The 242,192-nt window shown below is 38.7% G+C and overlaps 9 protein-coding genes and 1 pseudogene across 9 annotated transcripts; 1 reads left to right on the forward strand and 9 right to left on the reverse strand.

Moving 5' to 3' along the window:
* Positions 1-7,617: 7,617 nt before the first annotated feature.
* LOC108872902 (proteinase-activated receptor 2) lies at positions 7,618-11,465 on the reverse strand. The gene is made up of 4 exons (XM_018660811.2): positions 11,369-11,465; positions 10,628-10,861; positions 9,070-9,257; positions 7,618-8,918 (listed from the first exon to the last, which is right to left on the reverse strand). The coding sequence occupies exons 2-4, from the start codon at positions 10,844-10,846 to the stop codon at positions 8,408-8,410; spliced, it is 918 nt and encodes a 305-aa protein (XP_018516327.1). The 5' UTR covers positions 10,847-10,861; positions 11,369-11,465; the 3' UTR covers positions 7,618-8,407.
* A 5,432-nt stretch (positions 11,466-16,897) lies between these two features.
* On the reverse strand, positions 16,898-20,944 carry LOC108872858 (G-protein coupled receptor 4-like). Its single transcript, XM_051076764.1, has 4 exons — positions 20,842-20,944; positions 20,167-20,376; positions 18,790-18,977; positions 16,898-18,645 (listed from the first exon to the last, which is right to left on the reverse strand). Exons 2-4 carry the CDS (start codon positions 20,359-20,361, stop codon positions 18,135-18,137), a joined length of 894 nt encoding a protein of 297 aa, XP_050932721.1. The 5' UTR covers positions 20,362-20,376; positions 20,842-20,944; the 3' UTR covers positions 16,898-18,134.
* Positions 20,945-26,871: 5,927 nt separating this feature from the next.
* Positions 26,872-28,585, reverse strand: LOC127143405 (ovarian cancer G-protein coupled receptor 1-like). The gene is made up of 3 exons (XM_051076660.1): positions 28,361-28,585; positions 27,882-28,096; positions 26,872-27,780 (listed from the first exon to the last, which is right to left on the reverse strand). Exons 1-3 carry the CDS (start codon positions 28,583-28,585, stop codon positions 27,264-27,266), a joined length of 957 nt encoding a protein of 318 aa, XP_050932617.1. The 3' UTR covers positions 26,872-27,263.
* Positions 28,586-39,424: 10,839 nt separating this feature from the next.
* LOC127143406 (melanocortin receptor 5-like) lies at positions 39,425-40,366 on the reverse strand. The gene is made up of 2 exons (XM_051076661.1): positions 40,344-40,366; positions 39,425-40,246 (listed from the first exon to the last, which is right to left on the reverse strand). The coding sequence occupies exons 1-2, from the start codon at positions 40,364-40,366 to the stop codon at positions 39,763-39,765; spliced, it is 507 nt and encodes a 168-aa protein (XP_050932618.1). The 3' UTR covers positions 39,425-39,762.
* Positions 40,367-42,996: 2,630 nt separating this feature from the next.
* LOC127143407 (G-protein coupled receptor 4-like) lies at positions 42,997-44,297 on the reverse strand. The gene is given in 5 exon segments (XM_051076662.1): positions 42,997-43,036; positions 43,184-43,355; positions 43,358-43,497; positions 43,594-43,817; positions 44,076-44,297. Coding segments are annotated over 5 exon segments (798 nt in total).
* Positions 44,298-48,742: 4,445 nt separating this feature from the next.
* On the reverse strand, positions 48,743-50,930 carry LOC108872863 (G-protein coupled receptor 4-like). Its single transcript, XM_018660749.2, has 3 exons — positions 50,715-50,930; positions 50,358-50,557; positions 48,743-50,256 (listed from the first exon to the last, which is right to left on the reverse strand). The coding sequence occupies exons 1-3, from the start codon at positions 50,928-50,930 to the stop codon at positions 49,731-49,733; spliced, it is 942 nt and encodes a 313-aa protein (XP_018516265.1). The 3' UTR covers positions 48,743-49,730.
* Positions 50,931-61,789: 10,859 nt separating this feature from the next.
* LOC127143408 (G-protein coupled receptor 4-like) lies at positions 61,790-62,409 on the reverse strand (annotated as a pseudogene).
* A 4,720-nt stretch (positions 62,410-67,129) lies between these two features.
* Positions 67,130-73,034, reverse strand: LOC108872879 (high-affinity choline transporter 1). Its single transcript, XM_018660780.2, has 8 exons — positions 72,802-73,034; positions 71,518-71,631; positions 70,577-70,732; positions 70,067-70,215; positions 69,399-69,542; positions 68,823-68,976; positions 68,438-68,655; positions 67,130-68,229 (listed from the first exon to the last, which is right to left on the reverse strand). Exons 1-8 carry the CDS (start codon positions 72,983-72,985, stop codon positions 67,684-67,686), a joined length of 1,665 nt encoding a protein of 554 aa, XP_018516296.1. The 5' UTR covers positions 72,986-73,034; the 3' UTR covers positions 67,130-67,683.
* Positions 73,035-86,356: 13,322 nt separating this feature from the next.
* arfgef3 (ARFGEF family member 3) lies at positions 86,357-138,678 on the reverse strand. The gene is given in 44 exon segments (XM_051076755.1): positions 86,357-87,541; positions 88,175-88,652; positions 88,826-89,211; positions 90,752-90,853; positions 91,531-91,702; positions 91,832-92,050; positions 93,897-94,027; positions 94,142-94,273; positions 97,348-97,450; positions 98,478-98,592; positions 99,235-99,411; positions 100,119-100,247; positions 100,385-100,529; positions 100,699-100,802; positions 101,236-101,358; positions 101,594-101,735; positions 101,856-102,035; positions 102,705-102,850; positions 103,492-103,625; positions 105,381-105,466; positions 105,468-105,696; positions 106,359-106,509; positions 107,066-107,176; positions 109,245-109,338; positions 109,340-109,461; positions 111,139-111,246; positions 111,486-111,651; positions 112,210-112,376; positions 114,031-114,386; positions 114,867-115,044; positions 115,093-115,549; positions 115,747-115,879; positions 116,219-116,331; positions 116,616-116,863; positions 117,675-117,799; positions 118,266-118,370; positions 118,869-118,953; positions 120,206-120,251; positions 120,586-120,702; positions 124,844-124,912; positions 125,276-125,416; positions 125,658-125,739; positions 130,109-130,160; positions 133,084-138,678. Coding segments are annotated over 44 exon segments (6,936 nt in total). The 5' UTR covers positions 133,169-138,678; the 3' UTR covers positions 86,357-87,349.
* Positions 138,679-138,714: 36 nt separating this feature from the next.
* LOC108872880 (5-hydroxytryptamine receptor 7) lies at positions 138,715-143,812 on the forward strand. The gene is made up of 2 exons (XM_018660781.2): positions 138,715-139,944; positions 141,026-143,812. The coding sequence occupies exons 1-2, from the start codon at positions 139,364-139,366 to the stop codon at positions 141,912-141,914; spliced, it is 1,470 nt and encodes a 489-aa protein (XP_018516297.1). The 5' UTR covers positions 138,715-139,363; the 3' UTR covers positions 141,915-143,812.
* Positions 143,813-242,192: the final 98,380 nt, after the last annotated feature.

Raw genomic sequence — 242,192 nt, forward strand, 5'->3', positions numbered from 1 at the left:
TCTTTCATAGGAATTATGTTCATATACTACTAAGCTGCTTTCTTAGCTACATTATGGTGGAAAGGTAATTTCTGGCTAGATTATGTTCAGAAGCCACATTTCATTTTCTGAAAGAATCAATTACAATTAATAGCAACAATATCGTGGTTGAGGTGGTTGAGGTGGACAAAATGCACCCGAGACCGGGGTTCACATCCACAGTCAGGTTTGTCAGCTCTGGAGCAGGTTAACTTCAGATGATCGCATCAAAACTGTCAACAGCTCAACTACTGACCAATCAGATCTCTGGAAAGAATAGATTTAATAACTACAGGATCCTGACATAGACAAAAAAGTACAATAAAGTGCCAAATAATAAAAAGCAACAGATATTTTTATATTATTTATCAGGTGAATTGTATTGCTGTTTGTTTGCTCTGGTTTTAAAACAGAGCTTCTAACAAACAAACACTACATAAATACATAATAACATTACAGTTTTTTAACTTCACAAAGTTTCTTTAATTACAACAGAATATGTGACTGTTAGTAAACGTATTTCCCATCATTATAAATGAATATTTCAGTCAGATGGATCTCATCAGTACCTCTCTTCTCTCTGCTTTGGCAGCAAACAAGCAAAAAAAAGGAAAAAAAAAAAACAGTCTGGCATTACTTCACCTTTTTTAAAATCTGCATCTCATGTTCATAAATAGATTGTTCATCACCAATAATAATTATTATTAGTAGTAGTACAGTTTACCCTCAGTCTGATTTTAACCCCTGGAAATTATTTCTAATGTTTATTTTCTTACTTGTTTGCTTGTTTACTTGTTGTTTATTTTACTGTGTTACATATAATCATTGGACAACAGGTATCAGCGTTTCTTCTGATATCATATTAAGACTTAATTCATGGTTCTTATGATGTTTGTCATTATCAATCCGCCTCCTTGAATATGAACATGCTCATGGCTAGATCAGCAAATCCTGATTTGACCTACTGCTTGCTTTATACGCAAAAAGTTCAACATACTAAAAATCTCTATTTCTCTTAATTATTTGTCACTTCATTGGACACCCTTTTTCCATATCGGGATCCTGTAGCAATGATGAGCCTGTGTGGTTTTCTAGTGATCTGATTGGTCAGTAGTTGGGCTGTTGAGAAGTTTTAATCTGATCCTCTAAACAGGTTAGCTGTTCATCATAAGTTACCATGGCGATTTGACCCTCTAAAAAGTCAGCCACCATCGTAACCCTGAAAACCCAGAGTTAAACCTGAAGGTACCTTGCTAACCTCAAATCCTAGTAATACAGACCTCAGGCCTCAGGTTTTAGTTATATGGAAATAAACATGTGTCTGAAGTCAATGAATATTGATATATCCCGTTTTTAGACCAGACCACAATTATTCTCTAACCTCAACCAAGTGCAGTGAGAGTCTAAATATAATAAAGAGTTAAATGCCGCTGTAGTCACAAGTGGATATTTACTGCAAGATTAGATATTTTAGTGAAAAACAGTGCATTGTCTATAAACATTTTACTGATATATAGACAGTGGTAATGATTACAACTTAATATGTGAATAAAAAACATTTTATTATTATCTTAATTGTAATCCAGCTGCAATTACTTTTCCTTCTTCCTCTCTTAACATCCTGCAACAACACGGGGAGGTCAGCAGCTTTTCTGTGGCCCCTTTGCTTACGTAAACATACAGAACCAAATCTGCAAGAGGACTGAACTCAGTGAAATCTGCAAAGACCCCTAAAGAAGAATGAAAATAACCATAAGCTGAAGAACAGTATGTCTTTGGCAGGATCAAGATGACCCAGGGCAGGAACAGTAGTGTGTAATTCAGCAGCCCCAGGACTAAAGTTCCTACAACCTGCCATTTTTCTTTAGCAGAGACAGAAATTGCTTCAAACAGGGCTTTCAGGGTCCCAGCCATGAAAAAGATGAGCAGAGGGAAGGGAAGGAGGACGAGGATAGGACGGAAATATGGCTCAAAATAGGATATAATAGACTCGATGAAGCAGAAGACCCCAGACAATAATGCAGACCAACACAGAGGACTTGATGCTGCGTCTGAGGTGGTACCACAGAGGCCAGGCAATAATCAAATACCTGTAATAAAGGATACATGGAGTGTTAGCCAGTCAGAATATTCGTTCCATTTCACAGCGTTTCATTTAGAGGTGTTCATGCACACACACTACCCACCTTTCCAAGGCGGTACACACCATGAAAAATACACTGGCTAACACTGCACTGTAGTAGATTAATACAAAGACACATATGACCATATAATGCCCACGTCTAAACATTATCATCATCATCAACCAGATCACCATGCAGCACTTCTGGGTGAGGTCAGAGATCAGAAGGTTGATTACATAGATCGGTGCAACATGGTCGTCTCGCATCTGCAGTTACAGTGAAAGAAAACAGCAGCAGGAAATTTATAAACACATCATTCAACATGACTGACCCACCACCATCACTACATATCACACAGAGACCAACAGTAGTTTCACAAAACGCAGAGTTATGCAAGATCCAAGATATACAACATCCTGGCTGTTGTGAACAGCAACAGTTAGGAGGTCACTGATGTGATGCAGATTATTTTACATACAGGAGAGCTTGATGATTCTTCACATACCTGTGAGTACAGAGAATAGATGGCCAGCAAGGTCAGTGGAAAACCTATCAAGATCACAAATCATGCAATCGTAGGTGAGACTATTTCAACAATACTGTGCATCTGGCAAAAATTTATCATCACAGACACTGCATCACTTTCATTTTGGTAGAAGGTGTCATTGTAGTCTGATTTGCAGTGGTGGTAGGAAGCTTCCATTCTTCAATGTGACCTGTTGTGGTATTGACGAGAGAAACCACAGGCAAAAGTACTCAACAGCACAGCTCAGAGACAGAGGAACTTCAAAAAGCTGACTTGCCAAAAAAAGTACAGTACAGTACACCTCAATTAAAAGAAATGGGCCACTGGATACAAAGACAAACTGGCACTGAGAGCAGGAAACTAACAGACTAAATATACTAGGGAAAGATAATGAGAGACAGGTGAAACAAATCAGGGCGGGGCAGACAGTCACACAGGTGGGAAACACACAAGGGCAGGAAGTGAAGTATATAAAATGAGAACAGAGGTGAGTATCAAAATAAAACAGGAAACAAAAGAACAAACAAACAAACAAAACAAACTAACTAACTAACTAAGCAGTAGAGCAGTGTGTGCAGGGTGTCTGCTCAGAGTGAGTGTGATCTGGGAGGGATAGCCTGAACCTCCAGTGTGTTTCGACCTCCCAGTGAAGCTCCTCTGTGGCAGAGAAAGGATGGTGACACTATGTTAAGGAGGTTCATATGTCTGTCCATACCCACCCTAGACCAATAGGAGTCTTTTGTCTTTTGTCTCTAGTCTTTTGTCTACCATTTATTTTTCCAGAGAGGAGAAAAAAGAAAGAAAGAAAAGAGAAATGATGAGATGAGGAAAAAAGACATTGAAGAGAAGAGAGGAGGGGAGGTGGAGGGCAATATGACGTACTTACATCTCACGTAAAAGGTAAATCTAAGTTCATTTAGTTCATAATTTGAAGTTTTTAACTGTTACTCCCTCTGTCATTTATTTTTGCAGAGAGGAGAGAAATTAGAGAAGAGACATGAAGAGATGAAAAAAAATGGTTTTACTTCTGCAGTTGATGTTATATGTTGGAAAATCAGAAGACAATGTACTTTCATAGTGTTAGATTTAGTACTTCAGCTTCAGTTAAAGGAGGGGAAAATTATACAATACTAAATAAAACTATTTTAATACATCTGGGTAATCGTGTAACCTAGATTTCCAAACAAATCCATGCAACTAAATGACTTGCAATGTGTCTTGTGGTTAAATTTATAAAGACATTTATAGCAATAATCGAGACCTGATAAAAATTCTGATGTGAGCACATCTGTGTTTCTTTATTTTGATGTTGTTTATTGTCCTAGACATTGCAGTAAGTGGATCATTCATTTGTTGCACATGGCCATGTGCATGTTTTGCAAATAAATTATGATACTTGTTAAACTTTGCACATTTGCAAAAAAATCATAGTAATTTTGTACTTATCTAGACCATGTTTCGTTTTATTATTTCACTTAAATTATGCTCACATGTTGCTTATTCTGCTGTATTAATCAAACTGCTGCAAACTAACATAAATGGTATAAGTTCAGGAGGACAGGATGGGCTAGGTTGTAGATAATCTTTATAATCTAGAAGAAGAGAGGGAAAAGGACTCAGGCATGAATATGGAAAGTAAGTGATAATCTGTGCTTTATATCTTCAATATGTAAAGAATATCAGAACAAAGTCAGTCAGACTGTATATTCTTTTAACAAAACATTCTATAAGAACCATTTAAAATGTTCCATACCTCTCTTTTTTTTATCCACAGTGTTTAAACTGTGTCCATAGTGTAATGATTGAATTGATTAGATTAATTTGTCAACAATTTGTGTTGTTTAAGGGTAATATTTGCTTTTGTTGCATTTTTTAAAAATGTTTTGTGAGAATAGGTGCATTTTGCAAACAAAATTAACATCTTGGCCAGGCAGCTTGGCCAGTCAGTGATGTTCATCCCTCCAGTAAAGGATCTACAAACGTGGAGAATTGACACGTCAAGTTGCTGTTTCCTTCATTTGACTCCCAGCCTTATTATGCAGATGGGAGTTATTGGTCCTCTGTGGGACTATGTGATGTTTCAGGCCTCAGCCTATAGATGGTGCCACTCTTCTGTATAAACAGCACCACTGGCTCTCTGCTCTGACTACTCCTATTTTATCCACCTGAGGTGTCTCTAACCTCTGCCCCGTTCAGCAGTTTTCTGTTACTTACTGTGATACTACTACAGCTACTTACTTACTGTCATAATAACAGTCCTATAGTGTTACAGTAATGTAAATTATTATTGCAGTTAATGTAAAATATTTTGATGTCACACGCCCTATGAGTGACGATATTGCTAGTATTCATTATTGTTAGCACAGTGATTGCGAAAAGCCACATTTGTAGCTGCCCTTTAATGGTCAGTTTTAGTTTTATTATTATTATTATTATTGTTGACAGGTAGGTGACTTGGTACAATGATATCCCATAATGTAGGGCCCCTCCTAAAACTGATCTTAGGAGTTGCAGGAAAACTTTCTCTTAGAATAGGGTCACTATTAATGGAATTCCAGTTTGAATTTTTTTACCCTTTTTATAGGATTTGCTAGAAAGCTGTATCCTGTGATAGAAGAAGACACAACTTTTTTGTAAGCATCCTGGACAATTTTCGTTTTATAGCCCCTCTGTATTGAATTTGTTTCTGGGAACCTCATCTTTCTGTTTGGCCCATGCTCCTGCAGGTAAATAAGACAAGACAACTTTGTACTGGAAACATTTGACCTTCATCATCATAATTTTGACCAATGGACTTAAGCTCGTCTCCTCCTACATAAAAATCTATAATACAATGTTAAATAATGTTAAATTCTCATAACAAAAACAAGTGGGCCAACTATTAAGTAAGCAAGTATGTAAGTAAATTTAAGACTTCTGAACTCAAATGGATGGATGAAATTAATAGCTCTGTCTGAATAGTTACTACATTAGTGCATTATACATATGAATGAATTGTCTCATCAAAGTGGACGTGACACTTAGACTAGACAGACTTTATTGATCCTTTGGGATGACTCCCTCAGGGAAACACACACACCTATTAAAACAAAAAGGAGAAGGGTGTTGTGTTCTGTACAGGAAATGTACAAATAAGCATTACACATGCTAAAATTTCAACAATATAGTACAAACAAATCAGTCATGCCTGATGTATTAGCAGGAACTCTACATTTCCCAACTCTTCTAACAAAGAGTTACAGTATGTTAGATATTTGAACCAAACTGCAACAATTTCTATCACCAGCTGCCAAATAAATACCCATCCCCTCACCACTCCCTTTGAAAGCGAGAGTCTGTGGTCATTCAGTTCAGTTTTATGAATCAGTGGGTGGTAAATATTGTTGTAAAGACATTTAGATGATCAGTTGTAATAGTAACTAAAATAAAAGCAGTGAGCGTATATGATTTTACTCAAATACTGTATTAAGGTATTAAAGTACCTTGTCTATGTGGATTTTTGCTACAAGAAAAAAAAGTACATTCAGTTCCACTACTTTGAGAGGAAGTGCTGATATCATCCTGTTATCCTGTCGACATGTTAATCAAGTTACATGACAGGATGCTGTGTCTTTTGCAAACTCTCGGTCATGTGAACTTTTTTCTGCAGCAGTCTAGAGACTATATGCTTCATGCTATATGTTATGGCCCTTGTTAATTCCACTTCTCTCTCTATCTCTCTCTCTCTGTGGCTAAACAGATTTCAGTTCCATTTTATGTAAATTGTGCTGTGCAAGCTCTTGCCCAAGATTGGTAAGATCCTTCGTTGGCCATCCCTCTGCTAGACCGCCTCTGGATTGGCCAGTATAAAATCCAGTGAAGCCTTTACTCATGGCGGCTGTGATTTGAAGTGAGCTGTTCACTTCAGTGGCTCTAGATTGTGGTCAGTCCAAAATGGCCATCATTTTTGACTGCTTGAGCCTTTGTCAGAACTCGCTGTGTGGAGGTTAACGAAACCCACACACCTGATGTTCTTGTAATTGATACTCAGCCACTTTACTTTTACTTTTTACTTTTTATGATACTTCCCCCTTCCCTAGCCAGCTGTAGACCTTCTAGATCTTCTGCCACATTTATATGACTGTTGTTTCTCTCTCTATCTCTCTGTCACTCAGAATCATGTTTGTCTTGACAATTTTGGCAACACATGCACACTCACTCACTCTGGTTTGTTTCATTGTGCCATACTATGTTCTGCTTTTAGTCAGCACTACAGGGATGATTCATTAGGTTTAGGTAAAAACTGCTGTTTAAGTTCAAGTCAAAATGATCATTTATTCCCTATTTTAATAGTCAGGCTAGTTATTGTTGATTGATCAAATTGATCTCACAAGTATTAAAAATTAGTTCAGGCAACAAAACACACACTTAAGTATCTTGGTTTTTGGTAAAATTTGAATCAACAAGTTGTGTCTGAAATCACAGTGAACTTATTTTAAATTACACCAGACCACAATGTTTCACTAACCAAATGTTGTGTGTTCTAAAAGATAAACAGAGATAGGTGTAATATTGCTGTAGCCACTACAAGTCAGTATATTACTGTCATGAAACAAATGGACAATTCCTGTCCATGAAGGTTAAATGAATCAATACATTCAATATTGTGACTGATGAACTGGAAAAAAGGATACTTTTCTGTCAATCTACACACAATCAGTAGTTTACACTGATATGGCTGTCTCAATACATCCATGTGTAGTTACACTCTTGGAGTGTTTATGTGGAAAGTTTGACGTTAATGACTTTGGTGGTTGCCATTATGACAGCAGTGATGATGACATCGTGGCTGCTGTGGACTATTTTCTCAGGGGTTGAGATTATAATTGGCTGGATATTAGCACAGTGAACTTGATGATACTTTTGAAGTGGTACCATAGTTGAGCAGGTGACCACCAAATACAAGTAATAAAGAATACATGAATTACCAGCTAGTGTCTTCCGTCTCTTCATGTAATCTCAGGCTGACTCTGTGATATGGAGATCAGGCCAGGACTCTGTTTTTGTTTCTGAAGATAGTTCTTTGTGAGTTCTTTGTGTGTGTGAGGTGACTAAAACTTCTGCACATTATTTGTATACCATGAGGAAATCAAGATTTGTTATTTTAGATTTTACCTTTATTTTGTTAGGACTGATTACCAGTGCATGTACTATTTCATTTCCAATAATATATATACCATGATATAAGATTTTACCCATATTTCCAAGCCTACACTATAACTATAGCAAGATACCTGTGCTAAATCACACGCTGAAGCTAAGCATGCCTACCATTAAAACACTAAAAATAAAACTGATGTTGAATAAAGATAAACAAAAGTATGTTGTATGGTTTAAAAAAAACAACTGAAAAATACTGCTGTTGTTAGACATTACACTAGTTACAATAACTAGGAAAGAAGAGAACAACTGAATTGAGAGAAAGAAGAAAAATCCCAAAGCTCTCCTTGATTTAAACATGCAGAAAACAGTCAAAATAAAGATTTGAGAATAAGAGAGAGTGGTGGATATAATGACAGTGTAATCATGGTGCTGAATAGCTCAGCTATTAAAAATAATATAAGATTTATTTTATGATTAAAGAGTAATAATGATATACATGAACTTTTAGTTAATAACAAAAACATAAAAAATAATTTCATGTCTTCAACTATTTTCTTTCTTTGTCTGCCTACATGGAGCGACTGTGTATATGTTGTCATCATTCAGTCTCTGTTGACATACTGAATTCATTGCTCTCCATTCTGCAACAACACAGAGAGGCCAAAATCTTGTCTACAGCTCCTTTCCTAATGAAAACATACAGAAACAAGTCTGCAAGAGGACTGAACTGTATTAAAGTAAAAGACACATAATAAAAAGTAACATTAATTCTGGCTTTTTCTACAAGGCCCCAAATGGTGGTAGGCAGGAAAAGCAGAACGTAAGTTAGTAGCACCACAAACAAAACTGCCACAATCCGTCGTTTTTCATCAGAGGGGACACGGCTGGCTGACAGAGCATTAAAGGTCCCAACCAGGACAAATAGAAACAAGGGGAGGGGAAGGAGGAGGAAGACAGCAAAGATGCTTGTCAAAATATGTAAATGAACCTTTAAATAGAAAGGGATGAGGAATACAAGAGGAAGGGTCCAGGTCACAACACAGGTCACAGTAGAGATCTTGATGTTTCTTTTGAAGCGATACCACAGAGGCCAGGCAATGACCAAATACCTGTAATACAACAGACTGTGTTTGAGGAGCATCTGAATTGTATAGGATTATACAGTATATATGCTGTATTCATACTGTACACACACACAGAGAGAGAGAGAGAGAGAGAGAGCGCTACAAACATGGATAGACTGGATAAACTGATAGTTACCTTTCCAGGGCAACACATGCCATGAAGCCCACACTGGCCATCAGACCAAAATAGTACAGAAAAATGAAGATTTCTCTGATCGTCAGATTCTCCGATTTTGTCACTTCAACGATCATGCAGCAGAGTTGAATGAGGTCAGAAATGAGGAGGTTGATGATGTAGATCGGAGCAACGTGATTGGTTCTCACCTGCAGGAAAACATTGGTAAAAATAAACAAAGCCGAGCACATAGATTAAATATTGGCCAAAAAATTAAAAACAAATAAAAAATAATTAGGCCATTACAGTATTTGATGACTGTAACACAAACACGCCTTGTGTAAATCACTTCATCTCCATGATCTTGTTGCTTCCAAGTGTAATATCTGAATTCCATTAGTGAAATTTTGCATGTGTATAAATGATTTGTATTTGTAGAATAAAATAAATAAAATCTGTCATCAAAATGCTAACAGTGTTGAATTACACAAACATGAGAAACAAAAGAAGTGCTTTTGTGAATATCTGTTTACAGAGACAAAGCAGAAAACTCTGCGTGAAACACATCTGTCCTACACTGCGTGTGACACTGAGGTAAGAAATACAAAATTTGACCTTGTCTCTTCACCAGGTCTGATTAGACAATGACAGTCCAATTAGAAAGTCCAGTTAATGGCAGGTGGTTCTGTTGTCTTTGTTTCTGCTGCAAAACCTGAAAGGTTTGGTAGATTTTCAAGCTGGGTGACAGTACTGGCTCTCCATCTCTTACACATAGTTTTCTGCTACAACTATAAACTTTGGTATTAAATCTTTTTTTTACCTATTTTTTTTTAACTATGCCTGCTGAGCTCTCCTCACTTGCAGTCTGCTTCCTGTTGGGCAGTAGCAGGTGCAGTCCAGGAGCTGACTGCATAATGAGTTTTTGTAAATCAGATGCTGAATACAGACAGATTGCCCCTGCAGAATCACTCAAAATGTTTCATTCATTTGTGCAATGCCATATTCTCAGTAAATCTGATAAGAGTTTACATCCATGCCAGCAGCTGCATGAGGTTGTACCCAGGACCAGTGCTTTGAGCTAAATCTTAAAATGCTCATAATGACAATATTACCTTGCTGATGTTTAGCAAGTATTTTTGTCATATTCATTCAGCCTGTTAGCATGCTAACATTGCTGATTAACACCAAACAAAAAGTACAGCTGAGGCCGATGGGAATGTCAGTTTTATAGTCATTCTAGTCTCAACTGTTTGACAAATAAAACAATTTGAACTGCAGATGGAACAAAAGTCAGAGGATCATCAGAGTTATTATGAGTTAGCCTCTGTGCATCACAAGTGTCTGTATCCATTTTTCATGGCATTCCATACAATAGTTGTCAAGACCTTTTACAGAATAACAACCAACCAAACAAACAAAAACACAACCAAACGGTGGCAGTAAAGTAAAAATTGGATGAACAAGACCCAGCCCCCTGACACCTAGCCCCCCAAGCCAGATCAAGATCCTTTTCAGACAGACTTTCCAACAGACACAAGACAGACAGACAGTAAATACATCTCAGTGATACTTTACTCACCAGAGAATAAACACCATGGATGGCTACAAGGGTCAAAGGAAGGCCGATACAAATGATAAAGCATTTCACCACATATACAATGGATTGAGCTTTGTCATTATAGTAGTGGCTGTTGGTGATGTTGGTGGTGTTGGTGGTGTTGATGTTGCTGTCATAATCATAGTAGAAGTCGATGTCGCTTGTGTTCTGTGAGGTGTTGTTATTGTAGAAATTTTCCATTTTTCAATGGGAAATCTGTTGTTTGAGAGATCAGGATATGGAGAGAGAGGAAGTTATTTTTGTTTTTTAAAAATCCAACTCACATTGTTCAGTGATAATACTAAAACTATTAAGTCCAAGATTACAGTACATATATAGTACAGTATAAATCTTTGAGTAATCCCACATTTTTTCACAAACCTATTTAGTCTTCCTCATATTTCTTGAAGAAAAATTCTTAACAGTACCACTATGTTCTTATGTACCGATTACATTTTTTGCTACTTAAATACATTATACTTTGTCTTTTTGCATGTTTTTAGCAATCATTTCAAGTTCTTTATATCTGTGTTTAAGGGAAGAGAGGGGAAAAATGGAAAGTAATCACAATTGTTGGACTGTAGTTTACTGTCCACCTACAGTCTAAAGCTGTCACCATTTTACAATTTCCATATTCATTTTAATTCTTGTTTCCTTTGTCATGTATCAATACATTTACAGGTTATACACAGAATTAAATAGGTAATGCAGCACAAACCTTACCTTTGAAAGCTGGAGGACCACAACCTGAATGTGTTTTCTTTACCAGAGTCTGCTAATGTATGTCTGATGTGTTGAGTCATGACATGAGGGAGGTTCCACACAATCTAATCTTTGCCTCTGAATTCAAGATTGTTGTGTCATTCTTGCTATAACTATGGTGGTGCATGGTTTCTCTGTGCTTGTGTCTTTCAGTGCAAATAATGACACAAATAATGACGTTCAGCAAGTTGAATGAAAGGTTATTTTTTAATGGAGCTTTGAATGCAACCTACAAGTAAGAGAAATTATGTCAGAAAGAGTGAGGGGGTTCCCAAAAGTGCTTAATGATCTGACTTGCAGTTCAGATTATATTGTTTATACTCTGCTCTGAGTATACTGGTGCAATGAAATGAATTTCTAAAATTAAGGACACAAGCATTACACAAATGTTCATTATAAATACAACAACTTATTATTATAGAGCTGTCACCTTTTAGTTTAAGTTTTTTATTAGAACTGTGTGATGATTTCCATCAAGGTAACCTGGGGGTTTATGTAAAATGAAACAATGTAAGGATTATTCAACACTCAGGAGAATTAATAATAATATTAATTAATAATAAATAAGACATTAAATAGGAATAAAACTAGCATTTCCAGTCCATACACGCCAAACCATACAACCACTTTGCAGTTCCAAGTTGCCATCTTGTGGCCAAACATAAAACCCTCTGTGAAGCCTCCTATAAATGGACCCACTGACAGTTGATAAATCATATCACTGATGTTGTGTTGCTGTACCACTGCCCTTCTAGTTAGTCAACAGCGGGCCAGTTAAACATGCAGACATGTGAAATCTGTCTACAGGCAAAAATAAATTCATCATATATATTATTAAGTTTTATGTTTTTAAAAATGCTCTGTTGTTTCCTATAAGAGCTGATCTTTGTTGGAAATTGCCAGGGTGTGAAAAGCAGTATTAAGTGGGGTAAAAATGTCATCATATATTGGGTGCATCAAATACATTTCAGACTTTTTTTTCCCTTGTCAAATAACTTCTGTCACTGACATACTTTTTTTATATGTTTTTTAGTCCAAATTAACCTCTTCATAAGTTTATATTTTGTATGAGATACACTTATACGCTGATTTATTTTAGACATCAAGGTTAAAGTCTTGAAACCCAGAGCCTTGCACGTCTGAACCCAACAAGAGTTTTTGAATAATGGAGCTGTGGCTGTGGTCAGCCCAAGTGTTGTCCAATTTGTTTTCAAAATAGTGTTTGGCTGCACAGGTCTTTCAAGAAAAACTAAACCCATAAAAGAACATCAAGTAAAACAATCACTAATAGATCAATGAATGGACACATAACACACAACAACTTGAACATTATTTTTCAATATTCATAGTTATTTCACTAATATACTTTGACATGACTTTGTTTTTCATGTATTGCTTTCAAAGGTATAGTGTATATTGTCTATTTTGCATGGTGATCCAGATTGTTGTGTGGCCAAATAAAATAATTGACACAATTACTAAATTGGAAGCTAAAGAAAAAGAGTGAAAACATTAAATAAAAAAGAGAATTATTACAATTTATAAATGATTCTCAGTGATAGACTAATAAAGTCTCATAAAAAAAAATATTATGATTTATTAATTGAGACACTCATTATTAATTAAGATACTCATACTTTCTGAGATGCAACCTGTCACACAATCACTTTCTCCTCATTTCCACTCCAAAATCAATATCAAAGTAAGCTAATGGCTTAAAGGACCAGTGTGTAGGATTTAGTGGCATCTAGTGGTGAGAATGTAGACTGCAACTCAATACCTGTACCCTTGCCTCTCCCTGGCCAGTCGTGTCAGAGAGTCCACAGTGTCTTAGGTGACAAAATGGCATCAACTACCACATCAACTAGTCAGTCAAGTGAACTAATTTATATAGCTATATGGAGGTTTGTTATACTGTAAAACTGTAGGTAATAGATGAGATGTATTCTCTCCTTTCTTTCTTGTTACCTTCTTCGTCATACCACCTTCAGTGTCACTATAAAAGCACAAAAGTCACTGTTTTGTTTTGGTTTGCTTGTTCTGGGCTACTGTGGAAACATGACAGTTCAACATTGTGGACTCCATGGAAGAGGAAATGTGCCCTGTGAAGAAATAAATGGCTTATTTCTTCAAGAGAAAGAGAAATGTAAACACAATGATGATTACTTTTAGGTGATTATACACTAATAAAAACATTATGTTCATTACATTCTATTTTTGCTAATAGATCCCTGTAAATGTTACACACTGGTCCTTTAATGGACTGAATGTTAATTCAACCTAATGACTGAATGAGTTGTAGATGTTGTTGCACAGAAAATTAGATAATAAACTAATAGTAACAAAAGTAAAAGCTGTGATTTTGTGATAAAGACAAAGAAAAACAAAATGTATTTATAATAGCCCACATTGTTAATGTGGCCTATAACTCTTTGCTACATGAAAAAAAAAAAAGTTTAAGTACATTCAGTTTCAGGACTTTAAGAGGAAGTGCTGATATCCTGACATTGACTCGTTTATCAAGTTATGTAACAGGATGTTGTATCTTCAGCAAGTCATGTGAAATATGAAATAGTCTGCAGTAGAGACGGCATTTAACATTTTGCATTAACGTTACATTTTTAATGGTAAAATATACTGGAGTAAATAGGAGGAAATAGTTCATTCGTTAGCTGGAAACTATTTTTACCTGTGGATTGATCCACAACTGGGGCTGCAGGAACATGTATGGGGGATATGATCAAATAAATTATAGTGTGTGTGTGTTCATGGAAAAGATGGAACGTATCACCCAGTGTAGCAGTGTGTCTCACTGATGTGTATTGTAGTTTTCTATGTCACAGAGGAATACAATATTTCAGACTTTGTGTTCACAGACAATAATTGTTACTAAGATCAATTTGCTGGGGTTTCAGGCTGAACATGGTATTTGTTGACAGGGCTAATCATCTTTGGAGGATGAATCAGCATAAATCATCCTTGGGGAACCTTAAATATCAAAAAAAAAAAAAAAAAATCATGAAAATCAAACATCACTGGTCGTTTATTTACACCTACATTGTCAAGATTTTAGTTTTTGTTCAAAGGGCATTTCATGTTTTCTCAGAACTTCCATAAAGAGGAAAACTGGGGTTACCAACTACTTTGTGTGGCATAACACAACACAGGTAAGATCTGATCAGACTGTGAAACATGGATTGGTTTAATCTAAGGAAACAGTGGTGTGAATTTTAGTGTTGTTACAGTGGTTTAAAAAAAAAAGGCATAGAAACTAGTCATGCTTTACAATTTCACAATTGAAATTATCTCACAGTGACAATCAAGAAGGAAGTTTAATTTTTTTTTTTTTCCTGTTCCATGCTCCAGTTATATGTCATGATGACCCGTTGGAAGCACTGACTGTAATGTACTTACTGTATTACTGGGCCTGGTTTTGGTGATTTGCATTTAAATGATTTACAATTAAATTATATATTTTGAATCTGTTACATATTACAAGACTGCAAATGTTGCTCCACTTCATTTGTATAACAATAAGAATGAAATATAGTTTTCAGTTTACAGCCAGATCATACAGATCATTGAGTATTAGCAAAAATATAAAACCAAATATTCTCATGTAGCGCCTTCACTTTCCTTAAAAATGAATAAATAAAAAGAAAAAGTTTGATTTATTTTCACATCCTGTTTTCTTTGCGATATGAAGCTTAGCGGAAGTTCAGTTAGAAAGACTTTCTCCCCTATTGTCTCTTTAAATCTGTCGCTTCATTCCCTCACTGATCCGCGCACTCCCCTGCTCTCAGCCAATCACAACCAAGCACGCTCGCCTCTCGAGCAATCACTGGTTAGCTGTCAAAGTTTAAAATGTTCTCTCTCCCTGCTGTCATTCAGCTGTCTTTCAGCAATGAAACCGCACGACCCACCTCCACCCCTGCACCACCCATCTGCGGACACCTCGCACCGTCTTCTACCCCTAGATCGAGTCCCCTCCACAAAGACCTCCCCAACTTCAGGTCCATCCTCCACCACCACCACCAGGTCTAGGCTCCGGGGGGAAGTTCTCGGCCTGCGGAAGCCTCAGCCAGGCTTGCCAGCTGTCCAAGGCGATCCTCTTCCTGCTGGGGTCTAATCGCCAAAAAATGTGTGTCTGTGTAGTATAGGGATGTTCTGTCCAGATACTTCAGCTTCCTCCCACAATCCAGAGACATGCATGTTAGGTTAATTGGTGACTCCAAATTGCCCGTAGGTGTGATTGTGAGAGTGAGTGGTTGTTAGTCTATATATGTCACTGACCTGGACTGACCTATTTATTTATGTTTGTTTGCTGTGAAATAATACAACCAAAAGAGAAAGAGGGATGCAGGTAGTCTGCAGTGAGTGCAAGGATATTACACACATAACAATAAAGCTGTTTATAAGAAGTGGTATAATTTTGCCTTGCTGGCTATTACAGCATTATCCATGTTATCCATGTTCCTGCATTCTTCTCACCACTAAATTGTACATGGGAAAATCCAGTCTGACTGCACTATTAGAGCTCAAGGGAGCTACTGTAGATCAGCTGACGACCTTCCACCATTAGATCCTCTGCCACATTAATATGACTATTGGTTTTCTCTCTTTCCTTCAACATCCATTTTTTTGAGAACTTTAGCAACACATGCACACCAGCACACTTACTCAACTTCAGTATGCAACACTCTGTTCTGCTTTTAGTGAGCAGTACAGGGATGATTACTGCATATAGGGTAAAAACTACTGTTTAGGTTCAAATCAAAATGATCATTTGCTTAATATTCTAATAATTACACTAGCTGTTACTAAATTGATCTCACAGATATTAAAAACGTGTCATTCTGTGAACATTTAGGGCCTTAGTGTTCAGTTTCCGGTAGGGATGTACCTGAATTTAAATACACTATTTGGTAAAGAACAAATAATGTAATGGAAACAAATACTGATTCTATTTTTAACACCACCGTGTCACCAAAGGGATAGCCCCATATAAAAGTGCCAACACATTTAAAGTTTTCATGTTATCAAAATCTAAATATTATATTGTTCTAACATTATAAGTTGTATAAATATCTTATTAAAACATGAAACCTATCTCGTTAAAACAATAAAATTTTCACGTTAAAATGTGATAAATTTTTCTGTTGAGGCAGCAATGTATTTCTGTGACTGACTGGTCAGTGTCCCTCAACTAATTTAGGGAGGGCAGTGGTGTGTTTCAGATAATTTTCCACCTATCCAAACTTAGTTTGGTCAGGGGACCCCCCCCCCCCCAGAAAAAAAAAAACAAAAAAAAACAAAACAAAACAAACAAACAAAAAATTTTAAAACCAGAAAAAAACTTGATGTATTATTGATGTGTAAGTAATTGGTAACACATACATTCTAACTTCTATTGAAGGATATCCCTCTGTAAATTTTACTGTAAATTGTTTCTATTTCAATGCAAAACAGAATCTTGTGATTTATAAAACATTTTATTTCAGTTTCTGAGTGTTTCCTCTAGTTAATGGTGGGTGTTGGTGTGGTTCAAGCAGTTCATAATTGAATATATGCTTTTGATGCTTTGAAGGCACAACAATTGCATTGGCAATGAAAATTTGGTTAGAATTTTACATAACTAACTGTATAAACCACACCCACGTCCAGTTTTCTATTCGAATACAGATACAGATAATTTTGTTGGCTGAACAGATACAGACATACATAATCTCTGTATACCTGTAGTTCCCAGTATTTATAATGAACTACTAGTTCTTTGAATACATTACACTCTTACACCTCAGAGACATATCTGGTGTAATATGCTGAAACACAGTCACTTTAGGTTTTACCTCTTTCTCTAGTCCCTGTTAGAGGGACTTAAAGTTTCACCGATGGAGAACACATAAAGTACCTCAAGATAAAACTTCAATGCTGAAGACATATTTTAAATCAATAGATATCAGAAATGGAATATAAGAGCAACTGGCATCTTTTTTTTTTTTTACGGTTCAGCCAAAGAAACTCTCATTGTTTTAATAAAGACACTCCCAAGCCATCACATATGGATGCTTGGTCAGGACCCCTTGGTGTCACATTTTAAAGCACTAGGTACCCCTTTAGCTTAATTTTTGATACAGCCCCTCTCCTGACAGTTCCTGTAATAGTCGCCAAATGTAATCTATTGATTTTGTGTACGTGGACAATGACAGTGAACACAACTTTTAAACTAATGTATTTCACTTGTGGGTGTACTCCGCTTCTTGCACAATGTCTGTTGGCATTGGCTCTTTGATGAACTGGCTGTCAGGAAAGAAATCAAAAATACGACTCCATCTACACAAAATTAATGGATTACATTTTGTGATTATTTCACAGCCTGCCATGAGACTGGGTTGTCTAATGGGGCTAAAATTACATGTTCATACAACTAAATTAGCACTGCTTAGCACTAAAACTGACTTGACACTATGTTGTTTATCATTTATACAAAAGAATTACAACAAAACCCCAAAACATGATTAATTAATTAGTTAATAAATAAACATCAAAATAACACCACATTTACATGTCTTGAAGGTGTCACAGTGCACCACAGCAGGTGAACCTACAGTTACATGTCTTGATGGAAATCATACCAGTGGATGACTGTATCTGTCTCTATTTGCATTTATGTCTTCTTTTTTCTTTCTGCGTCTGTCTACATGGAGGTACTGTGTATATGTTGTCATCATTCAGTCATTGTTGATCTGCTGATATCATTGCTCTCCATTGTGCAACAACACAGAGAGGCCAAAATCTTATCTACAGCTCCTTTCCTAATGAAAACATAGAGAAACAAGTCTGCAAGAGGACTGAACTTTATAAAAGTGAAAGATAGATCAATTAAGGTATCATTATAGCTGTGTTCTTCAGCAAGGCCCCAGATGATGCTGGGCAGGAATAGAAGCACATAGGTAATTAGTACTACAACCAAAACTGCTATGATCCGTCGTTTTTCATCAGAGGGGACACGGCTGGCTGACAGAGCTTTAAGGGTCCCACCCAGGACAAATATGAACAAGGGGAGGGGAAGGAGGAAGAAGACAGCCCAGATGATTTTCAAAATGTCATAATCAACATCGTAAATTAAAGGGAGGAGAAATACAAGAGGCAGAGCCCAGACCATGACACAGACCGCTATAGGGATCTTAATTGTTCGATGGAAGCGGTACCACAGCGGACAGGCGATGACCAAATACCTGTAATACAACAGACACATAGATAGACTTTGTAGAGCATCTGAATTATGTAGCACACACACACACTGTACATTTGAATATATTTGCATAAAAAGCAGTCAGACACAAAATAACTATAAACCTACTGGATAGACTGATAGTTACCTTTCCAGGGCGACACACACCATGAAGCCAACACTGGCCATCAGACCAAAATAGTAAATAGAAAAGAAGGCTTCATTAATCTTCCAATCCTCAGGTTCTGCCACTTCAACGATCATGCAGCAGAACTGAATGAGGTCAGAAATGAGGAGGTTGATGACGTAGATCGGAGCAACATGATCGTTTCTCACCTGCAGGAAAACATTGGTGAAAGTAAACAAAGCAGTTGTAAACATGTTCTGAGCCGATTACATGTCAGAGCCATTTATGCAATTTTAATCAAACTCTCATTGACACCATTGGAAATATCAGAGATGATGCACTGGCCAGTCTCTGTCATATCAAGACTAAGGGTTTTGAGTTTGTTAAGTGATGTTCACAAATTATTCCAAAGTTTATTGTATATCAGCTCTTGTTAACCTGGGAGTAACTCTGTTTTGCATGTGTATAAAGGATTTGTATTTGTAAAAGAAAGAGACTGTGAATAAAATCAGATCAGTGAACAAATGACATCAGTCTTCAGGTAACACAAAAACAAAAAGGAAAAGTGATGTGATTTTGTGAACATGTGTAGAAATACAAAGCATAAAACTCAGAACTTAGGTATAAAACTTAACCACAGTGTGTGTGACATTGAAGTCATGTGTGAAAATTTTGTCCTGGTCTAGGTGAGTTGCTTTCTCATTACTATTCAAGATCATGGTCTTTCACTTTGAAAACATTATTCCTTTATTTCATGCTCTGATTTTGTAATGCCTCTCCCCTCTCTGTCAAATAGTCCTTGCTCAAGCACAAAACCTCAAGCCTAAAACTTTTTGTCTACCCTCACATATATAGTCGCTTGCACAAATGTTATGCGCTCCAGGATATTTGCATCCCAGAGCACCCAGCTGATCTGTTGTTACAAGTACATCACAAATAACTGTATAGTTTTTCATGGCATTCCAACCAATAGTAAGAAAAAAAAAAAAAAAAACAAAAAAACGCAACCACATGGTAAAAAAATGGGACAAATAAGGTCAGTTGGCTTCATCCTCTGGGGGCCATACATTTCTACAGAATTTATGAAAAAATGCTGTACAAATTGTCCAGCTTGACAGATTTCATTAAGCTGTAACTAAATAGTATTATTAATCTCAACAGTTGAGGAGAAGGCCATAGTGGAGTAACACATGCTGCATGTGTTTAGGGTCCTGTTAACCTCAGAAGACTTCTGGCAGCTGTGGGGACATTTAATTTGGATTATGGAGTAAATTATCCCTTTGTCTCAGAGCCCTGACACCTAGCCCCCACAGCCAGATCAAGATCCTTTTAAGACAGACCATACAACAGACACAAGACAGACAGACAATAAATAACTCTCAGTTATTCTGTACTCACCAGAGAATAAACACCATGGATGGCCACAAGGGTCAAAGGAAGGCCGATACCAATGATAATACATGTCAATACATCTATGACGAATCCAATTTTGCCATAATCGTCAGAGTCATCAGTGGCGCTGTTATTGTAATCATGATAGAAGTTGTCATGGCTTGTGTCCTGAGAGAAGTTCATATAGTAGAAATCTTCCATTCTTCAGCGTGAAACCTGTTGTTTGAGAGATCATGTTATTGAAAGGGAGCAAGTCACCTTAATATCTAGCTTACACGGTGCAGTGATAATATTAAAACTGTGAAGTGCAAGTTCACATAAATACAGTACACCTATAGTACAGCATATAAATCTATGAGTAATTCAGCATTTTAGCACAAATGTGTTTTGTTTAAATACATTTTGTGCTATTCAATATACATTATACTCTTTTTGCATGTTTTTTGTTGTTTTAGTTTTATTTAATTCAGCAGTTAGTTATACTTGTGTTTAGGACGAGAGGGGAAAAACAGAGCATAAAAGCAACTGGCTGTGGTATACATATATAGCTGTACAGCAACAGTCCAAAGCTGTCTCCTTGTCACAGTTTGCATATTCATTTGCATTAATTTCCCTTATTATGTGTCAATACATTTACAGGTTATACATAAAATGAGATAAGTAACTCAATGCAGACCTTACCTTTGAAAGCTGAAAGAATACAACTTGAATGTGTTTTCGTTTCGAAAGTCTACCTAAGTTTGTCCAATGTAGCATGTCATGACATGAGGGAGGTTCCTAATCTAATCTAATCAGGAAGACAGGAGCGGTTTTCTGTTTAACTCAAGATTGTTGTGTCACTCTTGCTATGACTAGGCTGGGGCATCGTTTCTCTTTGACTGTGACTTCCTCTAGTATTTGTACCACAAATGCACATTACCCCTTTTTTTGGTTACAAAAGTTAACCCAAAACATATTATTAAATGGTTCCCTGAATGCAACCTGCAAATAAGAGAAATGATGTCAGTAAAGTGTGGGATAATCAGGTGACCAAAGGTGCATGACCATCTGACAAGCAGTTCAGATTATAGCAGCATTCTGGTACCATGAGATGAATTTACTGGAACATTGTTTGTTATAAATGCAACAACATATTATAGACGTCTTACCTGCAAAGTCAGTGCATTTATAGTCAAATGCACTTTTATTCATGTTCAACAAATATCTGAAAAAAAAAACCAAAACAAACATCTATATATGTCTCAACTGGATCTAGAATAGGGATATAAATGAAGTGGCCCTGTGATATTTGTCCTTACAATGTTTGCAAAGGCTTTTAAAGACACGAAGACCTGAAAACAAGTTTGCAAGCACAGTGGAATTGATGTATAGTCATCTTACAGGTGTGTCCCATAATACTGATTACAATCCTACATGTTTGCAGCTGTGGGGAAAAGAGATGCAGAGCAGAGGTGCAATCATGTTACAGAGCTTATCATTTTCTGTTGTCCTGTTCCATGCTCCAAGTATACAGTACGTCATGCTGCCATTTTACTGTGTGACTGCCCGTGGCCATGTAAAAATGTATGAGGCCTGTTGAGAGAGAGAGAGACAGAGCTGGGCTGGGCTTTTATCCTCTGGGAACAGCTAGTCCAGGTGCTCCAAATTGAACTGGCTGCACCAACCATGGCTTTCTATTACATTTGAAAACAATCACACCTTCCATTTAAATATGAATAACATATTAACTGCAATAACAAGGAGAAAACTGAACAACATGACTTCTTTATTTTTCTTTTGCGCACTTTAAGCACAGGAGACAACAAATACAGTTTGTAGTCACATCTCTCTTGCAAATGAGATCTTGATCTTATTAAGATTACAAAGGTCATATGTAAAAGAAGAAGAAATGGGGGGGGCATAAGGATTATACAAACATCAGTGGAGATAAGGAACAATCAGGGGATAAAATATATAAAATCTAATTAAAATATAAACATTTCGGTGTTAGTGGCAGTGTTGTGAGCACCTTCTTGTTACTTGATGATTTGACTGAAACTTCCAAAGTTCAGAAAACCCAAAAATCTATTATTTTCATGTAGTTTCTGATTTACATGTGTTATCATGTTAATTGTTAATACTTACATAGTGTTCATAGAAGTATCTCTTTTTCTTTTTACATGAAACTGGTTATTTACATACTCTCATCATTCACAGCAATTATATGACATTATTTTGCTCTGTCTCCAACTTGCAACAACACACGGAGGCCAGCAGCTTTTCAAAAGCCCCTTTTCTCATGAAGACATACAGAACCAAGTCTGCAAGAGGACTGAACTGGATGATGGTTAAAGACAAGCTGTTGAGGACAGCATCATCTCTGGCTTCTTCTGCCAAGAGCCAAATGATTGTCGGGAGGAACAATGTCTAATTAAACAACACCAGAATCAAAGCTCCAACTATTGTGCGTTTTTCCTCAGAAGGGAGCGAGATGGCAGCAGGCAGTGACGTGAAGGGAGGGAAGGGGAGGAGGAGGAAGATGGAGAAGAGGAGGAATGGGCTCAAGAAATCCGGTGCCAGATTGATAAGAATGAAATAGATAAACAGAAAGGCCCAGACTACAACACACACCACAGCAGAGGACTTGATACTTCGTTTGAAACGGTACCAGAGTGGACAGGCGACAACCAGATATCTGTAACATAAGATAAATACATAGATAATTTACATACCATCATATATGGTATACTCCTGAGATATGATAATAAGATACATGCAGGTACACTCATAATAAAAAGATTACCTTTGCATAGCAACACACACCTTGAAGCCAACACTGGCCATCAGACTAGTGTCATAAATGTAGTGAGAGACATAGAAGATCAGAAAATCCTCAGGCTCAGTCACCCAAACAATCATGCAGCAGAGCTGAATGATGTCAGAGATGAGGAGGTTGATGATGTAAACAATAACAACAACATTATCATTTCTCACCTGCAGGAGAACATTGGTCAAAAAGAGAGATTAAATTCTAATCATGAGGTGAGACATTCATGTAAATTTTGCCATGTCAACGTGTCCTCCCAACACACTCCCTGACTCCTGCTTTTCCCCAAAGACATCCGTCATAACGTACACACCAGAGAATACAGAGCATAGATGGCCATTATGGTCAAAGGAATGCCGATGCAGATGACGATCCACATTGTCACATATGAGATGGTTGAGATTTCTGATTCCATTTGGTCGTAATTATAGCTGTTGTTCTGTGAAGCTGTGTTGTTGTAGACATCCTCCATTCCTCAGAGTTAAATCTGTAGTTTGGGGCAAAAGATCATGGAAAAGCAAAGAGAGTTTCATGGTCTCCTCAACATCACCATTACACTTGTTGTGAAGTGGTTTTTGAGTTCACAGACAGTACACACAGAGGAGCAGTAACCTCTGAACAGGTTTTATCTTGATATTCTAATGGAGGTTTTTTCATAGAGGTAATTCACCACAATTAGAATGAAAGCATTATAAAAACCAGATCTGTCAATCCATAAATTCATCACAGTGGTATTAGGCAGTCCAGTGACACAGCAGGGCACAAATAGATAGATAGTTCTTTACGCCCATGGGGATACATATGGATAACAATACTTTAAAATGAGAAAATGTTTGTGGTTTCACCCTAACCTGTCTTAAAGGACATGCTTTATTAATGAGGTGTTGACCTCATTAATAAACACAACACACTGTAGTTTTCTGCTAAGTGTGACTCAGGCCATATTTCTGAGAAATTAATACTGTCCGTTATTAATTTACTGTACAACCTGAAAGGATAACCCCACACTGACAAATGAACTGTACTTCCATAGCGCTTTTCTAGTCATATCAACCACTCAAAGCACTTCACGCTACATGTCACACTTTTAACACATTCACACACACCGATGTACACACAATATGATAAAATAGCAAATAGAAAATTAACAAAAAAGACAACTAAACAATAACCTTACCTTGCCACATGGTTAAAGATGTAAATAGGTAAAATTTAAGGTATTCTAGAAAAGGCTTAAACCATCAAGTATGCCAACAAGGAAATCATACACTTTACAAAGTTTGAGAGTTGTGTTGTAATGTTTGCTACACTGTCAAGTAACTGATGGTTTGAGTGATCCCCTGCAACAGCTTCTGGTTTTTTGCTGCTATCATTGCTGTTGCTGTTCATTCTGCACAGAGAGGCCAAAATCTTGTCTACAGCAACCTTCCTAATGCAAGCAGGCAGAAACAAGTCTGCAAGACAATGAAAGAAAAATAACTGAAAGTATTATCATATCTGCCTTCTTCTTCAAGGCATCAAAAGGTGGTGGGCAGGAATGGCAGTGTTAAACAGCACCACAACCAAAATTGCCACAATTCATCATCTCATCATGGGGGATACAGCTGACTGCAGACAGGGTTTTGAGGGTCTCACCCGGGAAGAATATGAGCAGGGGGAGGACAAGGAGGAAGAAAAATGGTTTCAACAATCTGAAAATCAACCCAGAAACAGACAGGGAGGAGACAAACATGAACAAGGGCCCACATCATAACCACTTAATGATTCGTCTGAAGTGGTACCACAGCAGCTGGGTGATGACCAAGTATCTGAGTTCGGAAATCAGAGGGTTGATGACATAGATTTCTCACCTGCAAGAAAACACTGGTAAACGTTAACAAAGCATTATTGCATTTTTCATCAAACTCTCATTGGCTCTATTGCAAATATCAGACATGGTACATTAGCCAGTCACTGTGAGGCCAGATTCACATATGCAGCTCAGGAGCATAGTGAAATAATAGGAGACATGTCAGCTGAAGTTAAATAAACTGATTTATTAACTGCTGTCCACCACATAAGATAAATTCAATAACTAATAATAATATTATTAAAATGTGAAGGGGATCAAACTAGATTAAAACAGGGTTTTGACAGCTTGTGAAATGAGGAGAATGATATGGTGGAGGAGAGCAGAAAAACATAGCACTGGCTAAATGACACAAAAATCTTCCAAAATCTGCAAACTGAAAATGCAAGGTTATTACAGCAAATAAAATAGGAAACCAAATAGTAATAGTTAAAACTTGGAACATACATACATTTTCCAGCTATCTATAAAACCTAACAATAAAATTAATCAATTTCCAAAGAAAATACATTAACACAAAGATAAAAAAATAAATAATAAAAATACCAATGTAATTCTCCTGTATTTACTTAGCAGAGCCCATAAAACACTTTTCAACCATTGTGCCATTTGGAGCCTCATGTCACCATCTACTGGCCAAATGCAAAACAAAGGATATGGGGCAGCAACATGAATGAAATGCTTAAATTCCAGATTAGAAGACTTGTGATCATATTTTACACTTCAGGATATTTTTTTTTATGTTTTATCATTTCAACTGTATTCTACTATATTGTCTTTTTATAAATTAGACTCTACTAATGGCTGCCCACAGAACGAGTTGTTGTTCACAAATAGACTATTAAACACTTGTATCTAATTACAACCACATTATAGTGTATTTTAGGATATTTATTAAATGTTTTATATGTCACTTATCCAACAATGTCACTTTACAATCTTAAGCCAAAATGTAGGCAAAATAGACAGCTTCTTTAATGAGGCAAGACCGCAGCATTTAAAAAAACCCTTACAACTACCAGAGCCTCAGAGATAAGTGATAAGTGACTCTAAAAGACATTCTGTAAACTGACACACAGAAACTTACTGATCTAGCAGCATTAACATAAAAAACAACTGATAATTGATGGCTCTCTTAGTGTAACAGGGACCGGTACTCGGACATTCTAAACTATAGTAGTGACTTTTCAGTTCTTCAATTTAATACTTCTTCAATATAATATTACTCCTGCTTTCTGAAACATTGGTAACACTTTCAAGAGGTAATATTGTCTCATATTTGTGACAATATCTTACTTTGAAGACATTTTTAGCTTCTTTTTGCATTGGTCTCAAATTTTCCTGGACACTGAAAATATCAAAATTGAATCAGACAGACACAAATGTTACTGATCTGAAGAAGGTTCTGGGTTCACCCTGGGGCTTTTCTGTGTGGAGTTTGCATGTTTTCCCTGTGCCTGTGTGGGTTCTGTCCAGATACTCTGATAAATATTATGTAATATGTAAATATTCAGTGAGATCAGACTGGGATGTACATTAGTTTAAAAGTACAGAGGAAAACACAGATATTTAAGCAATTAAATCCAAATCAGGTTTATTTCTATAGCATTTGCAAGGGTCACAATATCAGAAATACAACACAAGGGGAACTGCTGCTGATCTTTTTACAGTGCAACCAAACAAACTCATTGTTTTGATTTTAAAAAGCAAGTCAATGAATGATCTTTTTACATCTGTGCATGAATAACTGTCATCTAATTTTATTCTACACATCCAAGTAGTTTTTCCACACAACAGCAGGACACAGTGAAAAGAGCAACTAACCCCATCTTGTAGAAATTATGTTCATTTACTACTAAATTGTTTCCCCAAATATATTGTGGTGGAAACATGATGACTTGTTGGATATTCAGAAGCAACATGTTCTTTCTTAGAAAGAATAAAGTGCTACATTTATTAATGGCAGCAGAGTCACTAGGAGGTGATTGAGGTGGACAGCACACGCAAGTGCACCAGAGCTCATAGTTCACATCCACAGTCACATCTGTGGTTTATGTTACAAAAGCACTTTGGTTTAAGGTTAGGAAAAGTTCCTGGTTTAGGTCAAATGTAAATAAAAACATTACTTTTGAAGTCACTTTGAACTTTTCCAGAATTACACCAGACCACAATTATTGTCTAACATATATAAGAGCAAAAAGAGTGTATAAGTATGAAAATTACACAGTTACTACAACTGAATATTCTACTGCAAGATCAGATATTTTGATGGAAAACAAATATGTTGTCTCTATGTCTCTGAACATTTAAGGCTTGCAAAATAAAACAATATAATTCAAATTAGATAATCATATCATTTTATTTATTTATTGTTATTTTTTTTATTATTATTCCTCCCTAAGTCCAGTATAGATAATGAATGAATTAATGCTCTGTCTACTTCTGTGGTTAGCTATTTATGGTGGCTACCCGACCCTGTTCTTCCTCTCTTGTTACCCTGCAACAACACAGGGAGGTCAGCGGCTTCTCTGTAGACCCTTTGCTTATGAAAACACACAGAACCAAGTCTGCAAAAGGACTAAAGTCTGTCAACTCTACAAAAATCAATAAAACCAAAAAAATATAAGTAAATTCATCAGCATTAAATGACCTTTCCATGATCAAAATGACCCGGGGCAAGAGCAGTAGTGTGTAGTGCAGCAGCACCAGGACTAAAGTTCCTATGATCTGCTGTTTTTCTTTAACAGAGACAGAAATGTCCATAGAGAGGGCTTTGATGGTCCCAGCCAGGAAGAAGATGAGCAAGGGGAAAGGGAGGAGGAGGAGGATGAAGAGGGCATAGGGGACAAAAAATGCTATAATGAACTCAATGAAACCAAAGACCCAGACCATGACGGAGACCACCACAGAAAACTTGATGCTACATCTGAAGCGGTACCACAGAGGCCAGGTGACAATTAAATACCTGTAATAAAGGATATATGGAGTGTTAGCCAGCCAGAATATTCATCACATTTATGACTCTGGTGTTTCTTTTAGACTTTCTCATGTACACACATTACTTGCCTTTCTAGGGCTACACACACCATGAAGCCAACACTGACCAGCAGACCAATGTAGAAAATCAATGTGGAGACACAGAGAGCAATAACATAATATTCCCAGGCATTATATTCAAGATGCTGCCAGTCAACCATCCAGATCACCAAGCTACATATCTTGATAAGGTCAGAGATCAGAAGGTTGATGACATAGACCGGTGCAACATGGTTGTCTCGCACCTGCAGTTATAGATAAGATGAAAACAGCAGCAAGGAATTTATAAACACATCATTCAACATGACTGACCCACCACCATTGCTACATTTCACACAGAGACCAATGCCATACACAGTTCCACCCTTAAATGAACATTTTAAAAAAAGGGAGTGATTGAAAGTTGCTGGGTACACAACATCCTGGCTGTTGTGGACAGCAAGAGTTAGTAGTTCATTGCTGTGATGGACATTTCTACATACAGGAGAGCTTGATAATTCTTTACATACCTGTGAATACAGAAAATAGATGGCCAGCACGGTCAGAGGAAAACCTATCAAGATCACAGTCCATGCAGATAACTTAGCAAAATCATTCCGAAGCCCATACTTAATGCAAAAATTGTACAATTCAAACCAGCCATCACTTTCGAAGACGCTGGAGGGAGGTTGGTAATTGTCATTGTAGTGAGTGTCATTGTAGTCAGATTTGTCGTGCAGGTAGGAGGCTTCCATTCTTCACAGTGTGACTTGTTGTAAAAATTGGAGAAACCACGGGCAAAATGACTCAACAGCACAACTCATAGACAGAAAAGTGATTCAAATACAGACTTGCCAAAAAGGGTTCAGTACACAGATTAAAAAAAGTTGAGGCCAGCTTAACAATAGGAAAATTGCATGACCGTTTGACACTGGCTACAAAGACAAACTGGCACTGAGAGCAGGGAACACACAGACCAAATACACTGGAGAGGGAAAGCTAATGAGAAACAGGTGAAACTCCTCAGGGCGGAGCAGACAGTCACAAGGGCGGGAAACACACAAGAGGAGGATCTGAAATGAGAGGACAGGTAAGTATCAAGATAAAACAGGAAACAATGAATAAGCAAGGGAAGGAACTTTTATTTATTAAAGCTGATTTCTTAGAAAATGCTTTACAGAATGCAATAGAAACAGCAAAAATATATTGGACAAAAACAACATAAACAAAACTAACAAACATAAAACAATAAAAATCAATCAATGCAGAAAGGAATGTTCATTGAAAGCCTGAGTAAACAGGTAGGTTTTTAGCCTGGACTGAAAAATAGTAGCTATGGTTTGCAAGAACGTTGCTGAGTTGTCTAAAACCAACTTTCTCAGTATTTTTACTGATAAATGGCAGGTTTGATAGGAGTTGTTTAGTATTGGTGCATCCAGGTTAGTTTTTTTAAATAAGTTGCTTAATTACTTCAGTTTTTAGTGCTTTAGAGAAGACTGCAAGCAAACGCCTAAAACCTTTTTCAAGAAATCGTAATCAAATCAAGGCAACAGGTGGAGGACTGATGATCCGATAATGCAACATGAAGGCCTATGACATTGGAGATATTTAGACCTTTGGAGATAACCAGGTCCAGTACATGGCCTTTGTTGTGAGTAGGCTCTCTTACATGATGAGAGTCCAAACTTGTCAGTGATAACAGGAGGTTCCTGAGTATTTGTAACATTTGGTTCATTGACATAGATATTGAACTCACCAGCAATAATTGCATGGTCACAGTCAGTTACAGTAGAAAGCAACTCTGTGGAATCATCAAAGAACTTATATTTAGTATAATATTTCAGTGACTTATACAAATTGACCAAATGGTTTTAGTACTGATTTTTAGTGTGACAGACAGATATCCAGAGGAACTGGACTGGACCACACCTTTAAATAACACTGCTACTCCAGTTCCTCTTTTTCCTCCTCTAACTACTTCAAGAAAATTACAGGTAGGGGGCACTGACAAATTATGAGCGGCTGCTCTGTTTTTTTTTTTTTTTTGTTTGTTTTTTTCATCCAACCAGGTTTCAGTTAAAAACATAATATCAAGCTTATGATCTATAATAAAACCATTAATAAAAAGGATTTGCCTGCTAGGGATCTAACATTCAGCAATCCCAAGTGTATTGTGTCAGGGATCGATAGAGATTGTTGTCTGTTGGAATAAGTTGCAAATCATACAGATTGGGATGAATAAACACTATTTCTAATCAGGACAGGAATTTTACCTAGATTTAAGGTGCAATGATGAGAAGCAGAACTTCTGTCTTGTGTGTTCAAACCAGCTTGAAAGACACAATTCCAGCTGGTGGAGTCAGGGAGACAATAAGGAAACACTGAGAGCGCAGATTAACTCAACTTTCTTTAAAAGTTGTGATTTCCTCATCTTCCATTCACCTTTCTTTCTTGTCTTTTATCTCTCCATATTTTCTATTTTACATCTTTCTTTCTTCATTTTTTTTTTTTCACATCTCTCTCATCACTTTCTCATTTCCTTAAGTTCTTCTTTAGTCTCTGTTTAAAACTACTTTTCTTCACATCCCACCCTTCCTGTCCTTCTTTTCTTGTAGTCACACACACACACACACACACACACACACATACCCTTCATGGGCAGCACAGTGGCTCTGTGATTAGCCCGCTAAAAGTGGTCAGCAGCTTGTTTTACTGTGTTGTAACAATCCAATATGATTGTCAGTTTTTCTTTGAAGCATTTAAGTAGATAAAATTAGCTCCACCTCAACCAGATCACCATCTGACAATCTAGTAATCTGATATAATGTGTAATAATATATCAGTCACCCGGGCATGTGTCATGATTTTGACTCATGTCCTGGCAGTTCACACTTCCTGATGGCATACACCAGGTTTGTGTACACTGTGTTTTCACTGAGCAAGAAAATACACACACAATCACTTTGATTGTCTTTGATGCAGATTGGAAAACTAAATTTGTTTTTGGTTCAGTTTGGTGGTAAAGGGTGAAATTTCAGAGATAGTGTCTTTCAGGTGATGATGTATGCAGACAATAAACATCATGGGCTGGGTAAGTGCACAGTGATGAACTGCAGGATAAATAACTGAAGTATTTCATTCAGGATATTTGATATCCTCACCACCACCTCACCACTTAAGCAGTATTTTTGTTAATTTTCTCAAATGAGAAGATTGTTATGTACACTATGGAGACTTAAAAAAAATCAAATACTGGACCTTTGCCAGTTTTGTTAAGGTGACATATAAAAACTTTGAGTTTTGAAAAGGCAAAACTGATTCTCTAAAAACATTGCTGGGTTGTTGATGCTGGGACCAATGAGTTGTTAGGGGTTCATTCACAGCTGAACTGCTGGTTGGGTTATTTTGACCCAGGTTTATTAATTTTCTTGCTCATCCAGTGTCAGAACTTTCTGCATCTATCTCTTCCGGGATTTTATGGCAGGAAAGATAAAGATTTTATGGTTAATAAGAATTCATTGTTAACACTTTTATTAGGCTACACTTATTCAAAATTAACTAGTTGTTTTTTAGCATGCATAATGGCTCTTTATTAGTCATTATTAAGCACTTATTAATCCCTTACTATGCATGATCATATGCATCTTATATTTCCAAAACAGCCTTAAATAATTATTAACAATCATGCAAGTTTATGTATCAGTATGGTGTTTTGTAGTTTTAGTTTTATGATGCATTCAGATATTTGGAAAATGGTGGTTTATAAGTATGTCTAAATTCATGACCTTCAGTTTCAGATATCAAATTTGACACTGAAAAGAAAAGGAACTGACTCTGAATGCTGCTGCTATCATTGCTGTTCATGCTGCAACAACACAGAGAGGCCAAAATCTTGCCTACAGCAACCTTCCTAATGAAAAGACTTAGTTCTTGCAGAACTAAGTCTGCAAGAGGACTGAACTTTAGCAGTGTGTAAAAAAGCAGCACCACAACCAAAATGTCCACAATTCATCTTTTTTTCATAATTATGGGACATGGCTGACTGCAGATAGAGCTTCACAGGTCCCACCCATAATCATTTTCATGACCATTGCAGTTCTTTTGTTCTTTTTAATAATCTCTTTGCTTAAGGGAAAAAAGTAACATCAGAAATGTATGTATGTGTCACAACTGAACTAGGACGTGAACCCAAATGCACAACTCAGACTCAAAGTACAAAATAAACAAATCTTTAATAGACAAAGTAACAACAGAAAATCACTCACAAGGAGGTAAACTCACTAGGTAAAGTACAAACAAAAGATCACTCACAAGGAGGCAAGATAATGAAACAAACAAGGCAAGACTAGGGATCAAAAAAACTTGGCATAACAGGAACTCGAGGTGCAGGCTGGCTTGGCTCTCTGAACAAGACGAACTAGCACAGGACAAAGGGAGACACGGACTCTAAATAGACACAAGGTAAGGGGGAGCAGGTGGAGACAATTAGGGCGGGGCAAGCAATCAGGCAGGCAGGAAACACATGAGGGGAAGAGGCAAGTGACCTGAAAGGAGAGGAGAGTAAGATTTCAAAATAAAACAGGAAGTCACAAGACAACATGAAGACGGGACAACACGACAGTGAGTTAACATAATTTCTTAGTCATGACAGTATGTATGTGTATGACCCCACCTGAATGTGTTCCTTACAATAATGTTTGATGTTTTGTCCTCTGCAGTGTAAATATGGTAAGTAATAACATGCAGTAGGTCCCTGATAATCTGTACGTGATCATCTAGAGGAAGAGAGGAAAAAGGACTCAGGCATGAATACGTAAAGTAAGTGATAACATGATAACATGATAATATGCAGTAGGTTTCTTTGTCTGTACTTGATTCAAATATGTAAAATATGACAACAGAAAAACAGTAAGAGCCAACAGGAAAGACACACATACATACACTATATATTGTTACAGCCCGACTCTTAGACTGCAACAAACTGGAGACACTTGGGTATACTAAGTAACAAAACAATGTACTTAGAACAAAATATATCAAAATAAATGCAAAAAAGTAGAGGGAAAGATCTATAGAGTCAGTAGTGTAGGGATTGGCTGAGTGAAAAATGTGCTGTGTGGATGTTGGATGGAAAACAAAAACAAGAAGAAGGAAAAACCACAAAGCAGAGGACTAAGGTGCAAGGTGGTGCTGTTAGGCTGCAATGAGTGCAAGGATATTTAAAAAATTGTCATAACAACATTTTTCTTAAGAAGCTGTAAAATATATAGCAGTACACAGCTTTATCCATGTTATTTCCTGCATGCTTCTGTTTTCAAGCTTGGAGACAGACGTCAAAGTATGTAGGCAAAGGAGCCAGGGACAGGCACTCAGTGGTGGCCTGCTCATAACGTTCAGCTGTGACCTGTCCACATTACAAATACCCTGACATTACAAACCAAAAAGAACACTCTACTGAACTGGAAAGACCGAACAAAGATATCCATAACTCAGGCGCAACTTACTTATCTCTCTCTCTCTCTCTCTCTATATATATATATATATATATATATATATATATATATATATATATATATACACACACAAACATTAGCTGCCATTAAAAGTACAGACAAAACACAGACTTCAAAATTATTGAAACAAAATCAGGTTTATTTATATGGCATCTATAACTGTCACGTCACAATATCAGACATGCAACACAAGAGTAATTGGTCATTTTACAGTGCAGATAAACAAACCCATATAGTTTTTAATGAATCAGTCCATAAATGGCTTTTTAACATCTGTCCTTGTGCACATGTCATCTGATTTTATTCTGCACACTACAGCAGGACAGAGTGTTCATATACTATTAAACCGTTTTCTCTATTATGTTGTGGTGGCAACATAATTGCAGGCTGGACCATGGTCAGGGGCAACATTTCCTTTTTTGAATCAACTGCTCCATTTACTAATGGTAGCAGAGTCACCAGGAGAAGGTTGGGGTGGATGCAAGTGTACAAAGTGCACCAGATAGCGGGATTTACATCCATAGTCACGTTTGTGGTTTATGTAACTAAAGCATTTTGGTTAAGGTTAGGGAAACTTCAGTGGATCGCATCAAACTTATCAACAGCCCAACTACCGACCAATCAGATCACTTGAAAACTAGAGTCATTATTCTTATAGGATCCAGGTGACAAAAATAAATAAATAAATATGATAAAGATGATAAACGGAAATGCACTGAATAACTACTGTGGCTACCCTGCTCTGTCTACACAGACAGACTTCTTCTGTGGTTATACATTTACAGTTGCTGCCTGTCCTTTCTCTTGTAACCACCCACAACAACACAGGGAGCTCAGCAGCTTTCCTGTAGCCCCTTTACTTATGAAAACATAAAGGACTAAATCTGCAAAAGGGCTGATCTTAATCAAATTTCCAAACATCCATAAATAATAATTGAAAGCTGAACTGTATTTCTCTATCAGGACATTAATGACCCAGGGCAAGAACAGCAGTGTGTAGCTCAAAACCACCAGGACTAAAATTGCTATAATTTGCCCTTTTTCTTTAGAAGAGACAGAAATGGCTGCAGACAGGGCTTTTAAGGTCCCCACCAGGGAGAAGATGAGCAGAGGGAAGAGGATGAGGAGGAAGATGGGGCGGAAAATGGGCTCAAAAGATGATATAGTGAACTCAATGAAACAGAAGACCCAGACCATGATGGAGACCACCACTGAGGACTTGATACTTCGCCTGAAGCGGTACCACAGAGGCCAGGCAATGATCAAGTACCTGTAATAAAGGATATATGGAGTGTTAGCCAGTCAGAATATTCATTGCATTTCTATCTTTCTGGTGTTTCTTTCAAAAATGTTCACATACTCACACTACCTACCTTTCTAGGGCTACACACACCATGAAGCAAGCACTAGCCAACAAAGAACTGTAGTAGAGTAACATAGAGGTGCAGCCGACCGTAGGATGTTGCCAGTCTAAGAATATCGCCACCCAGATCACCATGCAGCACATCTGGATGAGGTCAGAGATCAGAAGGTTGATGACAAAGATCGGTGCAACATGGTCGTCTCGCACCTGCAGTTATAGTGAAAGATGAAAACAGCAGCAGGAAATTTATAAACACATCATTCAACATGACTGACCCACCACCATTGCTACATATCACACAGAGACCAACAGCAGTTCCACTCTTAAAACATAATATATAAGAAAGTGGCAGTGAATGAAAGTTACAGATACACAACATCCTGCCTATTGTGGACAGCAACAGTTAGTAGGTCACAGCTGTGGTGCAGATTTCTACATATAATTGATAATTCTTCACGTACCTGTAAATACAGAGCATAGATGGCCAGCAAGGTCAGTGGTAAACCTATGATGATCACAATCATTGGTGAGAACATTCCTATAGTACTGTACTCCCTGCAAAAATGTGAAATTCCATACAAAGTGTAAGTTTCAGTTTGGCTGGAGGTGTCATTGAAGTCAACTCTGTAGTGGTGGTAGGAAGCTTCCATTCTTCAGTGTGACCTGTTGTGGAGAAATCACAAGCAAGAGGACTCAACAGGATGACTCACAAAGAGGAACTTGATTCAAAAAAACAGATTTGCCAAAAAAGGTTCAGTACAGAGGTAATCAGGCAGAGGAAAATGCAGACAGATCCAGTCAGGAGAGGACTAACTTGAGGTCAGAAAAACTAGCAGAGATTTAAAAATAATAATAATAATAGCCAGGAACGATAAACTCTAGGAAAATTGCTGGAATGCTTGACACTGGGTACAAAGACAAACTGACACTGAGAGCAGGGAACACACAGACCAAATATACGAGAGAGGGAAGGATAATGAAGACAGGTAGAACTAATAAGGGTGGGGTAGACTGTCACACAGGCAGGAAACACACAAGAGCAGGAAGTGAAGTATCTGAAACGAGAAGATGGTCAAGTATCAAAATAAAACAGGAATCGATGAACAGGTGAATGACAAAGAAAAACATTAACTAAGGAGCATGGCATGATATGACAGTTTACTATAACAAAGAAAAGGGTATTAGGTGTGTTAGCATCTACTGATTTTTTCCTCCTCCCAAAACCATTGACATAATTCTGGTCACTCCTACTGTAACCACTGCAGCATAAATATCAGTGATGGAAGAAATGCTCAGATCTTTTACTTCATTAAAATGACCAATACAACAATGCAGAAATAATCACATTTAACTTGAAGACAAGTACAAAAGTATTGGTAGAAAAATGTATTTCAAGTAATACTCATTATACACAATCACCAATTTACGAATAATACACATGTATATTATAGAATTTCATTATGATTATTTCTGCATTAATGTGTAAGCATCATTTTAATGCTGCAGCTGGTAATGGTGGCTCATCAAGCTACCCATCCGGATCTATAATAAGACATAAGAATTAATTAATTAATCAATTAATCATATTTTATTTTAAGAATCTAAATCAGCAAAAATAACTAATAACTGAAATTGTGAAATAAGTGAAGTGGAGTTATGATCATGAATAATAATAATGATTATTATTATAACAATTAGAATAAAAATAAGAACATACAACAATAAGAAAATTTCAAAGGTAAAAATGTGTTCCCGCTTAAAACTTCATGTAGGCTACATATATACCAAGGTACTGGTTAAGTGCTGCTGCCCCACCACTATAATATGTTACATGTACCATCAACTGCATGTTGTCATCGTCAAAAATCTTTCACTCATTTTAATCACAGACAACAGTGTATTTATCAGGTGTGGTTGGTGCTTGACTTCATTATGTCCATATCTTTGTCTGATATTTGCTCTGAAAAAGCAGATAAACTTTTCACCTTTTTTTTTTCTTTTTTATCAAGCAGGACCAAACAGGTTCTCAGCAATGTCCTGAATACAACACACAGAACAAATGTATAAAGACATTTAACATGCATGCATAGTACACAAGAAGGTTGGCCATAATCATCAAGATATATACAAAATTATGATGAAATATTAATATTGTGATAAAATGTCTCATTGGGATTGTCTCCACATCATTTTCTTTCCAACCCAAATATCTCATAGCACTAAGATGTAGCTGCAGAAGGCCTATGCAAAACCAGATTAGACAATGTCAAATCCAGTGTTCAAAACATTATAATGTGTATTTAACCAACACTTTCATTCTGTAGGGGAGTTTAGTGGAGTTCTGTGTGGGGACAGAGGCTATCCCTGTACGCCATACATGCTAACGCCCAACCCAGAAAACAAGGCCATAAATTGAGATGTTTTTTAGCCAAATGAAACCTAGATTCAGTGCTAAAAAGTCACAGATATTACTCTGAGAGGACCTGTGACATCACCATAGCCTGTGCAGTATTACATGACATGGGGAGGGCCTTCAAAAAGCATGGGATAAAGAGTTGTTTTTTTTTGTTTTTTTGTTTTTGTTTTTTTTGCTTCAGCAATCACAATGGTATAGGATGATGCTGTCAGTACTGGGAGGTCATGTTAATCTAGAAATCCTCCATTTTTTAGCATGAAATCTGTTGTTTGAGAGATTATGTTATGGAAAAGGATGAAGTTTTTTAATATCTGCCTTACATTTGATATCACTAAAGCTGACATGCTAGGTCACAAATATGGCACATATACCTATGCTCTACCCACAATCAAATCACATCTAAAGATGCAGTCTTTTTACTGTCATTCTTCAACATGTTTTACATATAGCTGGGATTGGCTTCAGCCTCAATGAGAAGAAATCTGAACAAAGTAAGACATAATTGTTTTGACTGTGGTATTCTGCAGAACTACTGTCCAAAGGTGTCCACAGTTTACATAATCATTTTCATGGCTGGTTTGTTCTCCTGTTGAAAAATGTTATATCACAAAATTCACTACATTTATTTGAAAGTTAGCAAGATCCCACCTGAATGTGTTCCCTACAACTATGTTTGATGTTTTGTCCTCTTCAGTCTATCTAAGTGATAACATGCTATATGTTCCTGATAATCTGTACTTGATCTTCTAAAGGAAGAGAGGAAAAAAATACTCAGGCATGAATATGTAAATGATAACATGATAACATACAGTAGGTCCCTGATAATCTGTGCTTGAAGAGAAGAGGAAAAAGTAGTCAGCACGAATATGTAAAGTACAAGATGACATGCAGTAGTTTTGTGATTATCTGCACTTGATCATTTAGAGGAGAGGAAAAAGGACTCAGGCATGAATATGTAAAGGAAGTGATAATGTATACAGACAACAATACAACAGTCACAGTCAACAGGAAGGAGACGGTATATTCTTTAAACAAAATACAATTCATGCATAATATCACACCCTGGAAAAAGCTGTTTGTGCTGTTATGCATGTGTCATGACTCAGCTCATGATTTTAATAATTTCATCATGCGATAGTCATCTGATATGTATGATATATTTTCTTGCACATCCTATGTAAAATACCAGCATACAGCACAAACACCCACTGCAGGAAACACTGATGAAAAACAAAATAATAATAACCACAGACTATATCTAACCTCTTCTTCAAGGTACCAAATGGTGGTGGACACAAATAGCAGTATAGTGGGCCTGGTTTCGATGATTTGCAGTTGAAAGGACGCATAGATGTCGTAATTTATTTAAATTAAGTACATACATTTTTTAAACAACATCCACCCTACATACCAGTGTTTCAGCAGAATGAGTGTTAGACTACAAATGCTGAAGAATTACATCTGCAAACAAAAAAGAAAAAGAAAAAAGAAAACACAGTGTCTTACCCCTGTCATGCACTGGCTCTGTGAATACCTAACAAGTGTATTTTCTTGAAACCAAGATATGTGCTGTGCAAATGTTGAAGAGTTGAATTGTGTAAAATGAAGGGATGATGATGGGTTGATGTCAACTCAAGGCAGAGAGGGAGACTACTTTCATCATTTAGCCTTTAGCCAAATCAGTTATACTGATTTTTTTTCGGCCCATTTATTTATACTTGGTAAAGGACAAAGTGTAATCACACATTCGCCTTTGCTCTTCAATCTAGTTGAATTTTGACAGGGAATTTTGAAGGGATGAGACTGACCCCACGCAACATTGTTTGTCTATATTTATATTATTCTATTATTTATATTGTCTGTGTTTGTTACACTGTGCTGCATAATAATACAACCAGCAGAAAAGGAGGGATGCTACTTGCTGCAGTGAGTTCAAGGACATTAAAAAAGGGTAATAACAAAAAAGTTGAATTTAGCCATGCTGGCTATAACAATATTATCCATGTTATCATTCACTCTTACACTTCTGACTCATATCTACTGGTGTATCATGTTGAAACGGTCACTTTAGGTTTTACTGCTACATAAGCCAAATCAAAATAAAGCAAAACAGAGACATTTAAGTGATTCGACCTTAATCAGGTTTATTTATATAACATCTGCAAGTGTCACAATATCAGAAATACAACACAAGAGTAACTAACTGGTGTATCTTTCTACAGTGCAACCAACCAAACCAACTCAATGTATTGATAAAGAAGTCAGTCAATAAATGGCCTCCATTACACCCCCAACACACAGTCACACAGTTTGAAGTCTGACCTACAGAAGTACAGGAATTGTCTCAATATGTCCATAAAAATGTTTAATAATGCTGTAGTTACTACAAGTGGATATTATAAGTGATATTTTGTCTGTGAACATTTTACTAATGCATTTTCAGTGGCAACATTGGTGTCCTTCGAGACATATTTGATGTTAAAATAAATAATATGCAAACATGATTTGTAGAAGCGGGTTGGTGCAATTAAACTATCTTATGGGGAGGTAATTATTGAATGTAAATGCACATAAATGGCTATCATAGCTATCCTGTTCTGTCTACACAGAACAGTGGTTATTCATTTTTGTGGTGGCTACCTAGCTCTGCTCTTCCTCTCTTAACATTCTGCAACAACACAGGGAGGTCAGCAGCTTGTCTGTAGCCCCTTTCCTTATGAAAATATATAAAGCCAAGTCTGCAAGAGGACTGAATTGAACAAAAGTTCTAAAGAGACTCAAATCAAAAATATAAGTTTCACAGCATGCCTTTATCAAGATCCAAATGACCCAAGGCAAGAACAGCAGTGTGTAGTTCAGCAGCACCAGGACTAAAGTTCCTTTGATGTGCCATTTTTCTTTAGGAGAAACAGAAATGGCCACAGACAGGGCTTTGAATGTCCTAGCCAGGAAAAAGATGAGCAGGGGGAAGGGGATGAGGAGGAGGATGGGACGGAAAATGGGCACAAAAGATGATATAATGAACTCAATGAAGCAGAAGACCCAGACCGTGATGGAGACCAACACAGAAGATTTGATGCTTCTTCTTAAGTGGTACCACAGAGGCCAGGTGATAACCAAATACCTGTAATGAAAATATATGTAAAGTGGTAACCTGTCAGAATATTCAGTGCCTTTCACAGCATTTCCTTTAGAAGTGCTCATGCACATACACTACCCACCTTTCTAAGGCGATAGACACCATGAAGACAACACTGGCCAACACAGCACTGAAGTAGATTAATGTAGAGACACAGCTGACTGTATACTGCCAGGGTCTTATATCTCGGATCACCAACCAGACCACCAAACAGCACATCTGGATGAGGTCTGTGAATCAGAAGGTTGATGACATAGATCGGTGCAACATGGTCGTCTTGCATCTGCAGTTATAGTGAAAGATGAAAACAGTAGCAGGGGATTTATAAACACATCATTCAATATGACTGACCCACCACCATCACTACATATCACACAGAGACCAACAACATTCTTAAAACAGCATATTGAAAAAGTGGCAGTGAGTGAAAGTTGCAGATACACAACATCCTGGCTGTTGTGGACAGCAACAGTTAGTAGGTCACTGTCATAATGCAGATTTCTACATACAGGAGAGCTTGATATCTCATTACGTACCTGTGAATACAGAGAATAGATGGCCAGCATGGTCAGTGGAAAACCTATTAAGATCACAGCCCATGCAATCACTGGTGAAAATGTGTATTGTGAGAATGCGCTCGTGCAAAACTCAGTCCATATATACTCAACATAATTCTCATATTGGTAGAAAGTGTCATTGTAGTAAGTATCATTGTAGGAGGTATCACTGAAGTTAAATTTGTTGTGGCTGTAAGAAACTTCCATTCTGCACCGCGTGACCTGTTGTTGTAACACCTGAAGAAACTGCAGGCCTCTCACTTTATTGAATCCTCTCTGTGAATCAGACTTGCCAAAAAAGGTTCAGTACACAGGTAATCTCTCGGAGGAAAAGACAAATCCAGCCAGGAGAACACAAAGCTAAGGTCAGAAAAACTCAAAAATCAAAAAAGGCAGGAACGCTAAATACTAGGAAACCCTCCGGAAAGCTTAAACACTGAGTACAAAGACAAACTGGTACTGAGTGCAGGGAACACACAGCCTAAATATACTAGAGAGGGAAAGATAATGAGAGACAGGTGAAATTGCTCTGAGTGAGGCAAACAATCACACAGGCGGGAAACACACAAGGGGAGGAAGTGAAGTATCTGAAATGAGAGGACAGGTGAGTATCAAAATAAAACAGGATATAACCTAAACAGCAGGGTGGGATGTGACAGTTGTTTAACATAACTAAGGGCAGCAGGTATTGCTTCTTCCTACCAAACCATTGACTGGCCACTGCTACTGTTACTACTGTGGCAGAAATATCAGTGATGGAGGAAATACTCAGATCTTATACTTCATTAAATTGACCAATACAATTTTCATCATTTTATTATAATCATTGCTGCATTAATGTGTAAGCATAACGGCTTCCTGTTTGAAACTTCATATATGCTACATAGTAAAATACCATAAAACTTTCCATTTAAATGCTGCTTTTCCACCACCATAATGTGTTACATGTACCATTGACTGCAGGCTGCTTTTAAAAAGCCCTTATGCAGAGCAGGAAAAATACGATTTAAACTTAATGAAACGTAAGGCAAAAAGTAGTTTCATTAGAGTAGTGGTCATTAGAGGAAGATTTTGGTTTCAGACATTGTTCCAGAAATCTTATGGTTTGTTCTTTCTGTCTGTATTTGCTGCTGGAAACGTAATTTCCCCGAGGGGGTCATCCCAAAGGGATCAATAAAGTCCGTCTAAGTCTAAGTCGTCTCTAACTTTGCAAACCTAATCCACACTGCCATGTTCTTTTTGGAGAAAAGAGGCCTTCTCCCGGCAACCCTCCCAAACAAGTGATACTGAGCGCATAAATAAACCAAATTCTGTAAATACAAATATTCTATGATATCAGACTGGGGTGTAGCTACCATTAAAAGGAATAAGGCAAAACAGAGACATTTAAGTCATTAAATTATAGTCTGTTTTATTTATATAGCATCGATACAACACACTATACAACACACTATACAACACAAGAGTGACTGGTGTATCTTTTTACAGTGAGACTAAGCAAACTCATATTGTTTTTAAAAAAAAAAGGTCCATGAACAACAACAATGAAAGGTGCAACTAACCCTGCCTTGTAGAAATGATGTCCATATACTATTGAACTGTTTCCCCAATTATGTTGTGATGGCAAAACACTTGCTGTCTAGATTATGTGCAGATGCAGCATCTTGTTTTTGGTAAAGAATATAGTGCTACATTTTGTAATGGCAGCAGATTCATCATGTTGGGGAGGATGACATATGTAGGTAGAGCAGTCGCCCACCAACCAGAAGGTTGGTGGTTCAATCCCTGGCTCCAGTCCGCATGCCGAAGTATCCTTGGGCAAGATACTGAACCCCAATGTGTGTGCATCAGTGTATGCATTAGCAAGCACTTACACATACAAAGAATTGTGGTAAAGTGCTATATGAATGTGTGTGTGAATGGGTGAATGTGACATGAAGTGTGAAGTGCTTTGAGTGGTCAATCCAACTAGAAAAGCATTATATAAGTACAGTCCATTTACCATTTACATCCACTTGTCAATACAAATCAGTTATACACAAACATGATTTCTGGAGGTGGGGTAGTGCAATGACACTATTTTATAGAGAGGTAATTAGTGAATGTAAATACACTGAATGGCTATTGTGACTATCCTGTTCTGTCTACACAGAGCAGACTTCTTCGGTGGTTATTCATTTATGTGGCTACCTGGCCCTGTTCTTCCCTTCCTCTCATCCTGCAACAACACAGGGAGGTCAGCAGCTTCTGTTTATACCCTTTCCTTATGAAAACACACATAACCAAGTCTGCAAGAGGACTGAAGTGAATGAACACTGAAAAGATCCATAAATAGAAATCATACGTATTTGAAAAACAGCACGACCTTAATGGGAGCCAAATGATCCAGGGCAAGAACAAGAGTGTGTAGTTCAGCAGCACCAGGACTAAAGTTCCAACGATCTGACGTTTTTCCTTAAGAGAGAGAGAAATGGCTGCAGGCAGGGCTTTTAATGTCCCAGCCAGGGAGAAGATTAGCAGAGGGAGGGGGAGGAGGGGAATATGAAGCGGGAAATGGGCACAAAAAGTGATATAATGAACTCAATGAAACAAAAGACACAAGCCATTATGGAGACCAACACAGAGAACTTGATGCTGCGTCTGAGGCAGTACCACAGAGGCCGGGCGACAACCAAATACCTGTAATAAAGGACATATAGAGTGTTAGCCAGCCAGAATATTCAGTGCCTTTCACAGTATTTCCCTCAGAAGTGCTCCTGCACATACACTACCTACCTTTCCAGGGCAACACACACCATGAAGACAACACTGGCCAACACAGCACTGTAGTAGATAAATCTAGAGACACAGTCGACCATATAATATTTCCAGCTTTCCACCCCGTCCACCCGCTGCACCATTATCCGGATCACCACCCAGATCACCATGCAGCAGATCTTGATGAGGTCTGTGATCAGAAGGTTGATGACAAAGATCGGTGCAACATGGTCGTCTCGCACCTGCAGTTATAGTGAAAGATGAAAACAGCAGCAGGAAATTTATAAATACATCATTCAACATGACTGACCCACCACCAATGCTACATTTCACACAGAGACCAACAGCAGTTTTACATATTAAACAAGAAATGAAAAATGGCAGTGAGTGAAAGTTACTGGGTACACAACATCCTGGCTGTTTTGGACAACAACAGTTAGTAGGTCACTGTCATAATGCAGATTTCTACATACAGGAGAGCTTGATAATTCTTTACATACCTGTGAGTACAGAGAATAGATGGCCAGCACGGTCAGAGGAAAACCTATCAAGATCACAGCCCATGAAATCGGGTATGAGACTATTAGCCCAACACTAAATTTCACGCAAAAGTATAACGCTTCAGACAGAGCAACTTTTTCATGTAGGTCCTTGTAGGTGGTGGTGTCATTGTAGGAGGTGTCATTGAAGTCAAATTTGTAGTGGTGGTGTGAAGCTTCCATTCTTCACAGTTGTAATAGCTGGATTATAAGGATTCAATAGCACAATTCAAAGACAGAAATTTGATTCAAAAAGCAGACTTGCCAAAAATGTTTGATACACAAGTAATCAGTCAGAGGAAGGAGAGGGTTAAGACGAGATATATGTAAAAAAGAAAAAGAAAAAAAAAAAAGGTCAGGAATGCCAAACACTAAGAAACGCTTGACACTGGGTATAAAAATAAACTGGCACTGAGAGCCAGACACACAGACTAAAACTAAGCAGGGCGGGCAAACAATCATGCAGGTGGGAAACACAGAGGGGGAGGAAGACAAGGGGAGGAAGTGAAGAATCTGAAAGGAGGGCAGAGGTGACTACCAAAATAAAACAGGTAATGATTGGTTTATTTCTACAGAACATTTCATCCCAAAGTGCTTTACAAAGTTAAAATAATAATTAAAGCCACAACACAAAGTACACAAACAAAGAGTAAAAACAATGAAAAGAGCTGCCTTTAAAAGCACTAAGGCAAAGTCTTGTCTACAGCTCCTCTCCTAATGAAAACATACATTCCACATATCATAACACAGACCATGACAGTGATCTTGATGGTTCATCTGAAGTGGTACCAATGCAGCCAGATGATGACCAGATTCCTGTGGTTGGAAATGAGAAGGTTAATGACATAGATCAGAGCAACATGATCATTTCTCGCCTGTAGGAGGATATTGGTCAAAATAAACAAAGCTTCTTCAAACTCACATTCATTGTGCAAATAATAGCAGGTGACGTGTTAGCTAAAAATGATTATGTGCGTAAACATGCATCAAATATAGACTTGTGTATAACCAAAAAAAATATTGTTAGTGCCAAAAAATATTATTAATAAACACAACATTGATCACTGTAATGCAAACAAACAGTGAATGGGTTTATGTTCATCAGACTTGAATTTGAACTTGACCAAAGATGAACTGTATAATCTTTACAAGCTGCAACAAATTTTTCTCTCTTGTGCTGTCTCAGTAAATCAGATACTGAGTATACAGACAGGAAACTGCTGCACATTTTCATAATGCCATTTTCTTAGTAAATCTGCACAAGAGTCTATTAGTAGCTAACTTTGTAATAATAATAATAATGCATGTCACCGGGTCATGATGACTAGAGCTTCTTTGTCACAATCACAACAGTCATCTGTCATGTTGCTATAGTAATAGTAATAATAGTGGTAGAGGATGACACTGTTGTTATAGCTTGTGTTCTGTGGGGTGTTGTTAATGAAGAAATCATACAATCTTTGAGAGATTAGGTTGTGGAAAGGGAACGAATCTTTCAATATTTACCTTACATTTGATATCACTATCGCTGTGATGTGTTCACAGAGACATGGCATGTATGACTGTGTTGTATCCACAATCAAATTAAAGTAGCAGTGTGTAGGATTAAGTGACATCTAGCGGTGAAAACACAAATTGCAGCCACCTGAATACCTGTTCACTGAACTCTCCCTCTCCAGGTGTGTCAGAGATTCTACAGTGGCTGTCAGGTATTAAAATAGCATCAACTACCACATCGATTACTCTGTCAAGAAAACAAAATATTTTATTTATGTTTCTGATTATTATTAATTATTATACAACCACATGTACTCATCCATAACAGTCACCCTAGGAGAAACACTGTATATTTATTTGTTAATCTGTAAAACTATACGTAATAGCTGGCATGTAACAGGTAAAGGCCCTATAGAGAGCCACTGTTTGGTTCAGTTTGTCCTTTCTGGGCTACTGTAGGAACATGGCAGCGCAACATGGCGGACTCACATGGCGGACAAGAGGACCCACTCTCTATGTAGATATAAACTGTTCTTTTGAAGACAACAAAACTAAACTAATTTGGATGTATCAACACTAAACAACTAAACAACCTGCCACTCATTAGTAAAATTACCTTGAAGCTTAGTTTAAGCTGACTCAGCAACTTGGTGACTCCACTGCCATTAATAAATGTAGCACTGTATTTGTTCCTAAAACAAAATGTCACGTCTTAACATAGCCTTTATTTATGTCCATGGGGATATTTCTACCTTACAGCAGAATAAATATAGATATAACCATACTAATTAGATATAAACATGCTAATTAAAATGTGTGAGGAATCCAATGCATGCAAATAAAACTTTTAAAACAGACTAATAATACTAATAACGATGTGTAAGCCAAGTGTGCAATGATGTTCCAGTATGACTATGAAAGAGAAAATGATGTGACTGTATGAAAAGAATAAACAACAAAAACATGATTATCAGCTTGCCCCTATATACATATAAACATAAAATCTATTATTGTTGTAAAGAAAGAATGGGAAGAACCCAAATGAAATAACATAATTGTTTTGACTATATTGTTCTGCATAACTACTGTTCAAAGCTGTCACTATTTGCATATTCATTTTTGCGACCGCTTTTATGTCCTTGTAAATAATCTCAAAACTGATTTTATTCATTTGAAAGTTGAGGTGCAGAGTGCAGTAGGATTTGGTTTTTGTTGTTGTTATTTTTCTAGTAAAATCATCTTGCATAACTACTGTCCAAAGCAAGTTTGATGTTTGACGTCTACTGTAAATATGGTACGTGATAACATGCAGTAGGTTCCTGAGAATCTGTATCTTTTAATAGCAGGGAAGGGAAAAAGTAGTTAGGTAGGAATATGTAAAGTAAGAGATGACATGCAGTAGTGTTGTGAGTATCTGTACTTGATCTTCTAAAGGAGGAGAGGAAAAAGGACTCAGGCATGAATATGTAAAGTAAGTGATAATCTATACAGACAACAATACAACAGTCACAGTCAACAGGAAGGAGACACTGTATATTCTTTAAACAAAACATTCTCCAAGAATAATTCAAATGTTCCGTGCCTCACTCTCCCTCTATCTCCTTTCCTACTGTATTTCAACAAGACATCTCCAAAAGTAAAGTGCAGAGTGCAGTAGGATTTCTTATTGGTGTTTTTTGTGTTTTTTGTTGTTGTTGTTGTTGTTTGTTTGTTTGCTTGTTTTTGATGTTGTTGTTTGTTTCTTCTTTTAAAATTATCTTGGGAGAAAAAAATACAGTCCATGCATGATATTTGCTTGCCTTTTTTGGTACATCCTATATCTGTGTAAAGCATCAGCAAATGTCACAAGCATCATAGAGCCTGACAATGATAAATGCTGGTAAAATAGAGAAGTTTGTAACTTGTTCACAACTTGCTATGTTAGACATAACTGAGTTCAATCCAGAATTCAAATGATGAAGGTGGAACAGATTTCATTGTCTCGCAATAATTTTACATGCCATGCTGTTAACATGGTACTAATGTAATGTAATCAAATTGGAAAAATGAGAAACTGCCCCGTGGCCCCAGACCCTCCAAAGACCCCACTTTCAATTTTGGTATCATTTTTGTGATTATTTCTCAAGGGATAATTAAATTTTGGCAATTGAAATCCAAACAAACAATAAGGACATTGAATGAATACTTTAACATTTTAGGATCAATTAGATCAATGCTTATTTGCTCTCTTGCCAGGAATAAGATGTCTGTTTGGCTCCTGGCTCCTGCAGGTGAATAAGACAATAAGACAGCTCAATATTATATTGATTGAGTTCTTTTTTGTTTGTTTTGTTTTGTTTTGTTTTTCATGTAAAAGAAACCTTTTCTGCAGCTTAAATCAACACATTGTGTCACAAAATCAATAGTTTATACTGATAGGGCTGCCTCCAAAAAATGTTTCTATACAACTTAACTGCCACTACAAAATAATTTTGTGTGATATGTAATTGCGATCAGAATACATTTTGAATCAACATGGAGTGAATGTGAAGTTCATGTCCTAAGGCAGAATGAGATTAGTTAAACAGCTCTCAATACATCCATGTGCAGTCTCTGAGTGTTTATGCAGAAAGTTTAAAGTTAATAACTTTTGTGGTATTTCTGTTTCAGGTAATTGAAAATCACAAGTAGTAGTAACTGTACAATAAAATCACATTGGATGTTTATAATTTTTTTTTTTTTTTGTTTGTTTTACTGTTGCATGCTATAAGTATGTGTCATACTGACCTTTACTGCGTGACTGTCTCTGGCCATGTAAAAACTCTCTGGAAGCATTGGATGTAGTGTTCATCAGTAACAGCACAGTGTAGGCCTGGGTTTGGTGATTAGCTGTTGAAAAGTATGTCCATTGTAATTAAGTTCAATTTATTTATTTTGTTTGTTTGTTTGTTTATTTATTTTTTGTGTTAGAGTATGAATGTTTTTAAAACTGTACAAGGGTTGAATGGTGTAAAATTAAGATATGATGATGGGTTGATACCAGCTAAAGGCAGAGAGAGTCTCTAATCTCACAGTTCAGTCTTTACAGACTAAAAAGCAGTTGCACTGTAGTTTGCTGTCTAATAATACAATCAACAGAGGGGGAGGAAAGTTTTTAATGAAAGGCTGTATAATTTATCCAGGTAGTTATTACAACATTATCTATATGTAGAGCACAAAAATAAGGTAAATCCAGTAAATCAAAATGGGATGTTCGAGCGTTAGTTGGCATTAAAAATACTGAGGCAAACAGATATTTAAGTGATCAAATGATAAACAGGTTTATTTATATATCGTAAAATAATAATGTAAAGGTATTTGATGTATTTAAAAGTGAAACCAAACAAACTCATATTGTTTTTATAAAGAAGTCAGTTAATAAATTGCCTTTTTACATATGTCCATGAGCAGCTGTGATCTACTTTTATTCTGCTCATGTGAGTAGTTTTTACACACAACAACAGGACACAGTGAAAGGAGTAAACAACCCAGTCTTATAGAAAGTTTTCATTTTAGAATGAATAAAGTGCTACATTTATTAAGCAAAGTCACCAGGAGATGGTTTAGGAGGATGGCACATGTAGAAAGTTCACCAGAGAGCAGGGTTCACATCCACAGTCATGTCTGCAGTTTACGTAACAAAAGTACTTTTGTTAAGGGTAGGGAAAGTTCCTGGGTTTAGCTAAATTTAAATAAACGTGGTGTGTTTAAAAGTTACTGTGACCTTAAACCAGACCACAATTATTCTACAACCCAACCTGTGCAGTGAGAGTCTAAACATAAAACAAAAGTGATCAATAATTCTGAAGTGAATATTCTTCTGCAAGATCAGATGTTTTACTGGAAAACGTTGTCTATGAACATTTAACTGATGTGTTGTCAGCATCAACATATTTACGACTTACCAAATATGTAATTTAGCAACATTTGACATTTCATTATCACTTCAATAGAAAATGTAATCCAGTTGCAGCTACGTTTCTTTCAAAATGTCTTTGATATGGCAAATCAGTTGTATATAAACATGATTTCTAGAAGTAGATTGGTGCAACTATTTGTTGTTATGCTGTTCTTTCTACACAGAACAGACTTCCTCCATGGCTATTCATTTATGGTGGCTACTTGGACCTGTTCTTCATCTCTTAACATCCTGCAACAACACATGGAGATTAGCAGCTTCTCTGTGGCCCCTTTCCTTATTAAAACATACAAAATCAAGTCTGCAAGTGGACTGAACTGAACAAACTCTGCAAGATACCATAAAAAGTCATATGAATCATCATAAAAAATATCATAATTTTCAGAACAGCAGTCTATCAGGATAAAAGTGACCCAGGGCAAAAACAGCAGTATGTAGTTGAGCAGCACCAGGACTAAAGTTCCTACAATCTGCCGTTTTTCTTTAGGAGGGATAGAAATGATGGTACACAGGGCTTTCAGGGTCCCAGCCAGGGAGAAGACGAGCAGGGGGAAGGGGAGGAGGAGGATGATGGGACGGAAAATGGGCTTAAAATATGATATGATGAACTCAGTGAAACAGAAGACCCAGACAATTATGGAGACCATCACAGAAAACTTGATGCTTCGTCTGAAGCGGTACCACAGAGGCCAGGCGACGACCAAATACCTGTAATAAAGGATATATGGAGTGTTAGCCAGTGACAGTATTCATCACCCTTTACAGTCTTTTGCTTCCTTTAGAAGTGCTCATGCACACACACTACCTACCTTTCCACGGCGATACACACCATGAAACCAGCACTGGCCAACACAGCACCATAGTATATTAATGAAGAGACACAGTAGACCATACTAGATTCCCAGAATGTAAACCAGAGCACCACCCAGACCATCAAGCAGCAGATCTGGATGAGGTCAGAGATCAGAAGGTTGATGACAAAGATCGGTGCAACATGGTCGTTTTGCACCTGCAGTTATAGTGAAAGATGAAAACAGGAAATGTGTAAACAAATCATTCAGCATGACTGACCCATCACCATTACTACATTTCACATATAACATAGTAGGTCACTACCATGATGCAGATTTCTACATACAAGAGAGGTATGTAAATTCTTTACATACCTGTGAATACAGAGAATAGATGGCCAGCAAGGTCAGTGGAAAACCTACAAAGATCACAATGCATGCAATCGTAGGTGAGAATATTTCCCAAAGAGTATACCTCCCACACAACCTATCGATCACTGTAGACATGGTGCCACTTTCATATGAAGAGGAGGTGACATTGTAGAAGGTATCATTGAGTTGAGATTTGCTATGGTTGTAGAAAGCTTCCATTCTTCACAGCATGACCTGTTGTTGTAATGACTGGAGAAACCAAACTTGATTTTAAAAAGCAGACACAGACAGTCAGTCAGAGAAAAAGGCAGCCAAATCCAGTCAGGGCAAACCAAAGTCAGAAAGATGAACAAAAATATAAATGCCAGGAATGTTAAGCACTAGGAAAATTGCTGGAATGCTTGACTATGGGTACAAAGACAAACTGGCACTGAGAGCAGGGAACACACAGACCAAATACATTAGAATGGGAAGGATTATGAGAGACAGGTGAAACTACACTGGGCGGGGCAGACAGTCACACAGGCAGGAAACAGTAAAGTGAAGAATCTGAAATGAGAGCAGAGGTGAGACTCAAAACAAAACAGGAAACAACGAACCGATGAATGATAATGAAAAATGGCAGGCTGGGATATGACAGTTGATCAATAAATATAATAAAGATATTGGCAGCAGGTGTGAAATAATAATGATGATGATATTCATTGTTATTATTATTGTTGTTGTTGTTGTAGTCGTAGTAGTTACGTTAGTCACAGGTGATAACAAATTTGTATTTGTACAATATGGATGATGTTTGGCCATGTCCATATCTTTGTATGATATCTGCTCTGAAATAATAATATATAATAACAAATCTTTTCACATTTCATTTCACCAAGGAAGTCCAAGTGAATGTAGAAGTTCTTTTTTTCAGCAATGCCCTGAATGTAACATACAGCCCTTAAAAAAAGAACAAGACATTTACAACGTGTATGCATAGTACACCAGAAAGACAGACAGAATCATCAAGCAATACACAATATTTAAAATATAAATATAAAATATCTTCAAATTATAGCTCAGAATCTGTGATATCAATCTAACAGACTTAAAAATATGTTTGATGAATCATAATTGAGAATCATAATTTGCTCTGTCAGAAAGCAGGTCAAAATATACTTTAAACTTAATGAATCTTGAACTTCGGTTGGATCACTGCCCACATCTGTGATTTTTCAGCAACTCAACTGAAAGAGGAATTCAGTCAGATTATCACCCTAAAGAACTGTTAAGATTCTCTCTGTAAATTACTCAATAGCAAAATTAAACAAATCTGGTTTTGATTCTATGGTACCAGATACCTGTAACAATGGATAAATACATATAAAGTACATACAGTAAATTCCTGAGATATGATGATAATATACAATAAGTACTAAATTTTAATTACGAGATGAGATATTTGTGTGAATTTTGCCATTTCAGCATGTCCTCCCAACAAGGTAGATGAGCTCTGGTTTAACATGTTTTGCCTCTTCTGTACTTGATTTGATCTTTTGTGCTGACTCCCTTGATGATGTTGATTCTGTTGGATTAAACCAACATTTTATCGTGAAAATGTCCCATGACCTTTGTTGTTTGTTCTCTCTGTCCTCATGCCCTGTCTGTATTCACTGCCTCCCATCAATGAAGATGAAAAGGTCACCCAAAAATCTATAAAACAAAACTTTGACATAGAAGTACTTCTGTTAAGTTTAGAACTGACTGAGAAACACAGATCCATGTTCTCATTTCAATGAAAAAAATCAATAGCTGATTCATTAACTGTCTGTAACTTGTCTTTGGTTACATAACTCATTCCTACTGGGAGACTTTTCATACAAGTCATATTGTCACAGCACATAAATAACTCTTCATATCTGAGGTGTCATCATTTCCTGGGAAACTGCATCAGCCTAAACATCAGTATAACTACCTCTCAGTGAATTCATGTTGGGTCAGAATGTACAGTAGTAATAACAATAATAATAATAATAATACGACTCTGCATAACTACTACCAAAGCTGTCACAGTTTGCATATTCTTTTTCATGACTGCTTTTATGTCCTTTTTAATAATCTCTACATATAAGAAAAATGTTATGTCACAAAAATACTTTTATTTATTTGAAAGTTGCAAGACTCCACCTGAATGTGTTCCCTTCAACAATGTTTGATGTGTTTTTTCCTCTGCATTCTACTGTAAATATGTACGGTACGTGATAACATGCAGTAGGTTCCTGAGAATCTGTACTTGATCTTTTAATAGCAGGAGAGAAAAAAGTAGTTAGGCATGAATATGTAAAGTAAGATGACATGCAGTAGTGTTGTGACTATCTATGCTTGATCTAAAAGCAGAAGAGGAAAAGTAGTTAGCACGAATATGTAAAGAGAGATACTTGATCTTTTGAAAGAGGAGAGGAAAAAGGACTCAGGCATGAATATGTAAAGAAAGTGATAATCTATACAGACAACAAAACAACAGTCACAGTCAACAGGAAGAAGACACTGTATATTCTTTAAGCAAAACATTCTCCAAGAATAATTCAAATGTTCCGTGCCTCACTCTGTTTCCCACTGTATTTCAACAGGACATCTCTAAAAGTAAACTGAAGTGCAAAGTGCAGTAAGATTTGTTTGGTTGTTTTTTCTAGTAAAATTATATTATTTAATCCATGCATGATATTTGCTTGCCTTTTTTGGCACATCCTATACCTGTGTAAAGTATCAGCAAATGGCACAAACATCCACAACTACCTACATCTCCACAAATAAATAAATAAACACAAATGATAATGAGAAATGGTGGTAAAATAGAGAAATTTGTTTTTAATATGTTGAAACTGCCCTGTGGCCCCAGACCCTCCAAAGACCCCACTTTCAATTTTGGTATCATTTTTGTGATTATTTCTAAAGAAATAATTAAATTTTATAAGCAATTAAAACAATAAGTACACTGAATGAATAGTTTAACATTTTAGGATCAATTGGATCAATGGGACTTTTTTCTCTGACACCTCTGTGACATTAAGAGATATTGAAACCCACTGTAAATTCACACTGATGAACATGCATATTGTTTTGACTATTATCATTTCATAGTTATTTTAGACATGCTTTGACATGATATTCATTCATTCATTCATTCATTATCTATACCGCTTATCCGTTAAGGGTCACAGCCTATCCCAGTTGTCATTGGGTGAGAGGCAGGGTACACCCTGTCCAGATCGCCAGTCCATCGCAGGGTCCATACACACTAAACCATTCAACCACTGAGCTGTTTGCAGCTCCATGTTGCCATCTCGTGGCCGAACACAAAACAGATGCTCAGATGTAGAGAGTGCCAAGGGAGTGCCTGGGTGAAAACCAGCAATTCTAACTGCTAGACCATATGACTGCAAATTTTCCAATGAAGCCATCTACCCATCAGCAACATATTAGTGGTGTTGAATACCAAATATAAAAATAAAAACAGCTTTTGTATTGCTCCATAACTTCATTTCTCAGTCTGCTCCCTTTCAGTGTAAACCTCTGTGATGATATTGTTTATGAGCACTGTTTTACCCTTTCGTCCATATATACAATATACTTGTGTAAAGTCAAGCTATGATTAAACAAAGATAATTTAATAGCCTACTCTTGGATGCACTAGAATGTACAGCTGGTGATGACCAGGTAGTGCGGGCTATGAAAATGGTACATCCGCCATCTGGTTTGTCATATTTGAGGATAGCAGTTCTCTGCAGTAGGCTCATTTAAAAAGGACATGGAAGGCCAACATAGAATTAACAATATAGTAATATTCCAGGTTCAAATACACACACACACACACACACACACACAAATAAATAAATAAAAAATCAAGCACACATGGGTGCAATAAAATATGCTTCACACAGTATAAAGAGATAAAGGCCTAGATGCAAAATGTTTCCAATATTAGAAACAACCAATAAAAATCAACAATCATTAAAATATATATATTTAATACTATAATACCTCTTTATATAAACTGTTGCTGAGCAAGGCACTGAACTTACTGCATGTATTCTTTATTTATATATTTAAAAAAAATAATAATAATCCATGCTCCAGACAAATATGGTAAGTGATAACATGCAGTATTCCTGAAAATCTGTATTTGATCTTCCAAAGAAAGACAGAATAAAAAGGACTCAGGCATGAATATGTAAAGAAAGTGATGAAGTGATAACATGCAGTAGGTTCCTGTTAATCTTTATGTAATCTTTTAAAAGGAGAAGAGGTTGTAGTTAGGCATGAATATGTAAAATAAGAGATAACATGCAGTAGGTTTATGATTATTATGATTATGATTATGATTATGATGATTTATGATTATCTTTATTTGATTTTCTAAATATATCATGTGTTCATGTATGATATGTTTGCTTGCCTTTCCGACATATCCTTTAACTATGTAAAGTATCAGTAAATGGCAAAAGTATATAACATAACCCTGACCCCAACAAACACCCATACTTCCACAAATAAAAGATATCCACCTGTCACTGTTTGTGTATCAGTTTCATGACTGTTGTAGTTCTTTTGTCCTTTTTAATAATCTCTACATATAAGAAAAAGGTAATGTCACAAATTTTATTTTATTAATTTGAAAGTTGCAAGACCCCACCTGAATGTGGTCCCTACAACAACTTTGATGTCTCTTCACTCTGTGAATATGGTAAGGTATAACATGCAGTAGGTTCCTGACTATCTGTACCCGATCCCGTAAAGGAGGAGAGGAAAGTGGAGTCATGAATATGTAAAGAAGATGATAATCTGTACTTGATATCTTCAATATGTAAATAATATCAAAACAACAGTCACAGTCAGCAGGGAGGACGTACTGTATATTCTTTTAACAAAAGGTTCTCCAAGAATATTCAAAATTTTCCATGTCTCTCTCTTTTTCTTTGTTCCTCCACACATTTCAGCAGAGCATCTCAAAAAGTAAGTAAAGAGGCAGAGTACATCAAGGTTTGTTTTTTCTAGTAAAATCACCTTGGAAGAAAAAAATATGATAAATGGATGATATTTTTACTCACCTTTTTTAGCACATACTATAACTACGTTAAGTATCAACATGTGGCACAGGTATATAGCACAATTAAGGTTGAATCTGTGTATTTTGATGCCCATAGTGTAATGATTGATTAAAAGAATATATTAATTTGACCACAAATTGTGTTGTTTGAGAGGAGTATTTACTGTTGTTGAATGTTTAATATTTTGTGAGTGTTACAGCATTTTGCAAACAAAATTAGTATCTTGGCCAGTCAGCTTCTGTTTCAGTGTTCGGGAGTTATCGGTCCTCTGTGGAACTTTGTGATGTTTCAGGCCTCAGACTCTGCACAAACAGCACCACTGGCTCTTTGCTCTGATTACTCCAGTTTTACTCCTATTTTTACACATCTGAGGTGCCTCTGCCCTCTGCCCCTTTTAGCAGTTTTATATTACTTATTGTGATAATAAAACTATTCTATCCTGTAGTGTTACAGTAATGTCAATTATTACTGTAACACTAGGGCTACCACCTATCCATTTCCAAGCATGCATTCATGAAGATATCTGTTTGCTAAACATGCATCACCTCTTTTAGCAACATATACCTCATTAAAACTATACTGAGATAATGTAAACTGTATTTCTCCTCATCAACTTGACGATCTTCAGGAGGGTCTGTGTAGAGGGATATGTGTCATACAAAGATATCTTAATTTAGCTATATTTTACATATTCAAAATCGAGGACCGATTGTTAGGAACCCACTGGATGTCATTATGTTATTACTAACTAAATATTCATGCCTGAGTCTTTTTTCCTCACTTCCTCTAGATGGTAAAGTACAGATTATCGGGAACCTACTGCATGTTATCACTTAGCATATTTACAGTAAACTGCTGAGGACAAAACACCACACACTGTTGTAGGGAACACAGGGGGTCTTTCACAGGTGTTAAAGACCCTACTCACAACAAAGGCTGGTTATGTCCAAAGGTCTAAATATCTGCAATGCTGGATTATCAGATCATTCTGAATCTGTTTTTTTTCACATCAGTAAACATATATTAGTGATTACAGTGCTGTAGCTTTTTCTCAGGCACTTTCAATAGTAACCTGTCAAAAATTTTAACTCTAAAACTTAAAATCTCATTGATGAAACTGTGCCAGTTATCATCAAGTTAGTAATGTTAAGCTCCAGAGGTCAAATTTTATTCTTCAGAGTCAAATAATCAAAACATGAGGGAAACTATGAAGGCTTCTTCACTTAAGTTAGACATCACACTTCAGCAATGAACTAGACCTATTAGGTAAAGATGTGTTATTTTGATAGTCCTTGTTTTACATCTCAAATCCTCCACCTGTTGCCTTGACTTGATTAAGATTTATTGAAAAAAGATTTTTAGTTTTGCTTTCAGGAGTCTTCTCTACAGCACTAAAAACTAATCTGAAAAACTAATCTGGATGCATCAATACTAGACAACTACAGGCCTATATCAAACCTGACACTTATCAGTACAATTACTGAGAAAATTGGTTTTAGACAACTCAGGAACTTTCTTGCAAAATATAACTACCTATATGTTTTCCAGTTTAATAAAGCCCTAATAGTGACTACCTTCTAGTCCAAGCTCAAAACCTACTTGTTTTCTGTGGCTCTCAATGAAAATTCTTTTCCTTGTTTGATCGTTTTTACTGTTTTATGTTTGTTTGTGTTGCTTATGTTGTTTTTGTCCTATGTGCTTTTGCTGCCTCTATTTAAAAAAAAATAATTTTAATGGCCTGGCTCCCTTTCCTTCCCTTGCTTATTCATTGTTTCCTGTTTTATCTTGATACTCACCTGTCCTCTCATTTCAATTCTTCTCCTCCTCCTCTTGTGTGTTTCCCGCCTGCGGGACTGTCTGCCCCGCCCTGAGTAATTACGCCTCTCTCTCTTTATCCGTCCCTCCCTAGTATATTTAGGCTGTGTGTTTCCTGCTCTCAGTACCAGTTTTCCCAATTTTCCTAATGGTTTTTTGGATCTCTGGTAGTTTTGTTGGCCTCAACTTAGTCCTCTCCTGGCTCCTTTTGTCTGCCTTTTATAACCAAACCTTTTTGTGGCAAGTCTGTCTATCAGTCGTGCTATTGAGTTTTTTTAGCTGTAGTTTCTCCAGTTGTTACAATAGGTCAAACTGTGAAGAATGGAGGCCTCCTACCTGCACTACAGATCTGATTACAATGACAGTTACCACTCCTCCTCCAACCTACCTGAAAGTCAAGCCTGGTTTGAAGTGTTAAACTTTTGCATGAAGTATATTGGTCAACAGCAGATCAGAATTTCAGGTGCATGGATTGTCATCTTGATAGGTTTTCCATTGACCTTGCTGGCCATCTATTTTCTGTATTCACGGGTATGTAAAGAATTATCAATCTTTCCTGTATGTAGAAATCTGCATCACAACTCTGACCTACTAACTCTTGATGTTCACAATAGGCAGGATCATGTGAGGATTCACTCACTTGCTTTTTTTAAAATGTTCATTTAAGGATGGAACTGTGTATGGCATTGGTCTCTGTGATATGTAGTAATGGTGGTGGGTCAGTCATTTTGAATGATGTGTTTCTAAATTCTCTGCTGCTGTTTTCATCTTTCACTGTAACTGCAGATGCAAGACAACCACGTTGCACCGGTCTATGTCATCAACCTTCTGATCTCTGACCTCATCCAGATCTGCTGTTTGGTGATCTGGGTGCAAGGGGTGAATTTTATGTATTATATGGGGGAGAATATTAATACAGTGTGTGTCTCTTCATTATACCACTAGCAGTTGACTGTGGAATATTTTGAGGCGAGGAAATTTCACAACTGGACTTATTGCACAGGTGGCATCCTATCACGGTACCAGGCTGGAATTCACTGAGCTCCTGAGAGCAACCCATTCTTTCACAAATGTTTGTAGAAGCAGTCTGCATGCCTAGGTGCTTGATTTTATACACCTGTGGCCATGGCAGTGATTGGAACACCTGAATTCAATGATTTGGATGGGTGAGAGAATAGTTTTGGCCATATAGTGTATTTTTTTGGGGGGGAATGATACATGAGAATTACACAAACCTCAGTGGAGAAAAAGAACAAGTATGGGATGATAGAACAGGTAAATAAATATATAAAAAATATTATCTTGTTAAAAAATATTATCTTGTTACTGAGAGACAGTGTTGTGAGCACCTTGTTGTTATTTGATGATTCACTAATTCCAACTTACAAAGTTTAATTTTTTTGTGAAAACCAGAAAGGAGGGGGATTTTTTTTTTTTTTATCCATAAATCTTGTAGCTGTTTAATATGATATGTTGCTCAGGAACAAATATGTACAGGTAGTTACAATGTCCATGCATACATCAGAAAGACAAACATAAACCTCAAGAAATATACAATATTTTTTAGTGCTCAAAATCTTCCTAACTGTGACATGAATCCCATTTGAAGGTAGAAAACAACAACTTTTGTCAGTGTAGTGTAACGACATCTGGCATCAGCCTGACGTCAGCCTGGCACCTATTATCAAACTATCACACACTTCATAGAAAAAGACATGAATGTGTTCCCAGAACTGCACCGAGGTAAAAGTACGGTCACTGAGAATTACTACCTGAACCCCCATCTTCTCTTCAGCCTCCCCAACATTCTGTAATAAGAAGCAGATACAGAATTCTTCCTCCCAAGCCAGGATCAAAGGTCAAATAGCCCATTCAGAAGAGACAATTCTAATGGACCCCAGAAAGATAACTGAGGATATGATTATATATGGTTTCTTCTTACCAAATAGTGGTGAAATTGTAAGTTATTGGTATCTATTACTGCTTCATACTGTTTTTTGGATCTAAAAAATGTTACAGCCTTAAATAACTGGTGGTAGCATACATGAAGAGTCTTCCAGTCAGTCAGCAGCAGGACAGTTGAACACGCAAATGTGCACAGTGAAACTCAAGATGGATATCTATAATTTATCATTTTTGTTTTCCTGTACAGTAAGAAAAAAGAAAATATAGTCTCTTATCCCAATCATATACTGACTCAGTCAACATGTAACAAGTTTTTTAAAATTAAGATATGTGCTGTGCAAGATGACGGTGGGTTGATCAGCTGAAAGCAGAGAGAGAGACACTAAGCTCTTTGTTCAGCCTTTACAGCCTGAAAAAGCAGTTTCACTGTAATTTTTGCCCCTATTCATTTCTATGTGGCACAGGACAGTGTAAAAGTGTAGTCACTTCTGCTCACTCATTCATCCTTGCGCTTCAGTATAGTTGAGCTTTTACATGTGAAATTGTGTTTGAAAGAAGGAATGGGACTGAGTCAGTAAACACTGTTTGTTCATATTTATGTTTGATGTGAAATAAAACAAGCAGCATAGAAGGAGGGGTGGTGCTAGGCTGCAGTGAGTGCTAGGATGTTAAAAAAGGAAGAAGGTATATAATTTAAAAATGTTAGCATTACATCATTATCCATATTATCTCCTGCATGCTTCTGTGTTCTACTTTAAGTCAGCATTATAGGGATGATTCATTAAACTTGTTGAGTGGTTAAAGTTTGGAGACAGACACATAAGTACCGTAATTTCCGGACTATTGAGTGCACCTGACTATAAGGCGCACCCACTAAATTTAAAAAGAAAAAAAAAAGTACACATACAGGCCGCACTTGTCTATAATCCGCAGGTGTCTAAATGTTTTTGTGGCATGAAGCTCGTTAGCCCGTAAAAAACTATAAATTAGCCACATCATTGTTTAAGCCGCAAGTTTCAAAGTGTGTGAAAAAAGTAGCGGCTTATAGTCCGGAGATTACGGTATGTAGTTTTAAAAAATGATGTTTAGGTTCAAGTAAAAATAATAATGTACTTAATATTTTAATAATCAGACTGGTCATTGTCAAATCGATCTCACAGTTCTTAAGTTCTTAAATGAGTCATTCTGTGCACATTTTGGACTCCAGTGTTCAATTTTCAGTATTTGTAATAAAACTTTTAACATATAGTTTGTTGAATACATTACACTCTTACATCTCTCAAACATTTCTACTGGCATATTATGTTGGAACAAAGTCACTTCAGATTTTACTGCTTAATGGGAATTTAATTCTATTTTGTGACTTCACTTAAAAGTGCTGAGGCAAAACAGAGACATTTAAGTGATTAAATCAAAATCAGGTTTATTTATATGGCACCTACAGTGTGACGCTGTCAGCAAAACAACACAAAAGTAACAAACTTAAACAAACTTGCATTGTTTTAATAAAGAAGCCTTTAAATGGCCTTTTTACATCTGTCTATGAACAACTGCCATCTGATTTCATTCTGCTCATACCAATAGTTTTTCCACATGATAGCAGGACAGAGTGAAAGGAGTGACTAACCATACACTAGCAACATAATATCTGCATGAATTATATTCCATTGCAGCATTTCCTTTTTGGAACAAATTAAGTGTGAAATTCATTAATGCAGCAGAGTCACTAGGAGGTTGAGGTGGACGGTGTTTGTCCAAAGCACACCAGAGACTGGGGTTCACATCCACAGTTACATTTGTGGTTTATGTAACTAAAGCACTTTGGTAAAGTCAGGGGAACTTCTTGGTTTGGTTTAAACATGTGTCTAAAGCCACTGTGAACTTTTTCAGTATTAAACCAGACCTATGATTGCAGTGAAAGTCTAAATATAACCATGAAAATGTTTAATAATGCTGTAGTCACTACAAAGTTATACTAGATATTATACATATTTTGGTGGAAAACAAACACTCTGTTGTCTCTGAACATTTAACAGATATTTTGTTAGTGCCAACATTTGCGATTTGGCAAATACATAAATTCATGAGAAAATTACACAGTTACTTTTCTTTGAAATTGTATTTGCTGTTGCAAATACATAGATTTTTAGGAGAAAGCTGGTGCAATGAAAGCTATTTTAGCAGAAGGTAATTAGTAATGAAAATACATTGAATGACCACTATGCACTATGTAGACAGAAAAAGAGATTGCCAGATTTCTTGCAATGGTTATTCATTGGCTACCTGGCCCTGTTCTTCCTCTCTTAACATTTTGCAACAACAAAGGGAGGTCAGCAGGTTCGCTGTAGAACCTTTCCTTATGAAAATATACAGAACCAAGTCTGCAAGAGGACTGAACTCAAGAAATTCTAGAAAGGTCATAAAATGTTCATTTCTACAAACCTCACAATTGTCTATAAAATTGTTTGACATTACCAGGATCCAAATCACCCAGGGCAAGAACAGCAGTGTGTAGTTTAGCAGCACCAGGACTAAAGTTCCTACAATTTGCCATTTCTCTTTAAGAGAAAGAGAGATAGCTGCAGACAGGCTTTCAGTGACCCAGCCATGAAGAAGATGAGCAGAGGGAAGGTGAGGGGGAGGAGGATGGGACGGAAAACTGACACAAAATACGATATAATAGACTCGAAGAAGCAGAAGACCCAGACTATGATGGAGACCCACACAGAGGACTTGATGTTTCGTCTGTAGCGGTACCACAGAGGCCAGGCGATGATCAAATACCTGTGAAATGGAGTGTTAGCCGGTCAGAAAATTCATCACATTTCTAGTTTTTGTAGTGTAGAAGTGCTCTACAATACCTACCTTTCCAGGGCAACACACACCATGACACTGGCCATGAAAAAAACACTGGCCATCACAGCAGCGTAGTAGATGAATGCAGAAAAACAAAAAGTATATAGTAAAACCATATATTCTGAGAGTAGTTGTGTCATTATCAGGCAACACTGCATGGCACATATAAAACAGCACAGATGCATGCACCATGGAATGTCCAGGCCAGATCTGGATGATGAGGTCCATGAGATTCAGAAGGGTTTGATGACAAAAGATCGGATGCACAACATGGATCGGTCGTCTCGCATCTGCAGTTATAGTGAAAGATGAAAACAGCAGCAGGAAATTTATAAATCACATCATTCAACATGACTGACCCACCACCATTCACTACATATCACACAGAGACCAACAGCAGTTTCACAAAACAACATTCAAAAGATGACAGCGAGTAAAAGTTACTGGGTACACAACATCCTGGCTGTAGTGGACAGCAACAGTTAGGTCATTGTCATAATGCAGATTTCTACATACAGGAGAGCTTGATAATTCCTTACATACCTGTGAGTACAGAGAATAGATGGCCAGCAAGGTCAGTGGAAAACCTATCAAGATCACGATCCATACAATTGTATATGAAATTATGTGCACAGAATTGTACATAATGTAAGATTGGCACACTTCTAACATCACATTATTTGCATCTGGGTCGTGGATGACAATGTAGTGGTCAGTGAGTTCAGTTATGCTGTGGTTGTAATAAACTTCCATTCTTCACAGCGTGATCTGTTTATGTAACAACTAGAGAAACCACAGGCAAAAAGACTCACTGACACACAGTGAGGAACTTGATTAAAAAAAAAAAAAAAAACAGTCTTGCCAAAAAAAAAGTTTATCAGTCAAAGAAAAAGGCAGAACAATCCAGCCAGGAGAGGACTATGTTGAGATAAAAAAAAACAAAAAAACTAGAAGACATCCAAAACAGCTAGGAATGCTAAACAGAAGGAAAAACGCTTGACCCTGGATACAAAGATGTACTGACACTTAGAGCAGGGAACACTGAGACTAAATATACTAAAGAGGGAAGGATAATGAAATACAGGTGAAACTAATAAGGGCGGGGCAGACAGTCACACAGGCAGGAAACACACAAGAAGAGGAAGTATATCAAACGAGAGCAGAATATCGAAATAAAATAGGAAACAAGAATAAAGAATAGGTAAGGCAAGGCAAATTTATGTTGCAGAGTTACAGAGTTTTTAAGTTTTTAATAGAGGCAACAAAAGCACACAGGATAAAAGGAACACAAAAAATAAAGCAAAAACAATGAAACAAGGAATTAAAAGCCATGGTTAACAGGTAGGTTTCGAGTTTGGACTTGAGCCGCAGGTTTGTCACCCAAATCAGATTTGGTTGTTCAAAGACTTATTTTAAAAAATGGACTTTGGTCTGAAAAAAAGACAACAATTTCCCGTTATATCATGAATGTTGGTTTTCTGAGTGCCAGGGTCTTAATTTATGTGTTAAGCTCGTATGTGCTGCTTTTGTAGTTTTAGTAATTGTCTTTGCTTATGTGCGTTTTTGTAATGTGCCATCAACCTGCCAGGGACATGAGGAGAAAGAATTAAACCCATCTAACACATCAGATCAGCTATTCACAGACAAAAAGGTAGACAGATACTCTTAATGCACTAATTACAGTAATCTGTGTTATGTCAGGTACTTAGTGGTGGGAGTGGCTAAAATACAAAAACATTGTAAAAAAATTCTGAACATTTTAAACAAGAATGAAGTTAAGAGTTTTCTCTAGCACAGGTCACCACATCCACAGGTGAAAGTATTTCCCAATTTGAAATCAAAAGGAAACAACTAGAAGTGCAATCAGGACCTGCATTAATTTGCGATGAGTTTTGTTATATTTAATTTTAAACAAATCTACTGTGACTAAAGCAGTTTTTCATTTACTACCAACAGGACACTTCAGTTCACTTTTTCAGTGTCATTAAAATCAATAAGAACATAAGACAAACATAAGGAAAGTATAAAATAAAAAAAAATTCGTTATAATGTTTAAAGCTACCATTGAAATAGTCTTGTAATTAAATACAAAACCTCCATAATGTGTTCTTATATGATTACAATAGTGTACCATGTTGCTGTTATTAAAATTCATACATACAAACCCTCAACAACCTCATAGGTATTTTATCTGTGCATCAAAAACTACAGACAGACTTATCTAAAAAATCTAATAAATGTAATAAATGAAAGAATTACATGTAGCAAGCAATTCACAGAGAGTAAATAAATAATTGGTCATACAAGTTTGCATAATGAAAAGAGGTAGATGAATCCCCACTGTTTCTCAGTTTTTAGTTATAAGTTACAGTAGAAAGGTTAGACATAAGAAACTTTAATATAAAAATAGAATGTCATGTGTAGCTTACATCACTTGGTGCAGCACTCTACTACTTCTAAAGCCTGGGAGTAAAGGAGTAAAAGCTGCCTTGACAATTAAAGTGAGCATAATGCAACAGTAGGTTGACCATACTGCATAGCTAAAAAATCAGTTGCAGCAGTCCGTAAGTAATAGAGGTATGATGAAAAAAAGTCTATCAGCTGTTATAATGTAATCATGAGTCTATGTGTATGTAACAATTTGCATGTAGTAGACTCAGTGTTGGAGGAGGAAACTGATATGGGGTCTGTTTGTGTTAACAGTTTCCTGGTTTACTTGGGTCACTGTGAAAGGGCAAAAATGATCTTGCCTGGATGGGGGAAAAAAAAGAAAAGAAACAGCACTATTATTGGATGAGCTCCACACAGTTATCTGAAAATACAATATTCCCTCAACTACAATAACAAGGTAACTCCTCTTATCTATTTGCCAAATGTGAACATGTGTGTAATTAGCTACTGAGATTACTTTAACACTTTAACACTGTAAATTTCACCTCAAATTATAGAAGATAATTGTGTTAGTGGCGATTTAGCACAGTGAAGCGAGGAGCTTGATGCAGTGGAGCTGCCAGTGTAAGTAGGCATATTATCAAGTGAGATCCATCTGTTGCTCCTCCCCAGCTCCACCCTCTTGACCAAATATGGTCACTTCTGGCTCCAAAAACCTAAGATAGACCTGGATGTCGACTCCAGGTCTGAAAAATGAAGCCAGTGCAGGAGTGCCTTAAACCTGCATTCTATCCAATAAAGTGGTGCAGGAATTATGTATTTTTATAGGACAGGCCAGAAGTTAGTACCGCCCAGGTTCCCTTGACAAAAAACTAATAGGATTTTTTCAGATGCTTTTGACTGCAGAAAAAAAAGCTCTGTGACCAGCAGAATTGTATATGTATATGTAATATGGAATAGAACAGTAGTCGAATAGGGCTATCCACTGCACAGAACTGTGTACCAACCCTACTTCTGCACAACACAAATGATGGTCTCAAACACATTAAGAAGGCAAGAAATTCCACAAATTAACTTGACAAGGCACACCTGTTGATTGAAAACCATTCCAGGTGACTACCTCGTTAATATGATTGAGAGAATGCAAAGAGAGTGTGCAAAGCTGTCATCAAAGCAAAAGGTGGCTACTTCAGCTACACTTTTTTGTGTACTACATAATTCCTTAAGTGCTCCTTTGTAGTTTTGCTGTCTTCAGTGTAAAAAGTGATAAAAACAAAGAAAAACTATTGAATGAGAAGATGAGTCTAAACTCTTGACTGGTAGTGTATACCTAATTCCAATGTAGTTCTATTGTATTTACTAAGCAGGGCACATAAACCATTAAACCATTCAACTACTGTGCCATTTGGGATCTCTTGTTGCCATCTACTGGCCAAATGTAAAATTATACAACAAGTAGTTCGAGACCGAGTAATCTGATTGGTCCACAAGACATTTAGAATGTCCTCAAATCAGCATGACAGCACACCTTACTCATCACTAAAAATATTACTCCGCCATATACATTTTACTTTGTTGGTCATAGTTGTATAATTGCAAGATTACACTTGAGGGTGTCCTTTAATGTCATTTGAGCAAAGCGCCTTGGCTTTGTCCATCAGCTGTGTCTGTCCGACACGGCGCTATAACTTAAAATTCATGTAAAAGTTTGCGGTTGCAGAAGCTACATCTGTGTGAGAAAATAAATGCAGCATCTTTGTTATAACGTGTTTGATAAAAGTAAGCATTCATTTGTGCAGTAGGCTGTTGGTTTAGTTTGGTAAAGTCCGAGATCTCAATAAAGCATTAACGTCAGCTCAGAGTTCACTCATCTGGGACTTGAAAATCATTTCTGTTGCTAGGTCGTTACTAAGGGTCTGATTATTTGCCGTAGTGATAAACTCAGTTCCATTACACGTAGGAGTCCACTGATGTGACTGATTGTGTTCCAGTTAATAGTCAGATCCCATGTATTTCCATGGAAACAGGAAAAACACCTAAAACCTTTTAATTTTGAGAGCAAATTGCTCCTCAACGTGAACAGATTTTGATTATACATTTTGCTTTGTTGGTAATAGTTGTATAATCGCAATATTAATCGCAATATTAAACTCGAGGGGGTGCTTTAACTTCATTTGAGCACTTCAGTGATGCTTGCGATGTTAAGTGCCTTGGTCCTGACCGCATCACTGTCGTGCTCAAATAACGTTGAAGCACACCCTCTCGGTTAATATTGCTTAAATATCTCTATAGGCCCATGCACATAATTGGCAGCAGCTTGACTGACATATTTGGATACAATTAATCTCCAAAGTAAGGAGAAGGCAAATTACTAACAAATGCTTGCAATATTTCAATTACATTTCTGGATTCATTAGCAGAAATTAAGTGAACTAGTGCTGAGCTCACACTTTGGGCTAAATGCCAACCCTCTTTATGATACTGAGCAGCCTAGATCACAATACCACAGTTGGAACTAATCTGGTGACAAGTAGATGACAAGCCGGGGTTCTGATACTGCAGGTGGTGATGAGGGAATGAGGAACAGGTGAGCAGGACCACCAGAAATCTGCACTGGTCCTCTGACACCCACACACATATACACACAGACAAGGGAGGCGACACAGGGAAACACAAGGAGAAAGAGAACAAGGAAACACTAGGGACAATCTAATCAGTTCATCTTTGAGTCCACTCCTTTGCTGAGAAAGTATTTGATACTTAACTAGATAAATTAAAATTTTCTCAAGGTCATCCTGTCAGTGAGAAATACATTTTCTATCGTCTCATTTTCTTTATTCTCAATGTAGGTTTAATGAGGTACATGTTGTTAGGAGAGGTAATACATGTTTAGTGTCCTGTTAGTATTATTTTTTTCAACATGTCGATTCAAACAGTGGATCTGAAACCCCAGCATTCTCACACAGAGGTTTTGAGTTGTTCTCATTGCCACCTGTTGGTATCTGTGTCCTCGGTGAATGTTGGATTTTAACTTGAAACACATCACACTTCTCAGGTATCAGTCCTTTGTTGAAGAGCAGAGATGACAGGTAGGAGACCAGCAAAATGGTGGCAAAAGCCACCAGCATACAGATGGTCCTGATAGGGGAATACTGAACGTAAACACCGTCTTCAAGGGTGCATCCTGGGAAATGGATGGCAGGTGGTAGCCCTAGCAACTGCTCTCCACACAAAAGTCTTAAAAAAAACCCCACCAGGAATCCCACAGTGGCACCGTAACCATTGGAGATGTTGAAGAACAGCACGCAGACCAGCTGCGGGAACATCATTATGTAGGCGATTTCTCCACCCAGGACCCAGAACGCCATAACACCGGTGTGGAGGAAGGTGAGTGATGCACCGGCCAGGCCAAATAAAACCACAGAAATTCGAATCACCCAGCGGATCTCATTCTCTGATGCCTGCAAGTGGAACAAAAGATACTCAAGAAAGTAGAAGCAAAGAAATTAGTTTTTACTGTATATATTTCCAAACCTCTCTAACTCCCTCCTTGCTTGTGTTATTGTTTTGTCGCATTGCGTTTTCAACACATTACATGGAAGTTTCTTTACCTCTACGTCTGTGCTTGGTCACCAACTGGGTAAAGTTTTTACGTTAAGTATGCCTCACCTTGGTCCTCAAGTTCTTCTTGTAGATATTCGAGGAGAAGATGGAGGCAGCAGACAGCAGGGCAGAGTCAGTTGATGACATCACGGCAGCAGCCACTGCTCCAATGCCGATGACGGAGATGTAGGGTGGGGTTAGGTGGTGCAGGGAGAGGGGTAAAATCAGACCTGTCTGACCTCGTTCATACGGAGGCGGAGAACCATACGAGGTCAGATTCCAGTCTAAGAAAAAGAGGAATACAAGATTAATCAGCCCAACTTGATAGGTCATATGTATCACTTCTAAATCAAATCAGATCACGTATTTACCTTTTGTCAATAACTGATGCAATAAAAGTTAAAAAAAAAAAAGTTCAAAAGTTCAAATATATTTAACATAACAGGTCTACCTGTCGATGCAGCCGCGGCTCCAATGAGCACAGGAGGAATTCCAAATGTGGGGATGAGAAATGCTGCAGCGTAACATCGTAACTTGGCTGTAGCTGAAGAAGAGGCAGATAATGTCCTTTGGTGGAAGTCCTGAAAACCGAGGTCTCCTACACTCTGAGAGAATCACAAGGAAACAGAGTGTACCAACATTCATATTGCACAATACATCATATATAATAAGGTTGATAAAAAGACATAAACTGTACAGGTCCACTTAGAAAGAAAACTCAAACCAAGATTAGTAATCACTGAAAAATGGATTTGCATGTTTTTTACTTTGTAATACTGCCAGAATATTGGAATATTAAATTCCAACAACAACACACAACTAATAATTCAGAGATAAAATTTGTTTTGGTCACGATTAGTCAACACTACAATATAAAACACAAGACTCTGAACCAGAGGCACAGTAAAATTCAACAGCTTTCTCTCTCCTCATCTCCTGCACATCTCACTTGAAATAAATCTCTTTTTAGAGTCTGTGTGTCAGTCTTGATTAGTCTTGAAGCATCAAATGCTTTTGGTTACTTTACCAGTAATAAAAAGATATCGATCCACCTCCCGACTCTGTCTGCAGTCAGAGTGCCGACCCAGGGAGCCTGGAAGGTGTGGTTGAAGGATGTGGTGGTGATGTCAACAGATGCTGGACTCATGAGAACAAATGGGACGCACAGCCACTGCAGAGAGAGAAAGATACTTTACATACACCATGGGGAAACATAAAGAAGGTTAGCTTGTTTCTATTGCCAACCTCTACTTCCTCATAGCACTGGGCAATAGAAACAATATATACTTATTTTTTTTTAAGTACTATTCTTCCTTTGAAAACAGCGTTATGATTTCTTGTAGCTGTAGCTCCAGAAGCAGATTCTAAGTCTGATGATTGTGGTGCCATTAGAGCTTATTTCTGTTAGCAGAAAATAGACTACAGATGTGGGGTGAGTATTTAGTAGACAGGGAAAGGATGATAAAAGATGCTGATGAATTGCATTATGGGAAATGCAGGATATCTCAGCCTCTGCTGCATCTATTCGCAAAACTACATTTCTGCTAACTTGCTCATAATGATGATGCTCATGTGTCGATGTTAGTGATGTCATTGTCACCGTTTCAGTTTACTGTGTTAGCATGGTACTATGTTAGGTTGGTAGCATTTGCTCATTAGCTCCAAATAAAAAGTGCGACTGGCTGACTTACTTACTGAGGTGATAAAAATGAGAGAGAGCTGTATAATATCTGTGTAGGCCACAGAGTAGAGACCTCCCAGCAGTGTGTAGGTGATGGCCACAGCAGCAGAGATCCAGATGCACACAGCATAGGACAAATCCAGGATCACACTCATGGTTACACCTGTGAAAGATAAAAAATGGTCAATAGTATTCACACATATGGACCCCCACTCAAGCAAACCGACTAATACATAATAGATCAAGATCATTTGTAGTGCTACGTTTGTTGCATTTATGCATCCATAACAAATTCCAAAGAACCAATTGCATCAATGCAAATACAGAATTTGATAAAGTTACTTAAAGAATTATACATAGCAAACACTTTGAATCAAACTAACTGCAATTATTAAAAAAGATGTTTTGAGAACAGTTGTGCTTCTTTGTCTTACAAAGTCACACAAAAAAGTAGAGGCGTATTTAACAGTATGCACACAGACACATGTTTATACACATCGAGATGTGATTTGATGAATTCCTACCCAAGCTTATCAGCGTTGAAGTTACCCAAATAATTTCTGACAGCAGAGGTGCCACAGACAGGAGTCCACTCAGTCCATTTCCATACTTGATCTGGAAAGGGTCCATCATGGTCACATACTTCCTGTCTCTCATCGGCTCAGCAAAGAAAAGACCACCTAGAAAGGAAAAATGTGAGAACTGCAACTCTGCAATTCTTCTGCACCGTTTCGGTTTAAATCTTGACTTGGACTAAGTATTACATCATGTATCACATCTATTTTATCTCAGATTCACATGCACTAATGTACCATGTATATCTAGCAATAGTGTAGTTATGGTTCTGCCTTATGTATTTTTATTTAATTTATTTATTTTCATATTTTATCTGGTTTAGTTGTTGTATCCACTGTAAAAACTGTTACTTACAGAAAAGTCAGAAAATTCTAAACAATTTTTATAAGTTAGGTCAACTACTTAATATTCTAAGTTGCAAAAACTAAATGATGTAAAGTATCTATCGCGCTAAAAATAAAGTCAAGAAAATATCAAGAAAATGTATTACACAAACATGCACCAAGTGTCCCAAGACAGCTACTAGTAATCACAGTTGGGCAAACAGTCCCATACAAAATCATTAAAATGAGTCCACCCACAGTCTATGGCTCCACCTCAACTACACCTCAACTACTACAACAGTAAAATTATAATGCTCATACATTAATGCATGAATAATAAATCTAATGGTATGGATATACAATATTGTAACAGTCAGAGACCAAATACTTTAAGAACATCTGTTTGATTATACTTACATAGTTTTACTTACGTCAGTAGAAATGCAGTGTGAAGTGTGGTATATTACATCTTGTTAAGTAAAGGATCTGGGTACTTCTACCACCACTGCTGGTTAGTTAAAGTGTAGAGAGAATTGAAAACCTCGGGTTTGAGAACAGAATCTTACCAAGAGTGAAGGCCAATGTCGCTGCTAAAGGCATCACAGCCCAAATCAGTCCCAACTTTGGATTGTACACGGTCTCCGCTGTGCCGATGATGAAGGTCCCACCAACCCAGGTAGCTGCATGGTGCACATTTTCAAATTTGTTACAAATGTTTTCAAAGTTACAAAAATAGGAGAAAAAGTAAGTGTAATTGTACTTTTTAATGTGCTTGAAGAAAAGAAAATGTAAACCCGAGACATTGCCAGTGTTGTATGTTCACTGATAAGGGTGTGATCACATTTATAGTTTGTTTGTCTAAAGGTAAATGTAGCTGTTCAATGGCCAACGTTCCTGTCTCTATTCATGCTGCATTCATTCTATACAAAATATTTATGCTGTTGTTGTTGAGGGAGTGTTTCATTCTTAAAGTACAGGTAAACAGCTGAGTCATGACCTGGAGAGTTGGCTTTCCTGTGTTGAGCCATACTTTCGTTTAAGCAGAAACTAGATGGATCAGTGTAATCCTTGGTAATAACTCTAATGGCTGTTGGGTGTGTGTGTGTGTGTGTGTGTGTGTGTGTGTGTGTTTTTTTAAGAGCACATATATGTGTAGAACAAGTGTTGAAATGTCTTCATGTATCCTCAGCCAAGTCCAGTTGCCCTTGATTCAATCATTATTTACTGTACAAGATTAGCTGTGGTACTACATTCTTGATTTTAGTTAAACTTCATCTTAAAACTTCAATTTACCTCATATAGATTCAGTTGCAAAGTTAATATGAAAGTTCACAGACATCAGACATCTTACTGTAAATACATTATCATAAATTAAATTAATTTATGGAAGCTGTGTCGGTAAAGAGATTCTTGAGAAAGCTATCTTTTTTGTAATGTATTATTTACAAAATGGTTAGCATGGATGAATATTTTCATTATTATGTCTCCCCAGTTGCATGATCCATCCCTCGTGGGCTTATTTAGACACATCAATCAACCCCAAAGAAGACATCCTTACACATTCCTATATATACATCGATCTCATACAAACTTGGACAGCAGTAGTAGGAAATTAAAAAAATATTTAGAACCCATGAAACCAAAGCCCAAACTTGAACAAAACAAAATATAAGGCAAATACCTTATGTTAAAATTAATTAATTAATTAAAACACACACACATTATATCTGTCCTCAGGAAATGAAAGCATGACTTTATCAAAACCATCCTGCGGCCATGCATGAATTTACAGTAAAAATGCTGACTCTGCAGGTTGCAGCTGCTGCATTGCAGCACGGACACAACCTCACCGGTTGTAGTGAAGATCCCCACTACCAAGCTGATTTTTCTGTCCCCCAGCAGGGCCATGTCTGCGTGGTTTGCCTGTGTCCTGTTTTCATCCTTTTTGGATTTGAAGGAAGCCCAGATACCAATCCCGAGCACCAGCAGGTAGAATATGATGGTGACTACCAGTCCTGGGACATTGAGAGCCATACTGACTATCCAGGAGGAGCAGCACAGAGCACACAGTGCAGAGAGGAGCCAGACTGCATGCAGGCTGTCTTTGGAACTGACTCAACCTGAATAACTAACAGATAGTGTAATTAGTGGGTGCAGGGTGTGTCCTCTAAAGAAACTGTAGACTAAGAATTTTACCTGCTTAGTTCCTCCTTTACGTTTTTTCTTTGGAATCACTGTTGGCCTGGGGCTCGTGTTTGCATCCTACTCCCACCTGAATGCATTGCAGTCTTGCAGTGTGGAGAACTGGATTCAGGTAGCATAATTGATAATCTATGCCATCCTGCTATAGAGCACGTCTAAATCATTTGTATTTACAGTGTCTCTAGATGGAAACAGGGGTCATTTGAAAAGGGGGGAACCTCATTTGAGTTTCAGTTGAGTATATAACAGCATTTCTCGTCTTTTGACCCGTTTTTCTTTGTTCCTTTGTTTGCTTGTTTTGCATGTGTTTTTTCCCCTTTTGCCCCATAGATGGTACAAATCTCAGAATCAAATACTAAGTTGTCTCCATGTTTTTATCCATACAATTCATTTGTTCTATAAAAGCCACAAATAAGTAATTCTTATCTCAGTTGAATGCACTTCTGAATAAAAGCAAAAGTTAAGTAAGCGTTGGTCACAGAATACAATAAATGTCATAAATATACTTTAAATCTCCAAACAATAGCCACATTCATTTTTATTGATACTGAAACATGATGCCTTTAAGAGCAGAAATCTTGTGTGTGGTTCAGTTGTTTAAATGTGTAGTGTAGTTTGGCTCATAGTGTGCATAGCAGACACCTTGTATTAACCTGTAATCAGTAATCTGATATGAGCAAACTAAACCTTCATGGGCATCTTTAAGGTGGGGCTTAGATGGAATTATATCTATACTTGCAGTGTTGTTAGCAAGCTGCCTATATTAAGCCACAAACGTGTGTTCACGCCTGTGTTTTCATCAGTACAGTGCTGAAACGCTTTAACAACAAGGTGCAACAGCTGAATCTCATCTCCACTTGTTGCTCTCAATCATTACATACTGTATGTTGTTTTAATACAGCTAAAGTCACAATTTAGTCATTCTAATATACATGTTTCTCTCTTTCTGATATCAGACAACTGAACAAGCATAAAATAGTAATTACTAGAACTGTCTCCCCAAATATACAGTGTGATTCACTATATTAACATTTTAAATAAGTGACCACAGGGAAAATAAGTGGCGACAACACGTCCTCTTCTCCATTTCACATCATCATTTTTTAGGGGTTAAATTTTCAGGAGACATAAATGTTCATCTAAGATAAACTTTAATGATCTATAGCAGGGAAATCTAAACAATTACAATACTTCATGGTTAGATGATTAGAGCATGTGTTCTGGCCATGGATTAGAGCTTGAATAGGCTTAATTAGATGCACCTGATCTATATCTGCAGCACCTGAGGAGAGTTAATGATCAGTCTGTAACAGTATGCATTAAATACAAGGTGCAGCCACAGCTTTATAGAGCAATGGTATTACAGGTTTTGTGGCTTTGCTGCTATCATGTTTTAAATGTTCTTACTTACTCTGCATTTAACCACATTTTTACAGGTTATTTTTGCTTTCTATTAAAATGCACTGGTGTACACTGCACCTTACATGAACTGTTTAAAATGAACTGTCAAAGCAAACCGGAGAAAACAAGCATTGTTGAGTGACAGTAACCGTATGGGCTTAGAGATAAATCAAAGTTTTCACTGTTACTGACTCACTGCTGACAGCTGGCACAGAGCACTGATCCTCAATGACCTTTCATTTGAATGTTTTTAATATTTCACATTACAAATCAGATACTGCTTTCTGTTTTCACATGCTTTGACAATGTAATACCATCCCTGTAACACTTAGTCTCAGAATGGATGGCTTGTTCTGTCCTCAATCTTTCTAATCTGACTTTTAACTTCATGTTTTCTTGGCTTTTGAGGTTATTTTGTCCTTTTCATTTTGTTTTTAAGGTTACAGTTGTTACAGTTTCTTTTTTGTTGTTCAGACTTGTTTGGTGAAGCACTTTCAGCTGCAGTTTGCATGGAGTTGGATATCAGTTATGAACATCAGTGACAGTTGAATGATTTGTACTTATAGCTCATTGCAGCTACAGTAAGTATTGTGTTTTGCGAAGCCTGTAAAGCAAAAAATAACAGAGCAAAAAAATAACAGAGGTTTTGTGGAGTTGAATGACAGCAGCAAGTGGAAGACTCTTTCTGCTGATGATTCAGACAAACCACAACCAGACCTGATGCAGATACGCTGGTGTTTTTGTTTGTTTGTTTGTTTGTTTGACAGTTGGCCAATCAAATTTGGCTTAATGTAAATTTAACATGACTGTCTGTCTGTCTTTCTGAGTTAACATCTTTAAATGTCTCAATTTTGGAACTTCAGAGTGACTTTCTAAGGTGTTGCCTTTCATGAATATCTTGACTTTGTGTTCATGTTCTATGCTCTAGAATTGTCTAAGTTTTGACAAACAAAATTAACACGATGGACTGTGGGTGGTATTTAAAGATCAGTTAAAAAAATTGATTATTCAATAAAAATAATCATGAGTTTCAGCTATAAACCAGTTTGTTTTTATGTAAAAATGTATCTAACACTAAGTTTTTTTTTCTTGTGATCATAAATTAGTCCTTTTTGTATCACAAAAACAATGTTAAACCTGATTCACATTACATGTGAGAGGATGAAACACGTTAGGACACTATTAGAGAATTCTCCACTTTATTTTGTCAGCCATTGTATTTGGGGGTCGGACAATGAGACAAAAATATACTGCAAATATCACACAGCAAAAATAGATACAAATATCAGTATTACAAAATAAAGACTTCCCTGTGTCTATCAAGGGCTGTAGAAGTGTCATTGATGCTCACTTTGACTTGATCATAACTGGGAAACTACAACTCTAAATGAAAGCTACAGCTGTGTTACAGATAACATACACATAAGAGTAAAAAATAGACAGTTTTCAATCCAGATGTACATGTTTTTCAATTGCAGTTTATGTATAAGAAATGATATACACTTTAAAAAAGAATACTAAAAAAATGAACCTCCTTCAGTCTTTTTTGTACTGTACACGCTGCAGGATAGCACAGACGGGTTCTTAGTGGATTGTCTTATAGCTAGAATATCAGAGGTTTGGTTCCTGTAACAGATTATCATTGCCATGACAACCATAAACTGGAAACAGTCATTTCGAATCAGAGTCTTGAATGTTCAGCTGCTTGTCTGTTAAAAGGAAGAGGTCTAAAGAGAGGTAATGTGTTCTGGATCCCAGTCAATCAAACCACTTCCTCAACCACATCCAAAAATTCAGATAGTCAAAGAGGTCTTTTCTCTTGGTCTACAGTCTAGTCTTGGTATGTACCTTCCTACATACCAAGACTATCATCCTCCACTCTCTTTGTATTCTGCCTCGGTTCAGTCCCTGATTTCTTCCTCTATGATTGCCTTGTCATTCAGCCTCATCCCTTCCTCCTCCTCACTTCTGCTGCTTGTCTCTGGTCCTGGACTTGGCGGCAGCAGCTCCATGTCCTTGGAGCTGCTCGTGCTGGCTGCTCTGGCAATCCTGGTCAGCGTCTGTTCGTACGGTGATGGCAGGTAGACCATGAGGAACACGCCGTCCGTCACGTCCTGCTCAGAACTGGAGCTGGGGAGCTGGTGCTGTCCCCTGCTGCGTCGGAGGGAGGACAGCAGCTCGCAGTTCCTCTCCGGGTCCTGCAGGTCCTCCAGGGCGATCACATTGGCCAATCCCAGCTTGCCGTTGAGGTGGAAGCCCCGCCTCCGGCGCCAGATCAGGAAGCTGAGGATGGTGAGGAAGAGGAGGAGGACGGAGACAGTTGCTATGGCAATGTAGGCAATGGATTTTGCAGTGATTATGGCTTCGCCTGAGCTCTGGCCCTGTCAGACATAAAGAGATTAGATTATATTTTCTGTGAATAGAGCAATTAGCATATATATTAGCAATATAGCAATTTATATTTTCACATTTAACTTTACAAAAAGTAATTTTAGACATGTTTTGTGTGTGAATATAAAATTGTGAAAAAGACCTGCATCCTGCTGACTGTGTATGAATATACGCCAAATGAAAAACTAAAAAGGTGGTGGGTTACTTGACGCTAAAATTAAACATGGATCATCTTTACTTTCTGCTGTCAAGCACAATCCCTTATTCACACAACAACAACAAACATTTCTGCACAACAGCACACAGAGAATACATGTCTCATCTCAACAGTGAAAACCATACTGTGGGTCTCAGAAAAAAAATGCTAATAGAGCATACAGAGTCTGATTTGTCACATTGCTTATGCCACAGGTGAAAATACTGTTGGTTATACAAAGCAGATTTAAGATTAAATATAACGTTTCCCATTGTAGTTCAATCTGTATGGTTTATTGTTTCAGCTAGTTTTAGTTTAAGTGTTTTTCATTTGAAGGAAAAAAAAAGAAATACAAAATAAACTTTTGGATGTGTCACATATATGTGTCATAATAATAGATAGAATAGAATAATCGTGTTTTTGTGGTACAGGAAATACTATTGGTTGATACTCTGATGACATCTGGCCAACAGAGGGTGCTGTCAGTCATGAACATCTGTTTGCCCTATTTACATGAATTAATCTGTACCATTAAAAATGCTGAAGGTTAGGGATGAGCACAAAGCCACTGAGTATACTGCATATGTTTCTAATTCAAATACTTTAAACAACTTAAATTGAAGCACTTGTTAAAGCACTGAAGACAAAATAAACATCTGATAAAGATTTTAATTACATTTTTTTAAAGTTGTTACGAGTCTTAAATGTTGTTGTAGACATTTGAGCACAAATATCAAAAATAAAAACTCAGACTTCATACAGCAGGGAACTAAGAAACTTTAATAATTAAAGTTGTGTTTCCTGTTTGTTTTATAATCCAATAGAGTTTTGTTTTCAACATATCTAGATCTCTTGGATTGTAACTCTAAAAAGTTAACTTAAATTTCTTGAATATTTTAACTTTTATTTTTAAATTTTAAAGTTTTTCTCTCTTAACAAGTAAATACTTAGATGCATAGATTTTTCATTTTATTTTATATGTATGTAAGACATTTTTGCCATGACTGATTATTACAAAAGAAGCCACAGTGTGGAAAATAGTATTGTTTCCATTTGGTACGTGTCCTTAAGTAAATCCGGATTTAATCATGTAGCCCTCAGTTACAGTATCATGGAGAAATAAAAGCCACAGCTAATTCGGTGTGAAAAGGTTAAAAAATGAAAACTGAAAAAAAAAAAACAAAACAACAAACAAACAAAGAAACAAACAAACAAAAAAAAAAAACAGATCTCCATCAGCATCATTACCTACAACATTCAACAATCAGATTAGGACTATATCTGGCATTTTCCAAACCTTGTTATGTCATCTCAGTGGCCAAATGCCGAGTGTCATCATAAAGCCACTAACATGTGCAAGCCCAGATTCTCATCTTGCAGATTTTTGTCTTTAATAAATAATCCTTAAAAGCTGTACATGCTTTTGGTGTGTAGACTTTGAAATGTTGGTTAGTCATATGTCACCAAAAGTAGTGTGATTTTAGTTCCTAATGTATATTTTATATGCTATAAAAAATATTAGAGTATTCACAATTGGCTGTGAGTGCTTCTGGAAGCTTCATGGTGGATTACTTCTCTGCTGCATTTAATGTTTTTAACTTTAATTTGACATTTAACAGATCAAATATTAACAGACTAAAAAAAAAAATCGAGAGATAAATAAAAAAATAAAATAAAAAACATCTTTCCCAACACGTCCTTCTCATTTGGATAAACTCACTGGTGCCTGTCTGTCAGTGGAGGGTAGAGCTGAGGGGCTAGACGACCAGTCCAGAGAGTCCCGGCCAGCTGGTCCAAACTTCATCCAGCTGCTCTCCAGTAGAGACCGCATGGTGGACGGGTGGAGGATCTAAAGCCCAGCCGGAGCCAGGGGCCACAGGGGGCCAAGAACGTTCAGAGGAGGTATGGAGGACACAAAGGCGAGGAGGATGAGTCCACTGACAGCTCAGAGGGACACTGACGGCCGCGATGAAGTGATCAGCCTGAAATAATAACTGTCAGGGAGAGGAGGGTGGGGGGAGAAACGAGGGCAGTAGACAGTCCATGCCTCCAGCTGAGAGGAGACACGTCACTGGTCCTGATGGGAGGATTTACAGCTGTTGGGAGCGGTCAGCTGCCGCGCAACACAACTGTGTGCGTATGTGTGTGTGAGTGTGCGTGTATATAAAAGAGACCAGAATGGAGAGTGTGATTGCTCTACAAAGCAATAAAACAAAATCACAAAGCTCAATTATGACTGCCATTTGATTAGTGAAAAAAATATGCTTTTATGCAACTGATCTTTAATCCCTAACTTCATTTATAGTCATGCATGTTAAGGGTTGGGAGGGGCTGGAGCCTATCCCAGCTGACACAGGGCCAACACCTACAGGCAATTTAGAATTACCAGTACTAATTCATATGTCTTATGAAGCTGGAGTACCTGGAGAGAACCCACACAGGCACAGGGAGAACATGCAAACTCCACACAGAAAAGCCCCAGGTCAGCCATGGCTCGGACCTGAAACCTTCCTGCTATGAGGCGACAGTGCTAACCACTGCATCACCGTGCCGCCCGTTCAGGCAATGTGCCAGTGTTACTTTTCCTTATCAAGTAAAGCAATATAACTAATTCCTTTTATTTCCTGTCCTGGTTGCAAGAGTCAAAATGGTGATTGAAAAGAATCAAGAGCGAATACTGACCACAACTGGACTAGGGAGGTGTGGGAATACCAACAAGTCTTCCTTCATACCTACACAATAGAAGAGTATTACAAAAAAAAGTTATGTTTTGGTTCCAATCAGGGAATCGTCATGGTTGAAAACAACAAACATTATTGACTGGTGGTAGGAGATGGGATGCAAACAGTGGTCTCAGATGTCACTTTTCTGACCAAACATTTGGCCTCATTCTTGAGAGGTTTTGCGGCACTATAACAACATACATATGCTTTTGCTCTTGAGCAAGAACTGTGTTTGTTCATAGGGAAACACAAACTTCAGAGGTTTGAACAAACATCAGATATTGCCACATCAGTATCTCGAGGAAACTCATAAAAAGTCAGTGAAAATGCTTTAATGTGTGTGACCTTCAGGATGAACATTAAAATTGGTACTGACGATACTCTACTGTTACATTTTGCGCTAGACTTTCTGAAATTTGATTTGACCAAAATAGTAGTCTTTATATAAGTCATCACACTGTGGATGAGAAAGACGTGAACAGTACAACACAATTACAAACATATGAGACAAACTGCTTTTATTGTGCAACACACAGAGCAGATAGGCCTGCTGCAAAAGCGCTTTGAAACATACAGCAGTTACACACCTGTAAGACCGAGCTCAGGAGAAAAGAGGGCAAAGCCAAGAGCAGGTTAGAAACATCAGGAGGAACGATTACAGGAGCTTTTCTTTGATATCAAAAGCAGGAAAAAATACACTTTTAGAAATCACAGCCACAACATTAGCTGACCTGCTGATGTCGGTCCGGCGGTGGGAGCGTTCAAGGTCGCTCCAAAGGAGCCTTCTGCACATTTGTCTGCAGGGAAGGATATGTCACACACTTCTACATTTGTGCCATTTCAAAAACAGTCTCACACAAGCCATTCAGTTTCCTCTGGTGGTTTTTCACTTCAAAGGGACACAAACACAAACTTCAGAGTGTTTGCATTAACAACTCAGGTGCCATCTTGTCTGGGAAACAGTAGAAAATGTACATGCAGGAGATTTAATGAACAAAAAGACCATAGTCCTGTTCTATACTGCCTGTGCTGAGTGCAAAAACTCAAACACCTTGTCTTTGGGACAGTCTGTTACATCTTATTGAGCAGGTGCAGAAGAAAAAGTTAGGAGGCTCAGCAATCTGGAAATATCAAATTTAGTGCACTTTATGTTTAAAGATGCCATACAAGCCTTTTGGCTTGTATGTAAACAGAATAGCTTAAATTAGAACTGTTTTATCATAGAAAATGAAACAGGTACTGCTGTTCCTATTTTCTGTTTAATCAGAGTTCCGTCACATGTCCATTCAGAGTTGGTGGACATGTGATAGACAAAGTCAAAAGTACTGAATCCTACATGTCCCACCATGCAACTCAGTGGCATCTTTTGTTAGGCCATCTATACCCAGAAACTGTCCACAACTACATTGCCCCAGTCTGTATTGTTCATTTTCTGTCATAATTTTGAATTCTTCAAGCTGTAGCTGAGATTTTCTCAGGCTTTAAGTCACACTGCAAATTAGTTAAGGTGCCATTTCGGCAGAGATGTGATGAACTAGTGATGACAATATCAAGCACGTTTGGTGGTGATCAGCACATCACAGACAGGTTCAGTAAGTAAGTAAGCAAATGTACCATGATTTTTACAGCCAGAAAACAATGAAGCTTCACAAGATACAGCAGACATCTGAAATCCGACTATGGGACTAGTCCCATCTTCTAATGAGCACTCGGCCAAACTCGTTTTCCAGAACACGATCTGTTTCGTCATAGCAGAAGGGGTATTCAGGGGTTCTTATGAGAAATGGATACATCACTACATAAGAACAAATTCCATGTACACTACAATTTTCTATAAAGAACATTTAAAACAACTTGAGATCTCCCGTTAGCTGACTTAGCTGTACCATTTTACTTTGCTGGCTCTATATATTAGTATATATTAGTATTAATATGACATGTGACCCACCACTTTAGAAACTGTGTCAGATGTCTGGGTCATGTATATACTTCCTCTGTCAGAGTCAGACGACAGGACATGTTGTCAAAGCTGCTTTGCTTTCACTCCTACGCGCTCAGACAGTCGCTTAGCCTCCCCGCGAACTTAACTGTCTGAAATTCATTTATCAAGCCAACAGAGCAGCCAGTCAGTCAGATTGTCAGACTCTCTGCCAACCAATCAGCCAAGTCACTCAAAACCTCTAACTATGATTTAGCAAGTTCTTCTTTTTTTTTTTTTTAACATACATCAAAAATCTGCCTGAGCTCTGCGCAAAGCAAGTGTGGTAGGTCATAGCCTCTTCAGTCTGTTCATATTCCCAATAATCCATCAGCAGCACAATAAGACACTTAAGACGATTTAACTTTTTGGAGAAATGCGATTACAGATTCCCAACACAAGGAGTTATTGTACATGATTGCTTTCTGATTTTCCAAAGCTTAAAATCTAACAAAGACTTTCTCATAAAATCTTTCTGATGGTGGAACATGTGACAATGGAAGGATTTAGAGCTCCTCTGCAGTGCTGAGTTATGCCCAAGTGCATCAAATCTGCTTAGAGTGCAGATGAAGTCTGTGGTCGTGATGATCCTCAGCGTGCCACAACCACTACATTCATGATTCAGTCTCCCTCAATCTCAGTGCTACAATGTCAAATGTACATTAGTAGTAAAACTCAGAAGTGCAAACTAAAGATTTGTCTTTTATCTTTGGGAGTATGCACACGAAACATAGACACACAGACAATATCTGAGAGCAATAGGAGGCAGGATAATCATCAGAGTGAATGACTGAATGAAAAGCAGGCAAAGTAAAAACTGATGGTGGGGAATCGTTGCATGTCACTAACACATTAGTCAACGGCTTTTTTTTAGATGGAAACACAGTCATGGATTTAACACCAACTAAATCCTCTCCCTTCCCTTTGCTGCTGCTGATCACACTGATGGCTCACAACATCTGTCCGCTCGCTGCTCCCTCGTCAAACAGCTGGGAATGAGGCCAAACGGGGACGGGTCAGGGACAGTAGGAGGGGCTGATGGACAGCAGAGACAGGAATGGGACAGGGAGGCGAGATGTTCTAATGCTGTTTGTCATTTACAGAGAAACTACATGTCATGAAATAACTACATCCTGGGACCAGATGTGTAAAGGAGCCACCTGACGAGATAAGATAAGATAGTAAATGTCAGAGCGGGAATTGGAGTGAGATTTCTCAACCCCAGATTTTCTGACATTCAGTTATCTGATGTCATGTTAGTGTGCCAGCATGTCCATCTGGTTTAATGGGTAAAGGAAACTCAAGTAAAATTATGTTTAAGTTAAAGTTTGTTAAATGTAAGCTAAATGTTTTGTTGTTGCCCGAGCATGTGCTGAGCTCCAAAACAACTCTGTTTAAAGAGTGAGTAATTGCACTTTACTACATCAGTATATAACTCTGGGCCCAGACTTTTGTGTCTATTGCAATGGCAGTTCTTTGCCTTTGACCAGAGAAAACTGAGTAATGCTGCCCTCGAGACCAAAAACAATCAGACAGACAATCGGTACACAGACAAAAGCTGCACTTTTACTAACAAAAGTCTAACTGTTATGATAGTCTTTTAGTTTAGTAGGACAGTGTATACGAAAGGCTTGGAGAATCAGCATCGATGTCATGCGATGTGGGACATGGCCCAACTTGTTATCAGCTGGTAAAGTAATGTACCTATGAGCTGCCAACGAACACAACTTGTGAGGGTGAATTACTTGATTTGTTGAACTGAGCTGTCTATAAATCAAAACCGCATTTTTCTTTTACTTTCCCAAGATTTTTTGCAAATGAGATTTTTTATTGCAATAGATTTAAATCTTAGAAGGTAATTTCGGCTCCTCTGATGTGTATTTTAGTTGAGATTTCTTTTTTTTAATTTTTGGCTAAAAGAATAAATGGAGTCTCAAACAGTAGTTTAACTGACTTTTTTGCTTGACTTAAGATTTTTAGGCTCCTGAAAGAGACAAAGTGTAAAATGTCACTCCCTTGCTGTCAAGATTATTGCAGCAACTTGCAGAATCATGTTGTTTTTGGGTGCCACTTGTGGTATGAAGTTGCATTTCCAGTTTGTGTCACGTTGACTCAGAGAGAGAGCTGGCACAAAGGAGTGACTGAAGCAAAAGAGGAAGTGAGGAAGCCGGTGAATAGAGAGAGCAGGTGACGAGAGAGCAATGAGTGCAAATGAAATGGACAAACTCCGCTGTTGGTGAAAAAAAAAAAAAGAGTAAATCTTCTTTGGGTGCTTCAGATGCTCCACCCTCCCTGACCTCAATATGGTGTGAGCTGGTGAAGTTAGCATCAGTTCACCACGCTCTTCTTTCATTCATTCATTCATTCAATCATTCAGTTGTTGGTTCAGTCATAATCTGTCCGAAAATGCACAGTAGCAGGAATGGAGGTCAGTCCAGATTCAGCTCACTCTGCTGGTTAAGTAACCAGAACAACAACCAGCAGAATGAGCAGTAAGTTCAGGTTGTGTTCACTAGGTAAGACATAAGCTTACAACCTAAAGATTGTACATTTCTACCAACAGACAGATAGCAACATTAGCTGTTTTTTAGTAGGTAAGAAGACTAAGAAGGCTAGAATGGACAACTCTCCTCTTACCATATAATCAGGCCTAAGAATGTCAGATTGGTGGTAGAGAAAAAATAAATAAATAAATAAATAAAAATAAAGTCATGGGGGTCCATCCTCAAGGGAGTAGGAAAATTAAATCTGAAATTGAATGGGTACACAAGGAAATTTTGGTCTCATGATGTTGCTTCATAAAAGATCAAGGGGGTCATCAAAAACAATTGGATTCAGTCTTTGGGGACCAAGATTATCCACAGCAAATTTCATAGAAATTCAGTCAGCAGTTGTTATCTGGCAGAGTCATTTATCAAGCAAAAATGTCATATTTCTCTGTCGCTGACATTTAATGAATCAATGTATCAAAAAAAGAGACCGACATCTATGTAAAAGTTGTATGTAGTAACTGGATTATAGAGTAAGGCAGTTATTAAGTGAATGACAGTTGTGAATGGATTTAAACGGTGAACACATGATGCATTTCTTGACGTTTAACCAGCACCAACAGCTCTAACACAAACACATTGGTCTCTATTTGGAACATTTCCAATTAGCTGCGGTTGCATGGATGTGATTTGATTTGAAGATTTGATATCGACAGTTTAAATGGGATGTGATTTAACACAGTGTGCATTTAATCGGCAGCAGCTGTGCAGCATACGTACAAGTGATGAATATCAAGTGTATGTCATACACATTTATGTCAAGATGGATGGCGAGCACAGAGAGAACGCAGCCAGAAAGTAATTCGGTTAAAATCGTTTCCGTGGTAGTATTTTTTTGGGGGTTGGTTTATGAAAAGGTTTAAACTACCCCTCAGCAACCGATTAAAATTTTGGTCTGCCTGTTTATTCTGACTGAAGTGTTTATATGGGGCATTTTTATTCTGTTTGGGCTTTTAAAACGATTAATGTGTAATATTAGGCTCCGTGTAATGTGCCTATTGTTACGGTAATTGCTAAGAGGTGGCCCTGATATAAAGTCTAAACATCTAAACCCAGATGCAGAAATCAAAGCCCAAACACTAACAGATATCAGCAGTGCCTTGCTCTAATTGGAGTCACTGCACAAAACTCACGGTCCTTTAACACAGCGACCAAAAAACAAAACTACAGTATCAGATAGCATAAACACATACTGCATCAAGTGGGAAAATACGAAAAACAGCTCTCACAAAAAAAAAAATAGAATATCCTCAATATGACACATGAAATATTTTAAATAAAAAACAATTTACATAAATACATCTACATACATAAACAGCAAAAAATAATATGTATAGCATATACAGTAGAGCAACATCAAAATGTGCGTACTGTATGTGGTATTTGGTTAAAATAAATACTTGACTGACTCATTTTGGTAAAACACTCAAGCCAGAAGGTTTAAGAGTGAATAATAAAAGACATTCAGTTGCAGGTATATGAGTGAGTGAGACTGCACAGTATTTAAAGCTGGATATAGAAAATACATGGCAGAGAGGAACATTCATATACAGTCAGATTAAATGCAAAACACAGATTCTCAGTAGCCTCAAGTCTCCAACAGAAGTGGCCTCATTCTCTGATTCTGGGAAAAAAAATAAATGTAACAGTATTTTAAGTTTGCATTTTCACCATTAACACTGTGACCTAGTTTTAGACTGGATTTTTGATGCTCGTGATCACAGAGATTCTTGTGGTTTGATTTTGGCATCATCTTTGGTGCTTGTAGCTGTGGTGTTCATGCACAACATGTCTGAGAGATTAGCTGTCAGAGACTGCAGGGCACGACAGAGACATAGTGAATTCTTTCTGCTTAGATTTTCTTTCTTTTTTTTTTTGAGAAAGTCAACTGGTAGCTCAACCCTGTTCTTAGTGTAATTCCCTATCAAGATTACGACCAACTGTGGTGAAAACATAGATCAAAATACAGCCCAGGTTGTTAAAAGAAAAAAAAAAAATCCTCACGGTACACTGTGGAGTTTTTGACCACTTGTGGTAGATGGAGCAATGTTTCAATGAGCTGGACTAATTTGCAGTAATGCAAATGTGTAGTGTAGGAAAGCCATAAAACCAGGAGAAGACAATGGTGAACAAGTGAATCATCCCAAACAAGAAGAAAAAGAAAATGTAGCAATGCAGTGAATGTAGCTGGAACTGTTTCTTTACTAGGAAACTCCACAGGGTTAATAAGGCGTTAATATAGTAAATAATATAAGGTAAAGGAAAAATTCTGAAAGAGAACTACAACATCCATAATTCATTGCACATTTAAGTCTGCATCCACTTTGGGGTGAAACGGTAATAACTTAGATTGTGACTATATGACAATACTGTACTGCAATGATCAATTCCGTAAATTAGTTTCCCAAACTGATAACAAGCTAATCATTTTATTTTAGTTTTTTAGTTTTCAGCTTTGACACTTTGTGTGTGTGTGTTCTGTGTTGCATGTTTTGTTGGTGGAAATTAACTTCAACCAAAGAACACGAGGCAGAAATGGCACGTTCGCAATCAAATCTTTTACATGCCAACGAAATCTTCTTCACCACATCCTTCATTGGCCAATCAAATCATCTACCTTAAAGTCACATGATGTCAGTGCCAGTGTCCCCCTGTTCTTCAAAAATACCTCAATGATACCTTCAGAGGCTACCAATCTGTTTTCTCATTTCTTATCGTCAAACCCATCATCATTCCACCAGGTGTGTTGCAATGGTGACATGATGATGTCACAGCCTTCCTTTTCCTTTGCAGCTGCAATCAAACCTTTGAAGAATCTACCACACAGTGACGCTGTCCCAAGACGGCATCAAACAAGCTGACTGCAACAATCTAATTCATGTTTAGTGTGTTTATGTCCTTCACTGACCGACTATCTGTGCCCTTCGTCGGGTGCTATTGCATTTCTCTGCTGCAGTGTCACATGATGATGTCATAGAGTCTGCCGACGCGGCCCAGCCATTCACGCAGCGCCTGGCGGACGCGAGCATCGGTGACGTGGCAGGAGAGCTGGCTGAGGCAGGGGTAGAGCGCCGGCTGCAGTGCCAGAAAAGAGGGGTCTGACAGGAGGAGGACCTGATTGAGGAGAGTCAAGACCATGTTGGTCCATGCCTGCAGGGAAAGAGAACATTTCAACAACAAAACTCAATACACAGGCAGATTACACATGGAAGGTCCTTCACATCAATTTAACACACATTTGCTTTCTAGCAGTTCAACAGTTTGTGAGATGGCCAAATTTGATTTTGTACAGAGGACAAAGCTCACTATAACCCTAATATAAAACTACCCTTAAATGTAATATTAAACACAAACCTGAGGCCTTGATTTTATTCCTTGTTTAACCAAACGTCTAATGTAATCATCTGATCTAACTCTAATTTTGATCCAAAACCAAAATCTTTAATTGAACTAATTAAACCAACCTATCAAAAACCTTAACTCAAATTTACAAAAAAACAGGGAGCTCTTTTCTTAAACAACACCACCTTTACTATCCATATTCATATTTTCACACCATCTTAAGCAATTGATAATAAATGCTGTTTTAACCTAATCTGAGCTGATCTATTGAGATTGGGAGTCAAAGGCTGATTCTTGATCTTGATGTGATATTCATTACATTTGGCTAAAATGTCTGATGCTGCTCTGTTATACAAAATGACAAAGTTTAAATATGTGTAGACAGTCAAATTCTCTGCTCTGTTGTTTTCTTGTCTTTTCTAATCACCTAGCATACAGTACCTGAATCTGCGCCTCAGAGTCCCTCAGTGAGATGCTGTGGGAGCTGATGGTAGATCCTGACCGTGGCCTTTTCTCCTGCCTCAGGACCTCAGGTCCTGCGCTGACTGAGTGCCTCAGAGGAGGTCCCTGCTGGTCCACTAGCTGCTGGGGTCTCTGCGGGGTCCTCTGTGGCTCCACAGGACCCCTCCTCTCCCCGACGACCCCTGCTGCGGCCGCCCGGCCCTGCTCCTTCATGAACAGGTTGACGTGGCTCTGCTGTGGCTGCTGCTGCTGCTGTTTCCTACGCTTGTACTCCATCATCAGCTTGCTGATGGTTTTGTCTGTGGCAATGGTGTACAGTTTATTCCCAGCACTTTCCCACCACTCCTTTCTCTTTCCTGGTCCAATGCTGCCAGGAACTCCGCCTAATGAGCTCGCTGTGATGCCGGAGTCCCTCCGCTCTCCCGTCCGGAAGTGGTGAGGCAGACTGCCTGTGCAGCTGTGAGGAGAGAGGAAACAGCTGATTTTATTTTACTGATAAGATGGGGGTTACATTTCAGTCTTGTGTTCCGTGTAGCGACAATCAGATAAGTCACTACAGTAACAAATCACTATCATGGATCAGCACAATAAATTTGCCTCATCTGATGTGTAATGTGACCAAAGTCAGACCTGAATCCTGGACTGGGTGTGGGCGTGTCTCCCGGTGATGCTGCGCTCATGTCCGCCGTCTGACACCTGTACCCGCCATCCTCCGAGGGCGTCCCCCTCGCTGAGAGCCCTCCTGACGTTGGGGTCGAAGTCTCAGACTGGAAGAGAGGCAGGAAGAAGACGTGATCACCTCCTCCCACACCTCCTCCTCTCAGCATCGCCGTCTCCTCCAGTGTGCTCTCCAGGTCACGGTGCATCTGGATGTAGCTGTTGCACAGATCCATGCACAGCTTGTAGAGGCGTTTAACCAGCCAGGCCCAGTCGGCGCTACCCAGTGGCTGCACGCTGAGCGACGGGATGGGGGCTCGCCACTGATGCCGTTTATCCCGGCCACGAGGAGGGCTGACCTGTTAAAGAGACATGAGTAAGGTGGATGATCTAACTTTTGCTCTCCAAATAAACACAATTTTTACATGAATTATTTCAAACATTTATTTCTGAGTCTGACTGCATGTAAACACAGATTGTAGCCACTAGGAACGGCCATTATGCTATACACATTATCCAGGACAACTTGCTGGCTGATTCATCTGCACATGATTTTGTTTACATGTATGTATGATGCTTACTGCAGTTATACTGTCTTCTGAGGAAACTTAGGAATGCGTTTGAGGAAAACCTGATTCCAAGGGCAGATAATGCTGTTGACTATTATAAGGAGAAGTCACCATGGTGATTGATTGTAAACAGATGAGGAGCTAATCAAACAGCACCGTGATGAAAGACAACATACCTGGGAAAACTGGCAGTGTACCTGCAGTCACTGCTCTACACAGCAGACTGACAAGGAAAACATTAGGTGCTGAGGGAAATGTTGATTGAGACTTGAAAAAAAATGATGTGTCCAGATGATAGTAATTCCAGCAGCATCTATAAGAAGTGGTTTTATGGTACTTATCTGCATTGTCGTCCTGGAGACTTTTATTTCACCTCCCCAACTGGCCCCAAGTAAATATATATCCTAAAATAAAAATACTGTGACATCTAAGAGCAGTGTTATGAAGGGAGGTCAGCCAGTAAGTTAAGCCCCAGGTAGATTCCTTAGTTGGCATAATGGTCGTTCCTAGCAGCCACAATAGGTTTACCTTGAGTCTGAATCACAAACAAGTGCTTGAAATGATTCATGTAAAAATCACGTGTATTTGGGAAACTGTTTTGAGCAAGTTTGTTTCTCTGAATCTCTACAACGGAGATAGTGAATGCACACTTATCACAACTAAGAGCTACAATAGCCACATTCATGGGAGGTCGAAATGAATTATCCTTTAATATTATTATTAAAAATTCAAATTCAAATGAAAAGTAATGTTTGCAGTAGCCATAAAGTGTAGTAAAACTGAAGGAAATTCAGGCAGTAAAGTTACAGGCAGAACAGTACGGACTACCCAAAACAAATTTGCAAACCCTGACCTCAGACCCAGATGGCCTGAGCTTAGCCCTAGACCTTGTCAACTCCTAGAAATGCCCTGCCTGTCCTCAATAAACTAGAACTAAAGAGGAAATTACTAATGGAAGAAGAGAGCAGCAGGAGGACTAATCCAAAGAAATCTTTTATTTTTGTTTTGTTTTTTTGTGGTGCACTTAGAAGAAGTCACCTGCCAATCACTGTGACCTTTTTGTGCACCCATGCTGTTTTCTTATTTAGCTTTTGTGGCTACCACAGCTAATCCGGCTACACAGCCATTCTTCCGCTTTGTATTTCAAAAGGAGAAAACTGGTCGCTTTCTGTGCAGCTGATGATTTTTCCTCATTAAGAACTGTCAAAGCTTTTATTCTAAACTGAGAATAAATTGAATCATTGTTACATTATCGCAATCAGTGATACAAATAAGACCATTATTCCCTATACATATGTAGCAGAACAGAATCTGTGTGTTTGTGAATCACCTGTGCTGTCTCTTCAAAGATGTCTTCATCCTCTGAGGAAGCAGATCCAGGGTGAGAGGAGTCAGAGCTCCCCTCATCGTCCTCGTACAGGATCCTCTTCACCTGAATATGGTCAAAAGGTCAAATGTGAAAGAGAATTTTAACTGCTAATGACTTGTTCACTTGTTGTCTTCAAAGTGGAAGCTACATGGTAATCACTGCATTCCCAAGTGGTTGCTAAAATTTTAGTAAGTGATTGCCTTGTATTTAGTGGGTTGGATGCCTAAGGCGCTGAGGTGTACAGATTTTTTGATAAAAAGATGAACAAATTAATTTAGATGAATTTTTTCTGAGACATCCAAAACATTTTTCTGATCGTTCCAAACTTAAAAAAAATAATAAAAATAATAATAAAAAATACCTGCTCTGAACTTCTTTCATTACAACTACCAAAAACACAAAAGTACAGTTATAAAGCTGCAGCTTATTAAATAAAAAACTTAGTGAATTTAGTGAATTTAAAACTAAATTAGTGGAGGTAAAAACTATCATAAAGCTGTATTTCTCATTTTTTAAGCTGAATGATCATGCATTCATTTGACATATTATAGCATTATAAAGTCAACACGTAAGACTCAGTAGAGTCAGTGATGACTTTCTGTAGTTATCTCACTACATAACACAAACATTTGTGTGTAACATGAATATTAAAATGTACTAGTGCTGCTTTAAACTAAAAGTAGAACTTCATGAAAACACAAAATAAAACAACTACTAATGTTTTGATGACTGGTTTCTACCTGTTGTGCAGTCATGCTTTCAGCTTGGCTGAGTGTGGCACACAGCAGGGCTTGGAAGTAGAGGTTGAAGCTCATGGCAGACTGACGGTAAAGATTAGCCGCTCCACAGACTCCTGACACCTTCATCAGCAGGTACTTCAGACCTGGCCGAGTGTCAAAGTCACGTGCCGTCCTGTAGAGACATAGACCAACTGGTTCTTATATATAAAAGTAATCAATGTACTTATTAGCCATCTCTGCTTAGCTTTATAACTTTTTATTGGAATAATTAGCACAATTACAAATTTCTTGTTGCAATAACCTGTAAGAGTCCAGCAGCAGATCCAGGATTATGGCTAAATTAGTCATGGAGATGTAGCGCAGGAAGCCTGCTGTGGGTCTGCTGGGGTCTGAAGTGACCGGTGTGACCCTTTCATGACCTTCAGGCTGCTTGACAAACTCCTCCAGGAGGATGTCATAGAGGTTTTGGAGCAGGACCTGGTGGGACAGCAGGCTCACCACAATGGTCCGGAAGGGGATCCTACAGATTTAGGAAACCAGGATAACGGTCAGATCACATTCATTCAGTTTCAAATGAATAAGAAAAATCTCTTCCCTCAAGTTTAATTGTTTATCTAATGTGGTAAATTTAACTAACATCACAGAGGATCTAATCTTCCCCTAATTTAAGTCTTTAAAACTGAGAGGAAACAAATTTGATTAAGATTTCAAAAGGTCTTTCTGTTGCAGCACTGATGGTCAAATTTAGTGTAAACTGCTCAGATCAGTGGCCTCATATATTGAACAAAATTAAAAAATCCAAAACAGCTTTTTATGATATAAAGGTGACATAGTATGTTACATTGAATTTCTACAGAGAGCAGCAATGAAACACTTAAAAACAAAAAGGTTTTAGTGAAGAATGAACAGTCTGCACAACACTCACTTTCAATACACATTCAGCACACATGAAATCACCACTGTGTTTGTGCATGACACGGTCACAAGTAAATGACGTTTTTCTTTTGTATCTAAGAGGAAGTCATGTGCAACATCCTAACAGATTAACTTTGCAGTCGTAATCGTTACTGTCAGACCTACATATTAACAACAGGGACTCAAACATTTCAACACAGCTCGTACTGCATATCATGCTATGGACAAGACACTGCATGTGACACACAGCACTGTAAAACCGCAATGCACAATGAATAATGTGTTACACTGCACAACATGCAGGTACAATATGTGGATAGAGCTGCACGGTGCATCACAATATATTACATTTGGTTACGTTACATATGGTTAGAGTGAAATGAATTTGCACTGTTGACACATCACAAAGGGCTGTGCTGTGTCAGACGTTTAGTACAGTTATATTATTATATTATTAAAGGTATAATGAACATTCAGGAAATAATTACTATTAGATGTCATATATTTTCTCTACAACGTGCAGTTCTATTGGTGGATATGTTAGTTGTTGGTGGATATATGTTAGATTGCTGGAATCATACAGATCACAGACAGTTGTATGGCATTTTCACACTGTAAATCTGATAAACACAGAAATATCACAAAAAACAGCCTTACCCAATTTTCCTGCAACAACAGCAGCAGAAAGAAGAGAGAGTTAGTGAGAGTTAATTTGGATTTGTGCCTGTCCCAATCATGTTTTTCAGATAAAATTGCATGTCCTGTTTTTGCAAAATTGATTTAGCTTTTTTTTCTTAATTCTGAAAATTTGCACATATGAACACAAACTATCCTTCAAAGTTACTGACATCTGTATTCACCACAGAATATAGAAAATGGACCATGTCTCACTGTATTTTGGGAAAACACACAAAAGCTAACAGAACATGTGGTGGGGGATGACTGCTGAAATCTTAGCTTTAAAGTATGCAATACACATGTACGCAAAAAGAATCGAACACATGTAATTTTTGCAAGTATTTGAAAATGTGTTTTTTTTAAACACATTGTATTAGAAACATTATTTGGTTGTTGTTTTTATCACTCTTGAGCTTGTATTGCATTGTTACTATTAATGTGGCCTTTTTATATCCACATAAAATGTACTTAAAATGTCATAAACAGTAGTTGACAAAAGTCAAACAGTAAGATAAACTGGCTGATTAAACAATGTTGATCATTTGTGGGAAACTTGAAATCCTCATTAACAGGAAAAACAATCAGACCAGTAACAGCATACCTACATTGGTTTTGGTTATTTTTAGTTATTTTGGGATCAGGAGCAGGGGAAAGTGTAGTTTTAGTTTGGGGTTGAGGTTAGATAATGAACGCATGGCAGTTAAGTACCATCACGCATAGAGCAAACCATGCCTCTGTGTGTGTGTGTGTGTGTGTGTGTGTGTGTTGTCCACCTTTTCTGAGTGTGACCATTGGACTGCTGGTCAGACGGCAGCTCGATGATGAGAACACAGGACTGAGCGTGCTCAAAACCGTCCTTGTTGTTGGGCGTCTTTGGAGAGCACTGGGTGTCCAACATAAAGACCTGGGACACAGGTAATTTTTGCTTATTGTAGTCTTAGTTATACATTTAGGACACCATTTACATTTTGAATAGGATGTTCATGTCATAGTTATACAGTGTTCAAGTCATACTGACCTGCTGAGCCATAGCTTTGATCCTCCAGTACTCAGCCTCAGCTGAGGGTGAATGAGACGGAGCTGCCACCTTCACCTCACAAGCATCTCCAGAAAAACTGTCTGACCCACTATGAAAACACGCTAACAGGTTCTACAGAGACACAGAAAGAGAGAGAAAGAGATGTTGAGATTAAAATGTATCAAAATAAATAAAACCTAGAAACCAGTTGCAATCATTTTTTTCTCACTTTTAAGATTGTCCAACACAGCATATCAGTTTCCAGCTCAACAGAAGAAGAGGGTTCATCTGTTTGTTTTTAATACATTCATTCAGTAGATTCTGTCTTAATTGGTTAAATGGGACAAGTGGGTGAGGACCATGCCCAAAGATACCTTTTATGAATCTACAAAGTCAAAAAAAAGTCACCCCTACACTCTCACTTTCAGTGCACATTAAACACAAACTTTAAGCATGAAGCAAACCCCTGTTTTCATCATATGTTCATCATTTTCTACAATATAGTCTTCATTAATGAGGTGAAAGCTGGTGAATCCAGCTCTAAACTATGGCCGACAGATGAAAAAATGTAGCTAAGAGGTAGTTTTGCTTCCTGATGAATTCTGAGTATTATAGTTTAATATAGGATATAAAGCATATGGAAATAAAGAATGTGACCTGGATGTATTGCTTATAAATAAAACCAGCTTTTCTATAAACCCAGTCAAAGGTCATGTGTTAATGTGTCTGAAAGCATGAGCTACATGTACTGACTACATCTACATACTGTAAGCTGACTGACATATAAGCACTGGCTGTACATCACGTACTGCCACTGTCCTACAAACACTATATATTCTCTTGGATGAGTTTTTTTTTTTTCTTTTACACCCAGGTATTTTAGTTTTTCTTTTTCTCTGGCAAATTTAAAGGCACCAGTCTATACTGTATTTACATAGCACCAGCACCAATTCTAGATATTCTTGAAAAAATAACTATGATATGTTGGTGACTGCACATCTAGAACTTGTGGGGCAAAAAACACAGACAAAAAATAGGACTGTGGTTGTGTTTGTTGGTTTGTGTTCAATTGCATGAATGCAAGTCTATACAAAGAAGAGGCCACACAATCAGCTGAATGCGGTTTCCTCATCCTCCTCTGAGCCAGGACTCAATTTTAGAGACCCCAAATTGTTCAAACCCCAGCAATAAGAAATGAATCATGCTGACATGACGAATTTAACATTTGTAAATGTTTATATTCTATTTTAATTAAGGAACCTCCAATGGATGAAAAGAAATGCCATTACTAAGAATGAATCATTCATACATTTAAATAATCACTCAAAGGAATGACTATTTACATTATTTTCTCTAAGGACTCCACATGACATCCTGACCCTGAAGTTCAGAGATCCACCAAAATAAATCATCCAATAGCAGTAAGGCAGGAAACTGAATTGTTACTGTTTAATATGTAACTGCAGCTGTAACATGCTATGACAGGACCGCTTATATAAACAACCATAAGACCTAGATAAATATGATGTGCCACATAAAACAATACTGTTAGCCCCAACATGCAGCACACTCACAAAAGCTGTTATATAAACAAAATTACAGCATGTCTGTTAATGTGTCTGAGAGCATGTTAAGCTACATGTTGAGATTTTACATATTAAATTGAAATGCATGTTTTAAGCCCTAAAACTCCTGATACATTGTGGAGATAAACACAAGAGTGTAGATCAAGGGTTTTTTTTAAATCATGACTCAGTTATTCCTCTGTAAGATAAATTCCACCAAAAAACTAAAGTAAAGGACGCCACATTTCATCTGTTTCCAGTAAATAGCCACAACTCATTTGGTGTGTTACAAGCCCTAAAGTCATATTTTCTAAAACCAAGCAAAGAAGTTCTGTCAATGGCGATAAGACCTCATCGTCATCGCTCACACACACAAACACACACACACACACACACACACACACATGTGGCTCTAAGCTGTAAAGCTGCTTAGCTACAGTCTGTCAGGCAACTGCCACAGAACTGCAGAACACACAGCATCCACTAATAAAATGCCTGGCGATGTCACCTCTACTGAACACACACACACACACACACACACACACCACACACACACACCACACACACACACACACACACACACACACACACAGGTTAGGAGTTGTTGTAACTGTTCAGCCTGTAGCTGAAATGGAACAGCAGGGGTTGGATTCCAGCTGAGGCTGTACGCTCTAAATCCGATCTACCACGGTGCTAAAACGCCGCGTCCACACATCAGGTACCATCATCAACAAATTAACACTTGTTTTTCATAAAGCTAAGCAGGCTGGGGAATTGTCTCAAACACTCAGCAAGTCTTTAACCACAGCTCAGCTGATAATGACTATCCACCATCAACCAGCCAATCAGATTTCTGCTTTTACTTTCCTTCCTGGTGTTAATGTAATTTTAATTTAATTTAACATTAAACTTACATTAAACTAACTTTACAAATGTCACAGACAGTATTAAAAACAAAGTTGGTTGGTCAATAATTCTGCCAATTTCCCTGTGTGTGTTATCTAGGCTAAATATTGTTTTGCTGTTTGAGTTTTGACTTTTATCATCTGAGAACTTTGACTTCCCACCTGAAAAAAGTGTGTCCCTGAAATAAAAAAAAAACAGATTTGGTTTGTTAACAAAACTCAGATATCATGGCAAAAAGATATCGAGCTGTAGTCGTCAGACAAAGATTCCACGGTGCCATTGTTTTCTTCTCCCAGTTGAATCACTTTAATAGAGAGAGGAGAGATGAAAGAGAGTAAAACCCTGATGCAGTGAGGAGACAAACAGTTGTTGCCCACAGCTGCAGGCCTCTGTCGGTGTGTGTTTGAGTGTGTGAGGTTAACTGGGGTTATCAAGCTTAACGTGGAGTGTCAGCATGTTGACAGTATTAACGGCAAAGGCTTTTAGATTACTTCTGTCCCAACCAGCGGCTTCAGATTGGGGGATGGATTATGTGCTCACTACAGTGGACTGGCCTGTTGACTGTGACAGTGTGTGTGTGTGAGAGAGAGTTTCTATATGTGAATATTTGTTCATTTTCTTATCTGCATAGTGATCCTGCCTATTTACATGTACAGCATATGTCTGCTGACATGAGACATGAGCACGCCATTAGATCTCTATACACCACTGCATGCAATTCATATGTGTGTTTACCTTGACAGGTTCTAACGTAGCGGAGAAAGCATCCTGCAAAGCACAGCAGGCCAACCTCCACATCTCCTCTGTGAACACTGGACCAACTGTCACCAACACATATCTGGAGAGACAGAAAACAATAGTTAGATTAGCCAGGAAAAAGAATCTTCCAGTGTCACATAAAAAGCTACTACAGTTTTATAAAAGATAAGTATGGTACGATTCTTTATTTTTTATGATAAACAAATCCCGTGAAATGACTGAAACCAACAATGAGCTAGTCTGTATCTCAAGTCTTTTTGACTTTCAGGTCCTGTCTGTGGCTCTCAGTTCTAAGCCCGTTAGCTCCTGATGAAGATGTAAATCTTAACAACTTTCAATAATTTCATAAAATAGCTGGCTACTGTTATTTTTTAGCAAATCCTACTCACTAAGGAGCACAATATTTTAGTGGTGAGTATTTACTGTGGTAGGATGGTAGGATGGTACTGAAGGAACAACAACAACAACACGCATGTCTTAGTGATCAGTTATTCGTTAATAGTTTTTGGAGGAATTAGCTATATTACGCTTTGGATACTCAGACAATGACTGTTACCTGAATCAATTTGTTGTTTGCTTTGTTCTTTTCTGACAGTAAAACAAATATAGATAATGATATTGAAAAGCATCAGCCTCATTCTTTAAGAGAGGGGTGAATTCTACTTTGAAAATACTCCTCCAAAATCCTGGACTTCCTTAATAGCTCCAACTCCAACTCGGGTTGAACAATTTGGTGACATTAGTTAACTGCAATTTTCTAGCCAATATTCCAATTGCAATTTAAATTGCAATTGTTTCATATGAGGCAATCAGACAGATCATATATCTAGACAAAAGACTCACCCCTTTGTGTGCCGTTCAAAAGAAGTTCAAGATGACTAAAACCTGGGATCAGACCTTGTTAATAATTTGGGCTACCATTTAAGTCTTCATGCAGTTCAAACATGCTGTTCTACTGTACTTTGAGATTTTGATATAAAACAAATAAATATTCAACCCTGACTCGACTCAAGAACACACAGAAAGAGAGATTCTATATGGTTTTCACTGTGCTGACAGATGTAATAACTGATAACTCCCAAAGAAACAAGGAGTTGTGTCGTCACCTGATGCAGGAGCAGCCCACCCTGGAGATGGTCTCTGCAGGTTCGGACACGCAGGCCACCAGCAGCTTGAACAGGTCCTTCAACATCAGGTTTATCAGAGACTCGTAACCAATGTCTGTAATGAGGAGGGACACACACGGACGACAACATGACACAGCCAGTGAGCACATGGGATAGAGGTGGAGTGGAGCCGCAATTTAATTTGACTAAAGAGGAGGACAGTGGAACAAAAAGGCATCAGTCACGCTCCACTTCACACATCGTACACAAGGAAAACAAAAACAACTCATCACATATGAGACAGTGCACCTTTAGCTCAGGATATTTTATCATCGATGCATGTTCCTAGGGTTAATCTTAGGAACAATTGCCATACTCAAATTTTAGCAGATGTGTACAACTCAAGGCATGCCTTGTAGCTTCTTTTACTTGATCCTCCATTAAGGCTCCATTAAGGAGGAGAAGAAACTACAGGCACTAAATCCAGAAGTCAGGGAGGAAAACTTAAGGAAATGGTGTGAGTGAAAGTGGAGCTTAAACTGTCAGAAACCCTCCTCTCTGTCTCACAAACTCTGGTAGCCACAGAGCCATTGAGTAAGACACTAAACCCTGCTGATTTGTTCTGCATGGAAAAAGGAAAGAGATATGAAATTGTTCTGAAATATGCTACGTTTTCTGTTACACCCAAAACCCCGGAGGCATCTCAATACACACACACACACACACACACACACACACACAAGGAGCTGTCTCCCACCTGAGTGTATGAAACTGTTGACATGCTCCACCACCAGCTCACACGACAGGCCAATGGCGTGTTTAAAGTTTGCCGCTGCCACATCCCAGTAGGAGTGGTCGCCGTGGCTACGCTGCAGCCACAGTGACATCACAGGAAGCAGCAGCTGGATGACGGAGAAGATGGCAAACCCAGGACCTGGGGGGAGGAGACGGAGTTGCTGGTGCACTCGCATCGAAATTTGATTCTTATTCATGTCTTTGTGGAATGTAGCCAGACTCACTTGCTTATAGTCATGAATTGACCTGCCTCCTTTGCATTTAACATTTAATCTGACTGAATTTTAACCTGAAAATTTGCAGGGCAGACCACTCAACCAGCAAATCCTGTTTGTTTATGTTGTTGTTTTAAAATAGCACAGTGAAATACATCAGGCAGCAGAGAGGAAGAGTTGCTGTTGGACTGCAGTGAGTGTAAGGCAGTGACAGAGGTTAATGACAGCAAAGTGTTTGATAACACTTTTTCTTGTACCCCATGTTTTTGGTAACACTACTGAAGTAAATTTAGCCAGGCAGATTCTGGTGTTAGTCCACTGTTAGACTACGAGTGTAAGTACATTTGCTTATTTAAACAAAGCCTCTGCCAAAGCCTCGAAAAGTCTCAGCTTGCTTCGGGGGGGGGCTTATCCCTCAGTCTGGTCTTCAGCAGGTGAGGTGCAAAAAGGTGGTGTGACTAATCTGGCAATTCAAGAAAATTCCACTGTTTTCCAGCAAAAAAAAAAGAAAAGAACAAAAAAATCTTGATAACTTTTTCTTTATGTTTAAGATCACCGTCCTGCTCTGTCTTCCTATAAGTGGTTGGCATATATTGCTAGATATAGATGTCTTTGTGTGTCTGTGTGTTACCTGGTACACTGGTGACTTCTCTGAGCAGAGTGAAGAGCAGCTCCAGGGTTGGGGGTTGGTGCTGTCGAGGACAGTTTGACACTGCTGCTGTGAGCTGCTCCAATAACAAAATCCAGACCTGGATCAGACCTGCAGGAGAGAATGTAGCAAAGCTGGGTTATAGAAAGAGTAAAGGACTAAAAGGAGAGAAACTGTAAAAAAGTGATATGGATTATGAAGGAAAGCAAGAGGAAAGATAAGGAAAACAGACAGAGACTTGTCTTTACCTGTGTCATCATCAAACTCCTGGAGAACACAGTCCATCCCGTCCTCGCTGCTGATCGAGCGCTCCTGCGATCTCATTGGCAGGCTGGCGAGCCGCGCCCCCAAGAACACTGGCTTGGAAGGCATCTTGTAGATCTTAGCAAGCAGCTGTCAGTCAAATGCAAGTGTTATTCTGTCACTGATTGGGACTGTCTAGAAATTGGAATCAGTGTAATTCTCTAGTGCAATATCAAAAACGTCATCTATAATTTTTACATTTAAAGTCTTAATCTGTAACATCTCATTGTAACATCCAGTGCGAACAGGGGGTTCATACCTGTGAACATTTGCGGAGGTAGTCGAGAGCGGGCAGGCAGAGGTCAGTGGAGCTGTAACCCGACACGTGGACACAGTCTCCAATCTCCTTATAGTCCACCTCCCCTACACACAGACAGACAGTCGCACAAAAAGTCATATTTAGATACAAAACACTGCAAAAAAGTTACTGAGCAAAGTAACAATATACAATAAGTAAATATAGTAAGTTGGAGGAAAAGTGTGGAGGGAATGTGTGAAAGCTAAAAATTATTATGTTAATTAAATGTGTGAATTTTTTTTTAATAATTTGTGCTCATTTGCTGCATACTTTACCACAGGCTTATCAAATGTTTCATTGTAGAGTGTTAAACTGTAATTTGAGATGTGCAATTCTGAGAAGAAAACATGTGCATTTCCACACATACACACACACACACCACACAGTAAATCCCCTCCCCTTGTCATGTATTAAGACGTGATGTAAATATACACTGTACATGCATGTCACGAAATCCCTACAGGCTTGTAAAAAGAAAGTCACACAAGTGAGACAAACCTAAACCTTTGACGAACTTCATGAGGCACATGATGTAGTCAGTGGCAGCATTGGCAAAAACCTGGATGTTGTCAGTGTTGATGAAAGCCTCAAAGACATCAAACACTGGAGCCTGGGACTTCCCTAGAGGAGAGAATGTGAGGAGGTCGGAATGGAGGGGAGGATGGGAAAGGGGAGAGGAAGAGGAATGGGAGGAAGGAAAGAGTTATGTCTGAAAAGTCAAATCACAACTAATTGTTATTTTACTGCCAAATGTTTTTTTTCTGGGTTGAATTTAAAAGCAGGCAACTTTCAGAACTGTAAGATTTAAAGATAAAGTGTGTGTGTGAGTCAGTTCTGTACAGTGTGTCAGACGTACCCATGGAGTATTCTCCCACCAGGTAGTCTTTAGTGTCAGTCTTGCTGCCGTGGACAGTCCTCAGTGCGCTGAACAGAGGCCTCCATCCTGACAGGATCTGAGGAGAACACATCTCCACCAGCTCGCCTATTGATGTGATCACCTGCAGGGAGGCAAGCAGAGAAACATCTTCAAAACTATGTGGCAAAATAAAAGGTGTCATGTAGTGCTGCTAAAAAAGTGACACTTAAAATCGAATTTCCCAGCTGAGATTTGACTTTACCTGGTCCTGTACGTCCTCATCACAGAGCTCCAGCTGCATGATGTGCTCAAAGGGCCTGAACAGTGCCTCGTTAAAGTGGAAGTGAGGAAGCTCCGCCCAGCTCGTCAGCACCTCCGTTAGAACATCGTGGATGAAGGAAACGGCCTTCTGGGACACGTGGCGCTCTTTGTGACACGCCGCCTGGAAGGGGGGTTTACAGTGAGTTTTAATAATATTCTTTACTTAGCGGACATTTATTTACATCTATTTATACATATGGGTTCATTAAAAGTGCAGATTATATTGTATCTTTCATACCTACAGTATTTTGAGCATATTATGTGACACTATGTATTTTTCTTTTTAAGTGATCCATCAAAATGAATGAAAAGGTGTGAACAACAGTAATTAGTATTTCATCAAAAAGATCAACTGTTGCTCCTCGTAAATATAACCACTGCGCATAATGAAGAGTAATTCACTAGAAAGGAGAAAGCAACACTTGTAGCTGTGTTACAGAGGTTTCTTAACTTCATTTGGACTTAATTTGCATAAACACATTAGGTAAACAAATTGCTTTCTATACAAGTGCAGGACTGTCAAAACAAAATCTTTTATTTGCATGCAAACCACTGGACAAGTTGTTCCACTTGGAGTGGGCAGCTACAAACAGTAAGTGACTGCTACATACTGTGTTTAATTTATGAACCAAATCTAAATGATAGAAACATTTACAAAACAATATAGAAGCAGGGAATAAAGCTATCGTAAACAATTTTATCATATACACATATAATATATACCAATGATGGACCCTTTAAGATGCAGCAGCTCCAACCTTTATTTTTAAAAGAGGTTCCAGTTGCCTACCTCCACCAGGTGTGGAGCCACCACACTCCAGGCCCTCATCATATGGAGCAGAGGCCGGTTCTTGTTCCTCACGATGCGCAGCATGGCCTCGCCCAAACGGAAGAGATGGAGAGCGCTGCGGCGGTCCAGAGTCGACTTAGCCTCTCCTACAGATACACAGAGGGGACAAATAGACTTAATCAAATAACCTAATCTAAAATTAATTTCTTAAATGTGTTGTCATGAAATCAGTTATCCTGTTCTTGTGTGGAATCAGGAAGACCAAATGGCCTCAAAAGAATAGAAAGAAGCCTCCAAAAATAAGTCTTTCTCACCTCTAGACACAAACTGAAGTTTACCAAATGGTTTAAGTTTAATCATAGAATTATGGTTGCTTTAGTGTGCATGTATGATATGATAAATACATTGAATTGTTTTTCTGATTGTACATACATGTCCCCCCTCAACATTCTCTTTAAACAGCACAGCCACAGTGGTTTTTTGAATTGTCTGAACACAATAACCCTAGCTGATATTCAACTGCTCAATATATTTAATTGTATATCTTTGAGACTTTAAGGTTACTGGTGAAGCTTTAAGATATATTTAGGAGTTTAGAGATGTGAGCAAGAAAAACAGCTAAAAAAAATAGTGAGTGAAATAATTGTTCATCATATGAAAGTACACACAATGGTTCACATGAGGTTTCCAGGTGACTCTAGTCCAATTGATATTAGGCTTGTATTTGGATTATATTAGATTTAAGTGTGTGTGTGTCTGTGCATGTCTGTGTGCGCGTGTGTGTTACCTGGCATTGCCAGTGAATAGTCACCAGTCTCAGTAACCGAGTCAAACAGCTGAGACTGAGAAGCTTTCCTCAGCTGCTGCAGGAAACCAACCAGACCGACCAGGTTCAGTTTAGTGGCTGCTTCTTCAAACAACCTGGAACAACACACACATACACACACACAGAAAGAGTTTTGTGACATGCATGTGAATATCTACACTATAGATACATAGGTATATAAGTCAAGTTTTTGTTTTTTTTTTTTTGATTGGGGGGGGGGCGGTGGTTGTTTGTTTGTTTGTTTTGTTTTGTTTTTTGGGACAGCCCCATGCAGACTATTTACTATGTTCTGGCACGACTTTCAGCTTGTAAATGTGTTCAGTCCATCTGTTGCAAAAGATCAGAGGGAACATTTTTTTTTATTCCCTCCTAAAAGCAGCCTAGATAACGGGTTACATAAGAGATGATCCTTGGAATAAACACACACATACTCCATATTTACTGCAGCAGTGTGTGTGTGTGTGTGTGTGTGTGTGTGTGTGTGTGTGTGTGTGTGTGTGTGTGTGCTGGATGAGTCAGGGAATAAACTTTAATAGGCGCAGAGCAGTTGGCACACACAGACACACACACACATCAATTTGCATCTCCATACTTGTGAGGACCACTACCATAACCTCAATCTAATTGTAAATTTAAACAGAAAACAGCCATTTGAAGAACACTAACAATGACCTGACAAACCTCCCAACAGTGTCCTTACTTAACAAATATGGCCTCACTCTTGGGATCTTAAAACCAAGTTAGTCCTAACTAGTACACACATATAACTAATAATTTTCATATACATAAAGAAGTGGTTTTGTCAACAATAACATTTAGTCTGTATAGACACTAAGCACTCACTGAGTTTGTGTTTATTTTAGCCAGAAAAACATCCAAACTCTGGTGACTGATCTGCTGCTGCCATCTTGCGGTGATTATAAAAAGTCACAGTGTTGTGGACCTCAGCATTTCCTGCTAAGCACCAACTGTCAGTGGAATGAGGTATGAGGCAGATAAATTAATTAAGAGTCACCACCATGCTGGCTGCTACTTTAACTCTTATTGGCCTGCAGCACTTGAATTACAAACTGTATATCTACACAAAGAGGTAGTGGTCATTATTTTAAATTTTAAAAATCATAGCATTTGAGCGTCTGAGACAGATGACCTAAATCTATCACCTGGTTTGTTAATGTTGTCTCACTTCTGCTAAATTTGTGTCTGATGATGAACCACAGTTCTCTCCCTGTTTGCTCTTATCGAAAAGAAAACAGGCCCGTAATTTAAGGAGAAATTGCTTCCTAAAATTCCTGTCATAAAATCAAAATCATCAAAGTGAATATGTCTGCAACAGGTCTGCATAGATTATTTTCACTACTGATTAATCTACCAGTTCTTTTACCCAAAAACTGATTCTCAATGTCAAGTCCAATGTCAAAGTTTAACAAATGGCAAAAGTGTTCTCAGATCTCAAGATGGCATCCATTAATTGTTTGTTTTCTCTGACAGTCCAAAATCTATAGATATCACATTTACATTATGATATGAAAATATCTCATATTTCTGATATTTGTTAGAAGTTTTTACCAGCAAAGGTTTGTATTTTTGCTCAATGAATTACTTACTTTGTCAGTCTTCTGATGAATCTACAAACTGCTTCAGTACAGTATTTTACAAAATTATTAAATTCTAGAAAACATTTCTTAGATATTTTTTTTTAATAAACAATGTAATATAGACTGTTAATAGAAAGATATATAATAGAAAAAAAGTGCACATTTGTGAACCGTGGCTAAAATAAATTGCCATTCACAACTAAATATATGATACTACTGTGATACTTATTGAGTGTGGTATCTCTGCCCTACCTGTCTGCCTGTGTTGACAGCGTACACACAGCCTTGGCCGCGCTGGTCCCCGTCATCAGGCTACCGCTCTTCAGGTCCAGGACCTCGGCCTCCTCTGCTGCTCTCTCTCAGCAGCTCCTGGATGGACAGAGGCTGGATGACCGGCTGGCTCAGTCCCAACTCCGTGGCATCAGGGCTGGGCTCGCAGCTCAGCTCCAGCCCCAGGTCCACGCCGGCCGCCTGCTGGCTCTGCTGGGTGATGGTGGTCAAAGATGACGGTTGAGAGGAGCCGTCACTGAAGTGGGTGTGCTCCAGTGAACTGATGTACTCTGTCACCCTGAGAGGGAGCGAAAGTGTGACAGGGGTAAGAGGACAAGACAAGGGCAGGAGATGAGGTAGAAGGAGAAACAAGGAGGAGGTAAAGGGAGGTGCAACAGAAAAGTAGATTTCAAGAAAGACTTTGGGAAATGTGAGGATACTGTATTTGTTTTTCATCTCCTTCTGAAGGACAAAAACATCTTGTTCCAGATTGTTTTAATAGTTTTGAACAAAAAAAATATTGTCCCAAAAGATACTGGAACTCACTCAAAATGTTCCATTGCTGTGGGAATGTGAACAGAAGCAAAAATGACTTAGAGGGTTTTGTATTCTTCAAAGCCTTTGAGACAGTGTCTCTTCAAGTGAAAAAAACATGGGCTTTTGTCAAAATCAGAGCAGGGAAACTGACTCATTCAATTTTCCCTAGAGTTTTTCTAAATGCACAAACAGCTAAATATATATTCTGGTCAAATACTCAAGGAAAAAAGTATTTGTTTTGTATGTTGTTTGTATTTGTATACATTTTTGTATGCAGCAAAATGAGATCTAGTCTAGGCGAAAACTGGGTAGCAGAAAGCATTGCTGGTAGATTTAGGTAATCAATGCAAAACAGATTAACTGACAAGTACATCTCTGTCAGTACACTGCAGAGTGTGTGTGTGTGTGTGTGTGTATGTGTACCTGAAGACATGTGGCCAGCAGTCGTGGTTGTGGCTCCCCATCTCCAGTCCTACGTTCAGGATGGCGTCCATACACAACACGTGAGCCGTGTGGAGACGAACTCCCTGAGGACGTCCGATCTGTTCCAAACGCTGCTCGACACGCTGCTTCACTGGACACACACACACACACACACACACACACACACACACACACACACGTATATACGCATATCCAGAAATACGACATACACACAAGTAAACACAGTAATATGACAAAGGGTGTTTAAATGTCAATAAGAACAAAATAGCAAACATTCACTAATTCACAATAAAACATATATAGTGTATACCACTGCACGAAGAGTCAGTTTAAAAAGCTCTTGAGCTTGTAATTTGTGTGTCTGATCTTAATACTGTCCTTGCCTTCTCAAACGTGGGCACTGTAAAAGATAAACGACGAGACGACGTGATAGCTGTTCCCCACAACTTTCACTAGATGTCACTAAAGGTCCATTTCACCTTTCACTTCCTTTTTCTAGATCATAAAAAGCACTGATGGTACATGTGTAACCTTTTTGAGTAAAAGATGCCATCTTCCAACATTCAAAACAGGCTATATAATTAGAAAAATCTTTTTCTCTTTTTCTTTGAGCTATTATTTTTTTTAGAAGCCAATGATTTTTTTTGGTTGTCTCTTTTGTTCTTAGGCTTAGGTGCTCTTAGTACCTTGTGTGATGGCGTCTCCCATCTCTCCCAGCTCCCTCTCCTCCTTCTCTTCCTGCACACATGAGGCTGCAGCCATCTGGGCTAAAGCTGACGCGCAGTTGGCAGCCACACCTGACAGACATGCACACATGGTAAGGACATGCTGTTGAGTTTCATTTATTCTCCCATCCTAAATACATCATCACGACACGAGAAAAATGTAACCTTTACTCCTGACTCTTATCCAAACTTTGACTGTACTGAGATGACATTTTACAGATTTAGTGTACGTACACTGTCTGGGCTCTCTACTCTTTCGGGTGTATTAACATTTTAACTGACAGTAAAAAATCGTATAATCCCTGCCCACATTTTGTGCTCTCGCCACAGTTGAGGTTGCACACCATGTGCTCATTCATATTCATTAGTGCTTCTGTGTGTATAATTTCAATCAGATTTTATCCCCAGTTGGTCATTCAGTTATGCCAGTAACTGATACAGACTGAACTGGGTTGATAATAAAACTAAATTTCCCCTGATATCCCTTCTAAAATCCACAATTAACAGTTTGTATGAAACCTGTTAACCTCCTGTGGAGCCGCTGAGTGTCCGACAGGCTCAGGGTGTTACCGGGCAGCTGCCACTGGTGAAAGTGTTAAATTAGATTAATGTGAGGCAGAGTGAGGCTGAGAAAGAGCATCAATGCTCAGCAAAACAAGTCTCTATACTGCCACAACCACAGATATAGCATATATAATACATTTATACGTTTCATTTTCAAAACCTGGGGCAGACCAGTACCATTTTATATGCCTCACAAACAGCAGCAGACGACCATAATGTCCAGTTTGCCACCGTCAATCCAACCCAGTTGATTGTATGAACAAAATTCAGCAGGCTGAAATGCCCAATGCTAATCACATTTTTGTTTAATAAATTCCTTAGTTACACTAAATTTTATTGCTAGCCACATATAGCTGCCAGTGGCTCCCTAACAAGAAAAGTCCATGAGATGTCCTCTATTATTTTTCAGAACTGAAGTATTTAAGAGAGTACTGTACTAAAGGGCAGTACTAAAAGGCACTGTACTATTTATTAACAATTAATTATTCAGGTTAATTCAGTTTTATTCAGAATAACAGAGTTAAACGGCGTCCTTCCAGTCCGGTGGGAAGGATGGGCTTTAAGAGTTTCAGACATCAAAACCCAACTGCTGACATTTGCACTTCACTTGTGTGATTATTAGTCTATTTTACTGCTTCCCAAACATGTTATTTAATGTTAATGTTAACATTAATGTTAATTAAAAGCTGTGTACATCCTTACAGGTGTTTTCAATCACTTTGACTAATTAGACCTCTGCTCAGTTTGAAGTTAGATGGGAATCGCATGAGGTCAGTAAATTCCACATACTTCCTCTACAATCTGACACTCTTAACTCTCCCTCCATCGTGCACTCATGTGGACAGTGCTCCATATACAGGGTCATCTCAACCCAGTTAAGTGTCAAGTTGAAGTGAATAATGACAGCACTGGTGATGACCTCTCATTCTTCCACTAACCGAAAGCATGGCTGCCAAGGATGTAGGGAGCATGCAATTACGGGGCAGTAGCATGTTACATAATTCAATAAAGCTGGATGAAGAAAGTGTCAAGGTACTGTGAGTGTGGCTTTATATGGAGTGACAGGCCTTAGTAATGGAGTAGTGGTTACGGATGGGTTTGAGAAAAGTTTGTAAGCTGTAACTGGACAGTGAGGAGGAATGTTATACAACCTATGCACACACAGTTCTAAGAGGTTTAATAAGCCTATGTGTGTGTATGTAAACCACAGATGTATGGTATGCTTAACAAAAGGATTCATTTAGAAGTAGCACGAATTAAAAATGTATTCAGGTTAAATAAAAAAAAATCATAATCATATTTCTGTCATTTCAATTGTACATGCTACAAAAGAAGCTGTCCCCTTCAAATAAAAAAAGGGCTTAAGGAGTCAGGTTGACTCTAGTAAAAGTAAGTGGTGCACATGCCTCTAACACAGTCTAGACTTGAATCTGTTCCAGCTCCAGGGCTGATTTCTAGTATCTGAAGCTTATGTCTGACCTCGCCTACATTGGAGGGAACGAGGCGGGGGAATTCCCTGCTGGGGTGAGTGATGTTTCTCACTTTTCTTATTAATACCAACACACATCTCACCCACCCAGGGCACAGCTGAGCGCTGCAGCTTTGCGTAGGCCATCTAAACTCAGACAGATGGTGTCTCTCTCCCTCTGGCTCTGCTCTTTGACCCCCTCCTGCTCCCAGGATGAAGGCCAGGCCCTTGGAGCTGCCCGCCATGCGGCCTGTCAGAGGCGTGGACAGCACATCGATCAGGTTCTTCCAGACGCCGGTGAGGATGAAGCGTGAGAACACAGCTCCTGAAAAACAAAAATAAAATAAAAAACACACACAGGCTCATTTTTAGGCCAAAGTGAACTAGCCAGTCACTTTGATTGCCATCTGCTGGAAGGAGTCTTAAAAACACTTCACTGAAGCTACTTTAATTCCAGAAAACAAATATAATATCAGCACACATTCTAACAGTTCAGATACTTATTTTTCCACTCTTAACATTAATGTTGTGCGCGTGCACACATGCACACACACACACAAAAAGCATAACTGTAATCAGGGGTGACTCAGCAGAGGTTACCATGGCAATCCTGACCAATCCTTTTTCCTCCAGGGAGATGCAGGAGGAGCGCAGGTGGTCTCTGACTCATTTTATCCATCTCTCCCTCTTCAGTTCTTTTTCTGACCTTTTTCCTCACCCGTTTGTTTTTCTTTCACCTCATTTCTTTTCCTTGCAGTTCTTTTCTTGGTGCAGCTAAACCAAGTCAATTAACATTTGTGTGACAAGTGATGATTTGTTTGAATGGACACAATCAGACACAACTTGATCATTTTGATTCACAATGTCAAGTGCAGTAGATCGTCAGAAAAATGTTCAAGCTAAATCTCGCTAAATGAATCACCATCTCACTTTCCACCAAATTTCTTTGAAATCTTTCAAATTTTTGAGACATTCTGCTAACTAACAGAATATCTGTGAGGTTATTATTCATTTTATCAAACCGGCTTCAAATCAACCTATGAATCAGCAAATCAGACAGAACCTAAAGTCTGAATCAGTTTAGACAAAGTTTTATATCCATCAGATTTTATCGTGCATGCTGGAAGTTCTGAATCCCTGTTTAAATACAGAACTCTTTGGTTTTGATTATTTTGTGCGATCATGATAAATGGATTTATCTCAAACTATAAGGTACAAATAACATGTAGTTATTTCAATTTATTGCTTGATCCTCCAAAGTTCTGGATATATTTCATTGTAAAATACTAGGGAGAAGTTTGAGGTACTTTTGATGTCATGATTTTTTATCCATCTCGCAGTACCATCAGGAGGTGTCTGATTAGTCCCAAATTCTGCAGCAGGACAGTGAGCCCAGAAAAACAGCCAGAATTATTAAGAACTATCTTCGAAAACAAGAAGAACAAGGAGTCCTGCAACATAGTCCTGATCTCAGCATCATGGAGTCAGTCTGAGGTTCAGTGAAAAGACCTGAGAGTAGATGTTCTGTGATATAGCGAGCAGTTACACCATGTTCCCTGTTACAGACCTACAGTGCAGTAGGATATAAAATACCATAATATTTGTCTATTCATCTGTTATGACTGTGCTCACCTGTGTCCTTTTTCAAGGCAGCACCAAAAAAAAAAAAAAAAAAAAAAAAGTTTGGAACACCTGACCATGCAGGACTGCTCTGGGATGCTTCACCTTTGAGTGAACTGCAGGTGGAGGACAGCAGCAGTTCAGCAGCACTGACAGGGTGAGTGAACCTTACGTGGGTTGAGATGGGCTTATTTAGAGGCTCTGAGGCAAATCTCCTCTGCTCTGAACATTATTCCAAACTGCAATTGCTGCAAAATAATCATGGATTTTATTGCAGTGATATGGATCTGACTGAATAATTCACAGAGTAAATGGGTGAACCGATCCATCCATCATGTTTCTGAGGTTTTGGAGCAGTTTTATGATAATGAGCTACACTGACCTGCCATCACAGTGTCGCTCCCAGTCTTGTCACAGGTAAGTGGTGATTGGCTGGACGCCCGCCTGATCAGCTGACCGCCAATTGCGCTGCTGCCCAGACCGTCGATATCTGAGAGAGGGGGAGGGGAGGAGAGGCGGGAACAGAGGGAAAGAGTGAGAAAATGAAAACAGGTAAAAGGACAAGAAGGAAATTAAGGACATAGCAATGACAACAGCTCAAAACAGATCAGAGTCAGAAAAGTGAATGTGACTCTAGTCCAATGAGAACAGGCTTACCTTTGGATTATATTAGGTTTAAGTGTGTGTGTGTGTGTGTGTGTGTGTGTGTGTGTGTGTGTGTGTGTGTACCTATGAGCATGGTGATGAGCGGCAGTGTGTGGTCCTCTGGGGAGCCCCAGTACCCAGCCTCGGCCAGCAGGTTGCGCTCAAGCACCTGATGGTAGAGTTCCTCGATCCAGGCCTGGGACAGAACCACGAGGACCCCGCTGCTCTGGATCAGACGCACAAAGTCCTTCTGCACAACAGGAAAACACACACACCACATATCGCACCTTTATACCTTTTCTCTCATCAGAACTTCTCATGTACTCTTTCCTTCTTGGGTTCTGGTATCATTTACTTGATTCTACTCTACTCTGTTTTACTTTTAGTCCATCCTTCTTTGTCATTGTCTCTACCTAGAATTTATTAGTACAGAGCTACTCTATATTTATAAATATTTTGATTCAGGAACAGATTTTTCAGCCACTCCTCCTGCAGATCACTTTGAGAGATATTTTTAGTCTGTTCTGCACACAAAGGATCCAGGATATCAACAGATTGCTTGAAGATCTGCTTTGGATCACTATCCTATTGTTTCCTGTGTCACTGCCCCCCCCCCCCCAAAGAATAGTTTTTCCACCCCTGTGATTAACAGTTGGCAAATGGTTACTAAGGGGTAACTAAGCACTGGGTTAGTTCCAAACTTTTGGAACATGCCACAACTACTGCTATATATTGAATTAGCAGTGCAGCTAAATGGTCTTTGAACCAATAACATCTCCAGTGATCAAATGGAGGAAATGACGCTCACCAGGGTGAGGACGGGAGAGAGTGTTCGCCGTCTGTAGTAGTCGCAGCAGCAGAGTTTGAGATTGAGCAGCAGAGCGTAGTACGACACCAGGTAAAGACCGTCTGCATTCATCAGAGACTGACAGCTCAGAGTGTCACCTGCCTCAAAACCTGGAGAGTGGATCCCACCTGGAGAGAGAGGGGGAGGAGGAGTTATCAGGGGAATTCATTGAACAAATGCATAACTATACATACTTAGGGCTAAAACCTTAACCAAACTGTCTTATGGTTTTATGGCACTTTTTGGAAAAGATGAAGTTGGTGGGAAAAATGGGTGAGTGAGGGATGGAGAGAGTATGTCGGGGTGAAAGAAAAAGATGGGCTAAGAGAAGAAGAGGTGAGGAAAGTGGGAAGGAAGAGAGTAAAAGTAAAAAAAAGGGGGGGGGTGGAAAGCATAGAGGGGGAGAGGGGAAATGCAGAGAAGGGGAAAGAAGACAGACAACAAAAATGGAGGGAAAGAGAGGGGGAAGTTGAAAAGGAAAAAGACGGTGAAACAAGAAGAGAGAGGTAGAGAGAGGTCATAGGAAATAAGTGTATAAGACGAAAGGAGACGGTGAGATACAATCTGTTAGCTGATGATGAGTCAAGTGTTTTAATCAGAGACTCACTCCGGGGATTCACAGCTTTGACCAAATTCATTAACTCAAGTTAACCGTAGAGTTTAATTTGATTCATAATTTTGCTCTGCTGATGTAAAAACTCCCAGCAGGCTTTCTGTTTTTACAGATGGATTATGGGTCATGCCTCGAAGGCAGAATGTTTTATTAAATGGTTCCTGCTCTGAGGTGATGAACTGAATATAGAGAAGGGAGGAGACGTTCAAACTATATTTAAATTTGCAGTTTCTTAAAAGTCCTTGTGAACACTACCACCATGCAGTGGCATAAATGAATATTATAGGTCAATGGTGCAAAATATGCCCTTTAAATGATTATTTATTATTGAAGTGGTGGCAAAAGAAAAAGAGCCAGTAAGGAAAAGGCTTCTGTTTGCCAGCCAATGACTGTAAATTCACATTTGAATGTAACATAAGATGCTCATGGAGAATGTAGTAATACAATTAGTTTGCAATGTGGTCATCAGTTTTAAATGTAAAGCTGTAGTGAATTTAGGAAGCTTAGATGCTTTTGTTGTGAGCAAATTATGTTACCGTGGTTACTTAACTCATCCAAAACTGATACAGAGTCTGAAAGTGAACTAATTTAAATCGCTGAATGTTTTATCAAGTTTCTACATAACGTAGTCTTTAGCTCCAGGTGACTATTAGCTGTACTTGCAACTTAATTTCATGCTCTTTAATTGGATGTTTCTGGAATGCACCTTGGGAGTTGTAGTTGACTTCTTCCTCCAGTTTGTATGTCCAGAGGCTTGTAAATGTGTCTTTTTATCAAAGAACCATGTATTTTCTAACACAGCTGTTCATCTGTGCCTTCTCTATCTTACTTAATAATATAACACAACGTCCCCACAGTGTGAGGTATTTACTTTAGTTGGCAAAAAAAAGTGATTCTTGTTAAAACAGCGAATGTTTCATTTTGGGACTTGACCAACAGCAGAGACTTTTCTGTACCCAGAGATGATTAATAAAAGAAGAGGCTGCTGCACAGATCACTCCACCCTGAGCAAATATCCTGTGTTTGTTCAGCTAAAACACACATACACATACACACACACACACACACACACACACACAATCACTGATTCTATGCTCTTCCAAAGGCTTCAAACGTGACAAGATACTAAATCACATCAGCACATAAATCTGCAGCTCCCCCTTTCTCACCAGCCTGCAGTCCAGAGCAGAAGGTGGAGGAGAAGTTCTGCAGCGATAGGTCCACCTCTGTGGCGGTGGCCAATCCCAGCAGCCGGGGCAACAGTGCCGCCAGGGACTGGACGAAAAGCCTGGCGCTCTGCTGGTCGGCCTCCTGGTTGCGGAGCAGTTTGAGGGACAGGGCGGCGGTGCGGAGGGAGCGGTGACCCGGGCAGTCACGGGGCGTCTGCTGCTCCTCGTCGGCAAGCGAGACGTTGTCGGAGCCAATGTCAGAGACGTCAGAGCGCCCCGAGTCTTTCTCAGCAGCCATGGAGTACTGATCACACGAGTCAAACTCTGTCCGCGACAGGTCCTGCTCCTCCATACTGCTGGACCAACAGGCAGAGTCATTCTGTAATTTCTGTGATTCATGTTTTACTTTTCAGGCAGCCATTTGTTTGAGTTAGTTACAGATTTGACCTTATTTCAGAAATGCAGCTGCCTTGATTTATTTGTCATAGTAAAGATATCAGTGTGTGGTCCTACAGCAGTAAGCCATTTTTTCATTTACATTCAAGAATAATTCCTGTCCAAAACTGACTGATGACCTCACAAACTATAACACTGTAAAATCCACCGCATTTCTTACTGAAATATAAGGAAACCAATGGGAAAAGAAATTAACCTAATAATCTATGGTGTGTTTAGGAAAATGGCTAGCAGTAAGGCTGGGTGATAAGGTTAGGATTATTATCACAATATCGAGATATGGCTAACATTGATTTCAATTAACTGTAATCCACTGGTATAGGGTGAATTCAATTAGAACAAGCTTTATTATATTTCCATTGGAAGTCACACACTCGTACCTGAAGTTGCTCTCGCTGTATCGTGACCCTCCCGCATGGTGTGACCTGGTCCTGGACTCCACAGACAGGAAGTTGGTGATGTCGGGGTAGACAAGGGCATGACTCCGCTGGACTACATCTGGAGGAACCACACCTCCTCCTCTCTCTCCTCCTCCTCCTCCTCCTCCCCCACCACCACCTCCTCCTCTCTCTCCTCCTCCTCCTCCTCCTCCTCCACCACCACCACCTCCTCCGCCTCCTACTCTTTCTTTCTCTCCTCTTCCCTCGACCTCCCCCGTACCTCTTCCCTCTTCCCGACGGCTCCCCCGGTCCGTCTCCAGGCTCAGTTCACGTTTGGTCCCCTCCTGGCCGCCACAGGATGAGGGTGAGGGGAGGCGGGCGTCCTCCCCACACTCCTCGGGAGTGGTGTGGCCCTGGCCCAGGCCCAGGCCGAGCCCCCCCGCCTCCAGGTCCAGGGTGGTTTGGCCTGTCTCAGTGGTGATGCTGATGCTTATGTCGGGGCTGGGCTCGGTGGCCCCGGTGGTAGCCACGTTGGAGGAAGAAGAGCTGGGGTCCCACGGAGCCTGCTCAGAGGACAGGATGTGTCTCTGCCACCTGAAGTCGGCCTCATTGATCTCCATGGACTCACGTGTTGACTCTGTACCATCCTTCAGATCATCCAGTCGTTTGAGAAGAAGCCGAGCCTGAGAAACACAGCTGCTATGTTACTGTTTTATAATGAAAACTACTCTTTCCTAAGCTTATTAGTCCTGTAAATAAAGGAGCTTAGACAGGAGTTTCATCTGTCTACTGTACACCTTCATTTCTTTATTTTAAGCGTATTATGAGATCACTAGAGTAGCCCCCTTAATATTTGTATCCTTACGTCTCAGCAGCCTACCTGCTCAGGTTGGATGCCGCGGCCCTGAGACAGCTCATCCAGAGCTCCTAGCAGAGCGCAGGCACAGGAGACCGAAGAGTAACACGCCTCGATGCCTCCCTTCATACATGCCTCTGTCATCCCATCCATCACTCTGCCAGAGGAAGAAGAAACACACAAACATACAGGACTTAATATCTTAACTGCACTGCGAGCATTCATTAAAAATTAGACAGGACACAAACTTTATATCCACTGAGATCATGATCTTTAATGTCAGAGTACAAGTGTCAAATTAATGATGAGGGAACACATTATATTGCTTCTTACTGAGGAAAAACTCAGGACATAGTGTAACATAATTGCTTGTATTATTTGAGCATTTTCATGTAACACTGTAGCTTTACATTTCAGATAACTCAACTGCATAAATTCTGCTAATAGTGTCTAACTCTCTGTCAGCTGAAAGAACAAAGAGAAAGAAGTTACTAACAGTTTCAGCAGGTCCAGGTGGGACTTCCTCTTTGAGAAGGAGCGCTTCCTGGTTTCAGGTTCAGCAACGCATGGACCGGCCAGGTCGTACAGCCGCTGGGGACTGCCCAGAATCTAACACACACACACGCACACATAGAGACACACAAAGATTTATTCCATTTCCACAAATTAATTTCTAGTCACATTATGTCAAACTTCATAAGTAACCCTACATGATTGTCTTTGTAGAGTCACATCATAGACTAATAATTAACTGCGATTATCGTCAGCACGTTTCCTGTCCTGCACTAATAAGTGTCCAACAAAGGTAGAGCCCCCATCTGAAAAAAATGTAAAAAATCTAAACAGCTTATATGTTTCGGAAAAAGTTCAGCAACAGTGTCTCTTCTTCCCACCTCCTTCATGATGCGGATGGCCTCGGTGCGGTGCTGTGGGGGCGGGTACAGCAGGATCCTGTGGTAGAGCGACTGCAGCACCGGTTTCATCGACTCCACGCAGCTCACCAAACGCACCAGCTCCGCTGCGATGTAACACACCGTCCGCACTACCGGCGCGATTCTGGCAGGGGCGCTAGAGGAGCAGCCAGAGCCCCTACCCTGATCGGACACCCCTCCTCCGCAGGAGTCCACCTCCTGGTTGATCCCTGGCAGAGAAAAACAAAGAGGGACATAAAACTGAACTCTTAAAATTGTATTGATTTTTGACATTTTCCTCACAGCCACTGCCAGAAAGAAGTCAATACAGGTCAGCCAAATTTTAAAATCAACCATCATAATCTGTAACATTTTTAATAAAAGTTTCCCTCTGAATGAAATTTTCACTATTTTGAGAGAGACACCATCAAGCTGACTGTTGGCAGGAAGCAACAAAATGGGGTATTTGCTGCAAAGCTCTGGATATTAGAGGAAAAAGAAAAAATGCCAAAAGACAACACTGTGAAGCCACCTAATTAATTACTTTTAATTAGGTACATGGACTCGTTCCAGAGTTCTTAGAACAATGCTGACATGAGGCTTTGAAACTGAAACTGCTTATCTACGCTAAGTTTAACTTAATGTTAGAATTTAGAGCTCCAGTGGAGTGATCAATCAGCACCGCAACAGAACCAGAACTAGAATGAGTAAGAAATGTGTGGAACAGTTTTGTACTTTTGGCAGGGAGGGAGGGATTCTATGCTGAGAACAGTATTAAACAACTTGCAGCTCAAGTCTTTACAGGAGCTGACTGAAACCAAACCACTCAGTTAGTGTCAGTACTGATCTCTGTAGCTGTTTCCATTTTACAACTGAACACAGCTCAATCTTTTAAACTGTCAAAACCTGTTTCTTTCTTGATGTTCAGGGTACAGACTCCTCAACTTGCCCTTGTATGTTTTTTTTTTTTTTGGTTTGTTGGTTTGTGTTTCTTTGTTTCTTTATGAATAAATGTCTGGTTTGCCTGGAGAATCCAGTTACCTAGGCTGATTCTATCTGAGAGCCGGTCTCTGTCTGGTGCCCCCATGTAGCCATGGTGGGAAGCGATGGTTTTGTCGTTGACAGGATTTCCCATGATCGCCACGAGGGATGGACACAGCTGCTTCCTGAGAGGAGTATTGTTGGTTATTATGAACATATCAAAATAGAACAAATTACAATAAAGGGAAAAGATGAGTTCAAGAATGTTGACCAAAAAAAAGAGGCATAAGATAAAACGTACTTCTATCCAAGATATCTCACATTCATTAATATCGGGACATTGAGCTTCCGAAATATGTCAGGTAAAGCATCCCATAAACAATTACATTAGTGATTGACCCCATTTCATATACTTTGTCATATCTTACTTTATCTTGTCATATATATATATATATATATAATATATATATATATATATAAACAAGGTGAATAGAATATATTACTATCAAAACATTCTTCTTTTTTTACCAATCATTTTACTCCTGGCAATCCCTCAAGGGAGGATGCTTGGGGCTCCACAAGCCTCATATGAGAATCTCACATGTGACTTTTTCAATCCTCAATCTAAAAAACAAATAAATGAACTCTTACCATACAAGATCAGTAAAACCTCTGGACAAGTGCATTGTGGGAGGACAGCTGCTGAGCATGGAGAGGATGCACTCCAGGTAGAGCAGCTGCAGGAGCTGGTTATCACTGGAAGGGGAAAATAAAACAAGAAAATGCTTCTAGTAATACAGGTGTCAGCCTCTGGTAATATTCACTGTTACTAAAATAAGTCCAGTCCAGTCAAAAGTCTTTACCACTGATATTTAATCATTGCCTGATCTAATAAGGAGGTGAAAGATGTGAGTCAAACCTTTAAATCCTGGCTATTTTCCCTTGGTTTTCACACCTGTTATTGGCAGGTTTATGGCATAGTAATTACAGGGCTGTTGTGTAGCTGCCATTTAAAACAGCTTCAGCTAATCTGAAACTTGCAGGGATTTATAACACAACTGCAACAAGTTGATTTTTGTGTCAAAATTCAGCTGAGCAGCAGCTAAATTGGTTTTTCACCCTTAAACTGAACTTTATACATAGCCAATAATAATCATTTTCTGTGTGATGACTGAGATTCCTAAGAGATCTGTGCTGATTCACTGACAAGACTCACACTAAATTATCACATAAATATTAAGAAAAAATATTTACCTGTCCACTGACTCCAGCTTCTCACAGAAAACTGTCAGAACTGTCACCACATCTTCACACAGCGCCTGGCTGGTTGGAGAAATATCTGACACACACACACACACACACACAGACCCCCATAACAAGGTTAATTCACAACACCTTCTTTATTATTATAGTATAGTATAGTATTATAGTATAGTGTATATTATTATTTATTAAATATGTACACAAAGTGATAAAAAACTCATAAAGTTATCCTGTCTCTCACTTCCTCTTTCTCACCTCCACATTTCTCTGTGATAAATAAAATAAATCAATACATCCTCTATGAACCTGTTTGGCTCTCTGCCTGCAGTGTGTGTGTGTGTGTGTGTGTGACTTCATAGTATCATAAAGAAGCTCTGCCAGTCTCTCTGTGAAGGTGTTTCTTACTACCTGCAGACTGGTGATTACAGCAGCTTTATAACATCTATAAAACAGTTTGTGCTGCACACTAAACATGACTGAGAGTCTGCAGCCATTAGCGACTCTGTGAAGCTTTGATGCTCACTTCACATGAGAAAACAACACACACTGGATAGAAGAGAACTGCAGAGACAACTTTGCTACTCTGAGATTCTTACCACTGATGAGGCTAAAAATATACAGTTTATCCTGAGGGTGGCGCCAAAGGCGAGGCCATGTTGTTAACTAAGTCCAGAGGCTTTATCCTCTATAGGTGGCCATTTTAGAATATCCCAGCAGCTTGGCAGGCTCATCTCCACATTGTCAGATTTCCCTCAGTTTCCATCAGTCTAAGCTAAATGAAAACGTTCAGACTTTCCCACGCTAACTTCCTGGGAGCATGTCTGTTAAATCAGAGTGTGCTTAAGGCTGTCCACCAGGGACTTCCAGGGAGCCTGCTTTGGATTTAAACTTCACCAGATCTTTCTCAGAAAGAATTCAAATAAGAGTATTTCTCAAAATGCTGAGGAACTCTTTTAACACACCCTGTGAGGATTTCTCGAGTTAACCTGGATAAAGAGACTCTGGTTGGAAAATAATACCTTACAAGTCTCCATCTCTCGTCCAGATAGGAAACTATTACACTCAGCGGCCACTTTATTAGGTACGCTTATATAATCTAATGCAATCAAGTACAACTAATCACCTTTGATGATGAATATGATGTCCAGTTTTACTTGACATTGCCATAAAGGTGTTAATTCAGGTATATATTTTAGGATTAAGGGCACAGTTAATGATTGTGTTGAACTGGACTATATTGTAATCAGAGGGGTTTCTAATATTCTGCACAACTAACTAAAAATTACAGCCCTAGAGCTGATGAGGAAGAGCTGGCAGTAATGATGTACCTCTTCTCTGCAGTGGCAGTGTAGTCACCTCATCTCCATCTGCACCCTGAGGAGGAACACACAGCAGGGGACATGTTTACTATGAGTGTGTCTTTTGTAGGTTTTGAATCAAAACAGAAAATTAGGGAGGTAGAGCTGTGGTAAAAAGCTGCTATTGGTTGCCAGTTTTGCGGAGCATTAGATTTGGAGTCGTTATATTTGCTGATTAGTGTGTGTATATTTTGTTTGCTATAAACATTATGTGTGTTTGTAAATGTTCCTTCTTTGTGTGTAACTTTGTGTGTATATTATGCCTCATAAATGCATGCAAATATGTTACAATATGTCTTCTTGAGGGATGTGATTGGTGACACATTGACACCAAGTATCAGAGTTGTGACCTCTTGTCTGTGTCGCAGCTGTAGCGTCAGGTCTCCCAGTATCTGGCTCAGCGTGGCTCTGACTGCTGTGTTGATGCTGCGCTGGTGACAGCTGGACACGTAGGTCTCGATACACACCTAAACACACACACACACACACACACACACACACACAAATTATATCTGTTAGTGTGTGCTTTTTGATCATGAGTTTATGTCTGAGTCACAAAAACAGAGAGTCATGACGCACAGTCCCAAGACAGCATCCCAGACAGACCCTGAACTATCAGGGAGATTTCTGGCGTCACAGATTACCATGGTGACCAGACTAAGGAGAGGGAAGGGTTAGGAGGATGTATTGTCATCTTCCAGCCAGATTAGAAGGTAACAGAATAAACGCTGGGGATCTTTTGAAGGTACGAGAGCAGTTAGTCAGCAGCTAGAAACATACACACACACACACACACACACAGCTTTGTATAGTGCCAACTGGGACTACTGTTGTGGTTATTTAGTGCCAACATGACAGAAGTTGCAGCAGCTTTTCTGATTACTTTAAAATAATTTGACCTTTTCTTGTATTATCTATCTGTATTATAAACATTCAAGGATGTTTAAATGGATATTGGTAATTACAATACATAATTGGTTCCAGAGCATAAATTCAGGAGACAAGAGTGTAAGAAGCTTTTATGTAACTAAATGTGAGCAGTGGCAGGTAATCTAAACACAGTCTGACAGTAAACTGAGCTTTCTTCAGGGACTTTTTTTGCCCAGCTACTCCCAGTCCACTTCTACATCAAACAAGCTCCAAATATGATATTTTGGATTGATACACATCTTGGGAGGAAGCTCTTCCTGAAAAGAGACAAAACAGATGTTGTAGATCTTATTTGACCCCAAATCATAACAGTGATTCTGGTTTGGAGTATTTAACACTGGTGATTTGCAATCACTCTTAATTTTATCAAACCATTGTAATGGTTTGGCTAAATAACCACTTCCTGGAACTTGATTACATTTGTGCAGCACTGCTCAGTCCAGCAGCTTTTGTTCAATATCACAAGTCCTCATAAATTTTAAGGGAAGGTCTAAAGACCATGTCAACAATGAAATGTGCAAGTCTGGATTTATTTCACTAATTACCAGACATCTGTTCTATCCTTTGATCATTGAGGGCTGAGAACTAACAGCTACAGCCTCATGTAAAGATCCAAACAAGGACCATGTCTGATAATTATATTCAGGTTTTACACCACCTGTTCCTAATCAATGACAGATCAATACATCCTGCATCATTAGGCCATGCAGCTGCAATCAGCTTCCATGTGTGTGAGATGAATAAGAAACTACAAAGCAGCCTTCTAGAGCCTCTTCTAGCTTCTGTAATTTACACTTGCGCCACCTGCAGGCAATCTGTGTTGCAGTTTAGTGTCAGTATGAAGGTTATTGAGGTTTAATATTTTAAACCTGCAAAATGTAAGATTATGTAACTGAGTTCTGGACACGAGGGCTCACTTGTCTGATGGTCGAGAGGCTAACAGTAAATGATACATTCATGTACAAAACAGTTGGTGTTTTACAGCCACATGATGAACTGTATTTCAGTTTGTGCATCTATTATCCTCTGGAGGTCAGTCTGACACAATGACACTGAATTTTCATTAGCAGGTAGTATATGTGTTGAATGTAAAACAATGTAAAACAACTTTGACCAAAAAAGCAGCAGCTGGGAATAGAAAAACATGGAGCTGTAGCATTCATGGCCTGCAGATGGCGCCAGTCATAAAAAAAAATCACTGCAGGTATAATTTTCTTCACCTGTAGGTGGCAACATCAACATGTATACATCTGCAGTTATAAACCGCTGCTGCTGCCACTACTTTTCTTTGTTCTCAGTGGCACAAGCTGGCCTGCACCCACTTATGGAGAACTGACTTATGACCAGTTTTCTGGCATCTAAAAGTTGCAGACTGCAGTTTTAGTTTCACATCAAAGTTCACAATTAATATTCAAGTCTCAGCTTTGCAACTTCACAAACGGTTATCCATTGGATTAAGCGGGCAGACAGGGCACGGACCAAGACAGCGGTTCAAATTTCTGGACCAATTTTGTATGTAACAACTGAGGGAATAACAAAGATTTCTAAATCTCAGGGCATAGGTTACAGAGGCAATTAAATAAAACTACTGAACAAAGGTTTGGACTCATGCCTCTCTAGTGTTTACAGTTGGAAAGCAGAAAATGGTTTCATGTAACTGATACGATGACATTAAAGGTAAAGCTCCCGGTGGCTGAAACTGAATAAATCCCTCAGCATTGCCAACCCCTGCATTAAGAGCCTGTACTGAATCGCACTGTTTGTATGGGATGTTACTGATAATGGAGTGGTGCTGACAACCTCTCCAGCCACCCTGAGTTATGACCCAACACAAACAGAAACACATACACACACCAGATGGCCGACCCTGGCAGCGCAGAGCCCATTAACACAACATGCCGACCAGGTTTTTTATGAGCTGTTAATGGACATCAAACATCACCTGGGTACAGGAGCTGCTGCTGCTCCTGCTGCCGCTGAGGGAAGTGATGTTACATAATAACAGTGTGCAATTTGGAAAATAATGTGGCATTTAGGTTTATGTTTGGGGATAGCGGGAGCGAATGGTTGTTGGCCAGGTAACAAGTCTGCACTTTAATGAATAAGATATAATTTTCAGTTGATCATATTTCTGCTCCAGAGGCCTGTGTGTGACTTCATTTGCTGCATTCTTTTGAAATGTGTCCCACTCAGGCCAATTATGAATGTCAAATATTGAGTATCAAATATAGTATTCACCCCATGTAGTCCTGAAATGTGGCCGTGAAAGGTTTGTAACTTGCCCCTTTGCAATAGCAGTCATTGTCAGCTTGGATCTAACATGGTCCAGTTTAAAAAGGTGGGAAAAAAAGCATCAAATCATCCATAAAACAGCAGGAAAATCTCCCTTTCTGCTCCGTCCTTCAGAAAGAATTGAGCTACAAGCATTTCAGAGCCACCTTTTAAGTCTACAAGGTGAGTTTTTGATCCTCAAAAATTGGAGTACTCCTTTGCAGCCATGCCGAGCCTCAGTAAATCCACTGAAATCCAGAGAGCAAGAGAGGAAAGTCACCGAAGAACTATAACTGGCTGTTCAGTCTAGGTGAACAGAAACAGCGATCCAAACTATTCCACACATTTATTACTATTATACATGTAGTTTTATAGATTGGATTTATCCGTGTTTCATTGCCACTGTGGATATAATGGAAATAACGTTATATTGCAAGGCTACAGTTGGTTATTAGGCTTTTACAGTGATGGTGGTCACATTAAGGATATTTATCTAAACTAACAATCTTTGACAATCAAGGCGGCGAGAGGGCGAGCACTGGATCACAACACGGAAAGTGTGGTAAGAGTTAGTGAGTTTTTCTTGAACCATTCAGCATTTCACTGATATTTCAACCATAAAAAATCATGACTTCAAAGCTTTTCCTGGAGTTCAATTTCATATCTATTACAACATTTACCTAATATTCCATAGGCACCAGTGAACCCTGACTGAGCTTATGCAACCAAAACATCTTTCTTCAACCAGGCAGGTTAAGTACATCACAGTCTTGTTTTGTGGCAAATATCTCTCTTCATCTGAAAAGTCTCCCCAGTTCTTTCTTGTATATTCCCAAATCAGCTGATCTTCATGCCTGAGTGTATGTTTGTTTGTATGTGTGTATCTCAACTTTCTGAATAATTGATGGGATTACAGTATAAGATAGGGCCTTTGGGTGAGCAGGGACAAAGGAAAGCTCATGTAATGCTAATGGCTCAATGTCCTTATATATATATATATATTACAGTGACCATTAAAAAAATCTATGCATCAGTTTTTGCTGTGTCATCAGGGAAAAGTTAAGAACTGAGAATGTATGTGAAAGTGAAAATACATCTTAAAACTAACTCTAGTTTAATCCAGTGCATCTAATCATTCTAGTCTAACACCAGGTGCATAAAGTAAATACTTAAGTGGTTACAAACAGTCACATCTATGTAATTAAACAGAAACCTAGATGATTAAACCCATGGCTATATCTCAGGTGCATTTTCAAATACAACAGCCTCTAACATTCCCAGCAGCAGCGGAACAAGGAGTCTAAAACATTTCATTTCATTTCATCGTACTGCTGAAGCAAGAAGAAATGCCCTGATTGTTTCTAAATGTAAAATATCAAATATCTGACGATGAAGCTAATGTCCTACCTCAGCAATCCGTAGGATGGAGTCTCCATTAATGTCAAAGTTGGGTGAGTAGGTGATGCACAGCAGGACCTGTACACAGCAAACAAGAAACACAGTTTTCTGCTTTCTAAAAGTCTGTGATGTGTCAATTCTTTAAGCACTGTGACAAAGTTAGCCCATATTAGGATGAATGCAAATTTACTGTGACCTGTCAAAAAAAACCTGCAATGCAGAGATTATTTTCTCCATGCACAGATTTTCAGCTGCAAAGCAAATTTACATTCATTTAACTCATTTTAATGTCTGAAATATCATCCAGAAAAATAAAAATAAATATATAAAAATATGCATCAGTTCAGCTTTCATATTAAGACATTGGACAGTCCTGATATTTAAGAGCCAAGATCGGGCTTTGGGGGCAAAACAGCGCATTGGTACATCCCCTGTTCTTACCTTCATGACTTCCACTTGCAGGTCTTCATGCAGAGATGGGGTGATTCTGATGGCCTCCAACATCTGGCTGAGCAGCTGCTTCTCCAGCACCTCCACCTCCACGCCGACACCGCCCACAAACCTGTCCTCGCACAGGAGCTTCTGATCGGAGGAAGACAGAGGGAGGAAAGTTTCAAGGAGCAGACCGGTGCTGTGTCAAAACCTCATGCAGTCAAATGTGAATGAGTTTTTACTTCTTCAAATTTGAGCTGATGTGGCTGCAAACCTCTGATGCTATGCAGAACCAGAAATTGTCATTTAAAGAAGAATAAAAGAAAGAACAATTAAAATGAAACATATGTAACATGAATATTTTTCACATTTTTACTATGTCTTCTTGTACCTGCATTCCAGTAAGCGCCGTCTGTCCCAGTTTGGTGTTTTTAGACTCCAGAGCCATCTGTAGAGGCAGCAGACAGTGCTCTCTGGAAGCACACAAACAAAAACAGAACAGGTTTCAACAACTGTGTTACTATGAATGCAACTAGTAGTATACTAGAAAAGTAGTGTTTTTTTAATCATATTTGCCATTATGACAAAGTTATGTGGAAATGGTTATAGTGAACATTACAGACAGAGAGTTATAGTGAAGGAAGAAATAATCTCAGTCGTAAAGTTGAAATCAGATTGCAGAGACAAAGAACCATTGTCCTTTGCCTTTCAAATTTGTCATTTGTTTGACTTGTGGTCCAAAACACTGGAATTCTTATCTGTCTGGATATAATCCAGCCACAAACTAAAAGTAAACAGGTGCATTACAAGCATTATAAATAAAGTGAGATCAGAATTACATTAAAAACACACAGGTAACCATTGCTTCTGATGAACCAGAATCACATCTATGATGAGACCAAATGCCAACTTGTTTTTTCCTGCTGTATATGTGGCACAGTATTTTCTAAACCACAACCTCAGTTCACCTCTCCAGGGCAAACTGAAGCCAGTAGGAAATGTTTACCTTTTAAAATACAATGTTGTTTAAATCTGTGAGAGCTGCTGTTGTCCTGCCGCCTCAATATTTAATAAGAAGAGAGATTTTGGAAGCCTGAGGGGAAAACCGATCAGCAGAATATGAGAAGGTCTCAGCTTTGACCTCCATCATGAACTCCATATCTTCCTCCATCTCTCCTGTTCTTAGTGGATACCGTCTATACTTCAAGTTCAGAATATCAAACCGCAACTGAGGGGGAAACGATTTACATGAGCCTCTCTTCCCTGACTTCACATTTCATCGACCACCGAGTCACACAGAGCCTCTCTAATCGCGGTCTGACACAGGAATGTGAGATGGCTGTGAGGTTGATTGTGTCACTGTGCTTCACTGGTGTGAGAAGCGAGAACTTACTCTTATCATTGTCTCAAGTACAAATATACTTTACTGGCATGAGCAGGGGAGACATTTCCCCTCTGGCAATTTTATAGACAAAACTAATTTATCGTATAAATAGACCGGCTCTCTCTACTCTACCTCATTTATACAGCCCAAAATCACAAGTTTTCAAGATTCAATACTTTATGGCCATTTTATCATTTGGTTTGGTGAGTTCAAAACAAAACAGAGAAACCTCTCATGCTGTAACCACCTGGGATTTTTTCTAAAGTAATAATAATAATAATAATAATAATTAAAATGAGTGTTGCAATGAGGATGCTCTCATTTCCACAAAGCAGCTATGATGTAAACAACTGTATACATACCCCTCTAGTGTGTTATAGACAGGAATAAAATTGGCATATTCTGTTGCAGTTCTATTGCAGGACCTGGCTGTCCTTTTGAAATAAGGGAAGAAGTTGAAAAGTTGGTCATTAGGGTGAGAGGAGTCATGAAGAATCTACTGGCCCTTTTTCTGCAGCCTAATGGTAATAATTTCAGCAACGTTCTGTAGCTCCTAGCTTATGATTTTAAGGCAGTGTGTACTATTTTGTCCAAACGTTTCCTGGTTCTCTGTCTCGTGCTGAAGTGTGTCCATACTACACAGGTTATTTCACAGGTGGGAATGCTCCCAATCTCAGCACAATAAGATTTCATCATGCCTTCTGGTGATGTGGCAAATGTTTTCAGTTGCCTCAGAAAGAAAAATCTTTATATCTTTATATCATTTTATATGACCATACTATTTTATATTGTTTTATCTCCCAACCTACCCTACTACATGTTGTTGGCTGTGGACCACTGGGGATAAAACCTCATTTCTGTAAGCTGTTTTACTACTGTTGGAACTTAGTCCATTTAGTCCATGTGGTATCATCAACAAACAGGTTAACAGAATGGAGGTGCAAAGTCCAGTCATTTTTGTAAAGTGAGTGAAAGCAATCAGTGAAAACAAAACCCCACCCCAACCAGAGACTTGGAGAACTTGTTGCTAACTCTTCTTTCCTCTCCTGCAAGAAGTCCAAAATGCACTGACACTGGGATGTTTGGACGTTTATAGTGGTAGGCACCTCAAGGTGTTGTAGAACAAAACCTTTATGCAAACTAGTAGTACTGCAATCTTCTTTTTAACAGATGTCTAGGGGGCCTTTACAAACTGTACTGCATTTATTTACCTCCTATCTTGAGGGAAAAAATCTTTATTAGGAATAAAATGAGAGAAATTCCTCGAGATTCAAAAGAAGAGGGATCCCTGCAGGGCAGACTGACATGCAGAAAGTACAGTAGTCAGAAGCAGCGATAGTAGAATTACAGTACAGAGACTGAGAAATACAGCATACAACCCATACAACAAAGCAAGAAAGCTACACATTACAAGGAATACCTGTCTGCCTCTGACCATCTCATACAGACATGACAGCATAGCTGACACAGTACTGAACTTTCTTCATGCTTTCATTGCCTTGTTTTCTCGAGCACTCTTGTCCACCCTCTATCTCCCTCCCATTATTTGTAGTTGGGTGAGTCACCGTGCTGTGTTGCTGATAGCAGGCTACTGGGCTTCATCTCTGAGCTCGCAGGCTGCTCTGAGCTGTCATAGCTACACTGTTTCAAATAGGCTACAAGGACCCAGCAGTTCCCAACACTTTCGGTGAGTTCAGAATCTATTTATGAGTGCGTAGAGAGCAACAAATAGGAAGCCACAGAGAAAACAACAAAGAGATTGCACATCTAGCTTCGAAAAAATAATATAGAAACTTGGAAAAAGGGTATAAGGAATATTAAAGACAACAGCAAAACAAAAACACCTTTAAAAAGGCAACCCATTTATCAACTGCCCAGAAATGTTCATAAAACCACCACAGTCACTGCTTTTTGTTATTTCTATGACAGAATTAATAAAAAAAAACAATCATTTCTAAAGTAATTATGCATTTACTTGATCACAACTGGTGTTATTCTGTCAATCACATATGTCCCATACCACCTATCTTTTCAAAGACAACTATCATTCTGTTCTGTCAGTCAGTTTGTAAGAGTGGGTGTCGTCTATGTTCGAGTGGCTGAGAGCCTGTTCTGAAGTAAGTGCTTTCAAACCCTTTTTGTAGAGACAGAGGGGTACACTGGCTGAGAACCATCGTACAACATTACAAAGACATTATCATCAATATTTAATCTAATAATCTCTAATAAAACAACAGAGGTTATTGGATGAATAATTTATGGTCTGTTGAGCTGCAACTGCGTCCAGAATTTATGGCACCTTCATCACAGTCCAACAGCCACCAGGAGCAGCTCTCCATTTACTTTACATTCACATTTTATACATTTAAACACTTTTTAAGGTGTGTGGTGCTGTTGTATTAGTTTGTTTAGGTGTCAATTTAACAGTGGGAATATATCTTACTATTATGAGGCATTAGATACAATAATTCATAAATAATCAATGAAAATAAAATAAAAATAATAACTTTGAGGCACATGATCAATAGTTCATTTCCTTTCTTTTCTTTTAGTGTATCTATTTTATGAGCCGTGCATGTTGCATTTGGGGTTTCATTTACAATAACCTACTGTGTGTGGGGAGCCAAGAGTGAAAATCTCTTCATATTCAGCGACTGCTATTTTTTAAAAACTAAAAACTGAAATCATTAGATCATTAATAATGAAAATAACAAACCTTATGGGCTGGTGCGCGTGTTTAAAAAGTCTCATCTTTAAACTGCCCCTTTAATTCTGAGGTGGATCACCACTTCTCGTCTCATTAACTTAGTGTTTGTTACAGAGTTATTGTATTGGTTGCTAAACCTTATGCTTGGACACACAGATGTTACTGTCTCCAGTTCCTTTAGTCTAAATTCATATATTCTCTGGGAATTATACTGTATGTTCGAACTGTTTAAACTGAGTGAGGTGTTTGAAAATGAAGAAACACTGATGTTAAAGGGTGTAAAGGGCCCCAGGCTGAGGTCACTGCTAAGTTCAGCATTTGCATTATCAACCCAGGAATTTTTTGATCATTCAAATTCATTCAAATTACACATACATTGTGTAAAGGGTTCAAAGAGGAGTAGTCTGAATTTCAATATTCACTTATCTGTTCCATGGTGGAGTAAATGCAAAGGATATGTGTGGACAGCAGCTGTGAGGTCAAACTGACTATTTAACAGCCCTACCACTTAGTTCAAGCATTTCAACTGGTCTGGCAGCCAATAATCAACTGCTGTTAGACTCATATTACATGTGAACGATTACTGTTTTTGATAACTATAAAGATATTCCATCAGTTGTTGTGTAGATTCTGTTAGGTGTGTTGGTTTAAGCTGCAGTAACTGAAACAAAGTTTTGACTTCATGTCATCCAAGTTCTGAGCTGAAGCGAAATGAGTTGAAATGAAAATAAATCCAAGTCATTTAACTCACCGAAGTTGAGAAGGGGAAATCTTGGCTGATCCATTCTGAGACTCGAGGGTTTCTGCAATTTAATGGAACAAAGAAAACGAAACATTGTGATTTATGACACCTGACACGTGCAGTACGCTGCATTACGTTTAAAATGAAAGAAAACATCCCCAGCTGTTAAATATTCTGTTTGCTGAGCTCAGAAACACCAAAGGAGAAATGTGAGATCTATGCTTCCCCACACAACAGCATTTAGCAAGCTAGTTAGCGTAGAACAAAAGCTCAGAACGATGAGCTGCATTTCAAATGTATATAGGTAAAAAGAGGTGTTAAAGTGGACTTAATGGATGTGACGGCTTCTATGAAAAGAAAACCAATAATACATTTATTCTATTAGCAGGTGTTTTGTGTGAATCCAAACTCTGATATAGCTTACTCCTGTGCCACAACAAAAATCTCCAATTTCTCTGCACAGGCTGTCACGCTGCATTCACATCTCAAGGTTCAGTATGCACTAGCCTTGCCCTCGCACTGTATAATTCCATGCATGTCTCCTGTGCATGTGTGTATGTGTGTTACTAAGGCGGTGTTAACTTGGGAACTATGCAGTTGCACAGTTGCACATTGATTGATGTTACAGGCGTGTCTCCACACAATTCAACTCCATTCAGTACACTGCGCTCAACTGCACTGTCAATCTGTGTCAGTCAGAGATAGAGGAAACATAGCCCATGGGATACTGTCTGTTTTTGGTACGTCAGAGTTGAGACTTCAATTTATGTGTAAAACTTGAATTTTTTTTTCTGCGTGTATGCGGGCTCATGCATGGGTCCACAGTCCACTTTGGTCATGCCCAATTAGGCTTAAATGTGCCCTTGGAGTGTGCGTGTGCAGGATTATGATTCTCCCCTCATCAGCACAATCTGAACCCGTTCTCTCCTTGCTGTCTCGCTGCTGTTTCGCCTACCACCAAAAGGTCAGGCTGACCGATCGTGCCCATTAATATCACCACTGACGTCAGTGGAAACTGCTTTTTCCACATGCTTGAATTGTGTTTTATGTATATTGCACTTGGGGACTGTTTCTTAGCAATTTCGTGTCACATGCTCTGAATGCTGTTTTGGAGGTTTTCCTGCCTCACTGAGGAGACCTTCAGAGGAAAGCACTGAACTGTGCAGACAGACAGGAATGAGACTTGCAAAGGGTTTCTGTCCGCAGTCTGAATTTCCCTTTTGTTGCTGAAAAGCTCCCTTTTGGTTTCCACATACACACGATTCTCTTAGTCATGGTACTAAGAATCATTTTAATTTGAACGGCCCTTTTAGTAGGGTATGAGAGGACTAGTGCGTCAGCAGAAACATCAGTCTTGATGACTGTTGTTTTGCTGTTATGCTTCTCCTCTATTAGGCTACCATAACACTGGGTCTGTATTTAAAAAAGACAGACAGCCGCACATCCTCTCGTTTATCTCCCATACCTTGTTTAAAAGACTGTGGCTATATTCTCCTATAACAGTTTTAAAACTTAAACACATAAAAGCACAAACTATACAATAACTTTGGGGTGAGCTGTGTACTGTATGTACTTCTTAAACTGCTATTATCACACTTAACATAATACATAAAGCTCCTCATTATACTTTAGAAGTATTCCTGTATGGAATTGCATATCTTAGTACTACATTTATAACGGACAGAGGTGTTACTGAGGTTATTGTACACTTGCTGATGAATCATATACCTTCACATCCCATTCATGTTGAAATAAGACTGAAGTAAAATGTGTACAACTCAGTGTGATCCCTGTTGTTCCTAAAACTTGCTTATTCTTGGCAAACTGCCCTTAAATTTATGCTTAAGAGGTCTTGACAACTTACGATAGAGAACATTTAAACAAACTGTCCCTTACTCCAAATTGATGCATTCATGTGCAATCTTGTATACAGGAAAACTGACTTTCCTATTTGGAAGTTATGCTAAACAATTAAATGTAATTTTTAAATTTGTTGAAAAACCCCAAATGAATTTAAAATTAAAATTACTGCATTTCATTTTCAGCTGTACATGTCAGGCCAGTGATGTAAAACTGAACAAAATTGGCAAAATTTAAGCAAGTTATGTTTCACAAGCAATGAAAACTCAGTTATGTAAGACGGGCTTATTAAAAATTAGTCTTAGTATTTTTAAAGCTTAATCTAAAACAGGAAACAGTAGAGGAAGGAGTAAAACTCCAGGTATCTGTAGTTAGGACACAAACTTCATGGTTGCACCCAACCAGGTGAGGTAGGGCTTTTTTGTCTAGTTTTTAAGGCCCACTACAGTTTTTCAGTGGTCAGACTTTTATGCTAGTTTCAAGAATGCTAGCCAAGCTACAGCGGCTTACCCCAAAAACATGACTTTAATTGGTGTAATTTCATAAGATTCAAGATTAAACTAAGAAGTTGTGCACGTGGTTACTCTTAAAATATTGTGCAAACCATTGTTGTAGCTTTTTACTGATTAAATCTAGTTAGCAGGAATACTTTATTAAGACAATGTTATATATATTTACTTAACATGAGATTACTTTTCTGATGCAAAACGTGCTTAACAAGATTATTTTTTCTTTTAAATAAAAAAATAAGAAGACTTCTTTCTCAAACACAGTGCTTTACTTTGTTGAAATTCCTTTTTTTTGCAGCGTATTTCTGATTTGGATGATGGAGCGTCCCACCAGCACATGGACATAGAAATACCCCCTCCCCTCAATTATTCTTTGGGGTTTACCACCTGAAATAAATGCTCAGCCTGTGAAAATCACAAATCCTCCAGATTTAGTGGTGTAATATTTCTGTACCATCGCTGAATATACAGGCCTATGGGATTAGTGTAGCTGCTCTCTGTTTCCCTAAAACCTAGCAGGTGAATACAGTCGCACGTTCCCCCCCAGTCCCTTTCACCCCCCTCCTGCAGCCGGAGACCCCGGTGGGGGTGGAGGGCGGGCTGCTGTACACTCACCGCAGGCGTAGACGCAGGCATCACGGATGCCTTTGTGCTTGTGGCCGGACGCGTCTTTCTGAAGCTTTCGTAGGATTTCCTCCATGCTGGCTCCCAAGAATAAACGGCCTTACACTGTTAAAGAATGGACACACGGCCACCGGCGCTGGGTGGGTTTGTGTACGTGTTGGGTTTGTCTGTGGTATTTTAAGGGTGCAGTGACAGTGACAGCATCTCTGAACCCCCCCTCTGATGAAGACGATGATTCATTCCCAACGACCAGCCAATGATGTCAGGCCAGCCGTCAATCCTCTGAAGGTGGAAGGAGGAAGCGCCTGTGGTTTCAGCCTAAATCCACCGCTGTGGCCTCCAGGCGGATCAGTAAAGATCATCTGACGTCTGACACATAATCATCATAAACTGTCACCCATCCAGCGGCGGATAAATTCAGTGAATACCCGCCCTTCTCTCATCTCCGTCAGTCATTTATTCCTCGGCACTACCGTGTTTTGAAAATCCGTTCCAGCCTATACTTGTGTTCTTCACGGCATCCAGATCCGGTCCCTTCTATCCCGCATATGAAGCTGCTTGCACGCCAGGAAAACACCGCGGTGTTACATGATGAGAGCCTTCCGCTAAAAAGGTGGATTTCACTCCAACCTGGCAACACAGTATTTACATCGTTTTCCTGTGGAGAAGCTTGAAAATGCGGCACGGATACCCGGAGTTACTGGAATGGGATTTCCTTTCCCGGGGCGACAGGTGGAGGAAGCTCACACAGAGCTGCCCTCAGGCAAATTTGCCTTCACAATAAAGGTCTTTTCACGCCACGCAAGATAATCTTAAACAGAGTAAAATTCGCATATTTTTAGTTTCAGTTAATTTCATATTTTAAAGTATCATTCATATCGCTGGTGTGCTGTGACTTTATGTGGAACCCTCAGTTTGTCCACTTAACTAGTGCCCTTATGAGGCTCTAAATCTGTGTGGCTCAGCAGAATAACACTTTTAGCATGCTAGCATGCTAACATGCTAAAACCCCTGTTGTTAGTGTCGTTGTTGCCGTTATATTAGCATGTTTGACATTATGACTGAAATTACAAATCAATGGCTTCTAAATTGCTTACTAATGCATCACAGTTCAGTTACCAGTAACAACAGGTTTTGGTTTACCGGGTTGTGGAATTCCTCCTCTTGCATGATACTTTGCTAGTACTTAAACTCAAAAGTGAAAATCCACCGTTAGAAATATTAATAAACAGTTAATAAAGAGTCGGTATAATGCAATAGTCCACAAAGTTTACAGATGTAAATGTTATAAATGTGTTTATAAATGAATTTTGGTCTACCGGTACATGTCCTACACCCATTTTCCAGAGGGTGAGTCGTCCGACAGTTCATTGAAGGGGTAATCCCAATGAATGAAATAGCTAAGAGGACATGTGTCATATTGGAAGAAGAAAGTAGAAGAAGAGGAAAGTAGCAACTCAAAAGTTGCTCTCATTGATAGCTTTACTATAACGCATTAGTAAAAGATTTATTAACCAGTAAAACAGAGCCATTCATTTCATATGCACTTTTTCAAAAAGCACGTTTACATGGCAGTGTTAGCATGCTAACATGCTTGGTTTGTAATGAAATGGCTAATGGATTAACATGATAAACAGACTGATAATGTATGAACTTAGCCATTATGCATTAATATGCAAATTTTCAAGTATGTAACATTTAAAATTGGCAACATGTTTAGGATGTTGCACTGCAACATTTAGTGTTAGTATGTCATATTAGCAATAACCTCAAAAGCCGATAGGAACTTGGTTTATTATTAACTGAAGTGCTTACCTGATCTGTCATTAAAGTCAGTGGGATTCATCCTCCAGGGAACGTGAACATCTGTAGCCTACTTAAGATTATTGCAATCCCTCCAAAGGTGTCTGAGACACTTGCCAAAACACTGACACTACATAATGACCAACATTGCCATCCCTATAGCCACACTAGTATCTGAAAATCTTAGTGACCAATTAAAAAAAAATCTAGTCTGAGCTGCTAATAGCACATCATACATGACAGTATGGAAAAGGAACTCAAAGTAAATATACTGTGGAATCTGGACTGCACTGTGTGCGATACTGGTCTTGCTACATGCTTCACTAACTTCTCTCTGCTTCATAACTTTCTTAAAATGTTTCTTTTTTGTTGTTGGTTAATATTTCCTAATTACTTACTTAGACAGTAATATTAATCAAGATTTCATAACAAGAAGTTTTCCAGTACCACAGCAACAAAATCATGACCTTCATAAACACATTTTAATCTGCCTGGTAAACAATTTGTAGCTGGCCAAGAGGGAAGGTGATGATTGATATTCAGCGATTTATGTATTCATTTATTCATATATTCATTGGCTTTAATCTTAATCTGTTCCTATCAGGATCATGGGATGGGGCAATAAAAGAATAAGGCAACAAAAGGAAGATAATATAATAAAATTAATGCGAGAATCACAGATGGTAGGTGAAGAACAGGTATTAAAAGGTCATAATATTAAAGCCCAGCAGGTGTATAAAAACTGCCCAAGAAAATAGATGCTTGAACAATAAGCTGAAGTCTGCAAAGAGGTGAGAGTGATGAATATGATTGTAAGCCTGGCAGGTTTTATACTGAGGCACACAGTTATGCAACCATGTTTTAGATTATGAAATGAATGAGATTCTTGCAAAAACAACAATCAAGCAGGAAGCCTCTCATATTCTAAAGTTTTGAAGAGCGAAGCTCCAGGTAAACATCTGAGCTTTATACTGTCCCAGAACAAAATGGCCCTAATACACAATCTGCAGAGGCAATGTCATTCTTAGACTCAGTTAAAGTGGTCTTTGAGTGCAAAGGCAAAAACAACCAGACACTCATTCTTCCTTTGTTGTTATTGTGTGGGCTGTTAATGCCCTGTCTGCTTTTAGTGGATGATCGCTAACAGAAAGTATATGGTCTCACATACATCACACCCTTATGTGATAGCCAAAATGTTATTTCCAAACCATGGAAATAATTTGCTGCTATAAAAGACACTACTTTTTTAGGAAGCCATCCAACCATATTTCAGAAACTTGCTGCAGGGTTTTGCTCCCATTCAGCCACAAGACACTTAAATCAAGACTGAAGTCAGCCACTGATGCTGGGGGATACTGTGCAGGCCAGTCAGGGTCTCAGGGTTGAAACAGGAAAGGTTCTTTCCTGAAACCTCTGACACTGAGTTAAAAGTAAATACTCTCTACATAGCTGTACCATTAAGATTCCTTCACTGGAACATTTTTTCATCATCTTCCATGGCAGAGCAAGTACTGTCAACAGCCTTTTTTTAAGTTGCTGACAATATAAAAAATATAAGATCAGGTAAGCACTCAGAAACAGGTCACCAAATCACTAGCTTAGAGGAAACTTTGATCCCGACTCCAATACACCGATTCATCATGTTGCTCAAATAATAATGTATTTATTGTCATGTTTTTTTTTTTTTAATTTGGCTTACATGAGCAATAGTGGGTGCTTTAATGGAAAATTGCATTAGATGCCTGGTACTTTTCTACACCTCAGGGATTTACTGACTATGCTCAATGTCAAAAATGTAATTAAAATATTAAAAAGGTTGGTATTTATTCCCAAAGCTACACAACAGGAGTTTCAAAATGTTGTCATATCAGCAAGAACACTGACCTCAGGTGCAGCTGGTGTCAGTCTGTAGACTTTTATTTTCATTGCTGCATTGCTGCATAACTGCACTCCTGCTATGGGTTGGAACAGTCTTTTTGGATTAGACGTCCTTTCAAGCAGTCTGTCCTGTTTATGGTCGAGTCTTGTTTACGCAGAGGGCTATTTTTTGCAGCCCTCTTGTGTATGCACCCTGCTTTAATGTGACTTTGTAAGGGAAAAGCAACGATATCACCTGTTGAAATCACTAATGCGAGGAGATATGGGTCGGCTTGCAGTCAGCATTTAGATGAGATGAGATAACATAATCCTTTTTTAGTCCCACAGCAGGGAAATTTGCAGTGTTACAGCACCAAAAGGAATAGTAAAATAAAAACTAAGACATGGAAATAACTAAAAAAATAAGTCAAATACATGAAGAGTGAAAATAAATACAAAATCAATTAAGTACAAAATAAGTCAAATAAATAAAAGACTAAAAGAGCTCAACAGTTGAATTTCCATTATGATCCATAAGAAATATTGCATGAGTCAGACCAGTCAGGGGCTTCAATACCAAACCATTTCTTGGTTTGCTTGCTGTGTGCATGCTGGCATTGAAATGCAAGCAGGAAAGTATCTTTCTTGAAACTACTGACATAAAAATAAAAGCACATTATTGTCTAAAATACCACTGTATGCTGTAGCATTACTCACTGGAATAAAGCCTCAAACATGCAGCAGATAGATAGATTCACACCTACATACTGCACATTTTACATGTTCTCTTCATTAAGATGTCTTGTTCATATATGATGTCTTCTTAAGAGGTCCCACAAACATATAAATACAAAATCAATTATTCTGACTTTTATCTTACTTTTGATTTCATCCATGAAATGTGGTTTAAACTCTGCAACTAAATATCCTTCAATTGAAACAATATGAGATGGAAAATCCTTTGTTGGCTGACCTGCTAGAACCCATGATGTGTGGTCACTAGTAGATGTTGCTTCATTTTAAGGAGTCACAAGCCAAAAGGCTGGAGACCACACAAATTAATGAGAGAATGAACAATACCCTGGGCAACCTTTTGATGACCCCCCCTTTTGTATTGTATTAAACATGATTCTGTAAGATGTTGTCAAGTATACACCTTGTAAGAGCGATGCAAATACATTATACTGTGCCGTTTCTTTCCAGTTTGAAAACTAAAATTATAACAAAGACTGACATTCAAACACATTATCTCCTACTGAGAAAGAGGGAATACAATGTCCTGTCACAAGTAGCAGCACGCAGTAGAGGTGTACGACCGCATGGGGGCGCTGCTATCCAAGGCTAGCCACGGCATTAGTATCATAGCCACGTATGGTATTATCATATAATAATTGGGCTCAGATTATAAAATGATGAAAAGGCTTCAAAAACAGTTTGGGTTCCTGCTCTCACCTCACCACTTCTCACATAAATCTGATAAGTTTTAGAAGTGAGATGAAGGCAGATTGCCTCCGCCTGAACTGTAAATAGCAAAATGAATGAAAGGGGAATTGGAGGGGAACTCAGCACTTCAGCTCTCTCTCCGTGGTTACATAAGGACCACCCGATCTTTAAAATTTAACCTGTTTTCATGGGGCAAAAAAAAAAAAAAAAAAAAAAAAAAAAAAATCACTCAACCGTCTCATGTCTTTTCCCATAAAAGTGAACTGATCAAAGTTAACTCTGGAATAAATCAGAAATGTAGCCTAGCTACTGTTATCATCCAAAAATATGACAGAAGGTTACCCGGATTTTCTCGGATGGATTATTTGTATAATAGTAGCAATTTTGTTTAATACCCGCCGACGGCCCACTCTGTCACACCATCATTTCTTGTCCATTCACATTTTGCGTAATCTCACTCTTTGTCTCTCTCTCTCTCTCTCCTTTGTGTGTGTGTGTGTGTGTGTGTGTGTGGTGTGTGTGGAGGGGAGAAAGGCTTAATAACACAGGCGATACCAAAATAGCTTTCATTTGAAATCGACAGAACATTTCTTCATTCTGCGCAATTACGCACGGTCATCCATGGACACAGTTTGTCCTTGCCAAGATGTTTTCAGTAGAATAAACTCCAACAAGAGGCACAGGAGATTTTGTTTTCTGTGAACCATTTGTGTGCACGTTTAGATACAAAATGTTCAGCAGCCTATAGGCTATCCAACATGTCTTTTGACGTCACACATCAACTTTTGTGATATATATATATATAAATATACGCGCGCACTACGGGTTTTAAGTTTCTGCTTTTCTCCACATCAGGCTGAGAAGTGGGATAGATGCCAGGGTAGCCACAGACAACAGGAAATAAAATCGTATTTTATAGGTCAGGTATTTTGGGAATATGCCCGCGGCGCGCCACGTGCGTAATGACGAGTATGCCTCTAAATAGAAGAATTAAGGCGTCGCGAGCTTTTTGAAGGGAAAGAGAGCATGTCAGTGTAGTTTACCCTGAGGGAGGCTGTGGAAAGGAATTACTTATTTCTCACATCCATACCGGCACATCTGTGCGCGTCTATGTCACCACCGGACGGGTCTCCAAGTCCATGGATAAAAAGGAACAGGAGGCAGCAGAATGGTTGTTGTGGGAGCGAGTAACGGAACCTTTGGTAGTGGCAACATGAGGTCGTCGTTCATGATAGAGGATAGAGCCGGTGGCGGAGATCCCGGGGGTTCCACCAACATGATGATCTCGGAGGCTCTTGCGCCCCGGCTGCTGAAGATTGCGCAGGGCGCCGCAGAGGCTGCAGCAGCAGCGGCAGCAGCGACTTCTCCCTCTACCTCCAGTCAACCGCAGGTCATGGAGACGAACGGGACCCGGTGCGGCGAGCAGATCCTGAGCTACGGCCGGGTGGAGAAAGTCCTGATCGGAGGGGTCCTCACCATGCTCACCCTGTCCACCATCTGCGGGAACTTATTGGTGGTCATCTCCGTGTGCTTCGTCAAGAAGCTGCGCCAGCCGTCCAACTATCTGATCGTCTCTCTGGCCGTGGCGGACCTGTCGGTGGCTCTGGCCGTGATGCCGTTCGTCAGTATCACGGACCTGATTGGTGGTCAGTGGATATTCGGACAGTTCTTCTGTAACGTTTTTATCGCCATGGACGTGATGTGCTGCACCGCGTCCATCATGACTCTGTGTGTAATCAGCATTGACAGGTGAGATGAACTTCTTTTGTGCCTGGAACAAAGTTACGACTTTTATCTTGAACGCAGTAAAACAATGTATCAAATAACCATACTCCGTAACACTATGTGAGCATAGTTTAAACGAAATATGTAAAACTTAGTTTATAACATTAGTCCCACAGTTTATTTTTTATCATTGATTTAATAAACTTTTAAGCATCGCCGTTTTGGAACCAAACTCTCCACACTCCTCTTCTTTAATCCCACATTTGACCTTCTTGCAAAAAAATCCATCACGCAGTCTAATGAAATGTTTTGCCGCTCAGACCTCTCCGACATTGAAACATAGGATTTGTCCAAGGGAGGTCAGAGCGCGGGGACACACAGTGGCTCAGGGTCTCGCTCAAGGGCACTTGGGTGAAGCTGGTGAGACAAAGAGGCTGATGCGGGCATCGAACTTGGGACCTTTCGGCTTAGCTCTTTGTCTACTCTGCACCAGACTCCCTTCTGGACGAATACCCCGTTTGAATCCAATAAATGGGTCAGAAGGAGAGATGAAAGCATTCAGAGGGAAGATGCTGCAAATGACTCTGAACTGACTCTACTTAAAATTCAAAATTTAAATTACTGTGATGATTAATTTCCAGGTTGTTGTTGTCATTATGGCTTAATCAGCCTAATAAAGTCTGAACACCACACACGCATCCATATGTGCTGTGGTTGCCTGGTGAAATTCAGTAGCCTATTGTTTTATAAAGGATTTTTCCAGGGAGGTTTTTTGGTGTGAATAGGGACATACTGTACTGTAATACTATGCTCTTCTGTGGTTCTGTGGGCTTTATTTAACACTGAAAGGTTTGCTGACCACATGTGGTCCTTTGCTGCATCTTGGAGCTTCTCTTTCATAAAATACCCAGTTTCCCACCTGGGGGCTGCATATGGCAAGCACAGATTGTTCCTGATTGCACCTTGCCCAAGGGCACTTTGCTGAGGGTGGGGGGGATCATTGGTTTCTCAGGGTAGGAAAATACCTGAGTATAAGGAATTTTATTCAGAAAAGATTATCTTCCTGTTTATGATGTCTTTCATTCAGACTTATCTCTCTCTCTAGGTATTTGGGTATCACGAAACCCCTGACCTATCCTGTCCGGCAAAACGGCTGCTGTATGGCCAAGATGATCCTGTCAGTGTGGCTCCTCTCCGCCTCCATCACCCTCCCCCCTTTGTTCGGCTGGGCACAGAACGTCAACGATGGCAGAGTCTGCCTCATCAGCCAGGATTTTGGCTACACTGTCTACTCCACGGCTGTGGCGTTCTACATCCCCATGTCAGTGATGCTGATCATGTACTACAGGATTTACAGAGCGGCCAAGCTCAGCGCAGCCAAGCACACCATCACCGGCTTTCCCAGGGAAGGGGAGCACAGCGCAGGGGTGGCTCCGAGAGGGGGGCGAGGAGGGCACGAGGCTCACCGGCCACCAGAGTCAGGAGAGACAGGAAGTGTCGAGGGGACGGAGGCCGAGGAAGAGGAGGAGAGCTTGGACTGCGTGGCAGCAGCGCTGAAGCTCCAGCGTGAGGTGGAGGAGGAGTGCAGCACACGCGTCTCCCGCCTCCTCAAGACCGGTGAGCACCACCAGCGCCGGAAGAGGAAAAACCAGTCCATCTTCAAACGGGAACAGAAGGCTGCAGCCACTCTGGGCATCGTGGTTGGCGCCTTCACCTTCTGCTGGCTGCCGTTCTTCTTGGTGTCCACCGCCAGGCCGTTTGTCTGCGGCGTGGAGTGCAGCTGCGTGCCACTCTGGCTGGAGAGAACTCTGTTGTGGCTCGGGTATGCCAACTCCCTTATTAATCCCTTCATTTATGCATTTTTCAACCGTGATCTGAGGACCACCTACAGTAACCTCTTGCGGTGCCGCTACAGGAACATCAATCGTAAGCTGTCGGCAGCTGGCATGCATGAGGCTTTGAAACTGGTGGAGAAGCCAGACACTGATGTGTAAAGTTGTAGGTCTGCCAATCAGCCATGCTACGCAGACCAACAAAAACAACCACCAGGGAAAACACCCAGTGGGGCTCAGACTATGGCACAGAGCAGCACACTGTCAGACTGGTTATTTCCCTAAATGTGTATGATGATTGCTGAGGTGAGAAGAGGCAGGATGCTGTGATTAAATGGGTGCACACGAAGGTAAACAGAAGAAGCCTATCATTGGCTAAAAGCTAGAAATCTTTTATTCTGAAGACTGAGTAACATGGTGGGGAACTTTAACTCATTGGCGATGAATTCGGAACTCTATCTCAATAGCTTCTGTATATCAATACACTCACAGCCTCTGAACTGTTACTGCCACCACTGTAACGTCCAACAATTACAGCAACGGTTGCTTTCTTGGTGCACTCAAAACTGGCTGCTGTCCTGCTTTTGCACATGATATTGTTAGAAAAGTTGGTGGAGCTACACACCGACTTTGTACTCGTCTGGATGGAAATTTTCTAACTAAGTAGCCGGTGTCTTGTATTTTCAGTTTGAGCCAAGGAAAACTTGCCACACAAAAAAAAGAAAGAAAAAAAAATGGAGGACTTCTTGGAGTTCGATTGGCCCACGAGGTTAAAACACCAAATGTATTCACCTTGTGTCCACGATTATCACAGTGACACTGCTTCTCACCACCTCTAAATATTGAGGTTTGTGTCAGTGGACGAGCATCATAACAAGTGGACAAGTTATGATTAAAACACAAGTGACATGTAAAAATTGTTGTACACAAGTCAATAACTACACTGTTTTTGGGACAAACCTTATTATTAGTGTAAAATGGTTCCTTCTGATGATCTGTTGTACCTGATATGAGTTTATATCTTTGGAAGATGCTTGGTTTTTTGTCAATATCACAATGTGTTGAATGTGCCAAATCTTGCTCCTTTTGCCTTTTCACAAGTTATTCAAAAACTAAAACTACTTTATTGAAAACAATTTATCGATCAATCTGTTTTATAATCAGGCAGCTCACTTAGGAACAAAAAACATTTTTTTGTTAAAGGGGATGTTGTGAAGTTCTGCTACATGATGGTTTGGAACCAACAAGTGGAAGATAAAGACCTAAAGAGAAACATGATTATTTAGGACACTTTTTTGAATGTGACCATACCTTTTCCTTTTCCACACAGGAGTCTCCTTTCAAACTATGCACCTTATTTTTTTAGATTAGACACAATGTGTGGCAGTTGCCTGGGCCATCCAGGTTGATCATGGCTGAGTTTTAGGCTTGCTGTGTATTATGTCATACAATACCTCATGAAACAGGCACGATCCAGGCAAAAGCTAACAGAGGAGTGATTCGTGCGAGCTTTCAAAGTGGTCTATGTTTTTTCTTTTTACAGTGACACTATCCAAATCCAGGATGATTTCTTTTAAGTCATTATCAGTAACAGCTGAATATACTGTTTTTTTCTGTTGATTGTTTGGTCTAAAACGTATTAAAAAATAGATACTATAAATGAGCATCACAGTTTCTCAGACCCCCAAGATGATATCTTCAAATGATATGTGTTGTCTGACTAACAGCCCAAAACAGAGATAATCAATTTAAAGTGTACCAAAGAAGAGACAGAAACAGCAAATTTTTGCATTTTAGAAGATGGTACCTGCTTGATAAATGACTAAAAGCCCTTGAAAACCAAGGGCTTTCAGTCATTTATCAAGCCAAAATGTCTAAATTAAAATCTCAGTTTTCAGGGGCCACTTAATGTTTCTCTATAACATTAAATATTCTGAGAAAATTCCTAGTCATTATTTATTAAACATTTAACACTAAAAAATTAAGCTAATCTGTTTCATCTGCTTGATAAATTACTTAAAGTCCCTGAAAACAATTTTTTTCAAAATTTGATGATCAGGTTTCATTGAGAGCAGCCTCATCTGATGAAAATGTTGGCACACCCCGATTAGAACACAAAAATATGTGACCTTTTTCTAACTAAGCCCGCTCACTTCAAACTAGTCAGAAAAGTGAGGACATTACATAAATAAAGATTTTTTTTTCTGTGAAATAACCAGCAAAGTTCAAACCTTGACAGAAAAATTAATTTTCATGTACAGTCCCATCCCATCTTAACAAGAAGTGTCTGATTGAGAAAATTGGTTTTCAAGGCCTTAATTAACCAACTAATAAGTAATTAAAAAGACTATCAATCAATTCTCTTTTGATTAATTAATTAATCAACCAATCTTTACAAACATTAATGATATATCTTCCAAAGTGTCAAACTTTTAGGAACAAATATCTTGTCTTTCCTCCTTTTCCTTTTCACCTTCTACTATTATTGAGTTCTATGTGATCACAGACACTAATTACAGAGACACAGGAGCTAATGTAGCTGTCTCTTGGGCTATTAATCTAGTGAGAGAGGCTTGGAGTAGAAATCTGATTTGGATGTGTGGGGAAAGAGAGCAGAAGATAGCAGGTTTTTCATTGGTGTTTACAAGCACCTCCCACAGAGATTTCAGAGTTTCGTTATTGCAAAGCACAAGCTGAGCTCAGGGGAAAAAAACCAGAGCAGTGACAGAGTGCATATCTTGTGTATGCACATTAAAATCCCAAGTAATTTAATGTTGATGTTTTATCCTGTGTGCAAGAACAGGAATATGCTCTTATAGTGTTAGTTAATGTTGAGTCCATAAGTACCCTAAACATGACACCTGGAACACACTTATTCCTATTTCTGTTTTCCATGTGCACAGTGTTCAGAAGCAAGGAAGTATTCATTCTTATTTCTTATAAGACTGCAGCATTGTTTTTGTCTTGCCAATTCTTAAAGAGTATGGGAGGAGAGACTTTTTATTGCCCTACCAATTAGTACTGTCTGTGCTGCAGAAACATTGTCCTCATTAACTTGAATTTGTAAAGCAACTAACTGAGAAAGAACAACAGAGGGAAAAATCTTCTCATTGAGAAAGTGTGAACACTATAAATGCCACATTAATTAGCTGCTAATAAGTCATTTCTGTGCACATTTTTTTTAATTCAAAAACACAGTTTCTGAGCCTTAATCACCAAGTGGGACTGCAAAATAGATGCTATAGATTCACACAGTTTGCCAAAATGAAATGCTAGCAGTGGCTTTGATAACTCGTGGGAAATCTTGTCCACGCTGTATGGTACAAACTACAAAACACCATCTAAACTGTCTACTGAATTACACAAATTTAATGCAGAGAAAAATTGGTAAAATTTTGCATCAGGTTGATAAACATGATTGTGCAGGATATGTGGGTACCAAAGCTATTAAAAAAATTACTAGTTGAATCTATCTGTGGTTGCTACCTTGTGAATTAATGTGAAGTAACCTGGGCTGAAATAAGTGAATAAATATTGGCTGTCATAGTTCATGCTTCTGCACAATCATGCCCTCAGCTGTGTAAGTAAAGGAATTAGTTCACTTTGATGGCTGTGAGCTGAAAAGGTTGAGAACCACTGAACTGTACTTGTTCTGGGCTCTGTGCCGTCATGGCACGGCTCCATTTCCTGTCATAGAATATATGGAGAGAGGTTGCCAGTGGATATGAACAGGGGCACATGTTTCCAAAAGAGCATCCAAAATCTCACAGGAACACAGTACTATACATAAACAGCCACTACAGAAACTATTGAAGAAATACTCAAATTGATAGTATCTACACTTGGAAATATTCTTGTTGGGGGTCATTTCCTTTTCAAGGTGGAAACCTGGAGGGTAATGGCCACATGATAATGAAAACAAACAACCAACAAACAAGAACAACAAAAAATCATATCAAATAGAACATTGCATAAAATATAGTCAGGTTTCAGGTGATGTTACTGCCCAGGCAGTAGCTGCATCACTGAGAAGGGAAGACAGAAGAGGGGAGATGTGTTAAAAGCTGAATTAAAAAGGTAGAAGTGTACCTAACTGTGGCAATACAATGGTTGTCAGCTGCATCACAACCTCAGACAGGATTGGCAAGTGTGAACAAATGTATCCCCCTGGTGAAAAGAATAGAGTGTGAAAGGCTTTTACTCTAGCTGCATTTTCTTGGGTGAGCAGCCTTTACAACACACCAGTGTACAGATAAATGTGTCTGATCAGACCAGTCACCTTCGCCAATAATTAGATTAGATTAGACTTTACTCTTACCTGTTTCCTGGTTGTATTTTCACAGCCACTCAGTGGACATGAATGACAGACCCAGACCCAGGAAGAAAGCCTGTCTTACAAAAATTATTGTACCCAGTCTTTCCTAATTTATAGATGAAGCTGTGAGAATTTTACTCCATGCTGACCACACATTTTGCTGCATATTGAATTTGTTCATTGATTGAAAATGCATTGATTTCACTGATTCTTTGATGTTTGCCCTTTCTTAAGTGACAAAACACTCAAACAAATTGCAACCATGGTTCACAGGTCAAAAAGGTTTGGGACCATTTGTACAGAACCTTTAACTGTTGCAACTGCTGTAGCAGCACAGGTAGGGAAGACCCAAACAGACTCAGTCAGGCTAGATGCAATAAAGGACCTTTTGATCTAAATTAACAAGTTTACAGATGAGTCAACATACAGGAAGGCAAAAAGGCAAAGGACAGGCAACAAAATGAAAGACAACACTGGGGGGAAAAATGTAGAATTATGAGCAGACAAACTGACAAGGAACTGGTGACAATGGCAGGTTTAAATAGTGGGTGGGGTCATGAGGTAACTGGGAACAAGTGTGTGAGAGGGCATGGAAGCTCAGATGATTGCAGTTAAGAAACAGGAGAGCAGGTAGATTAAGGAGAGTCCAGGGACATCTGATTGATGGATGGAAAATGGCAGGTCTGGGTGGGGAGGTCAAAGTACAAACACGGACAGGGAGATGTAAGCAGGGGCTAGAGAGAGAGAGGCTGAGGGGGAACTGAGGCACAGCTCATTACAGTAAATTGTACAGATTGGTGGTGATGACATGCTGAAATTAAGTGCCAACCAAAGACCAGATTATATAAAGACACAGACTTGATGGGGTGTCAGACAAAATATGTGAAAGTACAGGTTCCAGAATATTTCTCCACATGAGAAAACCTAAAATGCTCACTGTTATTTCTAAAGGGTAGTGGATAATAGAAAACCTCTGTTGACCAAACTGAGTTTTCATCCTGGATATTCAATATTCGAGATAGGAGCTTAAACTAAATGCAGTCTGCTGCTAATACCTATTCTACGCGTGAGCCAGAAATGTTTGAAATTTTGATGTTTGTGCCAATGGATGCTAAGCCCGTTGAGGATGTCCTAATCTTACGCTGTTTTTGACCAGAGAGGCCAGAGTGAACCATGTCGTAGTCCTGTTTCAGAGCATGTAATCACCTTTTTTCATAAAGCAATTGTACCAAGGGGGATGTTCTTTACTGGGATTACACATACAACATTGATCTTGTACTGTCAGTGGCATCAAATCACAGACAACAAAGAGTAATTCTCGGGGTGGGGGGTGGGGGGCTATATGCTTCTATATGCTGTTTACCAACATGTGTATTGTGTGGAAATTGCTGTACATATATTATGAATGAAATGAGGAGAAAGAAAAAGGGAGGTAGCTCCATTGCTCCCTGGTGACCATAGCAGTTGGGCTTAACAACCTATAAAGCACAGCAAGCCAAGCTTTATGGGATGTATCTGCACAGATGCAATGCATCTTAGACCAATCAAATAGCCCAACTGTTTGTATAATTACCAGCAAACAAGACTGTAAGATATGTTGTTGCTGCTGTCATGGTGAAACTTTGTTGTTCCAATTCTAGATATTTTTACTTTATTACTTGTTTTTTTTTTTTTAATAGGGTTTTATAACCATATGGCCCATGAAACATATTCAGATGTTGTAAAAGAAAGTAAAACAGCAGCGCTGCTATGTAAGATTTTATATTTTGTGTTTTAAGGTCTAGGTGTTCTACCATCAACACTGTGGTTAACCAACAACAGAAGACGATAAATTGACCATGCAATCATGGAAGTATTCTACAATTAAAATGCTCTGGACCTGTTTCAAATGTAAATATATTTTGCAGTCTGTACAGTTTTATCTGAGCAGTGAGTGATGAGCAAATATGTGAAGTGACATCATTTGCTCAAATGAACCATTAAATACAGCTGATGAAACAGGTCTGATTCAGGTTGTTTGATTTCTTTCAGTGTGAATACCTTCCTTCCTGTGTGGACCTCTTGTTCTGATCGGCACCTGAGGACACACAAGATAATAGATTGTAATTAATGAACACAGCAGTCACCAATGACTTAAAACACAAACAAACTAGCCTTTGTTGATTTTAGTGACACATTTTTGGTTGATTGTGGCTCTGCCAGAAAATATGACCCTTTTTGAAAAACATCACTGTTTTTGTCAGAATTACAGAAATACTGTACTGCTTTATGTAAAAATAACACTTGACTACAAAACACAATTTTTCTATTTGCAGCAACCCTACATCACTGATTAGACAGAACTAAGAAATACACAGCTCAAGGCTGTTGCTGGGTTTTCTAAAAATGTAATATCTCCGCCATATCACAGCATTTATTTCTGATACACTGCAGGTTCAGGTGGTATTGATTCAGCACCTTGCCCTGGGACTGTCAGGATGAAACAGAAATTAACCTGAGACTGAAAGTCCTCTCTAGAGAAGCTGTCACTATAACTTATTAGAGTAAGTGGTGCCTTTACTGACTCTGAGCTTTGGTTCATGGACGGGCGGTGAGTGTGAAACCAGGACAAACATTTAAAAATGCAAGATACATAATGGGCAGCAGAAAAATTGAAACTATGAGGAAAATGGCTGAAAAGCTGGTTGTTTGGATGGAGATGAGGTTTTGCTTGACAGAGAGTCACAGATGGCAAATGTTTGAATTTTGCAGATCGGAATTTTAGTTGGTCAAATATTCTTGTGAAACAGAGCCATCCTTACCAAACATGGGAAAAGACTAACCTCAATGTATTGAGCCAACGAAACTAGTACATAATAGCCACTATGCTACAATACACTATATGAGTGCACTATATACCAGTATTCACAGGTCAATATTTTGACATGAAGTTAGAATACACTGCCATTTTGTAGAAATGATAGAATGCATGTCCTGACAGACATCAGTTAACTGACCTGCTGCCACTAAACAACTCAAACAACGTACTGAATTAGCCTGGAAGTCATTTTAAACACACATCTTGTCAGCTTTGCAGAAAATTTAGTTAGATAAATAGTTTTATCCCTTCATGAATAATGTACAAACACTGTATAATGTTGAGGCTGACTGTTATCCAAATCAGATTTAAAGAGAATTTGTGTGTCACTTTTATTGGTAGCACTACCTCTACAGTATAGTATACTTTACTATATGCTAGAGTGCACTACGTACCAGTGTTCCCAGGTCACTGTTCTACAACATAGTTGTTGCTTAAGTTAAAAGTTAAATTGAAATTCTGTTTGATTTTATTTTTCCAAGATGTTCTTGGAGCTGTCAAACAACCTTCCACAATTGTTTTTTAGAGTTGAATTGCTTCCCTATATCTGCTATGTGTTTTGTATTTGTGGAGAAAAGACTTAATCAACGCTCCACTCAAGCTGTTTTAGTAGACATGTTGGCCTCTAAGTCCACTTTAGTGTGTAATTTCTTCACTCTTTTCCTTTTCCACAGCATGTTGTTGAGACGCAAGAAATACAAGTATTTTTGAATGCCAAGCACATTGTGTACCTATCTTCCCATGCCAGAAACACATACTCAAAATATTGATGTGAGGGGAGCACAAGATTTAATGTTTGACCCCGTAGGCAGCTAGGTTAGCCGTTAGCTGGCTTGTTGTCAGGTAGCCAACTTACACTCTAAGAAAAAAGTGTGCTTCTCCAGCTCCACCCACTGAGGTTTAAGAGATTATTTCCGTTCTTGCAGTTGTCTTCTTCTAATCTGAAGCCCAGATATGACTGAAAATTTAAGAGTGTGTATTTATATTTATTAATTGATTTATGGCCAGTCTCCTGAATCACTGTTATCCGTTTTGGTTAACTTGTAAATGCATCCAAAAAAGCAGATTCCTCTTGTAAAACAGTGTGAGTGCAGTGTGTTCAATTGTGAGTACAACACATATGAGGAAATTCATTCAGTGTTATTGAAAGAGCAGACAAGCGTTGTTTTCTCCCCTCAGTGTGAGAGACTTAGTCGATAGTTTCTTTGCAAATACATCAATATTATTCATTTGCATTTTCCTGCCAATACTGATGTGTAAACTGACAGGACAATCATTTCTTCAGTCACCTAAATGGCTCTTTCAGGTCATTTTTAAACACACATGAAGGTTTTTCGAGATAAAGTGCATCTAAATGAATTTTAAATATACATAAACATTCATATTTAATATTAATAAAGCATTTAGCAGGTACAGAGGTAGGCCCCTTTACAAAAAGGTGTAAGAACTGAGTTGTTTAAATAATTTCTTTACAAACACTACTGGAACAAACAGCAGAAAACATTTCAGTTTAGATTTTTTCATTCCACTAACATTAAGTCTTGTCACTCAGTTTTAAGAGTGATGTGCTGTGTTTTAAATTACAGCGGTAATGTAACAGTGTTGCTTACACGTACATAACAGAGAGGGGTGTAAATATTGTGGTATTAATACAGTTAAATAATCATTTCATAACATTAAAACACAGAAAATATATGACCAGCAGTGAGGACTTCTGCTTTTTTTCATCTGCTAAATAGTGTGTTTGGAGTTTCTGTCACACAAAGTTGATATTATAGCCTAATGAAACTGTTGGGAAAAAAAGAAGAACATTTTTGATTAAAGAAAAAACAAAAAAACAAATACAACTTGTTATGCAGAATCTTTAAATGAAAAGATTTCTTCAAGTCTTTCTCAGAAAACAGGAAACTGAGCCTCACTCCAGTGATCATTTTGATTCAGTCAAAGATTAGACCTACATTTTGAAGATAACAAAACATTTTCCTCTGACATGAATGAATCCCAGACACTACTGAAGATTTTCACCGAGGCATCTATGAAAAGACAGCTCTTCTCCAGAAGACAGATGAGTCACCTCTTTGATGTAGAAATGCAGAAAAAAAAAAAAATTAAATCTTTGTTATTATTTAATCAAATGAGATTAGATTCTCTGTGAGCGTAATTTTGGAGACTGAGCGCCAAAATATATTTGAGATAGACTAAGAGAGAAAATTAGGAGAGAAAGAAAGAGTCAGCTGGAGATTCACTTCTCTATACTCATGTCATTATATTTTATATTACTTTGCAATTAACTATCATTCTCATCCGGAATAAGGCACACGATAACATCATGTCCAAAAACTAGGACATCATTTTTTTTACCCAAACTTTAAAATTCATGCTGATCTGACAAAAACTTCTCCACAGTGCTGCTGCTGCAGAAAAGCTTCATAAGGAATGAGGTAAAAAAAAAAAATAATAATAATAATAATTCCATTCACATCAACTGATAATAAACTGCTATGAATAAGGTCACACACACACACACACACACACACACACACAAAAAAACATTACTATGCGCAATGCATGTAGTATCACTGACAAATAATATAAATCACAAGTATAAATGTTTAAAATCACTAGTTATTCTATTCCAAGTTATTTTAAAATCAACCTCTACTAGAATATAACAAATGTTGCTTCTTTTATTACTGTTTTGAGCCTAAAAGTTCCATTTCATGACAAAAAACAAACCAAACCAAAATAACCCATTTATTACCATGCATTTTGACAACCTGAAGCTGATGTTATTCTGTGACCCTGACAAAGGTTATTACAGTGTTGATTTTAGTACAGAGGCTGCAAGAGCTCTTTTGGTTTCTGCCCTTTGGTTCATTTTGGTGCTCACAAATTGTATTTCAAAACCAGCTATATGCAGTTTACAATTCTAAAATCACAATCAACTAAAGAATGTTTCTATGGAAAGACAACTCAAAACACTTTGGTGTAGTTAGGGAAAGATGGTGGAGTTGGATAGATATTTAAGTCCATATCTGACTTGAAGCACTAGTCAGAATATGTTTACTTTAACAGTATTTAACCAAAACTGTACTCTCTCACTAACTTTAACCAGTGAGGTTCTTTCACCTGTACACAACTAATGTGATATGTGGACAGCCCTGCTTCTTCTCTTAGTTCCAAATGAATGCTACAACTTAGCAGGAACAGTTTGTGCTTGCCAAATAGACTGTGTCCTATTACTGCTTCAACAGGACAGTGTCCATAAAGAAATGGTTTTCCCAGTTTGGTGCAGAAGAACTTGACTGGCCTGCACAGTGCCCTGCATCTTTGGAGCTGGAACACCAACTTTGCGCTAGACCTTATCACCCAACATCAATATTAGACTCAACTACTGCTCTTAGCTCAGAATGGCAACAAATCCTGCGCAGCTCGGTTCCAAAATCTGGTGGAAAGGCTGAAACCAGTGGAGTGGAGGCTGCTGTAGAAGCATATGGTATTAATGGTTTTGCCCATATGGTGTTTGTTTTTTTTCTGTATGTTCATGAAGTTGATTCTCACAACTGTCTTTCCATTGACTCAGTATTTAATAGTGTGCCCTCTAAGTTTGAACACATGATAAGTCACACTCACACACAGATGCACACACACACACACACACACAGAGCTGAGAGAGCTGCAGGATCACTACAACAAAGACAAAGAAGAAAGGGTCCTTTTTAACTCATGCACAACAGTGGAACTGCAGGGTTATTGTGAAGAATATTTTACCAACTGCAGAGTTCAAACCAGCAACCCCCTGCATACTGGGCAGTCTTTCCCACCACCTACAGTTTTGCACAAGGACATCTGGAAAATTGAGGACATAGCTGCCTATACCAGAACAGTGGAAAATCTAATCAATTGAAATGGCATACAGCATCATCTGCCAGCAGTTGCATAAAAAGTACAGTTCAGCTTCGTGTGTAACTGTGACAGAAAGTTGCATCGATTTTGTGTTTTTATTGATCAGAGTGCACTTGTGATTGATGTCCGTGGTGACGCAGTTTGTTGTTTGACTCATTTACTTTGCTGCCCAGAGCAGCGTTTACATGAGCGGCTGCTATTGATTCAGTCTTCCCACATTCACGCTCAGAAATATCATAAAGAGTGAATTCTGCTTTCTTCAAAACATAGCGGACAGCAGGGGAGAAGCTGATACTTCACACCTACTGTGCTGTGCTTTTACACTAAAGAAGAAGAGACTAGATTTTGTGGGGTTTTTTTGTTTGGTTTTTTACACTTTGTTTCACTGGCAAAGTTTGGCTTTGCGAGCCAAGTGAGAAGTTTTCCCCAAGTCAAAAAGTGAATAGTGTTGCATGCCTGTTGGGAAGGAGAAGGAGTGAAGAGGAGAGAAATACGGACAGATAAAGGAAAAAAAAATTGAGATGGGAGGAAAAGGAGAGGAAGAAGATCAAAAGGATGAAAAAAAGAGTGGGAGGCATAGAAAGTAGGACAGAAGAGGAGGATGAGAACTGCTGAGCAACACAGAAGACAGAGGAGAGAAAGGATAAACTGTGAAAAAAAGGGAGAGAAATAGTGAAGGGAAGGGAGGAGAAATGTGGGAGGGCTAGAAACAAATGAATGATATAGAGATTATGAGGGAAATGCAGTAGATGGGCAGTCAGACCCGCTCACACACTGAATCATTGGCTTTTAGTGTTATTACTATGACGTGAGCCAACTAGCCATGTTAATATGATGAGTCAAAGACATGTTGATTATGATGAGTCAGTGTGTGAGGAGGCGGCAGAAAAATAGCAGTGACTTCATCTGGACGGCCATCATACTGATTATGCCCTTAAGCCTGTGGCAGCCAGGAGGAAGGGCTGTTTAATCTTTCATTTATCGTCAGTGGAGGTAAAGATTGACCCCGTCTGCTCTCTGTCAGCTACCCGCTGCCAATCAGTTATACAGGGGCACATGTTCGCACCCGACAGAGCTGAGCTGGAGGCACAAAGTATTTGACTGGCTGAGTTAAACGTAATGTTAGGTAACAGGCACCTTGTTTGACAAATCTCATCAAGCTTTAAGGCGTTTAGATATCCTACTATTATTTGTTAATGCTTTCTGAAACAACCCTTAGCTGTATGAGCATTTTTGGATCTGGTGCAGAACCTTTGAGTTGGTTGGAAAAATTATGTTAGGCCAATTTCTGGTGTCAGAGTCAGATGCTCTGTACATCAAACCATCTACCCTGGCCTCCACTCTAAGAAGTTCTGAGGCACTATGACAACGTTATACTTCCACCTAGACTTTGAGACACAGGAAATGATTTGCATGGTCAAAGGAGAGGAAAATGCTTGACAGGAAAATGCTGTCATTTCTCTGGTAAGGAAAGTCACTGGAGGTCACCTATTGTTGAAATCTGCTACCATTAAAATCCAGCTCTGAATGCATTACAGGTTCCCTGTGGAGTTTTTGACCTTTAGTGAACTCTTTTCTAGTTTGTCTCTTTCGTTTCCCTTGTGGACACAAGGGTGCACATGAACATGCCCTTGTACATAGGTGACACAATACAAACTTCTACCAATGGTGTCACACTCTCTTACTGATCAACAGGTGGCGATAACCTGTCGATAAAGCTGCAATGCACCAACAAAGGCAGGGAAGAAGAAGACTGCTAGTTTGTGGACACGGATGTAAATGATGCAGGATCTAAATATGTAACAAAATCAGCGTAGTAAATGTTTTATGAGGAAGGAAATACACATAACATGTTTGTTAGATCACAAGGATACACACAATGAGTTCTGGTGAGTAACACTGAGTGTAAACATAGCTTTTGTTTGAGGAAACTCTGCAACATACTTTTTGAGTTTTACTATGAAAAGCATGCAAAGTCTGTGAAAACTAGAATAAGCTTTGGAAAAAAATAAATATAAACCATTATGTAAAAATGTTTAGAGGTAGTTTTGCTCTAGGCAGATGTCTTTCAATTTTTCAAAAGAAATGGTACACATTTTCTGTGGGTTTTTGGCAAGGTAGTTCAGTGGTCCACACTGTTGACATCAGAGTCACATGAGAACTTGGAATTTGTTGACCTGAATCCGACCAGAATTAAAATCAAGGAGAAGTTGTTTGCTGTAATGTAAAAATGTGTCTCTTTGGGGTCTGTAAAATTGGTGCTGGCTTGGTCCAACATGAACTTGTGTTTTTCGGTCTTTAATCTAAGTGGTTAAGATTTCATCTCACCTGGTCAGAGAAAGATAAGTGTAGTGACTGCTTCCAATTTTGGAGACTGAGACAAATAGTTTAACATGGAAGAAAGCATATAAAATGAGTGCTCCTCTAAACTCTGGCTAAACTTATCATAGTCTAGATCAAATTGTTTTCAGCAAGGATATTCTGATAAGCCGTAAATTAAATGTACGTGTCCAACTGAAGATGGCAAAGTTAGTGACTAGCATTTGAAGAAAGTGGAACATCTAACAGCTAAAGAGTCAAGGAGGAGCTAAAAGAAAAGCAAGTCTTGGGCTTAAATTCATCAAGTGGACACAAACACAACTCTAAATGAATGCTAATGTTGATCTTTGTCTGCAGGATGTGTAAATAAGGAACATTTTGCTAACCTGAATGCTGTAACAACTTTATAAAGTGATGATATATCACAAGTGTTTGCTAAAGTGTTATTCTGTCCACAAAGGGCAAAAAAAAAGAAAATCAATTACTGCAGTTTAAAAGGGTGATGCTAACAACCAATTTTAAGATCCAGTGAACATTTAGAGCCACTTCATCCATTCATTCATCCATTATCTATACTGAAGTCCCACCATGAAAGCAAAGATTGCCAATAATGGAAGATTATGAATTTTCATGCTCATCCACTTTACATACAGTATGGAACACAATATGCCCACTCTCCATTAAATCCTTAGTACATGCAGAGGCATAATGCATGGGTCTAACTTTTGATGCATTGAAAGGTCCTTCTTAAATTGCCATCTGAGCTGTTAAAGTGGTTAAATTACAGCCAGTGTCTGTCTTTGCTTTCTAGGATAATCTAGCCCACCTCATATAAACATTATACTTACTGTACTTTACACACAATAACTGCCATTTTACCTAATTTTTATTCTCCCTCTTTTTTCCCCATAAAAGATTTTATATTCATATGGTGTCATGACAGTCTGTATACACTGAGGCTGTCACTTTTATTGTTCTGTGAAATTGTGACCTAAATACGTTGTATGATGTCAGTCCAGAACAGTTTGCCTCTGACACGGGTGACATGGTTTTGCCCCATTTAAAAGCTCGATCCCATTCCTCCCCTGACATTTTCTTTGTTCTCCTCATTCATCAAAACATTTTCTATGTTCTTCTGCCTCATTCAAATTTCATGTGTTGTTATGCGTCACTCATTTACTAATTTGATCTCAGTGTTCTCTGTTTCTCTCACAAGTCTCTCATTGCTGTTTTTAATTCACCATGTCCTGTCTGTGCTTTTTTGCCTTTTTTTTCTCCATTTTTCTTTCTTTCTATTCATGAGCCGTGTTGCTTGCGCTCCTTGCATATGCTTAATTTCATTCGTACAAACCAGACCTCTGACTCTGCCTTTATTCCTCTTTGTCATTCACAGCATCTGATTTCTTTTCACCGTTATTGTCCTCCTCAGTTCCTGTCTTAGTCTTTCATTCACATTTTACGTCTTTGTCTTCTTGCTTCAGTGTTCTCTTTCTCTCTCACTCCCAGTCTTCAATGCTTGCTTATAGTTCCTTTCACTTAAAACCCCCCAATTCCGTGTGTTCCGTGTGTTGCTTTCATACACTAGTTAGCTATTTTTCAGTCTGTATTGCCATATTTTCTCTCTATTTTATAAGCCACTGCGAAACTGGTGTTTTCCTTTGTTTCCTTTTTATGTATATTCTTTCCATCTATGACTCATTTCTACATCCTGTTCACCTCTTCCTCGTCACATGCAGCGGTTGTGGCAGTAGCTGGTGTTACACCGAGCACAGAGGACTCTGTTAAAGGAATGATATGGTGGATTCAGTCAGACTAATCCCATTAACTGCTCGAATAAAAAAAAAAAAAAACCAAAAAAAAAAAAACAGAGGGCCTCAGGAAAGAGTTGTCATTCTGATAAATCTTACTGTACCACAATGTAGGCGGGAGGGGAAAGCTTGTAGTGTGGTGAGTGCTCTCCCTGTCACTTCCCAAAAATAATTCAAGACTCAAAATATGTATAGGGTGAAAAAAAAAAAAAAAAGCTTAAGTCCACTAACAGCAGCGCCTGGCCTTTGCCTACAGAAGAGAAATTCAAGCAGCAAGGTTAAGTGGAGGTCTGAGGCAGTATTAAGAGTTTGACATGTGGTCAATCCCTAAATAACTATGCCTTTGGTCAGGGCCGGGAGGAATATTACACCCCAGAAACTGCTTAGGAAGCAGCAGGAATCTTCAAAGTACTTGGTAACCCAAAATTTCCAATTAAAAAGCAAAATCCTTTCATGTTTTTTCTTCTTTCTCCGTGTTCATGCAACGTGCTACAGAATGATGTGAAGTTGAAGGAGCTCCTCTCTGTTGGTGAATTTAAGCTGATAATGAATGATGAGGCAATGAGTCAATAAGGAGCTTTAGTCGCTTCGCTCAGTCAAAATTTAAATACGTTTGGTCCGAGACGCACAAAGACACACACATCTTAAAATGCTGATTAAGTGCTGCGGACGCAAAAAGTGTCGCGTTTGCTGAAAGAAGACCGCAGACATTATGCAGTAGTGAGAAATGCTGTACAGAAAAATAAACTTTGTTCAAGTCTTCAGGTACAATAAGTGTCTCCCTTTCAAGGTAGATATTATAAAACTACTGCTCTTTAGTGTGTGAAGACTTTGAAGTGATGAAATCTAATTAAAAAACTCTTTGGCTAATGAAGAGACTGATGATGAGGCTGGAATTTCTTTAATTAAATCTTTGTACATATTCAATAATTACAGCTTTGTGTAAGAAAAAAATAATAAAATTATGTGATACCAGTGCTGTTCATTGTATTCACATCTCCTTTTCCAGACATGGCAGAGAAGCTGCAGTGACCAAATACGAAAAATATTTCTAGTAAAGTTGCATTTCTGACTTTCCCACAGGATTAACATGCAGCCAACTTTATTTATTTATCACAAAATAAAAAGCGATTGTTAATTGTTGAATTGTAATGGATGCATAACCTACACATTCTTACTTTCTACCTCCCTAGATAAATGAAAAGAAGAGCTTTATAATAAAGTCAAGAAACATTAGCACTCAAATGATCAGACAGCTTGTAAATGAGGTCAGTCGAATTTGTACAGAGGAGAAAATAAAGGCAGACAGTAAAAGTATTACCCAAATTGTCTTGTAAATATCCATCACAGTTTACAGACAAAGACACTTCCCAACTTTGACATACAGTACTCACTGTACTTGTACTATGATAAACTATCTTTATGGCTTGCAGGTTGGAGGACTATTTGGGTCTTTTGGTTGCATGATAAATAATGGCCATAAAAGGTTAGGACATTTTTACCACAAACCTATTAAGTACTTAAGGATCTGCTGGGACATCCAAGAGCTAAGAGGGAAAGACTGAAGTGATGAAATTGCACCCAAGTGCTGCGGTGGACGACTACAAACTGTAAAATGGCAAGGACAATGGACGAGAGACTGAATGACCACCAGAAACAGAAATCATCAGCTGTCTGTAAACAACGGACCTAAACTAGACTCAGGTCATTGACCAGTCAGTGGGCAGCCACTGAAAGAAAAAGGAGGTCATTTAGATCTGATGACATCGAGACCATTCTTTCATTTCTATCACCTGTATGAAGGACTAAAGCAAGGAATGATGTCTGAGCAAAGAACCAAAAGTTAGTAAGTGGTGCTTAGATTCTCTTCACCATGCACAAAATGTTTTTTTTTTTTTTTTTTTTTTTTTGGATGCTTAAAACTATGAGAATGGATATAAATCAACTCAGACCAACCTCCTTCCTGGGAACCTCAGCTCTCATCCACATTTCACCATGGCCATAAACAATACTTGGAGCCCTGCTGTCACTGTAAAAGTTTCACCTTCCTTTTCCAAAATCCTCATTTGCATATGAACAGACCCTCAAATACCTCCTAACAAATCATGTGTGATTACCTGCCTCGCTGCAGGATGGAAGCCTCTGCAAAGACTCATGAGGAGGAGGAGAAGGAGTTTTTAATGACCATCGTTTTATGTTTTCTTTTGTGCAGCTCTTGGTTGCTCATTAGTGGCAATATTCAAAATATGAATCTCATTCACAGTGAGCTCCACTAAGAGATGCAAACGTATTGGACCAAAATATCACAAGGCTGATGAGATGCAGATTGGAGCAAAACTTTCTAATTAATTGTAGAGTTTGTCGAGTTTAAGATTCAGAACTCTAGATTCTTCAGCCAAACGCACAGCACACTTGTCTATGTACTTTTGTTTACCTTCTGTTCTTGGGTTCCTACCCATCAGTGTAGAGCATTCAAGTCCAAATAAGGGAAAACTTAAAGGGTATGGTGCGCTTGAAATGAACTAAGTCAAACTTGTTCAACTTGTTCTCAACGGCCACATGCAAAAGTTGTGCAAAAAGCCTGCCGTCATAAGCGTTCTCTGGCTTCAAACACTGAAACACTGGTCCTCTCTCAAAAAGAAGCCTGTGCACTTATATTCTCAATGCAAATTAATATTACAAATTAGGATAATGGCGCACACTTTAAGCCAGTCTCTCCATTAAGACATTTGTGGCATTGCAGTCCAGAATGAAAAAGAACTTTAAAGAAAAGACTGAATCCGGCCTTACTTTTACACCTCTGCACAGCTGCTGCATAAAGTGGACATGATTGGCTGATTGTCTGTTTCAGGAAGCATTGGGAAATTACTTGACACACGGTGAAAGTAGATTTGTAGATTTATCAGCTTGAGCTGTGTTTCCAACTTGTAGGAAAATACTGCAAGATTGTTGAATGAAAGAATGTTAACACAGACAAAGCAAAGTAAAAGTTGCCTGGATGTAACTCTGTTACATACGCAGTCCTTTATCATTTTATGTTGAAAAGTAAGAGTGTCAACAGTTACTGTGGTGAATGTAGTTAAAGCACAATACAGCCTGATCATGTACAATATATCTATCTTGTGTTGCAGTGGCGATACCAATGGGAGAAATCTGACAATGAACTAAAAATCAAAACATACACCCCAGGTACATATAATGGGTCTGTTAACCCTTTGAGTCATGTATAAATCTGTCTTGAGGCCTTTCAAGCTACAGCATATAATGATATTTTTAGACAATAGTGTACTTCCAACTTTGTGGCAACAGTTTGTGGAAGGCCCTTTCTGTTCATCGTATTTGTGTGCAAGATCAAAGATCTGGTGGAAAGCATAAAACCAGAAGAGTGGAGGCTGTAATAGCAGCAGATTTATGTATGTGGTCAACAGTAGCCATTAATCCCGCAGGAATTAATCAGCCCAAGGAATTGCTAGCTCTGCAAGATAAAGTATACAGATGTCCTGCAGGACAGTGAACACTCCAGAAAGACATAATAAAATGTTCTGTAGGACTGACAGAAACGAACAGGAACTCTATTGTCTCTATTGTCCTGTAGGACATATGCAGGACAATAGAGATGTGGATAATTCCTACAGGACACCATCACAATAAAAACATACTTCTGTAGAGATGTTTTTGTAAGGGGTGTCCACATACTTTTGATCATGTAGTCGCTATCTAATAAACCAACCAGTGTATGATTGTTAGCTCTGGATTCTTTGCCCAAATATATCTCCCTGAACTTGCCTTGGCCTTTGAAGAGGATCCTATTTCTAGAGTATAAAAGCTCAACCAAAAAGGCTTTTTTGGAGTGAGACCAAAAGTAGCCTCATCTCTCTTCTTTTTCTATCTATGTCCATCTCTCTTTCTTCCCCACTTCTCCTCTCACCACTCCACTCTCTCCCAACAAGCTGTCTCCTTCTATATATATATCACACACTCCTTCAACAAGCACTCATTTCCCTCTCTGTGGGAAAATGGATCTTAGGCTTTTCATTCTTTTATGAAAGAATGTGTTTTAAAATGCTTGCTTATCTGTTTCTCATCCATGATAAATGTGTCACAGCTTGAGTTTGTTTGTAATTCATCAGGTCAAATCAAACAAAACCAAATAGGACATAAACAAAACCATGGTGGTTTAAATCATATTCTTGTGTGCATCACTGTATACAAAAGACTCATCTGACTGTTATTAGCATAACTTTACATTATTGAGTAGGCTAATACACACACATCAGCATATTAGAACTAGTCAAACTTTATAAAACTGATTTTTAAATCACAACCAAAACACATTAGCTACTAAGCTATTATATAGCCTAGCAGTTTCCATTGTTGGGGGTGAAGCCTGTCATTCCCGTGGAGAATTCGAATTGCATTTCTGTTTGTATTTTTATTTCATTGATATCAACACCACTCTACTACAGCTGTATCGAAGCTGAATAAGACAGATTAAGTTGCTTCACATTAAAAGCATTCAACTGGCAATCATGGGGTGGCAGCCACAGGAGAAACAATGTTTTTGTCACTACTGTGGTGACAGTGATCGCTCATCAGAAATGTTGTGTTTTCTAAACATGACTTTTGTTCTTTTTTCTTTCTTTTTTTTGTAAGTGGATCAGATTTACATAATGCAGGAAAAGACTGAACGAAAACCGCTGCCTAAACCAACCAAGGGTTGCTGCTTTGCTGCTGTATGTTCCTACCGACTAAACTACCCTTTCCTTCGATTTTGTTCTACAGCTGAAACAAAACCTTCTTTGTCAGTGTCCCACAGGAGCATGGGAGGAAATGACAATATGCTAACAAGACAGCTGTCATTATGCAATGTGTCACTATGTCATTTTTATTGTCATCATGTCCTTGAGAAAGACGATGACTCAAAAAAAAGTCTTTAAAAAATCTATTTTCCTGACAGGCTCAGTCAGCACTTCACATACCTCATGCTTAACCTCTCTCGCTCATCGCCTTCTCATGAAAAATATATACATTGTATTTTGAGTTACATAGTAACATAAAAGTTAATGTAACTTTTTATACTTTGTTTTAGTGTGGGCCTTTGTGTAGGAAAAATGAATCCTAAAAAATAAACATAGAAATTTGACCAAAACCACAAATAAAAGGTATTTAAGAGGATATTTGCTCTTAATCAAATGTGTCATTAAACTGGGCTTTTTCTGCTTTTTCACAACTAACTGAGGATATATGTATGTTGTTACGACCCAAAGTTCGTACAGGACTTGAAACATTTAATACAATCTGAGAAGAAACACTGATACCTGCAGGTGAATTCGGCTATAGCGATGTCCAAAAGTGATACTCCACAGGGTGAAATGTGACCACATAACTAGAACAGGAAATAATTTCCAATGAATAAAGTCAGGCTATGGAAACACTGTATGTAGTACAGGCATTATTATGAAGTTACTCACTGAGTGCTCTTTGTCTGATGATGATCAAACTTAGCTGAACATGTGACACAGATTTTTTTTTTTTTTTTAAAGTTAAAGTAATGTCAGACTGTTTCTGCTGCCAAAGCAGAGAGGAGAGAAGAAAAGTAGTTCATGTCTGATGAGATCAATCTGGCCTGAAATGTTCATTTATAATTATGGGAAATACTTAACAGTGTGTGGATGATGATAAAAGACATCAGAGGGTTTAGTTTTGTTTCCAGTTATCTTCACAGACTCTCCTGCAGTGATGGAATAAGAAGAAAAGCATCAACACTGTCAGGAGTTCTGATGCAATTAAAGAAACTCTCTGCAATTAAAATGAAGCGATGAAAGTTATTATGGATTCATTTAGTGTGATAAACTCTCCCTCTGTTTGTTAGAAGCTCTGTTTTAAAACCAGAGTCAACGCACAGTAAAACGATTCAACTGATCTATAAAAATAACTGCTTTTTATTATCTGTCTCTTTATTTAAACTCTTTTGTCCATGCTAGGATCCTGTAGGAATGATGACTTTGTTTTACTAGTGACTTGATTGGTCAGTAGGTGGGCTTGTGACAGGTTTTGACTGGAACCTCTTTAGTAGTGTGCGATGGCTGGTAAGAATGGAACCACTGTCATAACCCTGGAAACCCAAATCATGCTCTATAGTACAGGCCTCTGCTGTGGTGTAATAAGCAGCAGGTGAGACACTCTGATTGGCTGAATTGCACAACTGAATATGTGGGTGATTTCAGGAAGTTGATTGGTTCCAAAGTGCCAACTACAGGTTTAAAGACTTTGCTTCCCCCAGTGTCTCTGGCTTCTCCTTAAGCCATGTGCACACATATCTATAGCAGCCCTGGGATCTGTGGGGGTGGGTAACATTTTTATTTACCCTATTTTCTTCTTTTTGGGGGATTAGAAATTTCTCTTTGTGTTTAATGTATTTTAGGTTGACTAATTTTGGGTTGTTATTTTGATGCAAGTCTACCCTGAAGCCAAATAATTCTTGTTTCTAGTGGTTCTTGGGGGATGAGAAGAGGGAAGTCTCATTTTCATGTTGCACCCCCTCTGTCATCTGATTGATTGACTTGAAGGCAAAATCTTTCCCTAAAGCACAAGGCTTAAAAAAAGGTACCTAAAATGTGTATTACATTGATAACCAGCAAAATACAGATTATATGATGTTGCATCCAGATGTGTCCAGGACCTCAAAAATGTAAAACAAGGTAATTATCAGGTTTTGGTTCTTCATAGATTTTTGCACCAATATTGAGGAATCTGAGGAGAAAAACTTCTTTCTATTTGCACTCCAAAAGGAAACAGGACAGAACATAAAGCTCCTCATGCAACTTCTCTGTGTTTTGGGCAGCAACTCACATCTTCTCAACTGAAGAAAAAAAAAAACTCTCTTGCTTTTGGCATGTTGTGTCTGTTGCTGTCTCCTCCCACACAATCAAAGCTCACTGCAACAAGTCCATAGAACTGTAGAGGCTGTCAGAAGGCATTCTGGGAAAATTAGAGAGCAGGTGAGGGAGTGAGGAGATACACAAACCAGAGCATTTAAAAACAAAACCCACAAATAACTGCTGAAATGTGTTTAACATCACTGATTGTGGGAACAGTGTTAAAGGATCAGAAAGATGATTTTGCCTTCAGGCACTTTGCTGTAGGGCACTGCTACACTGAGACAGACAAAAAGGGAATAGTTTCTCTTGTAGGGCTTTGTAATGCAACACATTTTAGTTAACAGTTCTAGTTGCTTGCACTGCTTCAGGCCTCTGTTACCACATTAATTAGTTATAAATGTTTTTCTCTGTTAGTAACAAGTTAAAAGTGCTGTCAGATCTGACAGTGGATTCAGTAAAGATCATGTGAATTATGTAGACTTTCTGTGTTCCTCGGGAATGAAAATCTGCTTTAGAAATTCTTCTTGTATTGTGTCCTTGAGGATTTTTTTTGTATTGATTTTATAAGGAAACAGACTAAGGTTATTATTTCCCTCTTGGGCTGCAACGGTTTGGACATCCTGCTGTTCATCATAAATCACATCAACGGCTAACAGCATCAGACTGTACTGTAAATATTTTGACTGTCTTGAAATACCCTGCCCCACCCCCAAAAGTGGAGCTTGTGAAGAAGAGATGTTGATTCTAAAAAGCTTGATTTTCAATAAACCACAGTACAATTATGACTGGTTGCACTCGGCAGCTGTGAGGCGTGAATGTGCGTTAACTGTGTGAACATGAGGAGAACTGTTGCTGGAAAAAGAGCACAGCACTCAGTGAACCTGCCCCAACATAAGAAAACAATATGGAAAATTTAAAAACTTCTAAAAGCGACTTATTTAGAATGACATTTTGAATGATATTTTGCAGGATGTGCCTCCTCTCACTGCTCATGTGTCCAAATTCCTTCACTCTTTAATAATTTAACTGAGCCATTTCAGAGCCTCCTGGTGCTAATTTTAGGGGCTGAGGAAAAAAAAAAAGTCAGATTAGTTCTCTGATATCTCAAATATACAGTAGCACTATTTTGATCAAGTTGTTGTCATTGCGCCAAAGTCAGATTAGTTTTATTCTCTAAGAGTCATAGCACTATTTTGAATCAAAGCTTGTCATTGGCAAGTGTTTGAGGACAGTTATAAAATCTACTACAGCAGTGGTATTTGGACTAAGAATGAGTAGAATCCTAAAGCCAGGTGGAAATCATGGCTTGACTTAGCCTAGTTCTGGGGTTTGGTAAATTAAATTTTACAAATGACATAGATAAAATTAATGTTTTAAGAATATGTTTTGAATAATACTCTGTATCTAATAGTTTTTCCGCAACAAAAAAGTTGAAGTGACAATAAGAAAACATGTTTTTGACTAATGGGAGACTTTGAGATGTGAGTAAAGTTTTGTCTTCAGAACACTGTAGCTTTTTGAAGATGATGCTTTTATTATGATGATTATAAGAGTCAAGTCTCATTATTGTTGTGGGATATTTTCCTGGGATGACACAAAAGTTTTTGGAAGACAGAGCAATGTTTTCCTCCCACTCAAAACAGTCCCTTCTCCAGCTCCACTATTTAGAAAAATCATTTATTTTTAACATTTTGGTTTGTTAGCACTCCAAAATAAAGTGACTACTAGAGTTGGAATGAGTTTATTTATTTTCCAAATGTGTTCAGAGAGAGCCAGCATTCTCCGCAAAGATCCTGTCTGGTCCCTGTGATATCTTTGAAACATTACAGATCTCCAGAGTGGAAAACAAAAGCAGAGCAGGGGTAGACTGATGAAACCTTCCAGAGGTTTTAGACCTTGGAGTCCTTGAATTACATTTTTTATAGAGTTTGCCCTCCAGTCTCTTCAGCATCCTCCATTTTTTCTCTAATGTCCTCCACCACACAGAAAATACATGAAGGCAAACATAGAAACACTTAAATTGCCACACAAAAACCAACACAAGGAGTCACACACAAATGCATTAATTCTATAAATGCACACACACACACACACACACACACACACCCTGCAGAGTGGCCAGCTGTCCAGCATCTATGCACCCAACACTTCCTGCCTGTGCTGTCAGGTCACATGACCAGCGGCTATGGCTAAGAGACATAAAACACAGCATCCTTCATGAATTAATTATGGCCAAAAATAGCAGAAAGAGCACAGCAAGTCTTTGCCGTTACAGACGTGTGTGTGTGTGTGTGTGTGTGTGTGTTAGGGAGCGAGGGAGAGAGAAAGAGAGACTTTTGGGTCAATGAGGATAATTATTAAGATCTGACTTCTGTAGTCTGCTGTATGCAAATGTCCTCATAAACAACAGTACAAGGAACATGCCATTGTCAAGTCTGTGTGTATGTGTGTGTGCTACAGGGAGAGACAAAGACAGGTACAGATGTAACAAAACCTGACAGCAACCTGACAACACTAAAATAACACAGAACCAGCGTGACTCCGTCACATCCCAGGGTTTGTTTTGTTGTCCTCACATTAGTGTTTCAACGGCACTTGTTACCAAACATCACAATGTGACAAGACACAAATTAACCATGTGTACTGCCGCACTTGTGGATGTATCCAAAGTACTGTATTGTATTCCTCTGTTCCACAGAGCCCCACTGTTTTCCAAAAACTATTAACAACACATCAGTGAGCCACACCTATTGCACGTGCAAGTGTCCTGCTGCCCCAAATACTCACAAGAGCAGCGAAGGGGGATTAATCCACTCCTGAAAATAGTCCCCAACAAATGCATTATTTGCTTCTGTTTGCATAACATTTTCTTATAGCTACAGTGACCAGCTGTTTCAGGAAATCACTTTAGCCCTTTTTTGGGGAAAAAAAAAAAAAAATGAAAGTATAGCACTGTATTTGTGAGTCATTTTTAAAGACATCCTCAACCACTGACCACAGGGCTGAAAGCCAAAGACAGAGACAAGTTGGAGAGTGTTGAGGGACCAACTGCACATTTTAACTTGCAAAGCTTTTAAATCTTTTTATTTTGAAGATAGATGTGTCATGCATATTCACCAAGAGTTTTCAAATGATGAAAATCAAATGCATCAAAACCTCATGTCACTTTCATATAGTTTTATTTTCACCTTGTTTTCACTATGTTAATATCTACTTTATCACTGCTGTGTATATTTTTCATCGGTGGTATTTGCCCACTCACTCAGTCCTGTTTTTTTTTTTTTTTTTTAATGTTGTAAAGAAAGAAGAAAATGTTCTGTCCGCTGCCCTTTGCGTCTCCTCAGTATTCAGACAGAAAGTTTGGAGGGACACAGAGCCACTGTGTTCTGTAAATAATAGATGCAGCCTCTGTTGTTTGTTCCTGGAGGACAGCCTGGGGGCAGCTTTCATTAATGCTCCATGTTTGCAGCAACCTGTTAGTACCACATCTCTGGTATTTTGGAAAAGTGAATCCCAAGAATCTGCGGTCAGAGAGCCAGGACATGAGATATTATCTGTTGACACAGCAGTGGAAGTATAACTGTGTGTAGAGGTCGAAAGGCAGAAACTCTGACCTTGCACTCAGGTTCACATCTTCCCACATGACATCATCTCTACTGTGAGTTATGTTTTTAATTGTAAGGCTGATACCACACTGTGAACATAATGTGGTCACATTAATATTATATGAAACATACAGTCACAGTAATCTGAGCTGTGCCACTAGCAATTTTCCATTATATATATATATCTGCTTGATGCATGAGCAAAATAATGGGATGAAGTGAAATATAAATAGGAAGGTGTGGTTATGAATCATGAACGTGACTCTAGTCACATTACTCAGATAACACCTTTTAAACTGTCAAACCAATCAGTAGTACCAATAGTGCATGATAAAAATGGATGGAAAGAAGACGGGAGACCTGACTTGAATATCAAAGTAAAAAAGTCAAAGAGGTGCAGAATAGCAGGTGGAATGTTACAAAAAACAACAGCCAAAATGTTGAATATATGACTTTACACATACACCATAAATGAATATAATTCCACTGCTAACCACTTCTAGGTTCTACCCTCCATCTAAAAATCTATTTATTCTGTTCAGAAAACAATGTCACATGTGTTAACACAAATAATTCCATTCACAAACTTGGGTGTAAAGGGAAAGTTTCTTCGAAGATCGTAGAGCAGAGGCAAGAAAGTTGACCCACACTCTATCTCTAAATGGCAGAGAAGCCATTATTTAAAAAGTCTTCCCTGGTTCAAAAATTAATTACACCATCACAATCAATCCTAGTGACACCGGAGCAGAGTTTAAATGACAGCTGAAGTCTGCCGTACGCCACTCGACTGTCAAACCCCTAATTAAGATCTCTGTACCTCTCACATTAAATGACCTTGTCCCTGCAGTTTCCTCCATAACTGACACAGAATTGTGATGAAGAACAATCAGACACACTGCCAAGGATAAGGAAGGATATAGATACATGAGACTTTTATTATTAGTATATGGTTGGTTCCTTTCTGACTGGACTCAACATGTTTTGTGAAAGAGTGGCCGAGTAAATTTTAATATCTGTGCATAAATTAACAGAAACATGCTGAACTCACAGTTTAATGCAATTCAGGAGAGCAAAATTTAAATGTCAACTTCTATAATTACCATCCACTTGAATCTATACTTCCTCAGCTCAGTCAGAGAAGAAATCCGAGCATTAAAAGCTTTCTTGTTGAAGCAGGTCTTGAACTGCTCTGGGAGCTGTCCATGGTGCTGAACTGTGCACTGGTTTATTTACTGAACAGAAATAGGAGGAGTAGTCCGTTGCAGCATCTTTCCCTGAAAATGTACTTTTAAATTCAGCTCAAATTGCTTTTTTTCTTCCTCTAATCTATATATAATCTATGTGATTTCTTCCAGTTTGGAAAGCCCACTTCCCTCTGCCCTCCTGACTGAAGACAAATATGCTGCCACTTTGGCTCATGGTGCTTCCAGTTGTTTCTTTTTCATTTTCACTTGGAGGCAGTGAGCTTCAAATGCCAAGAAGTCCAAACAAGAAGAACAACAGCATCAGTCATTTCAACAACTGCCCCAAAATGAAATGACAGGTAACCTCTAGCAACTGTGGTACGCAGGGAGGAGGTCAGGGTGGAAGGGTGAGTCAACAAAACATCAGTCTTCTACACGGGAGACAGCTGTTTGTTCCTCGTTTAACACCAACAGTCAACATTGTTTATCTGAAAGCATCGTCATGACCTTTCCCTCACTCTAACCATACGTTTATTATTGTAACCATGACAATGACGGTCTCCTAAGCTTAACAAAGAACCAGTTGTAACAGTTGTGGAAGGAACAGACAAATGATGTCATCCTGCTTATAGGGGCATCAGATCAGACAACCACCTCAATGAAGGGCGTGTGATCTTAGTTTTAAGTTAACCCAGAAGCAGGGCAGAGATTAAGGCATCTTAAATCCTCATTGTGGCATTGGTTGGTGAAACTATAGACTAAATTCAGTTGTAAAGTGACAGACTCCATTGTGCTAGTTGTCTTACTTAACATACAGCAGCCATTTGTTTTAATTCTTTAAAGTAACATTATGTAACTGTTTTACCTTAAAATAACAGCCTCAAAGTCATTTTAACACTGACACTGACTTGTAATGGGGAGAACCGGGCCTCTATCAATCCCACTCCATGCCACCTGTTCAACTCCTGTTCTTGCACCATGCAATTTTGGTGAGTGGGTACAATTTCTCATAATAAGTGCATAACTGAGTGATAGTCAGTGGCTTCAACAGTTTGACAAGACTCCAGCAAGTTTAAGATCAATCAGTGAGAAAACTATGAAGACATCAATAATTCTAAACAGAATTTGATATATTTGTTACAGCGACAGCACTTCCAATGATCATAGGGAATACATACTGTTCAGCCACGTTTCAGTTCAGTGAGTGCGACTATGCAGTCGGAGCTCTGGTCAAGCGATTGATAGGCTTTGTTTTCTGTACGTGAAAACCACTTAACCACTCAGACTCGGAGCCCAGCAAAATTAATTATCACTTGTGACTGCAGAGGGCGCTGCTGCTCAGCAACATTACTCTGTGTTGCTTTAATAGGATTAAATGTGATCTCAAAGTCTGAAAGATTCCCCTCTTTACCAAATTTGTCAAATTTAGCTTAGTAAACCAGATATCTGGATGTTTTTTGTATTGCATTTAAACTGTATTTAAATGGTAATAAAATCAGTTAACCCAAAGCTTTGTAATGGAGACAAAATGTCCCATAGATTTCCACAATAGAATAAGGGTAAATCTTGTTCCTAAATACAGAAACAAATATTCTGTATTACTTAAAAATACTTCCTTTTTGATATAAATAAATAGATAAATACATTGAACCCAACTAAGCATGGACACAGTCAGATATAGGCTGATAATCTGCAAGGAGATCTTCTAATTAGAGTAAGTTGTATATAGTGTTTTATCTTCAGGATACTTTGATGGCAACAGATACATTGACTCTTGCTGGAATAAAACTGGTGACCTTCTGGTGGTGGGATGCCCTCTCACTCTAATTATAATTATAATGGAGACATTAAGCTGCCACTGTGAGACAGCAACACTTAGAAGCTAAAATAATTACCGCAGTCGAATAAGCTGGCATTTTTGATTCCTATAATTTCATAGTTGCTTAGCAATCAACGCTTACAAAGGACAGCAACACAATGCTGAGGAGCAGAGAAGGTGACTTGTTTCCAAACCCTCCTCTCTCATTTAGCAGCACAGCTGAAATTTCACTATTTGACTGAAGCCCTTTAATGAAAGTTTATTCAGACGGCACCCTGAAGGTTTAGTGGAATTGAGTGCTCGCCTGGGAAAATGAGCACACTGTGAAAATATGGGGGAGCCTTCATGAAGAAGTTTTCCTGTGGGGAAATGTTTTGTTCCCCACAGCACTTTTGTACCTTTGTGACTGTTGTAATGTTCGGATTCCTTCAGGGTTTGGTATTGGGTTGCAGAGAGCTAATGGCTAACGCCTCGAGCTTCTGAATGTAGGAGGGGTAATCTATTCAGAGCGGACTGAATTAGTTGTGTATGTGTGTGTGTGTGTGTGTGTGTATGTGTGTCTGTGTTCATTTGTGTGTGCTTGTGTATTTCTATCTTGGTGAGGACCAATTTGAGTTTCATACCTTGTGAGCAATTCAACCCATAATCAGAGTGAATTACTATTGTGTTTCACTCCATTCATTCAGTCTGACATTGTGGTCATGTTTGCTAATTTATGTTTGGGACAGGGGTAATTTTTGTTTTGTTTTCTCCTATCCAATCACACTGAGCAATGTATCTGCTCTAGCAAAACAATTTACATTTGACATGAAACCTGAGGAGCAGGAGTTGCCAGGAGCATTAACATTTTCATTCACACTGATCGAAGAAATATCCTGTACCAATTCTATTCATACTATGCCATTTTTGTGGCCATTTTTCTGTCTGCATTTCACATTAATTTTGCCAGGTAGCCAGTTAGATATGTGGAAATGGGATGTAATCATATTTCCACCTGATTTTTTCCCCACTCCCATGCCAAATGTTTGCTTGTTTAGCAGTCACAGAGCAATGCCATCATTCAGTTGGAATGGTGTCACTCCCTTTTAGCTCTGTTTTCAGTCTCAACCAACCCCCAAGGCAATTGGAGATCTGGCTTCTTAACTGCTAAATGCTCCACTATGTTCACCAGCTAGTCTCTAACTGTCTGCTGTTTGCTGCTGGGCAGGTAGTCTACAGTGGCAGCTGGCTGCCGTGGCTGGAAACAATGCTATGACAGCTGTGAGAGTGCACCAGAACAATGAAGTTGTGGCCCAGACAGATAAAGAAGGGAGCGGAGCTGCAGATTCAGCTGATAATTCTCTGTTTGTATCACCACAAGCCACCAATTTTGAATTGCAAAATTGCTCTCACATTGTCATTTCAATACGTTGGTATTATAAAATATCAGTTATAGCCACTTTAATAATACCACCTACAAAGCTCTAATTGGTAGCCTGTTTCTCCAACCATGGAAACAGACATCAGTGAGCACAACCAAACCTGTTGAATTCAATGACCAAATCACACTATTAGCAACAAACATTTGTAAATGGTTGCTGATTACAACCTGTCTGATCACCTAATTACTTGTATTTCCTCTGACGTCACTCTGTTCCCAGATCTCAGCAATTACTCATAAACAATACGAATAGTGGTCAGAACTATGAGAAAAAGATCTACATTATAATAAATAAGAATTAGGTTTTACCATTCAGTACACATAGTGTAAAATTAGGGTAGGAACTAGGCAATGTACTGTGTCAATAATGGTCCTCCCAAGTGTAGAAATAAGAATGTGTGTTAGTGTGTGTAATCGATGGTGTGTGCCTCTGCATCTATCTCCCTGCCCCTGTCCCTGATTTTACGTGTATATACTCACCAAACACACACACATCCAAAATTTCAATCTGAGCTTTTGCACCTCGGTAAATGGGCCACATTTGCATCTTTATAATATTCCCTTTCAGCTGCCTCAGCACAGGGAGCTCTGCGGCTTGGAGTGATGTATTTGTGCTCTGCTTACCGCTCCTACTGTTGGATTAATTCTTAAACATCTTCCGGAAACATCCTCGCAGCTCTCATTCATTCCCACTGGTCATTCTTTCATATCTTCTTTGCCCCTGTCGCTCTGTCTCTTTCTTCCTTCTTCTTCTCCCGTCATTTTGCTATCTTTCTTCTGCTGTTATTCTTTGGGTCACTGCCTTTGTCTGTCACCCTTTCTGCCTCTAGATTTCTCTTCAGCTCTTCAGCTCCTGCCACAAATTGTCATTTAGCTGAAGCGATTTTCCAGAGTGACTTAGTGTGGTGGTATAATCAGTTTGCAGTCACAGGTACAGTGCGGTTCATTTTCTTTGATCTGAGCCAGAGTGGAAAAGTTTAATTTGATGCATTTTTTGGATTTGGTTCACGTCACTCAAAAGCAGCCTGTTATTGGCTATTTTTTCTGATCTGTAATTGGAGATTTTGTAGCAGGAATGCACTAAAAATGCCACATTTCTGCACACTTCCATTGGCATTCGTGCTGCCAGTTGTGAGAACATGAAGGATTAGCTGAACAAGAGCATTTTAGTTTCAAATTTCACTTTGTTGTGCCAGGCTTTATGCGCAGGAGGAACTACTGAGTATCAGATGACAACAGCCGTTTGTTAGTACCCATAATCCCTTACTGTATGTTTTGGGGTTGTTTCCTGGGGTTGTTTTGGATCTTGTTTTGTTACATAAAGGATCACATCACAGTTCTCTCACATTGTACAGTAATATTGTTATTTTCCACTGCCAAGACTGTCACAGAAGTTTGGAAGAAGTATACACACCACAGTGAATAAAAAGCACCAAACAGACTTGGTGTGTATTTGAGCCTTTTCTCTACACACCCTCTCTATTTTATCCCCAAAGTTATAATCCTTAAGGCAGCAGGGGAACTGGCTGTTAACACAACTTTGACTTATTGTTTTCTTATTAAACTGTTGGCAAATGTGTCAGCATTTAAAGTTACACATCCAATAAACACAGAGCAACATCAGGATTAATTGAGTTTTGTCCATTGCAAATGAAAGTAGAGTAAGTCACCTCCTTTAGCAATGAATAACAGGTTGTATTGTTACCATGACAAAGATGATTTAACTTAACAACTGGACTTTGTTGCAGATGCCTTAAGATGTTTCACCTCTCCCTCAAGAGGCTTCCTCATTTCTGACTGGCTGATGGAGTGTCTCAGGTATTTAAACTCTGTGGGGTTGTTATTAAAGCCATCGGTGTCACTTGGTTCATTACTGCTCATAGCTGTTGTAATGACAATCATTAGACTAATTGCCGAGTGTGTCAATCCAGTTTTAAGACAGAAATAGTCTAGACAGGAAGCGATCCCTTTGAAACACTGCACATCTAAACACCTGAAAAGTAATCTAGTGTAAGCAGTTCAATGCAATGAGGAAGCACAGGGCTATACAGTGTATCAGTGAAACTAAAGAACTCTTTAACAAAAGAGCCCTTAGCTGGGCGTGGCTGACCTACTTCCACTCTGCCCCCAAAACCCCCACTCACCTGTCGCTCATCATCACTGATTGCCACCTCATCATATTTAAGCCAGGTCTTCCTCTCACCAGTCCAGTGTATATCTCATAATGATCAGCCATCTCCAAGCCAGCTCCAACCAGCCACATCCAGCCAAGTCATCGTGTACCTGCCCAGTTACTCTGTATTATCTTCTCTGCTCAACCCAGGATGCCCACAGCCTCTGTTCCCCCAACCAGTTCATGGACAGAACCTCCACGGCCCCCTTCTCCCTTTACTAGATCATCTAGTATATACTATGCTATACAATAGATACTCCAGCCAACATCCCTGTTTGCCTTTCTCTGAACGTTTCACTCCATGTTGTGCAATACACAGTTGAATATTTTCCATCTGTATTGGTGTTTGCATTGTGGGTTCAGTTACGGTATTCTGTACACTCATGGCTCAATACCATAGTGCCAAATCCCCAGGTCAAGAGTTAGCAGTTTATCTATACCTGAAGGACAAGGGATACTCCTTCAACAACAGCAACATAGATATTTTATACAGTCTGTTCAAGACAGGAATGTTGCACCGTTATTCCACCTCATATTTCTAGGGTTGTGGTTCCACCTTTAAGCCTGCAGCAAGGTAGTCACAGAGTCACACTGATGTCTCTGTAAAAGGGAGAGCTGGCACAGCGACTGATGCAAAGGCTACTGTGTTACATCTCACGTCTAAAAAATCACACACCTGGGCAGCATTATACTGGCTTTGTGTGGTTCATTGTAAACTTGCAAAGGTGGCATAGTCAAGGATCTTTGTAATGCCAATATAGCATGGTCAATATATACAAGGAGCTTCTGTTAGAGTACAGAAACCATACCTCAACAAAGGAGGAGGTCTATGACACCTCTTATCCCCCACCTACAATGCTGTGATTTCATCCCTTCCCAGGAGATTTAACAGGCATTCACACATGGCCTCAGGTGAGTCCAGTGACTCCAGCTCCACTGCTGTTACCACAGGCAGGATCACCAACTAACCAAGAGACTTCAATGTCCTTGATAATGACCCCATAGAGATTAAATACCTGCTCTCCACCAGTCAGACAGAACTGAAGAAACTTACTGTATAAGAGGTGAAACATCTTCAGGTATCTACAACCAAGTTCAGCTGTCCTCGATTCAATCCCGTTAGGATAGTCAACAGTGACCCGACACACCACTCAACTCAGGATTAAAACCTGTTTCCTATATCACATGAAACATAGAACACTGGCTTTTGTCTTCCACATCATTTCTAATACATGTTTGCACCTTTTACTGTGAATCCCTTGTGCATGGTTTTGCTATTTGAATCCTGAGCGGGGCTGACAGGCTCTTCTGGTTACAGTGAAAACTACTTTACAGAGAGGCAATTAGAGAATGCAAATACACTGAACAGCTTTTGCTATGAAAATGCAATCCATAAATCATTTCAGTGATTATAAGATTTACTTTCATGCTTTCCTTGACATATTGAAATTTAATTTGGCTAAAAAAGTAAGATATTAGTGTAATATAAAACTCTGGAAACTACATAGACATGAGTTCGCCAAAAACTTCAGTTTTATAAGCAGAGAACTGACAAGTCAAAGTCACAGCACCAAGCTTTCCTTCCCTCCACATCTCTATTCCTTACATTTCATTTTCTCCCCTGGAGACAGCGATCCATTCCCATTAGGGAGTCGTCTCATTCCCACTGCTGAGTCCCAGTGTGTGAAAAGGATTAAGGACTGTAGTTACAGCACAGGATATGAATACAGAACAGATTTCCATCACTTTGACTTCCCCATCATTCAGAAACTTACATTTAGATATTGTAGAAGTGTATAATATCACTCTGTCTCTGGGACAATTTGTTTGCTGAATTGAATTATTTTCCTTTTCCTGCCCATCACTGCATCACGTACACCAAAAACCATCTAACATGTATGTGTTTGATACAGTGCTGAAAGTGCACCAGCCCTGCTCTTCTCTTTAATCCCCTGGAAATGTTCACAGTTCTGAAGCTGAGCAATACAAGCTCAATAAAGGATCAAGTTTAAAAGATGCTGTTTGTTACTTTAGGGCTCAGCCACTACAGGGATACATTTTGAGTAAATGCACTAATGGACAGAGGAGCAGAGGCTTGACAATTATCTGAGGTTGAAAAGCTGCTACAAGGTAAAGTAAATCACTGAAGGGTGTTGAGTCTGTAGGCTCAGAGTAATAATTGAGACACTGCAGCAGAAACAAACTGTCCAAATGCTCAGTTCTAGGAGGAGTTAACGAGATAAAATTGCAGTGTGGATCAGAGATTCTGCTTTATTCGAGAGGCTGTGGGTGATCGCAGAAAAGCATCAAAACAATTACAGCAGAGTGAGATCGAAAAACAAACGAGGAGGTTTTAGGGAGGCAATCAAACCTTCTCTGACAGGTAATTGAGAACTCAGGTATATGAAAATGCTCGTAGCAGATTGAGGGAAAGCGTACGTGCTCCGGGTGAGAACCTCTGTGTGAAGGCTTTTGAGGATGACAAATAAAAGAAAACACCTGGAGGGTAAGTGGAGGACAAAGTGATCAGAAAATGAATGTCACAAATATGACAAAGATGGACACATGGGTATAGTTGACTATATCCAAGTATTTCTAGACAGCATGGACAGGGCAGGGAAGTTTGTTTGTGTTTCCATTGTAAAACTGTTATTTTTCTCTTTTAATCAATTCAAAAATAGTAACACTTTTTTTTTTTTTTACCCCATGCTCCTCTATGATCTTTCTCTCTCACTTAAGAGTAGATTGCTGAATGCTCTGTGTGCAGTCGATCGCCAGCTGGTTCATAAATCCAACGTTTCAGCAGTCTTGTATATTTTTTAACAAAACACTAGATATAACTTAGGCAGCTAAAGAGCTTAAATGAATCCATATTGTTAGTACTGACAGCATCAGCTGTATGAGCAATAATTATTGGATCAAAGAGAGATTACATGAAAGACAAAGCTTCTCAAAGAAAAATCCAGACTCAACTTGGTAAAGGACGAGCAGAGGAAAAATGAAGGCTGAAGAGAAAGGAGGAGACGAATGTGTACGCCTGGTGCCAGGGATCTAAAGCAACAAAGTGAAATTAAGCTGTGTGTCTGGAACATTACTCAGCAGAACAGTTGTTGGCGCAGCTGAATGGATCAAAGGTGCTCACTCGAGAGATGCCAGGTCAGGTTTTTTTGGCAAATATTACCAGTCTCAGAAAGCTGAGCTCTTGCCGCTTGTCTGACCCCCCTTCAGCAGGTACCGCTTTAATGTTCTCCCTTTTGGAAAATCATCAAGATGTGAACATTTTCAAAAGCAGATGTCATCACACTCAGATGGGCTAGAAGGTGTAATGTGTCATGTAGACAGGAGGGGCTGACAAACAACATGATCACAGGCTGAGTGAAGTACTGACAAGGATTCAAGGGGCCAGGATTAAAGAGGAATTCAATTCGATTTTAAAGAGGTTTTACTGATTAAACATGAAACGGATTTACATATAAACAGTGGGAAAAGGCGGGGCCATTGACAACACAGAAAAAAGGAGAACAGCTATCTAATACAGAAAAATGCAAAATTTTATATGCTAAAATACACTCAAAGCCACTGAGAAGACAATAAAAGCTTTGGCAGCAACTCTAAGGGGAGCAAAACACAGGAATGGAAGATGATTGGCATTAAAAGAGTGGACAAGTTAATTATTGGATCCCATGTACACGGGCCAGTTTACAGGGAAATACTTACCTCATTGACTGGACAAGGTTTGGGTTACTGAACCTTAACATGAAGCAAGGGCGTTAAGAGAGAGCCATGGATGAAGGTTTTAAAGTGTGGAATTTTGCACTGCTTCATTTTAAGTATGACTAATCTGCCAAATTAGAAGTGATATTTAATGTCAGGAAGTTACTGCAGCAGGTACTGGGATTTTAGCCAGAGAAGGCAAAGAAATCCAACTACCTAAAACAGATGTACCATTTCCCTGAAGTTGCCAGCAATTTAAACTACTTTTCTGCCACACATTAAAGGCACCTCCAAGCCCTGCAGAGATTTACTAAGTGAAGGAAATAAGAACAAATCAATTTCTGCCATAGCCTTAATCTTAGATTGAATTTCTGTGCCATTAACTTGAACACACTCCAAAACTGTTGCGGAACCAAGAAATAAACTAATAGAATACATCACCCAAAAATGTGTTGCTCATCTCATGTCTGCTGGAATGGGAGATTTAAAAAAGGGAACACAAAGGAATATTAACTTAATTTTTCAATTTCAAATTGTTTTATGGGCATGACATGTGAAATTACTTTGTGTCGCGAAAACATGTAGAGAAGTGAAACAGGAGATTTAGGAAAAAATTTACCCTATCTTTGAGAATTATATTTATATGTACATGTATATTCATTCTAACTGAGATGAGACTATACTGTATATATATATATATATATATAATATATATATATATATATATAAAGACAAAATGAGTCCCACTAAAAAAAATGAATGTTCGCACTAAAGTCACTTGATTTTTGTCAAAATCTGCAATTGTAGGAGAAACATTATAACCTCCATGGAGATGAGGTTATTAAATGACAGTTGAATTTGACAGCATTACTTTAAGCTGGGTGAACAGCAGCTAAATGTATGCCATCTTCCTGTTTTGTTGTACAGCTCAGGTGGATCATTGAGAACAAAAACTCTATAGCGGTGTGTCATGACCGCTGTCTGAGGTGCTGATCCAGGGACCCTCAGGGATGAAGGAGCTGTCCGTGGTACTCACCACCAAAGCTTTGAAAGGATTTAGCAAATAGGATTTTTTCTTTCCAAACATCCATAATATTTTAGGAGCCTTCTGTTTAAAGCGGCATTTCTTGACACTATGCTGGTGGATTTTTTTTCTCAGCTTTGTTTTCTCTGTGCTGACACCAGACTTGTAGCTGCTGATTAGATTTTGCTGCTTGCTGCCTGACCAAAAGACACTGATGCACTATCATGTAACAAAAGGAAAATATGGCTTAGGAAAACATACAATACACTCAATAGGTGCATTAAGTGGGTCTGGGCTGAGGCTACCCCTGTATTGTTTGGCACTGCTGAAATGCAGGACCTTGTGTGGGCCCCCCTGCCTTGAAGGGGCTGCAGGGGTGTATTTTCCAGTCCAGTCAATGACCACCATTTGGGTCTGATAGGGGATGGCAATAGAGCCCAGCAGCCCTGCAGCACTGTGAGAACAAATAAGGACTTTGTAGAAAGCTTTCTAAGTTGCAGAAGCTGATGCGTAGCAGCTGTGAGTGTAGTGCAAAGTCCTTGACCTCCTTGAGAATCATGCTCAGCCATGGAGATAAAGTGCAGAGAAGAAGAAGAGGACAAAGAAGGAACATACTCATATGAGAGATAACTTGTATTTGAAGAGGACCTTATTTGTTATATAAAGTGCAGAGAAGAAGAGGACAAAGAAGGAACATACTCATATGAGAGATAACTTGTATTTGAAGAGGACCTTATTTGTTATATATGTACTGTTACAATGTCTGAAATTCATATCAAATGTGGCCAAAGTTTCAGATCACCCTGCTCTGAACACTAGGTTTTCACATCAAGCAGATGTCAGGTCATGACATATTCCACAATTCATATGCTCACAAGCACTGGGTTACAACATGTGTTTAAGCTGCACTGGAGGAAGCTTTGGGAAGATGACCAATCAGAACAGAGTGGGCTCATCAGGAGCTAAAACTGCCTGTTTGCTGAACTGAAGGGCTGCATAAAGGGCCAGTACAACACAAGTAAGAATTTTTTTAATCTATGCAAAGTTACTGTAGTGGAGTCTGGGAGGTCTCCTTTAACATTTCTACTTTTCACTCACAAGATACATATTAAGCCACCCCTGCCTTTTCCTTCGAGGGAAAGTATTAAAAGATCTTCCAGCCAGGATCCAGCACCTTCATCTCAAACTCTTCAGATTGTAAAAGGTATTCCATATGTCAGTTTAAGCCTTATCACAGGAAATACACTCTCCGAAGCACATCACACCTTCCTCAGAGCTGCTCTCCATAGGAGGTCTACCTATGAAGTGTAAATTACTGAGGTTTTCTGAGTAGAGATGCAGCAGGGGTGCATGACAGACACATGTCAAGCAAGGGATTAAAGCAGAGACGGATGGCTGGACTGGAAAAAACAGATAGCGAGAAAATGAATGAGCAATCCAACATGTGTGTGAAACCCTTGTTTCCATTTTCAGCGAACAAAAACTCAGCTGTTTCCAGCTCAGGAAAACTGCTTGAGCAACATTTTTCTTAGGAGTTTATAGTGCAAGTGCCACAACCTTTTATGTCACTTGTTTTAACAGGTCAAAAACAAACTGTAGTCATTAAAACAGTATACACTATACAGCTAATTTAATGAATGTGGATGCAAGTTTGATAATGAGCTGTTGCAGCAGGTTATAGGATTTACTTATAGATCTGCATTTGTCCTTTATGGGACAGTTTGGAGGTGAGAAAAACATAAGGGAAGAGCAGGAGTGTTTCATGCTGCTGTCAGTCAGACTTTAATTAGAATTAAAATAAAATAATTTTAGTTGCTTAAATCTAACCATTAAGTAAGCCTTTAATGTAAAAGGAACACTGTCTGAAATTATTGGCACCATAGTAAAGACCATCAAGGTCAGTCAGCACAGCATCCCATGTGGTCATGACCTTATGTGTTTTCAAAAAAAACTTGAACATCTGTTAACATCTGGTGTACACTCTTACACTTTACTCATGCAGGATGGAACCATCTGCTCAAACAGTAATTCTTTCCCTGCTGTCAAAAAGGTGAGATTAGGTGAAATTGGATTATCCGTATTTACCTGATCCTGAAAGACATTTTCTGCCTTTCGTTGTTCTGTTTTCAACATAATTTGTTCTGCTGTCATTGGATTTCATGCTTATCATTTTCACCTTAATGTGTTTCTCTCTCTATCTCTTTCTTTCTCGATTTCGCTCGTGGTGATGTTTTGATCAGAAGCTTTGGTGTTTTTTTTTTTGTTTTTTTTTTTTTTATCTTAATCTGCACAAACAGGATTTCAGTCGTTCTCTTCCTTTCTATGATTTTATCCCTGCACCATCAAGACTCAGCTGATGAACTGTGAGATGAGATCAGATCAGAAAAGGAAATTTCACTCCTTGAATTTTTGCAGGATATGAGACTTGAGGGGAAACAAATGAGGAGAACACCAATACATCAGAAGAGTGAGTGGGCCCTTCCCAGGTCTTCCCAGAAAGACTAATTGAATAATAAGATAATTACAGCCAGGAAAAGCACTGGACAGTGAGCGGCACTAAGCATTCATTTCACACTGACAGCAATAACAAAGTTACTACTCTCACTGTAAAATAATTTAAAACTGAAAAAGGAAAGTAAATCAGAACTGAGACCCTGAGCTTGCCTTCAGTTCATCTTAGGATAATAAGAGTATTAGCTAAAACACCTGAGTTGTCACTAATTTTAATGTGATAAATTTCATCAAACCTTAGAGAGATCAGGAAATAATCACTTCCTTTTCAATTGAGGAAGTGGATTAACATATAAATTTGAGTTTTGCTCTGTTAGAATGAGACTCTTGGGACAAATGTCCTGTTGATACTGAGCAACAATTTCACACACCGGATATTGCTCCTCACTTCAGTATTCATCACAAACTCCTTGTGTGTGTGTGTGTGTGTGTGTGTGTGTGTGTGTGTGTGTGTTTCGGCACAGTAACAGATAGTGTACCTCACAGTTTGCTTCTACAGTGAGCTCTGTTGCATGTCACACCACCTGCAGTACACAGTGAGGGGAAAGTCTTTGTGTAAATATGAATTTTCTGCAGAGATGTTGTTGCCTCAGCCTGCACACAGAGCTGCTGCACAAACATGTCTTAATTTATGACCAAACACTTGAAATGAAGTTACCTTTTACAGCCTCAGTCAGATTAAATAAAAATGATGGAGGCTGACTATAAAGAACTTTCTGTCTCAGTATAGACTGCTGCTGTTAACTTCCTCCTTCTTTTTGTTGTGTCAGTGAATGCACATACAGATTCATTGTCACATAAACTTTCACAGTTTCCAGGAATCTGTTTTAGAGTGTTCCAGAAAGCAAAAGGGAATAAAATGGAGCCAAATACTCTACACAGCACCACCAAAAAATTCAGATTGAAGTAACACAACACAGCAGCCCACTGCAAGACTGCTTCAAACAACAACTGGCAGTAGCATAAATACTATTCTGGAATATAGAATTTCATGTTTTTTTTCAGGTTCATAAACAATGTCCAAAACACAAGTTTGTTCAATGATGTTCTCGACCCTTTGACCGTCAATTCAGGTAAGGGATGCTTGCATTTTCTGTTTTTAAGAACATAGATTTAGGTTAGCAGAATTTATATTTAGAACCTGTCAGTAATTAGTGTGTTTTTTTTCAGCATATTTAGTTTTTATATAGTTTTTATGGCTCAACATATTATTCACTCTCTGCCAGACAATTAGATGAGAAGACTGATTTCCTGTCTACGACCAGTAACAACATATTAACACCTTCAAGGTAACCATCTCCTGGCTGTAGCTTCATATTTACCATATAGACATGAGAGTCTGTCTGTCTGTAAAATATCCTTTTTATCTGCCTCTTAGCCAGAAATCAAATAAGTTTATTTCCCAAAAGGTTGAACCATTCCTTTAAGTAACCTCCCCTGTAATCCCAGTAATTGTAAATCCCAGTGTTGTTCTTCAGTATCTGCATGAGTCACAGATGAAGGTGGAAAATGACAGAAAAAATCACTGTGAAATAAATGATCTTTACATGTCATTATATAGTCCCTTCTTCACTCTTAACATCACTTTATTTTAGTTTTAACACCACATGACCAGAGATGGAGGAATTTGTTCAGTACACAGTGGTCATTAGTCTCACCATCACACAAAATAAGCTAAAATACTATCAAATCCTCTCAGAGGATGTGACACTGGGGTGATCCACAGTAGATTTCTTCCTATATACACTTATGTATGTAGGATAAGTTTTCAGGAATACTTATTATGAATGTTGCGGTCTTACATGACCATGTACTGCTGAAGTATGAACAGTGAATTCTGAGATTTCTGTATTTCTGTTCTTTATCTAGACTGTTCTTACTAGCCTGAGGTGAGTGGGCCTCAGTTTGAAAATGTGATCTTAAGTAGTTATGTGCACCAATGAGGATTTAAAGTTTTTGACTGTTAAACTCTTAATAAGTGAGGATGTTTTTTTTGTTTGTCTCAGCTATATAATGATAAAAAATGGGATTTGAAGCCACTTTTTCATGTTTTTTTTTTTTGTTTGTTTGTTTTGTTTTTTAAGGGATGCTGCTCAATGAATAAATGATAATGAATTTTATTGGAGAAATTGCAATTCAACACACACAGTTCATGTTGCTCTCGTTGGATCACCTGAGGAGAAATTTGGCTCCAATCAAGTTCGAGTTACATGGAAACCCTCCATGTTGCCCTGTGAGTGGGTGGAACAAACAAAACCAAACAGGGAGTCGAACAGAGAAAAACAGGACGAGCAGCGGAAGGTTTCTGCGGTGGAAGGAACAGATGACCACCAGCTCTGTGCCGGCCTGGGCGTGTTGGGGGTTCAGACTGCAAAGGCAGCCGATCAGGATCTTCATGTAAAACTATCTAAATAACAGGCACACTGCTGAGACACCACCACGTACAGCAACGCCAGTCTGTGCTTGCAAGCAGGGGGTGGACACAATAACAGAAATACAAGTAAATTATGTAATATACACTCCAATATAAGCATGTACAGAACTGAAGCCTGAATTCATCACTTGCATAAGACTGATCTGAGCTTTTTGCATACATTTTCAGAAACAGCTTAACTTAAGGAGCATGATGAAATGAACAATGGAATATGAAATGCATTGACATTTCAACTTCACCCAGATGACACAGATGACACTTTTTGATCTCCCCAGGGACTGAATAGATATGGAATGGAAAAGGTTTAAGGGTATTAATGTACTGTTATATCCCACAGCTCCAGTGCAGAGATAAGACATTGGAAGTGTGCATTTCCATGGCAATGCTCTAACATTGTGGGGGTCAGGGAAGTCACTTGGAAAGACACAATTTTAAAAGGTCAAGATTTTTACAGTGTACTGATTTAGCTTACATCAGTGCCTGAAATTCATTTTAAACCCTCCTCCATACATTACAGAACTGGCTCTGGTTTTTATAGGTTCATTCAGACAGGAGATCCGTGTTCCAGTCATAATTTTGAGGAAAAAGCCCCAGTTGAAAAATACAGGTCCTGACTGTGACATCTACCATAACTGCTGAAATGATATTTTGTACCATATGGAATACAACGTGTTCATTGTCCCCATCCTGCTCGTGCCAGGGAAGAGATGCTTCACGGCATGAATAGGATCACTGGCTTGGCTTTGTATTTGGTTGCACTTTCATCTGGCTCTCTGTGGCGTTCAGTGGCCCTCAACCAGGACTGGACAAAACATCCATCCTATCTAGCAAAACACTACTGCAGCTGATCTGAAGGTGTGCCTATCAGTATAGTGTTTGGTTGGAAGGAAACCCTGTGGGTTTCTCACCCTCGGCGGCCTCTCATCTCTGACCCAAACCATGCCAAGAAAACACAGCCGGGATCACTGCGGCGCTGCCAGATCACCTCTCTGCAGGAAACAAGCGATCAGGTCTGTTGACTTCTCTTGGCGAGCGCCACAGATGCACTCATTCACTTGTGAACAGGATGACAGATTACTCATCTGTCTTACAACGCACACACACGTAAACAGACACACTGAAATGGCAGATGTGAAAGTCAGACTGCACCTGGATTCACTTTCTCCTGCTGCAGTCAATTCTGTTTTCACTCGAGCTTGTTGTCAGTTGTTGTTAATCATTAATTTGAAATAAATGAGTTAATAGTAACTGCTGATCATTTTGGACAACTGCTCCAAAATGTTTTATTTTACTTGCATTCATCCTCCAGACCCTTGACATCAGGCAGACAGGCGGTTTTAGTTGAACAAACATTTCTCTGAAGCAGCAGAGCAGCTCTGGAGGCACCAGCGTTACCTAACTTAGACCTCATTAGACAGTTTGTTGAATCTCGGCCAACTTGGACACCTGGCAGACCTGAACAACATGACAGGAACTCTAGCCTATTCAATTTGTAAATGTCTGTGACAATTAACAAACCAGCTGACCCAGAAAACTGGTCATCATATTTTTGTTATTTACCACAAATTTATGTATTTATATCCATTTTAACAAATGGGCCAAAATTAATTCTCACTTAAAAACTGTAGAAACTGTCCTAATCATAAGAAGATTCTCTCTGTGATCATTGAGTTCTTGGTACAGAAATTGCAACATCTGGACGTGAACTGATATAATCTGGATGATGATCAATGTAAAGTGATTTGCTTGGGAATTTTTTTGGTAAAACTTGGCAAAGACTGAAAAATATGTTACCACAACGAAGTGGCTATGGCTACAGTGCTTGTTATCAGTCAGTAGCAGAGTGCAAAATTGCATCAAATTACATCACTTTTATTCTTTAATCACTTTTACATCATGAGTTTTCACTATGCTCTAATATATCCAGTGCACGCCAGCTACATGATTTCATTGGCTCACACAGGAAGTTTGGTAAGCACTCCCACCATTAGATTTATCCAACAAATGCATCAAATTTGATCCAGTTATACGTATATCTAAAAGATTTGAATCCGAGTTGACAACTCAAGAGTCGACTGAGGCACCGAGAACTCAAATATGCACAAATATGCACTCAGAGCAATAAATCTAGTACATTGTTAAAAATTTCATTTGACATAAATAACTTGCTACTGGTTGCTAACAGTTGAGATCTGCTGACCTTTAACCCACTGATCATCATGTGGCTAAGCGGGACCCGAAAGTTTTATATTGTATAATGTTTAAATAAATAAAAAACAAAATAATAATAGGCTGCAGGATTCACTTGCCATGTTTAAACCCTGAACATGGTGATGTGGGTTGCTTCATTAATTCATGGACAATGTTTGTGTAGAAACGCCTGCCTTAATGTATCCTGTATCTCTCACTGACAGTTTTGTTTGGGGAGGGATCTGTTGGACTAAGTTAACACAGAGGAGCTCTGTTTATCTGAATCAGTGTTGTAGGATCACAGCAAGTGATCCCCATTAATTGGAACTTGTGACCTTTCAGAGCAAACAGGATCATTCTACCTCTTCATTTGGGGGAAATAAACTGCAGTCTTAATGTAAACTGTTTACTCATTTTAACAACTATGATAAGTAATTAGAATCTATATGGTTTTATTACCACATTTGGAGGGATGACAGCTGCGTTTAGTGACTTCACGGCATTGTAATAACACAGGCATGCTGTGTGAGTGTGTGTGTGTGTGTGGATGACATGTCATCTATTAGGAATATTAAGTGGTCTGCAATTCTGCCAATGAATTGATGTTTGTCATTTTGTTTAAGCAGGAGGAACATCTCTCTCTCTCTCTCTCTCTCTCTCTATCTCTCTCTATCTCACACACACACATAGACACTGACACACACTCAGCAAAAAAAACAAACTTCTCTAGAGTGATAATAGAGTCATTCCTCACAGGCCCACTGCTGTGTTGCTCACTCACACATGAAACAATAAAAAAAAACATACTCCTTTGATTTGTGAGTGTGTGTGTGTGTGTGTGTGTGTGTTTGTGCATGCGTTACGACAGTGGGCAGGCTGCTCTGTGTGGGCTCCCATAATCTCTTAGCAGGATCGCAGTGATGTGACACACATGCTGCTGTGAACCAAAAGCTGGGCCATTTGCTTCCCACACACACACACACACACACACACACAAACAAACCCACATATTTGCTCTCTGCCGTTATAAGTGGATGACTATAACTCATCAGTCAATCCAAATGAGAAGAAATCACAGTTTGTGGCAAAAATTACATTTACATTTTGAAGATTAAAATCTCTTCCTGAATGTCTAACAATCAAAGTGACAGGATGGAGCCTTTCGCAGGATGTACGGAGGACAGGAAAGGTAGAGGGCGGGGTCTAGGATGGCACCAGACCCTAAGATCTTTGACTGAAAACTACAGGTGTACTGAATTTGATGAGCTTGTCAATCACATGCACCTTCCAGCTGCTTAAGAATTACTGGTTTCTCTGCCAGTCAATAAGTCCGTTTTTTTAATGATGATGTTTTGATATTTACTGTCTTTGGTATGTTATTTTGTATAACTTTAACCTCTCTGCAACACTGAACAGTTGTGATAGAAATGCAAATATTTCAGGCTTTTTTTTCTATGTGACGATTATGTTTTTTTTTTTTTGTTTGTTTGTTTGTTTGTTTGTTTTGTTTTTGTTCTTTTTTACCTTGCAGTCACACCAGTATACATTTCTATATAGCTTTTTGTGGTGAAAAATGAAAAAAAGACATTGAGAAATATGAATTCTGTTTGACTTTTTGCTTTTTGGTGTTATAACTGTTTATAATGTCAAGTGACATACAGTATTGAGAAAGCCCAGAATGAGCTGAAAAATTAAATTAATTAATTAAACTAGCTTGTACCTTGTACAATTTTATATCTATCAAGAGATCAACAGACCACAAACCCCTGGTATAACAATTTAGTTTTGTAAAATCATATCCTCTTAATTAAACATTAATTAAACAAAATGCCCAACCTGTAACCTGACAGTGTTGTCAGGGTGTGACAAAGTGTATTTAATGTGCTTTTATTGAACATCATTGCACGAAAGGGAGAACTTGGCTGTCGGTGAAGAGCTACAGGCTGGTATATTTTTTTTTATTTAACTCTCTAATGTGAGTAATTTCATTACATTGTCCAGATAACCCACCTAAATCTGAGCAGCAGCCAAGCCCTACTAGACACAGTCTAAAAATGTAGCTAGGTATATGACATATTCTGTTTAAAAATGATGACAGTACGGTCCCCTCTTTCCTCTGAGACTCTGACAGATTGTCTGCGCTTCATTCCTCCCTCGTTTTGACCTCTACCTCAGACACCCCCCACCCCCACTTTACCTGCTGAGCCCTTGTTGGATTCACCAGACCTCACTGCTTGTCTGCCTGATTTTGACTGTAAGCTTATTAGTATTTCAAGTGAAGACTGTTCTTGTCAAATCTTATCTGTTGTGTCAGTCTGTTAGTTGTGAGCCTAAATCCTGTTAATACTCGTTACACTTACTTAACCCCTAAACAGGTGTGAAAGTCAGTTTGAAACTCATCATGATAAAAACCATCCAAAACATTTTGTAATTTAAAAAAAAAAAAAGTCTAATCTTATTTTTTTCCCCCTCCTGTCTCATTTTGGACGATAGGAAAGTTGTCTTAATCTCTGATGGCCTTATCCAGATAGAGAGAGGAAACACCATAATGAAACAATGGAAACTTTCTCTGTCTCCTCCCCTTCCATCCAGATTGAATTAACACCATTTCTCATCATTAGCTTGTCCTCTTTTTCCTTTAGATCACTGATCATCCCATTAGGCCTACTGCATCCTCTTCTCATGGTATCAATCTCATTATCTGGTCCGTCCCCGCCTCCTCATTCTCGTCCTCCTCGATGTCCTCTTCTTCACTTTTTCATCCTCAGCTGGACTCTGAGCCTAAACCCTCAACTTCCCATTGAGCCTCCTGCCATTCCAAAATAATCTCAGTGATAAAAAAAGGGAAGGCCGAAAGAGAGAGAGGAGGTGAGGGGATGAGACGTTATGATATTGCTCCAGCAGAATAATGAGGAAGGGGGGAAAGAAAGAGAGGTTGTGGCAGTGGGAAAAGAAGTGTAGAATAATGAAATGTGAAAGGGAAAAAGAGAGCAGATGGATAATTTATATTATACTTTTTTTGGCATTTTTGTTTTTTGCCACTTTACATCATTGAGTTTATTATCAAAGGTATACTTCATCTCATCAGTATTTCTGCGCCTCTGCCAGTTTCTCTCAGCTGGGTAGTTTTGGTCTCAGAACAATGTTAATGCTGCAGAAATCAGCCTAAATCATCAAGTGTGGCTTCACTGGCTGTCTCCTGCCAACTGAGACACAAGAGATTTACCTCCTTTGCTCAATTTTATTTAAGTGTCAGTTTGTTTTAGTCAAAATTGGCCATCATGTGAAGACTGATAATATTACTTTCAATGAATGTTAGTGCTTAAATTACTTTACTTGCTGCTATTCAGAGACCACAAAATTGTTCCCAATGTTATGTTTCACATTTTTTAAATCTCTCATTTCTGTCCTAATTATGTTACTTTTGCATGTTTTTATATGATGCACTATATAACTTTGCAACTTGGTGCTATATTGTTTTAATAAGGAGGTGGGTCGAGTAGTTGATAAATGCAAGCTGCTCTATATTAAGAACAACATTTTTAATTAAGGCTTTAATAAATCAGTCTGTGTCTGTTTACTTATGTTTTCTCTTATTGCGCTCTGCTTAATTGTAGTTTTTACTTAAAATTGCAAACCTTATGATTTGTAATAAAACCAAAGTCATCTTAATGCAATAGTTATTCAATGTATACGCAATGTGTTATTACCTATCTATATCAGAGACGATTGTATGTTAGTGGCGGAGTCCGCCGTTCCTGTGCTGGATTTGAATTACCTAAACACAAGGGATCAATAGGAAATGATGCAACATTTCCAGTGTTCCTGTTTGTAATTCTATGTCATTAATATTAGACTGTTTGTTGTGAGTTGTATTAAGTTATTGCTAATGAAAATCCATGAAACATTTCCTACTGATGCTGGTTCATATTAAAGGCCCTCAACTGGCAAAACACAGGTTGGCTTTTATTGTGAAACAGTAGCAGAAAACTAAAACACACACAGAAAACAATCAGGAGCAGCCAGGGTGAGCTGTTGGTTGAAGAGTTTCTATTTGTTCCGAAATAGAGCAGGTGTTATCAGGTATGAAATTGGATTAAAAAAAAAAAACAAAAAAAAAAACACCTCCACGGTTCAGCTGAATGTGAAGTTTCAGATGTCTGGAGCATAACATCAGCACATGAATGCACTACACACATAGACTTGCTTTTTCTCTTCATTGTTCTGAAGCACTGAGGCTTGGCTTCTGCATCTGTGCACGATGTACTGTATTCAGCTCAGGCATGACACCAGCACAGTTAGTAAAAGAGAAATGACAATAAAATGTGTTACATCAATACAGAGATGACAGAAAGACAGAAAGTACACAAAGCCACTGCATTTCTGACAAAAACTAAATAAAATGCTTATTTTATCAGCATGAGCAGACAGGTCAGTGTCTCCTGAGTTACAATGTAAAAGTCACACTAAATAAAATGAGAAAAATAAACAGAAACAAAATAAACAGTCAACTACTTCATTTAGTGGTAAATCCATAACAGTTGGTATCCCTTCAGATGTCAATAGGTGACTGATTATAGTTGATGAGAAAAAAGACTTTCTGAATAAGTTTTAGATTCCTCTCCTGGATTGAGTCTGCAACAGCCAGACAGTCAGATCTTGTAATCCTGATGTCCATTTTATTTAGTCTGAGAAAATGAGAGAGACCGTGGAAGATGGAGAAAAAGAAAGGGAGACAGACAAGACAAAGAGAAGAAAAGGTCATTTTAAACAGCAGTCACTGGATTGGCTCACATGGACAAAGTAAAAAAAAAAAAAAAAAGTTTAACTTGAGGAACACTGGGAAATTGAGCTATTGACCCCTAGCAAAATGTGATACTGCTGACTTTTGAGGGAACAGAGTTGGAGAATTCAAAATGGAGGAAGCTCTTGTAGCTTAGCTGTGTTGACCAGCTTCAAAGAGACAGAATTTGCAGACAGTTATGAGTCAGGAATCAGTAGTTCAAATACATTTCTTAAAGTGTGTGAATTTATGTCCAAACAAGCTGCTTTTCTAACATGCTTTTCTGAAATCCTTCCCCACTTATTATAGAGTGAACAATATTTCCAGTCCGACTTATTTATATTTAATATTTACTGTCCAAATTTTGAGTGTGAAATACTTAAGAGTTGTCATGATCTGTCCCTCTCTTGGCTTGTGTCTCCAACCCCTTCTCACAGCCCCCAGGCCACATTTCTTCCTTCATCTCCCCAGACCTGGGCAGCACAGTGGTGCAGTGTGTCGCCTCACAGCAAGAAGGTTCTGGGTTCCCCAGTTTGAGGCTGGGGCTTTTCTGTGTGAAGTTTGCATGTTCTCCCTGTGCCTGCGTGGGTTCTCTCCAGGTACTCCGGTTTCCTCCCACTGTCCAAAGACATGCGTGTTAGGTTAATTGATGACTCTAAATTGGTCGTAGGTGTGAATGTGAGTGTGAGTGGTCGTTTGTCTGTATATGTTGGCCCTGCGATGGACTGGTGATCCGTACAGGGTGTACCCTGCCTCTTGCCCAATGACAGCTGGGATAGGCCCCCCACCCCCCTGGCGATAAGCGGTATCAATAATAGATGGATGGATCTCCCCAGACCTGCCTTCCCTTAACTGTCCACCAGATGTCCTCAGTCTTTCCCTCCATTGTCTCATCACCTGAACTGCCCCGCCCATCTACACACCTGTTCCCACTTTCACAAACAGCCCTGCACTATACGTGTTGACTGCCTTTGTTCCCTGCTCCAACTTTTTGTTGCTGTTTTGTCACCTTCCCGTCTTCCCTCCCTGTGTTTTGACCTTTTGCCTGTTGTTTGGACTTTGGATTCCTGAGTGTGCTTTATTGGATTTGTCGCCTGTTTGGACTGCCTTTGCTGTTTTTGACCCCTGCTAGCCTCACCTTCTCATGAGCCTTTTGTTTTATTTAGTATTATAAATCAACTGAACTTCATTAAGTCTGCCTCTGGCAACTGCATTTGGGTCCAATCTCCTGTGTTCCTGTAAGCCTGCTAGCAGCAGTTGTGACAAAAGTCCTCTACAATTCCCACTTTAAAATGAAAAAAGCCGTGCTCACAGCACATTTGCTAGTTTCTGCTAACAAACCAACACTGCATTTTAGAGATACTGAAATTACAGCCGTCCTGTGTCCAAAATCTATTTGTGATTGGGCACGGTACAAGGTAATTGGGTCTAGTGTGAGCACACCCTAAGAGTAAACTATCAAGTGTTCTGAGAGTAGTCCATTAATGGAAACTCAAAAGCTGCCAATGGGATGCTTATAAGAATATGCAACAGACAAATGCACAGATATGAAATTTAAGAAATGTGTGTGTTTTGGCTTTTTATTGTTGTTGGTTTTTTTTTGTGGAATATGCTAACTGCACATGCCCATTGTGGTGACTGTAATGACCTCTGTGTACAGTGATGTTATGGGTATATGCGACCGCAATGCCCTGGCTTCAGCTCCTTTCTAGTGTTTTTTTTCTAACAAAACAGAGAGTAATGTCTCAACCCAACGAGACTAAAATAAATGTGGTCTGTTTTTCAAGAGTCCAACAATCTTTCAAACTGCAGGCCTGTTATTTTCCAGCATTCTAAAGATTGTGAGACTCTTTGAGATTTGGGGGTGGTTTGCAGTGTCTTTAGCCCAGCCTTGCAGCCCATCACTCTTGTCGTACTGCCTAATGGCTCAGTTTATGTTTTAACTATCAAAGCAATATATATAATTTCAGTAGCTCAGTGGTGTTGTCTGATTTGATCACCCTGCGGCTTTTTAAGTAGACATTTCCAAAAAAAAAAAAAAAAAACTTAAGTCATCATGAACCTTTTGACTTTTTAAGCCACATCAGAAGTACATCACATGACAGAGACATAGGGCAGCTTCATATTCCATCCAAAGATGTAGGATAGACAGCAAGCTACACATACAACCAACCATACCTACATTTTTTGCCATGATATGTATTCAGGTTGTATTTCATGCAGTAGCTGGAAGCTGTACAGGTGTGAGTCCATCAGCGCAGCAAAAGCCACCATGAAATAGTTGCACTGAGTTGAATAGAAATGCATGGAATAAATTTCCAGCCTGTGAAGTGTGTGGATCATAGAAGCCGAATCTACATGGTGTGGGACAAAGTTCTTGCCTCACACAGTCATATGGAAAGTAACATGATTATTGACAGAGTAAGGGATCAGGAGTTTGGTGTCGCCTTCTTTGAGCAGTTCCAACTTCATTCGTACAGGGCAAAGTGGAAGTGACCTCAGACTTATTCAGACAGGACAAGTGTTAATGTGGGCCTCAAGACATGAAGATTTTACAGTGTGTGACTTCCAGATGTAGCAAATGAGTTCACACTAAATCTTCCTTCCTGTCTTCTTTCTGCAGCTGTCTAGATTTTTCATGACAGGTGAAGACAGGAATTATGTCTAGAAGGAAAAGAAAAAGAAAACAAACGATGGCTGATGTTTAATTTGTATGTCATGGGATTTCTATCTTCCTTAAACCACTGTGTGGAATTTGTGCTAGACTATTTTTCCAAAGTACAGAGTAACATGGACCATCTATGATTGTTTCAAATTCTTGCAAATCACTGGATATAGGACTATTAATCCTGTGTAAATAGCTCCTTTAAGCTTGTCTATAATTTCTTCTGCTACAAAAGTCCTTCAAATCAAATCTCTGAAGCATAGTGTGACATGATGTGACAACAGAAATTGTCTGGAAGCTATTTAATAATTTCATTTGTTCAATCACTCACTGCATCCATCAGTCACTTCCCTTTATTCCAGAACCATAATCCACAGAATAAATGATCATAACACATGAACAAATTAAACCACACAACATTTAAGAAATCCTTTAGAAAATTCTAGGAACTAGATCAGGATTTACACCTGAAACTAATCTCCTTTCCCTTGAGGTGTATATTAACTTTAGCTGTAGAATTTAATTAAAATCTGTCAAGAAGTTTTAAAGTTCTGATAGCAGAAAATCAAAATACGACTTAAAACAGAAGCTCCTCCACTCACACCTGTACAGATCCCTGAGTACATTGCTAATTAAAAAAAACATCTTACAAATTACAGTCTTATACAGCTAATTTGCTTTGGTTAATGTATTTTAGATTCCCTATTCATATCAACAACATATCTTCACAAAGTTCACTGTCACCGTCTTTCATTTGTTTTCCCTATAATATCTACTCATGGCAGCTAAAGCGTGATTTACATATTTAGGATTCTGTTTAGTCAACATACCTGGGTATGGATAAGGGAAATATATTAGTATTAAATTGCGCAGAAATCAATGCTGACTCAAAACACAGGATTGCATCATGACTGAATCTCTAATATTAAAGTAATTTGATTTCAGGCCTCCTCCTTAATGGCTTTTCACCTTGGTATATCAATGCCACTGGGTCTTAAAAATGTTGCCAGTAAACATGAGCACTATATCTCCAAAACATATTGCACAGTGCATATTAGCTGCATGTAACCATAATTTGTAAGACATGGGGGTTTCTGGTAATTAAAAAAAAAACCTGCAGTAATTGACTTATATAGCTGTGTACTGTAGTTTCTAGCAAACATCACTCATCACTCTGGACTATTTCCAGTGGTGGATTAACATTTGTTGCTCTATTGAGTATTTGGGGTAGCAGGGTGTGTATGTGGGTCTAAGTCAAAATAAACCACCATGTACGTGTTCATGGTGATGAAGGGGCATGTCACCCAGTGCAACAGTGTGATTTATTGATGTGTTTTTTAGGAATAAGATATATCAGGCTTTGGATACACACGCAATACTTAAGCTCAGTGCATTGTTGGTGTTGGTCTTGAAGGGATTTGTTGACAATAAGAAAATATGGAATATCACTAGCCTTACCCATTAAGTGTTTTGCATTTTATGCTAATTTAATCAGTCAGTTATGCTGGTTGTGTGACTGCCACCCACTTTTTTTGTTTTTCTAATGGTAATAGCTTGTTAGGACAGCCAACCACAGCAGAATGAAGCCAGTGTATAACTTGTAAATGAGGGTTTGTTTTACTTGTACATTTTATGTCCTGATGCCATTGCCCATATATGTTTTCCTTAATTTTTTTTTTTTATTTATTTAAAGACTATTTTGTATTCCAGAGTAGGTGTTTCTGGTGCTATAATATGTAATGTGCAGTATTTTAGGATACCTGAGAGGTAAGTTAGTAAAAGTAGCATCACATGACCTCTTTAATTAAAGAGGCTAACACACACTTTTGGGTTTAATACTGAAAGCAGTAATGTCTCTCTGGAGATGTTCCTTGTCTTTCTGATAATGACTAACCAAAGTGGTTAGTAGTTAAAGTCTCATTTCATGCCCCACAGCCAAAGCTGTAAAACCCAAACCCTCCTCATTTTGCGAGGTTTAATGGATAAATTTAAAACAGACTAAATCAAATTTGACTCAGCGTTATAAACATAACGACTGTTGTCTTATATGCTGTTCTGTAGAGCAATGCTTGTGAATAAAGTGTGGGTTCTAATGGCCTGCATGACAGCAGTGTTAATTACCAATCTGTTCTCCCTCGCCCCTCTCTTTTCTTTTTTGTCTTACAGGGGAATCACACTGTCAGTTCTCTGAAGGCTCAATATTAATGGGAATTTAAATTTCATGCATCACAAGACATATTTGTTAAACACTCTTGGTGAAGGACTCTAGGTCAAAATAAAAGCCAGTTTAAAAATCCATTAATATTTGCAGGGAGTTACAGAATATTTTTTAATGGACCTATCAGAGCTTGGACTTGGTTGCATGGTTTCCCTAAACAACAGATTAAATCCAGTCAGACAGAGTTTCAGTGAGTGAACTGACAGGCCCTGTGGTTGTCCTCCTGAACACATCTTTTCATTTTCTCTGGTTACTGTTTGCAAATTAATGACCAGTGTGACTGTGGCGCATATGAAAACAAATATTTCAGATTCATTCAAGTGTGCTCCTGACAAAGTAAAAAAAATATGGTCTGTGAACTGTATTTTACCCCAGAGCTCATGTGGAAAATACATAATGGAAAGTGAATCAGCCATTTTTTACCCATTTCTTTTTTTTTTTTCTTCTCCTTATTTGACTTTCACTACTTATTTCTTCAGATTTTGTACCAGAATTAATCTAATGGGCATGCATCACAGAGGGGCACATATACAACCACTGGACAACAACCAGAAACATCACAGGGAGTGAAGCTTTGGTGGAGAAGAATTAAAAACTGGCTCTGGCATTTATGACAGTCCCCAGTCCTATTTTGAAAGTCTGAAGGAGTTATAGTTGATCATATTAAAGGCTTGTGCTAAAACTATTCAGAATACAGCGTTTTTAAACTAAGCAGCATACAGAATGCAGACAATAACTAACAACATCTGATAAAACCTTAACCATGTGTTTATTATTGCAACCATGATGAACGTCCAGTACACCTGCTGCTGGTAAGTTCCTATGGGCCATAACCATGGGTGGCGACAAATGACCTATATGGTTATTTAAGTTGGAGGACTTGTTGTGCCACAGTGTGAGTTAGCAGCATCACATTTAATAAAGGAATCATAAAGTCCAGATTTGTTAACATCAATGAAGTATTATCATCAAAATCTTTCTGTGTTATCTTCATCACAAAGCTCTCCAGTTCTGACAGTCCAATTTGTACTTACAGTATTTGTACTGACTATTGCTGTTGCTTTTGGAAGCCACGGGACTGTCATGGAAAACATTTATTTATCAATTTGTTGCATTAAATGTGTTTAGTAATCCATTTTGAGTGTCCAGAACAGCTCTTCTTCTGAGATTTGCATAAATGCCAGATGGCCAGTCCATCAAGGTTCACAGTCTGACTACACAGTAGATCTGCCCTCAGAACAGGAAGGAAGAGTTGGACTGCTATTCAGCACCTAGGGCTTAACATTTACTTTGCCAAGATATGTAAGGAGCAGAGCTGGTCTCAGCTGAGCAACTGACCTCACATTAAACTTCTGTCAAACACAGTCTTAATTAAAATATCAGGTGTACTGATGCAGATCCATACTGTGCCCACTGATCTCCTGAAAAGGGGGATGAAATTGATTGAACTTGAACTATTACATAATGTAATGTAATTCATATTACTACAGACAAGCAGGTTTTCTTTCATGTTTCCCAACTAGATAACTCTTTTATTCAAGTGATGATACTATCATTAAACCATTTGCTGTATATTTGTTGTTTTTTGATCTTGTACTATATCAGTTATTGTATTTCTTGTCTTGCGATATTTGTCTTTATTTATGCACTGTAAAAGAAGTTCATTGGCTTTTATTCTCGATGTCATTCAAGGTAAATGGATACTGTCCAGCTTAGGAAATAGGGTGAATTTGTCAGTCTGAGTGGTCACAGTGGTCCTCTGCATTTGGACTTTGGGCCGTACTCCTCATTAAAATCCATATTCATGAGCCGAGATGCACTACGACGCTCTGCCCAGTGGCAACCTGGTTTGTATGCGCACAGAGCTTTCTGTGCACAGTTGGACTAATGGGCATCAGTTGTTTCTACGCACAGAGATGCATTAGCACCACTGCAACAAATGTTTAGTGGATGATTAAAAATTCATTGCAGATTAAGAGCCCAATCAGAATTTACATGAGCGAATGCCAGAGTTGTAGACTTCCTTGAATTTGAGTCAGATATCAATATAAATGCAAAAAATATGTGCCCAAATGCCACATCTGCATTCAGACTTCCATCCATCCATTATCTATACAGCTTATCTGTTAAGGGTCGCACAGCAACACATCACTGGCAGGGTACACCCTGTACAGATCACCAGTCCATCGCAGGGCCAACAAACAACCATTCACACCTACAGACAATTTAGAGATCAGTTAACCTAAGCTGCATGTCTTTGGACTGTGGTAGGAAGCCAGGAGTATCTGGAAAGAACTCACGCAGGCAGAGGGAGAACATACAAACTCCACACAGAAAAGCCTGAAAAAAACTGGGGTTCAAACCTGGAACCTTCTTGCTGTGAGGCAACAGTGCTAACCACTGCACCATTGAAGGCCTTGATCATGAAGGCCTGAAGCTTGACTTGGGCTTGTCTTGACCGACTTGAGATTTAGATTTGCCCAAAGACCTGCTAAAATGAATATGAAAAAGATTTACATTGTGGAAAAATAAGAAAGCAGTCAGATGTGTGCAACATACCTATGTTAAATGGGCCACAGTGACTATAGACTACGCTGTGATAAACACTGTTTTCCTGTTTCACTTTAATTAGCACATGGATAATTGGATGTAATTAAATTACTGTGAATTCACAATTTGACATCAATCTGAAGGACATGCTTCACATTTCATTTGTGGAGAATTTTATGAATGAATGTGACTTTTTGGACACACACGTTCAAATGCAGAGACTGAGCACAATTCAGCAAATCTTTCAGTAATATAAAGAGAGGAGGAAAATGGGAACAAATGCAAATGGCCTGCTAATTATTGCCAGAATCCCACAAAGAAAAGTGAAAAGACAAGAAATGGTAAAACTATAATGTTCACTTCTTTAGTAACTCATTAACTTTGAGTTATTAAATATGACTTCTATTTTTTGCCATTTTTTGCCATCAGTGAAATCTGTCATTCATCCCCTCCACCAATGTTTCCCCAGAAAATCCCTCCAGAAAATATTCAATATTCTTTCCTGGAAGACTTTTAATGTGAAACATCGGTAGGAAGTGTTTAATTGATGTTAACTTAATAGAAAATAAATAAATAACAACAAAGCTGAACTAATTTGAAACCACTCGTGAATGTGATGTCATTCTGTTTAAAGAGAACCCCACTGCACTGTATTTACAGTGTCAGCTTTACTACAGGTAATTCTATCACCCTCAGTTAATATTTACCCATACTAATGTGCCAAAAAATAGCTCTGTGATTCCTGACGCTACTTCAAAGCCTCAAGATCAGCGTTTCTCAAATGTTTGTTTCGCTGAAGAAAATTAAGTCAAGAGATTTAACAAAAAGACAATTTGATTCAAATATCTGAGAGGATATGATGGGATTTATGTAGCCAGTTACATGTGAACATAAAGAGTAGTAGAACTGACTTCAGGATCAAAACGTGCATCTGAGAGGGACAACAACAAGAGAACAAGGACGCAAAGTTGATTTAATAAAAAAGCAAATTTTATAAGATAAGATAAGATAAGATAAGACTTTATTTATCCCACTTGTGGGAAATTTACATGTTACAGTAGCAAGAGACAAGAGTGACAAAAATAGAAAAAGAAAAGATAAAAATATAATAGAAAAAAAGGCACAGAAGGGTAAAAAAAATTAAAGTGCAGCAATCAGCATTAAAAGTCTCTGTAATAAACAGAAATGTGCAGTTTGTAATACAGGAAAATGGTGATAATCAGTGAGGTAGATGAAGAAGTATGTGCAAATAAAGTGGCCAGAAAGTGGAGTCCAGAGTGCAGGTTTATTGTTGGGTCAGTCTGGTGTTGTACAGTCTGATGGCTATTGGAATAAATGACCTGTGCTCCTTCTTGCACCGTGGATGCAGCAGTCTGTTACTGAAGGAGCTACTCAGGTCTCGCAAAGTCTCATGCAGGGGGTGGGAGGGGTTGTCCATGATAACCACTGCTCCAGTAGACCACCGCATAAAAGATGGCAGAGGCCACCACAGAGTCATAAATGGTGCTTAGCAGTGACCTGCACACTCCGAAGGACCTAAGTCTTTTCAGCAGGTGGAGACGATTCTGGCCCTTCTTGTACAGGGCGTTGGTGTTGTGAGACCAGTCCAGTTTATTGTTGAGGTAAATACCCAGGTATTTGTACTCCTCCACGATCTCAATATCCAAACCCTGGATGTTCACCGGTGCAGTGAGAAGTGACTTCCTGCTGAAGTCGATCACCGCCTCCTTCGTCTTGCTGGGGTTGATGTGCAGATTGTTCTTACCACACCAGTTGACAAAGTTAGCGATGACCTCCCTGTACTCCAGATCGTTCCCCTGAGAGACATACCCAACAATGGCTGTGTCATGTGTTATCATTCTGATCTCGCCTCTGTGATTCTGTAATTCATGCCATCAGACAAGAAACCAGTTTCAATCAACTCCTGACAACAACAACTGATCACTCTGTTTTCAATTTGCATGCTTGTTTGTCACATTCATTATCCATCCATCTTCATCAAGCTATTGTTGGTGGTTCCATCATTTCACAGACTACTCAGTCGTTCCCTCAGCCTATCCTCGATTACTTCTAATACTTCCCTGTGCTGATTAAGGTTTGATTTATTTGTTTGCTGATTTGACTGATGCAAAATCCCCAAAAATGAACATTTCACACTTAAAATTTTCAAAATAATTCTCTTAGTAAATTTCAGTTTTGTGATTTAAGACTTTGCAGTTCAGGAGTTCTTAGCCAAATCATAAAGTTACTCTTATAATGATGCAATTTGCCCAACTGGTGTAATTTTTCTCATCTGAGCGGTAGGGAAGATTTTAAATATGTGTTCGGAATGTGAGTGCTGTGGAAATCTAGTAAGCACAGAAAATACAGAAGAGACAAAAAACATAAGGATGGCATCAAATCAAAAGTCAGGAAGTGTGACTTTTTTGTTACTGCTGGACAGACGAACATCATGCTCTTACGAATAAAAATAATAATAATGACAATAAATCAATAAATAAATTAATTAAAAAAGAAAAAGAAAATTCAAATGTGGTGGAATGTGTGAAGCCCATGTAAGTTCCCATCCCATCAGCTTCACACATTACACCACCAAAATATTCCAAAACATTTCCACATGGGATTTTGAAATGTTTTCCCATGTGAAATTCATGTGGTTTTTGAGCCTCCACTTTCCTGGTTTCAGGGTTTCCACCAGTTGTCGAACCTGCTATGTGAATTTGGCTCCTGTTCAGCCACATTAGTAGGGGGCAACTCTGATGGTGGGGCAGTAAGGCCTGGCTTTCAGGTGGTGTTCCAGTTCATCCCAAAGGTGTTGAGGTCAGGACTCTGTGTAGACCACACCAAACAATGAAAATGATGAAAAACATCATGAATTGAGCTCAGTTTATCTGACAACGTTGTTGATCAATTGCCAAAGACTCTGTGATTTCTACACCAGCTGCTGACATTTCAGGCTTTCAGGAGGCTGACAGAGGTCAGATTCCATGATGCTCTCATAATGCTGAATGACTCTAATGAGACACATGAGACACATCGACAATGAGAAACAGAAAAACACATCAACAATCAGTGTTCCAAGAATTAATCATTTATCGCTTTTAGCACTACATCGTGTCAGTCAACCCAAAGTGCTGTGCACTGAGCACCAGCTGAATCTGTGCTTGTATTTACTCGAGCAGTCTTGTCCAGACCTAACTATGTCTTTATTTGAGCCCCCTCCTGCCTGTGTGTGCAGTTATCAGCACTAAGGCAGAGGATGCTGTGATTTGTGCTGCACAGCTGACAGAGAAAGATTGCCCTAGGAAATGTTTTGTTTGTTATGTTTGTTAAGCATATCTTTATTGTCAATCACAAAAACATAAAATTCCAGTGATTTAGCCGGCAAATAATGATGTCAGCTTCACTCCTCTGAGAAATATATAACCAGATACCAAGCAAACATTTTTGACATTATATCTATTTATAATCATTTGGCTGTGCAGTTATGGTTCTTTAAACTGGGTTCAGCAAATCCAGATTTCTTCTCTTCCATTTCTTGAGAAATAGACATAACCCTAACCCCAGAATGAAAATTCTAAATATATACTGAATAGGTTAGGAGGAAGTGCTTTAGCAAAAATATGACTAATTAAACTGAACACCTACTCACAGAAGCATATTATTTTTCAACATGGGGATGTGACATAAAAATTATATACTGCCTGTTAATCCATTTATGTTTGTAATGACTACAATTGATGCAATTAATTGATTAGTAAATCAAAAGAGTAGTAATATACATCTATCCTGACAGTTAATTAATTGTTTAGATCATTTTACAATAAAATAGCTAAACATTTCTTAATACCAGTTTCTCAGGTGTGGAGATTTGTTTCCTTCTTTTTGTCTCGTGTGACAGTTAACTGAATATATTTTGGTTTGGGTCCAGGATATTGTAAAGTGCTGTACTGTAAATTACTCCACACAAAGTAAAACAAACAAACAAACAAACAAAAACAAACAAAAAACATATTCCTGGATAAATTAATAAATCAATGAATTGCTGCTCAGTGACAGCTTGGACTCTTACAAAATGTTTCCAACATAAATTTCCACCCCTCTTCTAAGAAATTCAGACCAATATTTTTAAAACAGGAGAAGGAATCTTTAGCCTTCACATTGGATCAACATTACAGAACTTGCAGCTGATATTTTAAGCACAATACTGTTTTGGTGCAATTCAGTATGGTTCAGAACTTTTTCTATTTCCTGAAGGATAATACTGTTTTCCTGTAAAGAGCATGACAAATATTTTCTTAAAAAATGCACAGACAGACAGATTCTCTCTCTCTCTCTCTCTCTCTCTCTCTCTCTCTCACACACACACACACACACACACAACGCACAAACGCATATTGACCTTCTAAATTTCTGAAGAAAACTGTTAAAACCGGTTTATAACAAAATGAAATAGAAATTAAATATAATAATGGTAAATAAGCTAGTATCAACACAACATAGGTAAAGAGATTTAATTTTCTGTTGTAAATGTAACTACTCCTGTGCCCCTCTTCCACCCCCCTGGCTAAAACCCATATGGTTCCGTCCACACCTGCATTCAGGTAACGAGGCTATTCACGGGAACGGTTGGATGTGTAAAGTCATTTGTTTCCCCACGACCAAGTCCAGGCAGTAACAAAACTAAAATAAACTAAGGAGAAGCGAGAGAAGGAACACATAGTGACTGAACACATTGGAGGTACGTTTTAAATGTAGTTCACCGTGGTGTTTGTGTCGTGTGAACTAGCTTGCTAATGTTCAAATGGACAGTAGCCCCTTTTACGCAGCCTGAGTGGGAATAGTGCGCCATTATCCTGTAAATAGTGGTCAGTTAACCAGTCATGTTGGGGGTTGGTGAGTTAATTTATCAACATGACTTTGGCTTATGTTTTTAAACGTGTGTCTCTAATACACATACAGAAAAAGCCACGCAGAGACCCCTTAAAGCCTGCCCTGTTAGCAGTCCAACACCTGTGACTGAAGAGGCATTAGTCAATGTGAAACAGAAAATTAATATTATTCTTGTTTGCTGTTAAAACTATTGTAGACTATCAGCTACAACTCATCGTGTGATTTTCATACTGACTTTTCTGGTGATAGAGTGATGTTTGGGGATCATTAGTGTAGACTACTTTTTGGTGCAAGGTCTTACAGCACCATTCTTTGCAATTCACGACTTGCTGTGCTATGCTGCCTTCATGTGCTGTGGGGAACACATTTGCTAAATGACCGTGCTAGCACTGAGTGCAGAACTTGAAATGAAAACCAAAAAGCATCCTCCTAACAAGCATTGCTATTGAAACAGCCTGATATAGTTTACACCTCCATTGCCAGAGAAATCCACGATCACCCAAAAATATATACATACATATAGAACGACTGGGTAACATATTTCTTGATTTCATCTTTACATTCAAATGCGTTTGTCATCTTGTAGGGAGGAACATTTTTCACCAGAGAGTTTCCCCTCAGAAGAGTTGACAAAGGAGGCAAATTCTATAATACCTGAGTGTGAAAGGTGAGTTATGATGCTTAACTTAAACATGAGTAACTGTCAATGAACAAGTTCATGATAAATAAATGTCTAAGTTCAAGTGATAGCTTTACATGTGATTGATGTCATCTCCAAAACAAACATCTGGTGAATACAACATAGTCAACATGATATTTCCAAACTTTTTAAGTGGACTTGAAATGCCTGAATGCACCACTGAGCAACTGACCAATGCACTTTAGTTTGTGGGTTACACACCAGTTGTTTCCTTCCGGCTAAAGGAAACAGGATTTGTCAGATGCATTTGAAGGAGAAGAGACAGGCCTTGTCAGCTCGATTCAATGCATTCAGTGTAGAAACTTAGAGTTTGAAGGAATATAGTCCCCAAGGTGGGACACACTGCAGCCTTATTTCTTACCTATGATTGACGTTGAGATGTTTTGTTTAAGTGGTGTACTATGGAATTACAGCATGTGTTTAAATGCAGGATTAATTGCACTTAACCATAATTAATCTTGCAGTTGATGACAGTTGATTGACAGCCCTAGCATAGGCACATTGTTACATCCGTTGCTCCTTCTGTTACATATTGGGATCTTCTGCCTGCATTTGAAGTCTTACCGCACCAGATGGGTGAAGTGTCTGGCTGAGGCACGGTTGTTGTTTTTTTAATATCCAGTTCTCTCTGACAGACATTAACACTCAGACAGAGTTGGATTCATTTTTAAGCAGAGTTAAGTTCTTGTGGATGAGAGCGTGACTGTCTCTGGATTCTCAGACAAATTACTTAAGATCACAAGACTGTGAAATATGTTAGCTTGTTGATTGATGGAACTGTCTTCTCACACTGATCGCCTGCTACAAATGACTACAGCTGTTAGTCACTCACTAACCTGAGTGATCTTTTCAGTTGTACATTTATAATCATGTAATTAGTGAACATGTTCAGTATGTGAAATAACCAGATGCATTAATTGGAGGCCTTTCGTCCTCATGTTAATAAATGTGACTTGAGCTGCATTACTTTTGTCCAAAACACATTTTCTGTTACAGATCTAAAGTAATTTCTAGGAGACAGGGTTTATTTGATGGGCCAGTGCACTGTGTTCCTGGATGATGTTGCACTGCAACAAAAGTTGAGCCAGGTTGAATTTTTGATGTATGGTCTGTCTTGGAGTGGTGTGCAGAGTGACCTGTATATGACCTATAGCCAGAAGAGGTTGAACCTCCATGTTGGTGATGTTGTGAAGACTCTGCAATGAAACTAGCTCAACTGAAGATTAAGTTTAGAGTCTGGGAAAAAATTCCCTTTTAACAGGTAGAAATCTTGAACAGAACTTGACTCATAATGGGTGGCCATCTGCCTCAACCATTTGGGCTGATTTGTGTGAAGCACAAGTAGGGCCTTTGTCTCCATGTCACATGGAAAGAGCTTGTTAATTGTACTCATCTGTTTGTGCTTGTTCGTCTGTACAGTTGCAAAGCAGGCCTTGTTGGTGCAGCAGGCAGCACATCGGTCTCATAATCTGAAGGTTGTGAGGTCAAGCCTCACATGGGGCAAATGTTTAGTTACATGCATAGGTGCATTTGTCGTCAAGAATCATTCTGCATTATGTAGGCAGAATAAAGGGAAACGGATGGGCAAAACAGTGAAACATTTGAATGCAAATAAGTGAGCTTTTTGGTGTGTTTTGTTACATGTACAGATTTGGAATTAATGTGAACTCACCTTGGTGGGGTCACTTGCCAGGCAGAGTACACTGGGGCCTTCAGTGGACCTTGGTAGTGCAGTTGTGGCAAATATATTTGTTAGCTGTCTTGTGGAGACGAGAAAGCTGAAGCTCAAGTGTTTGAACCAGCTAGTATTTTCATTTGCACATATGGAGAGTATAGTGTTGGGATACACCACCTTCTGCATTTTCTGTTTGCATTAGATCTACAGATTGTGCATACATATATGCTCAGTATTTTTTCCTTGCTTCATGTTGTCTTCTCTCTTAACAATCTCTGCTGACACCCCCCCAGTCTGACATCAGAAAGTTGTGTGGAGAGAGGTGTTCCAAATGATTTGATCGTCAGGCAAGTAGTTCTGCACAGCTGACAGCTGTAGTATCAGTGCAGGGGTTTTTTAAAAAAAAAAAAAAAAAAAAAACTTAATGTGACCATTGGTGGTTCAGTGATAGAATTCTCCCCTGCCATGCAGGAGGCCTGGGTTTGATTCCTTGCCAATACAGCATGCTTTTCCTTTTTTGTGTGTTTTTTTTGCAAAATATACAGTACTGTACAAAAGTCTTAGCCACGAGCTTTGTTATTTTAGCAAAGTTTTTGTCTGTATTAAGACACAAACAGGAATAACACACAATTTTCAGAACAAAATGACTTCTACAGGCAAAAGTCAGTATGCAGTGTGCAGTGTCCCTTGGCACTAAGCACATCTTGAACTCTTTTGGGGAGACTGCCTTGACATTTTCTGAAGTAATCTTCTGGTATATTATACTAAGTTTCTTTCAGCACTGCCCACAGTTCCTCTTTAGATTTAGGGTGTCTTTTTTATTTCTTTCTCTGTCCAGGTGACCCCATACAGCCTCTGTAATATTCAGGTCTAGACAGTCCATGCTTCCATGCTGGAATTCTTCTGGTCCCTCAAAGAAGAAACTCAGAGAAATTTCTCATTATACTTTCAAACGTTTTCTTGGCCCTTCAGTCCTCTTTTGTCCTTGGCCTCTGCTGATTCTTCAAATTACTTTATAACAGCTTGAATACCACATCTTCAGTATCCAGTTTGTTTGCTGATTTCCCTTTGAGAGTGGCACAATTATGATTTATGTCTGTCGAATTCTGTGATCTTTGGCATTTTGAATGGAATGATGTGATTGAAAGTTGGTCTCATACATAACAAGCTTCCAATGAGTTAAACTCATACAACATGTGTATATAACACTCAAACATGTCTTGCACAAACCTGGTGTAATAGACCTTTTTTCACAACAGTTGTTTTGTTCGACATATGACTTGTTATATAAGTTTTACACAGTTCTGTACATGTTTAAACATGCATCCAATATCTCAGGAATGCCATATCTGTGTCCCAAATTGCATGACCGTGACATCTACCACTGCGCAGATGGGGCTTACAGATGTCTAGAGACACTGGCCATTTAACACTTTTTCCTCAGTTTCATCTCTACAGCAGAGGATGTAGTTCTGTGTAACACTGTTTTCCCTTCATGTTGTGCATTTTCTGTCACATAATGCAGGATGAGACAACATAAATTAAAAAAAATTATATATATATATATATATATATATATATATATATATATATATGTATTTTGTTTCTGGCAGGATGCACAGAGCAGGTCTTGCTCTTGATGTTGTTACATCCTTTGTATTTATTTATTTATTCAGATTTTTGTTATTGTAAAATTGTCCTTAAATTTTATCCTGAGTGGCATTAAAAATCTTAAATCTTAAATCTAATCTGCCTAAAGCTGTAGGACCCTTGTTGTTGTAGATCAACCTTTGTAAACCTGTAAAATAAATCTGCAGGAGAAATTCAAGTTTGTGCATGTGTAAGATTTGTGTGCGTAGAAGAAGTCTGAAATGATGTTAGATGATGATTTTCAGAAAGACACTGAAAAAAGACGACTTTTTGACAAAAGACGTATTCAGAGGAGAAAAGGACGTATTTGTAAGATGCCATCAGTCTAAGAAAGAGAAATAAGAGAAAGCATAACTTGACTCAGAATTCTTCAGTGAAAGTAACAAATAGACTGTCTCCTGAATTTTCACACATGACAGGGAGATGTGCAATGAAAGAAGGCAGTTCATTTCTTAATAAGGCATGAGGACGCTCAGGTGCGGATGAAGAAGCCCACCACTGCTCTCCCCTCCTCTCCTGTACCACATATTGTCACTCTGAATAAAGTCACTCTTGCAGCTGTGGAGGACTGTTTGTATTAAGAAGTGTACAAATGGGTATCTATGGCAGGAAATATGCATTATAGATATTGAGATGCATTACTCTATCATGTCACACTTGTAACTTCTTGTTATGAATATGGCTATACTGTGTATACTGGAAGCAGTATGCACAGTATAGCCATATTCTGGCAGAATATTTGAAAACACACTGAGTGTACAGATGGGCAGAGTAGACAGGGATTATTCCGCAGGAGGGTGGAAATCTTTCTGTGGATGCTTTTTCCATCATAAAAAACAAAACTCGTCTCCTGAGGAATCCATTGTAAATAGCATAATATCAACTATTTTCTCCATGAAAAGGAAAAGTACTTATCTACTAAAACTAATGTCAGACACCATGTAGATGTTGAGTGCTTGATATAGGCTCCAATTAGGGTCCAAAAGATGAGTTTGTTCAGTGATGTTCACAAATTATTCAAGATTGTCATTGTAAATGAACCTTTGTAAACCTGTAAAATAAATCTGCATGAGAAGTTCAGCTTTATGTACGTGCAGAAACAACAGCATAACAAGAAGTTACAACTGTGTCATGACGAAAGTAATTGAATCTATCAGTATCCATAGTGACAGATATTTTTTGGCACAGTTTACCTGTTTATTTATACCCTTCTTCTTAATACAAAGAGTCCTCCACAGCTCCAAGAGTGACTTTATTCAGAGTGACAATATGTGGTACAGGAGAGGAGGGGAGAGCAGTGGTGGGCTTCTTCGTGTGCACCTGAGTGTCCTCATGCCTTATTAAGAAATGAACTGCCTTCTTTCATTGCACTTTTCTCTGTCATGTGTGAACATTCAGGAGACAGTCTATTTGTTACTTCCACTGAAGAAATCTGAGTCAAGTTATGCTTTCGCTTGTGTGTAGCTGTCTGTTCCTCAGACTGACTGCACCTTCCAAATCTAACTGAATGTGACCTTTTCTGAAAATCTGTGAAACTGCTGTAGAATATGCCACTGCAGGCAGATGTTGACATGCTCATGCAGCTCCAGGTTAGGTGTTAACGGAGTCATCAGATGGAGGACATATAAGAGGACAGATAAAATCAAAGGCTGAACAGTGGTTTTGCCAGGATTTTCTTCTGAAAAAATACAACAAAAAGGACTCAAAAAAAGGACTGTTAAATCAATGCTTTGTGTTTGTATGTACATAAACAAGGCTGCATCAGGACTGAAATTTATCAGTGAATGATGGATGAAGGATATCTTCATTGTGTTTTTAAAACACAATAAAAAAAATTAAAAAATAGAGTATGATAAAATTGGCTAAAAGTAATAGTAAGCAGTTTATTAGACAAGGACTACAGTTTAAAATTTATCGTAAATTGTATTCAAATTTATTGTAGACAATAAAGTAGAGATATATAGTCAAATCTGAGTTGTTTTTAGATGTTGAAGTTATTAATGGGGGGGATTTAAGATCATGAGGAAGTTCATTTCATCTGTGCATATAGCTAAATGCAGCTCCACCAGACTGGAGGCACAGTGAACTGACTACTGCCTAAAGATAAAAGGGTGCTGCTGGGTGTATATTAAGCATAAATGAGTATATGCATAATATGCTTTGGCTCTAAGTCATTAAGTGGTTTGTAAACTAACAGCAGCACTTCACCATCTATTCTATACTCTAAGAATTAAAGAAACTTGAGCCAAATGTATCAGCAGGGATGCAATGCAGGGTGTGAATGAGGGTGTATGAAAGTATCAACAAGTTTGGCTAATTGGCTGACCAGCTTACTCACACATACTGTGTGACTGTAGTTGTAGTTAGAATATTGTAAAATTAATACAGCCATCATTTTACCATTACTAAGAATGCGAAAATAGGTACACAGCATATATTACAAAAATATTAAATAAATTGATATTCATAAAATAGATGATCATGTAAATAGGACACAAGAGACAAGAAAGAAAATGAACAAAAACATGACTTCGCAATAAATATAATCTGCCAACAATTTAAGGTACAGTAACACTAAGTAACACTATGTATGATATGAAAAAAGGGCTTTCAGGTTTTCTGATTTAGACAGGAGCTGACTTTAGAAATGAGAAGAGTTTGGCCAGATCAATATATGAATTGAGCAGATAAGCCTTAGTGAAATGTATTAAACATTACATGAGAATTGTGTGATAAATTAGTTTATAAAGAGACGTGACCATCTTTTTGAGCAGATGTGACATGTTATTATAAAGTCTGACTTTGGTAGATGGGTAAATCATTTCTTCTCGTAAATGAGTTATTCACTTTTTGTCATAAGAAGCACTGAACTTGTTGGCCATATTGTGAGAGCATGTCCTATTCTGACTGAGAAAAACATTCAGCGCCCATGTTCCTCATCACCATAAGGCCTCAGTGCACAGCATACTGCTCCACAGCTGAGCTCCTTTGGAGAACAAAAACAGGACAAACTGATCTGAGGCTCTGTCAGATCACTCCTTGGAGAGACAATGCAGCATCTGGGTCCAATGTTAGAGGGTCAGTTGGGGTCAAAACACAATGTTGTAGAAGATGCTTGGGGTCCAGCATTACAATCCCCAACCTGTTGGGTTGAGGTCTAGTGGGGAGGAGGGCTCAGAGAGGTCAAAGATGATGCACAGGCTAACCAGGCTGCTGACCCCAGTCTGGTCCAAGTCTAATTCAGGTTAAACTGTTTGACATGAGCCTCTTGATATCCTGCCATCAAGCCTTTCTTCTGCCACATATAAAACAATGAACAACATGCTCATTAACAAATCAACAGTCTGCCAGCAAAACAGTGTGAAGCAGCCATTAACTCTGCTCAGAGAGAAGCTCAGGAAAAATTTACTTCCATTATTAGTGGAAAAAGTACCCCTAAGTGACAGGAAGCACTCAGATTCTGGAGTTAACATTTAACTCTTGACATTCAATTGACATGACATGACACTATTTATTGCTCTCCTGCATCTGCATTATTGTAGGTGATGTCTAGTATTTGCTGGTTGCAAAGCAAAGGTTGCTCTGCAGTACTGGTACATCTACCTGTTCATTTGCATTGGTATTGAATAGAAATTAATTTCATGTAGCAGCTGAGCTAGTATATTTGTTATATGGTTGTTGCACATGCACTATGCTTAAGGCTGTTTATGCCCTCATTAGACAGATATAAATACTCATATTTGTACTTCTGAGCTGAATTGGTCTTAAGCATATTTTCCATGGTGGTGGTGATGGTGTTGTTTTAGGAGGTTTCCTGTTGACTGATTGCAAATCATGTCTCTGCAGAAGGTTGTATTAGATATTAGTTTTGTTGCTGTAGTATTCTTTTGCTGTAATATCAGGCATATTTGTACTGGCGTGCACTTTCATAAAGAATAGTTGTTCTAAACCAGTGTAAAAACTTAACATAAGTGTCAACACTTGTATTTTCACTACAGTGTTGCTAAGTAAATAGAATTTTGCCTCAATTTGATATTAAACCATAGAGAGAAAACTTGAGGAGAGTGATGGGGTTAGTATAGCAAATGTCCTCAGCCAGTGGCCACGTGGTATTTGTCCCAGACCACTAGGCCATAACAACGCCTCCTCAAGATCTTTTAATGCTTTCCTTCATGTCATTGACTGGCATTACTCCTGCTCAGTCACAGCTCTTGTTGGCTAACCTTATATAGTTAGATCAAAATTAGAACAAAATGCTACAAACATTCTGCTGCCTTAAACCCTGTAGAATTCATTCCAGAATTATAAGAGGTCCATATTATATTTCCCACGATGCATGTCTGGTTTCCATGGCCTTTACTCTCTTTGAACATCACTGTAGCGTAAACATCAAACCAAGGGAATCATCCATCCATCTACCCAGAGACCCAGGCTGCTCCAGACCTCCTCCTCGCTCCATCACACACGTTAGCACTTCCCTTACCACTGACCCAGAAACGCTAAGGTATTTTCAGATGTCTGCGCCTCCAATGAAGAATGTGTATGTGGGAGGGTGTGTGAGTGAGAGAGAGAGTGTTGTATGGAGATTTGTGCGTTAGCATACTTTCATAAAACTCTGCACTACTTAAATCAGTTAGATGGTATAATAAAAAGGGAAGGAAAATATATCTAGATTGTTTGTGTCTTGATAAACAAAAATAAACAAACTTCCTAAAGAGAGCTAAAGAGATGAGGGCTTGTTTTTCTTCACCATCAGGGACAATGTTGCATCACATTTAGACTCATTATGTCTTTCATTCTCCTTTTTATATCTTCCACAAGGTCAGCTCTCTCTCTGTCTCTCTCTTTCTGTGTGTTCCTATTTTCGATTAGGGAGGTAGCATGTCCTTTTAAGACAAGTTTCATCAGAGTAGGTGAACATTGCAGGAGGGTACAGACTCAACGTACACTAATGCAAATCTGTTGCTAGTTAGAGACAAAGTAAAGACTTGAAGCTGAAATTCATATTGTTTTTGTGCTGTTAGCAGTGATGCAGAGGACACTGATGCTGATCAGTTGTTCCATTTGTTGATCCAATTTAAGGTTATTCTTGTTCTGGTTGACAGTAAGCACCAATAAAATCGTAATACTAAATTTGTTAATTAGTTTAAGGATAAAAGTACTAGATTTCAGATTTAAAGCAACATAAGTGACTCTAGTAAGTCCTGTATACACACACAAAGAGAATAATATGTATTGACCTAATTTGGTGACTTTCACTGAATCAGATTTTTCAAGGGCAATGTAGGAGGGCTGACCATAATCCTTTGCAAATTTGACCACAGGCCTTTGAGTTACTAATAAAATTGAATCAAACTGTTATGGAAGCTGAAAAAAACAAAACAAACAAAAAAAAAAAACAAAAACAGAAATGTGGTCAAAAACCAACCTCAATCTGTCCTTATAGGAACAACCATCCCACACTGTTTCTATTTCTATTTCTGTGGTATTTCTATTCCTATTTCAGTTTTACTTAAGTGCTAACACTGCTCTGAGTTATCACCATGCAGAAAATGACACTTGGCAAAGGACTGTAAGAATGTCGGGTTTATTTCACTTGTTTATCATCTTAGAATCCTGGCAAGTTATTTTGCTTATCAGTCTCCAGAAATCCATAAATTGGAAGCTTGTTTCAATACATTTCATGAAAAAAGCAAAACTGCCTTGAAGCATTTTCTTTGTTTCATGGCTTTCATGTGCTAAGAGTTTATATTTTCATGTTTCAGGAGAAAGTAAATGAAATGCGGAGGATTAGCATTTTACATTGACATTTTTGACTAAATATAGCAAAAAAAGTGTTGAAATAGTTCTGGGCACAGGATAAAATACTCAAATGTGGGTAAGGATAGATTTCAAAACATTTTTTTTTTTTTTCCAGGGGGTAAAAACTATTAATTAAAAAGTCTCTACACGTTTTGGTCTACAGGAGGTGAAAACTTTAATGCTCATTATCTCAAAACTACACTGAACCCAGCTGGAACCTTGTAATTACAATGCTATGGCATGTAATTGTCTCTCTTCCTGCTTACTCTGTCTCATCATTCGCTTTATTCACTGCTGTCTGGGAGCCAGCATGGCATAAATACCACGCAAGTAATTTAGACAAACATGAATGAGCGCATCAGCCCAGAAATGGTTTGAACAGATAGTGTGCATGCATATGATTCAAAGATAAGGTGAGACCTAGAAACAGAACGAGACATCCTTTCATCTCCATTGGGGACATATCTGATAAAGACTTATTATAAGTCTGTCTTTCTGGGGGCCAGTGCTGTTCAGAGCAGTGATGCTCAACGTCAGTGCCTCACACAGCCGTAAAAATTAAGCTGTGGGGAAATATGAAACAAACATAAGATTTTTCTCTCCCATTTTCTTGCTACTTTGCTTGATTCATTACCACAAAGCTCTAATATCTGCAAATAATACAGTTCAGACAGCTGGTGGTTATAAATTAGTATTATATGATGAACAGACCAAATAGGCATTTGTCACAAATCTTAGAAACAAGACAAATTTCATTCAGATCTCATGAATCATATTGCAGCCCATTCTAACATCATTGTGTGGCTGCCTTGTGGGTCTCTGCCCCGCGGCTGAGAACCTGCTCCGGATCGTCCCTCTGTCCCTGAGTCTTAGTGCCTCTCTGAGCATTCATCAAAGTGTCATGATGATCTCCTGAGGCTGAATTTAAGAGTTCCCCCCCATTCTTTTTAAGGCACTTTTCTTTTTCCTCTGACACCATCCAAGAATTCATTTGTTCATGGAAATTTTAAGGTGGACTCACCCACTCCCTCCTCAGGCACTCGTAGAGTGAATTCATGTAGACAAATGAGGTCCTGTTGTCTCCCTAATATGAGTCACAGTGTGTGATGGTGCTGGATGTAAATGGCAATTCCACAGACTGAATTTCCTTTAGAATATTTCATGTTGTGTACTCTCACTGAGTGAATTATCATTGTATTTAAACAAAGATCTGTATTAAATATATGAGAATCAGGACAAATTTAAGCATCTTCCACAGCCTAAAACTATACACACACATCACAATTAGCTTCTACATACTGTCAAAAAGCATTACATCAAAATGCCATACAGTTAAGTTGCTTATGGCATACTTAAGTTTTAGAGAAAACTGTGGTGTGTTTTGGATTAAATGGATAAGGGCTAAATGAAATATATCCTGTGTCCATGTGCAATTAAATAGAGGGTGGTAACAGGCTCTGAGTCACTGTGGTTGTCCAGACATACCATGCTCACTGTCATACCCATTTTCTTCTTTTTTTTCTTTTTATTAATTTTGCAGCTTTATTTTTATTGACATTTTCAGGCAACACAAAGGGGTTGATGTAGGCAACATTATACTATCATACTTGCACAGGTAATGAGCCTGTTTGTCCCTTCAGAAGGCTAAATATATCCTAACTACAGGGACCATTTCAACCAATAAGTACCATGTATAAAAAGGTGATGCAAGAGATATAGTAGCAGATGTGTGTATCACTTACAGAGGAAATAAAACAACATATAAACCGTTACTAAACAGGACCACTTTTTACTAGACATTGCTTGACTTGCAGTGAAAGAGAATGATGTGCTGCTAGTAGATCAATTTAATGTCTGCCATCACAGTTACAGTTGTAATGTTGAAAGAACTGTCAGCCTGTGAAGCACTGATGCTACCATCATAACCCATAAAAACAGCCAGTCCAGGCAAATTGTGGCCAAGTGTTAGCATGCTAAACTGCGTCCCAGCACCAGAAGTCTATTATGTTTGTCATCAGGCCTACTTGAGATGATAAAAAGGCTTTGATGAGCTTTAGAGTGGGTTCCATAGTAAAAGTTTGTGGTTTGTTTTTGTCATATGTGATTGGTGGAACTTGTTGGTGCCCCCACATAGCTTGGAAGGAACCTCTGCCTTGAGAACTCAGGGGACTATTTTTTCCCGAGTTGAGCCTCCCAGGCTAGAAGTAAATCCTCCCTCTTATTAACTGAAGAGTCTAAAGCCCTAACCATAGCCCCTAACCCTGTCCTTAACCATCTACATTCTAAAGCATTTGATCAAACGAGTTTGCTGGGGGGTTAGTAGACAACCTTGACAAAAGTTCTCCCTTAGAGGATCAGTTTAGTCCCTTCACCACATCAAAAGCTTAGCTGAGGCAAAAAGAGATTAAAACTTTGTCCAGAGTTAAAAATGGGGGTGTCATAATGAGGTTACAGGAGGGAAGGAACTACAAATGGGGCTCATGCATATGCGCATTCAAGTTTAATAGACAATGCAAAAGTGTGATGGTGTTTTTTGAGTGTTTGACTTAGAAGTTGCAAGCAACTAACTTAAGGAAACGGGTCATAGCTAGACACATGATTGGTCCTCCACTAAACCTCAGGCCACTCAGAGTATCTGAAACCAAAAGTCTCCGATTAGCAGTTGCCCCTTTTTTGAACTGTATGAAAACCAGACATGGGAATGAGGAATGAGGAATTAATCCTCACATTCTTCTAATACCCATTTTATTATAATCATTATTCATGTGTGGAGCCACAGTATTTGTAAAACTAAAATCTGGATTGCATTGGACCTGTAAAACCTACAGAATGGGAGGTTTATGTGGACTACAAATGCCAGATGGATCACCTTAACATTGCAACCCTAAGGGATGTTATGTGTGAGTTGAATGGAAATGAAGCTTTTGAGACATCATCCCAATGGGGCTATCCCAATTTCACTCTCCCTCATTCAAATTACAGTACATCCAGGTCCTGAAACTTGTGATTGATACTACAGGAGCATGGTCTGACTTGTACAGGACACAAGGTTAGAAAGGTTTTGTAGAAAAAAAAGCTCCATCCTGATGCTGAGACAAACCCCTTGTGAAAAGTCTACAGTGGAATGAGGAAGATGTAATTCGACTTGAATTTTAGTCCCAACGGACGTTTGCTCCCCTGGGTGATTCCTTCAGAGGGAGATAAGGCAAAGACAGAGGGGCAAAAAGAACGAACTGAAGAGATCCAACTTGACTCAAGTTTATTGAATTCACGCTTGGAGTCGTCCACCAAGCAAGAGTGGAGCTGATGTTTGACCGCTAGACCTCATATCTCAGACGAGAGAGAAGAAGAAAGTTGCCGAGCCCAGCTGGCCTCAGCTATTGATTTCTTGGAGAATATATGAGTGCTGCTGCCAAGAGTCGCTTCTAACAGAAAGGAAGAAATATGGAGCCATTTTGGTGGTTCTTTGGCCAGAATGTGGATGAAGAATTTTGACCATGTGAACATTAGCTTCCTTCTGGCAGTTGGGTTAAGAACTGTTTCTATGATGTAACTGTGCTAAAAAGACATATCATGGGAGATGTGTTTGAAAGAGACTATTGCTGAGGGTGAAGTGGTCATATTCAAGTTGGATCATGTACATTTACTCAAGTGATTTTTTTTAATGCAGAACTTTTGCTAGTAATGGAGTGTTTTTACATTCTGCTATTACTACTTGAGAAAAGGATCGTACACTAGACACATGACTGAATCTCTAATTACAGTCCCATTTCATGTCACTCTTTCCTTCTGTCCTATTTTTTGTGCAGTTTTATTACAGCACACACTCTATTCTATTAGAACAATTCACCTGTCTTAAAATTAAAAGCCCATTCTAAAGAAAGCAAATGGTCTATATTTTACAGCTTCAGGAATTTAACTTGCACAGACTGCTCAACAAAGTCAAATGATTAATTAGTGGTAACATGATTAATTAGAAGGTACATCAAGTAAACAAAGAGGGAATGTAGATTGAAAACTTAGTCCCATGGCCTTATTAACAAAGACCTTCCCATTTTGTGCGTGTCTGGAATTTATGTTAGCATGCAGTTTTTGCCAGTCTTTGTAATATTAATATGCATGTAATGATGCATGATTATATGCTCTTGTCTAAACATACATCATAGAATTTGTGACTTTGCATATGTAGCATCTAGGTGTGCGGGACTGGATTTGTATGGATGTGTCCACTTATTGAATTATTTTGTGTGTGTGTGTGTGTGTGTATTTGTGTGTGAGTGTGAGAGATATTGCCCGCCGATAAGCACGTCTGGAGAGACCACAGCCACTAATGTATTCGTCCCGCTCACACGTGCTGATTAATGACTCGGTGGTTAGTTTACAGATCCAAGGCTCAGATACAGTAAGACAGACTGATTGCCTAGCTTTGGAGACCAATTCATCCTTAAACCTCGGGTTAGAGAACAACAAATTACATCTCACATGATCAGAGACTGGACTTCAAAGAGAAAAAGCAGTAAATGCTTAGAGGGGGGAAATGGCCTTGACATGTTTTTTTTTCCCTTTCTTTCTTTTTTTTTTTTTTTTTTTTTAACTTTCCCACCTAGTCAAATGGCTCACAAGGAAGTCTCTGCTCCCTCAGCAAGACTTTATTCTCTATCTAATCCTCATTCTGATTCTCAAAGGGATGTTGACTTTGTGTGTCTTTCTATAGTCGAAAAAAGGGAAAAAAGGTGGTGTTAACCTCTGAAGTACCTGTGGAATTTACTAAGAGGTGTTCTCTCTATCATTTATCTTCTTCTAGGGGCCGAAGAGCACTGATGCTCATATGACTGCAGATCTTTTATTTTTTTCATAAAACATTATTCTTGGTGTCATGGTTTTTCTGTATAAATCAATAGGACAAAGCTCCATCTTCCCTCAGGATGTGTAATGTATGGATGATTTCTACAAGATGTGCTACTTGCAAAAGCTGCATTTAAAGCATCTTTTTACCCTTTTTACACCACTGCACAAACAGTCTCTCCAAAATCAGCATGGTATTGCCCAGAAATCCCACTTTTGGGACTTTAAAACAGGTCAGCAGCTAGTACTAATTAATTACTTTGTCTGAGTCACTTTGTCTATTATTTTCTGCAATCAGCCACCAGTAGAAATTCAAACACACCGTCATTTATTATTCCCATTCAGGACAACCAAATTAAATAAAATAATTAACTTCTTTAATTTTGGCTCTGCTGGAGTCTAGGCTCTGGCATGACTTCAAATGCACAGTGGAATGAAAAAGGAGGTTAAACTAAGGATCAGCAGGGAAAACAAAAGCCAAGCAATAAATTCAAATTAAAGTAAGTAAGAAGTGTAGTTCATCCTAATGCTCATCAAAAGGCTCAACTCATATTTTACTACAGTAAGAATCTACCTCTCTGTTCAATTGCAATTTCTCATTCTATTGTAGTGACATGGTCCCATTCTTCCAATGAACCTTGTTCAGAGACTTCCTGCAGCACTGATGAATCTAATCCATCTCTGTAGTGAATAATTATAAGATTTTAAGAGATGAAAGGATGTTCTCAGCGGAAGAAACACAGTAGTGGATTGAAATTCTAAATTAGCTTCATTAATATGTGACATAGCATTTTAAGAGGACAGGTTAAGAAAACATAGTGACTCCAAGACCTGTACTCCTCCAGGACCCTGAGGAGAGCAGGAAAGATCATGCCCAACTCCTCCCACCCTGGTCACAAACTTTTTAAGTCACTCCTTTCTGGCAGGAGGCTGCTGTCCGTCAGAACCCAAACCTCACACCACAAGAACAGTTTCTTCCCGTCTGCAACTGGCTTCATCAACATAGACTAGGTCCCCCTTTTCTGACACGCAGTCTTACACTCTTATCACTGCTTTTACTTTTACTTTTTTATCTCTCTTTGTTTAGTATCACTGTTTTTGGCACCAACATACCAAGACAAATTTCTTGTGTGTGTAAACTTACTTGACAATAAGGTCTAACTCTGTGATTCTGATTCACTGTTCAGATCCCATTGCCTGCCAGTTGTTAGTGTTAACCAAGACCCTTCAGTCTCTCCCTAACCAACCAACTTAATCATAGCAGTGGCAAGATATATATATATATATATATATATTATATATCCTGTTCTGAAAAATCTGTGTACTGGCCTTAATATAATTTTTTCCAGTCCAGCTACATACCACATCACTGGTCACACTGCTTTCTTAAAATCTTGAGCTATGTGTGTAGTATTATTGACTGTCCTATACTGGCCATTCAAACTTACACTATGGAAAAAAACATCCTGCTGTCCAGATACCTAAAACATTTTCAACAACAACTTCTTCTGAAATATATTTAGATGTATTTCTGTGTTCTCGTCCTTCCACTCTATGAATCTGTTCAGAGAGAGAGAGAGAGAGAGAGAGGAGAGAGAGAGAGAGAGAGAGAGAAAGGGAGAGAAAAGCAATTCCTTTATCCAAAATTTTTCTAAGGTGCCTTTTCCCTTACTGAAGTGTAATTTTACTGTGATTTAGCTGAAGAGGTTCATAGTTTTGAAAAGTCATCTCAGCGTTAACAGCCACTTGAATGGCGGCAATGGCCTGGATTTACGGTCCAAAGTGGAATATAGTGAACATTAAGCTGGATATATGGGAGAGCTTTGTACCTTTTCATTAGATCCAGTGGTCTGGCCAAAATAGACTTTATTAATCCAGGCAGCAGCAGCAGCACACACACACACACACATACACATACTAAGGCCACAAGCCAATATCACATCTTTTAACAGACCAGAGGAAATGTCTGTTTTTGTTGACTCGTTGCCATGATGGTTTAAAACCCCATTCTTAAACAGTAAAGTGGTGATTGCATCATTGTGGTAGTGAGGAGTCGGCAGGCGTGCTGACAGCAGCTCAAATCTTTCCCCCTTAATAAACACTTCAGTGTGTTAGTACTGGAAGAAGTATTTATGCTAGCAAGTGGAACCTCCACCACCTAGTATCAAGGGTAATATCATCTGATGTATTGTTTAGCTGTTGTGTAGCAATGTGGTTGAGCATTATGTAATTTGTAATGTGCTGACTCATGCATGTAACACTAACATATGTTTTATATAGACAAAAGAAGTAGGCAAAGTTCAGTAGCTGGGATGTGGCAAACCGGGAAGCAAATTTGAAGTGAACTGGTGTGTGTTAAAGCATGGAAATAAGACAGTGATGTGCCCTTTGAATTGGATGGTGCTGGTGTGTAGGCTTACACTACGTGTCTACACAGGAGACATACAGTAGGGTGACTAGCACATTAGTAGCGCAGCAGTAGCATTAGTGCTTTGTGTGTGTCTACACAGGAGGCGTACGGGCACAGTATTGTAGGTCACCTGCATTTTGGCAGTGCTCAGAGCCCAACACACAATCACTGTAGCTACACTATAAAACAGAAGAAAACCCTCGAAGCATAAAAGTACATGTCAGGTTGCATTTATGTCTTTATAGCACAAGGAAAAGGTGAGCTGTTACATGGCCAGTGTAGACAGCTGTCAGACTTGAATGACATGACTAAACTCATAGTTGGAACACTTTGTGTGTAGACACGCTGTTTTACGAAACACGGTGGCTGTGGGTGTGAGTGTCATTAGCTGCCGGTGTGTATTGCCCTTTAGATTTTCAGCCAGTTAGTAGAAGACAGTTTTTAGTCTCACAGTAGCTGACCTGATGAGTCTCTCTCGCTTTTTTATTTTTTATTTTTTTCTTTTACTGCAAATGACCACACACCATTGTTTCAGGTGTTACCAAGGCTGGATTTTTAACTGGGCAAAGTGGGCAACTGCAGTTGGGCCTCAGATGCCCTTTTTTATCACATCAGTCATTTTTGCTAATATGTTGAAAAATTAAAATAATAAATATTATGTTCAAAGCAGAGCGGCACGGTGGTGCAGTGGTTAGTCAATGTTCTCCCTGTGCCTGCGTGGGTTCTCTCAAGGTACTCTGGCTTTCCTCCCACAGTGCAGACATGCAGCTTAGGTTAATTGATGACTTTAAATTGCCCGTAGGTGTGAATGCCCCCCCCCCGACCCTTAACAGATAAGCGGTATAGATAATGGATGGATGAATGGATGTTCAAAGCATAGAAGCGCTGCCTGGCTTCTGGCATTTAGCAAAGCTGTTAGGTATAGTTTGTGGGGTGTGTGTGTCCCTCTCTTTTTAGGTTTCTTTTACATTCTTGAATGCTGTCAGTTCCATTTTGTGCTTTTGCGATGGTGCCAGATGCAGCTGCAAATTAAACCTTGGTTATTTCATGCATTATCCTAAAGTTAAGCATAAGAGAATCACAGCCCATATGTCCAGAAGGGATAGTGAGTCTGTATCTGTGGTAAATACAGCAGCATTTGGAGTGGAAATATGCATTGTTCTTTGTCATTTCACTAGACAGTGAAATTAGACCACAGTTGTTTTAATTGTAGTTGAAGTGGTGGATAGCTCATAGCTCATTGTTAATGACATAATAGGTTTTATAGCAGGAGCTCTTTGCCCACACAGTAACACAAAATGAGTATATGTAGTATTTGTTCACCATCACCCCCTGCACCTCCTTTACAGTAGTAATAAATAAATTGCAGGTTGACATTCATTCAAGGTTTATTTACACTTGGACAGGGGAATAAGAGCCTTCTCTTGTGACTGTGCCTTACTAGAGTGGCAAAACAACTATTTAAACAAAAACAAAAATTCTGCAGTGCACAAAAATTTTTACTTTGGTGGTATGGATGTAATGATGCAGTATGTGGGTAACAGATATGTTGTCCCTGCTGCCTTCAGTATCCAAAAGCGTGAGAATGACTGTGACATCCCTGCTGTAGACGCCACCTGCCCTCTGAAAACACCCCGAGGCCCAGAGAAGACAAGTTCCCGGGAGTTTGGAAAATGTGAGGATGGCATGAATGCAGCTCTATGAATCCAACTCAAACTTTTCTCCCCAAGAGAAATCAAACTGAATGACTTTTATCTCATCCTCTGAAAACCTAAAGAATAATGTCTAGGTGAAACACTTACTCACACTTTCAAACAGGTGAACAAAGCAGCATCCAGGCAGGCACTAAAAATGATGCACTTTCACTAAGCTTTGTGTGCAATTCATGGTGAAATCAGCAGTTTTTGGCTCAATAAATAAGATGGAAGGAGTGTAGAACTGCCCCCCTTGTAGCCAGTTAGCTGACTAATCAGTTGCTGTGGTAATTTTTAATGAGGAACAAGCTACTAGTCATTCATCATTACCAGAAAATGTAATCACACTAATACTCACAAAAATGCTCAGCTATGTCTGTAATAATAAGCACTATATTTTTAGGAGATCCTGTCGTATGATTATAAAAAGTGACTGACTTTAGATTAATCACAAGAAAAAAATGTAGTGAAGGGCAGTGCTAAAGGAGTTAGAGTTGCTATAATGACTGGAGCATGTTCTCCTGTAGTTTTGGTAGTTTTTGGTTTTAGTTTTAGAGCTGATAAACTTAACAAGGACATTCAATGCCACTGATGTCAAGCAGCACACTTACATAGAACATTTACATGTGCATGTTACCTCAGCCTAGCAGGATGATGAAGGTTTGGGTGGAATAAGTGGGTAGTTTTATTCAATCATAAATAGTTTAAGATGCAGTTATAATGACTCCTTTTCTTTTCATGTTATCATGGTACCAACACACTGCTCTTCATTTAGAAGCTGGCCAACAAAAACTTGTCTAATTATTTACAGCTTCCACAAAATCATTAATTAGGACAATGGAAATTTGTGCATTGAATCCCCACAATATGATTAAAGCTAAAAGTTGATTAATTATTATATACTGCTTAGTCATACTGCAAAATCAAAGAATATTATCCGCAAATGTACCTATTGTACTTATATTTTACCATCATCGTTCTACTTGTAGTTTAAACATGTGAAAGTGGTTTTGGTATGTTTTCTACACTTTATTCAAAAGAATTTTAATATTTACTACTGCACAAGTAAATGCACTTTAACTTTTTCTTGAGTTCAGTACTGCCTTGAATCTGGATTTCATTATAGCTTCCTGCCCACAGGCTGAGCAGATCCTGAGCTGTACTGTTCCCTCCCTTACCATTTTAAAGCTCTTTCAAGGATAGCTATGTGGTCCTGTGAATGTAAATGAATACAAGATCTGCCATTTGGTGTCCACTTTGATACCAGGAGCCTCCATTGAGTAGCATTAATGCATTTTTAGCATTCAAGCTACTGTGTAAATCTGCTGGGAATGGAACTTTGTAACCCTGAAAGTGTCAGCACTGTGCAAAATGCAAAATACGATCCAGCAATTTCCAGTCATCTGTACTGAAATAAATTCTGCCAGCTGAGGGATGAAAAAAAGCCTGAAAATGAAAGCCTTAAATAACGTGCTCACTTCACATTCTATCCATCTATTTGAGGCTGACCTTAAAAGACAAGACAATATGTAAGAAAATGGGAGAAAAAGGAGTTTTAACTCAAAGACTGAAGGCCTGTTGTCAGCTGGATGACGTATTCCTCCGGCACTATGTTTCCCCATAGTTTTAAACTGTAAATCCAGCGGCAGACACAGACAGAATCTTTCTTCCATTGTGACCTAAGATGTTCTGTATATTATTTCCCCAGAGTAGACACTGTCGCTGTAATCTTCATATGTCATCTCTGGGGGGTCGGTGTCTTGCTCAAGGACACATTGGCAAGGATAGAATCGAGCTGTGATTGAGTCTGTGTGAAGGTCTGTCTAACTAGCGGACTACCACTAATCATTGTTTGTCCAAGTTTTCCAGAAACTGGACTTGGGGACACTAAACTCAAAAATCATATTCATAATGGATCTGAAGCACTGCATTTTCTTCAAGGGCACAGACCACAAGTACATATGATTTATACAAAGACAGATAAGGATGCACACACAAACACACACTCCACTCACACTCTATCCGTAAATCCTGAGGCCTCTGGGATTGACAAACTGAAAACCATATAAGGAGCTGGAGCTCAGAGCTGTTTGTTAGGATTATACAAGATGAGGCTCCTGGAAAATATCAATAGACTAGATTAGTTGTAGTCATCCCTGAGGGGAACCTTGGATGTAGCAACAGCAGCAGGTAGTAATGGGGTGAATCAAAGAGGAAGAGGAGATGGCTGAGACAAGGTCAAATGATGGTTTTAAAGTTTTGCTCTCTGACATAAAACTGCTTAAAAACAAATTGTCATTGTATATAGAGCTGATAACCTTAACTGTGAAAAAAGAAGGTAACATCACAAGATGAATTTTAGGAGAAAAAAAGCTTATTTACTTTCTTGCCAAAAGTTAGTGAAAATGAAACTACTAAAGGCAGCTGGTTGGCATGACTAAGCACAATGAGTGGATACAGTGGGAAACAGCTAGTCTGGGTCAGGGGTATCCTTTTGGCATTTACCCCCATTTCTAGTTGTTGTGCTAATCTAACTGGCTTCTAATTGTAAGCTTATATTTAATTAATTATCTTCTCATCTAATTTAACCACACCACAAGGCGAATAAACATATTTCCCTTTAATAGAGCCTTAACTACACACTGTATAACTGATTAATCTGTATTTGCCTGTAATTTTTTACAACCAGTCGATCATTTAGTCTGTAAATTCAAGAAGACATTTGCTTGGAATCAGATGTCTTATTTTGTTAGCCAACTGTTCGAACCATATGAGATATAAAGATATTCATAAAACAGCAAAGCCTCATATTCTTAGATTATCAATATTTCTGACTAAAAATTATCTTTCAATTTACTAATTGTTTAATTGAGTCAGCCCTGCTTCTTAAAAAGTAACTTTGTTAAGAACACCTAAGTGATGTGAAGTTTACCCAAATTATTTAGAGATTTATTCTTCACATAGTGTTTGTAGTGAAAGTGCACAGAACAGTGAAATGCACACTTATAATTTTATAATAATAATAATAATAATAATAATAAGAAGAAGAAGAATATTAATAGAACAGAGAGAAAATACACAGACGTGTTAATGTCAACCACACTGTGACTAAATAATACATGATTTCAAACTTTACCTTAAAGTTAATTCTAGTTGTTCAAGGACTCTGCTGCTCTCACTTCTCCCTGCTCTCTAATTAAATATGCTGCTGATGCTGTTTTGGCCTATTCTCAATTGGAAAGGAAAATTGCGACCTCAGTGGAGCTAACCTGGATAAATGAAGCTCAACTGAAATGAATAATAAATACTTGAATATATTTTCTGCAAGCTTCGGTCTCTAGCATTTGTCCTAACTAATTGTCACTGACTACAGCTCTTTTCAATAACAGCATTAAACTCTATCCTGAGCTGATACACTTAAACTGTGACTGGTTCATCCATGTGTAAACTTCAACCATAGATTAATTTGTAATTAGAATAAGAATTGCTTGCATTTCAGCTGTGAATGTAGAAATTTGCAACACAGGGTTAAAGATTCATTTCCAAAAAAGGCCACCCATGCTGGTGTTTCAGTTGGGTTATTTTATCCTAAATATTCAGAATACCCAATCCCCTTAATTTCAGTTTATTTATCAATCAGTTTTAAAGTGATGATCTATCTTTTAAGCCCTTCGTAAAGTAGGTGGGCCTAAAAATGGAGCTCTGTCAGCTCATGCAACAATATATCTTGACAACTACAGGCACGATTATCATGAAATTTAGTGTGAGGATAAAGGATGACAGGATGACATTTTATTACTTTGGTGACCCCTGATGCCTTGTCTAGCACCACCATCCAGTCAGGATTTCCCCCAAGTTACACTGAGAAACTTAAGACTACATTTCCATTCATTCAACTTTGGAAAGTTTGCTTTTAATATTTATGATCCCCACTTGATGATTTACAGTGACCTCCTGACCTTAACTCACCATTAGACCAAAATTAAAAGATGTACGCAATCTCAAAATCTAAAAGATATATTGCCCTAAAATCTTCATGATCCCCAGAGGACACTTCACTTACTAATAACTCTTTAGCACTTGACACTCTGTTAGCTCCTCTCCAGTGCCACCCTCAGGACAGACTTTATATAATATCAATCTGACGATTGTAGAGCTTCGTGAACTAATATGAGAGCTGCACATAACATTATTAGTAGATTTAGGTTTTTTGTTTGTTTTATGACTAACCACCAAGACATGTGTGTCAACTTAAAATGCAGGTTTAAGTTTTCAGAATTGTCCAATGCAATTAATCAGAAGACAGATGTTGTGTAGTCTGAACCAGCATAGAAAAAGATTATCTGGTTATTATCTGGTAAATAATTCAGAAGAGACCTGTCTAATGTATGTATGTATATCTCTGCATATTTGTCTCTGTTAGCTATATCTCTCTATCTGATCACAACTATACTGTGTAATTTACCCTTGTTTCTATTTCCCACTGACTCCACACTCATAAGGATGATGTAGGGCGAATAAGCTCCTTGTATAGGTGTTATGCCACTGAACAGATGGCCCTGCTTCGCTATAGGCAAGAAATAATACTGATTTATTCCATAAGGATCTGACACCTTCGCAGTGTGATGTACTCTAAGTGGAAAAAGACACTTTCCCTTCTGCTAATGCACTTGAACCTGTGTTTGACACCCTCTAATTCACACCAGCAGCCTGCACTATTCAAGGTCAGAGACAAGGGAAAAAAGAAAACAGGTCAGGGCCAGAGATCAAATGAAATTGCAGTGATTGAGTGTGCTGAATTACATTAACATTTATTTTTCCAAAGGAAGAGTTTTGTTGAGCGTGTTCAGAACCACAAATTACTTAAACAGACCTGCTCAGAGTTCAATAGCAGATGATGGTGGAAGCTGTACTCCTCCTCTGCTCCCTGTGTGTTTTCCCCTTATTTCTTTGTGGAGTTGGGTGTTGCTTGAAAACATTCAGCCTCCCTGGGGAAACTAAAGCTGTAAAAAAGAAACACTGACAGAGCTTAACCTAGTGTATAGGGAATCACACTTAAAGATATTTTATGCCTCATTAGATCATACAACATCAAATGGAGAGTGGAAAAAAAAACATTCACACACATAAACATGTTCTACATTCAGTGACTTTACTGATGAAATTTGACTGGACAAGTGAGTTTTAAATTGCCAGTTGCCATATGACCAACAATAAGGACAAGTGTCAAAGGTTAAATCAAGGTCATACTTCAGAATAAATCACCAACACTGCAGTAATTCTGGATTTGAACCATTCCTGCACAGTCACAATAAATGAAAGGGCCTTTTTCCATCCTATTAGGTTGATATTTTTTTAACGTAATAATGAGTCACTATGAACACCTATCAAAAATATAATATTCCTTTTCTATATAGGGTAATTTGATGTAATGTAATCAAACTGTCTTACTTTGAGTTTACTTTTGCTCTCGTTGAGTTGTAGAAGTAGGTGAAAATGCAATTTCAGTCAATTAATATCATCACGCTGGCATTCTATTAAACCACCTTTACTGATAATTGATATCAAATTGCTTTACACTTGTGAATGATCTCTCCCTGTAGGTTATAATTCATCAGGATTTATACTCATTATTTTCAGAGAATGGCTGCTGTGCCCAGTCATTCCAGCATCTCTAACTCTTTGTTTGTATAAATGATGAAACATTGAGCTGAGGAAAGAAATGTGTTTGATTTAGAGGAGGTGCAATTCTGTCAGATCATCAGCCAAGTAGACCCTGAGTTGACTCGCATTTTGTCAGTCTTGTCTCAAAATTACTGCAGACTAACTGCAATGAAACAGACAGGGGTGACGGAAACTCCCTGCTTCAACGCTTTCAACTCTGGTGCTAAATATTAGCAAAATCAGCCAAACTACTTTTAAACTAGACACTGGTATAACCTCCCCTACCGTTCAGCGCGGTTGACTCTTTGGCTCACAGCGCTGTCAGCTGCCAATTAGGAGACACATTTAGAGGGGAGCTAGGATTTTGTAACCGAACTAGCATCAGGACATAGTCTTTATTTCACTGACTACATGGAAATCTGACACAAAAACAAAGAAAGCGTTGAACATGAGTCTTATAGATAAAACATTAGACTCATGTGAACTAGCAGAAGAGTAATATATTTCTTATAATCAGAGGTAAGATGTACTGAAGAAAACAACATAATGTTGAGTATTTAATAGTTTGAGTATTTAAAATATTTATAGATAAGGAAAAGAGAAAAAGATCCAACATTTCCCCCAGTCATCAATGTTTCTCCTCACTGTCGTACCCTTCTCCTGCCTCCTGGAGTGTGATGGACACTCTTTATGGATGAAAGCTGATGGGAATGGAGGTCATGTAGAGTGAAATGACAGTATGGCTGCCCTGAAGCATTGTGGTCATCAGTGGGTGAAGGCACAGACATGTCCAATGCTTGAAGCAAGAAATACATGTGTGGTACTTTGGATGCAGAAGATCATTCTGACAGGAACCATTGAACTGAGCTCATCCTCAAACCATCTCTGCTATTATTTTAACAGAGGCTTGTATTTTGGTTCCTGTGTGCACTTAATGCCATTTCTCAGTAGGGATGGAGATACTCACTGAGAGATAGTGTGAGCCACCGTGACTATTCAAGCTGCCCTGGCATGGTGCATGTGTTTTCCTACAGCACAGTAAGGTAAAAGGTGTTGATGATGTGTTGGGGCTGTGCTGGGGTGATCTCAGTAGATCCTGTCCCCGGAAGCTCTTCTGACATCCAACTGCTGATCAGTTTTACAAATTGCAAGGAGAAACAGTAATGCAGAAACAGCCACAGTGAACTAAAGAGCATCCAACATGTCCATATCTTGGATGTGGGCCTTTTTTAAATTGAAAGATAGCACTTCTAACAAAGTCTGCTGACTCTCAGCTCTGCAAATGCTGAAAGTGATCCGTAAACAGTAAACAGGCTGATAAAGGGAACAATAAACACAATAAATGGAACTCCAAAGCCCAGATGGCATCACAGTTTGGCAGTGAAATAGCCCTGAAACAAAGCAAGACCACAACAGCACGGCTCGACGTGGGTTGGTCTTGGATTGAATACAGCTTGCTGCATCTCAGTATTGACTTGAAATAAAGTGGAGCAGCTTTTGGAGGTGACACGGAAGGTAACCTTGACTATGGGCCTGGTTTTATCCAGAGTATCTCACAGGATCAATACTTAATGTGTTTCCTGCCGTATCTGAAGCATAATGGTTTCCAGGCTCATTAACTTTGTTGCACAACATTACTGTATGTCTCCAGCACTGCCAGTGACACATGGCAGAAAGTAAAACCTCTATAAATTAAAAATATAAAATAAACAGCAAGGCAGCCTTCACCAGTCATCCTTACTCAGAGCAGAGTCTACATATGCAGCACGTCCAAAATGAATTTACATGGTCCCTAACAAAACAAAAAGAGCTTTGTTTAAAGAGATAAGCAAGCAAATCCATGTCATATTAATTTAGACATTCGTGTTTTGAATATCACAGCTTCATCAATTTTCCCTTCATGATTTGTTCATTTAACACTTTTTGTCTTGCGTTTCTGAGCATCCCAGCAGTACTTGCCTCCACCTGAAGATCTGCAGTTTTCACATCAGTGCACACAATGGTGAAGTAACCTCGATAAAGACATTTACAATAGAAATGTGTATGCAGTGTAGCAAATGTGTTTAAATATGTACATTGTTCTTTAATCATCTTGATTCCAACTATGTATTAATATTTTGATTTTTAAACCCCTTTTGAATTGCCCTTACCCCACCACAATTCATGTTTTTTTTTTTGTTGTTTGTTTTTTTTTAAGTCTTCTGCATACATAAATGTGTGAGACCTGTGCATCAGCACTCTTACTGGTTTACTTGGCTTGTCCCTAATTCTGGACACTTACAGTCAGTTTTTGTTTTCTTATTTCTCCACTGTTCCATCTCCAGAGTACGTGAGAAAAACACAAACAGCATCAAGCAGCCAAATATCCTGGATATTAGAGATTGTAGCACCCTCATTGTCGGTGTAACACATTAACACATTGTACACACACCATTTGATTTATCCCTATCTGAATTAAAGTCCTAAAGTCTGAAAATATATTGCAATTAATAGCAAATAGCAGGCTGGAATCTGAAACCTCTTCTTTCATTCCAGAGACCATAAATGGGAAAACAACAGTCTGTCTGATTTGCAGGAAACTTTTTCCTCAGCAAACAAACTCATGAAGAAATCTTAATTTATTTCAGTTATACTTTTGATTTGAATTTGAAGGAGCTGAACTGAAACTACATTTCTGAGTGTAGAATCAGATCAGTTTCCTCTGAATGTACAGTTATACCTACCTCGAGTTATACCTTCCAGAGACAGATGACCTTTTTATAATTCTCCCAGGACAATAACGTCAGTCTGACAGAGGTTTCAGATTGACCCCTTTCTCTTTTAATCCTTAAAGCTTTGGGGACTTACAGTACAATGTGACAACAATCTGATGACTCGATTTTCTGACCTCGAGTGACCACGTTTGATTTCAGGTAGACCAGAAAGAGCTGCAGGAACAAGCTGATCACACACACACACACTTAAAGTAAAGTGCACATGCACACCTTTCTCCCAACATTGGAGCACTTCTGGTGAATACCGGATGGAGTGGTGGGGACGCTTTTTGAGGAAGAGCTCTGAGAGAGAGAGAGAGAGGGTGGAGTAGAAATGGATGAAGCCAGGGGGAAAATGGAAAGTGACGGAGGCTCTCTCTTTGTCTTCTGCCCTTAAGTGCTGAAGTCGATTCAGTTCAGCTGAATTCAACTACCTGCAGTTCATATCAGGTTCAGGACTGACAGACCTTCACATGGATGTACTCCGGCATTAGTTGATTAACACAAACAGACAGAGCTACTTCACAGCAGTCAGAAATGAAAGTAATTGAGAGTGCCACGTTCATTTTCTCAGTACTATATAAGGATAATCAAATTAAGAAGTTTTTCTACGCTTGCACACACGTGAATCTACCTATCTAACCAAGAAACCTCTTGTGATAGTTTTATGGATCTGTCTTAATCCCATGCAGATCTGCCCTGTCCTCAGTTTCCACAGTGAATATTCAGTTGCAGATTGCCTACAAGATTTTACTAAATGCAGAAGTCTCATAGTATTACTTTGCATGAATAGCACAAAAGCTGGGCTTCCAACAGGTGAACAGCAACAAGGCCTCGGACCCTAAAGTGGCCTTAATTCTCCCTTTCACTTTGTCTTATAGCTAAAATCAAAATAATCAACCTTAAGATTTAAGGTTGATTATTTTAATTTATCATGTATTTACATGGTGGATTTGACTAAGAAAAATTTACATTAACATTTGTGTTGAATGGGAAAAATGGGGGAATTGGAAGGGGCCAGTCAGGGCCCCCTGGTAGGTTAATCCAGTGTTTCCCAACCAGTGTGCCATGGTACATAAGTGTGCCGAGAGATATCATCAGGTGTGCCGTGGAAGATTATCCAATTTAACCTGATTGGTACTCTAAGCGAGCGGCGTGTAGTGACAGGCAGAACAATTACATGCTCTTCCACTAGAGGCAGTATCACGCTAAATACGAAAGTACGTAGTCATGCTGCGAGTGAGACAACGCCGTGGTTGGGAAACACTGGGTTAATCCAATCCTGCATAGTGATACAGTAATGAGATCCTCTGTTTTCATAAGAAGTCCTTTGTTTTACAGAATGTTTTCTTCATATGGCAGGACAAGACTAAAAGAAGCTGCAGTGGAAATTAATGAGAGCGCTGAAGTGATTTTGGGTGTAAATTCAGGAGGATCATCAATCTACTTATAATAGTAAGTCATAAAATTTTAATATAACACAGTCATCCTGTAAATTACATGTGATCTCAAGGTCAAAGTCTTGAGTTTTGGAATGCAACCCAACCCCAACAGCTCCTGACAAATGTTTAGGTTTCATGTTTGGGTTTCATTATTTGGGTTTCAGGTTGGATTTGGGCGTCTTCAGTACAGGAACATTCTGTCCTTATTTGACCCCTAATCGTGCTTGTGGGTGGTTAGGTTGTTGAAAATTATGTTTTGAACTTCTTTTCCAGCCACATCTATCTGGCCAGTATCAAGAAAAGGTGAAGCTGAGCTTAATGAGGACTGACCGGTAAGAAAGACCCACTTTATTATTATGAGATGCTGTAGTGCCATGTGCTGGTGGTTGTCTGTAGTTTGTTTAGTGCTGCTGCTATCTTATATGAGAGACAAGACTTACGTAAGCAGTAATAAACAACATGATGTTCTGTTATAATAATATAATGCACAAGGAAAAGAATGCCTTTATGCAAAGTAGAATTATTTGGCCTTTGCTTTCTCCACTGAGTATATTTTTTTATTGTATTTTTTGACCTTTTTTGTTTTTCACCTGCCAGCCTATCAGAACATTTTCTGTAGACCTGGCATATCAAACTCCATATTTGATGTGGGGTTTGGTCTGCATTTCTCTGCAATAGCCAGTCAATATATTTACACCATGTAATTGTCTCTCTACATACTAATTTTCGCTACTAGTGGTGGAGTCCGCCACTCCTATGCTGAATTTGAATTGCCTTCACATGTGAAAGGGATTTACATGAAACAAACATGCATGCAGTTCAGCGTCATTTAATATTACTGGTATCAGCCATGCTGCTTACTGTTTACCCTCCTACAACCATATCAGAGCTGCATTAAATTACCTTTAATTGTGAAGCAGCTACCAAAGCCAATGAATTTTTATTAATGGAGAAACGAAACAAGACCTGACCCAAAACAGACCCATGGAAAACCTGCTTCGAACTTAATGTGCATAAATTACTTTTCAAAAATGTGACACCCAGTCTGAGAGAGAGAGAGAGAGAGACCATCCGAATAGACCCGCAGACAATTAGATCCAGTTCAAAATGCAATAGACCTGAACAGATTCTAACAGAGAGAGAGAACAAACACTGTCAACAGCATAATCAGCCTTATCAAATTATTTTATCAATTAGCAAGCAGCCAAGGGTAGAAAAGAGCAGCAATATAATAATAGCCTAATGTCCAAAGAATAAATGTTAAGAATTCTCTATATGCTTCAAAAGATATATATATAGATTATATAAATAATTGAAAGTCTTTTTTTCAGCTCTCAAGTATTTTAATAACAATTAGTAACAATTGTTCTCACGTACACATTTAGACATATACAAATACTAAAGACGATTATGGACATCCCAGAGATATTTCATCAGTAAACCATTTTAATGTGGCCATTTTGTCTGACATTTGAGAGGCAGAATAATAATAATACACAGATACACACACACACTGCCAGCCCATTCTGCGCAGCCAAAATTCAGGTCTGGATGGTGGAAGAGATACAACCATCTGGTCCTGGATTCACTGCTGTCCTACATTCAGCTCTTACCTCCAATTTTACCATCTGAGAGCCTAAATAATGCACAACTGTAAGGGTTTGTTACCTTAATGGAGGAAATCTTTCAGTTTAAAAACAGAAGTGAAACTTTTTCAAACAAAAATGATGGATGCATTAAAAAAAAGGTCACGCATGCTCTGGATAAAATGTCTGTCTTAGTATGATCCTCTTTTCCAAAGTGGGGAAAAAAATAGTCATATGACAGTCAGTGACATATCAAGCACCTCTGTGTTGATTGATAGCATTTGTTTTTTAGCTCAGAAAAAGTTTTGGGGATAACTATGTGAATGACTGCTGATAACTCTCCAGTTGGGGTTGTTCAAGTTCATTGTTCAAGTCAAGCCACTGACATTGTTTTTGAAAAATGTCAAAAATAGTTGGATTATAATGGGATTGTCAAGCACCTCTCCCCTCCATCTCTGCAGTCGTGCAGCCCATTAGAGAGCAGCACAGAGAGCACAGAAACAGCACTGCTGGAGGAGGCTGTTCAGCCCCACTCAGGCCGCCCACATGGACAGTGCGTTCACACCCAGTGAGGTTTTTTTTTTTTTTTTTCCCCGTGTACTGTGTTTTTTGTTTGTTCAAGTGAGAAAAATGGTATTTGAACTGTAGCACTAAAGAACGACATCTAGACTCCTGAAAATGGGGAGTCCGGTACGTGTCACTCTCCTTAAGGGCTGCCTCTATCTGTCCACATTTCCAGATCGAGGATGTGGTAATGGATCAACAAGACCTGTTCAGATAATGAAGCTTGTCTTACTGCAGCTATATTCTCATCTCAATATCCCTGTGTGCCATTTTGAGTTGGAAATTATGAATCACTTCACTGATTCCATTCCAATTGTTAGACTGGATCTCTTGTCAAACTGGAATCTGAATCAGGACTTTCAGAGTGTGACATTTATGTCTTTCCAGATGGTCACTTTGTCAGATTATGTGAACACAGTGCCTTAATTTCCCACCATGCCATGTGTCAGACTGTCACAACCTGCATTATAAACAAAAGTAATTGAACTGGAGAGTCCAGAGATGGACCTGGAGGATCAGGAATGTCTGTAACCATGGTGATCAAAGTGTCACAGAGCACATCATGAAAGTTATGTTACAAACGTGTGTTGACTGAAAATAACATAGGGGGTTTGACCAACCAGTTACGACTATTTTAGGGAAAATAACAACTCGCCCAAAGGAGAAAACAACTTAAATACACATGATGTCAGACTGAATAATGTGAAATTAAACGTCAGTTAGATTTTCAGACCAGTCCAACGTTCATCATCATTCTTGACATTCTTGATTTGGCCATTATGGTGCTGATATTGCAGTTAGAGTGTATCAAGACAATGATATTTGTCAATGATATTTTGTTCTCTTGTGCTGTTTTTGACTCTCAGCTTTAATTGACCTATGTTCATGTTGATGTAAGATAAACAGTGTAGCAGCAACTGCAGCACCAGTTTTTATGGGGCAAAAAGGGCTGTTAGTCTTACACAGTTTACCCAGTATGGATGCAAATACCCTCAAGCATTCCTAAAGCTACTCTTATATTTATATTCTGTTTTTTTTTTTTCTGACTTTTCCTGTTAAGGCTGCTATATGACCCCAGTTTCCCTCTCAGGGGGTTAACCTCTGTCTGAAGATAAAAGGTATTATCCAGGGCATTGAGGTTTTGGGGCAATTTGGTCCAGATGGGAGCTTTGGCTGTTTGTCTGCATCCTTTAATACATCCACACTGGTGTGTCTGTTAAACCACCTGTGCATTGTGTGTGTGTGATGTTTGCAAAATCTGTTCATGCTTTGTTTTAATCAAGTTTGGTGCCAGATGGACAGAGTTTAAGCAGGTTGGATTTGAAGTTTACAAATATTTCTCTAGGACACAGATTGACTGCAGGCAGTTTATTAATTGGAATAACTGAGGAATCATTAATTGCACACAGTCCCATGCCCAATGTTTGAATAGGAAATATACAGGACAATAATTTCATTTATTAATGGATTGTCTGCAGAAATGTTCATGTCTCTGGAAATTAATTTTCATCATGATTGAAATGAAACCAATGCCTGGAAGAAAGGAAATTAATCCACTGATGTCAGACAAACCAGTCTGCATTTTAAGAGATAAAGCATGAAAAACAAAGCAGTAAGGTATGCACTAGTATACACATTCATCAACAACATGATTGATAGCAATACAGCAAATTATGCTGTGTTTGAAAAGAGGCATGGATAGCTTTGTCAATTAGTCAGTTGATTGGTTGATAGCGGTCATGTGATGATTTCATCCTTTTCTTTGTCATGTATGACAGTAAACTGAATATTTTTAGGTCTTCAACTGTTGGTCACAGAAAACAAGACAAACTCACATTGGGCTGTGGAAAATTCTAATACATTTTTAAAAAGTATTTTTGCCAGATTAATTGACAGTTGTTAGACGCATGTAGATTTCAGTCCTCAGGTGACAGAGTCAAAACCATTTTGTCACTAAAAAGTCTTTTGGGATCCTATCTTTCACCAGGAGCATGACACTGTGGACACACAGACAGTGTCATTGTGTGCTAGTTGTAGTCCAACACAGGTGTCATTTTCCTGTCCAGTGCCTATGTTGTTTAAATAAAAAATGCATTTGTGCCCATCTGAGCACCTAAGGGTGTATGTTGGACTTAAAATGAGGTGTTGTCAGGCTTATGGTCTGCAGTCAGTGGCACATTTCATTGTTGGTGTATTATCAACATACTAATATGTGCCTACATAGGCAGGTGTGTCCACCCTTCTTGTGACACACACAGGGAAGCGCAGCAGCATATAAACGTGCAAAAGATTAAAAATCAAAAGGGATGTTGTGTGTTGTATAAAGTTGCCATGTGTTATGGGTGGCACTCTGATTGGTTTATTGCACGTTACACCCAAAACACACCCATGATTAATTAAGAGACAAAGCACAACCCCTCTGCAGTATGGTTTGCACAGTTTCCAGCTGTAATATGTAAGTCTATTATTTGAAGTACAAATGCAAAACCCTTAATGTGGTCCTCAGAGTTTCTTGCTCTAGATTACACAACTCAGCCAGTTAGCCTAGCATAGCACAAAGATTGAAAAGGGCAAATGGCTCTGTCCAGCTCTGTCCAGTTGTAACAAACGCCGCTTTTCCATTACACAGTTTTAGCACTACTCACCTCTACTCGACTCGACTCAGTATGCTCGGTTTCGGTCGTTTTCCATTACAATTGAGTACCACCTCAATTTGGGTGGGGTCATCATAGCAAGGCGGCCCGACACTCCTGTGACATCATTTGCATGCGCCAATCAGTGGCCTGCAGTATGTTCACATTGCATTTTCGGCTCGACTCAGCTCACTTGGAGCCCCGGCCGAGAAGGTAAAAAAGTACCTAATATCAACAAGTAACAGCACGTCTAAAGCTCACTTATTATAATGTATCTTGTTTGTTTAATCTGTAAAAAGAACAAGTTGTGGTTTTAAGGGGCGTTATATGTGAGACTATTTCTTGCCCAGGAGCAGTGACTTTCAGAAGTAACAACAAGACTCCAGGAAATCAATGTAACTGGCCATGACAGTGCTGGCAGATTGAGCTTCACACTAACCTAAGCTAACCGGCTGCTGCCTGAAGCTTTAGATTTGCTGTATAGACATGACAGTGTTATCAATCTGCTCATCTAACTCTCAGCAAGAAAGCGAGTAATTCATTCTCCAAAATGTGAATCTGTTTAAATTTACCATCCATTTTCCTGTGAAGCGGTAAAGATGAGCTTCACTCTAACTGACAGACGATTAAAACAAATAAATAAAGGAAAGTAAAACAAGAGCTCTCTGCTTCTACAATGCAATCATTTGGATTGTGTTTGAACAGCATCACATCAGAACCTGTCTGATGTCCTGTTCTTTTCATTTGTATTTATGTCTTTGGCGTCTGTAAACACACTTTGTGACAGACGTGTTCGCTGAAGTTAAGCTATAAATAAATCTGCTTTGACACAGGCAGTGTATCAAATGTGCCTTAAAATAGGCCCCACAGTGTCACTCCCCCTTCTCTTGAACTATTGAAGAACTAACTGCTTCCCACTTCCCACCTTCCTCTCTACATTTTGTAATATTGCACTCAGGTCACAAAAGAGGTGACAAATCTCAAAGTACATTCCACTGAACAGGATTAGAGTTTTATTCTAAATTTGAATGGTACATTTATTAAATCACCAGGAAATGCTGCAAGTTGCAAATCCCACCTCATGATTCAAAGATAGGTAAAATAAGAGTTTGACTGGGCAGGACCTGGAGGTCAAAAACATGAGTCACTATGCTGAGTGTATTTGAAGGTTTTACAGTAGAAAATCTAACAGTGGTAATCATCACTATGCAGCTAATTATCCTGTAGTCTCTTACTTGGTGCTCAGCGCTCTGTGCTTTGGTGTGGGCGAGATGTGACGTCTTTTTCTTGGATTTTCTGTCTCTTTTCAGCCACAGTGGTTATCTCTGCTCATGATAACTTCCCACTTCTTTTCAAGTCTATTCTTAATAAACCCAAAAACTCAAAACACGACTGCCAGGGAGAAGAGATGACAAGCAATCAAATGCCGGAAATGGAAAACAAGCAAAGCAAAGGATCATGTAAAGCAGACAAAGGGCTGCTATTTTTGTCCATTAGGTAATTATTTATGTTTTAATTTCTGAATAGCCTGGGTGTATATGTTGTGTATTCTCATGTTTTTGTCCATTACAACTGAGTGCAGATGATGGTTTCCTCACCAGCTAGATTTTTGAGATTTGGGAAACGCAGACTCAGGCAAGATCACTATCTTGTTGTTTTATATTTGCAATTTGGAAAAAGGCGCAAACCATCTCTCTGCTCTGATACACTGGGAGAATTTCTGCTGTAGGTGGTGAAACCACGGCCACTCTAGCAATGTAGCACAGTGATCGTTAGCACCCTGTTAGCTTCCTGTTAGCATCCTGAAAAATGGATACTAGCAGCTTTGGAGTTGTGCAGATGTTAATGTTTTAGTTAATGTTTGAGCCACCAGAGCCAGAGGTTGTAGAACTAACTAAAATGACATGGTCAGTGCAGAGACAGGTGTTGGTGGTGTTCCTCAGCTCTCCATCAGTGTGGCTCTTCGCTAAATCAATCCACTTCCTCTTAATGCCTTTGAAAATTCAAATAAGGCAAAGACCAAGTTGTTCTGCAAACTCTGGCATCCAGGGAAGATGTATTTGTGCAAACGACAACATAGCTAGCTAGCAAAATGTATAATAACTTGCAGCCGAGCAGGAGAAGCACTGGTGCTAACACAACGCAGAAACTCCACAATGCAGAAATATATACTACTACACATGTTTTCAGGAACTATTTTCTAACATAAATAATGTCTTTAGAAACAAATCTCTGAATTTGTTTTACACAGACCTTAAGCCCAATACAAACCCTGAACTCAAATTTGAATCCCTAAATTAGCCTCCAATAACGGGGGCAAAAAAGGATAGAAGAGTATAAATAACACTAACATACTGTGGCTTATATCGCACTTGCTCTCACATTCACGTTCCTGCGTATGTGTGCACATGTAGATTGCGAACAGGAAGGCAGCGCTGTTCAGACAGCACAAAGGGCCCAGCTGTGTGGGAAGTGATTGCTAAAATTGCATCATGGCAGGCTCTCCATCATTCACAGAACACATGACTGCTTCTCCTTTCTCTCTCCGTTCTCTGAAAGAGTTCCTGAGCTGGAAGAAAACAAGAAGGAAAAAAAAAGTGTCCTTATTTGAATTCTCACCTTTGCTGCCAACCTCGCTCACTCTCATCCTGTCTCATTTATTCTTTGTTCTGTAAGCTCTCTGTCATCCCGCTCAGCCTGATTCTTTTTCACCTCTTCTTGTATTTCATCCCCATTTACCCTCTGTGGATGTCAATTTCCCTCGTTCTCTATTGTACGATGATTATGATGCTTCCTCCTAATGATGTCTTTGGATTATACTCTTTCTGAGGAGCATAAAGCGATAGCTGTATGGAGCGCTTCTGGCAGCACTAACGTGACACAGAGGCAGAGAAATGCAGACTGTAACCTGTTTCAAAACCACACATTCAGACCTTAACAATCACTATTTAAACATTAGGGAGACCACACGCAAACTGAGTCCCAGCTTCCTCTCGACTGTCAGGTCAGTGCTAGATGTCTCAGTTACAGTTTGATCCAAAACAGCATTGTGCAACAATGTTTTTTTTTTTTTTGGAAGTCCCACCTTCCTTCTGCTCAGTCCACTGATTTCACACTCCAGCATTTGTCACTTCTTTTGATGAGCTGTCTGATGAAGTCTCTGCAGTCATATAGTATTGAAACTGTTGACATCCTAACTAATATGAAGTATAGTGGCCTTGGCCATGGTTTGTGTGCAACAGGTTATTGGAGATTAAGCAATTGTAAGTGAGCTAAAACTAAAATGTTGTTAGTCTGTAAACTGATAGTTTGGATAACTACTTCAACAGTTTCCCACCTGTCTGACAATGTTAATTTAGTCAAGGGAAACCATAATGAAAAATCTTTGTTTTGTTTTTTTTGTTTGTTTCTTTTAACACACCGTTGACAAATAAACAAAACAAAACTGCAAAACACTCCCCGGCAAATATACAGGAGCTGAAAATTCTACCGCCCATGATTATGGATATATTTTAGGATGTTGGTGGAACAGTTTGCCACATCTGAGGAGATAGAGGACTGGCTAACTGGGATCCTATTGACCCAGAGCAGTCTTTGGCAGCCTGCGATTGGCTGTGTTTATTTGCAGAATGAAAGCTCAGAAAAATCAGCCTCTTTTAAAATAAATAAATAAATAAAATGCTGCTTTTTCACTGCATATCACATGCATTCTGTGTGAAAGTAAAACAAAAACAACAAAACAGATCTATCGTGAAAGATGGATGGATGGACATGACCTGATTGCTGATATAATTCAGGCATCAGTGGAATAGCTTTCTTAGAGAAACTGTTTCCACTGCTAATAAAAACTATTTCCTGTTCAAAAGTTGTTTTAGCTGCTTAACCTGTTGCACTGTAGTTAATAAGATGCATCTTGTATTCAGGTATTTTCTGCTGTTTGTGTCAGTAATGCTATCTGATGTTTCCTGTTCTTGGCAGTAACAGATTAATGGACTAAATTATGGAGTTAATTAAATAAAGTAAATCACACTCAAGTTGTATCACACACTCAAGACATATTGTAAAAATGGAGTCCTATAGGACAGAAACACAAGTCATTTAAAGTTAGAAATAAAATGGATAAACTGCACTTTTGTCTGCAGCCTGTGTGATCATCTGACCACTCATGTTTCTGCTCTGTTAGAGACTTACCTACACGTGTGAAATATTATTGTAATTGTTCAGAATAATGGTCAGAACTATAAGAATAAGGTTGTACCCAGGTTGTATCAAAAAATAATTTACCTTTAATAGCTGTGTGCTACAATTTTACTTTTTCTCTCCTCAGCCTCTCAGCCACTTGTTTGTCCCTCACCTCCACGCAGGCCTCCTTCCGTTTGCTTCCATTTGGATTTTCTGGCTACAGTAATGGGCAAAGATGGTGGTCAACAGTGAGGCCAACGTCTAGGATTCACAGCATCCCTTCTGAAACTGGTGAGTGACATCATCATTACTTACAGCTGTGTCCCCAAATCATAGTGTCATGATTTTAAATGTGTTGCGTATCGTACCTTTAAATTATAACACAGGTGCCTGTGTCCCTTTTCTGCTTGTGTCTGCACATACTCAGCATGTTTCCAGAGATCAGGGCTTGTTAAAGGAATTTTCTTTAAATATATCTCCATCAGGCTGATTTTTATTTATTTGAAAAACTGCTGACTTTTTGGTCATGAGAAAAAGCTGACACATAAGAGGAAGAAAAAAAAGAGTTCTTAGTTTATCACTAAATTATCACAACTACTTTTTTTTTTCCTCCTGTTTCCTCTGCGTTTGTTGTCGGATGAAAGACAAACCTCTGCATCTTGATTGTTGTGATTGACAGGAGAAGAAATAAGCGGTGGATGTCAGTCAAATCTGACATGCTGGACTGAAGATATTAACGGTGCAGAGGAAAAGACGAGGAAAAAAAGATTGCGAGACTGAGAAAGAAAATAAAATTGGGCTCAATTTTAGAACCTCACTTGACCATCAAAGCCTGCTGCTTGAAACTCTCGCTTTTTGGAAAGTGCTCCACTCCACCAAATAAAAGCCTGTGGGTGCTGGGCCTTTCAAAACACACTCGCAGAAAATCAGTGCCCCTACCACCTCGGCTGCTCGGTGGAACAGTGTGAGTTAGTAACGCTGTCAGTCTTTGGACAAATGGCCTGAACACTTCTGACGTCAGCAACAGCAGATATGAAAAATACTCCTACACACACGCTAACACTTGTGTGTGTGTGTATGTGTGTGCGCATATGACCAACACCTCCCATTGCTTCCACACTCATTTTGCATCCACCCACCCCCCTCATCCCCCGCCCCTCCCCCTCCATATTTAGCGCTGAATAAGTATATATGTTGAGAATGTAGCTGACAGTTAACCCAATTAATTTAAAATCAATTCTTAATTCATCAAGCATCAGTGAGGAGTAGGAGGTCGAAGTCGTGGTGTCCACATATGTAACAAGTCAGCTTGTGTTCCTGGAAAGTAAAGAGGACAACAGTTCAGACAGTAATAAAGATAATTTGCTTACTGTGAAGCAGTGCTGAATCTTTGACCTAATTGTCTCAAAATTACAGCCCACACTAAAAGCAGCTGTACAAGCTCAATGACTTGCACACACAACACGTCATGTCCAGAAAGAAACAAATTAAAGCCTACATGTAGAAGAAATAACAGCTTAGAGGGCTTTGTTCGTAATAATTTTTGATCTGCACTGAGTTCACAGGGAGAC

This window comes from Lates calcarifer, linkage group LG16_LG22 (genome assembly GCF_001640805.2).
Source record: "Lates calcarifer isolate ASB-BC8 linkage group LG16_LG22, TLL_Latcal_v3, whole genome shotgun sequence".
NCBI classification, from domain to species: domain Eukaryota; kingdom Metazoa; phylum Chordata; class Actinopteri; family Centropomidae; genus Lates; species Lates calcarifer.

Excerpts from the sequence above, each read along its gene's own strand:
- LOC108872880 (XM_018660781.2), top strand. The coding sequence starts at position 139,364 with ATGGTTGTTGTGGGAGCGAGTAACGGAACCTTTGGTAGTGGCAACATG. Across the intron at positions 139,945-141,025 it reads TGTGTAATCAGCATTGACAG|GTATTTGGGTATCACGAAAC; the intron begins GTGAGATGAACT and ends CTCTCTCTCTAG.
- LOC108872863 (XM_018660749.2), bottom strand. The coding sequence starts at position 50,930 with ATGGAAGCTTTCTACAACCATAGCAAATCTCAACTCAATGATACCTTC. Across the intron at positions 50,558-50,714 it reads TCTATTCTCTGTATTCACAG|GTGCAAAACGACCATGTTGC; the intron begins GTATGTAAAGAA and ends CTATAACTGCAG. Across the intron at positions 50,257-50,357 it reads GTGTGTATCGCCGTGGAAAG|GTATTTGGTCGTCGCCTGGC; the intron begins GTAGGTAGTGTG and ends CCTTTATTACAG.
- LOC127143406 (XM_051076661.1), bottom strand. The coding sequence starts at position 40,366 with ATGGTGTCTATCGCCTTAGAAAG. Across the intron at positions 40,247-40,343 it reads GTGTCTATCGCCTTAGAAAG|GTATTTGGTTATCACCTGGC; the intron begins GTGGGTAGTGTA and ends TTTTCATTACAG.
- LOC127143405 (XM_051076660.1), bottom strand. The coding sequence starts at position 28,585 with ATGGAAGCCTCCTACCTGCACGACAAATCTGACTACAATGACACTCAC. Across the intron at positions 28,097-28,360 it reads TCTATTTTCTGTATTCACAG|GTGCGAGACAACCATGTTGC; the intron begins GTATGTAAAGAA and ends CTATAACTGCAG. Across the intron at positions 27,781-27,881 it reads GTGTGTGTAGCCCTAGAAAG|GTATTTAATTGTCACCTGGC; the intron begins GCAAGTAATGTG and ends CCTTTATTACAG.
- LOC108872879 (XM_018660780.2), bottom strand. The coding sequence starts at position 72,985 with ATGGCTCTCAATGTCCCAGGACTGGTAGTCACCATCATATTCTACCTG. Across the intron at positions 68,977-69,398 it reads TCGATATCTTTTTATTACTG|AGTGTAGGAGACCTCGGTTT; the intron begins GTAAAGTAACCA and ends TGATTCTCTCAG. Across the intron at positions 68,656-68,822 it reads AGCCGCGGCTGCATCGACAG|ACTGGAATCTGACCTCGTAT; the intron begins GTAGACCTGTTA and ends TCTTTTTCTTAG.
- LOC108872902 (XM_018660811.2), bottom strand. The coding sequence starts at position 10,846 with ATGGAAAATTTCTACAATAACAACACCTCACAGAACACAAGCGACATC. Across the intron at positions 9,258-10,627 it reads TCCATGGTGTTTATTCTCTG|GTGAGAACCAATCACGTTGC; the intron begins GTGAGTAAAGTA and ends GTTTTCCTGCAG. Across the intron at positions 8,919-9,069 it reads GCATGTGTTGCCCTGGAAAG|GTATTTGGTCATTGCCTGGC; the intron begins GTAACTATCAGT and ends GTTGTATTACAG.
- LOC108872858 (XM_051076764.1), bottom strand. The coding sequence starts at position 20,361 with ATGGAAGATTTCTACTATATGAACTTCTCTCAGGACACAAGCCATGAC. Across the intron at positions 18,978-20,166 it reads TCCATGGTGTTTATTCTCTG|GTGAGAAACGATCATGTTGC; the intron begins GTGAGTACAGAA and ends GTTTTCCTGCAG. Across the intron at positions 18,646-18,789 it reads GTGTGTGTCGCCCTGGAAAG|GTATTTGGTCATCGCCTGTC; the intron begins GTAACTATCAGT and ends GTTGTATTACAG.